General features: G+C 37.5%; 10 protein-coding genes, 1 long non-coding RNA gene and 1 other non-coding gene across 19 annotated transcripts in view; 6 read left to right on the top strand and 6 right to left on the bottom strand.

Moving 5' to 3' along the window:
* Positions 1-1,073: 1,073 nt before the first annotated feature.
* LOC139150266 (L-asparaginase-like) lies at positions 1,074-39,235 on the top strand. Of its 3 annotated transcripts, none has more exons than XM_070722523.1 (14): positions 1,074-1,126; positions 7,801-7,918; positions 9,725-9,962; positions 11,271-11,354; positions 17,331-17,457; positions 23,157-23,269; positions 25,518-25,598; positions 28,875-29,060; positions 29,438-29,674; positions 31,597-31,692; positions 32,386-32,549; positions 33,656-33,742; positions 34,134-34,233; positions 36,594-39,235. In XM_070722523.1, the coding sequence occupies exons 2-14, from the start codon at positions 7,845-7,847 to the stop codon at positions 36,735-36,737; spliced, it is 1,731 nt and encodes a 576-aa protein (XP_070578624.1). In that variant the 5' UTR covers positions 1,074-1,126; positions 7,801-7,844; the 3' UTR covers positions 36,738-39,235. The 3 variants fall into 3 exon arrangements, with proteins under 3 accessions (XP_070578624.1, XP_070578622.1, XP_070578623.1); XM_070722521.1 differs by lacking the exon at positions 1,074-1,126 and adding an exon at positions 5,768-6,227; XM_070722522.1 differs by lacking the exons at positions 1,074-1,126; positions 25,518-25,598 and adding an exon at positions 5,768-6,227.
* Positions 39,236-41,065: 1,830 nt separating this feature from the next.
* On the bottom strand, positions 41,066-49,879 carry LOC139150702 (L-asparaginase-like). Its single transcript, XM_070723121.1, has 6 exons — positions 49,707-49,879; positions 48,410-48,493; positions 43,972-44,098; positions 43,579-43,691; positions 42,903-43,088; positions 41,066-41,858 (listed from the first exon to the last, which is right to left on the bottom strand). The coding sequence occupies exons 1-6, from the start codon at positions 49,779-49,781 to the stop codon at positions 41,685-41,687; spliced, it is 759 nt and encodes a 252-aa protein (XP_070579222.1). The 5' UTR covers positions 49,782-49,879; the 3' UTR covers positions 41,066-41,684.
* Positions 49,880-61,585: 11,706 nt separating this feature from the next.
* On the bottom strand, positions 61,586-77,563 carry LOC139150262 (titin homolog). Of its 2 annotated transcripts, XM_070722516.1 has the most exons (9): positions 77,364-77,563; positions 74,328-74,441; positions 73,774-73,809; positions 69,949-70,724; positions 68,301-68,327; positions 67,361-67,440; positions 66,596-66,730; positions 66,039-66,238; positions 61,586-64,439 (listed from the first exon to the last, which is right to left on the bottom strand). In XM_070722516.1, exons 1-9 carry the CDS (start codon positions 77,401-77,403, stop codon positions 64,429-64,431), a joined length of 1,419 nt encoding a protein of 472 aa, XP_070578617.1. In that variant the 5' UTR covers positions 77,404-77,563; the 3' UTR covers positions 61,586-64,428. The 2 variants fall into 2 exon arrangements, with proteins under 2 accessions (XP_070578617.1, XP_070578616.1); XM_070722515.1 differs by lacking the exon at positions 68,301-68,327 and having other exon boundaries at positions 64,255-64,439; positions 77,364-77,555.
* A 7-nt stretch (positions 77,564-77,570) lies between these two features.
* On the top strand, positions 77,571-91,053 carry LOC139150264 (protein phosphatase 1 regulatory subunit 36-like). 3 transcript variants are annotated; one of them, XR_011556213.1, is made up of 17 exons: positions 77,571-77,756; positions 78,120-78,187; positions 79,615-79,713; positions 80,302-80,444; positions 80,553-80,616; positions 81,180-81,278; positions 82,186-82,326; positions 82,782-82,824; positions 83,443-83,525; positions 83,824-83,955; positions 85,053-85,082; positions 86,066-86,155; positions 86,493-86,576; positions 86,972-87,076; positions 87,936-87,980; positions 89,567-89,598; positions 90,531-91,053. XR_011556213.1 is itself a non-coding variant. In XM_070722518.1 (17 exons), exons 1-15 carry the CDS (start codon positions 77,727-77,729, stop codon positions 87,750-87,752), a joined length of 1,218 nt encoding a protein of 405 aa, XP_070578619.1. In that variant the 5' UTR covers positions 77,571-77,726; the 3' UTR covers positions 87,753-87,764; positions 89,567-89,598; positions 90,531-90,631. The 3 variants fall into 3 exon arrangements, 2 of the variants coding, with proteins under 2 accessions (XP_070578619.1, XP_070578618.1); XM_070722518.1 differs by lacking the exon at positions 87,936-87,980 and adding an exon at positions 87,746-87,764 and having other exon boundaries at positions 90,531-90,631; XM_070722517.1 differs by lacking the exon at positions 87,936-87,980.
* On the top strand, positions 78,241-78,313 carry Trnav-uac (transfer RNA valine (anticodon UAC)). Its single transcript has one exon. It is a non-coding gene; the product is annotated as a tRNA-Val (tRNA).
* A 2,533-nt stretch (positions 91,054-93,586) lies between the features above and the next one.
* LOC139150265 (coiled-coil domain-containing protein 32-like) lies at positions 93,587-102,994 on the top strand. The gene is made up of 2 exons (XM_070722519.1): positions 93,587-94,257; positions 98,467-102,994. The coding sequence occupies exons 1-2, from the start codon at positions 94,056-94,058 to the stop codon at positions 98,766-98,768; spliced, it is 504 nt and encodes a 167-aa protein (XP_070578620.1). The 5' UTR covers positions 93,587-94,055; the 3' UTR covers positions 98,769-102,994.
* Positions 102,995-118,495: 15,501 nt separating this feature from the next.
* On the bottom strand, positions 118,496-122,854 carry LOC139150261 (rho-related GTP-binding protein RhoU-like). Its single transcript, XM_070722514.1, has 3 exons — positions 122,253-122,854; positions 121,633-121,691; positions 118,496-120,297 (listed from the first exon to the last, which is right to left on the bottom strand). The coding sequence occupies exons 1-3, from the start codon at positions 122,467-122,469 to the stop codon at positions 119,836-119,838; spliced, it is 738 nt and encodes a 245-aa protein (XP_070578615.1). The 5' UTR covers positions 122,470-122,854; the 3' UTR covers positions 118,496-119,835.
* A 2,289-nt stretch (positions 122,855-125,143) lies between these two features.
* Positions 125,144-149,415, bottom strand: LOC139150259 (lysophosphatidylserine lipase ABHD12-like). The gene is made up of 12 exons (XM_070722512.1): positions 149,150-149,415; positions 143,698-143,840; positions 143,051-143,156; positions 142,390-142,509; positions 141,230-141,306; positions 139,081-139,210; positions 138,196-138,233; positions 136,253-136,332; positions 132,447-132,529; positions 130,550-130,628; positions 130,033-130,160; positions 125,144-129,815 (listed from the first exon to the last, which is right to left on the bottom strand). The coding sequence occupies exons 1-12, from the start codon at positions 149,248-149,250 to the stop codon at positions 129,767-129,769; spliced, it is 1,134 nt and encodes a 377-aa protein (XP_070578613.1). The 5' UTR covers positions 149,251-149,415; the 3' UTR covers positions 125,144-129,766.
* Positions 149,416-149,602: 187 nt separating this feature from the next.
* On the top strand, positions 149,603-156,323 carry LOC139150260 (DNA replication complex GINS protein PSF1-like). The gene is made up of 8 exons (XM_070722513.1): positions 149,603-149,760; positions 150,562-150,626; positions 151,603-151,698; positions 152,347-152,437; positions 152,637-152,717; positions 154,208-154,240; positions 154,635-154,709; positions 155,096-156,323. Exons 1-8 carry the CDS (start codon positions 149,677-149,679, stop codon positions 155,159-155,161), a joined length of 591 nt encoding a protein of 196 aa, XP_070578614.1. The 5' UTR covers positions 149,603-149,676; the 3' UTR covers positions 155,162-156,323.
* Positions 156,212-238,618, bottom strand: LOC139150258 (serine/threonine-protein kinase D3-like). Of its 3 annotated transcripts, none has more exons than XM_070722509.1 (18): positions 238,298-238,618; positions 178,991-179,129; positions 176,533-176,664; positions 176,028-176,167; positions 173,500-173,701; positions 172,792-172,869; positions 170,562-170,754; positions 169,299-169,422; positions 168,487-168,564; positions 167,687-168,014; positions 165,759-165,935; positions 164,163-164,269; positions 162,922-163,083; positions 161,907-162,005; positions 161,085-161,245; positions 160,455-160,561; positions 159,582-159,667; positions 156,212-158,584 (listed from the first exon to the last, which is right to left on the bottom strand). In XM_070722509.1, the coding sequence occupies exons 1-18, from the start codon at positions 238,448-238,450 to the stop codon at positions 158,399-158,401; spliced, it is 2,652 nt and encodes an 883-aa protein (XP_070578610.1). In that variant the 5' UTR covers positions 238,451-238,618; the 3' UTR covers positions 156,212-158,398. The 3 variants fall into 3 exon arrangements, with proteins under 3 accessions (XP_070578610.1, XP_070578611.1, XP_070578612.1); XM_070722510.1 differs by having other exon boundaries at positions 165,759-165,911; positions 238,298-238,613; XM_070722511.1 differs by lacking the exon at positions 176,533-176,664 and having other exon boundaries at positions 238,298-238,592.
* A 17,212-nt stretch (positions 238,619-255,830) lies between these two features.
* Positions 255,831-288,358, top strand: part of LOC139148837 (poly [ADP-ribose] polymerase 1-like) — a 76,378-nt gene continuing 43,850 nt past the window's right edge. The window contains exons 1-13 of the mRNA XM_070720267.1: positions 255,831-256,023; positions 257,294-257,381; positions 257,835-258,025; positions 258,604-258,818; positions 259,254-259,341; positions 263,198-263,314; positions 263,813-264,015; positions 268,744-268,824; positions 269,514-269,677; positions 270,260-270,405; positions 270,770-270,843; positions 271,116-271,194; positions 274,229-274,343. Coding sequence (XP_070576368.1) covers positions 255,901-256,023; positions 257,294-257,381; positions 257,835-258,025; positions 258,604-258,818; positions 259,254-259,341; positions 263,198-263,314; positions 263,813-264,015; positions 268,744-268,824; positions 269,514-269,677; positions 270,260-270,405; positions 270,770-270,843; positions 271,116-271,194; positions 274,229-274,343 — 1,684 coding nt within the window. The 5' untranslated portion in view covers positions 255,831-255,900. The remainder of the gene's footprint in view (positions 256,024-257,293; positions 257,382-257,834; positions 258,026-258,603; positions 258,819-259,253; positions 259,342-263,197; positions 263,315-263,812; positions 264,016-268,743; positions 268,825-269,513; positions 269,678-270,259; positions 270,406-270,769; positions 270,844-271,115; positions 271,195-274,228; positions 274,344-288,358) is intronic.
* Positions 281,144-282,194, bottom strand: LOC139150255 (uncharacterized). The gene is made up of 2 exons (XR_011556212.1): positions 281,730-282,194; positions 281,144-281,333 (listed from the first exon to the last, which is right to left on the bottom strand). It is a non-coding gene; the product is annotated as an uncharacterized lncRNA (long non-coding RNA).

The following is a 288,358-nucleotide window of genomic DNA, read 5'->3' as shown; positions in this document are numbered from 1 at the left end:
ATACTACAAATAACTTTGCAAATGTACTATTTTTTTTTATTTTTCAATGTGTCTAATGTTATCCATCCACTGGATTACAAATTCGTAGTAAGTCCTTTTTTTTCACATTATGAATTTTAAAATTAAGCGTTTTGAGTTTATCAGGAACCATCCTAAACACTGTGCAACTGGTGGTAAACTTAAGTTGTTGACAAAAAATTGTTGAGTCACCACTCTTTAACATGTTTTTTCATGGTAAAACATATGATAAGGTATCTCAAAAGTGAAAAACAGGGAAGATAAAATTTTATTTGAGCATTGAATCACATTTCTTTGACTGAACTAGGGGCAGAAAACCATATTGAACTGTTGCAGTCATTGTGACAGTTGGAATGACAAGAGGCAGTGACGACTTCAGTTGACGATGAAAAAATGCCGAGTCAGCATATTTTCACCATTGTTTCACATTCGCTCATACATTTGACGAGGCATCTCTAAATATTAAGCACTTAATAAGTTTCATTTGCGCATATCTTTATCAATTAACACGATTGGAACTAATATGGGATAATTGGATCTTCATATTTTTCAAATTTCTAAAAAGTGTTAGGTGCCCTATAGCTGAATGTAGCAATATTACAATTTACTCATGAAACAAGTGTATAACTTTCAAAGAAAAGCATATAAGCTTACGTTTGCAGATTAAACAGACTCTACTTCGCCATCCCATTATCCCAAATTAGTTCTAATCGTGTTAACTTCACTGTTCGAGCAAACTTTTCTGAAAATGACAAAGAAGTAGGTTTTCTACCAATCATCAGTGTAATCCTGAGGGAAGAGTAAAACTCTATGGTCGTTCTGTGCATATGCAGCCTAAAATGAGATCTATCCAAATGGTTGGCAACGAATAAACACAGCCGTGATGCGGTAAAGATCTATTGCCAACTGGATGATGTTGGTTATCGGTGTAGCGCTTTCAACGGTTAATTGTACAAAACAGAACTACCTTTCGTTTACAATTGTTGCGATCCCGGCGTTGGTGGCGCTCTAACAAACCTATCGTGCATCTTGTTCAACTGGTCTGGTTCCCTCTCCTTTGCTGACGCTATGCTACAGCATCTCAATGGTTGAAAGTTACAGTAAAAAGGTGAGCTACAATTTTAATTATTATTACCTAACTACAAAGTTTCTCTTTATTCACCTTGAATTGATTTATTGTAATATATTTTATGTTATCTTTTTTTATCATTATTCTTGATGTTTATTTGAAGGCATACAACTCATAGTACAGCAATAGCTGCAATAATTGTAGCCCTTGGTTGGTGGGGATTGGGCTTCTGTCGTGCGGCTCGCGCCTTGCCCCTGGTTGGGGCAAGGCGAGAGCCGCACGACAGAAGCCCAATCCCCACCAACCAAGGGCTACAATTATTGCAGCTAAGTACAGCAAGTGCCTGTGGTATGTCGACAGCCACTTTACCTGAAAGAACAGCTGATGCATTTTATACAACAGTTGAACATGTAATTAAAACTGTTTTTTTAGTTTCATTATTTTTAGGAAAAGCAGTTTGTCTTATTTTATTCAATAAAGTGTATAAAATGACTTATTATTTTCATGTTGCAAATATATGTGTCTACCTGTTCGGTATAGTTTAGGGTGTACATACATAATTATTGTTGGCATACAAGTTCAGTCAGGAAAAAAAATCCAATATATATATATATGTATATATATATATATATATATATATATATATATATATATATATATATATATATATATATATATATATATATATATATATGTATATAGTTTCATAATGAAAAGATTAATATAAACAAAAGAACAGAAACTACATGTGTTCACAGAATACATTTGTATGGACATTCGCACACAAAATACAGTTACTGGCAATAAGCTTATGCCTGAAAGTTCCGAGTGCTCAGTGTTTACGGGGGTGTGCAGTGTCCTACCGGTAGATCATGGCCTTGTCATGTCATGTGTCACAAACCTTGCTCATGTGAGCGCCATGCAGATTGATCGACAACGCGCGCGCGGAGCTCAGTACTAGTGTGTCATGTCAATGTCAAACCTTCCGAAGTTCACGGAACATGCGCTGTTGCACTCACGACCATTTTGCTGACATGATACCGCCCACAGGCTCTAGAGTCAATGCAGGCGAACCGCTAGCCGCCACTGATACAATAAAAATCAAAAGGTGTGTAACAGCCGCAGCCATGCACGGAGCCCGAGTAAATTTCAACAGACGGTTTCGCCCTCTTTTATCTCAAATACAACTTGCTTATTGGGGTCGATCGATGCTCCAGTTCATCAACTTCATGAAAAATCACACCAATATCCAAAATCTCTCTGTTAAGTCCATGAAAAAGCTGTGTTTTCGGAGCAGTGTCAGCTAGGAAACGCTGTTATCATACATGACCCACATTGACTGGGGTCAATGGTCATGACCCACAAGGGGAAGCTTGTGATTGGATGACGGTTTTACGAACGTAATTTCAAAATATCGGTTAACTTTCACTTGTCCGCCCACAAGCTTCGCTATGGCAGCGTATTCATACTGGTAAGTAAGATTTACAGTTTTCCTCATTAATGTTTTCACTTCTTATCTTACTTTGAATGAAATTTCCTTTAACATTCCTGACTTGTTGCCATACCTAACAGGGGGTTTGCACCTAGTGCAAGTGGGAGTGGAAGCATATATTGTACAGGCTACTGCTATAGTATTTTGTTTTCGTTTTGATCATGTGTAGTACAATGTGAAACAAGCGAAATTCGTGCAAGCTCTAAGAAAACGTTATTTCTCTACGCGAGGACTACTTTAGTTCGTCGTACCCTCGAATTAAACTTGCCGATTCTCTTATTAGATAAAATTATTTACATGGTTTACAGAAATCTTTGTGACGGCGTCAGATATAATGTGGAATACTACATTTCGTTTGTATCAGGAACTCATAGCAAGAACTCTTGTACTGTTGCAAATACGAAGTATTCTTAGGTCAAACAAAAAATATTGTGCTGTTCCGATAACCCGACCTACTCTATTTTTTATCTGCCGACCCTAATTTTTTTTGGAGCTACGTAAACAAGGAACTAAAAAGAAAACAAAGAAAAATCCGTAAAATCACACGTTCGATACTTGGCATTTGATTTTTGCTTGAAAGAGGGTGTCTTATGTTTTTCCTTTATATACCTATATGGTACATTGTGATCTGGAAATGTTATGGCCAGTGTTTGAGCGCCCTGAACCCCTGAACAATGCATATTTAAAAATAAAAATATTTTGTAAAAAGAAAAAAAAATCCTGCCGACGTACCTACCTTATTTTTGAAAACCATGTTATCTGAACAGAACAGCACAATTTATTTTCTTTTTTTTTGGCCTCAAAGATAATTGCCAATTTACAGTGATACTCTACGAGGTTGCTTGTCAAAATTCGCGGAAATCATTAGAAAATCTATAAAAAAAAATACTATTAGTAATTATGACCACGTGTAAAAGTGTCATTCGACGTTACAAACTACTGCTCCACACGCACGCAACGTCTGGTTATCACATGACAACAGCGTGCGGAATTCACGCTAACCCGATGGTCGGAGACAGACCAGCAGTTTCCATGCCGGACGTACCAGTAACTCTTGAAATATGTCCTGCTGTTCCTAAAGACGGGCCAGTAGCTTTTCCTATTGTACAGAAGTTTACCAGAATGTTTTGCTAAGCTAAATACCTGACAAAATTATTCAAAGATACGGTACTGCATCAAAGCGAAAGACGTTACATGTGTTAGGGTGGAGATCTCGTCGTGATCATAAAAGAATAATTAGCGTATCGATCGAGTTGCATGTGTCGAGGTAAACTGGATTTCGATGACACTTCAACATTATATGATATCGGATATTTGCAGCTACTGGGCAACACAATATCGAAATTAGAATTGTTTGGTCAGATCATAGACCCTTGACTAAAACTAAGGTCAGATTTATAAGATGGTGAAACCTCCATATATATTGGATATTTACCCACCTTTTAGACAAGTCTAGTATCGTATAATTAAAGTCGGACTATCGAAGTCGGGCCTGGCTAGACCGCTGGGCCAAATCTGTAAGGTTTGATCTCCCAGATATACATCGATTATTTACCCCGATTTGACAAGTATAGTATCGAAGTTGATGCCGCAATGATGAAGTCGGGCTTGGCAAGATCTGTGAGGTGGCAATGCAAATCTCCAACATATATATCGGACGTTTGTCCCGAAATCGCCGATAAACATCGGTGATTTTAATAGACCACACGTGCCCGAGACACGAGATGAGTCATTCTGGTGACGATATTGGGGTCCCAATCGCCGATAAATATCGAGTAAACATCTTTGATTTCACAGTCATTCCAGAATTGCCTAGCTATAAAGAGTCCTAAAATCGCCGATATGTATCAGCCTGGGGTAAAATATAGGCAATTTCTCAAACCCGTCGTGCAGCGACAAGAGGCAAGTCATTCTTGTATTGTCTAGTATCGATTTTAGACCAGATATATAGATCGTTACGATGACGGATACATGTCGGACGTCAAACGTCGATAGTAAAAAGTAAATGTCCGATATTTAAACATTGTGCATGGTACCGTCTTCATTGACCTTGACGGCCATTTGCTCAAGTTGGTCACTGTAAAGATTACGCTTACATTTTAAATTTGTGATTTGTCTTTTAACGTGGGTTTGGACATTTCAGTATTATTTCTCTTTATCAGTTGACCTAATTTTTGTATTCCCTTCATTGACTTCAATGATGAGTCCTCAAAAGGGAGAAGTCAGAATCGTGAGTCAAGTGTTGTATTGACTCCATTTGTGTGTGATCCGGCGTTTGTGCTGCCAAAACTTACCCATCCCTGATCGGAGTTCTGGATGCTTAGCATTTCTGTGTTGGGACGTGTTTCAAGCCCACGCTTGTGCTCTTTTTCTCAATGTTAGAAATATTTGTTGTGAAAGGCTATTTTAGGAAATGAAAACGTTTATGTGTAGTGCTTAACCTTTTACTGATTTCATGTTCTTCAACACTGAGATCAGTTGCCCCAACTTTCGGTTTTGATAGTCATCTTCATTTGAAGAATTAAAAAAGAATAAAAGAATTAAAAGGCATAAAAAAACAGTTTGATGTTAGGATTTTGAAGTGGTGTCTTTATTTATTTTTCAATCCCATCATATTCTTGGCCCCTAGACTGAGCGCAGGTATATATCTCCACTATATTGGATTTGACCTGATGATCGGACCAGTTGATTTCCTTCAGGGCCAGTGATTTTTTAAAGTTACTGGCCCGCTGGGCCAGTAGAGATTTTGCATGAGTTTCGCACACTGCATGACAAAGACGTTACGGATACTGATCGAACGTAATTACGTGTAACTAAATCTCTCGAGTGTAGCACCCCCTGAAACGGATGACGTATCCCTTAAAAGTAACAACCAATCAGAACATTTCGTGATAGGTCAATGTGGGTCATGTATGATAACAGCGTTTCCTAGCTGACACTGCTCCGAAAAACACAGCTTTTCATGGACTTAACAGAGAGATTTTGGATATTGGTGTGATTTTTCATGAAGTTGATGAACTGGAGCATCGATCGACCCCAATAAGCAAGTTGTATTTGAGATAAAAGAGGGCGAAACCGTCTGTTGAAATTTACTCGGGCTCCGTGCATGGCTGCCGCTGTTACACACCTTTTGATTTTTATTGTATCAGTGGCGGCTAGCGGTTCGCCTGCATTGACTCTAGAGCCTGTGATACCGCCGCTGCAAATGATTTGACATTTCAGGACCAAAGGTGAACATTTACAAATTGTAAAACGTCAGTGAGCATGTTCAATTATGCGAAAACTTCTTTTACCTGCGTGTCACCGGCGCTGTTGATCGCGAGGTGTGGATATCGCTGTTCTGAGTAGATCCGTTTGTTTGATACCCGGCCTCGGTGAACAACGTTGACAGCGAAGTGTTCATGGTGCAACAGAGTGGTGGATGAAAGTACAATATGAATATACGGACAGCAGACACCGACTCCGCTTCCGGCGAAAAGAAGTTCGCAGAATTCCGACAAGAGTTTTCCGTCGAAACGCTTGCAATCGAAGAACGGGTAGGCGAGAGACTTCGAGCGTTAGAGTCGCAGGAATCGCTTGAGATCCAAGAATCTAGAGTTTTGGTACTTTACACAGGCGGTACGATTGGAATGCAGTGTAAAGATGGAGGTAAACACAGGGCTTGTTTTTGACTTTTACGAATTTTAACCGTCGTGAAATTCAAAACCCGCCCGTAAAAGGCTGAAATCCCGTCTGAAAACACCACAGCCATGAACCCATAGCTACCCACATCATGCACATACAAATGCCATGCTGCAGAAATTGAAAAGAAAGTCATTTATGCCATGCTGCAGCTAGAAAGTGAAAAGAAAATCATACGCCTCAGAAGTGAAAATGCTTCAGACTTTCTTTAGTCTGCTTTTTTAATGGGAACATATGTACACTATATTTTGCTTACAGAACTAAAAAGGTTCACCCTATTAATCATCCTAATATACTAACCATGTGTATAGCTCCCAGCTGAATTTTTTTATATCAGTTCATTAGTCAATCTAAATTCAAACTATGAAATTTCAATCTTTTTTGTATGAAAAGATGACAAACAGTTACAAGTGAGGGGAAGTAGGTTGTCTCACAGTTGTCCTGAGTTACTGACACAAATCCAAATTTACATGGCAGTTGTTAAAAATAGCCACGTGTGATGTGCATACGAAACAAAAGTTAAAGCCATATTTGGTACAGCTTGCAGTCAACTGACTAAGAGGATTGAATTTTGTCGTTACTCAAACCTGCTTACTCTTCCCAATTCAGACTTCTCTAACACGATAGTTTTACAGATTATTCCACTGTAGTCTCAGTCATTTATAAATCAGCCATGAGTAAGAGTTTACAATATGATATTTCAGTGTTTTTATCTTTAAAAAAGTGTTTCTGTTGCTATGACAACATAATTATGACACTGCAAGTGTAGCACTAACAGGACTCTCAAAGCTTCAAAAAATACCTGTAAGGCACTTTCTGTAAAACTGCCAAAACTGGAAGGGGTCAGCAGTTCACCTTTCACCTTATAACATAATGACAGATACAGCACTGTCGCAATTCAGTGGTATGCATGCAGTATGCCAAGTTTTGCACTGTGTCATTAGACACCCTCTTCACGTCACCATAAAATGCATCATAAAGTATGATTGATTGTGTGCATTTGTAGACATTTTATTGAAACTCATGTGCCAATGTAAAGAAACGTTGAAACTGCTGCATTCAGTCAGGAAAAACTCTTCACTGCACATTTATAGGGATTTGTAAATATGTCCTTCCTTTATTTACACCTTAAGTATGTGCCTCTGAGACAGACATTCAGGTGCTGAAACTTTTATTATACTTTTTTAGTCTACCACTTTTGGTGAGGGGGGGAGCTCATTTTTAAACTCATAGAGTAAATAAAGTTTTCACTGGCTAATTTTGTGAAAATCAATATTATTGTGCCCTGATTTAACACAGCGATGGTAGCCATTTTTGATTTCAGGTGTCACTGTAAATAGGGTAATTAATTCTATGGTACCAAATTTTTGCATGGTGTACTCTTGAGTTTTATTCATGACTTCGAAAGTGATCCGTTATGGCAGTGAGAACTACTTTAAGTAAACAGAAAGAAACATTAAACTCGCTGAAAATTTAGGCAAAGAGAGATTTCTATCAACTAATCCGTGACTTTTTATTTGTACATGTATCTCAATTGCAGTGTATGTACCAGTTTACAAATACCTCAGTAAAATTATCAGAAAGATGCCAACATTACATGACAAGGAGTATGAGATCAAGTTAGGAAATGATATCCTTAACAAACCGTTTGTCTTACCGTAAGTATAGTCATTTAACATAGAACATTGCCTATGAAATGGAATTTTTTTGGCTGGGAAATGCAGAAGAAACAAAACCATTTTGAGGTAATTTTTCAAACAAAAATGAAAAGAGAACTCTGTTGGTAAAAAACTTATCTTTGAAATCAATGATAATGTTTATGTTTCATGATGCAGTAGTTTAGTATCTGAAGCAAAATCTAAGACTAGTAAGTAGTATAGTAAGGTTCTGATAGATCGAATCATCAATGCGCAAACTGTTGTAATTATTACTCTACAGTTTGGAACAACACTACCGGTACCAGTTTGCAGCTTCGTACTGTGTACTACTACTCCAGGTTGTTACAGCTTGTTTACTGTCTTGTACATATAAATGTCACCATCAGTACCTAACTCAGATTATTGGCTCTGCAAATAATTCAGGTTTTGTCAACATTTTTGAAATGATTTTTGAAATAATATATGAACGTTCCACATGTTCCGGACAGACGCTGACAGAAATATGAAGTAGAAACAGTAAATGCTAAAATCTCATACAGAATCAAAATTTTAGAACTACCTGACAGTAATTGTTTTTAGTCCCCACGGACACCGTCCGGGGGGACTTATAGGTTTGGTCATGTCCGTCCGTCTGTGCGTCCGTCCGTGCGTCCGTCCGTGCGTCCGTCCGTCCGTTCATGCAGATATCTCAGAGATGCCTGGAGCGATTTCATTCAAACTTGGTACAAGGATTACTTCATATGTCATACAGATGCACGTCGATTTGTTTCGTGATGCAATCCAATATGGCGGCCATTTTATTACGATTTTTTCATGTACAGAGCAATAACTCAGGCATGTTTCAACTGATTTTATTCAAAGTTGGTACAAGGACATCGACCAATGTCATATATATGCACTTCAATTTTTTTGGTGATACGATCCAATATGGCCGCCGTGCGGCCATTTTGTTATGATTTTTTCATGTACAGAGCCATAACTCAGGCATATCTCAACCGATTTTATTCAAAGTTGGTACAAGGACATTGACCTATGTCATACATATGCACGTCAATTTGTTTTGTGATACGATCCAATATGGCGGCCAGGCGGCCATTTTATTATGATTTTTTCATGTACAGAGCCATTACTCAGGCATGTGTCAACAGATTTTATTCAAAGTTGGTACAAGGACATTGTCCTATGTCATACACATGCACATTGATTTGTTTTGTAATACAATCCAATATGGCCGCTGTGTGGCCATTTTATTACGTTTTTTCATGTCCAGAACCATAAGTCAGACATGTATCAAGCGATTTTATTCAAAGTTGGTAAAAGGAGATTGACCAATGTCATACATATGCACGTTAATTTGTTTTGTGATACGATTCAATATGGCTGCTTTGCGGCCATTTTATGATTTTATGATTTTTTCATGTACCAAGCCATAACTCAGGCATATCTCAACCGATTTTAATCAAAGTTGGTACAAGGACATTGACCTAAGTCATACATATGCACATTGATTTGTTTTGTGATACGATCCAATATGGCCACCATGTGGCCATTTTATTACGATTTTTTCATGTCCTGAACTACAACTCAGACATGTATCAAGCCAATTTATTCAAAAGTATTTTTATCACAGACCTAATGAAGAGGACTCTATCCTCTCTGAGGACCTGTAATCAAAGTACCTATTAACAAGTGGGGACTGTGTCATCAACGATGACTTGTTTGTCAAGAAATGTACACTGAGCATTTTTGACATTTTAAGTTTTGTAGCAGTGTTTTCAGTTTGACTTTTATTTCCTGCTTTTACAGACTGTCACCTCAGAATCGCCGAGTCATTTATTGTGTGCATGAGTATGAAGTGTTGATGGATTCAAGCAACATGCATGCCACGGATTGGATCAAGATAGCCGGAGATATCCAGAAAAATTACGAATCATTTGATGGTTTTGTTATACTCCATGGTACCGACACCATGGCATACACTGCATCAGCCTTATCTTTCATGCTGGAAAATCTTGGCAAGCCAGTTATTCTGACTGGCTCTCAGGTCTGTATATAATTATTAAATTTTGATAGATTGATAGAAACAAAAACCTGTAATTCTTTTCTATTGATTAATTTTCATGGTTGAATGTAATTAAACATTGCTTATGAAGCCAAACTGTACATACCGTAGTGGAGATATGTATGTTTATGGAAATGTTTTCGCTAGTTTCAAAAGTCCAAAAATAGTTTTATTTGCTTAAGTATGCTAGCTCAGCCCAATGTAATATTATATTACTGAACACCGCATCACAGACAGTCACCAGCTTCAAAGTGTATAGTATAAGCAACATTTTTTTCTGTGGGACACTGTTGACACATCAGCTACAGTTTACAAGAGTACATTTCAATAATTATCAAGTAAATATGAAAGAGGTTTCTTTCAAATGTGGAAAATCCATATGTCATTGATCATATAGCCACGTTTCAGATAGTTTTGTGAGAAGTGACACATCGAAGGAAATTCAAATACCATACAATAAGATTGAAAAGAAAGGAACACTTCGTGTGACATGTCACTTGATAAGATAGGCTATCAAGTCGTGTACACATATACAGGTCATGTGCGGCCATTTATCATTATCAAATATGAAATAGTGTGTCAATCACACATGATAAACACTTACTTGTTCAGAGAGATATTTTAGCTTTTAAACTTAAATCAATATTGCTGTTTTATTAGCAATCAGTTTGTCACATGATACATGGTCATTGACCAGACATTCAAAAACACTGCCCCAGTTCATTCCCCTTTGACATATGCCATACAGTCTGCATGTTATGATACAGGGTACACGGTATATGCATGAGGCATAAAACAGTTCCCTTGCTACCAGATTGTTGTTGAAAACTGGCAGCATTAATCCTGGCCAGTCAAATGAGCTGAATAAAACTAAAGTGTATGGATGATATCAATTATAGGACTGGTTTTGGTACATTTTTCATGTCCAGAGTTAAATTACTATCCGTAACCATTCTGGTTCTCTGTAGTCTGTCACACACTCAATTTAATAGATGTCTAAAGTTTATCAATCTCCTCTGTGTGTGCAGTATCATTTACAATTTTGCCAATTTTTGTTAATTCCAATTTGTCAAGCTAGAGTTGTATCACCAAAGCGTGTCTCCACTTTAACATGGAGATCGCAGCGACCATTATTTTGTCATTAACACTTGCATGTACAAATCACACCAACGTCAGTGATATACTTCTGTTCCATGCAGACCAAATCATTGGAAGTCAAAAAGAGCTGGCAGTGTTCCAGTATCTATTCCTGTAGTTCCAATGACTTGACCATTTTCCTTGATTCTTCAGGTCCCGTTGTTTGAACTCCGCAATGATGGTCGGGATAACTTACTTGGTGCCATTTACCTAGCTGGACATATAGTCATTCCAGAGGTAAGATTCCTTTTATTTTCAATTTTCTTCAACAAGGATAAAGAGGCTAAACCATTATTTTATAGGGGTGCAGTTGTCCGGATTTCTAGAGAGTCTCATGTAGACAAAACTTACTACCATACATGTCTATGAAGTTTTAAGTTTGAACTTCAAGCCAAAGTGTGGTCAAGTATTATTTGTGCAGTACAACTTGTATGTCTTTTCAAGGAGCTTAAAAGGAGCATGTTGTTCAAGATCCTAAGTGACAAAACTGTGTACATGGTCCTTTTCAGTATACCTGAAATCTTTATCCATTTGTTCTCTGTTGTAAGGACAACTTGAGGGGTTTTTTGAAGGCTGAGCTATCATTACACATGAAACTCACAATGAAGTAACAATTTATAGTTCAAAATGTCTACAGACAAGAAATTTGGATGTTTTATAACCCATACACCCCCATTTTCTTGTTTAGAGGTCCAATTTTAGTGCAGAAAACAACTGAATTCGGCTAAATTATGGACGTTGTAGGGTTACTGAAATGTTTTCAAATGCTTGACCAAGCTGTGAAAACAAAACTAAATATTATAAGTCCCCACGGACACGTCCGGGGGGACTTATAGGTTTGGTCATGTCCGTCCGTCCGTGCGTGCGTCGCGTGCGTGTGTGCGTCCGTCCGTCCGTTCACACAGATATCTCAGAGATGCAAGAAGCGATTTCATTCAAACTTGGACAAGGATTACTTCATATGTCATACAGATGCACGTCGATTTGTTTGGGATACGATCCAATATGGCCGCCAGGCGGCCATTCTATTACGATTTTTCATGTACAGAGCCATAACTCAGACATGTTTCAACCATTTTATTCAAAGTTGGTAAAGGACGTTGACCAATGTCATAGATATGTACGTCAATTTGTTTGTGATACGATCCAATATGGCCGCCAGGCGGCCATTTTATTACGATTTTTTCATGTACAGAGCCACAACTCAGACATGTTTCAACCGATTTTATTCAACATTGGTACAAGGACTTGACCAATTTCATAGATATGCAGTTCGATTTGTTTTGTGATACAATCCAATATGGCCGCTAGGCGGCCATTTTATTACAATTTTTTCATATACAGAGGCATAACTCAGGCATATCTGAACCGATTTTATTCAAAGTTGGTACAAGGACATTGACCAATGTCATAGATATGCCAGGGTTATCTCTAAGTTTATTTCAGGCGGCAGAAATAAAATAACAGGCGGCTGATGAAGAGCGAGGGAGCGGAGCGGCCCGAGCGGGGGGAGGGTTGGGAAGGGGGTGTCCCCCCTCCCAAAGGCTGGCGATTTTTTGTGTGACTATGTGTGATTGTGCTTATTTGGTGACACTTGAGCACCTGATTTTCTTTACAATTTATTACCAAAGATGTTGTTAAATTGTATGAAAAGTAAGGTTTTTAGCATCTTATTTCTCATTTGTTGTGTACCTTTATCACTTTAATCACTTTATTGCATAACAACACACTTCGGAAAGTGCAGTATAGCAAGAACAAAACTAAACATTGCATAAAACATTGTTGTCTATGTCTTTACCTGCAGCTGCTGGGGGAAACATAGTGTTTGTAATATATTTCATGAGAGACAGCGTATCATCTGAAGTTAAACTGTACAAAAACTTATCTCTTTCATTTAAACTATCAAATATAGGATAATACAACTTCATTGCAGAAAAGAGAACTTCTCTATCACTATTATATTTTTGACACTTCATTAAATAGTGAAATTCATCCTCCACGGAAGACTTACAAAACTTACAAAATCTGGATTCAGGCGGAATTCTTGGTTTTGACCTTCTGCCCAACTCGATTTGTAAACAGTGATCAGAAATACGAAGTTTTGTGACCAATTTTCTACAGCGTAAGTTCTTAATATCCAGTAAGTAATTCTCAGTAATCATGTCAGTTTATCAGTAATCATAACCGTCGATGGATGCTACAGCTAACACACAGCATCATACGCAGGGCTAGCGAGAGAGTTGCCGACATCGACGGTTATTTACGAGAAGTGAATAAAAGACTGGCATTTTTGGAAGCGATCGAGTAGGCAGGGATACGACTTGGGCCCAAGAACGCTGAATTTCGGCAGTAATTTGGCTTTTAACGTCAAGTCCCAAAATGGATTTGAAGTCACCGACCCTACGTACGGGTCTTTGCAGGGCTGTGGTGAGCGGGGCGATTGGCTGTAGCGGAACACACAGCATCGTACGCAGGGCTAGCTACCGTTTATTTTGTTGTTGCCAGCACCATAAAATTGTATTTTACTGGCGATAAAGTACAGGAAATAAAACAGAATGCCGAGCACGACAAGTTTATGAAAATTCGTTTTACGACAGCCTTAAAACAACGCCGTCGGAGTGAACGAAATTCGTTGATCCGGTACAATCAGCAAATACAAAAATTCGCTAGTTACATTTTAAGAACGCATGATTCACTTACGTTTACCTTTGTCTAATTTTTGTTTTTTCGTAAAGTACTGCTGAATATCGTTAGATTTCTTTTTGGCACTTCCGATTGCTCGCACTCGTCCGTCAGATGCGCGTTTGTTGTTTGAGAAAGTTCACCTTGACCTCATGATCTATGACCCGCTCAGAACATGCTAGAGGGCACGAAAACAAATCGGCCAATCACTGCAATGATTACGTCGTGGTGAGATCTTGTCGTATGTAAATTTCCATGTATTGGAAAGAGTGAGTAAGAACGCTTATTCTGATTGGGCGTAGTACGTAATGCATTTCTAGATTGTATGTGTTTACGGAAGTACGACGTACGAGTTTTATCGGGACATTTTGGCAAGTTTAACGTCGTTTTCTCTGTTATTTCAGACATATGGGCAAGGCTTCAGTAAAAATGCGACATATAGTACTTTACTAGTGTGACACCAGCCGGCAGGTCACATTGCTTTTTTGATGCAGGCCGGCTATTTTCGCCGGCTGCCGGCTTTTAGCGAGAACACTGTATGCACGTCGATTTGTTTGTGATACGATCCAATATGGCTGCTGTGTGGCCATTTTGTTACGATATTTTCATATACAGAGGCATAACTCAGGCATATCTCAACCGATTTTATTCAAAGTTGGTACAAGGACATTGACCTATGTCATACATATGTAGGTCGATTTTTTATGTGATACAATCCAATATGATCGCTAGGCAGCCATTTTATACGATGTTTTCATGTACAGAGCCATAACTCAGACATATTTCACCAGTATCATTCAAAGTTGACATTGACTTATTTCATACATATGCTCGTCAATTTGTTTCTCGCATGTAGCAGTAACATGTCAATTATTGAAGTTTCGTAAGTAGGCTGATATGTCAAGAAATATGTACTGCATCAAATTCATGAAACTTTATACAGATGTTAACCAATGTTAAGCTCACATTGCTTTAACATTAAAAAAGACATTTATCAGTGTCATTTTAATTAATTTGTAATTGCATAAGTAATGAACTTTCCTAATTAGGGTTATATAGCCACAAATTAATACAACGTCAAATGTGATGAAACTTGATACAGATGTTGATCTCATAGTGTTGTAAATACTGCATCAAACTTTATGAAATATGGTACCAGTGATAATCTGTTAAGTGTTAGAATTGTATGCAAAAATGTTTTGCAACATCCGGTTGATAATTCCTAGTTGACTCATTTTATGAACTTTAGGATGGTGGCCTACTGGTAATTGGTTTTATGTTTTCATCACCATGGAACTCACTCTTGGCCATTGAGCGCCATCTGTATCAAAGTATTTTTATCACAGACCTAATTAATGAAGAGGACTCTATCCTCTCTGAGGACATGTAATCAAAGTACCCATTATTAACAAGTGGGGACTGTTGTCATCAACGATGACTTGTTTAATGAATAGTTTTTCTTCAGGAGACTCTGATATTTTGTCCTCTAATAAAGATGCAAGAATTTTCAGAGATGTGTCAAATTGCCCGTTTACTGGTAATAGTAAACTACATAACATGGTAAACCAATGGAGGTGCATCAAGTTGATTGTCATTGCACAAAAAATGTCATGTTTAACAACAAACGAATTAAAATAGCAAAACCAGTGGCAGTAACAGTGGTATTTTCCAAATTAAAGTGTTAAGTGTGACCAACTGTGTTATCAAGAAAGATACAGACATATCAGATAGAGGTACAGGTACTTAATAGGTGTCAAGTAATATGTAAGGTCATGTACACAAACAAGTGCAGGTTATCTTATCAGTTATCTGTGTCCAGTTTACCTAGGAGACACAAGAGAACAACTCTACCTCAACAGTGACCATTAGGTGCCTTAGATAAATTCCTGTCACTCAATTTTAGTCTCCTTCAGCTGTGAAAAGGTGATTTCATATCTGAAAGTTGTTATCTAGGTCACAAAGTAAACTTATTTTACTTGATGACCTCATATAATTGGTGAAGATACAAATCAGGTCAGGGTACACAGTAGATTGTAGTACACCTGCAGTCAGTGATGAATATTTCAAATATTCCCCTGGCCAGTTCTGATAAAAAAAAGGAATCATTCATTGCAAAGGACATGATAGATTTATAAGTTATCTAATTTTCAGTAATTTAAATTCTAGTGTGGCACTTGTACACTGAAAGCTTTCATAATTGACTTGCTCTATCATTAGGATGCCTGTCTTTCAATGCAAACACTGTGGACTGCGGTACAAATCAAGCTACAGTATTCAGGACGTCTTTGAATTAAGGACAAGGACAGCAGTCTTGTGAGCTGTGTCCTTGAATAGATAGCAAGCATGTCAGTGCTTGTCACTCATACACATGTACAGTATTTGTCATAATAAAATTCAAATTTTACAGATAACTATAATTTTAGGACGATAAATTTAAAGTTTATAGAGTAGACTCTATCGAATGGCACCAGAGAAAATTGTTTTAATTTGTAAGAGAGGAGATGAATATAGCAGGGACGAGAGCTTTACAGGTATTGTAGTTTGATGTGAAAGAAACAATATACTCCGTTAGTAATAGACTTTATCAAAGACACTTTATCACACTCTCAATGAAACAAGACATGCCATAGTAGTCTAAAATCACTAGTACATATTTTGGCGTAACTTCCTAGATTTGTACTGATAACAGAAGAATTATGTTATTTCATGAAATTCTGCCGTTTCGGCATTTCTCTGTGCAAATGAGCAATGTGGGTCAGTGTGATGCATGTCATTAGTGCCATCAGTGGAGGAAACAGACTGATGTCCTGCAAATTTCGAGTAATCTTTAGAAAATGGGTCATCAAAACTTGTCAAATATGAAGGGGTGGCAAAGTGTTCTGGCGCAGTTTCTTGCTGGGTGGGTGGGCAGGCAATTTTTTGCCCAAATAAGGCAGGTCAGGAAAGGCCAGGCAGGGAAATATCATTCTTTTGCCCAGTAGGAATCATGGAAAAACCCCCAACCGGCAGACTTAGTGTAGGACTAAGTTATCTGTGGAGGTTTGCTAATAGGGCTTGCAAAATCATTCCTACAAGATAAGTTGATTTTTTCATTTATTTATTTGATGTAATCTTTTTCATACACAAACTCTTGTCAACATACAAAAGTTGTATCAAACCTTTTGGCTTTAAATGTGCTGTGACATGATTTTGCTATAATGTTCCTGTTCCAATGTTGGAAAGACCACCAATCCCAAACCTAACTCCAAGCTGATAGGTGGCAAGCAGACTAATATAAAATAAGTTCTAGTACCTGGGAAAGGGATGGCTTTTCTGTCATCTCAATCCTCACCAAATAAATATAGCTTGTAAAATTTAAGTTACTATTTAAAATAACCCAATGTAGACACTTGTAGCAGTGAATAAATATGTACAGTCACAGTAAAATAAGAATTAGGAAAAGGTACTAGAATATCAGTGGAAAGTGACACTTTTTCACCCATTCATGGTACATAACACACTGAAACATCACTTCTTCTTGTTTCTCTCCAGGTAACATTGTTCTTCAACAATAAATTATTCCGTGGCAATCGAGTCACTAAAGTAGCATCTCACAGTTTTGATGCCTTTGACTCACCAAATCTACCTCCATTGGTTACTATGAATGTCGATGTTGAAGGTAAGCGACTGGTCTTTGCTCTGCCATCTGTAAACAGAGAATAGAAATATAAACAACATACCCCTGATGATGCTGTATAGGATGCATATCAAAGACAAACTCTAAAAATTGCCTACGTATTTGGCTCATCTACATGTACAGCATGCGTTACTCACTTTTCAATTTTTGCAAAAATAGTTGCCTTATAATAAAACAAATTGTACATTGCCCCCAAGATTACAAGCAAATCTTCAGACTTTATTTATGATACTGTAAATTTTGATATTTGTTAATTTACCTTAGCTCTCTGTCTACTTGCAGGTATGTAAGCGGTCTGAAATCACCAAAGTGCGCCGGCAATCTGCGCCGGCGCATTTCAAACTGCGCCCCCATTTTGCGCCGGTATATTGCGCCGCCCAAACTGCGCCCTTACTCTGCGCCAAAACACTTCCGAGTGTCACAACATCGAGTAGTCGCACTTGCATAGCAGGACGCTTTAGCAGTGTAGACTGTAGATATTAATATCCGTGCCCTAAAAAATGCAGCTCGAAAAATGATATGACATGTTTTCACGGGGTCTCGGAGGTACGAGACCATGTTATGTCTGTTATGTTTGTATGGGACGGATTACACTCACTTGGCGGTATCGTGGCTTGGCCTCAGCAGCAGTCAAAATTTGTGAATTTTGCATCTCCATAAAGGCCAGGGACTTGATACCCGGGATCAAGTTAATCCCGTTCACCTTTGACATCCACGGACGGGATCGAGTGTTTATGTCTGTGTAAATGACGGTCACGATTAGTGTGCACAGGAGGTTGTACACAGGCAAATGTGTTGACATGCAAACAACAGATTATACGACACTGAATATAACGGCAAGACCAGTATACATGTACAGAGAAATAACGTTTCTTGAAGCCCACAATGCTTGTAGCAATAATAGGTGTACTTCAACAGAAATGACAAAGGTACAGTCAATCCACGACGCCGCTGCAACTGGCGTTATTACGTTCCGAATTCGGCTTACCCGGGGCTCTGGCTGCAACTGTACAATTATTGCAGCTAAACGCTAGCGTAGATGTCGTGCCATTGCCAAGATACTCTGCTGTTTCCGATCGTTTTGTCTACAGAACTACTAAAAATTCTCTCAATTCGACAAGAAAAAATAATTACGGTTTGAAATCGGTGCATTAATTTATATTTATAAAAAAAATAAAATGTGACATCACCGATCATAAGAAACGTGGTGTTGAAGAACATATATTTTTTGAACAGAAGACTACGGCGTCCATTTTCTGTAAGTATACATCATGTAATCTAACTTTAGCAAACTTGCGAGTCAAACATCCGAAGAGTAACGTCAATATTTTTGGTTTTGTTGTACTCATGTTATAAAATAAGTCAAATTTCGGGAAAGTATCTGTACATTTTCGATATCTGTGCAGCGCAAATGTGTAAACCGACCCTGCATTTATCCATCCTAAAGACCATGATCAGTTCCCGACTGCAGAACCCCCCCCCCTCTCTCTCTCTCTCTCTCTCTCTCTCTCTCCCACCAAAAGTTTTGCCATTTGATGTTTTATTTTGCCGACATTTATTTAACGGTTCACGATCACCGCTCAATGTTGATGTCGATTTTGATTTACGAAGTTTCTTCGTAACTAGAGACATGTCACGGCCTGGAGCTAGTTATCACTATAAAAACATTCTGTGTAAACGTTTTTGCTTCCGAATGGAGGTGACAGGTGACTTCGTGTGTAAAATATTGAATGGCAATATGAATTTCACCGTTAAGAAAGTCTATGACTTTCAAACTAGTCGCACAAACAACAATAAACATGGCGGAGCAACGATACCGACATATTTTTTTCCTCGACCTCTGATGAGAGCGACTCGCTGAAATTTTCCAACCTGGTATTGGTAAGTATTTGGCTTTTCCCCGTGTGCTGGGTTATGTACACGTAAACTAATTATACAAAAGTTGTATTCACTGTAAATCAATAAGCCTTTCGAACACGAAAGATATTCGGATATCTGAACCTCAACATCGGTTACGCAGCTCGAAAGTTATCCTCCGAAACAGGGCAGGAACATTGGTCAAAGCCGGATTTTGTATGGTATATAGATATGGAAACACGCAGCTCTTTGTTAGAAAGCATGCAATGCATGATGCTCCCTAGCTTGGTCCTTGGATTGTTGCTTTCCGTCTCGCCCCTACACACCATCAATTGCCTAACAATCACAGGATTTAGTCACATGTGTCTTCAAATTTTGATACATTAATCCTACCAATCATCAAGCACGGAACACATCAAAAAACAATGATCGCGGCTACGGGTTCAAGGACGTTCACGGGGAGAAACACCACGGATTTGTCTCAGAATTGTTATGACTAGCTTTATCTGTTCATGGAGAATATGGGCGATCAGCGTATGGTCGCACATCGAACCGACGCCAAGATAAAAATATGTCCGAAAAGTTTAGTTTTGTTTTATTCAACTGAGTCATCGCCTTTGTTATCGCCTAAACATCCTCGGGTTTTGTTTTCGGGCAGACTGCAACATGAATATCTTCCCAATGCATAGAGTACGGCCGTTCACGCAATCATAGACCCATGTGCTTGGCAAAGGGGCCATTTTTTGTACGTTGGTTAGAAACTAATGACAATATATAGGTGAAGATGTTACATCTGTCAAAGAGTATTGAAGATTAAATTACTTTCATCGATCGACAAAGAAGAGAAAGAATGAGTCAGTGAATATCGAATCATAGACGGGAGAATCGAGGGTTTATGATCAATTGGGAACAAAAATATTTCGATTAATTGACTAACACAACCAAAAAGGAAATTTTATTCAACTTGAAAAAAGTCACCACCTTTCGTTGGCATAGGATCCATGGCAATGGACCAACACATGATGTCGTTTAGGTCCTCAAAAATCTTCTAAAACGGCACGACGATAATAACATACAGCAAAAAACCGGATGGTGGGACAGTCTCATATACATTACGTTTACTTTTTTGTACGTGGCACACAAGTTTTGTAGATAACATTGTAGATAAAAAGAACCGACTCATTTGAGTGTCTGGATAGAACACACAAGGGAATTGCTAAATTACTAAGCTACTGCAGTGAACTGCAATAAAACTGCTTACACTAATTAGTTTCAGCTGTAGCCAGCTGGCAGATTGGCGTGTAGTGTGTTATAACTGGGCAGTTTCTGTTACATCCGTGGCCACTTTAGAGTTGACTGAGGTTACTTGATACAAACACAAAATTCTGCTTGTCCAAAGGCAAAACTAGCTCTGTCTGGGGTTGTAAATGAGAGTTTGAGATTGGCACCCTGTGTTCAAGATTCAGATACAGTGTAACATTACCATGCACTGGTCCATGTACAAATCTTGTTTATTTTAACTTCCCCAGACAAACTGTCTGCATGGGACATACAATGTTGTCTACTTTGTCAGCTGGCAACAGCTGAAACTAATTAGTGTGAGCAGTTTTATTGCAGTTCACTACAGTAGCTTAGTACTTTAGCAATTCTCTTGTGTGTTCTATCCAGACACTCAAATGAGTCGGTTCTTCTTATCTACAATGTTATCAACAAACCTTGTGCGCCACTTACAAAAAAGTAAACGTAATGTATATGAGACTGTCCAACCATCCTGTTTTTGCTGTAAATGACACGATATCAGTTGTCGTTTCAATTTTTTTCCTTTCTGTTAGAAACTCCACGATGATGTTTTGGAAATCAAACGGAAAATGCCATATTCTCGGTGCTCCGATTGATCCATCCATTGAGGTAAATTTCACTGCCATGATCCGCCCATGGATGTAAAAAAATAGATGATCCGCCTCAGTAAATATCTGAAGTTTCTACAGGAAACCTCTCGTCCGTTCACGGATCTTTTTTCGTCTTTCATTTTAGTTCAAGTTGTTTATAGGGTAAGGAAGCTAGAAATCCATCAAAACATCGCTCCAGGGTCTATGATCAAAAGTATGAGCGTGTTTTGTCATCAGCTGTCAGCAGGTCGTTTTCCAAACCGCGACAGGGACTCGGAAACCCGCCATAGTGTCACAGGACGCTAGACCTAGATTGTATGTAATTGTGTGCTATCGTTTGGTCCGTTTCAAGGTTAATTGACTCTGAATAACCTAATCACGGTCGTGACTCCCGTTTTTGACATAACTATATAAATACCCATCGGGATTGAGTGTTCATGGCGTCCCCTTTCACTTTGACCAGCACTTTGAATCAGTCTGTGAATCGTACGTCCCAGCCCGATCAATCTCTCGCTGATTTTTAAAACCTGGTAAATAAAGTTCTTCGTAGTCAGATATAATATTCTATTCTCCATTATGTAAATATGAATGTCTCATTCATATTTTTATTTAGACGAATATATCCACTTCTTGGTGTTTGGAAATAAGAGTGTTGCAATAATTTCCATCGGGGACTTCAATGATGAACTGAATTCACTCAGCGGTTCGCTCATGATACACAGCACTGTACTTCCATGGAGATCGTATCGCTATTTTAGCAATGACTGTGATCGTAAGTTTTCATTCGACCAAAGTGATGAAATAAATGCTGACAAGCACTAACTATGTACAGTCCGAGTTCACTTCACATTCTCACTATCGCTCGCACTTTCAAAGTGAGCACGTACACTTCAAGCCCTCACATTCGCTCTCCTAACTTTAGCTTCGCACTTGTCGATTTCCGGTACCCTTTATACCTTACGTCAGGAAGTCAGTCGTAAGGACGGTCGCATTTGCTGTTTGCACGTTAAATGAGAGTCTCAGACCCGGTCTCAAATTCACTCGCAAATGTACATCACAGAACGAAATGGGAGTCTCAAGTTCAGTCGCAAACGTGATCGCACTTTGACTCTTCTATGAACTGAGAGTCTCAGAATCAGTCGCATTCCTTATCATTTGGGGTCGTCATGAATTGGAAGTAGCAATTATTGGACGATTCAAAGGTCGCAGAATTAGAGCAAGAATTACGGTCCACGAGGTTCCGATCAAACAAGGGAATGAGTATGGAGTGTCCGGTTTACGACTGCACCGCCTATTCAGACACTGAGACAGCTAGGACACTCTCGCCATATACTGAGTATAGAGTTACCCTACGAAACGTATAATGGCAGAGATATATATTTGGCCATCGAAATAGTTTGAGAGTAAAATTTAGCGTCTTTTTTAACTTTGAAAGTATTTACCGACAAGGTTCGGGTAGAAACTACAAACAGATTCAAAGGTCGATTTACGATGCAAATGACACTCGACTGGCTCGGAGTTACCTTCCCTCTCGGGTGATGTTATTACATACTTCACATACGTGTCGGAAAAAATTACTCCCGCATTTTAGTGACACATTTCACCATAATTCCCACGAAAAACATGAATATTTCTTTGAAATCGCCTGACTAAACCAAAATAGACTATTTATACCGTACTTGACATTGAAACTTCGCAATGGCGCAGAGTAAGGGCGCAGTTTGGGCGGCGCAATATACCGGCGCAAAATGGGGCGCAGTTTGAAATGCGCCGGCGCAGTTTGCAGGCGCACTTTGGTGATTTCAGACCGCTTACATAGCTCGAATTCAAGGAAGATACCTCGTTCAGTGTTTTAATTTATGGAAAGATGAAAAATACATGCCATTTTAATACTGATTTATCATGGATTTAAATATTTACCTTTGCATGACACAGTTGTGTGGGACAGTATTTTCAGAAGCAATACCATGGAGAAGTTCAGAGTTCACACCAACATGAACACCAATATTGGTCTGCTTAGACTTTTTCCGGGTATCACAACCAGTACGGTAAGCGCTTAAATGCTTTCCTTTTTCCCCCAAAAACTGTCTAAACTTTGTCTTGGAGCAGGATTGACAGCATGGCTATATGTAAAGCACAGCGCTCTAGTTCTATAAGCAACCAGTTGTATGAATATATTAACTTTTATTGTGCCAGCTGTTGGAAAAAAGGACTCAGAACTGATTAAATCATGGATGTTCAGTAATTTGTTAACCTGGATTTTTATAAAAATAAAATGTGACCAGATTAGTTTACTGTTATTCAAAAATAACGCCTCTGAAACTTCAGACAGAATTGCTATAGTTCATACAACTGGTGTGAGTAAACTTTCATGGCATTTATTCAGTGAATAGGACTCCACTGGAGGTTTTGTGTGTTAGCATACTGGTACATGAGGACATGACAGTATCAGGTTCCTCAGGGTGCATTAACCCTTTGAGTGCTGTAAATTTTCACGCCGAAATGTTTGTGCAAAATTTTACCAATTTTTTATGAAGTTTTGTAATTTTCTTGGCAATTTTGGACCAAATGGACATTACTTTTCAATGGCTACAGTTTTTGGAAAAAATTTTGGAAAAATATGAAAAAAATTATCAGGGTTACATTTTATAAAGGCAACAAAAATCGACTTTGTCGCTTAGAGGGCTAACAACACACATGTATGTGTCACAGAGAGCAGAAATCATATGTTTTATTATTCCAACACACTTGAAGTGTTTACAAGACTGTAGATTTAACAACGGAAAGATCAAGTGTTTGTCTGCACAAACAATAAAGGAGCATAATTTGATGCATAAACATATGACATTGTGTGAACAGAGTGTCCTTCTAAATTACTGACTTAAGTATACACAACACCATGCAAAAATTTCAGTATAGTATTTAACTTACCGATTCAACTCTTTACCATGATAAGGCTATGTACATGTACATGCACTTTATTATCAGGGCCAAGAATCAGAGAAAATTAATCTTTCATGACACAGTGAAATTGACCCATTCAAGGTGTAGGATTCAAGGTAACCTACCCAAACAGGTCAAGGACTTAAAGTTGAGACCACTTTAGTACCTGTTTTTCTTTACTGATTCAACTCTTCACCGGGCATGTTAAGGCCATATGTGCATTTTATTGTCAAAGCTAGATATTAGCTAAATGAAATTTAATCAACGATCACAAAGTGACATTGTAAACTTTCACAGGGCTGCAACTAACCTTTTCTGCTTATTAGCACTTTTTGACAATACATTATTCAGACCTTCAACAACTGAAAGTGAAAAGATCACGTCAATCAAAGTATGTTTGAATTGAAATTAACAAAAGCAGATTCACAGTGTGTGTAAGCAATGAATCATATGACTGGTGTCTCACTTTCATGTTCTGTGGTTGTACCATGCTAGTAATAATGACATGTATATTCCAGCTTCACAGAAACTTGATGACAAAACTTTAAAACCATGAACAATGTTTTCAAATGTTGTGCGCCACTTTTACTACATGGAAAACTATCACTGCTGTATGCTACATGTAATAGCTATCTGACCATGGTTTATTTGCATTGCAACATCACTGCTAGCATACTGCATATGCAAAATGACTAGAAAAGTAGCAGTACATCTGGTATGCGCAGTTTTCTCTTAATAATTTCTGCTACTCTGCTTCCACCAACATGCAGAAAAGACAGACTCTATGTTCAGTAGCTATTTTCTAATGATTTATTGGTCACAAGTTTTAAAGTTTTATGGCACAAATTCAATTTCTCTGCTTGACAGTTTATATTACCCTTTCACAGTGGATATTTGATATTACCTGTTGACATCAAGTGGCCCTGCGCACTTGAACTGACATTTACACTGAGAGTCTAATCATGTTCAAATGCCAAGGGTTAAAGTATCTTTGAACCAAGTACTAGCAGAAAATTTAAAATTTTCTGTTTTGAGTCTGGCAGCTCTGTAAACTCATTTTGTGAACTCACATCTATGTAACAAAATGCAAGTTTCTCGTTCATCAAGCACATCCACTCGTCTTCTCACAGCCAGCACCATTTATCATGTATCATTGAAAACATACATTCATAGATGGAATCTCTAGCTTGGCATTGAACTCAAAGATCATATAACATTCAAATAACTTGGAATGGTGGTTATGTCATGGGGCAACATTTATTGTATTTTCTCATTATTTATTGTATTCCTAATTTATTCACTGCCACAAATTGATGGAAAAATGTGGATTTCTCGTGTGATGTCACATTGTAGGTGAAAGAGTTCATCTGTCAGCGTCAACACCAAGGGTCTCATACACTAATGTTAAATGACAGTGAGAAAGCTGTGGCTCAGGTAGAAACAGTCATTTTTTTTCTGCCCAAGCAACTAACCCAGGCTAACACACCTAATGTTTCCCTTGTCTCCCTTGACGTGGTGATGGTAGATGTACTTGCTGGCTGTGGTGTGGGCTGCTCTCTCTCTCTTGCTGTTTATTAACGCTAGGTGTTAACATATATTTTCAATGCTTGTTCTGCACTCATTTCATTCTTAGACGCTGTTTCCTATTAGTGCAAGTTTGCTACCAGTTTGCTACTGGTAGAATGCACCATGGGGACAGATTTTTGCTCTCAAGTTTTTAAATACTTTTATGATGTATCACTTGAGTGCATTCATTTCTAATTCCATAGAATAAATAAAATTTTCACACTCTTATTTTTATGATTGTGAAAATTTATTTTTTTCTCCATAGAATTATATATTGGCTTCATATTTGCTTAGCAGTCAGAAAAAGAAAAACCTGCACAATTATCAGGCAATCTTTTGTTATTGACTTGAACTCTGACATCTCGTGGCATTGAATGCTTCAATCCTGAATAAATGTATTCAATTATGCAAAGTGCAATAATAAGCATTGTTTGAGTATGCAAATCAGATCATAATCATACATAATCAGTGGTTCTACTCTGGAATAAAAAGGTGGTGTGTTCTATAGACTCAATGAATATGCCTAAATATTAGATGATGACAGTACAAACAAACCCTCGTGTATAAACATATACAAATACACGCATTTCTGTGCGCATTTGCGTACATGTACTTGACTTTTGTTTGAACCATGTCGATTTGAATTCCAGGTTTAACCCATTTACCAATTACATTAATTAGCTTAATGGTAAAGGGATGTGCGGAGGGTTGGGACTTAGAAAGCTGCTGAACCAAACACTTGGTCAATCAGAGAACAACAACTGTTGCTTTGTGTTACCTTTTCCATAAAGAACCAGTCTATGTGTTTGCAATTGCCGTTAGGATTGCCATGCAGGGAAATTTGGAGACAGGAGTAATTGTAATGAATTTATCTGTCTATAAAGTAGCTCCTTGTAGTTTTGAAAGTACCGTTGGTGTGTGATGCGCCACAGGACTTAATGCAATTTTCCATAAAAGTGGCCGAAGAAGATAGGCAGACTATGCAATGTGGTATTTCATATTAAGAATGTGAAAGTAATACTTTTTCTTTGCATTTTATCATGTGAGATATCCTAGGCTTTACAATATGTGACGATTCATGATTCTTTTGTGTGGCCAATCACATAACCATTGCTTTTTTTGAAGTGAAATTTAAAATTAAAGACAAACACTACAGTGACTTTGATTTTAAATGGGTGCTGCATGGTTACAGTGTTTGTACAAAATTGTAGACATGGAAATAGATAATGTGAGGAAATGGTGTTTGTTATCTCTCCAGGGGGAAAATGAAATGGTGTTTGCTTTTTGTACGAGAGGATGTATTGCAAGTTTAGAACTAAGGAATGTTGCATTTGATGGCAATTTATATTTTATTAGAACAGGCATAAAGCATAAAAGTGCAAAGTCACTGGTTTAGTCAATCAGTGCCACTTATAGTTAGTTTGAACCAAAGCTTATTTTTGCTGTGATTGTGAAGCCATCTATACGGTATACTGAGTGGTTTCAATCATAAATGATGTCATTATTTCTCATGCATATGCAAATGGACACCTACAATTAATTCACTGTTCATAAACTGCACATACAGACGGGGTGACACTGCAGTAGTTCTTGATCTCTGTGCAATTACTACAGAATTCAGGCAATCATGGCTACATAGCACAATGAGCAATAGTGGACTGAGAAACAAATAAAATGTGTGAGTTTTTTGCTCAGCATGACAAACCATTACTGTAACTGTACTAGGTAGCAGAAAGCCTACTATATAATGCTTTTGTTTAATTTGGAACCACTGCACAGTACTAGAGATTACCCATAATTCCCCATGATTCGTACCCTTGGAGGCTGTCAGTCTAATCACTTTTTCTGTCCTATATAATATATAATCAAAACTGTGAAGCGTTCCAAAGTACGTTTAGATATTCATGTTCAAAATCACCTTCAAATAACCACAAAAGTCATGGTCTGCAATAACAGTCCATAACTTTGTCTACCCATGGGAGATAAGCCAGACTTCACTGAGGAATCTTCAATGGCGCAAATCATAATGAATCATGGGGTATCTCCAGTACTGCACACTCTATCCCTACCGTATAGCATATACTGCACAACACTAATATATGGGGAAAATTCAGTGTTGCTATATCAGTAACTTTTATACTTTCACCACCATGGTTTGGCCACAACCCATCCATGGTGAGATTGAACCTGTTTATAGGGATCCGGCATTAACAGCTCCATAGACAAACCTTAGAAATAAATATCACTTGGGAGAAAGAGGATTAAAGCTTTCTTCAACAACTTTCATATTAATGTTGTGCAAAACGGTGTTACAATTTGTCCCGACTTTATTCCAGATTGGCACATTTTTGAAAAGCATTCATGTAAACTGCATTTATGCATTTGTCTGCGCACATGATCATACCCTAAAGAAGTGAAATAATTGATGCTAATTGACATCAAAAGATGTATATTTTTAAATGATAAGTGTGCTGCTTCTGGTACTGGAAATACTCAGTTGGTGTGTGAACCAATTTGATATGCCTCTGCAGTGTGCCCTCTAACTAACAGGATTACAGAAAACTTTTGAGTCAATTTGAAAAATTGCTAATTTTTCTTGAGTCACCATGTATTATTTCCTATTCAACTCAAAATTTTCTTGCGTCACAGAGATTTTTTGCGTCATGGCGCGTCATATTGGCTTAGAGGGCACACTGTGCCTCTGACTCATCAGTTATCTGTTTGACTCTCTTAAAACACAAACATATTAACCCTTTAAGTGTCCAAATCAGTTTTGTCACCCATATGAAATATAACATTTTTATCAGATTTTCCAATTGTGATCAAAAGCTGTAGCTAGTTAAAAATTGATGTCCATCTAGTATTAAATTATCAAAATATTACAGAAAGTTCACATCATTAAAATTGGTAAAGATTTTGCACTAAAATTTTGATGAGGAAAATTACAGTAGTCAAAGAAATTGTCAATATAGTACAGTACGGTACCAAGGGTTGATTTACAGAAAGTTCAACATATTCCTAAATTGACTGAATGAGTTCAGAAATCAATCAAGTTACTAGGCACACCTGCTGGTACTCTAGATCTGCTTCAGAGTCAACACAAATAATGCCTTGACTCACTTCACATCTTCATACTGTCACCAGGTGAAGTCCTTCCTACAGCCACCGATGGGCGGAGTAGTTTTACAGACCTATGGAGCTGGCAACGCCCCTGACAACAGACAGGATTTGCTGGATGTCTTCAAAGAAGCATCAGATAGAGGGGTTCTGATTGTCAACTGTACACAGTGTACAAAAGGGACAGTTGTCTGTTCATATGCCACAGGAAAGGTATGGTAATAAATTTTTGGATATTTTTGGAAAAAAAATACTGATATGCGCTTTTCCGAAAAGCATTGTACATCCATTAATATTGGCCAAGGATGTTGTGGTGTGTGTCAGTTTCTGCATTCATGATGTAATTGTTAGTTTATGGTCATCTTTGAAGGTTTCATCAACCAATCCCATTTGATGTTAGAACTTGTGTAGTAAATATTTCCATTGCTATAACTTTAAATCTTGGTGTAAGTTAATTTTCTCCTCAAATCCAGTACATTCCTCTGTTGATAATGGAACTTCATGAGATCATAGAATATAAATTGACGTAATAACCTGAATTTTTTTCTTGGCTAAGAGTAATAATGAATATTTTGAACTGCAACTTCCAGGCACTGTTGGATTCCGGAATAATTCCAGGATCTGACATGACGACAGAGGCAGCTTTGACAAAACTGAATTATGTACTCAGTAAAGATGAACTGACCCTGCAAGAGAAACGGGATATGATGGCAACGAATCTCAGAGGAGAAATGAAAGTAGCACAGGGTGATCAGAGCAAACTGGCTCTGAGTGACAGTGAATTCATCAGGGCTGTGGCCAATACTCTAAGGATAGCATCCAGTGAGGTACGTAATCTACTGTGGCCGTGTTATTAGCGGAATCAACATACCTACACAAAGTGGCTGCTCAATTTTTTCCAGCAAGACACACAGAATCGACTTAATGAAAGGTTCATTATCATTACAACTATATGATCATTTCACCGAAACTTTTTATCAGACCATCAACAATTTGTCTGGCCCAACATCTATGTCCCCAAAAGAGATCCCTAGAATGGTATTTATAGTTTTCCACCCAAGAGTAGACAAATTTAGTGGCAGCTTCTGTCATTAATATCTTTTTATCCAAAAGATCATTGAGCAGCTAACGCAATTACATATTAACTCTACTATTTGAGTTGATCAGTGTTGACAACTTGATTTGATGCATGTTGGGATTAGCACAACGATTGTCCGGGACCGTGGCACAACATAGCTGCATCTCACATGAAAGCTGTAAACGTCTCATTGCCAAGCCTAATCCTTCCATTCAGTTTTCACCACATGCACTCTAGTCGACTGATTCTTTTCTTTTGGTTTTCCAAATGTGGAAAATGTTCCTCACACACTGAGCACACTCCTGAAACAACTGCCCAGTGCACAAAATTTATGCAAAACAAGTGATATGTGTACAGTTTAAACTTTATATGAACTTTTTGACAAAACAGAGCCCCAGTGATAGGTTACAGTAACCAAACTACCTAATATTAATGAAATTGTTGATCTGGTGCCAGTGAGTGCCAGCCACCCAAATCGGCTGACCTTTGTATACAAGCTCTTTAGTTTGAATTTTTCAAAGGTTGTAAGATTGTGTCGATATGTTAAGCACTTGTCATATGTTGAAAAATGTGTTGGATGAGTAAGCCAAGATTTTTTGCTTCGTAATGAGAAGCGTCAGTAAACCCTAAAAGCTAGTATGAACACATCACACACTTTACAGACGCACATACATACACACATACATACACACACATAAACAAACCGTTCTTTCTTGAGAGGCATGAGGTCAGCAGAATGATTTAAACAAATGGAGGATAGAGTAAGGGCCTTAGTAAAGACTGAACAAATCTATGTTGGAGATTTGGTCACAGCCTGTAGATAAAAATACTGATAAAGAAGCTTGTGGTTGACTCGGGTAGCACATGCTAGTGTTGCATAAAAGTAATTTTGAAAATATGTTATTGTTGTACACATAATGTACTTTTCCTACTGATACTCAAAAATTTTCCACACTGTCATATTGACAGAAAGATTTCAGTAATTGCATATCTGATCAAACAATATACAATGATTCAGGTTACTGATATACACATTGATCTACAGTGATTCAGTGAATGAGTACAAACTGAGATCATTTATCTACAATGATTTAGATAATGAATACACACATAGATCACTGATCTACAATGATTTAGATAATGAATACACACTGAGATCACTGATCTACAATGATTTAGATAATGAATACACACATAGATCACTGATCTACAATGATTTAGTTAACACACACAGATCACTGATCTACAATGATTCAGTTAACACTCACAGGTCACCGATCGACAATGATTCAGTTAACACTCACAGGTCACTGATCTACAATGATTCAGTTAACACTCACAGGTCACTGATCTACAATGATTCAGTTAACACTCACAGGTCACTGATCTACAATGATTCCGTTAATGAATACACACAGAGATCACTGATCTACAATGATTCAGGTCACTAATATGCATTGTGATCACTGATCATTAATGATTCACTCACTGGTGTGCATTCAGATCACTGATCTACATTGATTCAGGTTACTGTATGTTTATCGTTTACACAAAATGATTCATTCACCGATACACATTTGACCATTGATCTGCAATGATTCATATCACCCATATTATGTATGTAGACCTGCAAAAACTGATGATTTTCTTTATCTCTCTATCTATTTTCAGGAGGTCCAAGCTATAAGTAATTGTCTGTTTCCGTCTTTGCTGTGTGCAGCAGCCAAAGTTGGAGACATCAAGCTTATGAGTGAACTAAAGAAACAGGTCAGCAATATCTAGCTCTTTGATTTCCACCGTTACTATATATTATTGAATGATTGCTGTGTTTGTTGATGAAGAGGCATTTTAAATGAAGTGTTTTCTGTTTCCTTTTCACTAGACTTGAAGGAAATAAGTCCTCAAGTGTTTCTTGCCACATTTCTCAACATTTCCAGACTTAAAGAATACTTTTATACTTTCTGTTCAGTGTCTACTGTCTTGTACAAAATACTGGAGTGAAAAACATACAACATGATTGTTCACACTGTATGGTGCATGTCTTGATCAACAAAAAATCTTGCAAAACATTCTAAACTTTGAAAGGCAGGGAAAGGTTTCCCATCAGCAGTGTATGATGGGAAATCTATAGCACTGTTCATGGTGACAGGTATGTTACTTAATATGCATGGGCCACATTGGATGCTGCTGTCTGAAATTCATACAAAATTTGTCTGTGTTGAATGGATGGCTATTGTTGCAGCTTGAAGTCTGAGCTGTAAGTTCATCTTTTAGTATATATTGTAAAACTAGAAGTCACCAACTAAATAGTATTTTAGTCCTTCCTGCATGCATACATGTAGTTTCCAAAACCGTAATCTGCAAAGAAGGACAAACATTTACTTTTGCATATTAATGAAAGATGATGTCAATGATGTCATTTGTGAACAGCCCTATATTGATGGTTGATATTCTTTTCAGGGTGGGGAACTTAGCATGTCAGATTTTGATGGAAGGACACCGCTTCACATCGCAGCTTGTGAAGGGCATTATGAAGCAGTACAGTACCTCCTTGAGAATGGTGCTTCCATTTATGCCAGAGATAGGTTTGGTCACTCCCCTCTGATGGATGCCATCAGATTCAAGTAAGTCCATACAGTGACATTTCCATGGAATCAGTAGTCTTTCCATACAGTGACATTTCCATGGAATCAGTAGTCTTTCCATACAGTGACATTTCCATGGAATCTGTAGTCTTTCCATACAGTGACATTCCATGGAATCAGTAATCTTTCCATACAGTGACATTTCCATGGAATCAGTAGTCTTTCCATACAGTGACATTTCCATGGAATCAGTAGTCTTTCCATACAGTGACATTTCCATGGAATCAGTAGTCTTTCCATATAGTGACATTCCATGGAATCAGTAGTCTTTAGTATTCCATCTTCAATGTCATGCTTGCAGGTTAAATTTCAAAGCTTTATTCAATTTTCTCACGACAGTTTACAGACCCTAACATTGTCAGTACCTGCACAATCTGTACATTGCAGTTTCCTATTTCATTGTCATATGTACATGTACATGTACAGTCATCAGGTTGTTACATATCATGTCTTGATTTCTACAGTTTTTGACTTCAAAGGCACCCAGCAAGGTTGTCTTAGTGCTTGCAAAATATTAAATATAATGTAGATTTTAATGAATGAAGATTAATGTATGGGGCGTCCAGCATCCAATGAAAAATCAAGTGGTCAAAGCAATTTGTAATGTGACCCCTTAATTTTTGGCAAAGTGACAAGTAGTAGAGCAAATCATTTACTGTACTTGTAAAAAATTACAGCTGGTTTGTCAGTTTGTTATGCAGCTTTTTGAAACACGCTGAATCACTGAATAACTTAGATCTCTGCACTGATTACCATAAAAACTAGATTACCATTAATATTTGACCACCCAGTGTTCTATGACTGCCACCTTATGCCAACTGTGTGTTTTAGTCTTATGGAATACCAGACATTTTATGCGGCTGGGATAATTTCAAACCTTCAAATTAAATATTGCGTTGCTCATATATACCACATATGCAGACAGTGAGCCACTTGACTCAGAAACGCAAGAGCTGCCATGGATTATTATAAGCTGATTGAAGAGCACCCTGACAGTCATTTCAGGATAAATATATGAAATATGAAATTTCACAAAAATGAGCATCTCTAATCTTATAGTCATCTCTCATTGTCATGTATTTCAGGAATTTTGATATTATAAGGTTACTGCGAAAGACAGGTGCCCACATTGAACACATGACCCAACATCAAGTTGGTATGCGTCTTTGCGAGTAAGTCAAAATTTTTTTTATTTGCATTCATGGTTGTTTCTAGTGGTGAAGCAGTACCTCAACTTCACAAGAGCAACCAAACCATTAAAAATATTCTATACAGAACTAATATTGAATTGAATTTAACCCTACCCTTTATGGATAGTACCGTACATATCCTATGGTGACCTGAAGTGTTATATCCAAATCATACAGCACTTCTCCAGTAAATGCCCTTTTGTCATACTCATTTAATTACATTATACCTGATATTTTTTCTTCTGACTTGCATTTCCATCACGTATACCTGATTTACTCAGTTGATATATTATGTTACCTTTAAGATATGGCTGCACATTGCGTAGAAGTCAAGCTCAGAAGAAAACCCTTTTCATTTTGTTCTAATTTACAGTGCTGCATCACTTGATGATGTCGACGCTTTGAAAGCCTGGCACATGGCTGGTGCAGATGTCAACTGTCCAGATTACAATGAGAGAACAGCGCTTCATCTTGTAAGTCAAACCATGCTTTCATGCACACTACATGTACTGTTACTAGGGTGTTGTTTTCCTGAGGTTTGGTAACACTGTTTCATACTTTGGTGCATTGATCGAGGAAAAATGGTCGTATTCCTTGTGTCACTTACTATGATGACTGTATTGTTATATGTAGATGGGAAAATGGTTCCTCCAATGGGAAACCATGGTATACCAATTTTATGTTTACTCTTAAATTATTAAAAGCCATGCATTCACAGTATGTGCACACAGTTTTTACAAGACAACTTTAGAATCTAATGATGATTATGAAAAAGTGTCCAATCCAGTGTGCGAAATTAACGTTGGTCCGACAGTCCGAGACCGACAGATTTCTCGTCGGGCCGAAAGTTTTTAACAAAATGTTGGTCCTTATGACCGACTGAAATTTGGAATAAATAATGAAAATTTCTCCGTCAAGACCTGTAACAGATGCAGATGATGACTGACTCTGAATCATGTGATTCAGACTTGAATGTCATGCACAATGTTTTCCACCGTGGGAGTGTGGGCAACAGGGGATTGATCACACTTCGTGTCCTGGTAGTGGAGAATTCAATCTCTATGGTACGCCAGACCGGGGGCGGGGGGAGTTGACAATGTCGCGACATTGTAATTTTTGTCTCGCGACTTTTTACATTTACGAAGAGTCTAATCCCTCATAGCACAGTGCAGCTGATTACATTCAGATCAGTGTCAATTACGTCCATGCATGCAGATTCTAGCAATGGAATGAATTGATTTTGGTGCAACAATGCGATACAATATTATAATAATACTTGTCCAATGAGTGTAACCCTGGTAATGTTAGCATTAACTGATCATGGTTTTCAGCAGAATCGAGTGTCTGTCAAACTTTTCAGAGTCATTTTAATAACTTTACGCTTTCAAAAGGCGATGAGACCCAACAATCGCTCAGGCAAAACTTTTCGATCAGAAAATATGCATTCATTTCCGCGAGTGGCGACGTGTGCCATTCATGTTGTCTGCAATTTCTATAATAGAGAAAAAGTTACGATACTTGTCCTTTTAATTAAAAGTATAACTTCATCTGTTTCTTCATGAATGCAACAGAGGCCATATTTAAGCATATTTATTTTTTGAAAAATTTTGAAAGTAATCCATACGTCATATCAAAATACATACCAGGTACTTTCTCCCTTATGTTTTACATAATAATAAAAAGAACAATGTTTGCATAAAAAATTATTCATACACTCCCCTTACTCATGACTGTTTTCAGGGTACTAAGCTATTTACTCACTCCTCTACCACTCGCGTTGGCTAATTTCAGAAGTGATTTTCAGCTCTCCAACCATTTTCAAATCAAAATATCACATGCCCAGGTGTAGTGTACAATTATACACAGCAATTTAGAGAACACCATCCCAATAGAAAGTCATGAGAGACAAACTTTCTCGCTTTCATCAGCCACATGTATGCACAGTGCATGAGCCTGTATTCGCCGGCCTCTGGGTGTTTGACATCATTTTATGGTCCGAGATTGGGGGATTTGACATGGCTAGAAAAAAATTTCAAATTCTCCTAGGCCTGTTAGTCCATAGTTCCCCCCCCCCCCCCCCCCTCCGTGGTGGAAAACATTGAAAATGACAGTGAGGGAGATGAGGGCTGTGATCTTTTCAGATTCCTGATCATGTAGCTGAATGATTCATTCACTTACACTATTCTGCAATCTATGTGAACAATAGTCCTTTTCAGAGAATACTTACTGACATTGGTGGAGAAGTTGACTTTAATTGTCTTTAACAACTTCATGTATTGAGGACCTGCAGTTTTCTGTAAGGACCTGAAGCTTGGGCTTGGTGCAGGCCCTTATGACCTGAAGCTATTTGCTCTTAATTTTGCACACTGTCCCAATCCTTTCTAGAGCTGATGATATTATGAGTTTTTATGCGCCATGATCAGTTTGTATTCTGTTTGATACCAGGATCACAAACTTTGTGGAGGGACTGTGTTGATACTAATTGCTGCCGACTAATATAAAGGCGCATTAAATATTGTCCCAGTCTGAAACTTGTAACAGTACATGCCATATCATGTTCATAAAATGGAACGTATTGCCAAGGGCATACTGTTGCCCTCACTCATATATTTGAATAGACAGTATGAAGTCAAAGGTTTAGGCTGACCTCTAATAAAGCCATTCTGCCAGAGTTCTGTATACGCCAACTTACTTCAATCAATTAACACACAAGAATCTGTAGAGTTTTCTATTGACTGGATTCATAAAAAAATAAACACCAGACTGTTCGGGACATTTGGTAGTGTTTTACATTTTCTAATCATCCCTGTGAAATTTCATTTAACCATTACAGGCAGTACTGTGTGAGAGCATTGAAGCCATCAAATTCCTGCGAGAGAATGGTGCAAAGACGGACATAGCAGATTCCCTTGGCTTCACGGCGCAGTCGCTGGCGCGTCAGTGCAAGAACCAAGAGATAAAATCATTGATTCTGTAAGGAGAAGGATCACAGCCAGCAAATGTTTTATCAAGTATAATCCATGCGTAAAGTGCTGACAGTATCAACTGTGTGATCACAGAATTGTAAACTTTTATCTGCAGCTGTCCAATGAAACGATTTGAGCTCCTAAAATGCAAATACCAGGATCATTTCAAGTCTTCAGAAATACTTTTGACTGTACAGGGTAAAAAGCCACTACAATGCAGCAGATCATTCAAGAGATTGAAATGTATCATGATTGAATGTTTTGTGTTTTACTGCACAGTTGTTTAAAATTATTTGATCAAAAGTCTTTGCTGTAACATAAGCTGGGCAAAGTTGGTCAAGTCAGTAGTTACATACTTTACTTCGGGGAGATCTTTCACAATAAATACATGTATGTAGAAATGTACCCCTTTAGGATACATTGACTCCGTAGTGCAAGCTAGTGTGAGCCCAGTGTTCTGCAGTCTTGCTGATTTCATTTTGTTTTGTGGAATTCTGAGTGAATTAGGGTGAGTGCTTCAGGGAAGGCTTACCAAGGCTGATTTTGACATCCTTGTGATTTTGTAGTCAAAGTCATTCTCACCAATCATAAGTTTGCTGAGTCTCTGGACCAGAGGATCATGACCATGTGTTTTCAAAGGTTTCATAGGCGTATTGTAATTAGAATCACAGGGTAAAATGTGATTGGTGCTGCCACCATATTATGGAGCACAAACTAATTCAGAATAAATATAGTGCTACAATGGGGTGTTCAGTGTAAACAGCTAGTATGGAAATATGGATAATTATTAATCATTGTCAACAATTTCTGCACCTGTTCTAAATTGAGTCCCTAAAATGCCACTCCATCATGTTTCACCTGCTCCAGGAACTACAGTGACTTTACATTATGAGATTTACTTAGTTTTACAGGGTAAACCAAGAAGACACTCTTCCTGAGAAAAATCTTCGTGTTCAAAATTTTAATATACCAATAGAAAGTTTAAAAAATCATGCATGGTGAAATGTTGATGATGAATGAACACTCACAATGATTGCTAATCATAGCAATACGTATAATTAGGGTCAGGAAACCAAATGGGTACAATTTTAGTGTTCACATGTACATCTTGATTCTTTGGATGCTCATAGAACAGATAATAGACATTGAAAACTGGGATAATTAAGTTAATCAAAGGTGTATAACGATAGCTATCAATCATTTCATGTTTTTCAAGCAGAAAAGTTAAATCACAGGAAAACACATTTACATCAGTTGATTGCAGAGAAATGAAGTGGTGTTCATTCATGTAGAGCGTACTGTTCACATATGCAAATCTAATGATAATTTATGACAGATGTCAATAATGCATACATATTCACATATTTTGTTTCGTTGGGTCTATAGAAAATATTTTTGAAAGCCTTACCGCAGACCCAATTGACTTGTCCCTTCATAATGTAGCTCCTTTGGTATGTCATTAAACTACATTGTATTAACAGTTTCACTGACAAATTGAACCTAAAGCTGCAAGACTTTCTACTGCGTTCCAATCAACACTATATAAGCAACTTGCTTGCTTATGAGCAATCAAACTGAACCGTACCTGTTGACTTTACAGCTGGATATTGATGATATTTGAAACTGTCACTTTCTGTATGCAAAAAGTGTTGGAGTGTCAATGCTTTACCAAAGCACCCAATGGTGTGAGTGCTACATTTATAATGGCAGGTTCTATGTTTATGGTATGTGTGTGTTAATATGAATGCATGTGCATAGCACTCTGGTACAGGAAATTTGTGTTGAGTTTTAATTTAAAAATGTGAAAAAGTGCATGAGTAAAATTTAATACAAAGATTGGTGTTGGTCTGACAGATTCTGAGTTTTTGGGATGATATTTTATAATATTTTGTAAATGATGACATATTTATTACTATCATATACTCTGCATGGTCTGTTGCTTTACTCTTTGTTTTTACTTATTGAGTAGGAACTAGGAACATGCTGTCAGCACGCAGAGCAGAATGCCAACATGGCTGCTAATGAAGTACAGTACCCATGTTTTATTTTTTATGTACATAAAGTTGTGTGTCCAAAGTAGTCCCAAGAGGGCAGTTTCAAACTTAGCTTTTATTTTAACTTACACTTCAAGGTTGTGTTTCTACTGTATGTATTCATTCTGCAACCAGAGAATGTAGATGCTAAAGTGTTTGCTAGCACAGATAGTTTAGGAAGCTTTGAATGGCTTCTGTTGAATCCCTCTTAGAGGTTTGAATTTTTTTATGTCGGTGCTCCACTTAGTGGTCTGATATTTTGATAATGCCAGTATTATGAGAAATGCTGTGTGTGTGTGTGTGTGTGATGGGAGTTAACTTCTGTGTGTTGGGTTAATATATGTAGCCAAGCTATGTAATATTTTTTTATGGTTTTTCCCAAAATGTTTCCAGCATTGTCCATGTCTGTGTAAATAACATTTGAGGAAAGGTTTGAAAATACATGTATAAAGCATTAAAGTTATGTTGCTTAAAAATATCTGTGTATTGGAATTCAATTTGTAGTTTTGTGTCAATTTAATAACACTTTACAGGGACAGTCAACTTTTGGTGATATTTTCACTATTTTTGTTCTGTATATCTATTGCATGTTTTTGTCCTACTTCCCAAATAATACTGAAACTTGGAAACTATTTAACTTTTCGGTACAAAGTCCATATCTGTTAAATGGGTTGTTGTTTACAATTGATTTCTAATCCAGACCAGATTTCACTTGTCAACAATAACAAAGCAGTTTACACATGTACAGGCTGAGTTGACGAGCTGAACACTGTGTATCTCAACATGCTTTGGGGAGTGGAACAAGAAACTGTGGTTGACATTGAAACAAATATAGTGAACAAATCAAAAGTTACTTTAATAGTGGGCCATTGAAAAATTTCAGGATTGTAGGTCATTAATCTTCTGGGTATCATGACAATCAATTTAATCAATTTTGGTGATTTACATAAATTTTGACAGTGTAGAGAATTCCAGGGGAGGGGCAGCTTCCCTCCCCATCAGGCTACAGCCCTGGAGAATATAGTGTAGGAGTGATTTTCACAAATACCAGCCTCCTTAATGCACTGACTGCCACCTTCCTGCTTTCTCTTTGCAGTATCAATGTAAACTCTTGCAGCGAAAGTTTTATATGCCTTCACTGTCACAGCCCATTGCTGAGTATTTAGACATTGATCACCAAGATGGCACCGGCAATTAAAGTTAGCATGCACCATGCGACCACAGCAGAGTTGTACATGCTGCCCGACCATGGGCTTGCCCACCCGTCAATTCTAAAGTAAGGAGCTCTGCTTGCTCCTCTCTCTCTCTTGGTGAGCCCCTCCTCTCCCTTTATTTGATCATTAATACCGTGTCTAAGTGACCCTAAAACAGAAGTGGACAGTTGAACATATCACTATCATGTAGTCATTTGGTGAGATTTAATCCCAAGTCCTGGATTATGATATTCTCTGTTGACTCAGTGATGAGTGTGGGTATATCATCAACGTGATCAAGCGAAAGTACTCCTTCCTTGGGCATGTATAGTCAGGTATGAAAGTGACAGATATCAACTGAGAGAAGACGTTCGGGAACCAAGTATTCATTGTGAAGCAGGTTGAATCTCACTATGCTGCAAGTTTCATAGGTTATCGATGGGTATAATGCTATCAATAGTACGTGCAGATGTACACACATTCTCAGGATGAACTCACAGTAATCAGGATATGTTTCCTGATGCAATGGTGGCAGATTTTATACATTAACCTAAGCACACAACCTCGATAACCCAATTCATAGATTAGTTTATAAGTATTCCATAAAACTCTCATGTATACTATAGCGGGAGAAATATGCGTTTCAAGTGGTTGAAAGAGACAACATTTTCCTGAAAGGTTATTGGTGTAACGTGTGTACTCATTTATTCAATGTTATAGTTACAGCCGTATAAATCGAGTTGAAAAGAATTTGGAACCCTCAAAATTGAATATTGCTTACCATCGTAAATAATTACGATTGTACATTGCCCATATAAAGGATTTCTACCAAACAAATTACAACTCTGTTCATCTCAGCTTTTTTATTGAATGTAACTACACGCTTCCATGTGAAAGGTAGATCACAGTAGTATAGTAGTAGTAGTTTATTTATTGCTGTGATTTGCAGCTCTCTTATTTTCAGATGCCCGGCCCAACGGACCTACAAGTCACTATTACCTCAAACATGTACAGATACAGAAAGAGTTAGGGACAATTAATTACACAATTAAAGCAATTAAGTTCAAATTAAGATTGTCTCTTCTTTTTGCTTATAAAACGCATTTTCAACGAATCTTGTAAGTTGTGCGACAGGTCAAGCAAAAAAAATCATAGATTAGTTGGTTTGTCAAGTAATTTAGGTTAGTTAAACTAAGAGGTGAAGCGCTATGTCAGCAGTCCTACGTTTATGAGAATTATTTGATGGGCCTAATGGTAATTTATAAGTGTTTGAATACCTTAGAAAGACTATCATACATGAAGGAACTTCACAGTTTCAAATTGTTGATTAGAGAAATGTGACAAAGTTTCAACACTAGGTCTATCGATAGGACACAAAAAAGTGGCCCACACTGTAAAAATAAGCAACAACTGTTATACAAATGTTCGCTACTAAAATCAAAATTGCACATTTAGCATCCATATATATGTAAATGAATGGCACAAAAATTGTGTGTGTTTTCGATATCCGTTCAATGAACATACTCCGTTTTAAAATGATGTTAAGACACTAAAATTGTACAGACTTGGTTTTCCTGAGTTTATCACTATTTATAATGATTGCCATTATATTTCTGCGTCCTCTTATATTACACTTAATGTTTTGCCAATTGTTCGTCTCCTTTGACGGGAAAACATAATTCAAGTTTCTTTCTCCAAAGAACTTCTGCTGCCTTTTATTGTTTTCATTCTTTCAATTCACGCCGTCGTCATCCGGTGTTTCTGTGATTTCTCCTCTAAGATTTCTTGCCATCAGTTGACGTTTTTCTTCCATGGTACGATTTAAACCGATCACGTGATTAAGTTTTGTCAGAGCTGCTTCCGTTGTCATGTCACAACCTGATATTACTCCGGCATCGAGCATTGCCTGCAAATTAGTAAAATAAAACTTTCAATTTAAAACTTTAAAGTCGAGTTGTTGAGTGAAATATCAAATCATACATCACAGTAAATTGTTTTGTAAATTATAAACTATTTGGTAAATTGTTATCTATTCATATTTGATGACAATAATGGATCAAACACTGCATTTAGTATTTCAGTTATATGGCAGATTAGTTAAGCCAACTACTCAAAGGTGTTAGTCATTTACTTGAAATAGGAAAAGTCCGACATGTATAACTGTCAGGGTAATATTCACAAAAATGTAATTTGAAATAGATATCGTTTCGAGATTGGACGTGTGATTACAACTAGGGTTATGATGGTACCGTGTCAAGACTATCGACAATCGACGAGTAAGTGGTCGAACTACGGACATTCGCCAGTTAAACATGCATATGAGTTCATGGGCTAACATTCAAACTATGTTGCTCAAGATATGACGGGCTCATTGTTGCACTAGCATCTGGGACGAATAGGATGAAGTCTTTTTAGCCAAAGATAATGGTGAACTATGAGCGAAGAAACTCGAAACTCAATCAAATCAACAACGTCAAGAAGGGACGAATTCACGCCTGCTACTTCGTTTCGTAAAAGTTGGAAGCACTGAGCTTGGAAGGTTGTTGTATCTGTTCAGCGAATATCTTCATTTTAGCCAGTTTGGTCAGAATATTTTTTATTGTTTTTACCACGTCCGATTTTACCCGCTACCGATCACCCCTGAATTGATGGATGCTATTGGATAGCGGTAATGTGAATCAATAATCACACCCTGATATACTCAAAATTGACAATATGAAAGTTTCTATTCGCCTGTAAAGCACAAAGAACATTGAAGGAATTGAATAAGGCAAACGAAGAAAAAACTACAGGAAAATTTATGAAAATACAACGTCACTCAGTTGTGCCAATGAAGTGCAGACCGTTTGTATGTAACATCATATACGATAACGGTGTCAATGATTGACATTTTTTATGTGAATTCACCATCGTTTTCTGTAAAGCATTATCGAATGAATTCCTACAGTACCTTTCCTGTATTATATTTTCTATCGACCTTCCCCTTTATACACTGTGTACAACTGACAATAAGAACTCCTCTGTCAGATGCTTCTTTGAAGACATCCAGCAAATCTTGTCTGTTGTCAGGGCCGTTGCCAGCACCATAGGTCTGTAACACCACTCCGTCCACTGGAGGCTGAAGGAATGACTTTACCTGCCGACAACAATGAAATAAAAGTAACACTTAGTGTCGTCCTTTTGATTTACATGTCTGGATAAATATTAAGAACTATGAGCCATTTCGCAGAATTTATAGCAAATTTCTGGCTCAGGAATATCTGAGAGTAAACTCTTTAAATTTATCGCTGAAACTTTCCATAGTGCTGCGTGTTCCGATAGTTGACATGATGTCGTCCGTAGGAACACATGGCGCTGAATACCATCCGTCTGCATGATATACAGAATGTGCACCGGTAGTGTGTAGATAAAGTATTTTCTGTTCGTTTTTAAATTTTATAAAATCAGATTTTGGACGTTACACAGAATGACTTCACGTGAATTCACGTCAATGGTCATTGAACGTTGTTCAGTATACTTTTTCTTTTACCACTCCGCAGTTTTTGTTTTGTTTTGTTTTTTGTCTTTGTTTTTGTCGTTGTCTTTTGTGTGTTTTTTACAAGAGTGAATGAAATCGAGATACTTACCGTACTGGTATTGATACCAGGGAAAAGTCGAAGTAAAGCAATGTTGTTATCCATATTATTGTGAACTTTGAACTTCTCTGTTGTATTACATCTGAAAATGCTGTCCCGTGCAACTGTCATGGAAAATACAAAAATTCAATTAATTAGTGTGTGTGTGTGTGTGAGAGAGAGAGAGAGAGAGAGAGAGAGAGAGAGAGAGAGAGAGAGAGAGAGAGAGGTTATAAACACATTCTTGAACTTTAACTACTGGCAAAAAAGGGATTATATACCAAATCTAAGAAAACTACCATGGTCAGCACAGTTGTTGTATGAGACCGAATGAACCTTTAATAATCCGTGCTGTTATGTTGTACGAATACAGTTACATGTAACAGCGCAAACAGCAGAACTCACCTTCAACATCGACATTCATAGTAACCAGGGGAGGAAAATTTGGCGAATCGAAGGCATCAAACCCATGTGACGCTACTTTAGTGACTCGATTGCCACGAAATAATTTGTTGTTGAAATACAGTGTTACCTAAAGAGGAATACGACAACAATGACATATCAGTGAGTAATTTTAACTTCGTGGTGCACATGTCGCGAGGACCCTGTTTTATCCTCTTGATGTTTTAACTTTCATATTTATGTATATATCTGTTAGTCTGGCAATTTTAAAATGAACACAGTCAAGGATGTAGGGAGAGTTCTTCTCCTACCTCAAAGCACATATCATTGACTTTTGCAGTGGCAAGATATCGCAAACCCCAAACCCTATGTAAGTTGGTCACTTAACAACCATAACTTTAATGATAGGATCTCAGACAACTTAGAGTTAGTTTCTAGACATACAGTGTCCCAAAAAGAAAGAAAATCACAACCATGCCTGGTTCTGGTAAAAAGTTTAATCCAATTGTCAATGAATATCTACATTCCAGTGAACAATCAGTGCATAAGGCAGAATACGAAAGTGTCCATTGCTAATGAATCCTACAATTTGTAGGAGACAGTTACTATCTTCCAGCATTTAACACTTTGTATGTAGCCTATACATTTCAAACAAATCAGAGACTAGCTGCTGCACAGTAGCTCGAGGTTTAGCCTGGGTGTTTTGGTCGGACGGCAAATTGCCGTCCAACCCAAACACCCAGGCAAAACCTCGAGCTACTCATACTGCAGCTAATCAGAGACGTGCATATCACACAGTCAGGGTTTCTTCACTTTCAGAGATGACCAACAATGAAATACGTTTCTCCTCTTTACAAAATAATATGTAAAGAAGGTAACAAAGTGAAGTAATTCATATTTCCTGGCTTAATATCACATGCGACAAGGGAATAGTATTCAAAACAATTAGATTTGTTCAGCTGTTGAATCATCTCGTTAAAGTTTGGAATTACTGGGTATGTTGGTGCCTTTTAATTCGACTTTAATTTATTCGCGTAAATTGTAAATGATACAGATCTTTAATCCAGACACTACTGAACACACAAACAAATTCTAATATGCGCCTCGAAACAAAAACTCTTCAGAAGACTGTAAACCATTCTTTTTCAAAACCAAGAATACAAATAAAGGGTCATCTCGTAAAGTTTGATATTGGCGAAACAAATCACCTAAAATTTACCGATACTTCAAATAGTCATTAAAATGGTATTCCCTGTTTTAATAACTCGTTAATAACTCTGTTGGGACAATAAAATTTTCGATTTCACAAAAAAAGGTGGCAGTGAAAACTTCAATCATTCAACAGGCTTTAAACCACAGAAGTAGCACACCGAGAAAGAATTGTCCACTTCGAAAAGGTGCATTCTGCCTTTACCACAGATATCAATTGCCGTGTAACAAAAACAAGGTCATAGGTCATGCACCTTGTCGACCTGAGATCGACTGCAATCTGTATCCTTATCAAAACATGCAACCAATACCGGCGATAAAACTTGTAAATCAAGGACCCACAGTGTTCAGTGCTCATACTCTACATTACACGGTTTTCATTTTATAAAACGCTGACGTTGCGAGATTGAATTAGAACAGTCACATCACCTGATTTACAATGCTTGTAATGCTTCCACATGTGTACACTGTTTTATCTGTAAGCGATAATCATGTGTCCTAAATCTAAGTGTTAACGATGTATTAATTATCAAATAATGTCAGAGTACTGTGTGCCAGATTTGCAATATTGAGTTTTAGTACAAGTATTTGATAAAGTTTAGGTGTGTACCACATACTTTGACATCACCCTATCAGTACCTTGTTACAGATTACACAATCCATTTCTAGCTAGGGGTATTATATCGACTTTTTGATACACTTTACTCTGTACACAACGCATTTAAAGCCAAGCTCCAAAATCCCTGTGTTATTATCAATATAGATCCCCGAGAATCCATGCATTATGTGATACTTGATTATACTTTATATGTTTTGCAGCATTTTTGTATTCGTCTGTAAAACATGTTTTTCTGATTCTGCTCTCAAAAGCATTTCGAAATACTAGTATCTGGTACTGATACCGATACTTTACAGATATGATGTGACTGATATCATATTATTTAATACCTGTTAAGTATATACCTTTATATCAATCTGTGTCACCTGAACTGCGTACGCCTACAGGGCACTCGGCCGAACTACAGACTGCGAATGATATTACATTAATTTGTTTGAAATGACAGCAATACGAATACAGTTATTTTCTTTATATCTCTACTTACTTACTCACTTACTTACTTACTTACTCACTTACTTACTTACATATCTTCTTACGTACTTACTTTCTTACTTGTTTGCTTGTGTGCTTGCTTGCTTACTTACTTACTTACTTACTTACTACTTATTCACACTCTTACTTACTTACTTGTTTACGAACTTACGAAGAAAGTATTTTTCGATAACTCATTCGGAAATGGACTAAGTCACATTCTTGTTTTTACATTTTGCCGTGAAAAATAATGACAAAATGATATTCAGGACTGTTGCAGGGAAAATATTTGATGAAACATTCAAACATAACTTGAAATTTTCACAGCTTGTTTGAATCGAAAATTCATGGTTGATTTTATCCAGCAGAAAAATATATCTGATTTTCAGTCAACTTTGAAGACATATTCTGAAAGTCTTTGCACAATAGCGTGGCAAGTAAAAAACAACATTATAGTGTTCATTTAGAATTTATGGACTAGTCAGTTTAATCGGCCTTGGGGTGAATTATTTTTTTGCCGACATCAGAAGGTGGCTGATCCCCCTATTCCAACTTTCGAAAACAGAGTGACCCCTCTGTGCGACAAACAAAAGATGGAATACGAATTCAATAATTCAGTATATACACACACACACACACACACACACACACACCACACACACAACCACACACACACACACACATGTATATATATATATATATATATATATATATATAATATTTTGGGGCATATTTTAAACATTCAGTAATTCTATGTTTTAAAGAGATTGATATCTTGCAGCAGTGTAAAATAGGAACTTAAAATGTCAATTCTAAAGTTTGAATGCAGTATTTTGAATGAGCTGTGAATGTATTGCATACTTTCGATGCATAACCAGATGTCCAAAACTGTTGTAAAAAATGAACTTGTCATGCTTTTCATATGAACTGCAGATTTCACAATGATTAGTACACTTTGCAAAACAGATTTCAATTTACAGATCTCAAGATATTTCTGACATGTACCTCTGATATATTAAAGAACCGCGCCCGAAGGGCGCGCCGAAAAATATTAAACATCCAGATATCTCGAATATATATGTCTGATATATGAAAGTCATGCGGCAGAAGGGCATGCTGGAAAATATGTCTGATATTTTAAAGTAATGCGCCCAAAGGGCGCGCCGAAAAATTGTGTCATACATAACATATCTCTGATATATTTTTGGCTGGCACAGTGCATTTTAGGCAAGCATGAGCCCATGCCGAAATGCAAAAACACGCTGAACCTCTATTGGGCATTTCAAAAACAGAGTGACCCCCCCCCCCCCTGTCACCAAAGTCAAAAACAGGGTGACCCCCTCCCCCATGAATCCACGCCCCCCCCCCAGTCCCTTACTAGACCGCCCTGTGCCCGGCCGTATTGGATCGAATAGCAAAATAAATTGAGTGCATATTATGTACTCATTTGAGAACGTCATTCATTTGCTAAGTTTATGAAACCCGTCCTGATATATTTGATAAAGTACTCTATACATGGACATTTTCATTGTAAAATGGTGACCAAGGTGGATTTCGAATGAATACCGCAGTATTGGCATATTTTCTTACATTCGCACAAAGGCCTGACGATCTGCTGTCGACGAGCACTTGCCCGAAATAGCACAACGTCCTTTGTATGCCAAATTTGAACACAGAGAGTTCAGGCATGTCCCAGGAATGACTGCAACAAAATGGCCGCCCAAAGGCACGATGGGCTGTATAAGTAAGTTTAGACAGATCTACTTGCACTAAAATACCCCGATTGCTTTGTCTTCTCGCCAAATCTTGGTGCGACTCAGGAAGCACACACTCACGCAATAAATACCAGTTCAAAATCCCGCCAAAATTACGCCCGCAGCGACAAAGTTGTTTTTGAGAGTTATTATTAAACATATCAATTTACACATCCTCATCACATACATTGTCCTCTGCGGTTAGAAATTCAGAGGGCACAATCCTTAAAATGATATAAGAGTTCAGTTATTTAGAAAATAACATTTCACTTATCTTCAAAAATCTCTTTGGCTGGAACTGTGATCATGGAATATCATACGTATTAGGGAAATCGCTGGTTCATCATCTAGAAATGACTCACGAGAAATTGGGACAAAGAGACCTTACCTCTGGAATGTCAAAATGTCCGGCCAGGTAGATGGCACCACGTAAGTTATCATAACCGTCAGTGCGAAGTTCAAACAGGGGTACCTGAAGTATTTAGGGAAATGTTATATCAATCGGGGAACGATGTATCAATGTTGAAGCTGACGGAATGGATGGAGTAAAAATCCCAGGAATTCTGTCATTAACAATTGTATATGAGTTGTGTTTGTGAGTACAGTTTTCAACGAGTCACAATAACGTGATGGCTGCTATGGTAGCCATGTTATTTACGATACTTAGAAGTCCCTCATAAATGCTTCATTGCAGGTATTGATAAGGATGGACGGACTTGAAAAGATTCCCTATAAAGACACAAAACGCGATGAACTTTATACAACCATCAAAACTGGTGCAAATAAACAGTCACAGAGAGTAAAGCATGTCACAAAAGAAGTTTTTGTTTAATGAAAGATATGAGAACATTCCTATGATTTTTCAAAACTCAGGCTATTAAAACATTACATACACGAATTGTTTATTCAACTCGACCATAGTACAGCTCTAAGCCACAAGGTTTCACAACGTTGACCTACATATCCTCCAGGCATTCTTCGGGTAAAGTAGGTTGACCATAGTGAACCTATGCCCGCATGCCCTGATTTCCTTAACCTATATACGTAGCCTACACCATAGACCCTCGAGTTGTCGAGGGTCTATGCCTATACATATAATACATGGCCTGTCTAATGATCATACAAAATTACATTTTATTGCAAATGTTACTAATATATAGCATTTGTGAATTTGTTTGAAAACGTAGCTCTTACCCTCTGAATTGAAGTAATCTGAAATTCACTGTTTCTGCTCAATACCATATTTTGACTGTTCATTAGAGGGTTAAAATTATGAAAATCAGCAAGCATTCTTAAACCCGATCCAATAAAATATAAAATGTAAGGCCTTTATTTTATCGTGTTATTTTATTTCATACTCCGTACGTGTCTCCAGCTCATCTGTTAATTATGGAAGTTTCTCACTATCACTTTAGCCGATATAAACAGCATCGTGAAAATAAAATGGCAAGCGGAGACCATGTTAGTACAGGAAAATTGGACTTGTTTGCCCTGTGTTGGCCAGATTCAAGTATTGATAGTGTCATCAGGTTTGGCATATTGATAAGTAGCATACTTGGCGAAAGTGCTTTGGGGATTTTCACAGGAAAATATCGCTTGCATGTAGGGTTTAACAATGACGATCAAAGAATCATTAGTCTCCGTTCCTCTTTTTCAAGAAGTACAGCCGATAACCATATACAGACCTGAGAGCCAGTCAGAATAACTGGCTTGCCAAGATTTTCCAGCATGAAAGATAAGGCTGATGCAGTGTATGCCATGGTGTCGGTACCATGGAGTACCACAAAACCATCAAATGATTCGTAATTATTCTGGATATCTTCAGCAATCTTGATCCAATCTATTGGACTTACATTGCTAGAATCTATCGGCTTTACATATTCCTCGATAAAGTAAATAATCCGACGACTCTGGAATGATAGTCTGTTAAACGAAGAATTACTCATGTCAGACAGCTTTAATTCGTTTGACTGACGAAATACTGCATAATGTTGAGAATGGTTATTTGAACAGTGTACTTTTGCTGGATCTTTCAAGGGCGTTTGACTTCATTGATCATGACATTTTATTATCAGTATATGGATTATCAGATGGTGTAATGAACTGGTTTAGATCTTATCTGTCAAATCGTTATCAAATTGTCGAATATATGGGTAGTTTATCAAACAAACGTCAAGTAACTGCAGGAGTCCCACAAGGTTCTATTTCGGGACCTTTATTATTTATGCTTTTTATTAATGATCTTTCGTTATCTGTTGACTTCTCTTCCTTGCATATGTACGCTGATGATCAAACACTACTTACAAGGGATATTCGTCCCAAATGCAACCGAAAAAAATATTGATAAAGTTTTCATTCTTCAGAAACGAGCATTACGTATACTTTTTGAACTCCCCTTTGACTTTCCATCACCATCTCAAATTGATGATGGCGAATCGTATGCGTATAAAACATAAGTAAAACAAAGTCTCTTTTTAATTACAACCCCTTACAGGTTGAATCTTATAAATGGGACTGATAACCAGTTGTCGTTATATATTTCTGACATTTTGATTCCCCAAGTTCAATCTGGGAAAATTTTAGGTGTGACACTAGATGAAACTTTGTCATGGGATGTTCACATCGATACTTTGTGTAAGAAATTAAGTATGCGTATAGGTCTATTACGTAGATTACGATCATATATTCCCTATGAGTATCGTATGCTGCTATATTTTGGATTGTTCCAGAGCGCTCATGACTATTGCTGTATTGTTTGGGGTAATGCAACCGAAAAAAAATATTGATAAAGTTTTCATTCTTCAGAAACGAGCATTACGTATACTTTTGAAGTCCCCTTTGACTTTCCATCACAGGATTTATTTTCATCTCTGAATGTTATGTTAGTTAGACAGCGTATTTTTTACTTTACTGCAATTTAATGTTTAAATGTATGAATGGTGTCTGTCCACAATATTATCAAGCTTATTTACTCTCAACTGCAATGTTCATGACCATAAATCGCGGTCTGCATATCGCCAGGACTGTCATGTACCAAGGTGTATTTAAAAATCTGGTCAACGTAGGTTTCATTTCCGAGGATCTAAAGTATGGAATGCTTTACCTACAGATATTAGACAGAGTACTACTCTTATACTTCAAACGAAACTTCAAAGACTACATAAGAAGGAATGTTTCCCTGTAGTTCCGTCTCTTGTACGCATATCTGTGATATGTAGTTTTTTTTTTCCGAAAGAGCCCCGATGAAAATTACTGTAAAGTAATTCGGCCGCTCAATAAAATGTGTTAATAAATATATAAATAAATAAAAGAACCGAAGGCACTCCTATTGAATAGCTAGATTTGCCGTTGATATATTTTTCAAAATATAACTCAGTACCAAATATCATTTAACAAGTGATGTTTTTCTGATATTTCTGATCCATCAACTTTGTTATACATGTGTTTAACTTTTCAGGTGAAAAGTTGCTTTTGATTTATGCCGTTTTTTTCTAAAAAGACTACTTACGGCAGGACAAAGGGTTCCCTACCATGTGATATTTGCATCGTTATTGCATAGTTCCCATCATGCAACGTTGGCATCCTTCTGAACATTTCACCAATACCGGAACCTGGTTTGTAGACTGGAATTTAGAACAAGACAAAAATGTGATGGGATAAGTCAATATTAATCTCTGGAGATATCTAGACCTAAATTTCAACAAGATAACGTTCAAGTTATATGAAAATAAATGAGGAAAATGTTTACAAATGAGTATTCTTATTACTGTATATTTAGTCTATTATGTAACGGTCGGTTTCGAACCAATAACTACGAAACGGGCGGATTGGTGCAAGACTACAGTTATAGCTGTAAATCAAAACAAGCATCTTGATTTTTTCAAAGTTGAACAGAATTTCCAAAGTTCACACAAATATTAGCACTCGATAAAGATGCACTTTTGGCATGGTCTTCTCTCTGTACTTAACCTCGTTACCGTAATGATCTAGATTTTTAAAAGTTTGGGCCGGGACCAGAAATTTAGTATAAGTCGGCAAATCACACCTTTATCCGGGCACCGCGCATCGTTATAAAATTTACACAAAACGAAGTTTGTATATCCAATAGACACTCCGTCTGAATTTTATAAGAAAATTTGCGAAGGGGTCCCTTAGCCACTTCAACTGAAAAACACGATTTTTTGGCTCGTTCACTGAGACAAGTTTTGTACTCCCGACCTTTGGCAGGTAGTCAACGCAGATGCGCACACGGTCGCCGTGAGACGGAAAGGAAGGAATGGAAACTGAAAAATACGAAGCCTCTTTGTGCCCTTAGTTAACAACTACTTTGGTAATTATTGGTAGATAGCAATAGAAATTGATTAAATAACACCTACAGTTCAGAAAATACTAAAATTTCACTGCTTTCCAAACTGCCTATTTTGGGGATCTGAACACTTCTTTATCAGTGGATGATACCATTTGAAGAACTATAAGAACGAAACCAGATTATGAAAGGAAAACATTCAAATACACTAGCTGCTAGAGCCCTCGTAAACAACACCCCTATGTAGTGCTTTATTCTTCATGGCCCGATTTGTTGTCTCCTGTCAGTTTTCGTACAAGTACAATTTATTAACCCTTTTACTATGCGTTTCTTATTACTGTGCACTTATATCCAATATTGATTGGGTCGCACAAAGTGTCAAGGAGGTCTCTGCAAACATACGACTGAAGGAGCTATAGAAACCACGGACTTAACCAAAGTATCGGCACGTATGGGTACAACGCAGATCTGATTGTGGTCTGTGACTACAAGTCGGTCTTCCGTTACGTATATAATTTTGGACTGTACTGCAGTCCATGATTTATGTCAGTGTTTGTCTAAGCTCAAACATTGCGATGACTCAACATTGAAATGAGCAAAATACTGCCAGGTACAACCATAATACATTAAAAAAACTGTGCAAGAAAATCTTTACAATTCGAACAACTGAACAGGGAGACAAATTTATGAAAACTTAAGCACATACAATATACACACCATAGAGAAATGTAATGTTTGAAGTAAGTTAATGAGTTAATAGAGAAAGTAGGTGTAAAAACTAGATCATTTGTTCGTAAAAAAGAGTAATTCTGATAATGTTCATATTATCTTTGGTTCCGAAAACAGGAACATTTTATCGTCTTCACCTCAAAGGTACACAGCTGTAACTTTCGATGTGTTTTCTGGTGTTTTTCTTGTGCCACTCAAAACATAAAGTCGAGAAGCTTGGTCATAGTGTCCATCTTGTCAATACGACCTTTGTCTTAGCTCTGTGTACTTTCATATGTGGTTTTTGACGGCTGTGTATTCTAGTCCGGACTATAATTTACATGTAACATTGAATATTGTACTCAGTGAACTTTGATGACAAGATGAATATTATGCATTTCATCAAATGCATTTATTTTTCTATAACACGTGTCTTAAAAAAAAAACTATGAAGAAAAAAGTATTAGCCGTGCAATTAACGCAAAATATTTTTACAAAATGTGTTATTATTCTTCATGATTCGATTCTAGTCAACTACATTGTACGCACATAATGATGTGTTTCGGTATAATTTTTGAAAAATGACAGTGAAGTGCTTTACGAAAGCAAGATATTGTTAGATTTCAGCTGCTGTTGGCTGTTCATTTCTCTCTGACAACAGTTAAAGGGACATTAGCTGTAACTTTTGACTAATTTTTCACTACTCTGTTTCAATGTATCAACTACAGAATTTTACTATAATCCGATCATCATGACCAATGCCTGGTGTCCTGCTTGCCAACGCAGCCTGTATACGTGAAATGACCATTGTTATTGTTGATAAATGTATTCTAGTCCGGACCTGAATACAAAATTTAAACAATAACAATGCAGATGATACTCATATAGGGTATAATTATGAGCTAAATATTAAAAATTTTTCCATGGTTCAGGGATTCAAACTAGGAACTGCAAATGATACACAGAACAAACAAAATTCAAAAAATGACCAAAGTTGCAGCTAATGGATCTTTAAGTGTAAAACCAGTTTCGTTATCCGACTTCGTTTCGTAAACGACTGCATTTCATTAAGGTAGGTGACTACGCAAAAGTAAAAACATTGTCATGTTTTTTGTGTTTGCATATAAGAGAAATAATTTTCACGTCTTATTTTTTAGACATTTATCGAGAAGTATACTATACCCAACGAAAAATATTTATGCAGTTGACACTGCCTTATGGCAAATTTCAGCTCGGAAGCATATACGGAGCTTGTTGAAACCGAATCAGTGCTATTGCTTACAGTGTAGAATTCTAAAATATTGCTTAACAGATGATTTTAGGTTGAGAGAAAATAAAATCGTAAGAAGGCACACAATGCTATGTCTACCAAAAACAATATCAAAAACTGCTGAATCAGCTTGTTTCACTCTTTTGTACAGAAAGGAATGACCTTGTCATTTTATCTTGAAATCTTAGACCACCTTTTTCATATATTTCTCGAAATGACGTCCTATGCATACGCAAAGTCATTCTGTGAAAGTTTCAAGCATATGACGTCGTTACAATTGAGATTTCTGTGCATTTCTATAACCAAGTGGTTGATACTGCAGCTGCCCTATCAATGGGTCCTCTGCCGTAAATTATTACGTTAGCACCACGCATACGCACACTTAGATATTCAAATTAATACATCAACTCGTGTTTCTTTCAGTTTCTCGGAGTAGTCATTATATTTACCCCCGTCTTCGCACTGCATGCCAATCGTACCGCCAGTATAAAGTACCAAAACACTGCATTCTTGGATTCCAGGCGATTCTACAAACTTTATCCCTGTGCCGTGTTTCCTGTGTCCACACTGAGTTTCGTTCATGATACCGTCCACTTTGCAAATATGGACTTCATACCCCCATACCGCTATATATAGTTGTAGGTGTTACGTTGAAAAAGAAGTACGGATTTTTTAAACTACGATTGCGCAAGATGCAAGATCGAAGACCAAAGTTTGTTTTCCTTTCGAAAGAGGCAACAAGCCAAAAAATACTATGTAATATATTACTCCTATAAATTACCACAACTCACACAATGTGGCTTGACGTTATTTATGTATTTATGGTTGATGAGCCTAATGGTCCTTGAAGGTTTGTCTCTGGCCTGATTAGAGACCGAGAAGTGAAGCTCCGTTACTTCAACATTGTTAGCTCTTTTCTCAGCTAGGGCGTGCCCAAACATTACTGACTCGCTTTTACAATTTTTGCTTTCTCGCTGTGGCTATAAGGAGAGAGCGTGCACCTTAAGCCGAAGTGAAAAAATCCATCCGTTTTTTTACAAGAATAAAAATATGATTCTATTGAGGCGTTGGTTTAAAAATCCAACACAGAATTATTCTTAGACCCCCTCCCCCGGTATATAAAATGGTCCTGGACCTTGGAGAAATAATTCTATTATTCCGAATGATATAATTTGTGTTGATAAATGTAGTAGGGTAACATAACAAAGTCAAACAATGCGGTTGAGTACTTCTAAGCTATATGGATGGCGCTTTGCCAGCTTGTATGTGTTCTTTCGGTACTAGTTTTAATATTCCAAATAATCACTCGAGTTTGGACTAATGTAAACAGTTTTCAGTGGACATGACGATACAAATCGTGCAAGAATGTTCGTGCACGGATGTCGGCCCAATGACCCTTTGCAAGACTGAGTCCATCCGTTCAGCACTCCAAAGTAACCACCCTAACTAGGTGATTAGTGTTTTGTAGTTATTTAAGTTTATAATCAATTATTGTAAAAAAATTAGATCGCCTACTTAGCAGTGCGTAACTTGCATTGTTATCACATTTATCTGGTTTAGCTCCCGCTACGAAGATTAGAAAAATACCATTTGTCAAAGACCGACAATCGCGCACCTCTTTCTGGCTTGTTATGTCTGAGCTTGTGCTAATTATGATGTAATGAGAGTTGAAAAAGGTGTGGTTGTTTTAAATTATCATGGAAAGCGGTAATCGCGTACTCATTTTTGTCACTTTTTTGCAGAAAGCTTCACTCAATTGTGTACAAGTTATCAAGTTCAGTTTTCTGCATGGAAGCAGATGTCTGTCGGGTTTTCGTTCTCTTTAAAAACTACAGCTCCAGTATTCAAGATGAAGGTCAAGCGTCGACGTCAAAAGTTCTGATATCCTAGGGGGATTGACGAAAATCTTCCGAGGACCCCCCACTATGAATAAAATGATCAAGCCCTTTATAGGCTGTAAGAAATCATTCAATTACTCTGACATACCTTGAGTTGATAAATGTAGGGTAGGATAACAAAACCAAACGTGCAAGACTGTTGTTACATCTGAGTTGGATGGCGCTTTGCCAAGTTGGATCCATCCGTTCAGTCCTGGGTTTTGATTTTTCAAATAACCACCCACGTTTAGTGTTTTCGATAGACGACGCAAAACGGAGCGTGTAAGAATATACCTGCACCATCATCGGTTAGATGAAGTTTTGCCAAGCTGGAACCTTCAATTCAACAATAATTAATTTTCAAAATGACCACCCAGATCAGGTGTTATTTGTGTTTTCATTCGGCTTCGCGATTGCTAATACATCGCACTTTGAACTGTAGTTTACCTTCAAAAATTGCTTACTGTGCAAAAATCAAGCACTGCAAGCGATCGCGAGGTCATGAACTCATGTGTACCACATGACACAGATTGCGTGTTTTTGGTGACAGCACACTTCAGAAAAGACGGAATGTTGCCAGTCATTCGGCTTGAGCGATGAAAATGAAATGAAGGATAATTATATTTGCACACAACAGATTTCCATAGTTTCCGAGAAAACTGTGGAGTTTCAGTTTCAGGTTGTTTTATACAAAAGATTGTTACCTCAAAAATTGCCCACGTTAAATCTTCCCCAGCTTTTGCTGAAAGGGGCACAAGATTACCTCGTGTCGATCATCAAAACACTGCTAAGGTGATAATCCTACCCTGAGTCCTCTAATGATAAAGGATCTGCTCCTGCTCATCAGCTGACCGTTAATATCTATGGTCTTTGATTTTTATCGTTTCTAGGTGTGTTAGAATTAGAGGAATGTCAAGGGTATCAAACTTCGGTTACACCATTGTACATGCATAGGTTGATATTGTCAATAATGTTGGTGTACCATGCAGGGTAGGGCTCTGTCAGCCAAGTGACCTACATTGTGCTGGTACCTCAATGTGGTTGTTATTTTTACGTGTTGTGTACAACTTCTGCTTGGAAACGAAGGTAAAAAGTGAACCTTTTGACATATGGCAGCCAAGTTTTAGGATTACATTACATCTTGACAAGTTTGTAATACTTCCTTCCCATTTACATGAAAATCAAAGTTTTAAAGTTAAACTGTTGTTGTGTGTACAGAACAAAAAACAACATTATTTCAGGGGGATAATTGTGGCTAGGTTTCCAAGCTTGATAAAAACTGATGATCACATCTCATCTGCTATTTCTTCCGACGCTGCCATTGAAATATGTTACTACTTCGAAATAAGACATACAAATCGATGCGCATTTCAATTATTTGCATCTATGTTTAAACACAGTTTATTGCGCTCACAGTATTCTTTTCTTTTCAGTAAGCGTATACAGTGTTGCCCGTGATCTAAGCCGTGCATGTTTGACTGCTGAGGGCGCGCGCTGTTTCCTGAGCCAACGGAACAGGTGTAACGTGTCCGAGGATTTTATCACAAAGTTTTCAAGCCTTGTAAGACTTGAAGGAGAAGAATGCATCCTGAATGCATTCATATGATGATCTTTGTAATCAAACAGCTAATTATTTGTTTTTTCACACAAGACGCATTGTAATTTTAACGCATTCACAGTTATGTAGATTTGTTTTATTTGTGACTATGTTGAAATAAATTTATCTTTTTCAAAAAAAAAAAAAGGTGTAACGTGTATATTATTGAATATGCTAATTTTACTGATAAACCTCTTATTGTCATAAGTCTTGACCAAACAAAAGCTTTTGACAGGCTTAACAGAGATTTCCTTTTTCAAATCCTTGACAAATTCAACTTTGGCACAGACTTTATCAAGTGGATAAAAATTCTTTATAAAAATAGTACATGCAAAATTGAGTGTAATGGCTTTCTTTCTTGCAGTATTCAACTTCAGAAGGGTGTGAGACAAGGGTGCCCCTTATCACCTTTACTGTATATCATGGCAGCAGAAGTGCTAGCCGAAAATATTCGTAAAGATCACAGCATATCAGGATTCATACTACCAGACAAACAAGAGGAAAAAATTAAGAGTTTTGCAGATGATACGACTCTTTACTTGAGAAATTTGAAAAGTATTACTTAGTCGTTGAAAATGTTCAACAAATATGAAAAAGCAACAGGTGCAAAGCTGAACAAAAAGAAATCCAAAGGTTTATGGGCTGGGATTTTAAAAACCGCACTGATTCAGTGGAAGGGATCGATTTTTCAAACAAGGTTTTACAGATCTTGGGAGTTGGGTTTGGAAACAGTAACACATCTAGAGAAAACTGGAAAACAGTGATGGAAAAATTTACGAATTGCCTTAAGATCTGGAATGCTAGAAATCTGTCGTTTAAAGGCAGGGCAATAGTAGCTAATATGCTGGCTGCATCAAAATTATGGTATCTGGCATCATTTGATCACGTACGTAAGGAAATTATTAATGAAGCAAATAGTAAATTATGGAATTTTATTTGGAGAGGCAAACGAGAAGTTATAAAAAGGGGTATTTTCATTCAAAGATATGATGACTGTGGCAAAAAAGTTGTCGACATTGAAGAAAAAATTAATGCACTCCAATTAAAGTTGCTTATGAAACTATTTGAGAAAAATCCAGATAAAGGGACCCCTAAATGGGCCACTTATCACAATATTTCATAGCGAATTATGACAATAAACTTAATAGTGATTACCACTACCTCCATCTCAATTTCAAAGTGAACAACAAACGAACCCCAATGGTGTATGGGGATATGATAAATACCTGGAAGTCACTTAGACTTACAAGAGTGAATTTGCCAACATCAAAACAGAATCTTCTTAGAGAAGTTCTGTGGTATAACGACAATATTAAGAATGAAGGAAGTGTCTTCTTTTATGAAAAATGGTCAAAGAGTGGAATTTTAAGGCTTAGGGACATCTGGAATGATGACAGAACCGACTGGCTTCAACAATGGGAAATAATTGCAAAAATTAGAGGAGGTACAAATAGACATGTGCAAGAGGAAATCAAGACAGAGTATGAAACACTCCTCAATGCTATTCCAGATTCCTGGAAACAAATCATCTCTTCAAACATCCAAAATGAAGAAAACTACGATATTTTAGACTTAGGGAATTATGGTCTGACAAAAAGTGATGTCAAAACCAAGTCACTTTATTGGAAATTAGTTGATAAGAAATGGCATGCAGTCAGAAGTCAGATTGGTCTGAAATGGGCTGATAATCTAAATCTCACTGACAGTTACAAAGCTACTCTATTCAGTCGTCTTAATTCAACAGGAATTGTCAGCAATTCAGTAAATGGTTTAAATTGGAAGATTTTCCATCGAGGCCTACTCACAGGAAGCTTGGCCAAAACTTTCAATTTAAGTGATGGGAAATGCCATATTTGTGGCCAAGAAGAAACACTGGAACACATCTTATTTGAGTGTCAGAAATGTATTTCTTTCTTTGTCAGAAAACACAACTTTGATAAAGATTAGCAATTGCAGGAATCGAAAATGATAATAATGCAACATCTGACATTATTTACTGTATTACTTCCTTTGTAAAATATACAGTTTGGAATATTCGAAATTCGGTTACTCTTGATGAGATTAAAATTTCCCTTCAATCCTATGTCATGCAATTGAAATGTCATCTCTCCTCTTGGATGAATACATTGTATTTCACTTATAAGATGATGAACAAAACTGAGGATTTTATCACAAAGTTTTCAAGCCTTGTAAGACTTGAAGGAGAAGAATGCATCCTGAATGCATTCATATGATGATCGCTAATTATTTGTTTGGTTTTATTTTTCAAACAAGACGCATTGTAATTTTAATGCATTCACAGTTATGTAGATTTGTTTTATTTGTGACTATGTTGAAATAAATTTATCTTTTTCAAATAAAAAAAAAGGTGTAACGTGAAAAAGGATATTAATTAAAGAGTACTTGTATTGTCTCTGCTGGTACCGCCATTGTATTTAGGTATATGGTCATGAAATTATTATCATTATCTTGGTTACTATAGACTTATCATATTCCCGACTTCCTTTTTAAGATCTGTGGCGAAACCAAACTGATCAATGAATGAAACCCTTCCCGATAAGCTTACTATCAACCAGTAAGCTTACCGAAATGTAAACTAACAAGTTATTTACTGAATCCTTTTAATTAAAATTCTCAGGAACAGGATTGTACAATACAAATTTACCTCCATACATGTATATCAACACCGTGTCAGTACCATTCCTTATTGTACGGTAGCCGCGTGCTAATCTATCCCCCACATGGTGAGATACAGATAGCTCTGTACATATAGTACTCGTACCAGTGGGTAGCTCAATCGTACCTGTGGGTAGCTCAAAGAAATGAAAAGTTTCCCTTCACCGAAAAATACACTTTCCGGGAAGTATCTTGGGAAACCCTCGACTACATGAATAATATAAAGAGATCGTGAACATGGTAGCTTTATATCTTAAAATCAAATTTGGCTGAAACATGGGGCGTTGCCGCAAATTCTGCCAGTGTGCATCCTCCGCTCGCACGGGTCCGTTGCGGAAGCATCCAGCTGCTCGGACACGAGACCTTGGCAAGCGAAGATGGCCAGTGTGCTGCAGAATTTCTACGGTTGCCAGAGCAGGTGAGAATGGAATTCGGCCATATGGAATTTCAAGTCGGTAAATCATAGGTCATTTGTTCCTGAATGGTTTAAAGTTTCTTTACTGAAAGATTATGCAAGAGGGCGCTTACTTAAATCCCTTTCCATGATTGCACAGGTGGTTATTGCCATCTGCATGCCTGTCACAAAAAACTTAAAATATCACGACAGCTTAGTTTGTAAATTTTTCGGTGAACTTTCTGTGAAGTAAATGGAACAATGTCATGTTTATTATCAATAAAGAGAATATTAAAAGGAGAAAGTCACCAACATTTGGTGTTATTTTTTTCAGGTTTATTTTGTGCTTTGTGAGGAAAATTTCTATACTGCACACTGAAACCTGTTCTCATGTTTCTGGGAAAGTTCAAATCACAGTGTTGTCATCAGATGTTTGCTCTGCCAAACTTTTGTCTCGAGGAAGGGGTTTCAGGTCAAACGCAATGAGATCATTTACTTTGCACATTTTAACTAATCTTTGTCTGCTATGTTCACAGCAAAAGTGCTGGAGGACTAAACAAGGGGGCTTGCAGAATGAACAATAATTAGAAATGTAGGAACAGTCCCTCAAACGAAAACATTGAGATTTTTTTATATTCTTTTCTGAGTTTCCACATCTGCAACAAAGAAAGGAGCTATGAGACAAGTGAAGTAAGCTTGTGATTTAAAACACTGTATCAGCATTTTGTGACAAAGATTGGACACCTTATAGAGGAAATGGGATGTTTATTGCATTTAAAGAACAATGAAAATGTAACTTACAACAACAGTGGGAGAATTATTTAAGAATAAAGTTCACGTACATTTCCAAATCAGGGAATTATAAGAAAAGACTGAAAAGATGCGAAAAAACCATACGAGAATGGCCACCAAGCAAGCGCATGTTGAATGGTATTGCAGCACAAGTTGATGTACATACATACATCAAAGTACATTGTATGAAGTTTCAATGGAAACTGTTAGCACATGTTCCATTATAGTTTAAACATGGGGAAAAATGCAACAAAATGATTGCACCGTGGCCATATTAGATTACACAGGGACAAACGTTCTGCATAATGTTCCTTGACATGACATTGGTTGAGACACATCCCAGCTATGGAATTGGACATGAAAAAGTCAAAACAAAATAGCTTTCGGGCAACCATATTGGATCTAATCATGACATAAAATACTAGTAACATGCATATGTATGCCGTAGTACATAGTCCCCATATCAATTTCAAAAGAGATCTGTTCTTGCCTGTCTGTGTAATGGCAATGCACATGGAAAAGTCATGACAGTTGTTGGCCTGGCAGCCACATTGGATCATACTGCAAAACAAACTAACATGCACATGTATATCATAGGGTATTATCCTTGTGGGAGGTATGACATAATTTGGACTAGAAATGTCGGAGAATTGGCACCAAACAGACAAATTGAATCTTTAGGTTTCCTGGACTGTGTCAGAGGGGAGTCAAAGTACCCAAAAAGGATGAATATTGTAAAATTGGAAACAATGAAAACAGTGTATATTGGCAGTATTAGGTGCTTTTTTCATTCAAGGTCTTCATATTATCAAACTGGGACAAATCTGTGAAATCTGTGGTCATGCATGTCTGCCCTAAAACACAAACAGAAAATGACCACAATTCCACGTAATCTACAATGATACATATTGATATAGTAGAGTAAAAATGTGATATACCGGTATTACCTCTACCAATTCTGAAGGACAGTTGATATTGTTGAAAATACATCAAAACAGCAAGTAAATAAAATCTAACAGAATGAACATAATTTAACATGAATGAATAGAAATACTTCTACATTGCTAACAACAAAGTTTGTCATCTAATTTAAAAGAAATACTTTATTCTTAATGCTGACCGATACTGATTTAATGAAGTTATTCAACATCATTATTTCATATTTTATAAATGGTTCAACTAACATGCTTCACTTAGTTATGAATATTTATTAACCAGATCATAGACCCTGGTTATAGGGTCTATGATCTGATGTCTATGACCAGATGTAGTTGAATAGGAATGCAAATGAGCAGATGTTGACTACCCTTAAATCAGTACGGCAGAAAATACTGGCCTGATATAAAACTCAAAAGAGACACTTGTAGGTGTGATAGGAGCAGGTGTTAGCTGACACCAACCCCCTGACTACCAGTGCCAATGTCATCCCATATGACAAAGATACTGTGAACACACAATGCAATCTTGCCGGAATTTTCCAGTACTCAATGTATATACAATAATACCACACTAGATATTGCCGGCACTCAAGGTAGTCAATGGGATGGAGCACGCTGGCTGTTTGGAAGGTTGGGTTTTATTTACGTAAGAAACAGCTGCTGCTCTACCAAAAGTTTTTTGAAAATATTCTTAAAATTACTAGCACCTTACATAACTGAAAATATGCTATGAAACTAAAACTACAATAACTATGATGTGTTCAGGGAAATCAAAGGCAGTTATTCAAACTGCATTGTCTTTCTCACAAACACATTTAAAAGTCTGAAATACGATAATAGTAGTCAAGAATTCATGATAAACAGAAGCTAACAGACATTCTAGAATGTACATTTACGTATTATTTCCTGATACTTTTCTTCATTCAGCCTAGGAAAGCAAGAGTGGCATAATGAGTCACCTTGTGTGACAGACAATTGTTGAGATGGTTCTGACATCATCAGTATTTTCTGAGCTGAATGAAGAAAAGTATTAAATCGTGCAAAAGCTACAACACTTTCTGAAAAAAACCTAGAGTCTGCAAAAAACTCAATTTCGCATTTAAACTTCTGAACTATTTGTAAAGATATTGATACCCAATGGGCAAGATGGCAATCACTTCAAGATGTAGGCCGGGAGAGATCGAGGAAGAGCTCAGTCTGTAAAGGACCACCAGCCATACATGATTTCAAATAATAGCATTAATCCAGAAATTCACCTCAAGTTGTCATGATTTGCATACTTTTTTAAACTCAACAGGAGGTCACATCTGGTAACAGTACACTGTACAGATGTGGCCAGGGTAAAGGCCCACTGGACCAAACAGATGGTTATTATTTTCCTTCAAAGTTTCAAACTCTGCACTGAACAGGTCCTTCAATTGTGCACACAAATGCTACATCACCGGCACTGAAATAGGCCAATGTCCAGAACATGTGAACACATGCTTTCACTGGATCCAGCATGATGGTTGATGAAGACAATTATTCTCTTCAGTACTGACAGTCATCCACATTGATTACTTTGAACATGACGCTTCCTTTGAAAACATTTCAACACGCTCACCGTGAAAGCATTCTTTGAAATTGTTACTATGAGGTTCATGGAGTTAATTGCAATGTCATGAAAGCATAAGACAAGTGGCAGAGCCAGGGTGACATCAGCTTGGGATGGGAACAGCTGCAAGGGTGGTATGTGCACGTGATGAAGGTGAGAACTGCGGTGACCTCGCCCTTGACCTGATGTTAATCTCTGCTGGTTCACTACGTGCTGACTAGATGCATGCATAGTTTGGCTGATCTAGTGAGACGCTCATGGATTGTCTGAAAAATTGAAAAAGATGAATCCTACATTCAGTGGCATACAGAGCAACTATGCAACAAGTCGTTTTACATTATTTGTATGCATGGGTGACAATTTTGTTTTTAGATGAACACTGCACATAATGTGTGAAAAGGTTCCCCTGATAATTCTAATGTCGAAAAGCATGGCTGAATGATAAATGGTAAATGAGAGAATACGAGACAAATTTTAACTTTTAGATTACTGTCTTTCAGTTATTTGGCAAGTAAGTGTTTCAGCCAATTTACACCAACACATCCTCTGACATGTGAACCTCAATTTACAACTCAATTGCGACAGCCCAGTTGCAATATATTCTGATCAATATTCGACTTTGTGCCATTCTTCAAATACTGCCCTCTCTGGCAGAAATGATCACACTTCTCATAAATAAATGACTTGGATATTGTTAAATCAAGCTGACATAACATTTTCCTGCCCACAAAATTTGATCACAGATGCCGACAATAGCTAACTTTACTAGTGTTTGACATAAATGACTTGTCGATTAAAATTAATCGGTACTCGGAGGATGCAATTGATTTTAAAGGGTTGACTTCAGAAAAACTTTGTTATAGATAGAATCAAAATATAAATTTCTGACAAAATTAGGAAGGTGATAAAAAAGACACTGGATAGAGGAAAGAACAAAGTCCATTGATATGTAAAAGATGAAGGAGACCATAGGAGTTTAGCATGCAGGCAATGTGGATAGGCAAACCATGTGAGGCATGGACTGGGTGAAAAATGAGAACCGCATGAAACTTAAAAATCTGAGCAGGTTTAAAGATGTAAGACATTGACGATAATCTCCGCAAGAGAGTCATACAGCACTAATTAACTAAGAAAAACTCACCAAATAATAATCTCTACATAATAAATCATATTTATGGACATAAATTAGAAAGGTAATGTAATTGAGAAAAGAAGACTTTACAACTTCAGTTATTATCTATCGCCTACAAAAACATTTCATGATTATAAGGAACAGTGTCATAAGCTTTTGATCTACTATTGCTAACAAAATGATTTTTAGGCATGAGTACTGTTCAACAATAAGGTAGCCAAAAACAAACCACACAATTGACATTTCTTCCTGTTACACATGTCTATCCCTATGCTTAATATAATCTAAACCTTCTTAAAATAATATTCAAGACAATGTCATTCAGGGTCCAAAACTCAAAGACACTTAAATTCAAGAACTTTCAAGGACTGTTCAGCAATTTTCAAGGACATTTTGAGGTCGAAATACTATTTTCTAAGTATCATTTGTACAATATATAAGTACTATTTTCTAAGTATAATTTGTACGACGTACAATTTCACATATCATCTTTACGATATCATAACTGATCAGGTTGTGATTTTCAAGAATTATTGGTGGCTTATCAATTGTCCAGGGCTTTCCAGGACCCAATTCCATTTTCGAGGAGCTTTTCAAGGACTTTCAAGGAGGAAGTTTTAAAGTTCAAGGAGTTTCGAGGACTGTCTGAGCCTGTGACATTACATAACACTGCAGCGATGACTGGGATGAGGTAACACAGAAAAGTCATCTGTACTTGATGTATGCAACCTACCACTTGATGACTGAGACTCTGATAGCAAAGGGGAAAGCACACTATTATCTGGAGAAGATATGGCTGTTTCAAATCCATCATCGTGTGAGCTACATGTACTGGTAGACATGTCTGGTGTCATACTCTCAATGGATTCATCTTGTTTCTCAAGTCTATGGATGAACTGCTCCAAGTCCTCAAGGGTCGGTATCACAGTCCGACTGCAAGTGACCAAAACATTCAATTTCAAGTAGACCCACTTTGGCAAAGTGACATGATCCATGGTAAGAAAATGGAGACAACTAGATTTCCATCCTAATTGGTCCGAGTAAGGAAAATAGTCAAGCTGAAGTTTTGCACAAAGAATTAAATACAAGCAACAGTGAATGGTTGATTTCATGTCTGAGAATTCCATGGACTTGCAATTTTTCCTTTCCTGAAAATTGTAACTTTCTATTTGAGTTTTCTCAAAGAATGCACCCTGACAGCAAACTGTTGGTGTAGTGCAAATATTTTACAATAACTGCAAATGACATTGAACTTTCACTTTGAGAACCCAGAAGGAAAACTTTGCCTACCTTGTCTTGTAGAGGATCAGTGATTTGGTGCCACTCACTATCTTGGAAGGTATTATTCTCACAGTTAAATGAAACAGTGCAGTCAACTTCAGAACTTCGTCCTTCTCTTTTGGTGATTTTGTGAAGATGCAAAAGCTGAAATTTGATAAGAAACCACTAAGGACATATTGTACACTGGTGACTAGAGAAAAGTCTGTGATGTGTTCTGGTATATTTGAATCAAATACTGAGTTGTTTGACCTGTCAGCATATCCCCTCTGTGAGGTTGCATATCGCTTGTACTGGAAACATTGAAGAACACCCATTACAATTGTAATTCGATGATATTGGTACATATAATTACATGTCAGCAACATTAGCTGCTACCAACAGAATTTAAGACAAATTTTGTATATTTCCACCTGTGTTTATTGCTGGAATTCAAGGTCTTAGCCCCTGACATGTGATTTCTACAGTTTTCATTGAAGCACTCATCACAACAGCAGGACCATTTCTGTTGTTGTAGTACTAAAATAATGTTTAAGTCTTGAAGGGTAGTTTGGATAAACACTGAATTTTTGCATTTTAGTGACTGAACTGGTGCTGTGATCTCAATTCCCCCTATATATCTTGTAACCAAGGTGTCACAAATTAATTTCTGACTTCATATTTTCTAAGTTCCACATCAAATTTCTCACAAATGTATTTCCCTACCATGATGTATTACAATACAATCACTGTACAATGTCAGTAAACGTGACAAATTCCAATCTTTTGAATACTTACTGACGTAAGCCATTCTGAAGGCCCTTTTTGATCTTCTTGTAATTACTACAAATGTACTTGACATCGAGACACGAGACATACTGCAACAAATAAAGAACACTTGTTAAAAAATTTGTGAAAAGTCACTGAAATAGGAACTGACTTAGAGTTATTTGCTATATGAGAACTCATTCAGACTGTTGCACTTCAGTTACCTTCAGAAATGTTTGGTGTGTTTCTTGAGTAATCAAATTTTTCTGTACATATTTACTGTGCAGGAAAGAGTATCTACAAGCCTACAGATGGTGTCTGTGCATTGAAGTATCTTGTATTGACCCTGCGTGCTTTCGATTGTCTTTTTCTTCAATTGTTGAACATCACTAGGAGACTGGAGGACCTTTTCAAAAACTTGATTGGCCAAAATCAGACAATTTGCATCACAGAAAGGATGTCTAGGAGGACACTGACCAGCGTACTTTATCCCCTATTCAGTCAAGTTCATATTTCATCATCAGGTCAAGTTGTTTACAACCAGAGAGGCATAACATGTCCTATGTGTTGCACTGTAACAAAGACTTCAACATTTGAAGGGCCTGAAAACACAGATGCTGTAAACATGATTTTAGCTGACTAAAGCTGCGATAACACACCATGCCAAGTGGGTGAAAATACATGTACATTTGGCTCAATATCGCTTTTTACTGACTTGGAAAATGGGAAAGTGAAAGACCTGGCAGGATAAGGGTTAGAGTATAAACTTCCTTTCTGAAACATTTTACACACTTAGAGATAGCAGCATCATTTTTTAACTTGAGAACAAACAAAATTGATAACTTTTATAGAGGCTAAAATGTTGTTATGGTCCAAAACATGAAAATGAAATTCATCAGCTGAACCTAGAAAAAGTTCTGAGCAACTCCTTACCATATGTTGAAAAACATCAGTTGACTTGACTACTTACCAGTGGTTTTGTGTCACAATTTTCACCCTTTTTGAAAAATCAAATAAGCCAATTTCAAAAAATTACAACTTAAAACTGAGAAAGATGAAAATAAAATAAAAATCATAAATATACCGTGTAAGCAGTCCTACATCAATAGTACATGTAAGCTGCCAACACCAGAATGTTTGCTTCACCAAATGAATTTTTGCAATACCTACAGAGACAAGCTGGTGAATACATCAGTCTGATAAAGAATATGCATGATCTGTAATCTGGACTTATTACCGTATATATTATCTTTGACATTTGCCAAACCAAACATTGCGGTTATGGTAGTATTTAAGTCAAAACTACAACTTTGTAATTTCATGTAGGTCCTGAGGAAGTGTGTAGCCCTCACCCAGTTTACACGACATGTGCGACCACTTTTATGGTACAACTGTCCATGTCAGTTGTTGCAGTGATTACAATCATGCAATCAAAACATTTTCCTGACCGATGACTTCTGCTTGTGCTATTTTTTGCTTCATCTATAATGATGTGTGTCACTCTGTGACAATTTAAAGGTTTATGGAAAGTACAATCCTGAAGCATTCAAAAGTTGGAATATTAGCAGACAGTGTACATCGCCACTGTAAGACAGGAGATAGTGATGCAAAATGTACACAATACAAGTCATCATTGATGACACAGTCCCCACTTGTTAATGGGTACTTTGATTACAGGTCCTCAGAGAGGATAGAGTCCTCTTCATTAGGTCTGTGAATAAAATACTTTTGAATAAATTCGCTTGATACATGTTTGAGTTGTAGTTCAGGACATGAAAAAATCGTAATAAAATGGCCACATGGTGGCCATATTGGATCGTATCACAAAACAAATCAATGTGCATATGTATGACATAGGTCAATGTCCTTGTACCAACTTTGATTTAAATCGGTTTAGATATGCCTGAGTTATGCCTTTGTACATGAAAAAAATCATAACAAAATGGCCGCAAAGCAGCCATATTGGATTGTATTACAAAATAATTGACATGCATATGTATGACACTGGTCAATCTCCTTGTACCAACTTTGAATAAATTCGCTTGATACATGTCTGAGTTATGGTTCTGGACATGAAAAAACGTAATAAAATGGCCACACGGCAGCCATATTGGATCGTATCACAAAACAAATCAATGTGCATGTGTATGACATAGGTCAATGTCCTTGTACCAACTTTGAATAAAATCGGTTGAGATATGCCTGAGTTATGGCTCTGTACATGAAAAAATCGTAATAAAATGGCCGCCTGGCGGCCATATTGGATCGTATCACAAAACAAATTGACGTGCATATGTATGACATAGGTCAATGTCCTTGTACCAACTTTGAATAAATTCGGTTGAGATATGCCTGAGTTATGGCTCTGTACATGAAAAAATCGTTACAAAATGGCCGCACGGCAGCCATATTGGATCGTATATCGGATCGTATCACAAAACAAATCGACGTGCATATGTATGACATATGAAGTAATCCTTGTACCAAGTTTGAATGAAATCGCTCCAGGCATCTCTGAGATATCTGCGTGAACGAACGGACGGACGGACGGACGGATATGACCAAACCTATAAGTCCCCCCCGGACGGTGTCCGTGGGGACTAAAAATATCACTTCACCTTGGCAATTTTCTGGGGTCGTTCACTTGATTCAAAATCTAGTTTTCTCTTCACTACCACTGAGCTGCTCTCAGATGATTCTCCATCACTATCAGAACATGTCACGTCATCTTTGTGTTCTTTGGAAATGTCAGTGCTTTCACTGACCATTGACTCGTCAGGTACCAAAATCACGTCTTCTGAATCTTTTGAGTCATCGTTTTCTGCATCTATTTGTATCTTGTCTTCCACAGCTGCACCATTCTTGTCAGCTGCAGCTGTATCATTCACGCCTGCTGTGGCTGCACCACTCTCATCTTCCACAACTGCAAGACTGTCATCTTCTGCAACTGTGCATATCTCATCTCCCACTCTTTCACAACTTTCATCTTCCATGTCAGTACAAGCCTGCTCAGTGTCACCACCAGCAGCTAGGGTCACCTCAATATCATCCAGTCTTTTGGCAGCTTTCTGGTGAGAGACTTTCCCATGCTGGGGGAACATCTTTAACTTAATCTTCAGTTTCTGTACCTTTGGTTTTGACCTTTTTACATCATCTGCCCTATCAGGTTCGTTCTCTGTTGATTCACTAACCACTTCACTTTCACTCTTGTTTTCATCAAGCCTCACAACTTCTGTGTCCATCTTTTCAGAGCTTACACTATCAGACATGACATCAGCTGCTTTACACTCCAGGTCTGCAACAGTTCCATTGCCTCCATTGCCCCGTTTCTTCCCACTGTCCCCTTTCTTTCCCCTTCTGGATTTTTTCCTGGGAAGGCTGTCCAGCCTATTTTCTAAGATAAAGAATCAGTCGTAATTGTTACTAATTTTGGTAATTGTCTTCACTGTTGCTGTTTCAAAAATCTAATTTTAATACCAAATGTCAATATTGCCTTTGCTGTTTCACTGTGCTGTCAAAAGGAGTAACAGGATTGTAGTCCATTTCAATCAAATCACATATCAATTTAAAGTATGGTGAAGCAAACATACAACTTACACATTAAACCACAGACAGAGGTACTCTACTGTCTGTGATAATAGAAAACTTACATTGTATGCTGTTACCATCAAACTGATTACCACAGAAGAGAATTCAAAAAATATGTCGTACAATGTGAATGAGTGTGATCCTGTTAGTAATCAGCGAAGATCATTTCATAAAGTCTTTGAAAATTTAAAGAACGAAAAGAAAAGGGACTCCATTTGGCAAAATTCATTGACAAGAAACGTTTTTCTCGCTTTGCTTGATCATCTCTAAAACCAGGAACAGAGTAGTAATTCTGTCTTGTCTAGCTCTCTCTCTTGGTTGCTGTCCAACAAAATCATGTCATCTTCCATTGTGATATAGGCATATTTGTATTTTGATAAATCATGTAACTATTATCCAAGATTGAATTAAATGATCTGGTCATTTAAGGCCTGATCCTATCATCTTAACCCTTTTACTCCCAGTTCCCTGTATACAGGTCCAACTTTACCATAGAAAACAATGGATTTGGGACAAACCATGGTGGTGAAAGGGTTAAATTATCATATCAAAGAGCTGTGTAATTTGTTGACTTTTCATTTGATGATAAAGAACAATTATGTGCTAATCATCGCTGCAATCGTGTACCTATCCTAATCATTCCTGAATATAACATTACAAGACACTTTAATCAAAGCATTTAAAAATGGTACCGGATTTTTCTGAGAGTACGCCCACTCGAAAAACTGCCCATGGGTGGTTATTTAGGGGGTGGGCCGTTATTAAGAATTTTAAATTTCATCTCAACCTTTGTCTACGGCATTTCAACTTGACTCCCCTTGAAAAAAATTACCTACGCAAAGGTCAAAAAGTTTTATAAAGCGTACAAAATAAAATAAGTTACACGTCTAAGATAATTACTTCGGCGATATATGGCCGTATCCCCTATTTATGCTACTAAAATGCAGGTGGAATGATCCAGAAGAACGCAAAGTCAACGTTAGAGTTTGCCACACAATGCCGACAATGATTGACAGATGAAGCAGGAGCCAGGAATTTTCCATTCTGCACGATGGGGATCATGAAATAAATAAAATGACTATCATAAAAAATAACTCTGTTTCATTATTTTTTTATTTAATGTACATCATTACTTTTCAGGTTTTTTTCGCTTTGATACAAAAATCTGATGATTTATATCGCGTAAATTTGTTGCATTCACAAACGTAACAGTAGTAGTAATCCCTAGTAGAAATGGTATGATCCACAATTGTTTACGATTATTGACCTCTTTGCGTGCAACGAATGTGAAATACTGTATCTATTTTCACACGTTCGACTACTTTGATTAACTTGTTACACTTACAAACTGGGTCAACCTCAGAACACGTGCACACGTCAAAATCTGATCGATGATTTTCTTCGCTTAAATTTGAATGCGTTCGACAAACCATGGAGGGCGGTGACCTCTCAACTTCTAAACACAAACTAAGAGATTCATCGTGTGATATCGATGACCATCGTTCGTCTTATGGACATTCCCAGTCTCACAAACTGAAACCAAACTTTTACTTGGGGGGGGGGGGGGGGAAGTTCAGTACTAGAATCTATGATTATTCGTGGCGCGCGGATGCTGGCCGCGGCAGTAATCTCTTAGTTTGTGTTCAGAAGTTGAGAGGTCACCGCCTACGTCACTGTAGTGACATACTGCAGGGATCCTCGACCAACAGTTTTACGCTAGCAAAATGGCGGTTTCCGTGTAGTCATGTCGGGCAAACTTAGAAAAAAGGCGATATTTCAGTGAATTTTGAGCGGATTTCTGGTCTGGTGAGTCCCTAATAACCAAGCTGTCGATGAGTGTTGGCAATTTGTAATTTGGATGGAAAATTTTTCGAAATATCGTCGAGCAAACTTGCGCAAAGGGTGCTTGCGGCGGAACATGGACGCTAGTCTATTGAATATCCCATAGCTGTGGTGGCGGGGTTAAAATCGTAAAAGTCAAAACCAGCCCGTAAAAGGCATGAATCCCGTCTGAAAACACCACAGCTATGGACCCACAGCTACATAGAAGTCGATCTGTTGAACACTAAACTCCAGAGTGTGCTGAGTGGGGGGCAAGACGTCGACCAGTGCAGCTATGACCTTGACAGCAGCGTAAGCAGTACAGACAGCGAAGAGGAGTTCGAATCGCGACGGCGATGAGGGTTTTTTTGTCGGACTCTGACGAGAGCGATTTCGAAGGATTTTAGTGGCGATATGCTAGTCATTGTGAGGAACACTTGTAGATTTTAGTCCTAGCTGTCATATTGTCTTCCGAAAACTTAGCACAATGGGACCTTGTGTTGTCACGGTTGTGTGTTGATTATCCATGTGTTATTTTTACCCGACTCGTAATTTATTTTTCCGTGTGTGATTTTATTTTCCAAAGAGATGTGTATAATTATTATTGCAATTTGTGTTGATATACAAATAAAAGAAATCTTGATCGTATCTTGGGTTCAGTTTAGTTTTATGCGTGCGTGAATGAGTGCATGAGTGTCAGTTTATGTTATTGTATGATGCATCAGAAAATTGCAACATTGTGTCCTTTTTGTTGAAGATGGATCTGTTGAATTTGTAGCGCACAATGACGAAAAAGAAAACAAAACTCGAGAGAAAAAAATGAGTGGATGTTTTGCAGCGTTCTACCGTCATTTATTTTTGGTTTTGTGATCAACAGTGATAAAATAACTCCTTATTTTTAGTTAATTGGCCGTAAATTTTTACCGAATTACGGCCCTGGGCCGTTATTTAGCTACATGTGTGAAGCAGACAATGTAGCCATTTTTGTTTAACGGCCCTGGGCGTACTCTCAGAAAAATCCGGTATATACTTACGTAAATCATGATTGCTGACCTCCAAAGTCTTTATCACTGTGACAGAAAAGAGAAGGTAGTCATTGGAGTTGTCGAGATCTATGTTGCAAATTTTGTAACTGCACAAACAACAAAACAAGTTATGAATATGAAAATATTATAATCATACAGCAATACCGTGTTGTTTGATGAACCTGAGGCAGTTTTATATATCATGAATATGCATGCATCATTGCCGCATTCCAATATGGCTAACACCTGAACTTTCATTTTCCAGATGTACAGCAGCATAAACTTGTCATTTGACCAAACGTTAGATGCAAACCCAGAACTGAATGTAATTTCAGTTTAGATGACTAATGGTAGATCCCCACCAAGCCACATTAGCTTTGCTTTTGTTGTATTTCCAGTCTCCAACTACATGTATATAATCCCGATCCATGTTCCATAGTTGTTTTCCATCATTGAACATTTTTTTCATTGAATTCAAAGAATTTAATCCTTGAATCACACACAAACTTGATGGGTACTTCTACTTTCTGAGTGACAATTTATTGTATCACTTATATACCTACCTTTAAGTGTCTTCTGAAAGAGTTTGAAAGACTGCAACATGACATCCTTTAAATCTGCTCTCTGCAACCTTTGGCAGTTACTTATAATGCCTGACAGTTCCTCTGAAATGGAATCTGATCATGAAACTATGCATTAGAAACCTATGCATTTCACATTTTTTCTTTTTACATTTTCAATACATTTCAGCGGTGCATTGTCTTATTGTAAATTCAGTGTCTGCAAATCTACTCATTTGGTTGGATACTGAAAAAATAAAATTCTGGAAAAGACACGCTCACTGCGTGGAATCCTTGAAGTGGAAACAATGAATAAGGAAACTGCATTTCTTCATTCTGACCATCCCCTCCTAAAATCTAATGTACCTTCCCTCTGGTTTTCACACACACAAGATTTCATTTACTGTATTTAAAACATTTAACTTCTAATTACCCTGTGAGTAGCTGTGAATGTTGTTGTAAATCACCTTATAACCCAAAGCTGGGTAAAGTTCGTAACAGTGCTGTATATCATGGGTGAGTGAACATTTAAATACAACTTATTGTGTGTCTGCATTTTTAGTGAAACAGTTCTTACAGGATACTGAAATCCTGAGTTTCTTCACCGAGATATAAACTGACAAGATATGAACTGAAAATGCTACCATATTATATTTCAGTATATGTTGCAGTTGTCTGTAAATTGACACTTTTATCTGTCATTATTTTCACAAGTTTGCGATTTCATTAATTTGCAATTTGTGGCTAGTTGACATGAAACTGCAAAATGTCTTTCAATATGCCTTCTCTTTATTATCATTAAGGAGGTTCTTTCCTACCTCTTTGTTATGATCAACATCACTATCAAACTTCACAAAACTTGGTACTGCCATTTTAACAGATAAAGGCAAAAATGACAAAGTTCATCAAACATGCAAATTGTTAATTATTTTACATGGAACTGTCATACATGTATGTCTTTCAGTTCTTCTGTATTACTAAGTAAGCAATGTCTGTACAGTTTCATCTATTTTGATGCAATCACCTTCCTCCCTGTATCATCACGCAAACATCACTGAATATGGAAATTGGCAATCAGCTGAAATGAAACTGCTAAAATATCGCCTATTAGGAAAGTTTCTATATATTTGAAAATGGCTTAGTAGGTGACATTAGAACACTATGTGACTTTCTTTCAAAACTGTCATATCATTGTATCGTCAATGTAGATTGCAACTTTCAGCAGCTTTGGTCGAAAGCTTTTTTAAATATGGAAATCAGTAATAAGCTGACATGAAATACATATCTTTCAGTACTGCTATATTATTGCATCATCAATATCCATAAGCAAATTACAAATTACTTGATGTGACCAATTATTTGACACAATATGTCTTTCATCTCATACCCATGTTGTTATGGGCAATATCTGTATCATATTTCACAACCGGGGTAATGCTTTATAAAAATACATCATTACTATCCAAATTAGCAATCAACTGACAATGAACTGCCATATATCTGTATAATGTGGCAAGTTTCATTGAGTTTGGTAGAATCCTTCCAGCTATACATCCCTTATGGTTCTACTCTGGAATAAAAAGGATGCGATGCGTTCTACAGACTCAGTACGCTCAAGAGATCACGTGATGGCGGTGCAAACCTACATTTGTACAAACATGTATGGAAATACACATACTATGCACGTTTGCGCACATGGGTTTGTTTGTAACGTGGTCCATTCGAATTCTGGTTTAGTCTATTGTAAAACTTTCTTAAACGTGCAAATGAGCAATATCATGGATGAGAAACTGCAAAAATCATGAAAACTGTCATGCATTTGTATGATCAATATCTGTACCAAGATACAAATTGAGAATATATGCAAATTTATTACTAATTATGCAAGCCACATTCACAAAAAAATAATCAGTCCTATCCATTACCAAATAAAATCTATGTGCTGGATACTATTCTTGTTTGTGCAACCATTCATGACATTGATTGATGATTTATGTTCAGAATTGAAAAATTTCATAAAATGTGCAAATTAACAGTTAATTTCCATGTCACACTTACACGGCCTGCAGTAAAAGTGTAATCAATATTTGTAGCATGTCTCATGAGATTTTCAGCAGCTGTTGTTGATTTATATTAATTTTTCTGTAACATCAATTATGCAAATTGGTATGAACTATGCAAGCCACGCCCATTACAAACTAATCAGTTCTTCCAACTACAAAACAAAAATACATGTCAGATTTTATTCCAAGGCAATCTGATATTGGTTCTTCAGAAATTGTGTCTCACACACAGACAGACACACGTACGATGATAATTGCACATGTGAACATGTGAGCTAAACAGCCCTTCTCATTCTCAGGTCAGGGTTACACATGAAGTATCATTATTACTATTACTATTTTGTCAATAACAAGAATTAGAAGCTACTCATTTTATTCCAGCAAGCGCAATAGACTAGTGTGGCATTGTCAATGGACACTCATCCACAGGCGCTCTTTAGCTGGGTAGGCAGAGTCTGCTAAATTGATCGATTTTCGGCTCAATCTATCGATCCCGTGGTCGATATGCCCGCCACTGCAGCCTAAATACTCACTTAGGTTGCAATGGCGGGCATATCGACCACGGGATCGATAGATCGAACCGAAAATCGATCTATTTAGCAGACTACCCAGCTACAGAGCGCCTGTGTCATCATCTTCCTGGTTCACTGCAATGTTATGACAGACTCCGCCCCCATCACTCTTCATCATCATCAAACTTCTGTCATTTATGTACAGCCTGCTCAGCTAATAAGTGGGCCAACAGGGTACATAAATTGGAAAGACTTGGTGGTTAAGTTGGCGCCGTGCGAAAGATGTACAAGTGTGCCGTTGCTTCTATATCTATTAGTGACACAGCTTCACCATCGCAGTTCAGCCATGTTACATAATCTAACATTGAATCAGTGCAGCTGCAGTGCAGTGCACTGTGCAGTGTGAGTCTCTCGATCGGTCTCGACTCACAAAAGTTTGTAAAATAAATTTAAAATAATAATACCTGTAAGACTCTGATGTTCAGTTTCCTGTTGACTTCCCATTTCTCTCAATCTACGAATCCTACTTGCAATTGAACTCAGGCATAACTTCGTTGGTGAGCGTATATTGCCTTTTGATTCTGACAGATTCTTTCCCGCCAATATCCGAAAGCTCGCTGTTAATCGAGCCGAACATACCGAAGTTTTCCGAGTTGTATCCAAGTGACGTCATTTCAAAACAAAGATGGCGGATATCGTGTAGTGCCAGTGGAATCCAGTGCAGATCCAGCGACGACCTTGTTTGACTTCGTGATACGCTTAAATCGTGGAAACCTTTTTCACCAGTGAATTGCATTTAAGGAGAAAAAGGAGGAACACTGAGGACAATGTCAGCTGCTGCTGAAATCTTTGAGCCGGTAAGTAAACCCTAATGTTCAGAGGCGTCGATCCCCATATCGCTGCACACTCACACAGTGCAGTGCAGCGGAGTCTCTTGAGTTTGAGTGTCAGTTCCGAATTCAACGCAGCAAGTTCAACTGTAATCGCATCGAAAAGTAGTCCATCTCCAACAACAGATTGTTTAAAATAGTATCTTAGAGTGTTCCCGACTATTATCCATTCAGCCCAAGGGAAATAATGTGTCCAATCGTGTAGCTTTCGGTGTTCGACTCGAGCGCAACCTGCGTGTGCGGTTGGTGAATGTGCAGGACTGAGACATTATTTTCATTTTTGATACGCATTTGATTACTAAAAGCCACTTCCCATACTTACCATAATAGCTACCGCAACCGACATCAGGACGATGGATATGGAAAGAAGAAACAAATACATTGGAGTTTGCTTCGAGGTAGGTGTTAATACTGCCTTTATAAATCGGTTTTCCGACTGGACAAGTAGCGTGGTTTCGTGGTGTAGCGGTTATCACGTCTGCTTTACACGCAGAAGGTCCTGAGTTCGATCCTCAGCGGAACCAGTGGCTGTATTTTTTTTTGTAACGTAATCCATTATCTGAGAACATTTGAAATGAAATAAAACTGTATCATGATAGTGTACTGTCATATATTTCTCTTTACTGTGGTTTTAGTGATTTCGCAATTATACCATAGTGTTGAATAATAGTATGCAAGGTTCTATTAAGATAAGCAGTAATAAAAGAATTTGAATTGGGTTTAGCTAAAGTACTAAGGGACCGTCTCAGATTGTCGCAGAAGTTCAAAAAGCGAAATTTATTCGTTTAGGGGGGGGGGTTTGACCTCCATTCAATTAGTGAACTTCACTTTTGCACTTTTATTTTGTGATCACAAGTTTTAAATTAAAGAAAAACTGCACACTCGTGCCAACAAATTTGTAACTGTTTCCATCTCGTTTGTGCCCCAAACACAATTTACCGATAGGAACATTATATTCTAAACATTTCATTCATCAAATTATATACATAAACAAAAAGTATAATCTTTTTAAAAATGTGCTATTTATAAGCGTCTGCTCTCACTAGATGTCTTTATTCTCACTTGTTATGCACCTGGTCATAGTCGTTTCAATATGATTGAACATGCCTGGGCCCCCTTGTCAAAGTTTCTCGCTTATTTACCGCCCCTACCAAGTACAAATTGCGTGTTCACAAAGACAAAGAACAGCACAAGAGATGCAAAAAGGGAAAGTAAAATAAAATGAAACTTTTATGCGGTAAAATGCCCTGTTAGTACTCAAATCTGATCGATTACTTTAATTGTAATGTGGCAAGGGGAATACGTCTTTAGTAGCTATAGCAAAATGCAACATTGTACTCTCAGGCACACATGAACATTTCGCACTTTTGAAGTTTCGTTTAGGGGGAGGGGGGAGGGGGTTTTGATCTAAACGAAGAAATTTCGTTTCTTGAACTTCTGCGACAATCTGAGACGGTCCCTAAGTAGCTGGAGATTTTGCCTAAGGTTTTGGCTCAGATGGCAAAACCATGGTTATACTGAGGTAATGTTGAACAGTTTAGGTTCCTTGGAATGAACTTTACACTTCACTGAAGTAGGATTATGTGTCTACTCATTTTACTTTACTTTATTAACCATAAAGTTCATGTTGTGTAATCTGTATTATACATGCAGACTTTCTGATACAGTCTGAATAAAATCATCAACAAACATTTTATTTACTTGATACGTCTCTGTACCTTTGCATTATTTGCATGAGAAAGATTTTTAACGTGAAGATAGTAATATAGTAAAGCATTCTTTAAACTATCATTCTTTTACAAATTTTTGCTCTTGCACTTTGCAGCAAAAATCTGATGACAACTTTTGCATCTGGTGTGGACAGCAAGGATAAAAGGAAGAGAAACAAAAACATCACCTTTGGAGATGGCAGAAAAGGTGACAGGTATGTCTTGGAACTGAAATTCTATTTCATATCATAATATACTTCTGCAGACAATATTTTTACCAGTTGTGTGTATGTTTCTTAGTCCGATAGCAAATAATTAAGGTTACCTTTCCGGGTGAGTTTTTTACTAGTAAACTCAAATAACTTCATATAAAAATCACATTGATGTGTAAGTATTACTTGATGAAAAATATACCAAATTTCAATATAACTAGCAATGAGAAATTTCACATGAGCTATTAGTTTCAACCATTCAATCATTAGTTACTTCATTCCTGACTATCGTGTATATGACCATGGACACAAGATACAACAGAGCAAAAGAATAACACCATTCAAGACATTTACTTGCTTTCTCCGTGAATGTTAACTTTAATATTCATCTTTTCTTAGACTCTGATGTATTTTACAGGGATTTCTGGTAAATATGAGAATGTTGAAATATGTATAGATTCAAATCAGGTATAATAAAATAGATGGTACCTAGAGGTTATTGAACGGTAATGATATTATGATGTCTTGTCACATGCCTTTATTCAATGGCAGTTGTTTCCTATTTGCTTTTTCATTATCTGTATACTGTAGATCCACTCCGGTCACTAAATACGGTATGCGAAATCAGGCAGGTGGCCGAATGCAGCAAACACGAGGTTATGGCGGTAGATCACCTCGACCAACCATTAAAGCTGATGCAGACCATACCACAGTTACGCTAGATGATGTCAAAGGTATGTTCCTCCGTTCAACCAGTGCGTTGTTTTCGTGAAAGTTCATGGTATGACAATTCACAGACATGGCATCTATTAATGAGTTTTTCTTTCCTGCATCTCTTCTAGCCGTTTCCCTAGCAACACTGTCAGAAGTTCATAATCCTGCGGAGCAGTTTGAAGATCTTATCAGGTGGGGGTTATTACCATGCAATCCCTGACCAGTCCACCATTGCTCTTTGCTTCCTCATGATTGTAACTTGATGTTTGAACTTCAAATGTATATAATATGGAATGAGTACGACCATGAATTAACATTATCCAAAGTGCCAAATTTGTGTGCAAAACCTTTGTATTGAACATTTCAGCTCACAATCCCCACACTTTTAAATTCTTATTTGTGCAAAATGTATATTGAAAACCCATGATTAATTGTTTTCCTTCCCTAAAATCATCAATATGATAAGAGAAAACAATCCTCATTTTCTAACTTAAACCTGGAAAACAGGATTTTAAAATGGGATTAAAACACTTGAATTGAAGCAATAAAAACACAGACGTTTTACATACAACCTTTTATCAGTGACTGATGAAAGGTTGAACCAGAAATGTGTTTCTGATCTCTTTTTGATCTCCATTTTGCTGTTTTATTAAATGATCATGTAGAAATTGTTGAACTTTGAGTTGGTTCACAGCTGTACGTCTAATTTTCATATTCTACTATAATGATAAAGTTGTTTTTTCTTTTCATTTCAGTCATGCGCAGTTTGATGATTTCCTCACAGCATTATTAAATTACTTTGATGGTTTCTTTGACAAACTTGCCCAGGAGAGAAAACCCAAAACACTGACAAGGTATTACTTTCAGCTCAATTGCACTTTTAAAGTTCACTTTCTGACCAGGCAGTCTGTCTATCCTTGCATGTCAAAATTATCATTTTTGTTTGACAATGCAATTTCATGTAGTTCTCCCAATTGTTTTGAAATTATATTACTCGTGTAACAACATATACTTTATACAGGGAATTTCATTATGATAAAATAAATAAATTTAAAATGAAATATGAACGCTCATCAATTGAGTAAATGAAACCACATTAAAGGGACATAAGCTGTAACTTGTGGCAAGTTTTTCAGTATTCTACTTCTGTATATCAACTACCGTGTCTGACCCTACTCTGTTTGTCATGCTGAAATTTTGAGTATTCTTTTTATCAACACAGCTTGTATGTGTGTAGTGATCATTGTTTATTGTTTACAAATAAATTCTAGTCCAGACTTGAATACCATTTTCAACAATAACAATGGAGATTATACTCATATAGGTTGTGTTGATGTGATAAATACTTGGCATTAAATTACAGTTTAGGGATTCAATGCAGAAAGTGTAGGGAAACCACAAAACAAAAGTTCTGAAAAAATAGCCAAAAGATACAGCTTATGGAGCTTTAATGCAGCCATTGGAGGTGTTTATCACAAAGATAATCATATACCATGAGCAATAATCAACATCTGCTTTGCTCCTTTCTAAAGTCCAGGTATGAAAGATGCATGTACATTTCCTTCCATTATTCTCCAACATTAATCTTCACTGCTCTGCATGTACTTTTTATACAGACAAAATGTGCTATCATGCTAATTGTTCAGTGTTTACAGATGCATTTTTCATAATTATTTTTTTTGTCTCAATGGCACAGCAATAAAGAACAAATACAGCTCTTGTGAATTTCTAACAAATTTAATCATATATATTTTATCACAGTGAACCTAGCAGGGCAGAAAAGCAGTATCTGCATGAACTCTCGCTCAAGTTAGAAGCAGCTCAGAAAAGACTGGCTCAAAGTTACTGTGTCTTAGTGTTAGGCCTTGGTATGGATGATTTTCACCATATGGGCTGTGGACAGTAAGTCAAGGTTTATTCATTTCAAACTGCATGCATATTCTTCGTTTGAATTCTTACTGGTCCCAAGTTAAACAAATCAACTAAGTTGTTGAATAAAGGAAGTTACACTTTGTTTAAAGTCTATATTTACTGATGTTGTTCTTTCTTCTAAAAATATCAGAAACCCAACTCTGGAAAAGAAAAAGTAACAAGTAAAGAGACAAATGGGAAGCACTGTTACATGCCGAAAGGAAATACAAATAAAACAAAAGAAGCCTTTAAGATTTTATAGAAAGCTTTGAAGAGTAAAGTTAACTCAAAGTATCAATATGGGAATTTTTTTTCCAAGTCGTAGATGTATATTTCAGAGATCGTTATAATTTATTTACAAAAGTATGTCAATTTACCAATTGAAAGAAAGTAGTTAGTGTGATGGCACCCAATTTTAACCAACACTTTCTCTGTGTTACTTGCAGGCAGAGGGTATCATCTACTTACAAAGACAGGGAGATGTATGAGGTTGGTGTTTCTTTTACGTTATAGTCTGTTATCTGATTGTCCTGATCCATCCACTTCTCTATGGCATGCATACTAAATATATTCATGCTGTATTGGAAAAATTGAAATGGCAACTCTTACATTCAACATTTTATGAAGTTTGTTAAGTTTTCAGAGCAGTATTCCCTTACACATACAGTTTTCATTTGGTGTTAAATGTTATCAAATCTGGCTCTTTCCATCTTTTCATATGCACATTATGTATTGTATATACCAGAATGTCAATCATACTCACATCCTTTAATACCGATATTCACTTGCTATGCATAGGAATTTGCATTTGCCAATCACACTCATATGGAAGCTGGTGCAATTTACTGTCATGTTCTCATAGTCATTTTAAATCTTTCATTTTCAAATTTAAAAAATAAGTATACAAAATGTTACTTCTTTGTGAATTTACACAGAAATTGTTACTATTGCTATGTATTCAATTTTCCATGTGAAACTGCTGATGATGGCAATTTTAAAATAAGCATATAAATAAATAGAGAAGTTGAGGCAAATTGGCAATCAGTTTTTCACAAGCTGAATTTTAGTCTATTATTGTTCTTACTTTATTCACCTGTTCTTGTTTAGACGTTTTATAAGTACTGTGTTTACGTTATCTGGATTGTGTTCAGAAGGAAAGAATTTGAATTGGTGAACAAAGAAATCGGCAGGTGAGAATGTCTATGATAATAGTGACCAAGGATTAAAACGCAAAACTGTCAAAATGAGAGTAAGCATGTTTCTGTAGAGACATTCTATCAACTGTGCATTGCTATCAATGCTCTTTATCTTTTTCATGATTGGTGACAAAATTGAAGAAAATTTGTTCCTTCTAGGAAAAACGTATTTGTTGTCAACTTTATGTTTTGAAATTCCACGAGGAAGATCCGTGCATTTGTGATGTCAAATAGGAGGGACACTCATCAGGAGTGTAGAATTTGTGTTTAGCTTCTGATATTCTGTTCACAGGATGCTTCGCTCAGATGTCTTTAATCCAGCCTTGCGTGTTAAACATGCAACAGAGGCTGCCAAAAAGGAGGACCAATTAAACAATCCAGATAGGAAGAAACTTACCCCTGCTCAGTATAGAAGACAACATCCGTACGTATTCTCCTTTCAGCTAGCATCCTTTATGGAACACACTGAGAGGGGGCTCTCTTTACAATTGTAGCATTGGTACTTTGTATTGCCCTCTGAAAATGCAATGGCACCCTCTTAGCATTAATTTCAACAAATTCATGTCTCTGGTGAAAAATATTTAGGAATTTAGAGGTAATACTTGGACGTTTTATGCATTAAAATCAAAATGTTCTGTTCATAGTTCTTCAAAACCAAACATTCCAAAAAGTTTTTTTAGCAATGGACAGTTTTTTTTAAAAACTGATAAATTCATCACCTGAGGGCGCTCTCCATGATGCCTCCTTTTAAGATCATAGGACTTTGAATATCCAATTAATGATAGTTTTAGTGTTGTGTTAGGAGAGCCCTTACATATTGCCATGCAGCTTTCAGCGAAGCTGATAATTTTATAGCTATAATTAGTTAGAGAGTTGTAACTGCAGTCCCAAAACCACTCATTCTCACCAATCTTGAATTCTCATATCTGTTGTAACAGTTTATGGTGATATGACAGATTAATATACTTCCAAGTTCCGATTTTAGTAGTCACCAATGTCTCTCAAAGACTCTCTCTATTAAAAAGATAATTTGGTCAATCAAATTCATCCTGTCTCAGCCTATCCTGATAGTATCACAAGGAGATCAATATGAGCCAGAGTTACACTGAATGGAAGTGGTGGATTCGTTAAGAAAATTTGTTTTAGCTCCAAAGTACAACAGTTCTTGCAAAGCTATTAGAATCAGTGAGGGCCTGCTTCTATGTGTAAGATTACTTCTGTAAAGCAAATCTGTTTTATTTGTGCATACCATGATTTTGAAAGCAAATTGTATTTGTCAGGTGTTGTGTTGAAATTAACGTGTTTTAGTCTGGTTTAGGCAAGAAATTTCTCGAGAAAAACAAACTGAAGCAGTCGTTTTCGAGAAGAACAAATAATTTTAAAAAAATCACAGAACTTCTCAACATTTAAGACTGCTTTTACACATCTTTGTAACTGAATATATATTAATGTACATTGTACTTTGCTACTGAAGAAGCATCGCCATCATTGACAGAATTTTTAACTTGTTTTTCTCTGCAGGAAAAGACCGGCAATTAAAAGTATTATAAAGTAAGTTAGTTTGATCTAGTATGTATAAGCAGATCCAGTGTTCTATTTTATCTTTAGGGTTGTTGCTAGTAGAGGCAAACTTTGTAATTATGATTGATGTGACACCAGAGCATGCACTGTTTTCTTTCCTAAAGTTAAGCTATAAGTTATGAGTTTTCCTGGTACTACCTTTTTTCCTAGCAGACATTATCACATCCCAAGCCAGGTCAATAAAAAGCGGTATTGAGCCAAAACCATAAGTATTTTCACTCTCTTGGCTTAGTCTATTTTAGCAGCTTCAGTCAGTAAAATTCATGTTTACAGTATCTATGTTTCAGGGCCTTCAAATGTTCATTCAATATTTTGTTAAAATTCACCATATGGCAAATGTCGTTTTTCACAAGTTGTAACCAACTTGACCTAGTGGTGAAATATGAACTTGGCAGAATATGGGTGAATGGTTCAGAAACCTCAGTAACATTTCAGTTGTCCCCTGACTGGATAAATGTCCCTATTTTGAGGGGAACCTCAGTCAAATGACTTAGAACCAAGTATCATTTACAGTTCACTGCCCTTAATGATAGCACTTTGGTGTAATTGAAGCTGCTACTGTCATGGATTTTTGTCATTACGTAAAAATTATACCTGACAGTGTGATGCAGACCAGATTGCAATATGTCCTTGGTAGGATAGTGTTAATTCATATGCTATCGTTCTGTATTTTGAGTTTATTGTTATGCTGCATTCGTATTTGCAATAGCCATATTTGCTGAAACCATACATGTTTTTTCTCAAGAGAATTGAATGTGAATTTGTCATTAACTTAAGGGTGATTTACAATATTTTCATTTTGTACATATTTTTACATAGATTGAAATAAGTTTAGATCCTTTATCGTTAATATAATACCTGTTCCACAATTTTTGAAATCTGTACAGTGGAAAGGCACAAAACTCTGCCATTGATGATTTCATTTAATATCCCATGTTTATTCCTCCTTTCAGTCAAAGATCACCAGTGTTGGTGTCTGTCCTACCATCTCCAAAACAAGAGGCAGATTGGCTGTTCAGGAAGCCAAGGCCTTCATCTGCTGGGTGAGTATGTGAAAACAATCATTTACTTCAAAGACATGGATAAACTTTCCTTTGAGTTGGTTTGAGATTTCCAGTGCCATCACCAAGTCCCTAGATGTCTTTAGAGTTTCCAGTTTTGCTTGTCTACAATACTCTTTTGCAAATCAGTTCAAAAAGCTTCTGAGATACTGAAAAGATGTTGAAAACCCAATCTAGAAAAACCAATGATCTTAGATCATAATGTGTATGTAAATTCTGAAAGAGATGTTGATAAACCCAATAAAGAAAACCCAGCATTTTAGATCATAAATATGATTATCACTTTGTATTATGAACTTCTTTGTTGACAATTTGCCAGTGGATTGTTAGAGGTACCAGATGATGAGGATGAGGATGATGACCAGATGGCTGCATCAGCAGTGATGAAGAAACTTAACACAAGGTAAGAACACAAAAATCAGATCAGTTAGAACAAGAACCGTGTGACACTCTCTTAACATGTAATCATTATTAATGATGTACTTTAAATGAAATTGCTTCACTGTAAAAAATGTAAAATAATTAATAAATTTATATCACACTCTTTATTATTTTTGTATTTTTTATAAGCAACCAAAGCTTTAAGTCACTTTTTTGCATACTCCATTCAGACAAAGAAGAAAGCTCATTTCAGTGAATAGGTTAGTGTAGGATATCAAAAACAAAACAAAAATAATATATTTATGTCTGCTTTTCAGAGAGGTACCAGACTTGTTCTGAAAATTAATATAACTGATTTTGAAGAGTACTAAGTATTCAATGACCTGTTTTCACAGTTGTATAAATGTTCATTTCCAGGATTGGCATTATTGGAGAACCACTAAGTCAATACAATCCAGCAACCCTGGCTCCAGTTGGATCTGAACAAGATGATGAAAATGAAGAAAACGAATCCAGGCGAGGGTGAGTCATCCATGACATCAAAATTTTGAAAATTTTATTCTAAATAAAGAATTACGAATGTCCAGAAGGTTTTATAGCAGAAATGTCGTTCGCAGTTATGTGAAATTACATGTAAAGTGTAGTCTCTATTGCTGAATAAAATAATTTATTTATGAATTTATTGCTGTGTAGGGCTAGGTGATTTAGAGCCAACAGAAATTTACTGAGCCAGGCAAAGCTGTAGCATCTTATTGTGTGCATGCCATGAATACACACGTTCTTTGATTTGAAGTACAAACATGGAATAACCATTATTGTGTCCATTACTGATGAGTCAGAAAATCTGACTGAGACATGGTGAAATCAAATATCGGCCAGGTGTGTGGTATCGCATCTGGAACTAATCCTTGCCAACAGGAAACACAAAATATATTGTTGTTGCAGAAATTCATCGAGGCAGAATAATAAATCTACTGTTGTCAATTTCATGCAATATAGATATAATTTATGTTTATTCATTTGGCAGTTGGACAGCAGCCTGTGTAGTCAAATAAAAATAATTTATCAAATGCCAACACCCGTGCTGGAGCCTGTCTTATTCAGTAATGGACAACTCATTATCAACACTATTTCCTAATTAAAGTTATCACAAACATTTTAGTATTTTTTCTTTTTTAATAATCAATGCAGACCCTAGGAATGACAGGAGGTGACGTGATGGACATGCTCTTTAACAAATGCATGATTAATAAATGTTGTATGATTAGTTCACATTGCATTGTATCATTTTATGTTGAATTACTTGTTATCTCATTGACATTTAGCATGGCCCCAGTGTAATCAATATTCTTTCATTCGACTTCATGCGTATGATTTACAGGAGCACTTTCTAAAGGAGTTTCTTGCCGGTATCAGCAGCTGGAAGGTGCATGACTGCATGGCTATTCTAATTTCTCAGTGTGTTTCTTGCCCTTGCTTCTCCCTCTCAATTGTGTTTTGCTTGTTTTGTTGATGTCTTCCATACCTTTCAAATGTCATCATGTATCTGGAGTGTGGTGTGTGTGCTTTGTTTTGCTGTAATGTTTGGTTTCATTCGTGTTGTAACTGCGTAGGAGTCTGTATTGTTAGAAATGCAAGAATGATATTGAGGTTGCCAATTTGTACCCTACTTTAGTCAGAATCTGATTCTTGTTAGCACATATGTCAGAAATTGTAATTCCTATATTAATCCCTCCCACTCTGTGTGGTTTTAGTGTGAGCTGTTTATTATCTGCAGCTCATCTCAACCAGCTAATGCCTTGCCAACAAAACTGCAATGTCATTAATTTTCACAATTTAGAGGAAGAGGAGCACTAGACATTTCGTGTAGATGCACTCACAATCACTCCACTATCGAATGATCACGATGCAATCTGTCAAATTGGACTCTATCTAATTGTCACCATTTGAAGGGTAGTCTGAAAGTTCACTCCGCATTTTACAAAAATTAGTTTTCTCATCGAGAGTTAGAACATCAGCACTTGTACTTTCACAATGCCATATTGAGTCATTATCTCATTTGTCAAAATAAAACAAGAAGCATTTACATCTAATGAGCTACTTTCCTGTCATAATATATTATGATGAATGATCAGTTACTCAGTTTTCTACTGCCTTTAAATCCAATTAGCATAGATTGGTATCATTTCAAGGTCACACTTCTTCAAGATCAAATGTACTTTCACAAATCCTAACATATCTTCATGGGTTTCAGTTTGTTTGTATTGTTGTGCCAGTTTGTATGATAATGTGGCAATATAAGTGTGTCATGGTTTGATTGTCAACTGTAGATCATGCAGGACTCATATCAAGGCATCCATGAAGCACTTACACAGACCAAAAACTCATGCCCATTTTAATCAATAATCATATAACTTTTGTAAAAAATCTTGTAGAAGCGCATTTTCATATTCAACATTTTTATCACAATACATTGATATAAGAAAAAAGGAGACTATCACATCAAAATCTATGTTGTACAGTATTTTAGAAATTTTTTCTGATTTATGAAAAATACATTAGTTTTACATGTAAAATGGCAACAAGCTGTAAGTTCCAATATCTGATTTTGTGATCACATTTTCAACAAGAACATTTACATTAAATTCTGCTGTGTATTTATGTACAGCACAGTCTGTATGCGTTGTAACAATCTATGTCACAGAACAAACAGTGATCTGAATAGTAATATTTCATACCACTACATAGTCCCTCCAAAGAAGAGAGAGCTACCATAGAAGAATTGCCCTTGGCATCAATAAACTGTAACAAAAATAAACATGATAAGGTTCAGGTTGGTGCAATGGATGGCTGGTATGGTCCTTGTTCATCATTATACCCACCTCTGTGTGAGTGCATTGCAATCTCAGTTGTTTCCTTACATGTAGTGAACAAGTGTTCTCACTGTTTTGATAGCTACAATCTCCGTCATGAAATAATTCAAATAAATTTCTATTGTCTTCTTTTCATCAGGTCAGTCTTCGGTACATCTGCCGGAACACCAGGTAAGGTCCTTCACCAATAACTTGGCCAAGGTCATTTCTCAAGTGTTTGTCATTGTGTCCTTGTCCCATATTACATAGTGTGTATGATATAGATATGGTTTGTTTTTGATACATTTTCTGAAAATTTCATAAACAGGATATAACTGTCAGGAATGAATGTATAGCTGACATCATCACCAAGAAAGTCAAGTATCTTGAAGGTGTAAAGATCATTCATCATGAATCCACACACTGTTTATGACAAGAAAGAGAATCAAAGAAACTTCTAAATCCACCTCTTGTATAAATTTTTTACTTTCTTTGCCATAGACTACCTTCAAATATTTTCTGTTCACTTTTGTAAAGATTATGATTTTAGTTAGGTACTGGCCATTGTGCACATTCATGCTCAACTATAAACAAATGTTATTGATGGACTATAAATCATATTGGCATTTACTAGTATACATTGTGAAAAATTACTTAGGTGTATTCAGTGCAGTGGCTTTGGGTCAGTATTCTGGTATCTATGCTAAAAACCAGACTCTCAACAATCGTTGTACCTGGGGATAATTGCTTTTTAGTCCAGCGCTGGCACAGAATTCAATGAGACAACAGCATCAGCAGACACAAGTTACATTAACTTTTCTGCGCAACCTCAGTTGATTTGATGTGTTCCATCAGCCAAGTGTGTTTGTATCATCAGTTTTGGGGCAAGACTAGCGGAAAACATGCACAAAATTGGAAATAAACTGGAGAAAAGTTCAGTTTTGGTACTGGTTGTACATGAATATCAAATTTCATTACTGGAGGCAAATCAGAGACAGTATGGAAACTCCTCAAGAGTAATCTTTTTTCTGTACACTTCTCATCTATGAACATTTTAAGGACAAACTGTGTAAGTCATGTAGCTTTAATACACGGTAACAATGCACCGTTTGTGTTTGTTGCAGGCCAGAGACCAAGCCGTCCCATCACAGAAATGTCACACGCAACAACAGAGGCTCCACCAGACGAGGATACCGATGAAGAAGCAGAGATGGAGTAATAGCCGTCAAGAAAAAACACACTTTGTTTGACTTTGTGTCTTTTTATCAAATCTACGGTGAATTCTGTAACCATTATTCACCAACAATGGCTAGGATTTCAGAACATTCCATTTTGATTTGGGTTGGCTGTGTGAAAAGTATCTTGAGTTTGTCATCATATTCACTCACCATTCCATACATGGACAAGTCTTCAATGTATAGCACTACAAAAAAGGCACACACAAAAACAGCCATGTACAACATCAAGAGGATAACTTTATTTTCCTTTTCGTTTACATTTTTAATAAAAGTGAGTTTTTTTTGCTTTTTAAGTTACAATACAATATACACCTGCAAGTTGAGACATTTAACTCTGTTGTATAGTTTTTGATATATTGTATATATACAACTGACTGTAAATAAAGAATTTTGATACAAATCAAATGTCTACCGTTATGAGAGTCTGAATGCTGAATATATCTCTCAAAAAGACCGAGTAGATGTCATAGTATCCCAGGACAGCAAACATATTTATTATGGCAGCTTTCTTCTACTTCAAAAGGTCAAAGTTTGAACATTTGAATGAAACAACAGGCCTGATGGAGATAAATTTATTTGACTATATCATCACTTTACATTTAAAATTTTCATGACCAATGGGATCACTTCCTGAGCCGAGGCTACTGTTGGCAAGGGGATGAGCCATGTAGAATTCATAATCGAAACCTTCATGAGACCATACCATGTTCATTACCATTGTGGGCCCATACAAGGGTGAAAAACTCATCTTTTTCTGCAACCACACTAGGTTTTGTAACAAAAAAAATTACTTGCTTAACTGTATTCAATGTTTCATTGCACAGACAACACAGACATGGAAAAAAATTCCCCCCCTGTCTGTGGATATACAAGCACGATGAAATCCTGAATTTTTACAGTACCCATGAAGTACATACAACAATGTGAAATGTTGGTGTTGAAAACAAAATGTAAAAAAAATATATACAGTTGTATATATCTATAAACATAGTTTAACAAACTGGCCTGTATTGAGTGACTGGAAACAGGACTTGCCTAACATGTCCTCCAATGCACAAGTATCACCAAATTTCAAAACAAACAAGATAAACCCTCTTTCTGCCTGAATGTAATATTTCCAAATTGTTTTGGGTCAAACTGAGACTAGAGTTGACCCCAAGCAGACCTTGATTGTCTCATGTAAAACAGGAAGAAGAAATGCATTTTGGGTGCAATCAATTTTAAGGTTTCTGGTGCAATATCATATGATAGAATACAAAGAACAGACTTTAAACAGACTCATTAAACCTTAGACATTCGTTGGGTAAACTATATATATAAATCAAAGCTGTAAAAGACTGATGTATTTATGATGTTCTGTACTTTTACACTCACTAAGTTTTATCAACATTCAGTGTCACATGGGTAAATTAAACGATTTTCTATATTCCGTACATGCACCTTTGTTTCTATCTTGGGAGTAGCGGAAGTCAGCAAATTCTTTGCTCTTTTGAAACTTAGCAAACTTGTAAATGATACGATAGCCTCTACAAACAGTTTCCATTCAGCCGTGGCAATATATCAGAAGGATACAGCCTAGGTGATTTGATAAAACATTTTTTGTGGCCATTATTGTTCCAATATAAATACTTTGGGTTACATTTCTGCATCCACCTGCAAAAATGACTGGGGGGTGGGGGGGTGGTGGAACGTCCTGAGATGATTGGCTATTTCATCATTTACAATGATGAATATCAAAATTGCACTTGTTGGAGAAATAGCCATGGCAAATACTGCATTTACACACCATGACCTCCTTAACTTTCTGTTTAACACAATTTGATAAATAAGCCTTGATCTTAGGTGGTATATAAGTTGGCGAAATAAATTCTACCTTGCAGTGGAGTATACAAATTATACAAAGCTGAAATAATGACATGAGTTCTCTTTGTCTCCCATTCCAGTTCTCCCAAAGGTCCTTTCTGTTGTATCTTTTACTCAGTTCCTGCCTTACAGCATCAATGCCAAGACTTAAAACCTTCCGAGGAGGGGACATAAAGTCCTTGTTTCCCTCTGTTGTCAATTCTGTCAAGTCCTGCAGAAGCAACAGCTCTGTTGGAAGGTGAGTGATGAAATTGTGGCTGATGTCGAGCTTGGTTAGAGACCTCAGATAGCACACTACAGGGGGCAGTGCTGTCAGCATGTTCTGTGAAAGATTCAATGCTTTGAGATTTTTCATGTAAACTGTTGACCATGGCAGGTCCACTAGGTAGTTATTGCTGACATCTAAGCTGACCACACGACTGAACATTCCTATATTTACTGGAAGGTTTTGGACAGTTTCCCCTCTGATTCTGATGTACTGGACTTCCTCGCTGTTCAAATTTTGCGACTCCTCATTCAGTTTCGCTTCTAAGTCCTCGTCTTCCTCAACTGAAAAGTCAAGAGATTGGGCGCCTTTCAATGGCGGCTGGAAAGTGTCATCTTTGCACTTGATGCGTTCACTTCTTTTGAAAAGTCTGTCACTGTAAAACTCCAATCTCAGCATTAGGTTCCCCATGCTATGCTGACCGGAAGATATGCGTTCTATTTAGGTTCTCACTTTACACTACAGGGAAAGTATAAACCGTTGGTTCAACCCAAATCGACTTGTCGAGCACAGCATGACTTGAGACAAAATGGCTCATCCACCAACCTACATCGAGCTCGAACTGGAAGCCAGACATGCACGTAGTGATTCACTGGATTGTATTGTTCTTCTGTCGCAAGGTCGTGATGTCTGTCCAGTCTTATGTGTGTAAATGTAGCAGACTAGCGCCACATCCACAATATAACAATGGCAAATACCCACGTTGGCCAAAGTTGCTTGTCAATTACCTGTGTAATTTCTATTTCAGGTCAGGTATTCGATGACTCATAAAAGGCTCACAGTTACTTGCTAAAGGTGCACTGCGTAATGCTACGTCACATAGCAACGACAATACTCGTCTCATGTGTGAACTTTCCATTCGTCGGCATATCTACGATTGTCGCTTTGGTTTAAGGTAGTGACTATGTTTTGAAATCTGTTATTATACCTGATCAAATCGAGATCTCGCCTGTTGCACTACCTGCGTGCTGCAGTACAGCTCATCCAGAGTCACTCCACGTCCACTACCAGCGTTGGCGTTCACATGGTCCGCAGCTAGCACGGCGGTCCGTGCGTAGATCTCAGAAGGCACTTCCGTGTTTATGCTGGCACCCCGCCCAATCGCACCTCGTTCGCATTTATCAGATCTCTTGTCCAACAAAGTTGCCAAAAGGAAAAAGACAGCTTGTCGCTGTGCATATTTAAATGGTCTTTACGGATTTTGTTATAAAATTCACTTAAAAGTAGCCTTTTGTACTGCTTTTGAAGTTTAAATGTAGAAAACAAACTCTCATTTCGCGACCATGTCATCAACAAAAATGATGGCCGACGATAGTGGGCCAGACAGCACTGGACCGTGGACTGTTCCGTCGTTGCCTTCTGCAGTGTCTTCTGACGAAGGCTTTGAAGATACGTTCAATCCATTCGATAAAGTTAACAGTGGCGAACCAAATAAGGGAAATGACTTGAACGAATTGGAATCGCAGAAGTATCTATCGTCGCTGGGTAAGTTCTACTATAGTTCCATTTTATGTCGCGGCGCTGCGTGTAGTTGGACTCGGCATAGAGCATAGATGGGAGGTATCGTCAGTCATGAGGGACCGTGTTCAGAGTATAGGTGTGAAGAAGCATGGAAGGTTCATGTGAAGATGGTATGAAGTTTCAAGATATTGTGGATGGGGATGTCTACAGAGACAGCAAATGGTTTTTTTCTGGGAGAGTGCACTTTTCCCCGATAATACTGAAAACTGCTCCTACTTTCATTTATTTAATCAGGACCGTCGCATACATTTGTTTTCATGTAAACGTCTCTTTCTTTGTTTTGTTTAAACGGTTTTATCTGTGACCACGTACCACACACTGATCCCTGTTCTCAAATTTTAAACGGAGTGCATTTACGAGGGTCACTGGGTGTATCACAAAATACACCTGAGGCTACACAGAAGCAGAAGTCAGGTACAAATACTTGGGTATACTATAATGTTAATTAAACTTGCCTTTTTATAATAGTAACTCCGAGTGAAGCTTATTAGCCACTGCAATTATTGTACATTTTCTCTTGTTATAAGGAATTATCTCTTTCTCCCATACATATATATAGTTCATCACCTGTATTAAAAATGGCCAAATGGGGTCAGAGGCTTAAAAGCCGGGGCTTAAAGTTAAACATTTTATTTTCTTTGTGGATGATACCAAAAGCATAGGCTACCTATTTCTTGGGCATTCATACCATTTGTGTTATTAGAATTATGTAATCAATCACAACATAGTCTGGAAAATAAAGAGCATGCATGAATTATTATCTTTTGAAGAATTCTTGGCAGCTGCACTATTGATAAATAGTGTTCAATAGGATGATTAGATATTCTTCACTGGAAGGAACTGGCCATGAGAACTTTATATTTCACAATTCAATCATGGAGAGCACATTGAAGTGCTTAATCTTTCAGTCTTAGCTTAGACCATAGACCCTAAAAGAAGTCTATGCTTAGACTAGTATACTAGTCTCAGGTATAAGTAATTTGTAGTTTAGGCTGCTTACAGTTGGTAGACAAAAACATCAATAATCAAAATGTGAAAAATGAAAGTGTTAATGGCTCACATTCTCGAGGCCAAGGGAAATCAACTGTTTGTGATAAAGGCATAACCAAAATATGAAAGTGTCAGTGGTTAAGATTTTTCAGGCCAAGGGAAATCAAATGTTTTTTGATAAAGGCATAAAATAACCAAAATATGAAAGTGTCAGTGGTTAAGATTTTTGAGGCCAAGGGAAATCAAATGTTTTTTGATAATATAAAAGGCATAAAATAACCAAAATATGAAAGTGTCAGTGGTTAAGATTTTTGAGGCCAAGAGAAATCAAATGTTTTTTGATAATATAAAAGGCATAAAATAACCAAAATATGAAAGTGTCAGTGGTTAAGATTTTTGAGGCCAAGGGAAATCAAATGTTTTTTGATAATATAAAAGGCATAAAATAACCAAAATATGAAAGTGTCAGTGGTTAAGATTTTGCAGGCCAAGGGAAATCAAATGTTTGCAGTGTCAGGAGATGGAACTACTCCCCATTATTGGCAGTGTCAACACAGTCTGCTGCCTAGCTACCTTATATTATGAAGAATGTGTGAGTCCTTAATATTAGGTGACAGTCAGTTTTCCCATCACTTCCACTGGAAAAGTACCATTTCCTGGCTACTTGTGAGTGGTTGTCAACATGTACATCCATGATTTGTGATTGTGAACAAGAATATGTGTAGTGCATCTGTACTCACATTGCATTAGACACATCCAATCAGTCTTGCAAATGAGCACTTGTTCTCTCAGTGACTGAGCTTTCTTTCTCAGCATTCACTAGGACACGGAACTTGGCTGTAATTGCAAGGCAATCATACCCTAGCGTGAGTTTTTATGTACTTATGGATAATATAAATTCTAATCATTAAAATGTTTTACATTTGACCGCTGACTACATGAGGCTAAATTGACTAAAGTGTAACTTTGTATTCTGCAAACGTCTGCCTTCCAGTTTATTATCAGTCACTAAAGCCATTTTCCATAGCCTTGGAATGTCACTTTCCTTAGAAGCTATAATGTTCCCCTGGTAGTACTACGTTCAAAGAAGCAGGCTCACAGATGATCAAGAGTAGATATATAGAAAAATTTGCTGTGTTTTAGTCCCAAGAGGGCAGCATTTTTAAGAGGTAAAAAAGATGAGCAATGATAAGTGCTTGGATTCTTCAAGTGGAACGTGGCAAGATTGTTATGCTGAAATGAAATTGAAGCCAGCTCTGATGGGAGAAGTGTTGGGATATGAGTTAACCTTTATGCTTATTCTGCCACCAACATTGCTCAAATGCATGTATGAATGGCAAGCAGCATACAAGAGGGAATCGTTTTTCATCAACACTGTTTGTTCCCTGTTTGCTCCATGGCACAGCAGCAGATGCAGAATAATTTACTCTTAGTGTACTTATTCATGCCATGAACATATCAGACTGTTCATGCAGAAAATTTGTTTAAATTAGGAACATGTCTATAGCAATTAAACACATATTGAGTCAAACAGCAAAAAATCTCTGCTTATTGCTAAGTTTGACGTATTATAGTAACGCGCTTTCAAAGAAAGTCACAGAAGTTGTTTGATAAAGACTTGATGTAAATCATTACTGTATTTCCCCTATTTCCTTTTTCTCAATAATAGAAATGAAAACATCAAAGACATATTTATTCTTCGTTAGTTTGCCAGAACATGTGAATGTGCTTTTTTATTTTCTCTGACCTTACCTGTGTTACATCAGAAAATAAAATTTTGTTTGAGGTATTTTTTAAAGCTGAGATCATGTTTGAATCATAAATAATATATTATTGCCAAATTTATCTCCTTAATTTACAACATATTCCACTGTCCTGGAAAAAAAATTGATTATGCTGAAATGCTGCATATTTAGATTTTTTTGTGTCATTTTTATGGCTTTGTGGGATGAAATAAATTGTGTTTTATGATGTACTTTGATATTCGATAAGTAGTCAAGGCTGCCTTTTGCAATTCTGATCATAAACCCGTATCCCCAAGATTACTACTTAATGTCAGAGAGAGTTGATGATTGATCACATACGTGTTTCTGTCCTATTTCACCCATTCACTGTAAATGTAATCTCCTAAAACAGAACAATGCATCCTGCTTTGAGGGTGTTCTTTGGATAGGTGAGGACATGACGTGAATATTAAATGATATAGCCACTGAAAAAAACAGGTAGCTTTAAGAACATACCTAATGGACGAAATCTCTTTCAGCCATGCTCGGTATGATGTGATGTCGATACAATAATGTTCTAGAAAGAAAATTTTTTTCAGAATATATATATATATATATATATATATATATATATATTATATCACATTTCCCAGTGTAGGTTTGAGAATAATCCTACTAGATCAGAAGAATAATCATTATCATATTCATATGGTTAGATAAAAGAAATTGAGAAAAACATAAAGTCACTTCTTCTGCCTTTCATCAAAGTATTTTAGGTGTGATGGTGGAGCCTCAATTTATCCAGGTCATATCACCATCAAACTGTCTTCAACTTAACAGTAATTTACCAGCCTTTTCTGCTCATTACCAATACAATCTAAAGCATTCTTTATTGTATTGTATTGATAATACGCCATGTTGATGCTCAATAGGAAAAGAAATAACTCACCAAATCATTTACAAGGATGTAGCTTGATTTTGGTTGAAATAACTTTTATACTGGTAATGCGTCTCACAGCAAAGATTTTGCACATCTCACGTGACATTTTATTAAAGCTTGAGCAGGCTAACTGCAAGTTCATATAGGTAGGTTATATTAGTGGAAGTAATGAGAAAATGAATTACACATCCTTTTATAACTTTTCAAGAAAAAGTGGAAGAAGATACTGTAGATGGAGCAATCCTATGATGTATTTCTTTGTGCATATTTTCTCACTTCTGATAACGGTATCAGTATTGTCCAGTACAAAAATGAATTCATTTGCAAAAGTTTGTGTTAATGCCATTAATGCAAAACATATGATATGTGTAGTTTGCCAATTTTAAACATCGATTTGCAGAGAAAAATACATTGATCTTTTCAGCTGAATGTGTTGTAATTGGTAGTGGTAGAGTCATTTCTAAGGGATGACTGCCCTTCTGACAGTGAAAATTTAAAACATTTTCACTCTGTTCACAGAGGCCAAGCTAGACAGATTGAAAGGGAAGACACGGAGTCCAACATCTAAAGACATTGTGAAAACCTTACACGGCGCCAAAGAAGATCATCTGAATAGAATAATTAAAGAAAGCACCAGTCTTGACACAGCAACTATCTCATCAACTGATGAGGATGAAGTGAAAACTGGCACTCTGAGGAGACGGGTGTTTCCAGAGCAACCACTCACAGTGGAGGAGGTGCAGTGTCTGGTTGAAAGAGACTATCTGAACAATGTCACTCAAACAATGCACAGAGAAAAGAGCCCAGAACAAGATCCTTGAACAGCCAGGGAGGAGATGTACGCCTGAACAGATGGTGCTATCAGAAGGCTGCCTCTAGCTCCAGCATGTGAACAGCCTCTTGCCAGACTATTATTAGACAAGAAGACAGCCTGTCACTTACATAGCGCTGTATGGTGAGGCAAAATCAAAGGGGGGGAAATTTTAAGGCAAAAATTTATATGCAATAACAAAGATAGATTTATTAGTGTGTGTATCTTTCAGCTTTTGACAGCTCAAGGACAAGATAACTCACCGAATCATTTATGTAAATTGATTTTAGTTGAAATAACTTTTTTAATTGGTAATCCATCTCACAACAAAGACATTTGACATTTTATTAAAGGTTGAGCCCATTTTGTTTAGCTGTTGGTCATTTAAATTTAGCAAGGAACATCTGGAAGAAAGTAATAGACTAACTGCGGATGGTAAAGTCTATTAATAGCAGATCCCTAGAGCTACTGAAAATTTACAATGTATTTTATATTTTCTAACATGCTGAAAAAGGTATAATTTACTGGACCTTTTAACTGTTTATTTCAGTGCTACTTTTCACAGCCTTATATTCACATGTTTTGGTTGCAACTCAGAATTAATGACAGCCCCTCGCTATTGCATATCTTTCAATCAGCAAGATCTTTTCTTTAAGATCCAAAAAATGATGATCACATTCCATTCCAAGTAAATCTGTGTGTTGACCATTTGAAGTGAAACCAACAAATAAGATTTTTATTTTAGGTGATATCTACACACACCAGTCACACGTGGTCCGTGTGTTTGATGTAACACTGGTATAACTACTATTGACTTTGTATCATAACACAGGTCAATCACTTTCTGTAAGTGACTCTTGATCCCATGCATCATCAAACTTTGAAAAGTTAAGATATTTGGTAGGACTGAATTATTTACTTAGTAAGGACTGAATTGTTTGAGAGGGATGAGGGCAATCAATGACACCACAAACCTGAATATTGAAAAAGTACACAAGATTTACAATCACTATTTGGCACAAAAATTTCTTTCCATACTTGCAAGATTGGATTTGCTGATACATTACTCCCTGCAAGTGGCACATTTGAGCAAAAAATGTCTGCATTAAGCACTACATAAATCCAGGAGTGGGGTTTTGACTTAAAGATCTATTGCTTGAGGGAGTTTCTTGAGGTGTAGGTACAAACAGCGGGGTTTCTTGAGGTGTAAGTACAAACAGCGCCCTCATACTATTGATCTTCCGGTCCAGATAGAGATTTCATCATTTGTGTTATCATTGTTTGGAGTGTGTAGCCCATCAGTATGGAAAGTGTATATGACATTATTCCAATTTTTGTAAACAACCAATAATTTATCCTGCTTAACATAAAGTTTAAAAAGTGATATTGGCACCTTCAGCCCAAAATCATTAGCTATCCTTTACTAGGGGAATATTTGTGTATTTTCTGAAAAGTGCAGATGCAGTCCAGTCTTGACTATACATTTGGTGTAGTTTTAAAGCCATGCTTAGCCTGACCATAGTTTTTCAGGTAATATGAAGGGAACACCTTTCTGTTCAGATAGTAATATATGCAAATTTTGATCACAACTTGAGCAGATTTTCAAAGTATAGAATTCGTAACTTTTGCACTATTTTCAACATGCCACCCCTGCCCTCTGTATATTGATGTTGTCACAAACATTTGAAATCGAGTGTCTGTTGTGACAAAGTTCAAATGTTTTATTGTAATGTGATCTGTGAGAAAGTTAGGGAAACAAATTGAATACAAGTCAGTACTTATCATTACTTAGAAATAATTGTACTTTTTCTGATAAATCTCAACTTTGACTTTGCAGTAATTTATTTTGAAGGTACAATTTTCATGGCAAAGCATATCAAGGATGATATTTATAATGTAAATACGTGATGAGCATAGATATTCTAGCAACAATGTTTGCCATTTGACCAATCAAAGTCAATGGCAAAGTCTCACAAAGCCTTGAAGTTAAAATTCTGAAGTGGCTATCGAAAAACTTAAATGAGGAAAGAGGAAGGCGCCCTCCTTTGGTGAGTGTGTTCGAAATTGATGTTAGTGAAGCTTTGAACATAGGGGGCGCTTTGCTTGAATGATTTCGTGTATGTGTAGTAGCTTAGTTATTATCTGTAGGAAAGGGCAAAAATTAGATTAGTTTCTGGTCGTTGCCAGCATCACTTTGAGACCTTCGCATCATATCCTTTTTGTCCTTTGACGTGATCAACATAATCCTTGCCATTCTATTCTGAAATGAACAGCTTACACACAATCTGAATGATTCAATGAAAGCATATCATATCAGTAAAATTTGTAAACTGCCCCCTGTAATACCCATGAAGAAAAGAAAAGTGCTTTTGCAGTCAGCAGAAAAAACAACTGTTATGTCAACCTCATACTTAGGTGGTCAAGAAAACCCCCAGCTCCCCCCCCAACATAAGGAAACTGAATCACTTTTGCTAGCTGTCAAGGACCAGAAACAAATCTTTTTTCTTTTGCCTGAGCATGGCAGTTTGCGTATTGCAGATAGCAAAGAATATAAATAGAGTTGGTTCATGTAGAATTGAAAGTATCATCCATCCAAACATCATACTGTATAACATTGTAAGTTATCATGAGCTTGGTGAACGTTATCTCTGTGAATATTGAATAATTTGTTTGTTTCATCGTTCATTGTATCATCAACTTTATCAACAGCTATGATGTTTTTAAGTTAAGAGAATAATCATAAATTATAAGATCAGCAAATGAATACATATTGTCTCGCCTACTGAATTATTATAAGTGTTGTCAGGGATGAATACATGTCTCATGTCACACCCTCATAGGTTTTATTGTGAGTGATACAGCAGTCAAAAAGTCAACGGAGTAGGACTATAGTCCTCTGGGTATGTGTATCATGCCTGCTTTTATGACAAGATATCTCTGTTCAGTGTATCTTGTACCACCAATTAGATGTGTTCATTATTTTGTTGTCTCATTAGGATGAATAGTGTTGAAATTGTTTATATTTATTCAACTTCTTATTTATTTTTTCAACAATGTTGAACAATGCATTTGATGTACATGATTACTATATGCAAACTAAAGCGCTGTATACTCACTAAAACACTGCTGACCTACCTCTGTTGTAGGTTATCACCTGATAAATCAGTGGTATGATTCCTCGATATATATATAGGTAACTAAGTCATCGCGTGATTGATAAAGTTACCATGACTGATAAAGTTACCAATGGCCCTATGCCGTAAAGTAAATGCCCTAATTGTTGACAGCCTTTCAGCATACTACATCAGGGAGAACTATATATTTTCAAGGGAATCAATAATTTTGCAATCAACATTTTATCATTTTAAGAGTGAGCATGTATTGTTTACTCTGCTCTGCATCAATTTTGATTTCTGCTAATCTTTGTGCTGTAGAACAGATTGTTAATTCATTCAATGACCCTGAAAAAACTTTCAACCTAACGTTTTATCTATTTCATATTTTTTGTGACATAAGAATGTAAACTGTTTACTAGGCGCGATGATGAATAGGACAAATGCTGGTCACATTGTACAGGGGAAAAAACATACTTTGAGTGTTGTTATCAGATGTGCACCCACACAGTGTTGTAAGGACAATTACTCTTACGCATATTTGTGTTTCACAATGTTGTTTACACTATCTGTTATGAACATTTCCATCAGCCTGTGGCCTGTTCAGGTAAACATACATGTGGAAAAGAGATATTCTGATAATGTTAAAATGTCACATTTTACAAAATGATACATCATTACTGCCACAGTAAACAGTGCTTTGATCATTGAACTTTCTTTGGATTGTAATTATGACCTGGTTTTGTAAGCTGTATGTCTGTGTTTCTGTATTTTCTATTTTACAATTAAAACACTGTAAAAAATATTTTACAAAGGAAGAAAAACTTGAAAACATTTAACTTATGGAAAGAAAATATTGAACAGCAACAGAATAATGTCACAGTGTAATCTGATGCTATAGAGGTCAGAGGTCGTGTATTGGGCTCAAGACTTCTGCCTTCTCACTCACCGACTGTCAGCCATGTAGTACATTCTAGCGTGATGTTTTAAACACCAGTGACATGATCATTTTAGTGAAAGAAAGGTCACACAGGAACATTTCAGAAATTTTTTTGCAGCACATCTGTTGGTAAATGCAGCAGAGCTAGGTTTTCTGGGAAATAAATACCAGCATACCGCCACAGCTCATCGCGCGCGTGTCATTTTTATACTCTCATCCCATCAGAGTAATAACCATTATGGATTGCCTGAAATTCTTGACATGTTTTCAGTGAAGGTGACGCCAATGTGTTGATACCAGTATTTACGTGCAAGTTCTATTTCTGAAGAGGTCCACCACTCAGCCGCCTCTGCACAGTCTACCTGACTCTGCCTGTAGTGTTACCCATCATACCTTGCATTGTCCTTTCTCAATAGTAGCAATATCACTTTTCTGATTTGCTGTCAGGGTGGTATTATGTGTGCATAATTAGCCCAAAGTGGTGATTGTGCTCCTAGATGCAGGATAGAGGTTCATGTTACATGGCTCCTTGGCCAGTTAAAACGCTTCCGAACATATTGTTTACACAAGTCAACAACATAGCTAGCATTGCCCACCTACCATCATCAATACATTACAATTAAACGTCTATGAGGTGAGACACCAGTTTTAAAAAGATTTTTTGTATGATTAATGATATTCTTTCTCTGCTTTTCATGTAAGTAATGAATCACTCCAATAGAAGTGATACTTTTACGATATTAACTACTACATCATTTACCATACATGATAGTAACCAATGATATACAAATACTGTAAGTTGATTAGTCACATTAATGCCACCGATCAATGAGATTATAACTTGCAAACCTCAAGGGGCACGGTGCAGTAAAAGTGTCACAACTTTGGCTGAATTGCCTGAAAGGAAAATTGGAACTCTGCTACAATTGTCTACAGATGGTGGATGTAATCAATTATAGGCAAGTCTTATAATGTACATTCCAGGCAAGGTTTCCTGGCATCCCAGGAGACTCGATTGGCATAAATATTTACATACATGACCATTCCCTTGCCTGTAATCAATCCTTCAAATCTATCTGTGGGTCTTTTCACTTTCTGGCATTCCGTAGGCTTTGTGGTGTTAAGGATTGTTAAAGATGTGGTTTGTAGTAACTTCCTTTTACATTCTCCACCAGTAGTTGTGGTAATTTTCTTCTTTAAACCGGACGTTAAATTGCAAATACCTCTTTCCTGATTGGATACTAATATCATTACTGCCCTGATTGCTACCTTTCGTTAGAGACGGTGAATGGATTCACTGGATTAGCACTTTAAAATTTCCAAACATGCATGCTTGCCATATTTACATTTCATGTTCAATGTCACAATCATTATCTGGCTGGAAAGCTAGAGATTTGCCATGACTCGTAGACAAGTGTATAGCTGACTTTAAATCTGTGTAAGCTGGACTGAAGGTATGAGATATCCTCTCTTCAATAGATTACACTCTAATTTTTAGATCTGCCTTGTACCTGTGTACTTTGAGGAAAACATCCTTTGAATTCTTCACCTGTTTATGAAGCAGAGTGTGACACCAGGTGAGGGGGTAACTACGTCTGGACTGGAGACCAAGTGTCTATGCATTTCTCTCTTTACTGAGTCAGCAGGTGGTAGAGATTCTCTGACGGAGAGTGTTGCAATTCTTCACATGACTAGAAACCAAGTGAGTGGATCTGATCCGGGGTTTACTCTGCCGGCTCCGCTTAAGTGATGTAAACAGTAACATGAGTTTATACAAGAAACAAATCTCCAACAAACTTCTTATGTTACACAACCACCAGGTAAAATTGTCCAGTCTTGCATTTATAACACACAACTACATTATCATAATAGAAGACCATACGCAAAGTCGACAGCCGCACTTTTTGTTTTTGTTTCGGCAGATGTGTGTACTGGCATAATTCGGCCAATGAAATTCATTGCCTTCCAGGTATTCATGATCGCCCATGTATTTTTCTTGACCTTTTTCTTGGCGGTGTTTTCATGTCTGACTTGAGTGACTTCTGTGTCAACAGTGCCTGACTGTAAAGTCAATTCATCAATTGACTTTTCAGTGTTTCCGAGAGGAGTGTTTTTATGTTGCTTCTTGAATGAGCAATTCGTCTTTTAGATCCCTGACTCTACCTCAAGCAATGCATCAACAAATTGGCTTATATCAGTGTAATGTAACCCTTTATTGTATGTGTCTCGCAGCATAATGAAAATTTTAAACCTATCATAAACAGGGGATTGAAAATCTCCATCAAAATGCTTGTGTACAGAAAACGCCTACGGAGAAAAGTTAATATCATCCTGGTTTAAGAAGCTTGTCCCAAAACCAGCCAACCTCTGGTCGATTTGAAGTATGTACCGTACATGACGCAGTCATTTCCAAAATCAATAAACAATTTGAAGTTCATAAACACTTATAAACAAAGGAGGACTATAATAATTAAAAGTGGTACAAATCACTCATCGACAACCAGAGACAATTACACACTTTTGTATCCGTTGGCAACAAAGTCGCAGAGAAATATTTCAGCTTTTGTTGTAAGTGTTTGGCAAGTAGTGTCTCCACCCTTGAAAACTATTTTCTCACTTTGTTCCAAAGTTTGACAGAGCCTTGGCGAAACATTTGTCTAAATAAATCAGAGAGACTTTGAAATGTTTGTGAGCTGGACTTCAGTTAGAGACAGTTTGTGAAGGGATTTGTCTGGTAGGCCTACCAGACGTTTTATATCTGGTAGTTCATCCTGGTTGTAACATTTCACCATTCAACTTGACTGCATGGACTTGATGATGATCATTGTCCTGCCTGCAGGCCATGCTGTTTGGAAATTAATTTGCCAGGATAAAATATTCAGCCATGTTTTGTTACCAAATACATGTTGCACAAATTAAATTGCACACAATCACCAAGGGATTTGGGCATCCCCCTTCAGTTTTAGCCTTCTGGCTGCTGAGACAGGCATTTTGCCAATTACTTCAATTTCAGACCACGCCTAAAAGTGACCATCACTTTAATTCCTATGTCCTCAACACATATTAGATTTCTTCACAAAATTGGAATTAAATTAAGGAGAATCTGATTATCCTTGAGAGACGGGACAGGATCTCCAACATCACATTATACTTATTGCAGTTGCCTTATAGATTTAAAAAAAGAATTTTTTATTATAGACACTGGCCTTGCTGATAATAATGCCGTGCATTTCCATTGGCCCCAACACAAACAGCACTTCAATACAAGACCCAGCCCTTAGGCGTTTGAGAAGGGAATAGTTTATGGGATAAGTTGGACAAATATAAAACGAGAGAACAATTGTTCTTAAATAAATAAATGTCACATATTAACCTGAAGAAGAAAAATGCAAAAACTGAAGTTAGATATATGAATAAATGAGAAGTATGATTCCATTCTGTTTAACCTGAATCTAATTTATATATCTTACTTGTTAGGTTAATTAGTTAAATTAATAACGTTGAATTCTCAGTGCAAAAAAGGTCTGAATCTTTCATCACTTTGGACTTCTCAAAAGGAAAATTAACAAACTTTAAAATGTAAGTATTTCGAATAATCTTAATTGGAGAGCTTTGGCTCTGGTTTGAAATTGACCAGCTATGACTGTCTCAAAGAAATTGATTGATTGTAAATAAAACAAGTCCTGAAAGAACTATTGAATAATATCCATTGCTCTGCAAAAACTTCATCAATACCGAATGTAAGGTTGTCTGTTGAATGTAACCTATCAGTATTTCATTTTGCTCACTCAACTGTTTCGTTTTATTTTTACATCACCTGTCTAGCTTTTTTGTTGCTTGCCCTTTTGTACCTGAAGGGCAATTCAAACCATCACAGTGGTGCTATTTAGATCTATAGCAATGCCAGATAATGGCGCTGTTTACTCAGGACCAATTATATAAGTGTGAAAATGGGAACAAGCAGACTTGCAATGGAAACTGTTCAATGCTGGCTTTACTAGTTACAATGCCTCCTAAACAAATACCAACAAAACTCAAACAGACAATCACTGTATTTTTATTTCTTTGCTCATTACTAGTTACACCATCATATTATGGCTAGCTGAGTCTCTTCACTTCATGTCTGTAACATATGTTGACACACAATTTTCATTTTTGCACAACTGTTTACATATTGTCTGCATTTCTGATAGATTTTAATGTTGCTACGTTGATGTGTTGCTCCTGTTTGACTTAAGGATCATGTAATGTTAGAGATTTCCTTGTTTGAATATAAAAGTTACAATTCGTAAAGTAAAGTACTAGAATAAGAAGTTGACAGGAACCATTATTAGCAACATTAGTTTAAATCCATTGGTTTGCTAGTGGACATGCAAGAAAACATTCTTGTACAGATACTCATTTCCTTGAAACTTTCACAGAAACCTACAAAATATATTCAAAAAGTTATATTACTGTCCCAGATTTAAAGATAATGTGGCAAGTTTATTCCTTTTGGTAAAAAAAAATCTGTGAAAAATGCTGACTAAGCAGTTTTTTGTAGCATTTTAAATAAATATATTGTTATGTAGCTTCATGCATGGTCAGCAATTTTCTTCTTAAAATGTAATGGAAAGTTTTAAAACTCTGTGCTACAGGAAATAACAATGTTCCATTCTTAATCAGCTCCATACATGTTTGAAAGCTGAAATTTGTCATAATTAAAGTGGTATGAACAGCATAAAATCACAGAGTATGGCAAACTTCCATCTCAAAAAGTCAGCTGGGAACACTACTTTTTTTCAGTGCATTTCTTGATAATCTGTACCCGGCAACATTAGCAATCTACCATGAAAATGGCAAAATTTTTACTTTTTTGAGTCATCGCCTACCATAAAAGTGCATGCGGGCTGAAATCCATATGTGCAAGCTGGTATTTGACACCTGAACAATTGCAATCCATCTTGAAAAAACAAGATGAAAGCTTTGAAGTAAACATATGGGCATATTGTATTCACGCCAATCTAGTACATGAATGCTTTTTCCAAAAAACTTGTAAAAATCATCTTGCCACAGCAATAACACCTAAATTAGGCCCAACCAGGTGTCATTCCCCATGATGATAATTTACTCATGCAGTAAATTTGGTGCTGGTTACTGGTACACGTTGCATATATCAAATAGGGAACTCTGGACTAAATATATGTTGAATGCTTGATAATGAATATATTATACAGGTACAGGAATTCTCATCTAGTCCATGGTACAGCAAGGACTGACAAATATAGGTTACTTTTCTCATGTTACACTGGACTGAGTTAGTTGTCATGCCATCAATGAGCTCAGTGTATTGAATGACATCAGCCTGATAACAGTGGGTTTATCAAATCATATCTTATCACCATATTTGATATCACCTGGAGTATAAAGGTGGCCTGACTGGAATCAGGCGAGAACTGGCCATGTCTATCAGATAACTGCTTTCGGAAATTCCCACTCCCGGAGTCCATAAAATTGATTAGTTTCAGGTCAAAAGGTGATGGCCAGGTCTACCTTGATAAGAGTGTTATCTTTTAATGACAGAAAATTATTTTGTGTCGTCTTACCTCACAGGTAAAATTCTATATTTAGATAATAAGCTAAGCATAAAAGCGACGCGAGGTTGTTCACCTCTTCAGGACTCAGTGATCATGTCTGAATGCCTGTATGGGGTATATTGTCTCTGCAATTGTTCTGTGTGACTGATTTCTAAAAATGGAACATTGAAACCATCTGTTCTTAATATCAGGTGAATGCATTTCTTTCAGAATGAAATTTATGAATTAAGAGGGCATTTTTCCTTGCTTTTTCTCTCCTTGCAGTTTACACAGATATTCATCAGTGATATTTTATTTATTTTCAGATCCCTGGGATTTGTCCATTGCAGAGTTGGAGTCCAGTGACACATAAATATCTGAATTCACCTTTATTTTTTTTACAGTTGAATTTTATAATTAGATTTCGAGGACATATGAATCATGATATGCATGCATAATGAGCAGAGAGAGGCTTGTCACGTTTCAGGTCTCTGATGTCGCAACAGCATCATAGCCATCATTAAAGCAATATTACAAGTGTCTCACGCAGCGTGCAGCAAGAAGACATGTCTCCATGTCACCAAGGCAACTATTGCTATGACAACCAGGTATACTGTACACTGAAGTAAAACAGACCCAGAAAAACAAACCTAGCTGTGGTCATTGTTTAAAAATTTCTCAAAAAGGCATATAAATCAGGCTGAATAAACTGGATGTTTGCTAATTGGAACTAAAAGGGTGGAACGGAAGTATTAAGACATTAGGTGAAAATCACACAAAATCAATTCTCTAAGGACACTAGATTTATTGGTACAGAGCAGACAGATCAGTTACTTTTTATAAGTACAAGGTCAAAGGTCAGAGAGATTGACACAGGCATTAGCGGTATGAACAATAACGAATCCATTGATGACTCATCCCCACCCAGCCTCGGAGCGTTACATTAGTACTATTACCATCCATTTAAAAGAGGAAAAATATCTAAGTTTATTTTCACATTAAATATGAGTTATTGCTTCTTTTTAAGTTAAAAAAAATCAAACTAATTAATGTGGAATAAATTTGGAGATTGCTATTAGACCACCCAATGTTTTGTGATTTCATGGTGGGGCTGTCAGTCCTACTAGAATTTTCCACAAAGTGCTAATTACAATATTGGCAAATAAAAAGCTGTAGTCTACCGTGTATGATTTATCTTGTCTGCTTGGGTGGATCATTATGAGTTGCCCATATTGCTGAGTATTCCAATATGTCTCAATTTGAATACGGTTGAACCTCCAGGCAAAATTCATGCAAATGATCAAAATAAATCATGATTTCATTGAAATTCATTGTTTCCGTGGAATTTTCATTTTACAATTACATCTTTTCCAAATTGGTTTGCGGTACACATATTTTCAATATTCCTGACTTTGATTTCAATATGTAGCGTTTAAAAATAAAATCCCTCTTTAACAAACGTTTTTAATTTCGAGTTTCACATTAAAATAATTCAATTTAAACTTTTATTTAGCCTGAAGCACTAAAACCATATAATCCAGCGTTTCATCCCAAGCAATCAGGTAACTTAATGGAGCATTTTAGCAAAATTGTCTAGCTCAGATCAAATGTCATGAGGAAAGATAAATGGCAGCAATACTTTGAGAAGAAGGAAATAAAGATGGATGCCTTGTGGGCATTGGCTGTGAAAACCAGTTTCTTCAGACATTTCTTCAGACATTCAGTTGCATTGTTGCTTTATTCTGATGTATCACAATGATCAGTTACCCATTTGAACAAACTTTCTAACTTTTTGAACAATTAACTGGGTTCCAAATCAAACAAAGGGGTCCAACACCGCTATATTTTCTTTTCGTCCACTAAATATAGCACCTGTTCTGAAGGACAAATACAGTGAATTGTGGTGACTTTCTTCTCAGATTTCCACTTGAATTCCCCGGCTACAAATGAAGGTTGCATAACGGCGATGAAATTCACTAAAAACTCAATAATCCCGTATTCTGCCTGACATGAGTTGCTTTAATCCGCCAGTCAGACTTCAGACTGTCAATTTCAATGACGCTTTTGTCTTTTCTTTCCTGCGGCGTTCACGGCTTTGTACCAGTTGTAGACTCTGTGTCTCCTGATTGGCTGTTTAACGGATAATCCTTATCCGTTAACAGGGTTATCAGTGTGTTCTGCGGTGATGGCTTATTTCTTCACTGTCACTTTTTGAAATCAAACCTCACCTCCAATAAGCTTGCTTTCGCTCTATGGAATTCAATAAATGCGGTGCTGTTTAATTTAATTTGATTTTTGACAGAAAAGACTGTGACTGACAGCTGTTGTTGTACAGTCTACACGCACAAAGATAATATGGCATGACACACCACGACATGCAACAGTGCTCTTTTGCTGAGGAACACATTTTTTTCATCTGACATCTGTTGGTATAGCAGTGATGCATAAAATTTCCCAGAAATTTTTCAATTTTTAATTTACCTCTGAGAATTCATTTATCTTCTATGTAAGCACTGTGTGGGATAGAGTAACCGTGATGTAAGTGCTGGAACACTAGTAGAAATATCTTCAATCATTAAAACAGAGAGTCTATGGAAATAGTTGCCATACTTTAGAACTTTAAGATTTATAAATTTTTGTTACTCACTCTGATGTGTAAAAAGTGACTTGATGTACATAATCTCTGTAGGATAATGTTCAATTTATAATGATTTATGATGTTACATCTATCAGTCACTTTGAGACGCCATTGTCCTCACAAAGTTCTCAAGTCGATTATGCAATTCACAGTGAGACAAACCACTGCAACAACAGAACAAAACATCTTCTCAACAATTGCTAGGTTTTGTCAACAAAGTAAAACAAACATACAGGACCATACCCAAGTGACTTCAAAGACAAAAGACTGGACACAGGAAGAACAAAAACATTGTCAATTTATATTACTAGCCTTTGTGACAATGTAGAAGATACTGCTTGTATAACAGTCAGACATCTTTGTTTTAGTTCAGTGCTGAACTCAAGCACATTTCACTCTGGTACAAAGTTTCATGGAGAAATGTGTCATTGGTATGGTAACGATATTTTTGAACTAGTCACAAGTTAAAATGAAACATTCACATCAAATTTTTGTATCAACATTCTACCTCCAATATTGGGCTACATTTTTCTCAATTTGATATTGAAAGAGTCTAGTAGCTAGTTCAAGTGTGTATGTGTATGTGAATGTTTTTTGCACAGTTATAGCTAGCTGGACACTGGTATATTGAACTGACTCACTCCTGGGTCTGTGTTGTACATGCAGGATAGCTATTATATACAAAGAAATGAAACATGGAAATTAAATTGTGGATCCTGGGCTCTGATTAATAAATATAAACTGTGTGGGTTTCATTCAAACTCAATCAGACAGCACAAAGGTAAGAGATGAGTGTGACCTCCAAACTGTCTCACTGAGCCCAGAGCTATTATTTTATAATGAGCTAGTTACAGGCAATTTGTACATGTAAAATTGCAACGTTGTGAAGAATACAAATAAACAATTGAATTATTGCAACCATAGCAACAAATCCTGTTTCACGGTAAAGTATCCATGAAATTTATTAGATTGTATTGCCATTTGATTGGCTTTAATTTAATCAGAGATGATGTCAATAGCGGGCAATTAAGTCATTGTCTTGGTGTTTCTGGGATGTGTGCAAGCAACACCTATATCACATCCATGCAGGCATATGGAGTGCACTGTGATCAGGTTCCAAAGTACACAAATCCAATCTTTATCTGGAAAATTATTCAGCTTGGGATTTCCCCCTCTGCATTGAGATTGTGGGGCTGCATCACCTTTGTACAAACTTTAACCACAGACAAGTTTTTTCTCATCCACTGCCGTGCTTTGACATGCATGCAGTTCCACCGCTTTTAAAATATTCATGTCCAACTGTAATAGGCATGTATATATATCCAAATGAGTGATTGTGAGCAGGTGCTTATCATTTGAATAATTCCGCCATTTAGAACAATGTCTGAATCAAAGTCTGTGATCTATTGTTACAATGGCTCTGACCCACTTTGCTGTGATCCCAGGAGTACTATCATTAATTGCCTATTCAGATTTCACAAGTTTCAACAGTCTCTCTCAATCCATTTCATTCAAAAAAAGTAAATCCTACAGTTGTCATTAAATAATCAGTACCTGGATTTGGTGTTATCTCAGCGACATCATACACTATATATGTCAAAATCTCCATGGAAACAGCAATATATGAGTCATACTATATCATTTGCACACTGCATGAGAGAGATCTGCAAATAAGCTAAAGTTAACATCTGAGAACTCTCAGGAACTTTCCACTCTGAAAAGAGACGAAAATACCTAGTAAGAATATTTATGGTAAGAAATTTATACCCTGTACTCTTGGTTATAACTCACATAATTGAGAAAGGTTTTATTCAACGTCATGCCACCTTTTTTTCAAATAATCTTCACAGTCCTTTGGTAATGATTTATTTTAAGGTCAAAATGGATCATTGCAAAAATTGCATAGTCGATTGTGGGAGGGGTACCCCTAGAGGAACTCCCCTCAAGTAAGCATATCGAGGTGATATTCAGATGAAACAGACTGTGCGAGGTAACTCAATAAAAAACAGGTGACACATTGCACACACTGGCTCCATGTATTGTTACAAAATCCATGTACTGGGGTAGACATCGAGTCTAAGGGCGTTAGACGATAGCCAGCCCTGCCGCCGACATGATGTTGCATGCCGTCGGTTGGCGTGATATCCTTTCCTTACAAAAGAAATATACAATGGCCCCCATGTCAATTTTCTTGTACTGGTATTCAGTAAACTCAAGTTGGCATTTAACTTGTGCAGGATGGATGGTTCCAGCTGCAACGCTTTGAAATATCTTTACAATGAAACACTGTTCAGGAACTACCACAATATTTCTACAGGCGTCTCGATCATGCGTCGGGTACCTCCGTCTATGTAAACGTTTCCCACTTTCCTAAAGGAAGTTGAAAGTATTGAAGTGATTTGACAGACTGAAAGTATTTTTTTCTGTCAAACGTATTTTAACAGAGAGCAAAGCTTCAAAAAAGCAGGTTTTCAAATAATATATGACTGAATTATTTCCAGTTCAATTGAAAACGGCAGCGTGTCTGAGCCTATCTCATTTATTCTATTGAAATGGCTATCGCCTTGGCAACCATGACATAAGTCTATAATGGTAGCAACAGACAGCACGGATTACCAGGGATTCATAGAGTAACGGAAGCAAAAGCACACTGACATTTTGTGAATATTTGATGAAGTACTTCAATGAGGAGGATGTCTTTTGACATTTCTGTGAGTGTTCACCCAGCAGGCCACTTCAATTGTATCTGAGAGCTCGATATTCAAAGAATCAGAAAATATTACCAAATATTCGAGCCATTTGAAACATTTTCACCACAGAGGGTCGGACTGATACACTGGGAAAACCAGCGTGAACTCTACATCAGTTGTTTCTGAATTTAAAAAAAAGCCTGAAAGGGTAGCATGCGTTTATCAAAAAAGCATTAGTTTATCAGGATATTTTCAAACTGAGAATTATTTCTGTTGTCTTTTTCAGATATGTGATGTGTGAACAATGTTCGTATTTTAACAAATTCAGATCTCAATCACACACAAACAGTTCTGAGATAACATGTATGAGAGCAAGATTGTACTATCTGCATAGACTTTAGCTGCCATGGACTAATGTACAAGTCTTACGTATTCAGCTCACGTTATTATAGCTGTTATAATGGTCCCTAATGAAACATGCCATTGCTTGAAGTTGAAACATTTTAGAGAGAGGATTAGAAAATAATGGAGCTATATAAATGCACATTCACAAGGTCTAAATTGTCAATATTTCACTGTACAGTGTAGTCACTGCATGTCTCAAGTGAATAGTTTTTAGTTCAATTCTCTCTCTTCAGAGCACAGTTCTCCTCACAAAATGAGTGTTTCTATTTTTGCTCTCCTTGACACATGAACTGGTTTCAGACTTAAATATTTTTTAGTATCCCAAACATTAGCTGAACGAAGTACATTAAATCATCTGGGCTTCATCCATTTCATGTTTGCAGTGACTCAAGTCACGTTTACAGAAACAATTTGCTTCCGGAAGTTTACTGTTTTTAGCATTAGAATTCAGGACACAGAGCCCTGTACATTATTTCAAATATTTGCAGGATGGAATATGTTATAATCATTTACATTTTCATTTTCTGACTATATATGGAATCATACCATCTGGCCTTCTTACTGAACAAAAGATTTTTTTATGAAAGGTAATCAGTTTACAATATACTCAATTTTAAATATCCATTCTTTGATTTTTTTTGTCCATCTATGCAAATATTACAAAAGATCTAACATGTCTGCCACAGAATTATGCATCTGAAATATGATTCTACCATTTCATCATATTGGTATTGTTTTGGGGTATAATAGAGGCAAATGTAATTTTTCCGAAATAGTCTTTCGGTCAATGACATAAAAAATGTGGGTCCCTGGGTACCACTAGGTTGCTGGTAGAACGACATTTCAACCTCTCTGCTGATCAATTACTGTTGATACAAAAAACATCATTCATTTACAAAATTTATATGACTTTCCTTGAACTCTGGGAGTGGCCTTGAAATGAAACAAGCCTTTCATAAAGGGTCTCCCTTTACAGATGGTGATTTACATCACCTGAACAATGTACAGTAAAAAGTGACTATTTTGTCTCCCCATTTGATGAAAATAAAGAAAACTGACTACAAAATGTCTGTTTATTTTGATTAACAAGGGTGGAGTTCTGATGAGAGCAGTGAAACATAGCAATTCACATCGTCATAATATATTTGTGATTTCTAGCAATGGTACGTGACTAAACTTTGAATGAGGGGTCAAATACGGCCTCTGTTGTTTCCTTTTGAGCAATCAATTCTGCTTTCTGTGGTATCATAAAGAAACTTGCATCAAACCTAAACGGACAGACTTCTGTTTTTTCTTTCAGCTTTTATTGCTTCTGATTGTTGTAATATTTAAAGTTTGATGAATTTTTACCAGTGTAAATTACTTTCTGATACATACCACATAGCCTCTAAAGTTAAAAGTTCTCTACCAAAACTAACAACTGTCAATTTATTGACTTGTTGTTGACAGACTTTTACTTTTCCAGTCACGTTTTTCAGGTTCACACGGAGCGTGAACTCTGCTGACGGATGAAGAAAAGCAGTGTTTCTAACCAGAAGCAATGTTTTGAGTTTCATTCCCAGTCACACACTGGGTTCCTTTCAAAGTGCGGCCATGATTTGCGTCACTGCTACTGGAAAACAACATGGGTGAATGAACCCTCAAAATGACATTAACCCTGTTGCTAGATATGATATTCTCCTTTCTAGGTTTACTTTTCTCCTCAGCTCGGCAACTCAGCTTGGTTTGATTCCCGTAACGCCAAGACGGTTGAGCGCTGCCTATTGGTGTTTTGTGATTAGTGGTCATGTAAATAACAATGAATCCAAAACCACAAGTAACAATAGCGTGAATGAAATGGGGGTATTCAAATGGCTCAATCTTTAAACTGCGACTCTATCGGCCCGGCTCAGGCAGACCCTTAACAAACAGAGACAAACTTGCTGGGACGTGACGTCAAATTGACAATAGAACCAATACAACTGAAAGAGAATGCCAAGATTTTAGCTTTAGATCTCCCTATGTCCAGTGATGACCCTACAACTAAAGACTTAAAATACCAACTTATTGTCCAAATTCACCAAGATACAGACATACATAATTGCCTTTGGAATCACTGTAACGAACACATAGATACACACACAAATGCACAGACAAAAAGAACACAAAAGCTGAAAAAAACAATGTCAAGATATTGAAACTTGCACAGATTTTCGTCAGAGGTGTATGGTCCACTATGGTGTTCTGTCAGATGTTATCAATGCAAAACACTGCAGTGTACAGGATGGGAATAATTGTTTTAAATACCCATTGTTTTATGATTAAAGCAAAATAAAAGCTACTACCCCCCACCCCCACCCAAATTATGCCACCTAACAGTATTATGCCTTCCCTTCAATTACTCGTCGAACACTCTTCAGAAGATGTTTGTCGCTATTAAGAGTTATTCCAAATATCACCTTTTATCAACACACAGAAGAAAGTCATAAAACTGGACACTGATTATGTAAAATGGCAACATCCTGAAAACATCCCCATAAATTGGCCAGCTTGGTCATTGAAGGTGAGATCATTTGAAGGACAATTAGAAAACTATTAAGCTGTCAAAAGTTAAGCCACCTGTAAATTACCCAAGTGCTTAACCACTACAGAGCTCTCCCCGGTAAACCAAGGTCCTTTCTGAGACCAAAGAAAACAAACGCTGACCCTTGCCCTACTTTCATTTACACCTTCAAGAGCTGAACACTTGTTGCCAGGGGAGTAAAACAAATCACACAGAATTTTCAATGGTATTTCTAATGATCAGCATTGAGAAAAAAAGGTCAATTTCAAGCAACTTGCAGTGGTCCGTAGAAAAAAACCAATGTCATCAATGTGTGTTCAGTATGACGATGGTATGACCACGAGACTCGGTGGTTACTAGGAAATTGGTTAGGAGCGCACTACTCAGAGGTGAAAAGCTCAGAATGTTGATCAAATACCATCTATCATCAAGGTTATACTCATTCGCTCTAAAATTGTATACCACCCGTATCACATATTTATGTACAGTGCCTCCCCTATGACAACTTGCCACCTGAATTTATCAAACATCGCCAACCCCTTAGGCAAGAAAAACATTAATCTTTCACACACGGTTCATATTTTTCAATTCACAGTAAAATTTCCACCTGTTTAAACTTATCAAATTTAATAAATGGTCCTTCATGGCTACTCCTCACAAAGGTGTCCATAAATAAACATGTACACAGTGATGTCATGGGAAAATCACCCATGGTTCTGGTGATGAAAATAGGCTGTACTATGTTACCAATATCAAAGGAGGCTGATGTAACACGATAACATGAAAATCAGATTTGAAATATGGGACACTCTGGCTAAGCTATAAAAACCCACAGGAGACACCTATAAAAACCACAAGAGGACATTTTCCCTGTACATCTTGTGTCTATTTGGGTCGCTGTCCCGCAGGCACTGGAGAAAACGTCAGGCGACAAATGATGTAGGGGCCAAAGGTCAGAAGTATATATCTGACCTATGGGCCAGCATTGAGGGTTATTTCACTTGGCAAGTCACAAGGAAAGGAAATGAAACATGCTGGCTGCATCACATGATAGCATGCTATCATAACTTTCAAGTCACCTCGCCCATTTCAGTATAATCCTTCAATTCAGTGCCGTACTCTTTGAGCTCACCAACACTGACGCAACAACAGGCTAGTACAATTAAAGTATTGTGTAGCGCTTGCCAGTACTTGCAAGTTACTCCTGGCAACTATGCACAACCACTTCTATTTCTTGACAGCCCACGTACTCTCAGGCTTCACTGTTTGTCTGTTCAAGAAAGACTACACTGTCACTGAGAAGTCACATCCTAGATGTGCAAAGGTATGATCCCACTTTGCAGTTATGTATCTGTTCAAACAGAAAGTCATTTTCTACCAATATTTCGAATGACAATATGCATAAAAACTGATGATTCACACTTACAGATGTCACTCAGCATTGATTTTGGGAAATCCTTCCAAATCTTGCAAAAAATGTATGTGGGCAAGATTGACACATTTCAAGGCAGATTAAAGTCTTAAAAAGTTCTCAAAGCTGCACTAGTATGACCTTCAATTTTTTTTTTCTGGAAACATCCGATAGTGTTAGCAAGCAGTTGTACAATAAACTGTAATATTTAACTTTAATATCACCACAGGTGAACAAAATTCTCTGGAACAATTGTAACATAACTGTGACTGCAAATACTGAAATTAGAAAGGAGTATGCTCACGAAGAAAGATTGTGTAATCAGCTTAGCAATGGAGCGTTCATGGCAAAACTTCACTATGAGAATGTTAATGCCCAGTACAAGGAAATCATTTATATGCTAAACATATACACAAATAAGCAGTCATTTCAGATTGTATGACTTGAGAAAAAAAACTCTTTTTAATCGCTTCTCTGAATGTTCAATACAATGACAAGAATGAATAGATTTCACACTATTATCAGCAGACTAGCCCCCTCAATGATGTAATCTAACAGAGAATCAAGCCCATTGCATTTCTGAGTTTTTTTTTAATCCTGCAAAATCGTTATTGTCTAACAGACTGCCTGGCTTTCATGGGCCTCCGCATGATCTTCATGTCTCATGCAATTGTAGGACAGGCGAGTGTCTTTGATCTGCAAACTCCTTAATCTTGTAACTACAATGCCATAACTGTTTCGGACAAAAGAAAACCAGGCAGGCATACCATCATCACCTAATTGATCTAACTATGCGACGCTCTCACAAGATCTATCCAAATCAATGTCGCTCTTTAATTATTCAGACTCTGAACAAAATGGGCCTGTCAAGTTTATCAATAAACAACAATATGACAACATCGAACAATACACAAAACAGAATCTCCCCCATTGAAAATAAATAAAAGGTATTAATATTTTAAACGGGAATGTCAAACATTCTGCAGTGGAATAAAACAAGAAAGCCAGTTTTTTTAAATATAACTGTTAGTTTTCAAAAAATGGCAGCAGAAGTGTAAACTTCACGAAGGAAATGAATTGATGACATGCAGCCTTTTCTTTGAACCAATCAAATTTCATTTGTAAGAACGCTGGTATCAACTTGGTGGCCAGCCAAATATTGAAATTGAAAATGTGAACACCTTTGGATTCTTTACCCTATGTTTGATCAAATAGTGTAATTCATGTGTACCAAATCTTTGCTAACAACTAGTCTCTGATGACATACACAAGGTAAACAATTGTTTTGAAAGATATGTAATGTATTATGACTATCATACAATGAATCAACAGAAATTTATACATCCAAAAATCTGGCCATGAGTATGTAAATGACATCTGTCTATCTGTTTTGGGTCTCCTATTGTGACCTCACAAGATATTGCCTCCATTGTAAACGTACACAAACAACTGGTAACACAATGGGCCAATAAAAATGAACTGAAAAGACGAAACTGCCTGCAAGCAGCTAGTACCTGTTCTATTCACCAATAACCCACAATGATCATATTGATTACAACAGCCGAGTCAAATGGTGTGGTACATTTTATCACCACAGTTGAGATTTTTAAAAGTCCTTGTGTATTGCAATGGCGCTGGATGATAGGGTCTTGTGAAGTCATTGACACCATATTCTGGTTTGTGTAACTTCAGCATTACCAACTGACACATTTTTTTCTCAAGCTTCTGTTGGAATCGTTTCTTCACTTGATATATGGCACGCGAACACACACACACACAATAGCTACACAAAACAGCATAGCTTCTTCCAGCCCTTCTTTACGTGCTCAGTGTCACTAACTCTGTATTTTTTCATTTTCTTTGATTTCTTCTTTTCCAGTTTCTGTGCCTGGTGCTTCAATGCCGTCACAATAACTGTGTCAAACACTTCTTTCAAGTTCTTTTGAGTTAGTGCTGAGCACTCCACGTATCCTATTGCACGTATTCTTTCGGCCCGAGTTTTGGCATCCTCTTCCGAGACAGGTCTTTCGTGGAATGCAGCCAAGTCTATAAGTACTTTGACATCATTTCGTAGATCACTCTGGGTGCCTACCAGAAGGATGGGAGTCTTTTTATTATGTTTTCTGATCTCTGGAACCCACTTTTCCACCACATTGTGAAATGATGTTGGTGAGACAACACTGAAACACAGTAGGAAAACATCTGTCTGTGGATAGCAGAGCGGTCGCAGTGAATCGAAGTCATCCTGTGTGTTGGAGAGATAAAATTTGATTTTATTGCAAAAGGTCTCACTGGGAAAACAGGAAATCTTGATTTAACACATTAGTGGTGGGGAGGCTGGCAGCAAAAGTGATCGACCATATGAGACACTGATTACATGTCCATGTCCTCCGCAAAAAATGCAGCCAACACAGTTGAAGGACAGTCAGTGCTGTGACTATCACAAACTAGATAGGTCCAGTATGGTATGACTTGATCTCTAAACTACATCAGCATGGTTTCCATTGCCTCCTTTGACGTCAGAACTTGACACCAATACCCCTCAGTTACACCAGCAAAATTCACAAGTACAGGGTCAACAGCATGGTGCCACACAGTCACTGCATGATGGATTGACATGCAGTTGAACGTGGTACATGCCACTGACCACGTCAATGCAGCAGAGATATACTAACCATGCCTCATTCAAATACATCATGTGTACGTGTTCAAACAAATCATACCTGCAGCTATCTTTAACCACCCACCCAATTTATCAGGTCCAGTTGTCAAGTTCAACCTGGCACCTATCAGACTTTTTTATACTTTGCATAGTTTGATTCCTTGGTTAATGATATTTGCTGAGCTATTTATACAATCCCGCTGAACAAGAGACTTGTTTGATATGGAACTTGGAAGTATATGCGCAGTGCAGGGTCAATTTCGGAGTGTTTACCTTACGGTCCTCTATGTTTGCTTTAGTTGAACTATCCCAATTCCCTAGGTGTGAATCAAGTGGGACGCTGTCAGAGGGTTATTAAATTTTTTCTACTGGACTTTAAACTTACCGGTACCATATACCTGTGACTCACTGAGTGCATGGGACGGTTTTTTGGTTGCCAGGCCCAGTAATAAACCCACTTTACTGAGTGTTGCCTCGTTGACATGGTCGGGCATCCAAGCTACTACAAAACCCTTGCCCTCTAACCTACAAACCGCAAAGCTGCACCAACACAAACCATACAGGAAGTTTCACGGCTGTCGGGTTTTTAGGAACTTGTTCCACACAGGAAGCCATGCACGTAAAATGGATGAGCAGCGTGGACTCGTCAGGGCTTAAAGAAAGCAGGCCCACCAAGGTGCCATGCAAGAAAACCATGTTCAGAGCACTCGGCATTTTGTAATCATTTTATTGCGAAATGCGTCAATCGACCACACATGCTTGGGATGGTTTGAACAGGGTTTACTGTTGTTGTATTTCTTACGCAAAATTACAATCGGTGCCCATGATATCGTTACATCATATCCTATACACAGGTAAAAACAAATGCGGTGTCCTTTTTGCAATTTTAATTGTAAGTATCCCGCAAAAGGTTCTTACCTGGCCTGCCGTATCACACAGCTGCAGCTGGACCGGTTTGTTATCAACTGTTACAACAACTGCAAAAGATAGACAGAAGCGAATGATAAACATCAGTCTAAGCATTGTTTAGAGGTGTCTACAACATGACACAGCCACTGAAATATTAAAGAAGTGCCAAATTACCCTAAAAACAGCCGAAGGAAATAAGAAGCGCTGATTGTTGGGTGGGCTTACATAATGTTTACAGCTGAAATGTACAAACACTCTAGATGAAAGGAAGGTATAGAATTGCTGAGAGAAAACCGATACAAATGCATTATTTTCACAGTGTTTCGAACTACAAAGAGTTTCTACAATTTCCCTTCCTTTATGTGCGTTGTCCTACATCACCGGTAAAATCGCCCGTCATCAGTCGGGTCCTTTTCAATAGACCGAACACCATCTTCGTTGCGAATATGCAAAACGTATACCACTCACACAACCTGAGTCGTGTTTCACGATAAGCCTCGATGGGCCGATCAGCAGATAAGTAGACGACGAGATCGGGAATGGCTTCGGTGTCGATTCATGTCGATAAAAATTATGAATTTCGTAACTTAACTTTTCCTTTTTCGTAAAGACATACAGTATGTAATTACCTGAGTAATTATCGTATGCCGTGGGTACGTATTCCGTAGGGTAGCCGTTTGTCGTGTAGCTGACGATGAGACTGGTTTTGCCAACTGCACCGTCACCAACGAGTACACATTTGACCTTCTGTTCCAGTTGGTCTCCGAGCTGATCTGCGGCCCGAGTTTGGAATATCAGACTGTTCATGGTCCCTGAAGGACCAGTCGATTGCACATACGGCGGCATAATATAACTGCTCGCTGTACTTGTCGAATCCAGACTTGGCGAAAAATTACGAGGGATAGGAGATACGTCGGCGATTATGACAACCAGCTGCAATTATTACTCACAAGCACAGGTCACCAACGGACGATACCACGTTCCCACCAAACTTGTAACGAATTTTCCAGCGCCAAGGTCTACCTGTCGCTCCAAAATGACGAATGTATACAAAGGATGGGAAATGAACTTACAGCACACGCATCCACTGGAGTTGAGCAATATTTTTTTCACAGAATTTCGTCGATCAAAATTAGTGCAGTATCGCACAGCCTTTTGAACGGCATCTCGTCTGTACAGTACGTTGAACGACGATGCGGGACTTTTGCACTGAAAAGCAAGCAGTCCGTGTGAGAAATCTGCAGAAAGGAATGTACCATTATAAGAGAGGGGTGGACAAATAATTTTATTAGGGACTACTTTTTTCATAATGCCCACAGTGAATCATATTCTTCCTAATGATGATAATTATTAATTGGAAAATTTTACGCAGGACTGCTAAGTTTGACAGATCAAATCCTGCGAAGTATGATTTCGACACATGACGATATCATAGATACACACCTGTATCTGTATGGTATGATCCAATTTACCGATTGGTCATTATTCTTGGTGGTGTCCGAATAGCTGAATAGGGCTGTAGGGTGTCAGTTGACTCACTCGTGGGCGGTAACCACAAACTTTACAATAGCAGTCCAGGGTGCTAATGAGATAGATGGGGTTGCGCTCAAAATTGAGGTCATTATGTTGGTCACAATCGCCCGGAACTGTGGACGGTTGAAAGAGAGCATGGTTTGATCAACGATTTGTTTTGTACCGGTATTATCGTTACAATACAAGATTTCAAATTAACCGAAAAGCCAGCATGATTAAAAGTGTAGTGAAAGGTAATATGCGTAAAAAAGTTTATTAATAAATTACATACCAAGTACCCACCATACTAAGGAAATAAAAATTCATTGCATCTATAGTGATATTCAACTAGGATGGGCTTTCTTCACAATGTAAGTATGGTGAGGTCTCTAATCGATGCATGATACAATATCTCATTTACATAATAGCCGCATATATCCAATCGATCAGATTCTGTTTATGTGACGGCGCCACTAATTACAAAAAAATAAAAAAAATGTTTCTTTAGATGGGGTGATTCGCAAGGAAGTAGTTTTTGCAAAGGTGTCATTATTTTGACCGGACGGTGCATTTGCAAGCAAGCACGTTTGCTTACAAAGAAATATTTCATATTTCTTACAAGTGTACGTAAAATACTGTCGCGCCCGATATGACGTTCCGCGCCGCCTGGCCTTCAGTTACATCACATGCAGGTAAATCTTGTGCTGTTAGGCCTTGCCGTAGGTGGCGCTCAATTAAGGCCTTGGTTCGTATGCTGCTCAAATACCCAAAATGTTGGAGGACATATACAGCAGAAGATACGTTCTAGATGTTGAATCTCACGACAAGAGTGTCGATCTATCGATCTTTACAAAACTTGCTGTAATGAGTAACATTTACAAGTACCAAAACTGGCCGTGTCAGAAAAATTATCGAAACTGCTAGTGCTCTTTTTAACCTTACATGTAGTAAACCCATGACCATAAAAAATTATGAGTAACTTGAGCGTTATCTTATTCACAAGTCAGCTCATCGCATTACAATTTATGGGCATTTTAGTATTGCGCGATCTACCGTACAAATTCAGTTGATCTGACCAAGAAAAAGTAAATTGAATTTTGAAATCACGAAAGTAGTTAAGTGAGCTAGTTATTCTCTGAGAATAGTCAAACATTGGACGAAACTTGATTGCAGTACCATAGATCAGCATATATGTATGTATCAGATTCCTAAACCAATGAAGTAGCTAGCCATTATAGGTAGGGGGGTCGTCCTGTCTATGGCTGTGTGTATAGGACTATACAATGGGTCTGTTGCTATGCACAACTTATCCCAACATCCCTTGTGCACTTCCAAAATCTTTAAAATGGTGGCTACATTCCCTTTTTTTTTGATATTTGAAGTTTGAATTCAAGGGCTCAACTAATTTGGGTCAAACAAATTTGAAAATTACTTTTAGTTGCATGAATAAGCAGGAAAAAAAATAAAAAAGTATAGGGTGGTTGAATTATTACTACTGAATGAATAAATAAACTTTTTACGGTAGTTTCAGAGCAAAAAATCTTGTAGGTCAGGCTTCATGGAGTTGCACAATGACAAGTACAGTGTACAACAGAATGGAAAAATGGTTTAAAACATACAAATCTGGTTCATCAAAAATATGGAATGAAATGTCCCACACACTTGTCCACATATACAGTTCAAGATGGTATCTGATAAAAGAAACTAATAATGGGCAGGTGTGAAAGCTGCAGTAGCTGTAACTTTTCACATTTTCTACCACTTTCATGACAGCCTAAATGTGTCTAATGTCCAATGTTATTGTTGACAACTGAAATTTGAAGCCGGACCACAATATATTTTGTCAACAGTAACCTTGGCTATTATGCATTGTCTGCAATTCTAATACTTTGGAATTCAACATACTTAAGAGAGAACAATGACAAATAGGGTTTCTTCATCAATCAAAGAATAGTGTCAACAATGACAGCTATTGTCCGCTGAAAGAAGAGGAGTGGTGAGAGTCAAGTGGAAAAAGAAAACAGTCATTTATTGATTTATATTGTCCTGTTTACCTTTATTTAGTACATTGGATCATAGATCAGAGAAACAGTGATTTGTCTCACAATATGTTACAGAATCATTCATCCAAAAAAGGAAACAATAACACAGCAAATTTCTCAATGAACAAATCAATTTAGGAGATTTATCAATTATTCCACTGTACTGTTACTTGCTATGGCTTGCAACATTTATATCTGTTTGACAATATCTCTCATGCAATGGTGTTATTAAGATGTTGAAAATCAAATGGTTGAAAAAAGGCAATGTTAAGATTCCCAAATTACAGTACAGCCTGTAAAACACATCCTTTTTAAACAAGAACATGAATTCTAGATACTGACTTCTATATTCCATTTCAGGGTAATTACAAGTGGATTGTAAGACATATTTCATGGAGATTTTTGAGTCATAAGGCAATGGCAAAATAATGCCCAATATGACACCTTTAATTATTCAACTGGTTAGTCTTCATAAGACAATAATTGTAGAATAACACTGAAGCTTAGTATGGACCCAGTATTATCCAATCTTGTGAGTATAGCTGAAATGTGTTAAAAATTACAAGTGGTACAATATTTGCTGAAGTTTGAAATTTAGGCAAGTTTGATTTTCCTAAGGAAAATTCCCCTTCAATCTCCCAAAAGCTCTATAGGATATCTGAAAGTCATGTCCCTATGGAGGATATTTAATCAACACATACATTTATACTATCAATGAGCGATGAAAAAGATGAAACGCGACTTTAGATTAAGTCAACAAACACATTCTATAAACAATATGTAAACTAAAACTGATATACAAAATTGCAACACATGCTCCAAATTGCAGCCTTAGAGACTAACCTTTGTACAAATTCGAAACTTATCATTAAGCTCTTCCTATGTATATACTAATTTCTCTATTCATGTATCTTTCCATTTAGAAACCTGATTGATTGGTAAATCACAAAGATATAAAAGAAAATAAAACATCAGTCAAATTTCTGCACTTGCTGACTTTCATGTCTGTATTTTAATCCCAATTAGTTTAAAAACTGAACAGATCAAAATGAAATTTTCTTCTCACCACTCAACAGTCTTTTGCATTGCAATTTGCTTGTAGTTAATGTCCTCTCTCTCTCTCTCTCTCTCTCTCTCACACACACACACACACACACACGCACCTGCTCATGCACACTCAAAAATCCCTAACAATTTTATACATAAACACATCAAAAATTTCATTTTTTTCAAATTACGTTCATCCAAATTTCGGCCAAATTGCTAGAAATAATTACAGGGAGAAGCCGATACTAAAGGACTACTAAGATGAGTTGAACTTGCATTTTAACTTAAACAAATTGATCATTTTAAATCAAACTCAAATAACCACTGCAATCAAATACTTGATTCTAAGCTACTTGAAAATTTTACATACATAAACCATCCAACATATACAGTATGGATGTATACTTGGTCTGTTGAACGACCCTCATACCACTGTGGTATTTTGAAAGACAAATGGTCAGGGGGAAAAACGTGAGCAACATGCTGCCAAGGCTAACATGACATTGCCATCTCCTTATGTTTGGATGTAGATCTGTTTCAAATCACCGCTTTCTATTCATAAAAACTGCTTAAGAAACTTTGGTACCAAGACATCCAAAGAGACAACTTCCACAAAGTATTTATCTACTTGTATTTCCTACAAGTACTTGAATCATGAAGATCTCTGCCTCAGCAGATGCTTTTTGACATAAAAGTGTGTTTTCTTTAATTTCCCAAATACAACATACCGTGAACAAAAAATCAGCAAAACGTTTTGCTTCTCTAAGAACACATATCAGGAACTAGAAAAGTAAAATTTACACTGATCACGTGTTAAAGTAAATATTAAACTCCACAAACATAACCTAATAGATAGAAAAGGCGAGTATGGTATATTGCTAGGCTCAGTACTTACGGTAGAAAAATAGATTTCTGCATTGGTATCAACCAGGAAAAGTATCACTTACATCAGACCATATCCATTAATATGAAAGTGTAAAACTTATGAAACTAAATCCATGGGTGTGCAAAAGCCATAAATATATCAAATGTCAGAGTTTGGGAACACCATACAAGTCACATGATTGGTTTGGTTATCTGTTGCTTATTATGTGCTGATGAATACAAAATCCAAGTATAAAGAATGATTATCACTAATGTGCGTTTATTTTTTTTTTGGAGGGGAAGCAAGAAACGGTTAAAGGAAAACAATTCGTAAGACAATTCCAAAAGATAACCTCTCTGTAGCAAAAGAAATTTGAAATCATCTTCCTAAATATGCAGTAATACCTCACAACAAAATACTATACAAAATAAAATATATCAGTCGGCAATCAGGACCTGGAATTCCTAGTTTCACTAATTTCTCATCCAAAGAGTGGACTCATAATTATTGCAAGTCTTGGCTATTGAAAGCACTAAATGTATGCAGAACAACATGCAAAGGCCGACAAAAGATACATCTGTATTCATGTCACTATGACACAAAACATACTGTGGTAGTATGGTGTACTGTCATCAGCGTTCATCAAGAAAAATAACATCACATCTATTAATATGCTAAAAGAACAGTAATATACATGAGTCAGTCTTGCTGATTTTTCTCTTTAACCTTTCACCCCATTTCTCCATACAAAGTTTGGCTCATTGCTTTCAAAACAATAGGACATGCCACTCTATGTGTGTGTGGTGTTTGTGTGGGGGGGGGGGGGGGTGAAAGGATGATAAAGAGAAACATAGCCAGTACACTGGCATGAAATATTTCAAAGAAGTAAAAGGTGACAAATCTTAGCTAAGTTGACAATTCATGTACGTATAATAAATATTTCTTGCAAGAGCAAAAAAAAGAAAACACTATCAATATAAATGAACAAGAATTACTGTAGTTTTATGGCTGCCAAAGCATACTAGATACATGTATCTATAATTGCACCAGTCATTACCAAGCAGTGTGAAGCCGGTGCAACACACTTGGGTCGTTTGAACTATCATCTACAAAGAATACATGGATATGTTTGAATCTGAATACAAAGCCCTAATAGCAAATCAAGTCAAACAAAGTTAGCAAATATGGAGGAAACCGTCAATATGGCTACCTTACCAGGGAAGGTTAAACAACACTATAAATAGCTGAGCTGAATAAATAGTTTGTCTACAAAACCTGTTTTAATATAAAATAGGAAGTGCATAGTTGGATGAAGTACAGAAGAAAGGCATCTGTGACTGTTTTTTGAAATTGGAGGTTCATCATACTAAAACAATTAACTATTACACACAGCAGGTGTGAAAGCAAGGACTCTTCTGCAAAGAAATGTAAATCACAATCAGTTTAATTCCATGATATTCCTTTGAGATTCTAAATGATGGAAGAGAAAGCCACCTTATACGGTACAATGATTTGGGTTTGGTTCTTTAGTTTCTCCCTGGCACATTAGTCATGTCTATTATCAAAAACTACTAAACTAACTGGCTTGAATGAGTCACATATCATTGTCAGACCTAACAATGCCATGATATAATTTACTGAAAATTGGTATTGTAAAGAAACAAAAGCATTGAACAAAGAGGGGCCATCGATCATAAAAGCTGACCCACTAAAAATGTAATTCCTTAGTTTTGGTGTCAATGCCCCCTGCCCTTCAAAATGAAACCCCTTAATGCGCAGTTTGTTTCTGGAAAACTGTGTTCTGTATTATGAATGGGAATTCCAACCTGTCTCCAACACACATGCAGCTAGATATTATCAGTACTAATTATAAGAATGGTTTGCCCACAAATAGGTGTGATTTTCTTCATGGCAAAACACTGGCAACACATGGAAACCACAGGAAGATAGTTCAGAGAGAGTCAATCTATCATGATTTTCCTACAAATATCTCAAAAAGTGTGGAACAGATGACTTTAGCAATTTCATGTGTTGCAATTAAAATATTGTATTTGTTATGGTTTTGAAATTTTTCTTATGGCAGAATCCTGATTGCGATTTGATGCACGCAAAATGAATCGGGTCTTACACCATACCCCCTTAAATTAAGAAATTACATTTCTAGTGTGTCAGCTTTTCTGATCAACAATCCCTAACATATGATTCCTCCTAACATTGATGTATGAATGATCAATATTTTATTCAGATAGAAGAAAACCTCAAAAACAAAGCAAAAACTACATAGAAAGTAGACGGTTTCTTCATAACAATGCATTTTGATACATATGGAATATCACAGGGACATTATTGCCAGCATCAATGTAAATTAATATTGACAACTTGCTATTGATTCACCTATACATTCCTCCCTGGAATGATCTATGGCCATGAATGGTCTTTGGGAAGTGTAGTCTTCAAGGCTGCAGGCTTGCTGAGAAATTTGATGCCTTCAAGTGCGTTGCAAAGCTTGATGAGAAGACTGGATGAAGTGGTCTAAAAGCTCATTATTGTTGAGATCAGTGGCTGAGGAGTTGGTCAAGTACCTCCAACAGCCGCAGATTTTGACTTGAAGTAATGAAAATGGTATCTAGCCATTCCCTGAGATGATACATAGCTTGTCAGGAGGTCAAAGGTTATATCATTTCTTTGGCTTGACATCATGTTCCCTTGAAGTTTCCACAAACTTTCTGCAGGTATAAAAAAATATCATCATTTTAACAGAAATGTGCAACACAACAACTAATGTATGTCTTTATGAATGTTTAAATGTTTTATTTTCATGACATTCGAATTTTTCTTGAATGCCCTTGCATCCAATAAATTTCACAGGAACGTTGATGAAGACAGCATGAAAAAGTAGAAACTGCTTATTGCAATTCGTCCATAAAAGTTCTAAAATCTTACTCTATTAAATTGGGCCACTCCGGAGCTCTGCATATGAACTTGTGTCCAAAACCTCTCTCATGTTGAAAGGCAAAAAACATCAATTCTCCGGCTCCTTCAGGACGATTGTTTTTAGCATGTGTTGCAAGCTGTGATAAAACATTTAAAAAAAGAATTTTCAATGAACATGACATAAAGTAAAGCTACTGACAATTTCTTTAAAAAATTACCTGGTCTACACATTCTTGTCAAATAATGATAAAATCTCCACTCGGCTGTCATTTTATCCTACATCTTTTATGCTTTGACTTTAATGGAAGACCAGAGTAAATATCTACATACAGTAGGTTCCAGAGTGGCTAAGAAAATTTAAAGCACACTTAAGGTACAGATAAAAATTCAAGAGTTTGTGTAATCAAAAAACAAATTCTAATACGACTAAATCATACTGAAATTCCCTGAAAATCCCAGTGATGGAGGATTTTTTGTTTCCCAGTGGAATTTAATTTTTTTCAAGTATTGATGAAAATATACTTGCCTTTTCACCTAAGCTAAATGGAATGATAACATCATCTTTTGCATGACCGATTAAAATCTTCGATGAGACATGGTCAATACTGCAAAAGAGGAAACACAAATGCAGATAGTTAAATTGAAAAACTGCAAATAGTTGGAGGGTAGAAGAAAAACTGCAAATAGTTGGAGGGTAGAAGAATAGTAACACATAAAGCGTATTCCTTCTGTAAGCTTTCATTTAGCAAAGTTCTTCTATCTGATCAATGAAAAATTCTTTCAACTGAATCACAAAACATGGATGGGGACAGTACTGAAGCAATTTTCATTATGTACTTTGCAGTGATAGTGCACTGATAGTGAATTGGTGGTAGCAGTAGTTTTTTAAATTCTGAAAAGCTTCTGTGGTGGCAGATAATAACTTGAATGGTATAAAACATTGCCTTATCAACAGGCGCATTAAAACATTTCCAATGTACATATTTCATCACTGTGATAACAGAAAGTCAATGGAAGGCACGAAGAGTGGAGGATCCTAAAATAAGCCTGAACAATGCTTTAAATTGGAAACTGTAATTACAGGATGTATTGACTCCAAAATTGATGATATGCCTTGTACCAAAACAATGAAATTTACAAGTTGCAACTTCATACTTCATCATGGCCACAGAAAGTGTTGAGATTGTCAAAAAAGTGCCAGAGAATGGACCTTGGATCAGCGGAAACAGTTACACATACGGCAAAAGATACAGCATGTAACTCAACACGTAGGAAACGATTACGCTTTGATTCTATGAAAGCACATTTAGCAATGATAACAGTTGGGGTACATCTCATATGAAGTGGGGCACCGATTCAATTTGTGATCTAGGGAACAGACAAGATCTTCTGAAGGTACACGTACAGAATTAATTTCAGGACAGGAAAAAATACTAAAGCATTTACAAAAAACCTTTGTATCTTAGAGGTAAGGTACATGCTGAGTATACAGTATAAACGTAATGTACACAGTAAAATGCTATAATCATGGATTTAAAATCAAGCTCTGGAAAGGTCTAGCTCTGAATACTTTGGTTTCAGGTCATGATATACATGGCTTATCTACGTAACATATCCTGCATTTAATTTCCCATGTGATGCACAAGACGATTATCAGTTTGCTGTCAGATTTCGCCACACTTTGCAGATTTCCCTAGGATCTAGGATCTAATTTTCCTTCCATGTAATATGACCTCCATGTCTTCCTTTTCTTGAGGAGGAAAACAGGAAACAATAAAGCAACGAACCAAAAATAAACCGCGATCATTTCCTTTATAAGTAATTTTTTTCATGGTGTTTTCAAGTTTCATAATATGATATCAACAGTTTCCTTTCATTCCATGAATTTAAACAGAAAAGATTAGTGTAACTTCCAATATGAACTTTGAATTCCTGCGTGTGATGTGATGAGTTCTACATTCAATATTCTAATTCACTGCATGTGAAGCTCCATCACACTGCATGGAAAGACTGTGCACTACTAAGGTACATTGTAAACAATAATCAAATTTACACAGAGTTGACTTTCGTCCTTCTACACCTTATGTTCACAAACGTCTATTTACAAAACAAAGCCCCGTGATAACTCCACACAGTGTTGGGCACTTTCAGCTGATAATGTCTAAAGAAATTTATACAAAGACTGCACTCCTTTGAGGTGACACACACGCACGCACACACAGGTACACATGAAACCGAAACTGAACACAATAAAACAGGATGTTGATTCAGGTAAAGCACAAACACAATCATGGTCGTGAGTCACTTTTCACATCGTCATCAAAACAGAAAAAAAGAACAGTGTTGATATTGGCGCCTAGCTCTTAATAGGCTTAAACACATACCACAAGATTTATCTCAGGTGCCGATTAAAGACCACTTACTTTTCTGTTGAATTGAAGTGCACTGATGTCTCTTCGAAGGCATCTAAAAACAGCTTGTCAAAATATGGCCAGAACTTCCAAAACTGCAACAGGATAAAAAACCCACATCTATAAGCGTGACCATTGAAGAGCTACGCTGATTCTGAAATTACCACTTTAATCAACTCCAGAAACAAAACAGAGTTGTCAATTGCTGAAGCCAGGACAGGTGTTCGATAAGGAGTAATCCTATTTTCTAGTCTTTGCACGCTGGATTATATGGTACAGTGACCCTGCCTTGATCTTTTTTGCTGTGTTTTAAAGCCCGGCTCGAAATGGACCGGGATCAGGATTAGTGCCAAGTTTGGGTGGGCGTTTTGGGGCATGGCTCTGCATAATGAGTCTGTTGGCAACGGTTGCGATCGTTCGCATTATCTGCGTAATCTGTTTGCTCTCAAATCACACTCAGGCTTGGGTACGTACAGCCTTCGTTTCCCGGTTCGTTTCAGTTATGCCATGGCAATACTCGAAAGAAAAAAGAAAGAAAGAAAAACTAGGAAGGAAAAGGAACACGTCAGGAAAATGGTAGGAAATAGGTAAACGGCGACGTCATGACCGATCGCAAAAAATAAAGGAAATTCACGGAAGGGTCGAGACTTCCTTGAATCTCGTGTATCACGATATCTGTAATAGCGATCGCGGTCAGTTGCTCAGTTGCTTGGCGGCGGGGTGATATCGAAAAATTATCACGAGTTATGTTTATTTTCGGAGCAATATTGCAAGTTTTGCTCGAAACGTTTGTTAACCTTCGACTGGAATCAATGACAGACTGTGTTCCTTTCTGTCTTTCTTTCTACCTCCATGGTTATTAAAAGAATTACATGTAAAGTCCAGCTTTTGCCGAAATATTATAACGATGTAGCGTGGAATCGATGAGCTGTCCTCAGACACGCGTGTCCTAAAGCGTTTACAAGATTAGGTGATGGCGCTTACTTGCTCATCTTGAACTAAAAGATTGAATGTTTCAACTGTTCAAATATCTTACAATTTTGTTAAATTCTCATCACAGAAGTCCAAATGTAACTGGGATAATCGGTATGTCAAAACCTTACTAGTACCAGCCCTCCGAACACGACATGTCATTTCCACGTGTAAAAACACGTGTACATACGGCCGTTTTCGGGGCCAGCATATAAATCCAAAACAAGTGTTCAGTATACCGTCACGTTCGGCCGTAGATTTGGAAGGGGGAAGTTGTTAAAAACGTGGATCTCTTCGACTGTCAATAACTAAATTGATCATGGAGGCTACCGCCATGTTTTGATGGTTACTTTCGATGCCATTCTCAGTGCAAACTACGGACTCTGCTTACGTGCTTTTCGCTAGAAAACATCGTACTACGGGTAGCTTACTGACTAGTCGTCTTGCTAAGTCACGTCTGAAAATGGTCACTTTCGTGATGTCATTGCACCATAAACGCTAGCAAAAAAGTTTATGGCAACACAAAGTTTTCATCCTTCGCCCGCTGATATAACTCTAAGTTTACATATAGTTTGTTTACATTGTAATTGTTCTCGTATGCACAGCAAATGTTTGACCAGTTTACACTTCTGCGCGTCACCGAATGATTGACAATTGTTTGAATCACTGAACAACTGTCTCCTGAGGGCCATTCCCTTTGTTCAGAAAGCAATTTTCCCCCTAATCGTCGTAGTTTTAAAAATACTTTGTGAAACTTTGCAGATACCTGTATGGCCTAGGTATTTATGAAACAGTCTATGTTCATGGTATGCCAATAATATATGTTTGAGAATCGTTTAGGCCGATTTTCACGGAGCGGTCTACCTAGCTATTGCCAGTTGTCACTCAAGCGCCATTATGAATTTTCAATAAGTTAGGGGCCTTTTATATCCCGCACACCGGTTTAATGATTTGAATGGATTTCAACATGTTGGCTATTGTGCACAATCATATGCAAATATACACTCCAATTAACAAGTGGCTAATCTCTGTCTTTTCATTAGACTCACTGATTAAAGTCCGAGACGTGTTAATTCTAAAGAAACATGAAGATAAAGAGGGCGTAACTTGTACAATCTTGAAGCGCATTTTCATGACATGCTTCTTCAATTTTGTAAATCTATAAGCTACATTGATATGTAACTGACTCAAGACTAGTATTGGGTTGACACACAAAAAATTCAACAAATTCCTTAATTGACTCAAAGAGTAATAATGTTACAACTTTATGGCCGCATTCCCATAGAAGCCAACATGTTTTCAAGTTTATTAACATGTTTCACCTCATTTGCTTGCACACACACCTTTTGTGAAGTTAATGACAGAGGATGAATCTAAATTTTATCATTTCCTTTCTTTTTATTTTAATTCAAAGCCTGTGCCTTCTTACCAGTTCATCAAAGCAATAAAAAAGGACATCAAAAGTGCAGCTAGTGCGTCATCAAGGTTTTGTGTTGTAAAGTTGTTGTTTTTTTGGACCAGAGCTCTCTATAGTAATGACCTAAGCACAGTACAAGGCTTTGGATATGACATTGGTTGTCATTGCTGAATACAAGTAACTGAACTGACGTCAGATGCAAAGACATCAAACATGCCTAGCGATGTCAGTAGTGGCCACGGAAACTGTCCACTCTCACATAGGACACGGAAATTGTGATACCCCTCAGAAGCTGTATTTGTGCTGGGTGTGTGAAAAAGGTCAGCTACTGGCAAACATTGCCTTGGACTATAGATGGTGGCAGTCATAGTATTAATAGAAAATTGATCAATACAGTTGGGTTTGTCTTTTTTGTGGAAGCTCATTAATGGCAAGGATGAAGTGATAATTTTGACCTTGATTTCCAGGTATTGTTAGCCAGACGTGATAACTACAAATGTAAAATTTAATCCACAACAAGAATGCCATAAATTAACATCAAATGTTATATCACAGATGCAATTGAAGGCTATATTGAGAAAAAACAAATCATTCTCTCGGTCAACAATTCTTACACTTTGAAAAACTCAGGATTAACAAAAAGCTTGATAAATAATTTAAAGGTGACCTGATGACATTTAATGTCCTCTGGGAGTCAATTATATCGAGCACAACTCTAATAAAAACTCTATTTTTACCTGCTGTATTCTATATTTGGGTATTTTTTCAACACTAGTATGTTATTTAAGTGAGACAAAAGAACAACTTTTCCACTTTTGGAAACAGACAGTCAATGACATGACATTTTTGGAGATAGACGGTCAATATCATGACATTTTGTAGACTTAGCAATTAGCATGCTTAAGTTAGCATTGGATTGTTTATGATAACCCACGCGTGGAAAATATATTTATACTTTCGCATTATCACATGAAGATTAAACAACAAAGTGTATTCAGAACAAAACTTGATTTCAAAGTGGTGATGGGATGAACAGAGAAAGTTTGATGGAATCTTCCATTTATTGTAGGGGGTAGCACTGAAAGTGGTGACAGTTCATAAGCTGCTGTGTCAAAGACCTTAGTTACACAACAGTTGCTCTTCCAAATATTGAATCATTTAACGATGGTGGGTTGTTAATCCAGTCTAAATACCTACTCTACATTACCACAGATGAAAGATATATATACTACCTATATTAGCACACCAATGCTAACACTACACTCTTTGGCACACACTGAAGTCATCTAATAGTGAGTTTGGGGAAAAGTTTGAGAGTGAATTCTTCAGATTCTATCAGAGGACGTGATTGCTCTCACGTCAAAACCTGTCTTTGCTTTCTTCAACAGGGCAGGGACAAACAGATTGTGACAGAAACCAAAAATCTCACCTTTGCTAATGGATGACTGCTAGCTGCCTCCTTGACGTCACTAAGTGGGGATTCTAATATTAAAGCATTTGGACATTCATCTGAAAGCACAAAGATGAAAATGACATGATATTGAAGGATTGTAAAATACCTCATAACTGAATATCATAAACAAAGAGGATTACTAAATGGGTGTGTTAAATTTCACTGATGTTTTTATAGTTAAAAATAACAACAACATCAATCCTTCAGTCGTCTGTTGACATGGTAACAGAAACAATGAGAATACGGAGACATGAAAAATTGCTGAGATGATTGTTAAAAGTTTTTGGAATAAGAAATCTTATCTTTTAATCGGGAAGACTGCATCAGTTTAGGGGAGACACACGGACAAAGAGAAAAGACAGACAGACAAATGGCAAGAAACGGTAGTGGTAAATTGCCAAACACATTGGGAAACAAGTCTGATTGATTATCAAGTTTCAGTGTTCATGGAGACAGACAAATAGGAATGCATGAGGAAGAGAAACACTGACACAGTGTGAAAATATTTTTCTAAGTCCCAGATACTTTCATTACTTCAAATAATCACTCATCCGAAAGACACTATTATCACTGCTACATGTTTTGATCCCATCCATGCTGACGGTCGCAACAAAGAACAGAAACTAACATGAATTGGGGTGATTTTGTTGACTTCAAAATGTACCCCTATCAAAGCACTAAATTCCCTTCCAGTATTTCTAAAAGATAATGAGGACAGCCCCACCCACTGATGAGGTGCCTCTTAGTCATTCTGACACAATGTACATCTGTAGCTATGTTAGTCATTTCACTATAGAATATAGACCTGTAGCAACAATCACAGGTACACTTTTAGTAAGGTTAGCAAACAAATGCGGGCCTGGATGACCTTTCATCGAGTGACCCAGACAGCAACAACTGTTACATTTTACCGGATATAGAATGAAGTCTCTGCAGGCACACATAATATTAATTCACAAGACTGGATAGTGTATTTATGTTTATTTGATGAAAACTTCAGATTGACTCTTAAAATTTGTCATTATATTTTACACTATGGTATGCAATAAAATTATTGACTGACATCTGAATTACTACAATTTATAAGTATTTTGGTTTACTTACACGTGAATGCAGTTCTGTAGCATGCAATGCATGTTATCAATATATTGTCTAAACTAACAATTCCTTTCAACATAATCCAGTATTTGAATTATTTATATCTAAAGTAAAAGTGTTCTTGATTTTATATACCAAAGCAAAATATATCCTTCATACACAGTGAAAAAAGTAGTTAACTATAAAAAGAAAAGTTAAAAGTTGAAAAATACTAAGTTTAAAGTAAGAAGCTTCCCGGTCTCAATGAAAATGAGGTCATAGGCTATGTCTTACAAATATCTCATTGTGACCACTACAAATTTATGGCTCCATTTTGGCATTATGGGACAATAGTTGCCAAACCCTTGTCAAGTTGTGCACACACATCATAGGATGTTCATTGGTACTTCCTGAAAATATTACTGGAAGTGGCTGGTGAAATATACAACCTGGAAAATGTGGGTGGTTGTTACATAACCCATAGGTTTCACAATGAAAATCTTTACAATGTAGTTTAAATATCTATAATGTCTTCTTCCTTATCCTCCTGTCTCTCTCATATCCTTACTTTTCCCTTGCTCTTTTTCTCAATTTATCTTAACAAAGAGTTCATACAAACGGCACTCATTGTTACAAACCATGCATAGTCGATGACATCACCTGAACCCGACTTCATTTCCCTCTAGTCTATGAAGTATCTCAATAATTTTAATATGCTCACACGCTATGAATCTCACACTTAATGAAAGCAATTTCCATAACTAGATTAAGGTTGCCACAGTGGAAGACTGACAACCACAATGAGAAAAAAGGAATGAAAATAAACAAATAAGATGATGTACCTTTTTCACAAAGCTTCCTTGCGAGAGCTGTGGCAACTCTGATAGAGGTGAGAGAAGAAAAGTTAGCATCGTTTGAGACTTTGCATACTGTACACTAGTAATGACTCTTTTATTCTGTACTAAACCATCAAACAATGACAGACCTTGTTTGCATGTACTGACTAGCTTGCTTGGCTAGACACATTTTTTTCTTACAAAGAAGTTGAAATAACTACCACTAATTAATGTTGAGGAAGCAGCAATTAGTGGCTGATAACAATTAACATCTCCTGCACATTTCCCTATTAGCAAACTCTTCCCTGCTACATTGTTGCAACACATTTCCTGTGAGTGATCCTCTGAGGTATAGCTGGGCTGTAAGAACAGCAGGTGTTTCTTATTTCGACACAGAGGGCGCTATGTACAGAACAGTCCATCAAATATTCCGATATTGAAGGAGAAGAATGCATTCTAAATGCATTCATATGATGATCTTTGTAATTGAAAAGCTAATTATCTGGGGGTTTTTTTTCAGACAAGGTGCATTGTAATTCTAATGCATTCACAGTTATGTAGATTTATTTTATTTGTGACTATGTTGAAATAAATTTATCTTTTCAAAAAAAATATATACCGATATCATGGCATTATTGAAACAGACATGTATGTGTGGCCTCCTGTTTTCTTTCAATGCGCAAGCAATGCCAACTGTAAGTTTTGGTTCAAGTAGGAAAAGCAAAGTTACAAATTTTACACAAACACAAAAGTGGCTGGGGATGTTTTTCTTCTTCAAGTATATGCACTGACTTTCTTAAGATATGCACAATCTTACAAATTATAATTTGAACTCTTTGACAAAAGGAAAACTATTGAGACAGTAATTTAGTAGATGCTTGTCAAACTTACGCAGTGCCAAGAGAATGACCATACAAGACAAATTTTGAGGAACCAATTTTTGGTCTCAGCCACTTGGCCATGACCAATGCATCTTGCAGAACACCGGCACCATCTGCCATACCTGTTGAATCACCATATTCTGTGTGGAAAGAAAACAAAGACAAGCATAAATGAATGAAAAAACAGTAAAAACTAGGCTGTTCATTGGCAAACTTTGAGTCAAAGGTAGATTGCAGGACAAACGGTACAGAATTGATATGAATAGACTGCAGTGAAAGCTGCAGGTACATCATTACCAGTACACTCTGCAGGTCTGAACATTCTTCTGTCAGCTGTTCTACATAGATTTCTCAGCGTTTAGTTTCATTTTATGCTTGAAAGACAAATTTATCATCAGTCTAGAGTTTGAATAAGTGTAAACTTTTTATTGTTCAGTGACTGTATGTATGACTTTAGGTATGTATGACTGTGTGTATTTGACACAGTCATACATACCTTGACTTTAGCATAACTGTGATACTCCCTAATCAATAGTGTTACTAAAACAACTACCCCTATTTCAAATAATGAGATGTCCCACTTTACTGAAGGGTAGATTACTTCTGTACTAAAATTAGATTAATGGAGGTAGGACCTGCACTTAACCTAAACATCGATTGACTGCTGGCTGGTATCTGACTCTTTCAATAATTTGCACATTTTACCACATGTGGTAAACCACAACCAGCAAGCAACCAGCAAAGTACACAATGAAACTGCTCATTGTGGTGACCTGATCTTAAAAAAGTCAATATTTTACAAGAGGTCAATGTCAAAGAACACTGGCCCCAGTTGCTTGGCTTTCCTCGGCAGCAGTTAGTGGCCAAACAATTAATGCAACAGCCTACAGCTAATGTGACAGTCTCCTGGTTTATTCCTTCAGTTTATTATGTTTTGATATTTGTATGCCCAGTGAACTTGGAGCACGTCTAAGAAATCTGGTAATTGGGAGTTATCAATAGGAAACATTCCATCATGAGAACCAAATACGAATTGACCATATACCACAAATTTTGTTTTGTCTGCTATCAACAGTGCAGGTCAATGACATACGTTAATTATGAGATCCAAGCATGGCTCCAAGAATATGTTATCATCTTGTTATTGTTTACAGAAAGAGTCATTTCACAAAAGTAAATTTGAAACAGGTTGGTCTTATCACTTTGAAATTCTGCAACACTCCTATATTCCTGATCCTTGAAATGAATATTCAGATTTTAAGTTTACATGTACGCTTAAATATCTTTTACATGTATTTCATGAGATTCACAATTATCTGATTATGCTGGTATAATTACTGACAGATGCCCTGGCACAAGAAACTAATGAAAGTATTTTAATGCCATATTTACGTTCATATGAACATATGGCTGCAAAAATGTAATGGAAGTTTAGACATCCAAGCAGTGTAACACATATACTAGTATGTTGAGTACACACAAAACAGAAGCAGTACAAAGAATTGGAGACCCTTTTTATTCGTCAACAAAGTCTACAGAAATGTTTGCTGTTTTATTGTAGTGTTTTTGTGCTGAAAGTAAGATAACCGTAAGGCTGGAAGTGCGATTTGAAAAACTGTATTTAAAATTTGAGTCTACCTTGTTGCTTTGTACACTGGTATAGTGCTTGGGGAAGGGGGCAACATGTCTTCACATGAAAACCTCTAGTGTCCATATGGTATGAAAAGAATGTTTGGTTACATTTTGCGAAAAAAATTTCACAACGATGTTGCTATTTGGGGCCTGAAGACATTAACAAACTTGGCAAAAGAAATCCAGAAAACTACCCTTGGCAGTAAACAAACAAAAAAACTTCTGCAAAATATTCAAGATTAATTCTTTTCACACCGATAGGTCATCTTTTTCTCTCATGATGACAACAGACTTGAGTGAGGAAAGGAACTGTATTTTAACAACATCAACAAGACCAAGAGGTATAAATTCCCTTAATGTTACAGTCAAGACAGCTTACCTCTGTAATCAAATGCTACAACGTGAAACTCCTTCCCTGCTAACAAATTATACAGCTCTATACGATGTGATATAGCTCTATGATAGAAAATGGAAACATCTTTAATGCAGTGACGTTTTGTTACAGGTGTGTGACAATGGATGCTTACCTCGGTAATCAAAGGCAATAACATGGTAGTTAAGTTCCGCTAAAGTGTTATAAAGTTCAATGCGATGATCACGTGCCCTGGAGTAAATAAGAGCAACACGTAGGTGGAAAAGTATGAGGACAGATGAGATAATGCATTTTCCATGTCAATGAAAAAAACAAAACCAACCTCCGCCAGTTCATCTCTACCCCCTCTTACATCTCACTTTCCTGCACAGCTGAAATGACAAAGTTGACTGGTTGCTGCTTTCCACATCATTTTCATTTAGTTTAAATTTGTTTTTGAGTCATGTATGACTGAAATGAGCTTCCACATTGACTGTCAAATTCCTGGCCTTACACTGCTTGGACAGTAAAACACATACCGTAGTTATGTGATATACTTCCTTGTACATGTACATACAGAAATTGCATCATTGAGCATTTAGCTGCTCCATTCTCCATGCCAACTGGGCTCATCAAATTTAAATCCAACAAATGACATAACTTTCCATGTGAGACATATAGTAAAATATGGAAAGCGAATGACAAATGCCACTGTTGGCCATAGCTTTTCAATTTTTTTAATACTTTGAATTGTTTGTATGATTCAATCTATCTCTAAGATCAGTTTAAACAAGAACAAGCATCACTACCAAATGAATGGTTGTCTGATGATGATGCCGAAAATTTTAAATTTCAGCATTATTAGCCAATCATCAACAGTATCAGCCAGTGTTTATTGAAGCAAATTTCAGTTTAAAGGCAATCTCAAAGTAACCTACACACTTTCAGAAATGAAGTATGTAAACAAGATTACTGGTATTAAAGGTATTTTTGAAACTGATTGACAAATTTATACTGAAGTCAACTGTAAATGGCAAGTTTTACTAATTTTAACTCCTCATCTCCTGAACAGGTTGCATGAGCCGGCAGAGGCATGAAATAAATATCATCAAATCACATCAAAGCCCAGAAATATACAAAAAGTTACAATGCCGTGAAATGCAACCTTCCCATGCAGTGGCCATGGCAACACAAAAAAAACAGGATTCAATTAAGAGAAAATACAAGAAACTACAAAATGCCACCATTTTGAAAAAAGTTAAATAATGAACAACATGCAATTTGCAATTCTGTTGATGACTTTCAACTTGGGTTGGTGTTGCTGCGTATGCCTACCTGTTTCCTGAGTTGCCATGGAAATAAAGGACAACTGGCTTGTTATCAGATAGAGCCCTTTCAAAATATTGTATTGTTTTCTCTTGTCCGTCTTCAGCCAAACTTTTTGGTAGGATTTGCCTGGAGGAAAGAGACATTGCCTCCTGTCAGAGATCAGCTTCAAAATCATGGTTATCACAATATCACCGACACAAGCAATACAATGAATTATAGTCTGGTTAAAAAAAGATGACCTCATAAATTCATTGCTTTGAAAATATTCATCCTGAACTTTGAACTGCCAGTTAGATCAGCTCTTGTGCATCATATGGTGTGGGTTGACCTCTAGACGGGGACTTAACACAAATGTGTGACAGAGAGTGCTAAATTTTGTTCACAGAGGAAAACAAAAGGGATGACATTTCTAGCTGAAGTTCAGGTCAAAAGCACGGAAATACCAGAGTACATCACCACATGCTGACAGGGATAAGGGATGCGGTGAAATATTTTCTTCAATAATTAAGGAAATTTTGGAAGCACTGACCTACACCATAAGACTGTAATTTGAATAAAACATGATACTTTATGGCTCTGGGACTCGGCATTGCTAAGGGACCTTGCATTGATGCACGTGTGTATGGTAGATTGTAGAAGGAATTATAACATTTCAACTATGCCTTACCATACTCCAAGGGTTACGTTATCTGTTGATTTTACACGTACATTTCTACCTCCACTGATGTTGTACCATTCCGGGTGATCAAATTCAACGTAATACGGCCATCTCACTGAAAATGAACAAATTTTATGAAGAGCTGGTTGAAAGGTAATGTGGAACAATCAACGAACATCAGAATTAGAGAAAAGGATGGTGTTTTACAGGTGGTGATGATTGTGTCGTGAGCTGTTGCAAAAACAGACTAACGACAGGGATATTGATTCAAATGAAAAATCACCAACATAGTTGAAAACAATGGGACAAAGAGAGTATTGATCCGTGTGCCTTTCAACTTTTCACATTTCCGATATCTTTGGGTCATTTTAAATCTTCTTCAGAACTTTCTTGAATCTATGGCACAAGGATCTACTATTGAAGATGAACTAGACCATGGTCACATACATAGTGGATCAAACCAAAAGCATCATATGTGCTAAAAAGTGAAAGAAATAACTGTTTGTGAATACAAAACAGATTAATATTCAGTTAAATGCATCCACAAATTGCTTAAATACAAGCAATCCTGAACTGAACAAAATGAGGTGGTTAAGCATAAATGTGTCAATGTATTGAAATTTGATTTTCACTTCAAAAAAGGAAATCTCACCTACCTTTACTTAGGAAGATAAGTTCTCTAGGAACAAAGGGAATTGTATTTAACACAATTGGAAATGCTATATATCCTGCTAGAACCAGGATGATTGCACATTTTACAATCAACCACAGCAACCTCAGTAGAAGTTGTGGACTTGACCTGCAAAAAAAACAACAACATTGGACAGTGAGTCTCTGAACAGTGCCTGACAAATCCCTTATCTTCACAGTAGGCTTGAAGTTATGCTTGTTACAGTACCAAGTATGAAGATCACTACGTTGACACATACTATCACTATCAGGTCAGTCAGTGGTAATCAGCATGTTCATGTATCAATACAGTTCAGGGTTCCCCACATGAGGATTTTAGTAGTGGGCTATCCCTCTGAAGTTTTTTAGCAATCTATTTATATGTTAATAACAATACAAAAGAATATATTTTCACAAGAAAGGAATATAAAAATTATGAATGATTTTGTACATTATTGGCTGCCCCTCTGATTTGCCAAGTTGTAGGGAACACTAATCTTTGCAACAAATAACAGTGGAAATCGTGTCAATGTATTGTTTGTTTTTATTGTCAAGTCCATGTACCGGTATCAGTCATTTTAATAGGTTATATGGGACTTGCCGTGCATGCTTCACTGGTTTTGACTGTATTCTGTAATATGCATGTCACGTCACAGACTGTAAATGCAGTGGTGCTATGGCACATCGATCGCTCTCGGGTCAAGGGTCATTGCTACAGAACTAACTGCTGCAAGCCAACCCACAGACTTTTTGGTTGTTAACTATGACACCAGTCTGTATTACTGATTTAGCTCACAAAATAATGAAATATATCAGTCTTTGAATAAATCAACCTGTACCCACTTTATGATTGACTACCATCTACAACACATTCTCTACTCCTGGTAAATGCCTCAACAATAAGAACATGTATTCAATGCATTATACGCAAAAGGGTGAACGTCACACAAATCATCAACAGCTTATGGAAAAACGGTTGAAAATACCGGTACATTCTGTCACAGTCAAGATAGTTAGCAGGACTAGGAGATGAGTTGTAGGTAGTCAGTGATAAAGTAGGTACAGGTTGATTTATTCAAAGATTAATCTATTTCATTATTTTGCGAGCTAAATCAGTGATTTAGTGGGAAACTATCAAAAAAGCCTAATGGTTGACTCACAGCAGTTCTGTGGTGATGACCAAAGCGAGATCAATACGCCACAGCACCGCTGCGTATTCACAGCTAGCATGTCACCAATTGATGAGAATTTTTCTGAATACAGTACAATGTACCTCTTTGTACTTTAAGGCATGAGGAACAAGACTAGAACTTTTTATCGTGATAGAAAAACAAAAGATATAAAATACAGAATAATTTAGGGAAGTGATATTTTGTCAAGTGGTGACAAGAGGGCAATAAACACTACCGTAATACATTGTACTTGCTGAGCTCTCAAAACAATAACTAATGTTTGCATTATACTTGTGACTGCACGGACACACATGCACATAGCTTTGTAAAGACACTGAACTCCGGGATATCCTTTGTAAAAGTGTAGGCTGCCAGAAGTAGACACATTCGTATATAGTGTGAGAGTTTCCAGTGTAAAATAGTGAAGGTGAAGGCTGCCAAATTCTTTCTTTATCTGCTTTTCAAAGAGATTGCAAACCCCGAAAGAGTTTTAAACAACTGTTTTAGTTCCTGATCTTTATTGAAACACAGACAACCAACATGGAACAAGTAGGTCTGTCCATTCAGTCCCTCCCCACATAGTGTACTAGGGAAAGTGCGCCCCCAACATCAACAAGTTACAACATGCCAATGTCTCACCTTATCCTTGACAACAGAAACAAACCCATTCACCTTGTACCTGGCCATAAATACAGTGTAAGGTTAATAGGTTCTACAAAGAAATGTTTGCTTTTCTCATTGTCTTTTAGTTGATGAAAGACTCAAAAAGGCATTTTGCAAACAATGAAAGGCCGCATTGGCATCTCAATCTCCTTGGCAACCACATAAATACTGGTTACCATGAATACAGCCACAAATATAAGGCTTAGACTTTATACCAAGCTTTATTTGCAATTCACATATCGAAATCACTTTTAGTATACTTTTATGAGTGATTTATTGCCACTCAAGCCTTGTAATGGGCAATAAAATTGTTGTTCTTATAAGTAGAGAGGGTTCTAACTTTGCTATGTATGAATTTTTCCATAAGAAATTGTGGAACAACAAACATAAATAAGTTTGCCTTGCCTTGATGATCTTTAGACACATATTTTAGTTTTGTTTATGATATAATTATAGCTCGAGACTAGCTTCAATTTATTGTCTCAGTTTATTTATCACTTGACCCCTACTGACCCTTTCAATTGGATAATAAAATAATATTTCAATCAAAACTCTGTACAAACACATACTTGCTCTATACAGTAACTTTTCCCAGACATCAGCTTCAAATTAAGACTTCAAATTTCACAGTACAATAATCATCGTGGTTTTAATCTGTTTGTTTAATTTATTAATAAAATACCTACTTGGCTAAACAATTAACTGAAATCATGTTAAATATTATCAAGATAATTTTTTGTTGATTTGGTCAATACAAACAAACTTCCTAATTGGCTGCAGCCTGTCCTATAAAATGGAATGACTAAGCAAATTATTGAGGTGGGGTTCTTGGACTGAAGTACAGCATTTCCAAGTTTTGATAATTGACAGCATTCATAATCATTGGCTTATGATGTTATGGAGAATTACATCCACTTTCAGGTGAACTGTGCAGAAACCAATCTTAAAGACGCATTGCCTTTTTTTTGTAACATTCTTATACATTGTATTTTGATATCAGTTAACATTTCAATCTGAAATTATATTGAAGATTATGCAAAGTGGAGGTGAAAAGGGATGGTTTCAAGTCATTACCCTCAGAATCCCATATCTATGCCATTTCAGAATTTGAACAGACAACAAATCTTGGCCATTATTGTGCCATGCCATATAATCTGTATGTAGAATGTGTTTCCTACTCCCTAGGTCAGATAAAAACTGCCCCATAGATAAACATTTGATTTTTGGAATATAAAATTCAGTGGGTCGTCAAAAATTAAAATTTCTTTAAAAATGTCACAGCTTTTCTATAGATTTCATAAGATCAATATTTAAGTGTCAAGATCATTGGTGTTACGATAACCATTAAAATAGATGTTGAAAAAGACAATGCCAGCTTGGTTGACTTTTCATAATGAATATCTATGCGAAACAGTTACAAAATGTTGAAATCTTGCCACAGGAAGCATTAAGTTCACTCAAATTTGCAATAAAAATTTGTATGTTTGTATGAGCACAGCTTGTTCACCGGACTATGAAAGAACAAAGAAACTGAATAAATCATCTTCTCGTTCATAAATATGTTCCATGCACATATTTTTAACCCAATTTAAATCGAGATTAAATATATAAAATAAATTTACTGACTGTGACTGTATGAACAACACTGCACCTGTACCTATTTAGTATTACAAAATTTTACTCTAATACTTGAAATGTAATGATAAATACAGCTAAGCTGTTTGTACTTATGACATTTATCTTCTGTTAATATATGATCTACATGTAAACGTCAGACTAAATTCCTCACTACCACAGTGTCATCACAATGCCATGCCTTATGGTATTTAGACCAACCAAGTCAATCATTTTAAAAATTCCCTAGCTTTTTTGTACAATTCATTATTGCCATAAATGAAAGAAAACCTTTCTAATAAACATTAACTATGCTGCTCATATGACAGACTGTGACCACGTGCTGTTTATAGAAATATGTCTGTAGCACTGACTAGACAGAGAATGTTTCCTTTGTTAGGAGGGTTAAATAAGGACAGAAGTACAACAACCACACTAGGCTAGTATTGCTCATCATCCAAAGCTTGCTGAAAAAGAGACTGTGTCCAAGGTTTGAACAGGATTCTAAGTCTCTGAATGCAAGGTGCCAAGTAAAGTGAGCTCAGTCTGTTCAATGCAAGTCCAGTGTTGCTTTGTCTTGAGAGAGGTGATTGTCAGTGATAATGAAAATTGGCAGGGCAGTATCAACTACATCATATGACATGTGAAACAGACAGCATATGATTATCATAAAATGGTCTTATCTTGTATCAACTGGGCTCATTTTTATTGTTCTACATTGATTACTTTCACTACTTTCATGTGTTGGAGGGCTGCGTCCTGTTCTACCAATGTACCACAGCACACATAGTGTTGGAAGGGACTGTGACCCAAGAAGGACAATAAAACTTCTAACTTCTCATTTGTTGGACGTGGAAGAAACTGCTCTTCCTCTTTCACCACTTCATTAAATCAATTAAATCAAATCCAGTGTTTAATATACAGTAATTCGAATACAAAAAATGAAAAAGACAAACAAAATACCATATTTATATGCCTTTACACCACAAATACAACCTGAATATTCTTTTTCACTAAATAACAAACTGCTTTGTGGCTCAGTGCTGTTCATGTCATGGTTTGTATGAAGCAGGATACGTTCTCACATGTTATCATGATGCAACACAAGTGAACTTACACCTAAACAAAGGAAATACCAGTACCATTACACTGCCGGCTGAATTGGGTCATTGGTTAAACTCTCCCCTTTTAGAAATTGCCTCCCATCTCTTTTTGAACCAAGCTACACATACAAACTCTTATCGGTCAATGATTTACATTGAGATATGTCCACTGTGTTTTGCTTCAATTCACCATGTGTTTGAATTCGAGCCACACCTCTGACTTGCTATTTACATAAATAGTAACAGACAACATGCTTTGACCTGGTATCTGATCATTCACTGTATTTTTGGAACAAAATCGATGGCATGGTCAGATAGGATCTATGGCCACAGCAAGAGAGTGGAATATGTATGATTTCGTTTATTTGGAATATTTTCGTTCTTTTCCTATATTTATTTTATGTTTACATATTATGTGTACATATTGTTACTTTTCCTGCTTATATGCGGGACGAACATAACGATTGTGACCAACATTGTAATTATCATAGCTGTTGCTCAGAAGCTTTGGAATGGACATTTTCTCTGACACTGACATTGACGAGGCTCTATGCAAGAATTTACTTGGATTGGTTGAATTGCTTTTGGGCAGATCAAATATCTATAAATCGCAGCGTCGTTCAGTAGACATAATATATGCCGTTTTAATCTGAATTACTAATCTCCGAATTGGAAATCTTTGCATGGGGAACCAAAAGTGTAACTTCCATAAAGTGTCGAAAGTGAATGCACCATTCGTCTCACTGATGTAACATTAACAATATTAGTTGGTCACAATGGTATAGACGTATGTCAGTGTTAACTCATACAAATAATTCAAATGCCGATTTTGATATAATTTCCATTCCAATAATATCATGTTCATACCATAAATGTTAATTACCAACCTTCGGCGACAGTGATTCGTTTTCTCTTCTGCTGATGCTGGTTGGGCTGTTGGTTTTTCCTCTGTAGTTTCTCCGGTCTTTTGACTGCCTCTATGTCTCATGGTTATTATTGTTGTTTTTTTCCGTAGATTTAACGGACAAAAGTGGTCATATATGATTCTTTTCGATCGAATAGTCAGGTCAGTCACTCGCGTTTGTAATTGTCTGGACTTGTATGGTATCCCTGCAGTACGGTATATCAACCGGCGAGCTAGTGGGTTAAAGGTCAACATACATATGTATTTGAAGAAGTAAATTCGAAAAGGTATATGTGACATTGAATATATGAAGTCGTTTATGCATTTATAAGATATGCTGCAAATAAATAGTAATTTATTTTTCTTGTGGATTACTTTTATTTTAAGCAATCGCCAACAGGGGAATTAATCGCACAAAATATACGAGGGAATCGTGCTCTTCAGAATTCACCACTATAAAGCTTTTAGAGGGAAATTTCAAAACAAGCGTACTCCTATCCCGCCACTGCCATGGCTAAGATGTTCGGCGAGAAAGCCTTGGAGCTCATACGAGAGCTGCATCGGTCGAACGAGGGAACATTGCCGCCATTTAACGTAAGAACAAATGCCTTAGCACTGGCTTACAGCTGTATTTTTTTGAGACGATGTCTTAAGTTTGAATCAGACCTTGAAGCCTTGTGTTTGGTACTTCGCACACCAAGAGTCACACATGCATGACGTGGTACGCAGTAGCCCGCCCTCTCCTGTAAGTGTTGGGCAACAAATGCGCGCTGGATGCGGTTGGGGTAGGGGTACCCCGGGGGCCCGGGTGTATCCAAATATCTGCTAATGTAAAGAAAAGATAATGAAGTGAATCAGACTAGTGAGATGGCCGAGAAATGTTTATCAATTATATACATATACAATAATATATATATATATATATATATATATATATATATATATATATATATATATATTGTTGTTCAAGCCCTAAAAATTTGCAGTGTAAAGATAAATCAGATGTAGTTGTGATTTTTCTCATTAGATTATACTATAAATTTCCATATTACACAACACATAGGGACCTGTCATATTTCATATTACAACGCGCATATATATATATATATATATATATATATATATATATATATATATATATATATATATATATATATATATTATATATATATATATATATATATATTAATTACATATTAGACAAGTATGTCATCACTTGGAAATATCTGGAGGGAAGATTTTAATTCTGTATTGCATGGGGTTGTGATTTAGTTGTAGGACTTCTGTACATGTGTTTTGATGTTATGGTTGTACACATTTTTACACATGTACAGTGCTGGTATGATTGTAGACATTTAATTTTCATCATCAGTATCGTCTTGTGTTTATTTTCAGGATGATTGTCTAAGACAGGTCCTTGAAGAAATGAGAGCATTATATGAACAGAATCAGACAGATGTGTAAGTTCCATTCGGCAGAACTCCGTGTCAGCTTTTCCTAGCCTCAGGGATGTTGCCTGCTGCTTTCCATGGAGTATTTGTGTTGCACCATGCAAATGCATCAGTGAAAGCCATTGTCTTCTTTGCAACAGCTCATTATGGGTACAAAGGCTGATAGTTTCCATCTCATTGTAGCAGATATGTTGGGTGAATGTCATCATGCAAAAATTAGAGTACAAAATAGACATAATCAATCAACTTGTTCTAAAAAGAGAAAAACTGGTTCTTGACTTGGTGTTTTTGGTGCCAATAATGTTACATAATGTCAGTGTCTCCTAAATGTGAGTGTTACAATTTTACACATTGCAAAACTGTTTAAATTTGCTATTTCATGCACAATTCTTGTACATAAAGATCCAGTACCAGTAATTGCAACTGCCAGTAGTTGTAATCGCTGTAGTTCCCAGGTGTAGCTAGCTTGCTAGCTTGTTGTTTAAATCTGCCAATATAGTTGTCAGACACAGTCATTCCATGCAATCTCTGGTTTTCTCCTTGAGCTTTCTCACCTTTATCTTTTCAAGATTCTTTGTACAGCCACTTCTTATAAGATGAGTTCATCCTTTCTCAAATCAAGAAGAAGAGGCCAGAAGAGGCAATCTTGTACATTTGTCACACATCAGTTTTAATCATTATGTCGCTCCAGGCCCTAACAATATCAAGGTCAATGAATCAAGTTTGTCAATGAAGTACAGTCAAGACGGACAAGAGACCAAACCTTCTTTATTGCTATTTCTTTTTCTTCTGCACCAAACCTTTTTTCAAAACAATCTTAAACATGTAAAAGTTTATTCTGTTTGTTGCACAGAGTAACATCATTTGGTGTACCTATTCTGACGGGTGCTTCACACTTTCAAATTACCAGGCCAAAAAATGATTTTGTACCTGATTGACATCTGCAAGTGTTTTACTTGTCCCATCTTTCCTTCCTTTACTGTAGAAGTTCCACTGTTGCTGGAGAGGAAGGCTTATTTTCAGGAGTACAATTGCGACATGCCAGTCTTGAGAGAGACAAAAGATGCATACTAGCCTACTTGTAAGTCACAGAAATTTGATGTTACATGCTGGACTGAGTTGGGGTATAATTATGCTACTGTTTTACATCCAGTTTTCATATAGCAAAGTAAGATGCGATATGTAATGTCAGAAAAGTGAAAAAGTTTTCAATCTCTTGCTATTTCTGCTCAGCCTTTTCATATCTTGTTTCACCATCCCAAGTAATTCATATCAGAAAATGAAATGCAGCAATTTAAACATGGCCTTAAGAACATCTTAGCTGAGAATGCATGAACTGTTTCACACAGAGTTTGGTATCAATATCAATTTTCAAGATTTTCTCTTTGGTGTGAACATTGTTTTTATTGAATTCTATTTGTATAACTTGTTGGATTCTTTTAGCATATACTTCCTATGTGGTCACACAGTGCACGGTGACTCCACAAAAAGTAAAAAACTATACCAAGAACAATGACACTGAATACAATTCACGAAATTAATGAAAGATTCCACCAAGAAATATAAATTTTGGCATGAGTTCTCTATTTGAAATGTCTTTATCCAGTCTGATCTGCAGAACTGTTATTTGCACAGTTAAGTTTTCACCTTGTGAAGATTTTTTAAAAACCAACCAAATATAAAATAACAAAGTGATGGATAGTATTCACTTTTGTTTCTGTTTTCCTAGGCACAACAGAATTCAAAGAATTCGCTGTATGAGATGGGAATTTGGCAGTGTACTTCCCCAAGATATCAAATCTAACATGTCAGAACAAGAGGTAATATTTTTTCAATCTTTATCTCATGCACAGCTGACAGTTTGTGTATACACAGATTACACATAAACCTGTTTGACAAAGACCTTTGAAGTGTACAAGATTCTGTATTAACCGATAAATTGAAAAGTGATCGTCACATGTAACAAATTACATGGGTGCCCATTATACCTACTGTATTTCTTTCAATCAATGTATGCAGGGACAATGGTTTGCAAAGTACAGCAAGTCCCTGGCAAAGTATATGAGAAGTCTGGGAGATGAAGGACTGGACCTGATGCAGGTTGGTATATATCATGCAATCATGCACTTTACAGGAGAGTCATATTTTACAATCTGACAGATCTTCAAGGGCAAGCAAATCTTTTCAGAATGTAAGTCCAACAGTGCTACAGTCAAGTTTTTGCAGTCCTGTGTACATTCCTTTATACCTCTACAGTGGCATTAGGAGCTATGTAAGGGTCCAGAAATTGACAAAGTGAATGTCAAAGTGCTCGAGGTGGTAATAAATTTCGCATTATGAAATCTTCCGTTATTTAATAAAAATGATATATTCCTTGTATGTTACGTTGAAATATTCCAAAAGAATGTTTCAGAACCTAATAAAACTGTCATGCAATAAATTATTAAATTCTTGGTAGGATTCTAACCTCTACATTATCTAACTTAGATAGAAATCAAACACTTCTTTTATCTCAAACAAACAAATGAAATGAATAAATTTAAACACTTCTTTGAGGAGTTCCTTTTTTTTCATGACAATTTTTATTCATTGATTATTTGCGGGCATATTATAGGCCAGGCCTCTTGCTCTCATTCATAGTGTTGTCCTGACATGCTAGCAAATTTCATATATACCGGTACCCTATGGACGTACCGTACATTCATGAAAACCACAACACATATTCCACTATAAAGTATAAGCAGTTTGTTTTTTGCAAAATTATCGTGATATACAAAAATGTGTTGGAGTAATCGTCCCTTTTGTGAATATTTGGTGTAAATCATATCAGTGTACGAAATATACGCCACCATATTATGTGTTGCCTTAGATTGGTGACGTTACAGGACATAGTCAAAAGGTCATCACACATGAAGTGCGTAGCTCCCATGGTTTGGGAACGACGGCGTGAGCTCCTCATTTCAAAAAAGGACGTTCATGGAAAAAAGAATACAGACATAAATATTTTAAAATACTGTCAAAAGTTCCTGAAAAAATCGCCATGTCATTTGCTGCCTCACAAACTGTGTACTCTACTGTACTCATTGGCATCAGTCCTGTCCTTGCAAACTTTGAATTTCCTGTACTCACTATATTTCGGCACCCAAACTCACTTTGACACTCACTTTATCGTTACAACACCCAGTTTATCATTTTCCACACCTAGTCTGATTCACACTTTTGCATTTTCAACACCCAGTTTGTTGTTTTCAATGCTCACTTTGTCTATAGACAGTAGAGGGGAAAATTTACACTTACTTTGTCATTTTCCATGCTCAGTTCGACCCTCACTTTGTCATTTTTGGGTCTTTACATACCTAGGGCATTAGAGTTCAGTGGTATGTCAGACGAGTGGAACAGCAAATCCATCTAAGCTCTTTCATTTTTGTCCTGAGACCTGAGACACACTTGAAAATTTCAGTCATTGAACAAAGCTGTATAATGTTGCAATTTTCACTGTTCAATGGTTATTATCACCTAGTTTGACGCATTTATATTTTTAATGTGATTCAGTCAATACAACACCTTAAATTTTATTTTTCTATTTTCAGGACATGCAGCCACCAAAATCCTTGTACATTGAGGTACCGTATCCTTTAGTTTTCCATCGTTTTTCCGTGATTGGTCACTGAACAGGATCAAAACACACCATTTCTCCATTGGGCCACAGTCCCTCTATCCATGGATAGAGGGACTGTGATTGGGCCCACCTGAATCTAAGTTATACACACAGTAGTTTTATGTCATTTCATCAAGAGCTTTTATGTTTCTTGTGATGCCAGTACACTGTACAGATTTGAAAGTCGGATTTCAAAGATCTGTTTGTTTCGTATGCATTTGGGATTGGTATGTGAGAGGAAAGTATTTATGGTTTCTGTTGTCATATGAATATTTTAGCCTGATGTTTATGATCAAATGACAAGTGTCAGACTGAAGAAAGTACATGTTAGTAGATTTGCTATTTTGATTTCTTTGTAGGTGAGGTGTCTGGTTGACCATGGGGAGTTTGAAACTGAAGACGGAACAATTATTTTGTTGAAGAAAAACAGCCAGGTAAGGCAAAGATTGTTCTTACAAGCATATAAGGAGTTGATTTGCTGATTAGCTTGGTACTAGTAAATTCTGATATTGACATGACTGACAATACTCTAACCTATTGCTGTATGTGAAAGACTGTGCATGCATCAACAGTCTATCTATGAAAATACTTCTAGCTGTTCAAATGTTGAACACAGAATAAAGATAACACTTCAACAGATACTGCCCAAATTTGTAAAGAAATCACCATGGTTATTGTTTAGGTGGTGCTTACATTGTATGCGTCAAAATCTGCTGTCTTGGATGGGCACAAGGCAACATTCAGACAGACGTTGCATCATCAGTTGTTCTGTGATGCTCTCACTCATGGACGGAACTTTCCTTGCTCTTTTCCTTCACAGCATTTTCTGAGGCGCTCACAGTGCGAACATCTTATCAGACAAGGAATACTGGAGCACATCCTGTAGCAAATGACACGTCGACTGTCCAACCATTGCACGACTCATTTTGCATACTGTATTATCTCAGCATCAAGACAAAGAACTGCAGAATACTGATGTCATCCAAGGGATGTTGGGTCAAGTTCTGCTTGCTTTGAGATGGTTGCCCAGTGAAATTAATATTACTGGCTGATCCGTAATGTCATGTGAGCTTACTACTGTACATATTAAGTTTGACATTGTTCATTGACAAGACTTTTTAACAGTCACAAATCACGAATTTAAAAATTTTGAAGATTATCAATGTCTGTGATATGGCTGTATGACACGGTGTCATGCCAATGATGATGATACATACAAATCCTATCGGCAATCAAAAGCAGGTTAAATAACAGAGCATTGTGTAATGCATCTCCTTTATACAGATGATTGGACTGTACAGCAAAGCAGATGCACACATGTACACGGTGTGTGATTTCAAAGCCACACATTCACTGTATTTCATGTATCTGGACACTGGAGAAATTAACTTATTCGTGAATGGGGATACACCTTTTTAAACCTCCCCTTCCCTAGCCAGTCACCTATTAGTGGCAATTTGTTACCTATTTGAACAAAATTTCAAACATACTAGAGTTTAAAACATTTAACTCTTATCCTGGCAACTTCATATTTCATCATCAGGTCAAGTGGGTTAAGACCAGTGAGGCGTAAAGTGTCCCTTATAATGCATTTTAACTACGGTTTGAACATTTGACAGTGAGTCCCCAAAAACATAACGGTAGATAATGTAAACATGGTTTGTACACACTGTATCCACTATCACATGCCAAGTAGGTGCAAATATATATGTAGGTTTTGGCTTGGTACTGCTGATTACTCACTCGGCAGATGGGGAAGTCAGAGGCCTGGCAGGATAAATGACCATGAAAGACCTTTATGCAGGAAGTTTATAATTGTTCTACATGCACCAACCAAACTTGTGAGAAAGCCTGGCAACCCTAGTAAATTGACCATCATTGAAAATCTGTCACAATACACACTTAGAACCACAATAACTACAGAGTCCACACCACGTTCTTTTTGTAATGTATTTTAATGAAATAAGTAACATGGGAACTGTACACTTAATAACACGTTCCCATCCAGTGATGGGGCAGAAATAAAATGAACAGGATCTCGAAACAAACAGGATTTAAAGTCTGCATCAGTTGCAAAGTTGGAGACTAGAAAAAAAACATCATTACACAGACAAATAAATAATGAACGGAACATATCCATTATTAAATTATGGTGGTGATACACGAAAAAAACAAATGGTAAACTGGACTCACAGTTAAAATTGTTGACAGCTAAAATGTCCTTGTGATATTTTGAAAAACATGGCTGCCCTGTCATTTACCCTAGTCTTCATACCCTTCTTAGAACTTTGTGTGTGGCAAATCAGCTCGGTCGGAGAATTCAAAAAAATGTAAATAAAATCTAAAGATCTCTAACTTTGTTCAGAGAAAACGGTAATCTACATAGAGTTGATAAATAAAAACTAATGTTCAAAAGTACTATACCTGGGTACTTGGCAAAATGCACAAGAAACTTCCCTCGTGAAATAGTCAGTGATGTATGGAAAGGTTTCAAAACCCCTTTCTACAAGTCTACATACAAAAAGTGGTTTTGTTAACAAAATGTTATAAAAGAAAACACGTTACTGGTGTTGCAGAATTTCTGTGGGCATCATGATTTATGAGTTTTTTTTTAATTCTGAGCTGTGTTGAGACTAGATACTAAATTCACTACTTGTGAGAACAACGGGAACGGGGGAAAAAAACGAACCATACAAAGAATGAATGTTGTTAAAACCCTTGACGGTCTACATACCTTGTACACAAAAGACACAAAAAGCATATATTCAAATATCTCTTCAGGAAAAAATACTGATGAAGGTGATAGCTGAGCGAAAAGGATGAATCTCTTGAGCTAAAAACGCACTTTTCAGTGCAATCTCTGTGACCCTAAGGCTACGTCTACACAAAAAAGGGAGTTTCCTTATTATTTTTTTGTCTCATATACAACACAATTTACTTTGCAACGGTAGTTTTACACGACTTCAACCTCACAAGACTTCATAATTGCATGCTCCAGTCTGACTTCTACACAGACACATTAAGTAATACTGATGTATTTTTGTTTTTTGGTTTTTCACAGTAGGGGGGGTGGATTCATGGTCTTGAAAACAAAGAAAAAAATCCACAAATTTAGACAAGTCTTGGTCCATCCGTCAGTTTTTTTCTCTCTCTCTCTCTGATTGCCTTTGTACTCCCATATAAGTGAATGACTATTTGAAAATAAATAGCACCCATCCTGACATAAGAATGACCATATCTTACATCAGAATCTAGTAATTCAATCAAATTTCAACCAGCAGTAAGAATTGAAACATAGCAAAGTTCAGACATATCATCTCCATTATAAATACTAACATTCAAATTTTGTACAATCTAAAACTTTCCATTCTAGTCTGTTCTCAGTTTCTACACAATATCATTTTTTAAAAAAACCTTGAGAGATGAAGATACACCTTTTGCTGTAATTTATTGTTGTTGTTGTTGTTTACTTACAAATAAAATGCAACAAATAGCCGCCATGATGACAGAGTTGTCAAAAAGGAAAGGTCTCTGCACTTGGTGCCTTCCTCATAAATAAAAAAAAATTCAGACTCAACCACTTAGTGTTTTGTTGAACATCCTAATTTAAATCTGAACAAGCAACAATGGAACAAACTTTCCGCAGCCAAATCTTCTACTGGCCAAATGTCAACCACCACGTGATTATAAAACAGTCTTACTGGTCGAAAAATTTGACTTCAATTTGGCATCAGCAAAAATGTACATCCCACATTCAATTCTTCGACTTTTCCTACGGCTTGTCAGCTGCAACGCCAGCTCCACCAATCCAAAATCAAGTTGAACAAAACAAAGCCACAATTTGAAACATTAAGATTTTAACAGTTTTTTGTTTTTGCATATGTATGGTTTTTCTGTGGACTAACATGATTCTCATACAATGCCTGAGATTTATAGGATTCTTTCAGTATGTACTGTGCCTGTCAACGCCCCTAAATCTGCCTCCCTCAGAAATACACCTCCCTCTCTCATTTCCTGTACTGCCAATCAACACATTTCTGACATTCACTTCACAACTTTTCCTAGGCACTCAACTATTGCCGTTACTCCCTACAACTTTTTTTTCAAAATTTATTTTGTTTTTTTACAAAGTGGCAAGTTTCTCTTTAGCTTTGTTTTGCGTCCCGTGTTTATCCATAGCACTGTTTCTCTTCCCGTCGACGTTTTCCTGTCTGTACGCTTCCCACCTGGCGTCGTCACTCTCGTGAGTCAGGTAGCGCTCACCAACCTGTCGTTCAAGTTCTCGTAAATCAAGCCATAGCTGGTAGTCCTGTTTCAAGAGGATGATAATGCAGGGTTACACAAAACAGTAGTTCTCTTGTATTCAAATTCTGGAATCTGTGAGGAACAAATCTGCCATCTTCATACATTTTCTGTTTCGTACTGGGTTTGAGATATTATATTGTAAAATACTTTACCCATGTTTAACCAGAGACTGTCAGATGTCTGCTTGAGTGCTAACATGGTGTTAGATGCATCACATAAATGCTTCCGTTACCAAATTTGTTTCTGTGTACAAGAAATTACCTATGATTTGCCAATGTGAAGGACTGCGATAGCCACTTACCAACATACAACGCATTGATTGTCAATCGAAGGAATAACAGGCAACTTCTAGCGTACGACAAAAATGAACAGAATGAAGTGGCTGGATGGTGACTAATTTGTTACACTATCAAAGATTTCAAGCTAAGATACTCAAACAGTGAAGATTACAGCAATTGCAAATTGCCTGGTATTAACTTTTCAATTGCAGAAGTTGGCACAATCCATTTTGGCGACAAAGTGTAACCTTTACAGATGAGAGTTAGAGGTGTTTTTCTTAAATAGGTTTTGGAAGTCATTACTGGAATCAGATAAAAGGGAAACAGTCGTCAGAACTGTTTACAAGTTTCTTGTTTACAAAAAATGTATTTCGTTCATCTAGATGCACCTCATCATCATAGCTGCAACATTTAAATTATACTATGTAGATTATGACAGACATGTTTTAACTTTCATCAATCACCAATGTACCTTGGATACAGTGTTTGCATAGGTCATATGGGTCCCATACGACCTTTGAGCACAGTTCTGATGACTGTATCCTTTTAAATAGAAAGCCAATTCAACACAGTCAAACAAGGTATGTTTCTATTCGTCTATTAAAGAAGGTGCCTGAGATTTCAATATTGTTGACAACTGATCCACAGTCAACATGCTGAATCAAGCATAATACCATATTTTGTTTCTGTTGCTGGGTTTTCAATGGCTGCGGGTTCACTCACCTGTAACCAGACATGTGCCAGGGACTTGTCAGCTGTAAATCTCTTTCGCAGTTTCACTTGCAGTAGATTGTTGATGATGTCAATGGCTAGATATGATTAAGAAGAAGTATAAAACAAAATTAGCACAACCAATCAACATCTCAAAACTTTGAAAGACACATTAGACAATGCAGCTGAGAGATTTGCATAACTTCAATGTAAACACGGTGTGCTTATTTGCTTACATTCTTGCAGTCTTGATCCAACAAAAGTTCATTTCCTTGGAAAGTACAAAATGGGTTTCCTTTTCAAATTGAAAGTAGACAATACCATACTATCATGTTTCCTTTCAACAAACACACACTGTGGTACACTGCCAGGGCCTCTTCTTTAATGAACACTGCCATGCAGCATGGGGAGAATCTTTAAAGTCACTTGATCTATCTTTTATCAATGTCATATTCTTAAAGTGGGTGTGTTTCCATCTTCCCACAAAATTTCAGAACACAGTGATTCTCTCTTATCTTTCATCACTGCAGTTGTTGATTTAACCCTTTGAGCGCTGTATTTATTTCCCGCCAAAATTTTAGTGCAACATTTTACCAATTTTTATGAAATTTTCTGTAATTTTTTTGATAATTTTGGACAAAAAATCCATCACATTTCATTGGCTTGTTTTTTCTCATAATTTTGGCGAAAATCTGAGAAAAAATGACTGGGGTTTATTTTATAACGGGGACAAAAATAGACTTTGGTGTTCAAAGGGTTAATGACACTCCAGTCTCAGTAGAAATATTTTTCCTATATCAGACAAGCAGTAAAATCCCCCTGTTCTACTGGTGCAGTTGCATAAGTGTACTGGTTGATGAAGTAGAATGGGGTCCAATTACTTACCATCGGCTGAGATCTCTTTCCATGGATTTGGTGGATACATAAAGGCTGCGTTCTGAATTTGATCGGCGATGTCTTCGTCTTCATTGAAAGGGAAAGTACCGCTTAGACTGTTGACAGAACAAAGACAAGGAAATGTGGTGTAATATTGAGGCTGACAGGGTCTAGCACAAAATTCTGAGCATAGTGCACATCATGTGTATTGTTTGAATAGTACCTTGATTAAAACAAATTGTACTTGAAACAAATGAACAAAATTTACTCTGTAGTTCAAATGGCATGTTCAATTTGTATGTATTGGCAAATAACTTAAAGTGTTAGTTCATGCTCAAATTTTCCTCAAGGAAATCAAGAATTAATATGGTTAGAATGCAAAATTTGGTACTGGAAAAACAAAGTGCCCGGTATTAACCAAAACTTGAAATTTCAACTGGTCACCAACCCTATGTTAACTCTACACGGGAAAATAAAAATTTTTGTGATTTTCACAAAAATAAACCAGTGAGAAGTTCAGTTAGTCCAGATGTTGTAAAAGTTTGAGAGTCCAAATACAGCTGTTACTGTCCCCAATGGCACATTTTACCTTTAATAATATGTCAGTCTGGCAGTAACCCCAGCAGAGGTGCAGCTTACCTTACATATATTATAACACCAACAGACCACATGTCAAGTGATCTATTGTAGCCTTTACTACGCAACACCTCAGGCGCCAAGTAAGCTGGCGTCCCTACCACTGACCTACGGAATGACTTCTCACCGATGATTCTCGCAAAACCAAAGTCGCAAAGTTTCACCTGCACAATGGGGATGGAAAAAACAGCAAAATAGTGTTTGAGAGAGACTGATTGTGATATTGCACAGTTATTGTTGCTTTGATCAGGTAGTCACAGAATTGACTGAAGTGAACGAACACTGAATTCTACAATTTTTGCTGCACATGCACTTATGCATACACAATGTAATTATTAGTATTATCATAATAGAGGGATCCAAATGCACTGCCAAGACCTTGTGGAAGGCAAAGGTTTGGTAAAATCATAGCTGGGAAATGGCCACTAGTGTGCAATAATGGGGTTATGTTATAACTTGCAATACTGAATATGTAAACTATGGATATGATAGAACTCCCTTAAGATACCACACGAATTCTCATTATTTTAATACTCGCAATCAAACCTAGACAGTTGGTTGTTCCTTATTGTTACATTTGTCTGAGTGTTTAAATGAGTCCATTGTAACCATTTGTTACACTTTGATCTTTTCTGTACCAGGTACAGACTTTTGTTTGCCAAAGTTGGAGGAATAAATATATATTTTTCGAACTTGACAACTGTCCATAACCAGGTCCTCGCAGATGTATTTCTCCAACTACCTCCATATGATGCACTCATTGGTCATAGCAGAAATAGGAATGATAAACTGAGGAAGAGTTTTTCTGTGTCTCGTTGAGCTCACCTGTGGGAAGTCAGAATCTGAGGACAAGAGCACATTCTCAGGTTTCAAATCACAATGGACAATGCTTTTACTGTGAAGATACTTCAGAGCTATTAGAATCTGAAAATGAGAGACATCACAAACTAGGTCAGTGACATCACAGCAACACTGCTGAATAATGAGACTAGATTCATCACTTTTACAAATCAATATAAATCTAGGGGCTCCATTTGCTTAATAAAGATATGAAAAGTACCCCTAGGAATCCCGAATTTTTTTCATGATGAAGATCGGGCCCACTGTTCTCCACATATGTCGACATCACAGAGGAAATCATGTGGACTTTTAGAGGAGGTTATGGCAGTTCACTCAGATATCATTGACAGGACTACCACTGCAGATCAACAGACCCTAGTTTAGTAGATCGAAAGTGGCTGACAGCTGAAATTCTCTGTTTGGTAAGATTGATTTCATTGACTTGACACTGGTGTACAATGTATGAAAATGGATATTTAACTAGGAAGTAGACACACGGTGAACTACTATGTGAGACTTTGTTTATGAAATAAATTGAAAGCTGGCTGCTGGATGAGCAAGTTCAGATTAATAAACTGCTGTAATATAAAGATGGAATGAGTAAAAACTGAGATTTTGTTGAATGGTGGATTGGGTAAGAACATGGATGGCTGATGAAATGTAACATGCATCTAATTAACAAACCAACCAAGTTATTGAAGCCATATGCATCACTGATAATGATGAATAAAATGAATGACCATAGTGATGGGCTGAAACAATAAAATTTGGTTGAGAACTGTTCTGAAGTAGGTGTTGGCAAAAATGGATTGGAAGGAAAAGAAATTGCTAGACCAGCAAATTGAGGATAAAAAATGATTGATATAATACTGGTGATTTCTAGATTTGCTGTATCAACTTATACATGGCCAAATGAATAGACGGATAGATAGGTGACAATTATTTGTGTATGGATGAATGAACAACAACACATTCATGTGTACAACCACAAAGATCATACCTGATGTACAAGAAAGCGTGTCACTCTATCAGTAAGTCTTCCTTTCTGACTTGACAGGATCATCTCTAACATGTCTCCTCGTAATTTCTCCATGACAACAAATACTCTCTCAGGTGTTTCAAACATCCGCTCAAGGTTGACAACGCCTGGGTGACGTACATTCTGTGCAATGCAAGGACAAAACCACATGAAGATGATTGCAAATCACAAGCAGTCTACTGGTATGTGTTGCCACACTGTCTATCAGACTGCCTCAGATTCACAAATTCAGAGAACAAAATTTGTATGCTTAACCCTCCCCGTTATAGAAATTTGTAAAAGAGTATGGTGTGCATGTCCAAAAGCGAGCGAAAAGTGATAAGTTTGGCTGAAAATATTGATCACTATTTCCAGATGACCACAAAACGTCATTAAGCATTCACCATGATCGGTCAAATTTTGACTTGTACTTTCATTTACGGTAAATAACTGGGAAATTTTCGGTTGCAGAAAAAATTTGCTAAAGTTGCAAAGTACCTTTAATACAAAGCACATGTAATAGCAGATGGCATTACCATACATATTATAACAGCGTCCTCTATGGCCAAAGACAATACGATAAAACTTGTTACAGAGTTTTTATACAACACATACCCTAGTCTCATCAATGCATATCTTCCACAATGAGATGCTTCAAACATATACAAGGATTTTCACAGGAATTTTAACATAACACTTATAACTACCATCATCAACTACATTCTCTATTCAAACTTGTGTTCAGTCTCAGGAAAATACACTCATTTTATAACAAGTCTGATTTCGAAGAGTTAGAATGTATGTTATCACAATATGTTCGGCATGAAAAGTCCAACTGATCATAATCATCACTGTACTTCATCAGAGTGTCTTGTGGTGATGGTTGACATGGAAACATTGTCTTTGAGATTGGTGTTGAACTTGGAGAGTGGCGATGTGGCAAAAAGTTTGAAGCTTATGTTGGATTTTATGGTACAAACATTTTAAGGTGGGGGCATTTCAACAAGTCCACAGTATATAGCTCAAGATAGAAATGGATGGATGGAACCATTACAGTGTGCATGTACTTCAGAAAATTTAGTGGTCAAAATCTAGTACGTTTTGAATTAATTAACAATTATCTGTTACACAATACATATATTCAAGATACGCCTCAAAAAGTCTGCACACTTGAAACAAAACGACATATATGCGGATAAACTGTAAGGATAATTTCAACTTACATGCAGTATGGAAACTTCATTCTTGAGTTGTGTCTCTTGCTTGGTAGGAAAGCGTAATTTATCAATGACTTTGATGGCTACACACCTACCAGTCTTACGATGAACACCTATCATAAGACAGAGGACATCATTATATCAGAAGACTGTTGCACTGTTTTGCACAAGCATGGAAAAAGTCAGAGCTGTTTAGGTCAATGACCTACAAATTCTAATTCTTTCTATTTAAGGTTTTACTACCAACAGGTATACAAGGTTGCAGTACTTATTATAAAGGTGTTACAAGACAGCTCTCAATTATCAGTTATTGTTGTAATGTTTTCATCCAGTTAAAACTAAAGTGTCTGTGATTTTCTTCCTCTCTGTAGCAGTTTTGATTTCAAGATGGTCGTTGTGTTTCACTGGTCCTAGAAGGTAACGGTATACATTAATAGAATTTAACAGAGTAAAATAAAATTTGACAATATTTTGATATAAGCAATACAATCTTCACATGCGATGCTCACACAAAATAAATCATGGTAATTAAATACCAGCCAGCACCTTCCTTCAACAGCAACAGTTTCAAAACGTCTTTTGGGAATAGGTTTACACCATACAAGGTGAAAAATTTCACACTTCACCAGTTCAATGAACCTAGTATTCCTCATTAAGTCTACTTTCAACACATTTCAAATCTGACAGAACTTGTAGACTTGATAGCATGATAATAGCCATGATAAAACTTCACTCATGGGATAGAAACTTTTTCCAGGCAAGAAAGAGTTTATATTTCTGTTCCAAGTTTCAACTGTGATGACAAGACTATAATTGTATCTGCCTATGGTTTCAAAGTGGGGCAAGTAACTTTTCTACATAGAATTAAGACCCTGAGGCCAAAAAGGATAATAGGTGTGTGTCTGGGTCTTTCACAAAAATGATGCTTTGACATGGTGTTCTATTTTCAATTTGGGGGTTTTTGAGCTCCTAAGATCCAACAAATCAGGAATATTTACATATAATGGTTATTCTGATATCCATCATGGGGGACTCTGATACTGTAACTGTTCAGAACTCTACTTCGTGTGTATGTGATCTCACAGATAATAAATGTCATATCTTCTACTATGCGTAACACCATGTCATTTTTCACATTCAAGTTTTTCAAGTGAACATGAAAAGAAAAGCTGATGCGGCTTAGGCTAGATTGATGTGTGCACGAATGAGGAACAAAAGCTTTTCTGTTTTTTGGCCTTATAATCAGATTCTTCCTCTGTAGTAAACAACGGACTGAAAGGCTTGAAGAGATAATGACTGGTATCTGTATCATCCTTGAACCAATGTTTGCAAGGAAAATATTTTGCTTGTCAGGGCTTCCTTACCCTGGTATGTCCCTCCGTATGAACATGGCTTCTGTTTTTTTACAATAACAACTTTTGGTAATCACGAGTTACAATCTAATTTTGGTACATAGTCATATTGCAGTCACGAGTTACAATTTAATTTTTGAACACAGTAATATTGCCAGTGACTGTGATAATGGTGTGCTTACTACTATTGGTCAGGGAGACGGTAAGCCAAGGGGATGGCATCGATAACAAATATATAACCTTCACTCACCTCCATATACAATTCCAAACTGCCCTGACCCAAGGATCTCATCAGGGAAAATCTGATAGAGCTGACTGATATCTTCGTGCTTCTTCATTTCGCTCTTGGCAGCGGCCGCTTGCTCCTCCGCTTTGTCGGCCTCTGCGGCCCTCATCTCGGCACCTGTTGACAATCGGATGATCACTTCTGTTGTCCAATCAAGAAGTTAATGCCCAGCCATGCACCATGAGGAGAGAACAGAGATGAAAGCATGTAGCAAAGTGTGCGGCCAATGAGCTGAATGCAGACGAACAGACCGCGACTGCGAGCAGCCATTTTTTTTTTTAACAGCAGAGATGAGTCTGGTGTCATGACTCAGAGAACAGCGTTTGATGGCGCTAGCACAGTAAAACTATGCAGCAACAATCAATGTACATGGTCAGCCTTTCAAAGTGCTGCGCCTGCCAGATGAGGACATGGAAACAGATGCAGAAGTAAATGTACCACTTTGGCACACATAATTCATATATGAAACATCATTTTCAATAAGCAAAAGGCTAAAAGTCCTCAGAAGAGCCATCAAGCCTCACAGAAGGACATGAATGACGTAAGTTGTCTGATTGGACGACAACTGTAAACCCCATGATACTTGTTAATTAGTATTGGCCACTTGATCACACACCAGCATGGAAGAACACATTCGACGGAATTAAGTTAACAGTGGTATGAAAATTTTACCTCATCTCTAAATAGTTTAAAGGAAAAATCATGACTATGACAGTGGTTTTGATCTTTAAAGTTCTCCTCAACTGATAAACTTTTATGATAGGAAATGACATTGAAAAATATTTAGAGTTGGTAGTTCTTATGCTTTGTAGAAACTGATCAACTGCTGTTTGGGGTTTATTCACACATAGATATTATGCAGTGGCAATGCTAATAAATGACACTGCTCATTCCTACATCTGGTTCCTTGTGCCCCATTTTTGCTTGTCCAGATCATGAAAGCATACACATTGGCTTCTATAATACTTTGGAGTTGGACGGACGTAAAAGCAATACACGGTGTAATTTCATCTTTTAGTTGGATAATGGAATTCAGATGTGAGCATGTGTGGTTCTAACACCGACAAATTTACGGCCAATATTTGAAGTGGTGTTAATTCGTGAGAAGTATTTTGTGATATGTTTATCATTGTTTTCATGAAACATTACATCTCACAGAAATGAAAATCGTTTTGTATCAATTTCAGTTTTAGTTCTTCAACTGCAAGTTCACAGCTTACAAAACTGAAAAGTGTTACAAAGGTGTCCTTACATGAAAGCGGTCAAACAGCCAGGTGTGTACGGCCAAGGGGTCCGTGCATGGCATATGGACTCACCTACAGCTTGTCCAGTTAAAGTCATGAATAGAACCTTCGTCCATGCAACCACAGGGATGGCAACCATTATGATTTTCAAAAGCCAGTAAATTTTTCAGTAATTTGTTTCTCTGGTACCAAAATTTTGCACCCCTGATTTTTACTCTTGATTTCAAAGTGGAATGATTTAACATTTGTCAGAGAAAGTTTAAACAAAAGTTTAAGGCTTTCAATTTCGAGGTACGTATAACCTTACTCTGTGATAAAATTTGAGCTCTTCAATGTATAATAGATGCTGCAGCATAACTTGCTGAGCAGTTTTCAATTGTGTGACAAATGTTAAACACAAGAAAGAAGTAGATATTGAGATGATAGCTAAACAGATTGCTGGCATTTATGCTTACAATAGTTGCAACACATGAAATGCCTGATTTTAGAACAGCAAGACAATGCTGAATTTTTATGATGCAGAGGGCAGAAAAATCACATTTTTGCGTTGAAGAAGAGAGGATCAAATTTTTACACTGAACAAAAAAGGAAATTCGATTTGATTGTAGAAGAAGTTTTGAGGATAATGTATGTCAAGGTGTCACTCACTATGTCCAGTATGTGTACTTCCACCTCCTGGTGTAATCATACTACCGCCCCCACTTGCTTCACTTGGCTGTGGTGTCACGGGCATCAGCGCAGCACGGATGGCCTTCTCCCAGCCTCTGGCCAGGTGAACTCCAACCCCTCGGTCCGGTTCCTCCGAGTCCTCAGTTTCCGAGTCTTGGCTGGTCTGTTTGTGGACAGCCCGCTCGCCGACGTGATAAGTGACTTTGGCAGTGATGATTGAGAAGCAGTGAGGTGCCATAGAAAGTTCTGGTACATGCACATTGTCACCGGCTGGTTCAACAGTCAGTATTTCAGAAAGAGGAATTTCCTGGGCAACAAATATACAATAACAGAAAAAAACATGGTATTAAAGTGACAGAAGCCAGAACTTTAGATGAATTTTTCACTATTTTTGTTTAGTATGTCAATTGCAAGCTTTATCCTACTCCCAAATGTATGTTGAAACACTTAATACTCAGCTTGTTAACACAGGGTCTGTATGTGTAAAATACACTGTTATTGTTTACATTTGAAAACTAGTCACAACAACAACAAGGATTCACTTATCAATAATAACAATGCAATTGACACATGTGAGTAGACAAGCTTAATAATTCACTGTAAGACTTTCATCCCGTTTCCCTTTGGACTAGTCCATCCAACCTGTTAAACTCTATTGGAATGTACCAAACTTCAGAGAGGGTTGAAAATTAACAAATAGTCGTCTGGGTATGTACGGTACAGTTTGTGCAAGCTTTCGGCTTGGTGCTTTTTTCCTCCTTTTTTGTTTCTTGGCTTACCTTGTAATATTTAGTTCCCGTGTCACTTTGAAATAGCGTCACACACTTTGTATCCAGCCTCCAGTAATGTCTTTTCCTCTGAAAAGAAAGATGACAGCGCATGTCACACGGGGCAAAAGTAGACTTAAAGTGATACTTGCAAGTAGAAGTGCTCCAGGTCAAAAAATATACACGAAAAGAGCATATCTTCTGCTGAGAAAGTTTAAGATCAATCAACACATTCTATTTTGAAGACTTTTCCAAGACTTTCCCATCTCATGCACATAAACCCAACTGACAAATGTCAGGTATCACTATCCACAATACTACATGGGTGGTCAAATTCTCTGTAGAGGCAACATCACAAAATGTAGGAGCTCAACAGTCAATATCATTGACGACTGACATATCGCAAAGACACATGTTCATTACGATTGAAAGACTTTAAAGCCTCTCCTATTAGTTTTAAGGATGCAGTGTCTCTAAGAAGTCATTCCTCCCCTGATCAATTTCTGTTCTGATTAACTTCTAATGGAAGTCTACAACTCCCTATCTGTACAAATATTATGAGCTGGGGCTGTTCTTCCATTTCCTGTGCTGGAAATATCCTCGTTGCCAATTATATGTCAATGAAGCCATACCGGGAAACCTGGCCAATACAGAGCGCAGCCAATGTTCCTGAGGGGAGAAGTTTATGTACTTCTTTGTAAGGATGCAATGTTCAAATAACCAGTGCAAACAACTTCCAAAACACCATGATGTCTGGTTGGCAATATTTTCCAGGAATGGGAGCATCATATGCAGTGAGGGCAAGGATGCAAGTTTCCACTCACCATACTGTCTTTGTTAGTGTAATGAACAAGCCAGCCCTCCTTCATAACCTGAGACCCGCGTCTCTTGGTGTGTTTCACTGATTGTACTATTCTCATCAGTGGAATCTGGTTGCTGGTTGTTGGACTGCAAATCAAACATTACCCGATATTTCAATAAATACCACAGGTATGAAACATGTCTACTTTTGCCCAATGTAACGCTAAACAAAAAAAAAATGCAAGTTGCACATATTACGTACATGCAACATTTTCTGAAGGCTTGTTGTAAGCAACTGATATCACTGAATGATAGATACATAACTTCTTGTAAATCGAGACAATACATTGTGGGTTTTTTTGGTACTTTTGTCCAACATACTTTTCCCTGTACATACAAAATATGCTAGCCTAATTATTAAAGGTCAAATGCGCCTCAGGGACAGATATTTCGACAATTAACTTTTTACAATTCTTTTCTGATCTACCACTTGTAGGGGTTCATTTTAAAACTCTGGGAGTAAGAAAAATTTCAGAGTCCAAGTTTTTCAAACATTGAATATGTTATTTTTCCCACTGAGTTAACGCAAGGAGGAAGGCCATTTTGAATTGCAAATATCCGTAAATGCTAGGTTATTTGTTCCTCTAAGTACAAAACTTTGCTCAGTGACCTCTGATTTTCAGTCTTGATTTGGTAAGAGAATGATCAAAAGTGTCAGTAGGGAAAGTTTGAGAAAAAGTTCAAGTGTTTCACTTCTGAGGCACATACTACCTTAAGGTAGAACGCACTTCAGGGACAGAAATTCAGGCCTTCAAATTTTATCGATTTTCTTCTGACCTACCACTTGTGTGGGCTCATTTTGAAGCTCTCGGTATAAGAAAAGTTTTCATGGTCTTAGTTTTTCAAAAATCGAAAATTTTATTTTTTCCCATAGAGTTAACACAGTGATGGCAGCCATTTTGGATTTCAAATATCAAGAAATCGCAAGTTATTTGTCTCTCTAGTACCAAAGTTTGCACGGTGACCCCTGATTTTTATTCTTGCTTTGGTAAGAGAATGGTTGAAAGTTTCACTTAGGAAAGTTTGAGCAAAAGTTTAAGTCTTTCACTTTCGAGGTGCATATTACCTTTCAGGATGCTGACACTTTGGCCAAGTAAAGTATTTACATTTTCTAACACCACAAATTTTGGCCCACTTCAAAACTGAATAAGGTGACATATTCTTGTGCCTGAGTTTAACTTGCACTGAATTACAGTAGGATATAAATATTTCCAGGTTTTGCTTACCTTAATCTGTTACCCCGGGATAGATCATCTTCAGGTCCTGTTTCTTGTTCAAGGCTAGATCCCTCCCCTCCATTATCTAGGAGAGCCCGTCGACGATTCAGTTCATTCTCTTGATCATTGTCATTGTCATTTTCATCACTTTCATCAAGAACATCTGTGGAGTCATTCTCCGGCAGGTTCTCTGTGATTTGTCCTGTTTTAGGAAAGACAACTCCAATTCATCATCATTACTATAACTTGATAAGTTTACAATTGTACTTCCCGAACAGCTTATGGTGGAGATTTAAATATTTGTATGATTGAAAGGTCCAATACACAAGTAAACTTTATGGATTTGGGGATAATCAGGTCAGGACACCATTAAAGCTTGACCTCTTTTATAGAACTGTTCCCCATCCCAAGCATTAAACATGCCCTCTACGGCAGAAACATTCTCAACTACATCTCAAAGATTATGTATTAGTATTCATTCTTACACAATGTATTTATAAATACTACGGAAGTATATGCAGATCAAGAAACACAGAATATTCATGTACCCCAGGATCATGCTCAATATGTTATAAAAGAGCCAAGAGCTACATGATCTACCTTTGAATAATCACAACTAATCAAATATGCAGGCCTCAAATATGTGTGGTCCTACATGTGGACAAAATAATGTTCTTTTCTGTCTCAAGAAAAACTTCTTTTCCTGTCACAAACACAGTTTAATTTACTCTGACGTCTGGGTCATTGAGATTGATGCTTATGAGTTCATTCAAAACATGACTATGATGACAGTGTAGCTTTTATGTTTCTATGAAACAGTTTAGCTAAAATGATCTGATTCATTTGGGTAAAAAAGCATAATTCACTGGAAAACTGAAAAGAAGAGAATTACATAGTGCCAAAATCTGAATAAATCTGAACAAGGTCATTTGAAGTGACCAATGAAGCAAAAATTAAATCACAGCTGCAAGTGTCTTCTCAGAAGAATACAAACGCTGCTAACTGCGGTGATAATTAATACAGAGCTTACCACTCCTTGTCAAAATCCACATTACTGATAGCAGAGAGTGTTTAAGCTAGCGACTTGCTACATCATCACTGCTGCCAAAAAATAAAACACTTGCTCTACTTATTCTGCCTCTGCTGCATATGGGGAACTTATAGCCATAAAAATTACAATGTCACTTTGACAGCAAGTGGTGTTCATAAACTCTGTTGTATGAACTTTTTTACAGAATACTTGGTATTAGTGGCAAGGACTGGACAAATATTACATTAATACATTTAATTAAGCTCTTAGTGGTTTGAATATATTACTATCACTTAGTAAACTATTTCAAACACATCCCCTGAAGCGTTGCAAACAGCACCTGATTGCCACCCACTTGTGATTTTTAGCTATTTGAGAATTTCAAAAGAAGTGATGTTTACACAAACCATTTCATAAACAGTATATGGATGCAATATTTTTATGAGGTATATATAAATTTTATTAACCAATTTTAGTATGCGAAGGTGGACAATTTTAATACAGCTGATATTTAAATACTTTGACATATTTATGTAAATTGATCGACACATGTAAGTTTATTACCAGTGATATTGAATATGTAAGGACATAAAATGTGATAATTCAAATTTTTTATGGTGAATTCCAAGAAACATTCAGGCCATACCATTGTGATACTATAAACAAACCATTTTTTAAAACAATTTATTAAACAGACATGTTAGGGCAGGAGATTTAGCAATTTGATATGCAGGGTACAAGTACCGGTATATGCATTTAGGCCCATTAAAATGGAAAATTAAATTCATCTGATTTAATTTTTTTTTTATTAATCCTAAAATCAAATATTCATCTTAGGGTTTGAAATAAATGCACTAAAATTTATGTTCACAAACTCTGTGACTCTCCATCACCCTAAAAGGTTACTGTAACAATTTTTTATTTTGATTACAGAGATCTTTGTCAGATTTCCTCAAATTGGGTCTAAAAAATGAGGATAATGTTACAAAAAGTATGAGAAATGCTAGCTGCACACAAAGTAAGCCATATTAACATTGAAGCAACATAAAATTGTGAATGTTGAGAATATTTGTAATAACTCATCACTAATTTTTGAGAAACTGCAAACACAACTTTTTCGCGATTGGCCATTTTGAGAAAACACAGTACAGGTACATTCTGCAAGTTCCTACAGCTGGAACATGACTGAATAGCATGAAACAACATTACCTTCTTGCAGTGGTGCTTCTCCAAGACAATCCTTGGCCACTTTGTCCGCGCACTTCTTATGGCAGTTGAATTTGCAATCTGTGAGGAACAAGGCATCATTTTGATTATGTCTGGAATATTGGTACATGCAAATCATAGCAACTTTCATGGAATGATCGTTGAGGCAGTGGTCTGTACACTGTTGTGGGAGAGACGGCCAGAGTCAGCCACTACTTGTAAATCAAACATTTGTATACAGTACACACTGCAACAATACTGAAGAATGGTGGACTCACACTGAACCACAATTCATGATATACCAGTAATGCCTGTGTAAAGCTGCACTATTTTTTTTAACAATTTAAAGCAAACTTTCTAGCCTTTTCAAAAGATACAGTCATGCATTTTTCATAGCATGAACACACATCAGTCGCCAACCAAGAATCAAAAAAAGGACAATAATACAATGATGACCAAAGTGATCATTGTGAAAGGCCAAAAATATTTCAAAACATCCGTGTTTCAATAACAGGATGGGATTATTGATGTGCTTATCAAAAAAAAGAATTTCTAATTTTTCAACTACATATGATATCAAAGTTGTAGGACTCCGAGGAAACTAAATTCCAACAGTAACAAACAAGAGAAGTACTTGGTAAGTCTGATATCTTTGCTGGAAAGAGATCACCTGGTACAATGTCATTAACAATAATATATGCAAGATTTAACCTTTGCACTGCAATCCTTGTCTGAAGAGACCACGGAGGAGCTTCTTGCACAGCTGGCAGATTGTTGGCTTTGTATATGAGTGAATTGCAAATGTGTGTGGAACTTTGATGCGACTCGCCACCGCTTTCTCCACCCAGATTGGTCGACCGCTCCACGAAGTTGATCTCTTGTCCCGTGATAGGCTGTCAGATTTCAAGTGATTCTGGAAATGACAAAACATGGAAGGAGAAATGATAAAGTGATGAAAAAAATGGCCGCTGAATAAAATTTATGGGTTTTGGGATTATTCAGATTAAGCAGCATTTCAACAGAAACACCCCCCCCCCCCTTTAATTAACTGTAAACCTGCACTGTAAAGCCACCAGTATTGGATATAGAGTCAAGTTTTACATTTGTGGCCAATCTCAAGCCATCTATCAGTTAAAATTATACCTGTGTTTGCAGTAACTTGAAGTAATTCACAGGAGATACTCAGATCTACCAACAAGGTTAAATACATTTTAGCATATGACCATCTTCAAAGGTTTTGTGTTTGTCAACCTCAGACATGGAAGTCAAGACACTCATTCAAGCTGACAGATTTCACATTCAATGACCCTATAAACCCCTCTCGACACAGAGAATGCTGTTTGCAAATATGTTTTTCATAAGTTACGGTTCAAACCATGTACCATGTAGGGGTGGAATAGTTGAGGATTAAGTTATCAAAGACAAAGACCCTTGAGAGTCTTCACAAGTTACACATACTTCCTACCTAGTTTCTTTCAACTTTGTATGAGTTTGACATCAATGAACAACACAATGAAATCACTTGTCATGACAAAAATCTTAACAAAAAAGGGCATTGTATAAGTCTGTCCTAAGCTCACATTACGAAACGTTTTAATTATCTATAGATTCCCTCAGGAAATATGTCTTTTCAAATCACTATAACACCACCAAGATATTTTTATCTGAAGTGTATGTGTGTAAACAGGAGTCCAGTTTACACCGTTTGTCATCATCGTTCACACTACGATTGCGAAACCATCGCATTCAGCAGCAAGAATCCTCACGACAAATTTCATAAACCCTGATTTGAATTCTGCATCGTCTATAGTTGAAACTTTTGGCCTGAATATTATTATTTTCAGGGGTTTTTTTTTCACAACAATTCCTTTTATGATGATCCCTTCATCTTAGTTCATGGTGTGAAATGGTCACTGCTAGTGTGAATTCAACACTTTCTCAGAAGAATGCAGAAATTTTACTTCCAAAGGATAGTGATTAAAGAAATTAATGTACCATATATTAGTTACAGGTTACACAACAGTATTAGTCCTTTCAATTAACCAGGGCAGTTAGGACAAAAAGGAGGGATTTTTTTGTGTGAAAAAATATCCATACTTACCAATTTTTGAGGCATTTTTACCGTGGAAATCACTTTTGAAAAAGAGTTGAAAATATCATACAGAGAGAAACAGGGTGTCTGATTATTATTGAGGATTTTCATTACTCCACAAAAATACTTGTTATGAAAAATACCTGTCATAAAATCTCAGAGACTTCTCATCATCTACTCAAGCAATACTCTTGAGAACCAAAAGTATAAACACTCTGTTTATTACAACTTCTTGATACTATGTACTTTGAGTAGTATTGTGGAGTGTCTTGAAGCAGATAATTTACAGTGAGAGTGGACACCTCACTGTATATCACTAGTTTATGTCTCAATCATCAGAATAACTTTATTTCCTACATGTACAACAATATACCAAACACTTTTCGAAAATGTCCTACATTCGTTGATATTATCATCATCACTAACTTATTACCAGTTACAGGGTGGCAGAACAGAGTGATAGTACCCTTTGACCTAGATGTCCCTCTATTGAGGCTTAACTTTGCCACAGAAAACAATAAACTATAATGGTGAAACGGTTTAAAGACCACAGCTTGTAGGCTATCCCATCTTGTGTAATCAGACAATGTAACTCACCAAAAGACAAAAGAAAATGCACTCAGGAAATGTAAAAGTATCAAGCCATTGCAGGTTTTGTGACTGTATTTTCACACAATTATGACTTCAAGTAACCCAACTGACGCAATTAAGTCTTGAAGACTTGCAAACTTTCATCCTCAAAGGGTTACTCTCCATATGTCAGATGTTAATTGGCGTGTTACAAAATCAAATGTGAAAGCTGACAAGAATTTTAGTGCGATGAAATTTAATTTGATTGTGGGAGAAACACACATATCTGGACTGAGATGAGGACCACTGGAGACCTGAGTGTTACATCAACTGAAGTGAAACTTGTGAAACATCTTGGCATGATAGTTTTATGTGGACAGTCAGCCAAATTCTCAAAAGTTTTATGATAATGCTTTTACATTGTGTAAAATCAAGGACCCTTTCAAGTTCACCGTGAGGGCCCTGTGTAAATGTTTTGTTCTTCCTACTTCAGAGTGAAGACTCTTCTCCCAGGACAATCTCATCGGTAAGACTGACACACAATGTGTAATATCAGCAGACAGAAATGCCGGTTTACCTCTTCAAAAACATGGCTGCTATCAGTCGGCCAGGGTAAAGTACTAGAGGTAAATGCTGTTGATGATCTACGTCTCCTGGCAAAACTACAATTATTAGGAATCTTGTACGCACATCGTTTATGGAAGTTACCACCACAGCCTGTAGGATGAGAGACAAAAAATCAGTTTTTTTTTATTCCTTCAGAGATTTTCTCACATGCCATGACTCTTACAGCGTCTTTAGAGAATTTCATGCATGGTGAATTTCAAGTTTTCTTGGCTGCACGATTATATTGTGAAAGTAACAATATTTTAAACTTTCCAAAGATAGTTTTGAACTACAAAATTATCTTTTACAGCTTCCATCCTTGTCTAACAATGTCATAACATCAGTCTCTACGAAATAGCAATGATAATTAAGTTTTGTATGGCATTATAGCAAACAAATTTTCAAAGTTGTGAGGCACACTTTCATGATAATATATGGCATACAACTGTTTATAAACATTATATATATGATCTTACCATCACATTTCAGACCCTGCCTTACAAGGCCAAAAAGCATTTCTCCACAGAAATCACAAAATGTTGGTGACTTGTAGGAATGTACAAATAAAGTATGAGGTCTGATATGTGTGTCTTCTATGTTGACTGAAGCTGTTGGGTCAAGAAATACAATACACAGCATGGTGAGAAAGGCGACAGATCCAAGATACATGTCAAATACGGTAGCAAATATTACCTGACATTTTGACAAGTAAAAGGAATGGGAAAGTACATAGTCAACCGCATAGCAATCTCAATTCTCTCAAACTTCACTTTTTTTGTTCAAAAGTGGATAGAGGGAGGTAAAGTTTCCGTGTGCATGTTGGAAGGTCTGGATTGAAAGAGTAAAAGTATTTGTATAAGTTAACATTGGCATAAGGTTTACCAGACAAATACAGTGGAGGTAATACTAAAGCTTTAGTGGTATGATAAATGAAGAGAATGTCAAGGGAGACCTAATCTCATCATAGATGTCATGACAGTTCCCCACTCCCCATCCCCACCCCCAACTGTCGACATTTATCACCAACCAGTTGGGACTAGAGTTCAAGATAATTTAAGTTTCCAGTGGATGAATGTTCAGGGGGTAACTTTCCTAGAACCTATTCTATAGAGGTTCCCTTCCTGGCTTTGGCAATGATCTGACGGAGGTCATGAAAGCTATCCCCTGGACATATACCCTCAAGACAGTTTCAAACACTAGTTGGGGTTGTAGTAGTGTAGTGTACGGTGGTCAATGTTCAGGGGTGGTAACTTAATTTCCTAGGAACTACTCCAGAACTCTTCCTAGAACCCTACATGTACACTGTACCGGCACGTACCTTTGGTAATGATCTGATGCATGGAGGTCAGGACAGCTACCCCCTGGACACATATCCTCAAGACAATTTCAAACACCAGTTGGGGTTAGTAGTGTAGTGTCCAGTGGATAAATGTCCAGGGGTTAACTTTCTTAGAACCTACTCTAGAACCAGGGGAGCCCTACCGGTACATGTACCTTTGGTAATGATCTGATGCATGGAGGTCAGGAAAGCTACCCCCTGGACATATACCCTCAAGACAGCTCCAAACATCAGTCAAGGCTAGACTTCAGGGTAGTTTAGTGTCCAGTGGTTGAATGTCCAGGGGGTAACTTTCCTAGAAATCTACTCTAGAACCCTTCCAAGAACCCTACCTTTGGTAATGATCTGATGCATGGAGGTCAGGACGGCTACCCCCTGGGCAATTTTAACACCTTGATATTCACCATCAACCAGTTAGGACCAGCATTCAGGAAGTGTAAATCAGATGAATGTCCAGGTGGTAGCTTTCCAGAACCTAATCTGATTATTTCTTTGGTAATAATATGCCACCAAGACACTTACCACCCACAAGCTTGAACTACCATTGAGTTTGCATAGAGTTGGGGGTCAAGTGTGTAAATGAACAGGCGGTAGCTGTCCTACAACATTATTAGTTCAGCAATTATGGCCTGAAGTGAAAGGGCCCCTCAGAACTATCGTTCTTTTACATACCTTAGCTGCTCATGTGCAGCGTACTCACAAGGTTATATCTGATTGGTCAATTGTCACTATTCACAGCAACTTGAGGAGTTTTAATTGCATTATTCATTTATAACGGTAAGATTCAGCCAACCAATTGGATAACAGTTTTCGAGACGCTACACATTAGCCATACCTTAGCAGGGTTTTTTGTTACGGCTGGCCAGCCAGTAAATTTTACAGGTATTCTGCCTGTTTTTATATTACAGCAATCATTCTGAGAAGGGTCAACAGAAATGGTGCAGGCATTCCTAAACCATCTACCTATGCACTAAAACTTTAAGTAGCAAAATCAGTGCTGTGGCATTTCAAATAGCTAGATTTGGTACACTTCTCATCCAAATCTGGATTTCAAACCCCTGCCATTGTTCAGGTGTCGTTAACCTGGTCCTGTATGTCATCCAGAACTGCAGGAGTGAAGAAAAGTGAACTCAAACTTTTGATTACATTCTAAAAGGCTTTCCTAGAGGGTCTCTAGCATGTACCGTCTCCACTGACTCCCCAGGTTTCTTGTCATTAACGGAAAACTGCTTTCTGAGTTGACTAATCAACTGATCTGCACTTCATGCTTTCAGACTTTTTGATTGTGGAAACTGTCAAAATATATAGATTTCCCACCATTGCATGATCAAGATACTATAATGCACAATTCGGGGCAGATGAATATTCCACATTGATAAGGAATCATTAACATAAAATTTCAATACCAAAACAATGCTCATGAATATAATTTGCATAAATGAATACTAATCTGCCCCATATCTTGTACTAATAGCAAGATACTGTATTCTTATAGCAAGATACTGTATTCACTTGGATGCAGAAATTTGTGATCATTAGAAATGGTTGAGAATTTAAAAATCATAGATCACAGAGGTATGGTTTGTTTATCTCACCTGAGAGCACCACTTCAATGAGACAACCTTCAGTGACATCGCTTGGCATAGTTACTAACTGTAACACGTTACTTGCATTCACATTGTGTCGGAACAGTAAAATCTTCTCACTGATATTGTAAAATCCACTCTCAGGATACTGTGTACAAAGAAAAGAAAGCAATAATTTTATCAAGTAGGAAAAAAATCATGATGAACTATCCACACTCTTTCTAATGAAAACAATAGAACATGAACAATCTCATATATTTCCAGTAAACTTTTCAAAAAACTCAGAGAGCAAAAATTGCTCAAGGTATAAATTTTTCTATTTTCCACACAGCGACCATAATCTCCTTTGGAAGACCATAACGAACAGATTTCCACCAACAAAAGGTATTGCTAGTTTTACAGCGTTAATTCAAATTTGACAGCTCATAATATGTTATTTACTGAACACTGGGATGAAGTGGGTTTAGGAATGGCGAAACTTGCCTGTTGAAAGAAGCATGTGATGTACATGTACTTCGGAAAGGACAATCCAATGTTTGGTTCACAAAATTTTCACTGCATAAATGCAATAGCATTGGCAATAATATATGTGCAACGGTGCAAAGGAATGTAGTCATGTGTATATATTCTGGACTTCTGATGAACTTTTTTAACAGTGAGTTGTGTACCGATACACGTTTTGATATACAACATCAACAAAGATGGTCGTACAAGTTACATTTTAAACTAAAATGCACCAAAATTGCTTGTGTTTATTCACTTCTAGTAGGTCCAAATCATGTTGTATTTTTCTAACTGTTGACTTGCATTTAACCCTTTCCAGCACTTCACATGAATTTTTAATATATTGTTACAGTAGATGTCTAAAAAGAACAATTATTTAACCACAACTGAGTGCACAGCACATTCACGTTGATCATTTTCTTGTTGATTGAAATGTTCCGGGCTGGGTTCAAGTTAAGGTCAAATGAATGATGTCATTGTGACCCACTCTATCGAACAGGTTTTCACCGAAAACAAATATAATATATATATATATATATATATATATATATATATATATATATATATATATATATATATATATATATATATATATATATATATATATATATATATATATATATATATATATATATATATATATATATATATATATATATATATATAATATCAACAGATTCCAAAATCTAACATTATGATTACCATACTGCTTGCAATTTTCACTCTCTTACATATTTGAAAATAAAAAATTTAACTTTCCCCATTGAGTTAACACAGAGACGCCAGCCATTTTAAATTTCCAATATTGACAAAAGTTAGGTACTTTGTTCCTCTAATACTAAACTTTGCACTGTGAGCCCTGAGTTTTATCCTTGATTTGGTAAGAGAATGGTTGAAAGTTTCACTGAGGAAAATTTGAGCAAAAGTTGAAGTTTTTCTCTTTCAAGGTGCACACTACGTTATAAAAGCTGTGTACAAAATTTGTTTCCGAACTTGTGTACATATCTAACTGTATGATACCCTCTGAACTTTTAGAAATGCTATCCCTATAACATGTACATGTCAGTGAAATATTGTCAAGTCATATGCTCGTGGCTTTGTTCATCAATACTATGAGTAGTGGATGTGTTACTTGCATTGATTAACACTTTGAGCACCAAAGTCTATTATTGTCACCTCTATAAAATATACCAATACCACAGTCAATTTTTTTCTGATTTTTGCCAAAATTTTGGTAAAAAACTGTAGCCGATGAAATGTGATATCCATTTGGTCCAAAATTATGAAAAAACTTACAGAAAAGTTCACAAAAATCGGTAAAATATCGCATTAAAATTTTGGCGGGAAAAATTACAGCAGTCAAAGGGTTAACCACATTACTGTTGAACATACCACCATAAGCACAACAGTTTTTACAAAGATGTAAATAATCAGCTTCTCTGTGTTTTCAACATTGCTAAAACTGTATAAATAATAATTCGGTATGTATTTGATGGCTATCAGTATCACAGATACACACATGACAGAAATTGGACTGCTTCATAAACTTGGCAACATATTAATCAAGATAGCTATCAAAACATGCATTAACGTTAAACAGTTTTAAATTACAGGGTTTTTTATTCAAAAAGGGCTTTCAAAATTTGAAATGGCTGACCAAAAAACTTGGTTGGCAAAAAAAGCCCTGTTGACCAAATTAATTTCCTTTCCATCCTTCCTTGTTCATACTTTGTTTTCCCTTGCTCAAACATAAAAATTAGAAAGTCCTACATAATTTAGAGTTGTTTGGAAAATAACCATTGGGGTATCACATCATTAATGAACAACACCTAGACAGACAATAGCAGATAAGACTAATAAGCACTCATGGGAAGAAGAAAAACATGTTTTTAATGATGTCGCACAACATTAAGTGACCAATCTTCTGTGACCACAATTAAACAAGTTCTGTTGCAATTACTAATGGTGACAGCTTTACCAGGACATGAACTAGTTTACCATGCACTAATGATTTCCAATGTGCAGAATTCATATTACATATATATAGCCCTATTCATCCCTACCTCTACCCGTAGTGTATTATCTCAGAATGTCTTTCTTTGTTAACTACCGGTATATTGTTTAGTGTTGAAAGATTGTCTGTAAAGAACAGGTTACATACATGTAGGTTTCATTTCATCATAATCCGAATAAACAGTCGATTCATGAGACATTTCTCTGACTTCAAGGTTTCAAACAAGGTACTGTATCTGCACATCTTTGTAATTCCATATGCATGTTGCAACCGTTTATTTTCCACTGGATACTACCATACTAAAAGATATTGAGAAGTATGGCGTACTTATAATTTTGATCAAAACTGAGATGAACTGAGTTTTGGTATCCATCTAAGGATCGATGGTCAATTAAGGCAGCCAATTAATACGCACTACTGAAAACATTTATCAATATTGACTAAGATATATACTATCTGGAGCAGGTCATACAAAACTCAAGTTTACAAATTACACGCCATAAGCCAAGGCTGTTGTCCAGTCCAGATGCCTGGTTCAGAAAGTGATGACAGTAAACATCTATTGACTGGCCATGAAGGTATAACAGCATACGTCTGCACCCCAAGGGACTGCAGTGTGAGTCACCAAAAAAACAGACTGTTTCTAGAGGCCAAAGCTGAAGGAAACAATCTGTTTTTTTGGGGGTTACTCACAGGTCCGAGGGGTTACAGATGTGTCTGCTGTTGACGTCATGGTCAGTCGATATGTGTTTTATAACACATCTCATTCACAGTCATGCATAAGACCGTACCATACTCAAAACTGAAGTTGGGATGCGTCATCAGCAAGAACAAAGTTTTTCCTGACAGCATCGCAATACTTCAGCAAAACGTTCGATGCACCTTTGATTATCGTTTTCGTCCATTTGAAGTCCTTGTTGGAAACCAGAATATTCAGTTCTTCTTAAGAAAGTAGGATTAACTAAGAAATTTCTCAACTCTCGTTTCACTCGTGATCTTTGTTTACATTCCTGCTCGCACTTGCACAAATGTTGTTTTTGAAGTTAGCAGGCATTGGTTGTTAAAACTGATGCCTGGCAGGCAAGTTCTGACAAATGATGCCTGATGACGTCGTTTACGCGGATCAGCACAAAAAGAACGCATCCCATGTCACTATCGTTTGTAGAATCAGAACATAGACAGCAGATGAGGTGTGTTATAATAATAAATACATTTGTGTCACTCTGTGGAAAGGAGGAGACTGCAAGAAGAGTTTACTTCAATCTCAGCCTGTACGGGTATGTAGCATTCATCTTATAATAGCAACAGGTTTTCACAACATGCTTGAATAAGGTACCAACAAACTAGATGGATGAAATGAAAACTTCACAAGACTGTGCAATGTTAGCCTTTAGTGCATTAACCTCTCTGTGTAAGTGACTGTGGAGCCGTCTGGAAGTTTGCACCAGATGGAAGTACTCTGGCTGATATGTTACTTTTTGTCAATTACAGGGCAAGGACACAGGTATCTCAATGAACATGTATACTGTCAGTGGCTTTTGATACAACATTCTGTGCATGATTTTCTGTGCAACTGCCTGCCAGTCTTAGTACACGTACAGTTACTCTGCCACAATGATGCCTAGTGCAAATCATTTTGAGTGTATCAGAGTATCTATTCAAACATTACCAAAAGTGTCTGACAAAAATATTGTAAGATTATCTGATGTGTTGCATGTTCTCCGTAGCAAGAGTTTTTTTCATACCACGCGCACATGCAGATATAAAGAAGAAGTCGTCGTGTGTAACTCTTGGCTATTTCCTCTGTACTCTTGGTGTCATGAAGATAATTTTCAGTCAATATTGTGTGAAATAGTACTCAGGTACTGCATATCATCAACTAGCATGAAATCCTGACTCAGATGTACCGGTATAGCCTACAATAACACTGCTCTCACAATTTTTACATTTGACTTTTGTTTTTATTAAATGCTTATTGTTTCAAAGTTTCTGAATGTCATCTCAATGACAAGAAAACAAAACTGGGGATAAAGTTCTATACAAAAAAGTAGCTTATATCAATCAGCTTTTGTCCATATTCTGTGTCACTTGATGCAATTTTAACTTGACTGATTGGTATAAGAAGGGAGGTGGCACCGTAGCACCAATTTTTTTGTTGGAGGTTGACGAGTTTTGGTGAAGCATGCATACACTGAAGATAAAATAATCCAGACACACTACTTTCAACCTTTAGAACTTTGTGTTCAATGTTTCGCATGCCGTACTGAAACTAACAAAATAGACACAGGCCCAGAGGTTCAGTTATGAATGATTTATTTAGTAGTAGACAGTAGCCTTACAAAAACGGTGACCTTTGACATTAACGATTGGATTGGAACATAAAAATGTACAATGTGTGCACATCTACTAGCTTCATTGATAGTTTCAACGACCATATGATTTTCTTTGATGGTTACAGGTCAATTGAACTTTAAAGTGTAGGTTAGATACTGAAAGTCAGTGAAAAGCAACATTCAACAGAAAAATTATTTTGCAGTTTGAAGTCCTATGAAAGATGGAATTATCACACTAAACATTATCTTTTGCTTATTTTGGAAATTTTTACCTCGATTTTATTATCCTGGATGTGTTTAGAGTTCAACCTTGTTATTATGTGTATTATTTTATGTAATATTCTTAGCTCCCATGTTTGCATACTAGAGCTGATGTCATATCAACATCCATTTGTCTGTCTATTTACCTTTGGACACACTTTCTCAAAGCCAGATGATGAGATTCTTCTGAAATTTGAATTAAAAGTACAGAAAGAGTCAAGAATCAAGAATAAAGTGACAAGAGTTTGGTGTTAATTTGCATATTTACTGATTTGGACATAAGTGGCTATAGTGACGCTGGTTTTCCTAAATTTTATGAAATATGCTTGGAAAGTTAGTAGCGATGCCTTCATGTTATCTGATAATCATCATGAATATTTCACATATTTTTTTGAGGATCTTTCATCATTGCTGTCAAAGCATCTTCTTAAATAAACCACTTATCTGATAGCCTTCAAATTTGGTTTTAACGCACCTGAGAATGACTACAAAATTGTTAAAATGGTGGTGAAGTTTGGAAATTATATTATATAATAAGTATTCTGCACACCGTACTGACAGCTCTCTACTTGCAGAAGATTCAGTATCAATTTATCATATACAGCCAAATACACAGTCCGTTCTATTCGCTGCTTGCTCTAGAAATAAATTCCTGACAGAATTCTATCGATAGAAAAGTACAGCAAACTTTGTACTTACATTCATGACATAAAAAGTTTGGAATACATCTGGCATGCAAATTTATTAACTGCTCAAATGCGTCTCTTTTAAATAAAACCTAAAAACTTGGCTTTTTACAGATGGGCACAGACAGGCATAGTGTCTTTTTGTGATTTGTGATTTTCATACTGGCAAGTAGCACCGAGATAAGTGTAGAGGGCTTTTCAAAAATGAATAATAATATAACACAGTAAAATATTTACAAATTCTTCTTCACCAGATGTTATTACAGATATTCTGTCAGGACATGCAGCACTTTGCCCAAGAGAAACATCAGTTGTAAAATCTAAAAACACTGTCAATGACGCTGTACCTCTCTAATGTGTGGCCAGGTCAGGTAATTGGTTGTTGGCATGGAGGTGTTGGTAAATAGTTGATGATGTAGGGGCATGAGGTGGGACATGGACCCAAAGAACCCAAAAGATGATAAATACATCAATCAAAAAAATTCTAAGCTACAGTATAAACTGCCTAAAGATAGTTCAATGTGGAAAAAAGTTAAACAATTCAGAAATAAGAATTAACAGTCCAAAATAGTAATGACGCACTTCCCTACTGACCTGAGTGCATGTGAAATACACAACCTGGCATCTGTACATTAAATGTATACCAAGTGATCATTTCCAGTCACTTTTAACTTTTTTAATGGATTTTCCAAAGAGTCCTGTGGAAATGATGAAAAACGCTTATCTGGTCTTGTGTTTGTATAACCTCATGGCTGATAATTGTCATAGTATTGAAAAAAATTGAAAGTGAAGAAATTACAGTTTTTAATAGGCATATTTCCTTGAAATACATGACCGTGTAAAGAATATATGCTAAAAGTGTTTAAGAGTAAATTTCTTTTCAAAAAATAATTTAATTTGTGACCAAAGGATTTTTATTCTTTGAGTTTACAAATTCAAACATTGCAATTTGTTCAATCATCTTGTGCAGTGCAAAATTTATAAAATGACTGAAAAACAAAAAAAATTGGCAGAATTACAGTCTTTGTGATGTAAAATTATGGGGTGACATCACGATAACTGTTAATCTGTTTGAAGTACTATATATACTATAATTTAAAAAAGAAAAATTCATGCAGAAACGGTAAAATATATTGTCAGCAATGTAGTGTTAATTTTGACTTGACATCAAAATATGCCTTTGCTGGATACCAAATATATAGGGCGAAATATCAGCCATGTTCAGCAAAATCCACACAACAGCATTGATCCTTTTCTAATTTGATTTGATTTGCTTATGTTATCCTTGTATGACAGTCAGTACAATATGGAACTTGAACACAACACAGTGAATAAGTATGCTGTAAATGAAATGGTGTGGCTGCATCCACATGCAGCAATAGGAGTGCCTTTGTCTCTCACCCCTCATTTCCAACCTGTCCCATCCCTGAAAAAAAAAGTTTGGTCTTATATTTATAATGTTAATAATTTCTGTATTGTTAACCCTTAAAACGCCGTGCCCGTATATATCCGTACACGCCCAACTCACGCTCAGCGCCATGCACGGATATATCCGTACACGGCCTGAGGTTCGCTCAGGCAAAGTTTGGAACTTGATTTCCCGCGTTTAACAGGTCACCTGACAAATAAATCCATTCCTTACCCTTTGAACCCACTTCAGGTCCATATAAGGACTAAAATAATGACATCATCAGTTGTAGCTACGGCAATTTCCAGTAATTTGAGTGACCTTTCGAGGAAATCGGGTCAACTATTTTTACCGTGAATATCTAATCAGATCTGGTCGCTGACTTCGCCGAAGTGAGAGACATTCTGAACGCTTTTTCCTGCTGTACATCCTAAAGACGATCGTTTTGTGACAAGTTATTGGCCATTTCTTTATAGAAATGACATATTTTGGTATTTTTTGAGGATAATCTCTGAGAAAATGAAGACTTTTTTTGATCGGCCGAACGTGATTTTGAAGTTGAACAGCGGCTTGAATGGCGTCACCACGGAGCATCGCATTGACCAGCCTCTCTGAAAGCTCAAGTTTGAGTATGTCAGTTCGGTTTTCTAGGCCGAAAACACTAATGATGAAGAAATTTGAAAGGATTTTCACGAAATCTTAATTTAATCTGTGATTTTGGAGCGATCAGGTCTGTTTATGTCAAGTAAAAACTTTGGTATCGCGGCATCTTCACCGTGTATCGAGACGGCCAAGATGGCCGCCGATCACGGGTTTGTGTGTACAAAACGTACAATACGGCACGTTCAGAACTGTTGATCTCGTGTCATATTCCTACGTCTATAACATATTCTTTTGTCGAAATATACCCGATATGTAATTATTTATATCATATCTATTGGTTTCTGTTCATTTACTGGCGAATTATGTTGCGTGCTTGTCAAAATACGTGATCAAACTTTCGTATGTGTTCACATTGACTGTCAATCATGATTTACGGAGACGTCGCGATCAAACGTCAGGGCCAGTACGGTTATCGTAAGCGTTCAGAGGCGAATGTCTTTCTTATTGTACCTCAAACTTATTTTATTTAGTTCTTGAATCGAATTTATTTTCTCAGAAGTTCAGGTAGTGCGTTTTTTGTGGTGAAATTTTTCGTCGTTTGCCAATCACAGGGTAGCTAATAACGTAGCTGAATACAGGCTCTGATTTGAATTGCCTTGTAAGATGGCAGCTTGTTCATGATATCAATCAAATTAGTTGTTGTGTTTACTTGCAATGCCAAAATCTTTCAAACATATCCTCTCTAACTATAATGGCAACATTCATTCCAGAACAACAACAATTGAATTATATCTGATAGCAATCAGAATCCAAATAAAAAAATAAAAACAAAGATTTTTCCTGGTTACATGGTTTCACCTTTCGATGCAGAAAGAAATACACAAACAAACAAACAAACAAATAAATAAATAAACGACAAATGAATAAAAGATGTTGTTTACGAAATTCAATCATGTTGCTGATTAAAATTGTCTTGAGCTGTATTTCACTTGTGTTATATGCTTTTGTGTAGCTGTGTTGAAGGGTATGTGGTATTTGTATTATTGACAAATATCAACAATTGTTTGTTTGTTTATTATTTACATTTGATAAGTTCCGCTGCTGAAAATTTTCACCAAAATATGTGCCTTTCATGACATTTAAAATGTGTAAAAGTTTGCAGGTTTTTGGACGATAAGATCTATTTTTAGAGTCTTTTATTCATTTTCAATACATTTTGAACCAAAAATGTGCATTTTAAGCCCCTTTTCCCACCCCCCCCCCCCCCCCCCCCATTTGCTAAACCAAACATGGAAAGACTTCTCGAAGCTTCTCCATTTCCTGATCTTTGAAATTCATAGTGGTTTGGCTGGGCTTCCAATCACAGGAAACACACTGTACCTGTCTAAAAGAAGTGTAACATGTCAAGTTCATTGGTTCAAAAAGTTCTTGGCATGGGAGGCTATATTGCATGAAAGTCTATGGCGTCTTAAGGGTTAAAATGTGCGCATCTCAAAAACTTTTGATCATAAACATTTTCATTGTTTTTTATAGCTGACCAATCAGTTAACCTGTTTATTTTGAATATTTGCGCATATTTCCTCAGTATTTGACATTTTCTGAATACCTTCTTATTCAGTTTGTCATTTTCTAAAAGTTTAAATGCTCCATTGTGTGGTCAAGCTTTCCACAAGCATCAAATGTGGTACTTCATATAGGAGGGTCTGCCTCTAGAGGGCGGGCATCATGAACACTCCTGTGTTTGTTGGTTAATTCCTCCACGTAAACTTCTGATTGTACTGTAAACATTGAACATGGCCGACGTCCGATTTTCCTGTCTAAAACTTTCACTCATTTTCGTTCATATGACTCTGAAACTCCAGGAAACGATTGGGAAGAAAGGGTTATCTTGAAATATTGAGGTACTCGCCGATATTTGCAAAATTAAATGAGAAAAAAATGCAAGGAAAATGCCCGACAGGCTTACACAATGACAGTTTCAGACTCGGAGGCATATGATCATCTCTGCAGATTATGCAACAGGCCCAGATCACGTGAGGCCATGAGGGGATATCCACGCAACTCAGTACCAAACACTAGCGCTCACAGAGTGAGCAAACACAAAGAGAGTACCCCTAACGTAAGCTCAGTAGTCTGTAATAGATTGTAGTCAACTAAGAAACCTTGGAGAAAGGCTTAAAACTGTGGCTATGCCGCTAAGTCCCTTTTGATTTTTGTCACAGCTCAAAATCGTTCTCCCACACCTCAACCTGAGCCACGAACACCCCACCAGTGTATGATATGACCCATCACAATGGCATGACGTCAACGGATCTTGACAGACGGAAGTCTTGACAGACGGAAGTTCTTGACAGCAGCATATTGGTTTTCAACTCTAATACCTTCTCTGTCTATAAATAGACACGAGAAGGTAAAAACACTGTCATCAATCATGGCATGGCCTGGTGTGTAAAATTCATCAATATCCAGTATTATCTGAACAACTATACTTTGACATACTTCTTCAAGGAAAAGTAGGTTGAGCATCCCTGAAAGTATGACTGGGAGGTGGACATGTCACTCCATATGGTCATCCCCAACCAACAAAGCTGCAAATCACAAGGATACCATTCTCCCACTGAGAAATTATACTCTCTGGCTGAGTTTCTTTTGAATGATACATTAAAACGTATACTATGATATATTCTAGGACTGCCATCAGGAAATGAGTGTCTGTAAGACAAAGCGTCATACATAAAGCCCCATCACATACGGTCTACCTGGACACAATCCCTTGACCTTTGACTTAGCATTTGGTCAAATATTTTTGGATTGAAATTATATTTTCTGTTTATAGCCAAAATGTCTTCCTACATACGTTGTCCATTGCAGGTATATACACACTCACATCTAAGGTGTTTTTAAAATGCAATAACGTGCAACATAAGGCGTTAATCATTGTATTATTATGGCATATTTGGTATATTGAGGAAAATACAAAACTGTCCATATCTCTCCTTCTGATTAGAAAGTCAATAACGAAGACTTCATTCCTGCCCTGAAAGATGAATATTCCTGACATCTTAGGGCAAAGTCTTGCCATTTCTAAAATCTGCATTACGTCGTCAAAACTACCATGGCCATTCGGTCTGACCCTGAAATGTAGGTCATTGCCGGTATACTGTTGATACACACAGAACCACTTCACTGCACAACTGAAAATTGAAGCAATTTACCATTGTTGGTTTTCGCATCTGAGAATCTTTTTTTTTTTCAGTGTACTAAGAATTTGAGCTACCAGATGACAATTTCTATAGAATATAAAAAGACTGAAGGAGTTTGCTGGAAATGGTACGGCTAAATATTCCTAAAGGAATAAAGATGATGGCTAAAACACAATGCACATACACATACTGACAGTTACTGTCACTGAAGTAACAGAAAATATCTTGTTTAAGCATCGTTAGATCTGACGCCATGAGCTTACCCTTTTACAAGAATAGTTTGGCCCAATCCCATTATTTTCCATGGTGGAGTTGGACATCTCCACAGGTAAAGAGGGTGAAAAAGTAAGAATTAAAGCTTGCGTTATATTGACCATGAAAACAGATACATGTAATCACAAGATTATCAGATTTCATAACAGAGATAACATGAGAGATATGAATAATGATGTACAGCACATACAACATATGGACACAATGGTGAAACTTTGGGCTGGAAAAAACAGCCTGAAAACTGCGACAGCTGTGAGACTGCCTGTGATGTGTCTGTCGTAACATGTACTGTACCAAAATAGCCACTGAGAAGGTACATAGTAGTAACTGGAGACATTGTATCAGAAACTCTGCAACACGCCTGGTACAATCAGAAAAGTGATAATGACAATGGTTTTGTTGTTTATTTATTTGTTTGTTTGTTTGTTTGTGTGTTTGCCTATCTTACAAACCACGAAAACAGGAAGTGGAATATTACATTTGTTCTTTGAGAATATTGTGAATAGTCTTGCCAGCAGTCACTCATCCAGACTGTAAAACGTTGAAATCATAGTCAGGATGTCAAAATACGGTCCCAAGATATCAAATAGCATAACGTAAGCTCTCAAGTTTCATTACACTAATAATCAAAAGCGATGGCAAATACACTTCTGTGATTGCCATTAAAGGTTAACATCAGGATTTATCTGCAGTAATTCACAAGTAATTGCGTCTATCCAATTGTATCTTGCTCATAATCATTCAACTAAATAGCAAAAGATCATTTGTAAAGCAGATTAGCATTTACACAGGCCGTAATTTATTAAGTCTACCTGCTTGAGTGAAGTGCTTTGCTCCTAGAAATTAGGGTCTGTGTCAACTAGCGCAGTCAAATTGTCATGAATCAGCACTCCTGATGCAGCCACTGAATTAAGATACAGCAGCTGAATGCTTGTGGATAAGCCATTAAAATTCGCAATAAGTCTGGTTTGTAATTCGCAGCTGATGTGGGGGTCACATTTGTGTATGATTGATATTTCAAACACGGTGCCTGCCAACGCACTTAGATCCAGTTGCCCTAAATTATATACCTGTTGAATTCTCCACCACTACAATTATGAATTACAGTTACTCTATTGTAGCGACAGAGAGTAAACACTACCTACTGCAGCACGTGCATTGAGCGTGGCGTACAGACAACATTTACCAAAGCAAACACTGCAGGTGAATGAACTACACTGGTTTTGTTTTTTTTTTCTAAGAAAATACACTTCCTTCTGAACTGGATTGGCTGAAACGCGTAGGTCAATGACCCATTCATACATCAGTTTTGTGACAAAGACCACAATTTCAAATTTCCATTTTCAAAATATTCTACACTGTACTGCTGCTGCTCAAATCCGTTGCAGTATTGGACATTCCATGGGAGACAGGGCACAATTTATGGCTGACCCACACCTGTGTACTATCCAATAGGCACCCAATCACACGCTGGATTACAACTGCATGTACATACATGTACTGTTAGTTTGCATATGTTCCCTTATGATATAAGAGGGAACCCACACACCCAGTTGTGTGTCATGATTTGCACAGACTTCTCGGTAAATTACTAACTCAACCTCACACTTGAAGCTCAACTAATTCTCAGAAATCCTATCAACACAAGCGCTGATTTAGAAAGCCACCGGAACTTTGCAATACCTGCTCCTTTGTACATAAAGTCTTAAAGCTAAGCAGCAGCCATGACGGAGAGTATGGTAAAAAGGTCTCATTGTGCAGTTTCATATTGCCAAAGCCTGGCGCAAACTGTATGAGCCATTATGACTGCCAGCAGACACTACCTTGAACACTACCCCTGCACAATGACACTCAACTGGTACCATGAACTGGACCTTGCTATCATCACAGAATTGTACATACAATAGCTTGTTCAATATGGTCAGAGACACTTTCAAATTGGGCCATCAAGTACAATATACACAGAGGTCAAATGATGTTACACATTCTTGTTTCTTAAAAGAGGCTACTTTCCAAGCTGTAGTATTAAAATGATCTCATGGAGACAATTAGCAATGAAAAGGTTATATGTTTAATAAGTTAATTCAATCTTCTATCATGTAATTTTCACAGTTAGGGAGACATATATACTCAACAACTTTATTAAATCAGGGGGTAGTTGAAAAGACGGCTAATCGTATGTGTTATGTACCGTACTGAGAGTCAATTCTAATTTTATGATCCTAGGAAGTGCATGAAGGAGTCTTGAACTAATTCTTAATTGACAGAGCTAATATATTTTTCAAATACTTGGTAACCATGTGAGCTCAGCATTACACATGTACAGTACACACATATCTGGCCATTTAAATTTCACTCAAAAATCATACCATCAGAAGCTGATTATCGAACATTCGGCAAATCACGACTGTGAACCGTTTCTGAAAATTTTCATTTTACACACAATCATAAGGTCTTTTAAGCAAAAAGAGCAGGTAAGCATCTATGGGTCAAAACTTAGACTCCGAGCTATTCCCCCCAAAAAAACATCAAACAAATACCATACATACTATTTCTGTGACACAACAGGTGGTTGCATCTGTTGGCAGTTCACGCAGACAACTTTTTATGTCAATAGTAATTACCATTGTTGCATAAAATGCAAAAGCTTGAAATACTAGACTTGTAATTTGATATATTAAATGCAAGGGATTTGCTTTGGCATGGTAGTTTGCACAGTATAATATAGCTGCATGTCAACAGATACTTGCATGTTACACGCCAGGCCTCTACACGCTGATGAGTTCCCTGTACATGTCGTTCATATCTTCATACTGCTCAGTCTCAACCTCTGCAACGTATCAAAGTACAATAGTGTGGTTGAACAAGGGTGCCCCCCTCCCCTGTCAACTACAAATCATCATGTATCTACTTTTTTGTCCAAAAAATACAAAAGAATTGACTTATGGGGCAACTTGGCTGAGTATACAAGACTGTCTAAATGAAATCGGCAAACTGACAAAATTGAATATGCATTAGTAAATGTAGACATCAGATATCAACCATTCTGAAATACTTGAAATAATTCAAATTTTGTCTTTTCTTGACTCTTACACTAATATTTCTGTCAGTTGATCGATGTACAATTTTACCCAAAATCTGGAAAGAATCAGGACACACCATGACAGAGTGAAAGAAATTATAAAGCTCATCCCCTTTATCACTTCCCCTTCTGATGAATTATTAAAAAACCCTTTTTAACCAAAACCCAATATTTTTCCTCTTCTCCCTTCAGTACGCTGGAATAAAGAACCTCAGCTTCACAAAATCATCACAGTACAGTATACAAAATCATTGCTGATAAATTAATTGCCCTCAACACTAAAGATTCCGTTATCAACAGAAAAGCATTGGACATTGCAATGAACACCGGGCATTTCGCTACACAATTTTTGGGAGTACCACAAGAAACTACATTTTACAGACAAAGAACAAACTCTGTTAAATGCATTATAGCCTGAGTTAATGAAGCCTTGACAGATGGTACCAGGACATCGTTGTGATGTCATAGACAATAACTGTTTGCACCATTAACTGATTAGCGTTTCAGAGAAAAGAAATTACGTCTTTCTAAGAAAAGTTATTAGCACAAGCATCAAACCTTATCATAATATTAATAAATGATGTTCTGATAATGGGCTTTGAAAATAAATCCACAGTTCTCTGTATTTTTGAAGGGTAACGCATGAAACAAAGTTGTGCCTATAATCAATTTGACTTGGTTTTTCCCCTATAAAAAAAAGAATCTTGCGGTGATGGCAACCATAAAATTTTGATTTATAGCACTGCGCTACCCCAAACAGAAATAAGAATATGGCGTATAACCAAATACCTTTTGGTATATTTGCATAGGTGACAGACATACAGTTTGCTGACACCATTGTCCTAATTTTACTGTTTAAAAGTGTACCAATACAAGTTGCAGTCCTTTACATGTACCATATGTATACGGCTCAGAATACATAAATGGATATTAAACTGAACCAAACAACAAAATAATTTTTGTACAATTCTTATCAATGATTTATTAAGATAAGAAACTAGTAAACATAATAAACGAAAAGCTAGAGAGTGACTCATTATTTTTTACATCTGAAATATCTTTGTTTGATGACACAACATATATAGGCCACAGAACAATTATTGGAACAAAACTCTCTCTCCCCTCTCTCTCCCTCCCTTCCTCCCTCCCTTACGGTACGTACATACCTGGTACATTGAAATGGTATCAAGGTGAATCAGCTTTTCATATGATAGAATGAGAATGACAAACTCAGGATGAGTTTGTTAGAACTTGTTACAACATCATGGAGTGTATCATGGTTACCGGTCTGCTTCAAGGTTCACAGCTCTGTTTTTAGGTATTGACTACTTCATTTGAACACACACTCACAGGTAAACTTTAAAGGCCTGTTAACAGATGCCACTGATTTAAAGTACAACTTTGATATAAACTCTTCTCACCCACATGTGGCATTTTATTATTGGAAATGTAAACTTCCTTGTGAAATCATCAGTGGACGTCTTGCATTTCAACTATTTTGAGGTGCTGAACTAAGTATCAAAACAATTTTTCCTCATGTCAAACTTGGCAGCCCACATGCAAACTCTACGATACCTACCTACACCCATGCTATTGCTATTGCTATACATTTTGAATATTCAACTACCGAACATGTACCAGTTCAAAATTTTTATGTTTCTATTTTCTATATTATGTACCACCTACAATGTGTATCACACTACCCTATATATAGCCAAGGACACTGCTATATGCAATGATGACACAGAACCTCAGGACATATTTCATCGATATCGTAGATGTCCCTAAAAATGTTAGTGGATATTAAATAGGTTTTTGGTTCTGTCCTCACAAGTCATATACAGTATGCATTGAAGTTTAGGAATACTAGACTCAGACAGTTCCCCTTTTTACAAGATTATATTGTCCATGATCTTTTCTGTTTGAGAGTTTAAAAAAATCTATCGTTGAAGTAATTAACATGATGGTTTTGTTAACACGGCTAATGATTCAAAATAATGTTGTGTACAACGTAAATACAAAGGTGTGTCATCATAAATAATTAGTAGGAAGGTTTCACATTGTTATACAATTTGTTTTCATCCCACATCAATAAGTCCCTACTTTTTTTCCACAAAGAAAGTGGGATCCATCTTTAGGCATACAAATCTTCAATTTTTTGATGTGGTATAAATCCTAAAAAACTCATGTTGAACCTGTTGAAAAAATTACGTTCTCATGGTCTTGTTTTTGTGCAAACTACAAATTTTGACATGGAGTCAACAAAACAGCAGCCATTTTGACTTTCAGAAGCTGGTAAACTGGAAGCAATGTTTTCTCCATGATGAACATTTTTTGTGTACTGACCACTGATTTTCATTCTTGATTATGAGACAGAAAAGTCTTCAAATATTTTGAGCTAAGTACCATCAGCAAAGGTGGATAACTTTAATTTTCAAGGGTATTATTTTTTCATGAAAAATGTGTTCAAAACAGCTATGTATCAACTTTAACAATATCAATAGAACCAATTGTGTTTCTTGCATTTTGTCACATTTAGCTGCATTTCAATTTAACCCTTCTGCTGCATATGTAGCGTGAATTGGCATCTATTACACACTAGTTACTAGATATGCATGCTTGAATATCACTTCTCACAATTGTAGGTTTGTTTTTAAAGCGCAGTGGTCGTCGCGCTGCGCATCCTCCTGAGGGGGTCCCCCTTTGTTGTAAACAAATCCAAGAACGCCGCACATGTTACGGGTTGATTGTAATGTTTGCGATATTGCCGCTTGTTAAAATGGCGGCTGATCTGTCACAAGCATACCAACTAACCAAATGTAACACGCAATAAAAGGTCAATTAATCTAAGTCAAATATCTGCTGAATATTGAACAATAATTGCACGCTGGATTGAGATAACATTTGCTCATGATTTTCTTGAATCAGTTGAATGGGGCTCGGCTACTGTTATCGCTCGAGCCATAGAGCTAGACGTACGCATGTATACGCAAACAGACTATCAACGACCGGGCTCTAGTTTTCGACATCGCTAGCAAGGACGAGAGCTTTCATCATGATTTCAAGAGGCCCGACAGGAGTACAAAGACAACAACCCAAACTACAGAAATTTACAGAGCAAAGCTCGCTGCACAAGAAGCATCTCTGCATCTGTTCCGTTCCGTGGTCTGTATGAACGTCCGTGTCAAACCGGGTATATGGCGCGCTACACTCGGCTGTTGAGAATCCAACTCAACTACAAAGTTTACCCCGTTTTGGGTGCAAACGAGAATTCCGAGTACAGGTATCAAGTCAAGCGAAGGACCTTTCATAGGTCTTCTTGTTATGTGGGGGATATCTCACTTGAAAGAGGATTCAGACCTACCCAGCAATCAGGAGGTACAACAACGAAGTTTGCCCAGCACCGGTAGGCCTGCTCAAGCTAGCGGTTGGATCACTGCCATGACCGTGCACAGGACCAGGGCACAGGATCTCTCGATACGTCTATGCACGGTGTAGCCGTGCAATTTTCCTGCCAAATGCCGCGAAAACCCGCTCGTTTTGTCTATTGTTTCCTGCAATATTTTACTATTTCTTACCACGTAATACTAGGAGAAGTAAGACATGGTGATCAACAGTTGGTTGTGGCCAAGTCGTCGCGGGCCGGTACGTTGTGGGACGGATTCTCTATATCCGTGTACGTCAACGCGGTGACCGTCTCCCAACAACATCTCCCGTGTCCTGCTCTGGCTTGCCGATCATGGTCTTGAGTGTAATTTTTGTGTTAGGCATTGTGCTTGTTGCTGGTCTACATATATAGGCAATGTTGATCATTTTAGTTATGTATTTTCACTGTACTGTACATAGCATTGTGTACAACCAGCGTGATCGCGCGCGATCAAACCTTTTTGTTCACTGTGTCTGCGTGCAGTAAACTCAGCGACATAATGTGCTGAGTGTAGTGTCCCAATGTTCGTAGCTCTACACGAGTTTATAGATAGAAATACACCACTGAAGTTCGTTTCCGATCTTAATATTTTACTATTGCATGATGTTGAGTCTTACAAAGGCCTTAACAAAGTGGGGGACTGCTCCCATCTCACTCCTATTGAAGTTGAGAAGACTTATGTTTACAAAAATTTATGTTTATCAACAAAAAAATCACGCACGCGCAGCGCGACGACCACTGCGCTTTAAATACAGCGTCAAGTATACAACGTGTTGCCAACAAAAATTTCGAGCAATTTTGTCCATTGTTTGGCAGTGTACTTGCTGCTGTTAGTCTTTGTGAACATGAATGTCAACATTTCCCAGATATGGTGACAAAATGCTGCTTTAAAAATCAATGTATACAGAATTCTGAACTTCTTGTGAACTGTCTCAACAAAATATTCATCAATGATGCAACAGTGATGTCATAAGGAATCAGACTGATCTGGTGGAGTGGGAAAAGGAAAACAGCCAAGGATGAAGGTCACTTCAGAGGGTTGTTAAACAGTTTGTCCATAATGAATGAATGATGCACCATATGCAAGTACCATTTTATCACTCTACGTCACATCTAAAATAGCAAATTTATTTTTGTTCATTCCTAACACCATGAAAATGGTTGCCATGTGAAAACAAACTGAAAGAAAGCTCTTCGTCCAATGCACCTACTATTAAACTTCAGGTACTGAGTGACATGTATGCTTTTAAATCAGCATCAAATTATTGACATACCAGGCTACACACACATGTAGGGTTCCTGTTTTCAAATTTGGAGTGCAATGACATGTTGACAGACAAAGTCTCCATTCAGGTCCTAACTTTGGCTTCTATTCACCTATCAAAAGGTACCAACATGGAATTATTATGCAAGTATACACTCAGCCTTTTTTTTCAAAACTTCCTCTCACAGATAGTACTGGTATACGCGATTCAAAAATCCTGTAAACTTAACAGTACAGTGCCGTTCAAAAGAGATACCAGGCAGCTATTTTCCTAGTTTTTCTTTAACATCAAATATAACTAAATTATGACGTTATGAGTCAAAGCTTATACGTATACAAAACACCAGAAGCAACAACAATAGTGCCAATCAGATACACTGTGTCTGTCTGTATTCATCATTGTACTTTTGTGATCAAAAGCTAATGAAACAGTCATGACACAAAATATGCACATCAAATCAGGAAGATTTCTTAAACGTTAGAGTGTCATACAGAGATATATTGTCAAGTCAATTGGACAAATAGTACAGTTTCACATATTGTATTTCATATTGACATCAGGTGAATATCTGAAAAACTTCCATTTTGGTTTTTGGACATTCACCAGAGTACAAAACACCATTATAACTGTATCAGTGACCAGACACATTGCCAGTGATACACTTTTGGACAGCAATATCTATCTGTAATTCACGACACCAATACAATACAACAAAATACACGTGCCACTTGAAATGCACATCTTCAATTCAATTCATTACAGTCATTCACTTTGAAAACATTTATGTGGCATATGGCAGTTTACATGGAGCACTTAAAACTTATGGCGGCTATTTTGAGACAGAATACCACCAGGAATGGTGTGTGAACATCTCGATGTGTGCCATAACATGGCACGAATGAGTGTCTATGCAAGTACCTGCAAACATTACCGACAAGATAATCTGGTTGTGTGCCGGAATACAAGATAACGTCCACCACACACTACCCTTGAGATATATCACAGTACATATTTGATTGATAGAAATAGGCCTCAGAATAAAGCCTTGAGGCTTCCATCCCAGTACTTTCAAAAGTAAAATGGCCATTTACTTGGCCACTTTGTTATCTATGACTATAACCTATGTTTTACATGTTCAAAATATCCGTGTGTAAGTTTTTAAACTTGTACATGTCATGCACCCAAGACCTTGATTTCCAGGAGCGTCCCTAGTTTCAGACTACAATACATTACAGGCTCTGTACAAGCATTTGGTAAATGTGACTGGTCTGCTTTGTGGGCAAGACCGTAACAATATGGGGATCTTTCCAGGCTGCATTTATGAGTCAATATTATTATCATGTATAAATCAAAATTTGATAAAATAATGCCCAATTGGTACGTTTCTTTATTAATATTATTAAGTCTGAAAGACTCTGGAAAGAAGCAGAATACGACAATGAGGAAGACTGGATCTGCCATTGTACATGTACTGTACATCTGTATCCCTTTTCCTGCCGAGTTCATATTTCACCATCAGGTCAAGCTGGTTAAAATTAGTACAAAACATGTCCCTAAAAATGGTGCATTTTCACAAAAACTTGAAGATTTGAAGGTCGCTGAAGAGAGGGATCGTTAAACATGATTTTTTACAGACTAAAGCTGCTGTAACATACCAAGCAAAGTGGGTAAAAATACATATGGTTTTGGCTCAAAACCACTTTTACTGACTTGGCAGGGAAGTGATACTACTGTCTGGCAGGTAGAGGTGTATACGGTACATATCATACAACCTGGCTTTAATATGTAACTGAAATAGTTCATTCTTTGCAGGCACAAGTATGTCTACACTTTGCTAAACTGTAGTTTCACAGATACGTAAAATCAACGAAACGAAATCCTAGACAACATGCTAAACAATGACAGATTGTATCATATCCACAACAAAATCACTGAATTCAGATACCAGTGAAACTCTTTCAAACAAAATGGTATTATTAAATCCCCATTACAACAATGAATTTACAGTATGTGCCCAATGAATGTGTGTCGATTGCCATAACACATTGGCAGAACACGATAATTGAGCTGTAACAGGTGGTGTGTCAGGTATTTACTGATGACCTTGTTTAAAAATAAAATTTTGCATTAGGCTGAAGGCCATGGCTCTAATTTACATTTTGTGCAAGAAATTTTAGGTCTCTTGTCAGTATTAATGCTGGCACACAGCATGTATAAAGTAAACTTCATGTAGATTTTATGGTTGAAGTATGTCTTTTTTGAGGACAGTATATGGTTTTATATATACTGTGTGAACTATACCATATCACAAGGTTGTTGGTACAGAATGAAAAGCTCATTTGCATACAACATGTATAAATAGCAAGTTTAGCTTTTTAACAGGCACCTTGCGAAAATAGAAAGTCTGTCTGTAATAATGTGTGGCAGTTCATTTTTTTCTCATGAATGCTGTTTAATTGAGTTTTGATATCGATACAGAGAACAATCATGTACACCCAGTTGGTGAGGTTTTGCTTCTTCTGAACTGCAGTTCATGAGTAACTATGAACTTGTCCAGATAGGGGCAAGCCACGATGACACAAACTCTCCTAAAAGCTTGAGATATCCAGGAATTCATGTTTCCTGTTCACACTGATTTTACATGTTTTATCAGCGTTTGCAAATATGCGTTGTACTTCCTCCCCGAGGTTACCGAGAATCAGGTCGCTGAGGTCACTGGTGTGGTGCCGCAACCATTTGCAGATTTTCTCTAGACTGCATGCCTAGATAAGACATCAGGTTGCATTGGCCGATATGTACACGTCTCTTCATTATCAGTACTAGGGTCCCAGTGGATAAACTTCACCATTTTGTGCCCAGCATTCTTTTCTATATATGGATATCAGTTTTCTTGTTTTTGGGAGAATAAAACGTTAAATTGCTGCGACATGACTATGTTGCATTTTTTCCAAGATTTATCTCTTTCAGTAGAAATCTCTAGGGTACAGGAAGATAGGTAGACTGGGTTTGGCAGTACTAAATTTGGATGTTCACAGTTTACAAACACATCATTGAAATTTGGCAGCAGTGTTGCATATCTGAAGACGAGAATGTGGCTGATGAAACTGAAAGCTATTATGTATATGCATCTTCTCATACCATTATCACCAGACTGCAAATAGCGCTTTAACCCTTATCCTACTAAGTTCATACTGGTATGTCACCATCAGGCAAAGATGGTAAAACCAGAGTGCCATACAACACGTCCAATATGTTACAAATACTTATTAACATTTGAAGGCCCCTAAAATCATAGAAGATGTTAACATGAGGTTTACTGACTATATAAAAACTGCTATAACATACCAATAGTCCAAACCCAAAATTCGAATCGACCGCGGTACAAACAAAGCCATGTGCACAAACGCGCATAGACGTACGTGTATTTCCATACGCGTTCGTACACATGTGGGTTTGTTGTACCGGCATCACGTGATTATTTGGGCGTACTGAGAACGCATCGCGTCCTATTTATTCCGGAGTAGAACCATTGCCAAGTAAGCAATATGGTACTACATGTAAGTTTGTCTAAATACTGCATTTTACCGACTTTGCAGATGAGCAAGTGATACTGCCCAGCAGGATAAGAGTTAAACAGAACAAATTAGCAGGTTTCTTTGGTCACCAAATTTATCATTTTAACCAGCGTATTTGTAACAATAATTAAGGACATCCCATAAGGGAAGTTGGGTTATTAAAAATAATTGACTGTCGAGATATTTGGTTGAGACTGTTGGTGGCTGTGTTTTAGCTTTTGGTTCCTCCTTTCGAATCAATTCAAAATATATACATGTACCTGAACATGTAAATAACACTAATAGGGAAATTATATTAACCCTTTGGGTGCTGTAATTTTTCCCATCAAAATTTTTGTGTATCAGTTTTCCAATTTTTATGAATTTTTTCTGTAATTTTTTTGTTAATTTTTGGATCAAATGGACATAACATTTCATTGGCTACAGTTTTTGACCAAAATTTAGGGAAAATCTGAACAAAATTGTCTAAAATTGAAAAAAAATTGTCTATATTATATTTATAAATGCGACAAAAATCGACTTTGGCACTCAAAGGGTTACAGTAATGGGTCAATACGAGGAGTGACATGTGGTAGCATATTATGTGGTTGATATTACAGGTTAGTTTGAATGTAAGTTTGCAGTTATCATGGCACAGATCATGGCTATAGCTTATCACACCCAAGGGATAGTAACGGTACTGCAACACTGTGCAGGACAGATATGAACTTTGCTTGAAGTTAGTTCAGGTTAGCAGGTACTAACTGAACAAATTACAATACCTGTACCACTCAAAGGTTCACATTTATGATGTTCCAACTTAAAAAACAACGCTGTGACAAAATGAGAGTTGTACCATAAGACTTTTGGGGGGAGGCGGAGTCTGCTACAAGTCATGAAATAACATGATTTTATTTTAGCCGGCAAAACATGCATACTGCAGCTTGGTTTGGTTTTTATAATTCTACAAATTTTACTTTCCACATTGCAGGTTTTTGAAACAGCAGCAGATCTGAGAATGGTTTACATATTTTCTCCATTTTCAATCTCCACTCCTCCATGGATCTTAACATCCATCCCTAACCATGGACACTGCTTTCCCAGCATTCCAGAATAAATTGCTCAATTCCACAGGGGAAAGACCGCAGCAACAACATACATGTATGTTAACCCTTTTCCTGCCAAGTCCATATTTCACCACCAGGTCAAGACGGTGAAAATTAATGAAACACAAGGTATTCCATACGGTGTATTTTAACATAATACTGTACATTTGAAACCTTAGAAAAGACAAGTCATCGTTGATGACACAGTCCCCACTTGGTACTTTGATTACAGGTCCTCAGAGAGGATAGAGTCCTCTTCATTAGGTCTGTGATAAAAATACTTTTGAATGAATTCACTTGATACATGTCTGAGTTGTAGTTCAGGACATGAAAAAATACCGCAATTATACGGTGTCGCTCACATTTTATCAGAACTGGTACATACCAGTATGGGTACCAAAGATCAACCAGAAAAACAAGAATGACAAAAGCAAGTAAGGTCTGCAACTTAGGTACTGGAGGTCATCTTTAGGAACATGCATATCAATTTCTATAGCAATGGGACAAGCAGATCCTACATACATAAGCAAATGTCAAGAAAAAATTAGCCAGAGAAGCTTGACAAAAAGAAAAGGTGGGAGAGTGGGGAAAAAGAGTAGGAAAAAATATAAAAGGGATCTTTTAAAAAGGAATGCTACCTCATCAATCTTCTATCCCCTACCCCCTCCTGAATATCAAATGTTCCACCCCTTGGTTGACCATGTTTACATAAGACCAGCTGGCAATATATTTACAACTTTGGGGATGTTTTAATTAATGCTATGAGTGCTATTATTCAAATGTAAACAGCACTTAAATCAGTTACAGATAGTGAAATTCCTTCCACTGTGGGGGGGATTATGACATCTGGAATTATCCTGGATCCAAATTTCTCATCAGTTCTTGTGTGTCTTACATGCGAAAGTTGCAAAAATTGGTTCGCAATGAAAAATTTACCTCAGCTCTGTTTTCAGGATCAAATTTTACTACAAATTGATATTAAACAAGACAAAATTATGTTCACAGCCTTCGAAACTGTCTCACAACAAATCCTTGGTTGGTGTAGGTCATTTAAGGTCACAAAAGAAAATTACCTAAAATATAAAAATTTGGGTTTTTCCCAACACCTTGAGCAGAAAATTTATATAATAACATCCCTCGGGACTTTTGTGCCAAATTACAAAGCTATCAGACTAGTAATTTTGAGAACAAGTTTTCTTGACCAAATATGACAAAATTGTCTTAAAAATACAAATTTGTATATTTCAGGACAATTTCCATATATCTTACTATTGTCATCCCTGGACATCTGTACACCAAATGTAAAAGCCGTCTGTCTAGGGGCTTTAAAATGAAAATACTTTTTACGATTTTTTGACCAAAAATAACAAAATTTGCCCCAAAACAGTAATATTTCCAATTTGTCGTAATTTCAACAATTAGAAGGGTAACACCCTTGCAAACATCCAATCCAAATTTGAGAGCAATTGGGCTAGCGGTTTCAGAGAAGAAGAAATTTTACTTAAAATGAGAAAAATAACCAAAAGATTCAGCAAAAATATAAAATTCACGATATCTTCACGATATTCATCAAACTGATTTGGATCAACCTTAGTAACCTGTATACCAAATATCAAAGCTATCAGATTAGTTATTCTTGAATAAAAAAAATTTTGACCAAAAATTCGGAAAATTGCCCCAAAATTACAAATATACAAATTTCAATTCAATTTGTATACACTTGACTGATGTCATCCTGAGGAACATGTATACCAACTTTCAGAGCAATCAGATGAGTGGTTTCAGAGTTAAAAATTTTTTGACTAAAAACTGAAAAAAATACCTGAAAAATAGAAAAAGGCAAATTTCATCCTAAATTTTACACATCTGCTTTAAAATACCTAAAGGAACCTGCACAACAAGTTTCAACCCTATCTGACCAACGGTTACAGAGTTTTAGCAACTTGCAGGGTTTTCCTTTTTTCCCCTCATTTGCATATTTTTGACACTGACAAGTTAATTTGAACAAATTCACATCTCCACCCCTAGGTGCACCTGTACACCAAATACTAAGACAGTAGGTTCTGCCGTTTAGCTGTTTTTGATGTGGACAGACATACATACATACATACATACATACATACATACATACATATATACATACATAAATACATACATACAGACATGCAAGTAGCATGCAAATGAACTGATTCAGCTTATACGATTACCTCACATTGGTATACCAAATGTGAGCTAAAAATCGTAATAAAATGGCCACTTGGTGGCCATATTGGATCGTATCACAAAACAAATACATGTGCATATATATGACATAGGTTAATGTCCTTGTAGCAAATTTGATTAAAATTGGTTGAGATATGCCTGAGTTATGGCTTGTACATCAAAAAATCATAACAAAATGGCCGCACAGCAGCCATATTGGATTGTATCACAAAACAAATTAATGTGCATATGTATGACATTGGTCAATCTCCTTGTACCAACTTTGAATAAATTCGCTTGATACATGTCTGAGTTATGGTTCTGGACATGAAAAAATCGTAATAAAATGGCTACACGGCGGCCATATTGGATCGTATCACAAAACAAATCAATGTGCATGTGCATGACATTGGTCAATCTCCTTGTACCAAGTTTGAATAAAATCGGTTGAGTTATGCCTGAGTTATGGCTCTGTACATGAAAAAATCGTAATAAAATGGCTACACGGCAGCCATATTGGATCGTATCACAAAACAAATCAATGTGCATGTGCATGACATAGGTCAATGTCCTTGTACCAAGTTTGAATAAAATCGGTTGAGTTATGCCTGAGTTATGGCTCTGTACATGAAAAAATCGTAACAAAATGGCCGCACAGCGGCCATATTGGATCGTATTACAAAACAAATTGATGTGCATAGCTATGACATTGGTCAATGTCCTTGTACCAACTTTGAATAAAATCTGTTGAAACATGCCTGAGTTATGGCTCTGTATATGAAAAAATCGTAACAAAATGGCCGCACGGCGGCCATATTGGATCGTATCACAAAAAAAATTGACGTGCATATCTATGACATTGGTCAATGTCCTTGTACCAACTTTGAATAAAATCAGTTGAAACATGCCTGAGTTATGGCTCTGTACATGAAAAAATCGTAATAAAATGGCCGCCTGGCAGCCATATTGGATCGTATTACAAAACAAATCGACGTGCATCTGTATGACATATGAAGTAATCCTTGTACCAAGTTTGAATGAAAGTGCTCCAGGCATCTCTGAGATGTCTGCGTGAACGGACGGACGGACACACGCACGGACGGACGGACGGACGGACGCACGCACACACGCACGGACATGACCAAACCTATAAGTCCCCCCGGACGGTGTCCGTGGGGACTAATAAATACTGTAAACTTAATTTTTTGGGGCAAAAGATGCTATAACAGACCAAGCCAAGTGGGTGAAAATATGTCATGTTTTGGCTCAATACCGCTTTTTACTGACTTGGCTGATGGGGAAGTGATACAGTTATTACTGTCTGGCAGGAAAAGGGATATACATGTACGACAACGTCAACAAAGTCTACTGGCATCTGCTTTTTTTGACCCTTCGCTGCCCAAGCGACCAACACTTCATAATTTTTGCAGGAATCTTTCATGCACAATGTGCTACCTACAGGTTCTTGGTCTGCTACCTCAAGGATGTTGAAATATGCAGTATTCAACCTCCTGAAACAGCCCACCTGTACTTATGTGACAGATGACGTTATTATTGTTGACCGAATTTCAACCTAAACAGACACTGAAATGCGGACAGTGCTGGTAATATTACAACACCATATGCTTGGCTTATCAATATGTTTGATGGAGTGGCCCGAGATACCGTACATCATACGGAACAAAAATATCATTAAGAAATACCACATGTAGCTCTCATCCCATGATGAAGTAATAGTAAGAACCAGACATTGTCAGAAGTTATACATATATTAACCTCGCAAGCACCATCATCAAAAGGGTCCTCTCAACAAACAAGTGGATTTGACCAAAGGCAAATGGTGCCAGTGTTTGGATAAGATGTTGATGATTTAGAAGATAAATGAAAAAAAGCTGATCATTTAAGAATAAAAATATTTTACTTTGAAATCATAGAATTGAAAATAGATGAGTGAAACTGGTTTCACAGCTCAGTGGGAACAACTGTCAGGAAAGATCATAATTACATGTATGATTATCTTGGGCATCTGCCAATTCAGGGATCTGAATGACCAGTCAATCATCACATCCGATTTGATCATTATCATCACTGTTTTCATTTGTAACATAAACATAACAGCCTGTTCTGACTTGCTGGTCTGCAGAATATCCTGGCTGCAGAACATGATCACTCAATCCACCATTATTGATCACTGCAATGACAGATTTCAATCTATGAAGTTTGGGTTTACAGATGTTGTGAATTATCATCCAGACGTTTGACAGAACTTGGAAATAAAGGTTTGCTGCATGTTGCTCACAAGTGGAGACAAAGTTCAAGTTAGTCACATGACAGCAACACAGATGGGGGTCACAAAATGGTGGCTGCCATGTCAGGTGACACCATAATTTTTAATGCAGTGTAAACTCAAACGTATGAGGCATGTCATCTGGGTTTGCAAAGAATTTAAGTGTCACCATTACCACATAAAAATGACACATACTTATTGTCTAAATGTTGACCTAAACAATGACATTTGAGGCCTAGCTAATGGCTGAGATTTGTAAACTCTTGCTGTGTTCATCTGGTACCGGTATGTCCATGACCTTATACTTGGACATGCTCCTCATGGTGCTTGTTACTGGGTGTAAATCACCTGGCAAAAGGCATAGATCCACGCTTATTAAGTGTTATGTCCTGGAATATTGCCCCTGCCTTATGGCAGCTTTTGTGGGCTGTTCATACCAAACGGTCCCCTGGCATCAACAGACACATTAAATTGCAGAGTGATATAGAGGTATACAGTATAAAAAGATTTTCTGACATGAAAAGCAACCCTCCTTTCCAAGTCCTGTGCATAAATGTAAAGAATATGCTATGATCATATCCATCATAAAATTGATTTGATTTTATTTTGAACGGCTCGAGGTTTATAACAGAGGTGCGATGAGAATCAATCAATGGACATAATCAACTAGTTTTCTTTTACAGTCTTACATGTAAAATAGCTTCACTGAATTATTCAATAATTATAACAAGTGTTGTAGGATTATGGATAATATAGAGCAAACACAGTCCCTCCTCTCACAAACTGTGATGCAGGTATGGTGTAATAAGGGAATATGACATCTATCTACGGTAGTCGCGTTTCATATATATCACACTAGGCAGGCCACCCAGTATAATGCAATTTGTCAGCTTTGGTCCACTTAGGTTGCTATAAGCCGATACATGAGCCAGTAATCTCACTGAAGCACGGGAAAACCTGGCATTTGTGTCATAAATGATTAAGGTATTGTGATAAGTTATAACAGCACGCAAATCCTGGTCACCAAAAGTAGGTGTTTTGCTTTTCAATGTTAGAGAGCTCTGATTTTCATATTCGCTGTGTAAAGGCAATTTTGTGAGATAAATGACAGGCAAACTTCTCAGCCTATTTGCTGTCTTGTAGTTAAAAAGACCTAACCCTATTCTTGGATTCAGGATAGAATTTCGCAGCCAAGATGGCCACTAGTGGTTCGTATTTTCAGTAGTAAATAATGTAACCACATCTGACTTCATGTTTTAGCTAATATTCCACATCAAAACTTCCAATTGTTGCACTCTGGTACAGTAAAGAGACAATAACTGTCATTTTTTGTGGTATTTTTGCTATTTTTATTCCAGAAAATGAGTACATTTTCTTCTTCTCCTCCATAAATTGTGCTGAAATACAAAGTAAATCAGCTTTCTACCGGTATGTTATGTCAATGTTTGCAGTATGCACTGTCATCATTCAAAACTGAATTCAAGTCTGGATTAATATTCACATGTCAATGGTAGTGACATTTAACACAATCAATACACATACAAAGGCTGTGTTAACAAGTGGAATACCACTACCAGAAAGAAATTGTATTTCACAAACAGTACCGAACAATAGCACATCAAAAGTCAAATGGAGTTTAAACACAGTGTCAAAATGTTAAATCTATACTCCTGAAATCTAATTTCTATGACAATCAACCCTCAATACATGAACTGTTCTTGATGACAAAAGTTGAATTCCGATTAACACATAGTTATCACAAAACTGACATGAACAAGTTTTGTCAGTGACCATAATGAATAGCAAATTTTAAATCTCTGTAGAGAAGGCCTTGTAATAACCTAGAGTATTTTCGACAGCGTACTGCAGTCTACCTATTGAAATGAGACTCTGTACTCCAGGGATTATCAGAAGCATAGAATCATCATATAATGTCTGTCTCAACACTGATATGCATACAGTATGTGTCTAATATAAAACCCAACATTGGTGCATTGGAGTATGTGCAAAATTCAGACACATATTAAGACAATAGATTGCCCTGGATGACTGGAGGTGTTTTGTACTGGTATGTACTGTATGTACATATCCCTAATAAAGGTTTACTCAATAGTAAGTGAAAATGGAAATCTTGTGAGCTTCTAGTACATATGAGTTATATGAGTTATAGATTGCGTATCCAATCTTTGCGTATGCATACCATACATGTGAATTTGTACATAACTGTACTCAGGTATTGATATATACATATTGTATGTTCAATATCTGGTCATACAATTACATGTATGGCAAGACAACAGACTCACAGCAACTCTGAATGGAATGAACTTGCATATTTGGGATGTGACACACAAAAAAGGGTACCTTGCTTTTGATCTGTAACTTTGTCGTTGTCTCAGTCGCTGAATCAAACATACAAATTTATCTGCAGAGCTGTCAATAATTATGTAGTTGTAGCCATGGAAGACTGGATGGAGGCAGATAGCTGCACAGAAACTACATTCAACTCTGGCACACTTACCTACATTGCTCCATTTATTAGTTGCCATTTTTTTTTCAGTCTATAATCATTATTTACATGGAATTAGCAATAAGCTTTGTTGTTCTAGCTGTTACACAGTAAAATTTATTGACTCGGCAAATTTTGTTGGAGGGAGATTTATGACAAGTTTACAATGAAAGCTATTGTTGCTGAGACACTCAATCAGTATCTGTATATTCAACGATTCATCAGGATAATATTAGCTCATCATGACAATTTAAATTATAAAACAGAATTCTGTCAGGGGGCAGAGTTTACTCAGATTCAGAACGTGAGAAAATGATTGATCCACAAGTTGACTGCCACAAATAAAACATTGGATTGCTGTAAAGACAAGATTGTTCAATACCATAATAAGTCCATAACAGAAAAGAGTACGACAGATACACAGCTATAATGCACTGCATACTGCCACAAGTTAGTATTGCACCGCCACAACATAAATCTATCAAGCCATGACTCTGATACACTTTCAACATATTGGCGATATAATACATGAACATCGATCATACATATATTTGAAATGAGGTGACTACCCCACAACATTACACCACTTCTACTTTCAAAAGGGTGAGTCAAGCACGCCAGACACAACAACTAGCAGCACAAACAAATTTTACAGGAAATGATCTATCAATGCCTCTTATCGCACGATGCTGTGATACTTTATGCCAAAACAACGATACAGACATCTATCCATAACACGCACCACGGATATTGCTTTGCACCATGATAAACTATGATATTCACTTGGAAGTTGGTCAGACAAAAACCAGATCACAATGATTATATAAAACCAAAGTATGTCCAAAACCATACAGTACTTTACACAAAGTATCCCCAAAAGCAAATTTATTTTGAATAATTGTCAAACCAAAGCAACATTCTGCATTGCCTACAAACACAAATTCCTATTTGAAGATCATAACAGATGGATCTCGGAGTGTAATAATTTACCGGCACTGAAACCAATGGTTCACACTTAAGCCAAATTGATTTGTTGCTCACTGTATCAGTATTAATAACAGAAACACAGGTCAGTTGCTGGGTAGAAACTTCTTTGCCGCTTCCCTCCACAAACTGTTTTTTAATTTGTGTAGAGAGAGACTAACATTTAAAACCTGTCACATCTACACAACTAGATCAGTCCATTGACGAAATTGCTCACCACGTTAGAACGGCAGAAGTAGAGAGATATGGTGCCAATTCTTGAACAGTCGTCGTAACTGCATTTACACAGATCTATGCAATCATGAGTTCCAATGGAATGACATTAGAACCTTATACCGGTAGTGTGTACTATCCGTTTCCTGACATGCTTTACTGTCATCTGAATGTCAATTCCATCCTCATGCTCTTGTCTTCTACAGCATTTGACTGTCAAGATGAAACTTGCTGATCCTGTTTCATTTACAAACCTGTTCATACATATACTGGACATAGCTGTGACTGTGAGGGTAAAAAAACAGCAGTACTACCCCACGAGGATATCTACAACGATACCAAGGGTTTCTCAGTTCAAATTATTTAACCTTCCCTTAAAGCACCACAAATTATCCACAAAATATCCAGTATGGGGTTTATAGTGGCCTTAAAATTGGTTACATTTGGATAAAGCCATTGGTAATAATACAATTCCATTGCACATGATACCCACAACAGACTCATCACATTGACTGTCCTATGATGACAACATCCTTTTCATCAGATTATTTGTCAAGATGTCTTCAATGATCATAAAATGATATCCAGTACTGATACCATGATGGTGATAAAAATGTAGAGAGTGCCTAATGACTTCCACATACAACCAAAAGAACTGAACACAAAGTAAGGCACATTTTGGTTGAAATTGGTAAATATGTAAATATACTAGTATGTCAAGCTCAATATTTATAATGCTAGCTAGTGGACAAAGGAATCTCAGCATTAGGCAACTGACAAAATTTTCATATTTTTATATATTCCTTTCAATATTCATCAGCCTAAATTCAGTTCTGCAGCCTTGACCTCCGATACAGATTGCAGTGTTTGACCTTGACCTTGAAGCATATGAAAGTCACTGCCTATACCTGCAACAGAACAGGGTCTTGCAACAGTGTACTACTCATCAGAACCGTACACCCACATGTTCACGCACCATGCAGTGCGTTTTCAAGGGCTGGCCTACGGTGTGTGCTCAACCACTACCAATACACTGTCACGACACTCAATTGCTACAGTAGCCCATTCATATTTTCAATACACTCTCTAAAATGGCACACTTTCAAGAGACATGCACCAAAGAAACCAAGTGAATGCATTGTTATTCAACTTGCCATCCTTTAGAATGGGAGACATCACTGATATGAATCATAATTTCTCTGAAAAACGAGAATTAAATCAGTTTCTGTCATGAAAGGACAGACTTTTTCTTCATCAGACTACCGGGTACATCATGGACAAAACGTGTCTGAGTGGGCATGGTTGACATTGGAAATGATCTCTTGGTGCAATGATTGGTGGAGATCTGCACATAAGTCTTGGAAGCATGACCACTAACTGAGATACATGGATGAAACTTCTTGCACAACAGAAGGGAGCCTTTGCACAACGCGAGTAAAACTTCCAATGTAAACCTTCGCTAAAATGTCTGAACACTTCACCATTATCTACACTGAAACTTTACAAAGTTCTCTGTGCATGAAGCAGTTGGAAGCATTTTAGATGTATATGTTTGAAATTTGGCTCTGAGTCAAAACTTTGCGCAGAGAGAACCAAGATTCTGTGAATTCAGTTGGCGTATTGTATATGCTTTACGAATACTCCTTTGGTTGCAGTGTTGAAAGATTATGTACAAAGTCCCTTGAGCAATGCTAGTATTGAGCCAGTCCATACATAAAGGACCCAACACCTCCCTTTGAAAGAAAACTGAAAAGGAAATGCTCTGAGAATCAACAACTATAAAAATTCAGCAATTCACTGTGGCTGGCTATCGCAAGCATGCAGTCTGCAGCTACCAAAACAAGCAAGAAAGCAACTTAGCCGCTTGTGTAAACAAGTAAACATAATACATGTAAACACACGCATAATTGAGGAAGAACACATTTTTCTTTGAATTATGATATACAGGATTATAGGGGTCATATCTTCCAACACAACTCTTCTGTTGTTTACTTTTCTCTAAAGTAGCAGTTTATCAAGCAATAAGACCCACTTTGCCATGAAATGACACAAACAGAAGCCAATATGGTGCTGTCTGTGAACACAACAATTAAAGTGGCACTCCCACTTGGTAACATTTTTAAAACACATTTTATTAATGCCAACAGTCGATCTTTGACGTGGCGACTGCGCACGCATCGCGAGATATCGATAAAAACATGTCCTCAAAAAAGCAAAAGTTTGAATTCCGGTGGTCCACCTAAATTCAGCTTCCAAACATCGAACATTCGGCACTGGGGCCATTGTCAACTAAGCTAGGGAGTACGAGTCTTCGCTGACGCTGTTGTACGCCATAGTGTCACTCACGTCCGTGATCAGTCATGCCCCATGGGAGAAAGCCGAGTCTTACTGACTCGGCAAAAAAACGAAAAAGAAAGTTTGCTGATTCCACCAGAATTCTCATAGGTTACTAGTACCAGTATAACAACTGAGAAAGCTGTCGGGAGCGCCTCAGCATTCTGATCCATTGATAATCGATGCATCGTTGGTCTGTGACTCAATTCTGGTTGCACACAGATTAACCCTTTCTACAGGAAAACTGTCTAAGAGTACATTTGACTTGAAAAATACCATCATTTCATCACGGAAACACCCTGGATAATCACGGTCAGCACAGCTAAGTATAACACTTCTTTGCCTTGCTAAGAGCGCAGCTGCACGGATAGCCGACTCGAGTCGAAGATGCAATACAATAACAGTGGCAATGGACATTGACAGGATTTCAACATTTAGAAAGGCAAAAACTAACTTGACGCGATAGGAGATGATATTAGTGATATCAATCTGAACTGTACATTTTCTTGCATATTCAAATTGGAAAAATTTTACACAACGGAATTTAGTTTTGGGCTACAGGCTGTCTCAGCACTGGCAGACAACAAAATGTAGTCATCAGCGGCGGCTAATATTTTACACGTAACAAACTGATATCTTTGTGGTATTGGTTAAAATATAATACAACTGATTGAGAATAATCAAAACAACAAAAACTAAGGAGAAGTTTTAAAAAAAACTTACTTGAGGTAAAGGCATAATGCTATATATAAAGTCTTCGCAGTGGGAGGTCAATTAACTGCATTGTTCGAACTTATCATGGACTCCTTAGAATATCGTCAATCAGCACAACGACAAACCTTCAGGGCATTTCGGGTCATAATCAGAAACGATCGTAAAACTTCAGGGTGTGAAAAATACGCTCTGGAAATGACATGTTTTTATTGATATCTCGCGATCCATGCGGTCGCCATGTCAAATATCGACCGTTGGCATTAAAAATACCGCAATTATACAGTGTCACTCAAATTTGATCAGAATTGGTACATACCAAAGATCAACAATAAGTGTTGTTTCTATCTGTTCAGTGCAGGAAAATTCTACGTTGATGTTATGACAATGATTTCTGCACAGTACAACCAGAAAAACAACAAGAAATATTTAAACCAGAAAAACAAGAATGACAAAAGTAAATAAGGTCTGAAACTTTAGGTACTGGAGGTCAACTTTAGCAACATGCATAGCAGAAACAGCTAGTCCCTCTTAGTTTGAGCATAGACAGTCTTCCCCCTTCTACTGTCTATGGTTTGAGCAGGTCTGTTAATATGTCACAGTTCATAAACAATAACAAGAAATGACTAATTAGCTGTTTCAGTTACTGCTACCACTCCAACACATAATAAGTACCCTGCATACAAATAGGTGAAAGGTCAAAAAGCTCTTACTAAGATGTGTGGGCTGTTTCAGTTACTGCCACCACTCCTGCACATTTGCAGGATTTCCCCCTTTTCTTTCCTCATTTGCATATTTTTGACACTGACATGTTCATTTGAACAACGTCACATCTAAACCCTTGCATCTACCTGTACACCAAATACTGAGATGGTAGCTTTGGTGGTATGGGAGCCTTTGCGTGTGACGGACATACATCCGCACATACATACCCACATACAGACGCCATCAACTCACCATATAAGCCCTTTTTGGTATTTTATATAAATATCAAACATGAGCTAAAAAATGTGTTTTAAAACTGTTACAAAGTGGGAGTGCCACTTTAATATAGCAGAACTTACGAAATCCTCTGCATGTTATTTAGAAATACACATATTTCTATGATTATTAAAGCATTTGGTTTCATTTAAAATTGCCTGTTAAAATTCCATTTCCCTTTGATCAATTACCATAACTTGGTTCACTCGGTAGGGTGGGGAAGTTTAGGATACAATCGCCTGACTAGCCAAGTCAGATAAGGAAGCACATAAGTACGCTATATGTATCATACATCACCATTATAACAGAAGGACGGAATATTTACTACATTTTAAAATCAAAACCCATTTCTGCATTTATAGAATAAATCCACCATTGAATATAAGAGCAACTTCTGCAAAATCAAACGGCTACTTCTGTATTGAAACCTCAATCTGCTTTCATGTACAGAAATCCCCATTCTCAGAACTCCCCTTCCGGGTAATGATATTCATCAAAACCAGTACTATTCTTTGTTGACTTCTTAACCCCATTATCAAACCTGCACTATTCAATGTTCTTGCTGCCATACTGTTTGGACAGTGAAAACTTAGACCAGCATTTCCGACATTGAAAACAGAGTTCAGTTACCACGAGTTTCCCCTATTAATATCAAAATTAAATATCAATATTTACATCCAGTCTGCTGATTCTGTAAGACAATATCACTGAATGCTGGTAGTACAGTGGAATCATTTCTGTTAAAAGTTGTGCTGCATGAGAACTTTAAATTTCACCACGACCACTTTTTTGAAGATTCATGAATTTGAATTTCTCAACATCTGAAAACACATGTACTTCCAACAAATCTCTTATCAAAACCGGAGTGGGATGACTCTACAGAATCACAACTATTTATGATCATGTGACATACAACTGGTAGTACAGCCTGAGTGGGTAAACATGTTGACTTATATAGTCACCTACAACCATCGCGTAGGTAGTTAACTTTAAAGGCACTCCTAAATATAAACATATGAATTTGCAATAAAATAAGTCTGAAATAAAATTGAATTTTTTATCATTATCTTAAAAATACAACTTAAATTAACATGTACAATATGCAGGCTGGTTACATTTGTCCAGAAGTTATTATACTTAATAACTATATCACTATATTTATGTGTATCAAGCTCCAACGTTGTGATATCATCGCCATCTTTCAAATTTCCACAGGACTTACAACAGCCACACAAGTTAAAATTCATTTGACAAAGAAAAACTCCATATCACATTTGGAGTTGTCTATGCCCTTGATCTATGACATAAAAAGTTTGCACAGAGAGATTGTTGATAAACAGGGTGTACCACGAATATGATAGTAAAACTAATAGAAATACAATGTCAACTACACATCATTGCTGGTTTACTTTATAACTCGTGACAGTAGAGGACGGAAGATTTTTCTCTCCACTGTCTACGTTAGAACAAACTTAGAAAGCCACTTATCGTAATATTTTTGTGTCACCATTAACAATGATTTCACTATGAGTAACTGCTCTCCTATCTTAGAAACTAAAACTCATGGAACTCTGATGGCCAAATGTTTGAGTGTATTGTGGAATGAACTCAGATATGCAACCTTACTGAATCCTGTCACAAAACAAATTTGTTGTACACATGATGGACTCAACATTGACTTTTCTGTTGGTAGTTGTTCTCTGAAACGGAAAACTTCCCTAATATCTGGATTTAATTGTCATTTAGAGTGACACAGAAAAATCTGTGCATTTTAACACATCTGATTCCTCTATTCAATAAAATTATTTCAGTTCCTTTATTTAAAGGCGTGGCCGTTCCAGAATTCAACAGAAAAGGCATATTTTTTAAGTGACATGATGAAAATATTACTCACGTAGCAATGTCCTAGATAGATTACTGTGACAAGTCTCAGTTCTAGGGTCTACCCCAGCTCACAAGTTCACCTTTCGGAAAACACCCAGTCTTTGTAGTTACTTGTTCCCCTTTTTCATCATTTTTTTGTGAAATGCAACCATATAAACAAGTTTTTAAAATTCATATATATTCAGCAGTCAATTTTCAAACTAGAGTTGCTATTTTAACAAGCGACCTAGCAGCCGATATAGCTCCGCTGTGTTTATGTAGAGAATAACTATTTTTGACACATGTTGATGAAGAAGGTGGAAATCTTTGATAGCTCAATGCAGTGGCTAGAAAAAAGTGGCTAAAATAGCTGCAAAAATACACAATTGAAGATTTCATCATACTTTGAATATATCACATCGGATCATCCCTAAGAACATGTCAACCAAAGCTATCAGATGAGTAGTTTTTTGAGAATAAAATTTTCTGACCAAAAATGGCAACAATTGCCCCCAAAAATAAAAATTGTAGATTTCATCATCATTTTAACAGATCAAATTTAGTTACTCTATAGAAACCTGTATACCAAATTTCAAAGCTGTTAGACCAGTACTTTTTGAGAAACATGTTTTTTGACCAAAAATGGAAAATTCAATAAATATCATTTAGTTCACCTATAGAGACCTGTATACCAAATTTCAAAGCTATCAGATGAGTAGTTTTGGAAATACACACTTTTTGACCAAAAATGGCAAAAATTGCCCCAAAAATACAAAATTACAGATTTCATCAGAAATTCAATATATTACTTAGCTCATCTGTAGAAACTTGTAAACCAAATTTCAAAGCTATCAGACCAGTACATTTTGAGAAACACATTTTTTGACCAAAAATGGCAAAAATTGCCCCAAAAATACAAAATTGCAGATTTCATCATAATTTCCATAAATACCATTACAGTGATCTGTAGGAACCTGTATACCACATTTCAAAGCTATCAGATGAGTAATTTTGGAAATACACATTTTTAGACCAAAAATGGCAAAAATTGCCCCAAAAATACAAAATTACAGATTTCATCAGAAATTCAATATTATATTATTTAGTTCATCTATAGAAACCTGTATACCAAATTTCAAAACTATCAGGCCAGTACTTTTTGAGAATTACATTTTTGGACCAAAAATGGCAAAAATTGCCTTAAAAATGCAAATTTGCATATTTCTGCATAATTTGAACAAATCTGAAATAGATCATCCCTAGGGACATATGTACCACATATCAAAGCTATCTGACCGGTAGTTTTGAAGAAGAAGATTTTTAAAGATTTTTTTACCAAAAATGACAAAAATTGCCTTAAAAATACAAATATGCAAATTTCACCACGATTTGAACAAATCTGACTGAAGTCACCCTAAGTATTAAAACTGCATATAAAATTTCAAGGCAATTGGACCAGTGCTTTCAGGGAAAAAATTTTTTTTACCAAAAACAGCAAAAAATGCCCCAAAAATACAAATATGCAAATTTCACCACGATTTGAAGAAACTTAAGTGGAGTCACCCCAAGTGAAGTGCATATAAAATTTCAAAGCAATTGGACATGAGCTTTCAGAGAAGAAGGCAATTGTTGATGGACGACGATGGACGACGACGACAGACAACGGTCGACGACGACGGAAAATCAACCTATTTGATAACTCCGCGTCGCTGACAGCGGAGCTAAATATTGGGTTTGCCATTCATGGACACGACACATGCAGGAACCAAAACTGAATATAAGTCATATTTTTACCTACCAATCATATACACCCAAGCTAATTACTTGTTTCAATGGACATGGTAACCTGGTTTGAATTAAGACATGATGAAAATGCCCTTGTTGGATAGCACTATAAATACAGAATTCCAAGGTACCATAGTTGTGTTAACTGATGCCGGCATATTCAGGAGGCAGAGGGGAAACTGGCAGAAAGTTGATACAGAGAGTACCACTGATTTAAACAATACCTTGACTATATATTGAATGTGTCACCTTTACAAATTTCAAATTTGAAAAATATAACATGTATACAAAACAAGCGACCTAGCGGCCAATATAGCTCCGCTGTGTTATGTAGAGAATAACTATTTTTGACACATGTTGATGAAGAAGGTGGAAATCTTTGATAGCTCAATGCAGTGGCCAGAGAAAAGTGGCTAAAATAGCTGCAAAAATACACAATTGAAGATTTCATCATACTTTGAATATATCACATCGGATCATCCCTAAGAACATGTCAACCAAAGCTATCTGATGAGTAGTTTTTTGAGAATAAAATTTTCTGACCAAAAATGGCAACAATTGCCCCCAAAAAGAAAAATTGCAGATTTCATCATCATTTCAATAAATATCATTTAGTTAATCTATAGAAACCTGTATACCAAATTTCAAAGCTATCAGATGAGTAGTTTTGGAAATACACATTTTTTGACCAAAAATGGCAAAAATTGCCCCAAATTACAAAATTGCAGATTTCATCATAATTTCAATAATATCATTAAAGTGATCTGTAGGAACTTGTATACCAAATTGCAAAGCTATCAGATGAGTAGTTTGGAAATACACATTTTTGACCAAAACGGAAAAAATTGCCCCAAAAGTGCAAAATTGCAGATTTCATCATAATTCAATAAATATCATTTAAGTTCATCTGTAGGAACCTGTATACCAAATTTCAAAGCTATCAATGAGTAGTTTTGGAAATACACATTTTTAACCAAAAAATGGCAAAAAATTGCCCCAAAAATACAAAATTACAGATTTCACAATAATTTCAATATATATTACTTAGCTCATCTGTAGAAACCTGTATACCAAATTTCAAAACTATCAGACCAGCACCTTTTGAGAAATACATTTTTTGACCAAAAATGGCAAAAATTGCCTTAAAAATGCAAATTTGCATATTTCTGCACAATTTGAACAAATCTGAAATAGATCATCCCTAGGGACATATGTACCAAATATCAAAGCTATCTGACTGGTAGTTTTGAAGAAGAAGATTTTTAAAGATTTTTTTACCAAAAATGACAAAAATTGCCTTAAAAAAATACAAATATGCAAATTTCACCAAGATTTGTACAAATCTAAATGAGGTCACCCTCAGTAAACTACAAGCGGTTTCAAGAGAAGAAGAGTTTTTTTACCAAAACAGCAAAAAATGCCCCAAAAATACAAATATGCAAATTTCACCACGATTTGAACAAACTTAAGTGAGGTCACCCCAAGTGAACTGCATATAAAATTTCAAAGCAATTGGACTTGCGGTTTCAGAGGAGAAGGCAATTGTTGACGGACGACGACGACGGACGACGACGACGGACGACGACGGAAAATCAACCTATTTGATAAGCTCCGCGTCGCTGACAGCGGAGCTAAAAATGTATGATTGTCACCTTTGAACGAGAAAACATTGCTACAAAATCAGACTATCAGCCAAACTGCATCATATTGCTAAACAAACACCAAAATGTGTGTATCATAATGTGATACTCTTTTCAGCCTTGTTTTTAATAAGTCAAAATACTGACTGAGAACATTGGCTTGCTGGCAGTCATGATACAGTGTTGCAGCCAGGACGCACCCTTGCGACCTGTTGTCCCGCAGTCTCGCGTACTGAGGGGCACCCCTACATGTAGGGTGCACTCATGAGTCATCTGTGTTGGGAGGTATGTCAGAGTGCCTTCAACAGCATACTTCGAGTTCCAAAACCGAGTCGGCCTTTCAAGTCCGAGTACTCGGACTTGCATACTCCGAGTAAAGCTGCTTACTCGGACTTGTATACTCCGAGTACATGGCCTACTCGGAGTTGAATACGTTGAGTAACACTTGCTTACAAGAAAAACAATGCTGGAAAAAACACAGGAATACACTGCAGTGCATTTCCAGTCGCTCAGAGAAAAGAGTTGTTAACGCAATCTGTCTGACCTCTGATCCGATCTGTGTATCTTGTACAACACGCTCAAGTCATTGTCGAGTGTAGCTACCTTCACGCAAATTATGAGTTTGTCTTTTCTTTTCGTTTCATTGCCAGAGGAGATCCTGATTTGATACACGACTTGAATTGGGCACAACAAGGTTACATGATCACCGCGATGCAGCGCGGCAAGTTATTAGAACACGGACGCCATAATTGAATGACCTGTCGACCTGTGACGTCATGGTCTTGGTTTGCTAGCATGACAAGATCATGATAGACTTGCCCAAGCATTTTAGGCATATTTATGTCTTGATAAAATAATTAAACTAATAATTTCTCACAATAAAATGAGCACAGTGCGCTCGTCTATGGTATGAACCAAGTGTGAGTGACCACTTGGTCGTAAATAATGACCTGACTTGACCTGTGATGTCGTGCATTGATTTCATTAATGGAACGATTGTGCGATATTAAACTGAGTAACTGGCTGGACTTGCCTGAAGTTTATTGGTTTTACTGTAAATGTTACGTCAAAAAACATTCAGGGGAGGCCATGGAGTGTTCCGACAATATTCCTGACGACGACCGAAGTCATCTTTCAAAAAACTTCGCTGCCGGCCGTGGCAGCAGCTTTCTTCTGAGGGTTAAATCACAGTCCCTCCACAAGGAGGGACTGTGGTTAAATATACATTGCGCAACAGATTACAAGACATTGTGGAAATGAAATTTTTTTTTTCAAAAGAGCAGATTTTCGACATATCGATCCGCGCTAGCCGTAAACTCTGTGAGTAATACCTTTTTTTCAAGAGATCGTTTCTTGTCCAGCTTGGCAAAATATGCATTTAATAGGAACACGTATTACTCAGTGTATTCAAGTCAAAGTAGGCCATGTACTCGGAGTATGCAAGTCCGAGTACTCAGACTTGCAAGTCCGATTCGGTTTGGAACTCGGAGTATATGTTTTGAGATACTCCTACATACCTGGTGTTGGGTGTAGTCTGTAAGTAATATCTGTTACTGACAATGACCTTCATTTTGCATGATTATTTTGAGGCTTATACATTTATGTACTTTCAGAGCTGTGATTAGAAGTAATTAAATGCTGCACTTGATATTATAACTTGCTTTGTAGTCTGTCTCAGCTCTGCTTGGGGGCAGGTATGTTACATGTATACTGCTACAATTGCCTGAAATTCAAGCAGAGCGACATGGTCATGCCAGCCTACATTTTGTTTTGTGAAACTTATTTGTTACCAAATAATACAAAATTTGATTGATAACGGATGCATGTTCTCCCCAAAATGTGCAAAATGCCCCTAAAAATAAATGGTAGTGGGACACAGTGGCCCTTTGGTTAAAATTCCTGGCTGCAACACTGATGATACTCAGTTGTATAACGATGTTGGCCGAGTAGAAATATTACCACAGCCACATCAGACGGTAGCATAAAAGCATTCAATATGCTCATATAGGCTCTTCAAAATTTGGTCAGCTTGTCCAAGTGTCCAAATGCGAAAGGACATCACTGAACACATTTGCCCTGATACTGTGAAAACTGAAAAGTTTAGGAAAGATGGTTATCAGGTATTTATAATGCATGATATAATAAATAAGGTGGCATTTACATATACCCCCGGTATATCACCTTGCACTATTTATAACAAAGTCACATCAAAAAGAAATTAAACGAGCTATATTTGAATTATAGTTATTTACATCATGACAAATGGCTACTGAGAGACAACATGCAGTGGTCACATGATATAAATAAACTGGCAGACATATATACAAGTCGTATTACTTAATCATTCAGTATCAAATTGGAAATTATATCATACCAGTATATTGATGGCACAAATGAGATCTGATTGGTCAAAATAACTGTGCTTTATTCGCAATACAGCACAGTTGGAACTGGCACGAGCAGTTAGCTGGAGAAAAACTCCCTTTCTGATGTTTCATGCCAGAATCTCAATTCAATAAACCACCTTAGCAACGGGTATACCATGAGATTTTGACCACTTCACTCTACATAAGCACTTGCTATCACTTGTGCACATACCGGTATGTCACGAAGTGGTCAAATTCTTGTGATATACTGTTGCTGGGTGTGGTAGATCGCTCAAATACTGGTCAACAGGTGACTAAAATACTGCTACAGACAGACATAAGTGTACGCACAGACTCCATCCTGAACTTTGTCCTCATGGAAGTGCTTTGAAATTAAATGCTGCAAAAAAATTTACGCTGAATAAAATTTTATCGCACCATGTATGATTTCCAGCTTGAAAGACGATATCACCTGTTGCTGTCTTACACATCAGCAAGAGTGTCACTTGACCTGTATCAGACACTGAGATGAAATGCCGTGTCCGATGCTGCTGAAGTGGCATGACATTATGAAACAGGTGACATCGGGTAACAACAGAAGTCCCTACAGCTTTTGACATGATATAATATTATTGCACACAGGGATATGGTACTGTTTTGTCATTGTTCACACTTGCTGAAGCAGTTTATGAAATATTCCTTACGGTACCATATCCAGGGCTGATATACCCAATGAAGTGTTACAATTTGGTGGTCCTGAGGACGAACACTCGGAATAGACAGAGTGGTCCTGTAAAGCATACGGCTTGCCTCAGTTTTTGTCATTGTTAACATTCAGGTGCACTGAATTCCAATGGTTGGTCAGACGGTCAGAATGTCAAATACACACACTTAAGACTTAAAATCCAAGCCAAACAAAATGAAATCGGTGGTCCAGGACCTCAAAACCACTGGCTTTGCTCTGCATCCCTGGATATCACATCAACCGTGAACTGTCACATGATACTTAATAGTGAAGGTCATGTGAATGAGTTTTACACCATATATGATAATGTCAATGACTTGAAGTCTTACATGACAAATATATGTACCGACTAAAGGCAGTGTCAGTCTATATCATCATGAATAGAACACACACATACATCATAATATTTTATATTCATAATCATTTAGACAAATGATGGATACCAAATGATTCAATACACTCCTTTCACAACATATTCCCAAAGCATACGACCTCAATGCTCCGTACAGGTGTAATTCTTGACATCCTAATAGTGCCACTACAAATACATTGGTTACATAAGATGAGCTGAGGTCCATAGACATCCAAGTTTTATTAACCTTTTCCTGCCGAGCGCCCCTGTCCGTTATCCTGCCAAGTCGGTCAAAACCGGCCCCCTTTTCCGTGTCTACAGAAGATAGGCTCTCCTGCACGCTTTCCTGCCAGGCATTTGGCGGGAAAATACCGCATTTTCGGGGTACGATTACCGACATATACGTGTTAGACTTCAAAAATTTTTGCATGCCCGTATAGAGGGGCAACCGCTGATGAGGTTGTGTCCAGAAAATGACGAGGTCACGGGCGTTGTTTGCCCCGGGGGACGTGCACTTTTATGCCCTTTTCTAGCTTACTTTCGCGGAAGTAAAGCTCGTTCGCCGGCACGCACGGCCACACCGGGGAAACGTCACCTCTCTCGTGGGTTAGTAGAAGACCCAGGGGTTAGTGCTATGGGTGCGGGAGCACCCTCAAACCTGTCCTGTTTCCCTGGGTTGTGTCACTTGGCCACGTACTTTGAACGACTTGGAAGAGTCGCACATTGCAGTCTGCTTTGACGTAGTGTCAACGACATAGTTCCGCCATTGAAGGAAGGCGTGTACGTAGTTTGGCCAGTTCAGTGAACACTTAGCTCGTTAGTGTTACCGTTTCCTAACACGTTAGTTGTGCAGTTGTTACTAAGGTGCAGTTTTGTACCACCTTAGCTCTGGACAGTGCAACTGCTCTATGCACTAACCCCAACGACAGATGGTTGGTACAACGTCTACGTCGCACGAGCACAGCCTCCGTTGGGCTGTGCCCCTCCCACGTGATACAACGCACGTTCATCCATTACTATAGCGTCCTTACGGATCTGCCAAAAACGAAAGTGGGGGTAAAAACAAAACAAACGAAAATATGCGATCCATAGATAGTATTTTATTCGGGAATAATTTACATTATGCCGAACAATAAATCTCGGAGTCTGTCTCGACGTCCGAGTGCATGGTCCGTGTTTCAAAAATTACAATCGGGGTGGCAGATCCGTGTTTCAAAAATTATAATAGGGGGAATTGTACAAAATAATCCGTCTAAACAAAACAAAACAAAACGAAAATATGCGATCCATAGAAGTATTTTATTCGGGAATAATTTACATTATGCCGAATAATAAATCTCAGAGTCTGTCTCGACGTCCGAGTGCATGGTCCGTGTTACAAAGATTACAATCGGGGGATTGTACAAAATAATCCGTGTTTCAATTTACAATCAGCGGGATCGTAAAGCACAAACAAACGGCACAACCGTGCTCAAAATGTGATCATGGTCCGTGTTCAGAATACAGTCAAGCCACTGTTAGGCGAAGCTGTCCCCTGTCCGTTATTTACGTCGGGTTCTCTTGCTGATGGGTGTCGTCGGGGCTGTGTGAGTAGAGGTCTGCACGCCAATGCTCCTCTTACCTCGTAGCATCATGCGATGATGAAAAGCCGCAAAAACACTCGCCCTCGTGAAGATGAACCCCGCACAGACTACATCCTTTGGACGTCTCAGACAGTCGTCCGCTCGCAGTGGTCTTACCCTCTCTGCTACATACTTTACAGCATTTCTGCCGCCCCTCCAAACGGCTGACAACGTGCATCGGCTGATTTTGTGGATTGATGTACGAGGCAAGAGAAACAGTGGCCTCGACCTCTCTCACACTGGGCTGCGATCGCCCACAATAACCGCCAATGAGTTGTTTCCCGACACGCAGATGAAACATCTTATGGGTCAGCTTACTATCAGGGTGTACATGCTTGAAGCATATATATGCATTTACCAGGGCAACATCAATCAGGTAACATGCCAGATATGTCCACCATCTGTGGTTCTTGCGCCCAGTGTGAAAGTACTTGCGCTTCTGGTTGGCTCGGTCGACGCCTCCCATGTACCGGCGATAATTATACAGCGACAGAGGCACTTGTCGCCGCTCGTCTCCCTCCCCCACTGGCACGCACTCCAAGGGTGGATAGACCGTATTCAAGATCAGCACCTGAGCGTTACTATCCTGATAAGCAGTGATGTTAAGACGAGAGTCCGTTCTGGTCGTGGCTTTCATATCCCCAACAGACAGAGGAAGGCGCTTCCTCTTACCCGGCGGAATTAATTGAGGGGGCATGGTGCGACGATTACGGCGGTTGAAAACTCCCGACCATGTAGATCCCGGTCTCCATCAGCTCTCTAGCAGTAACGACCGTGCTAAACAGGCTATCACAGAATAGGCTGTGATTATATCCACAGAATGGCTGGACCAGCTCCATCGTAATTCTTTTCACCACACCTCGCTCCTGCCGTCTCCCATCAGTCCGATCCCGATATTTCACACCTAGGTACGGTGCAAAGTTAGCTATGTATGCAGTGGTGGAGTCGCACAGCTGCCATATCTTGAAACCGTCTCGATCAGGCTTATGCGGTAATCTCTGCTTAAATTTAGAACGGCCCTTAAATCGCACCATGCCCCGTCGATGGAGATCTCTCTACCCATCTTATAATTATTTACGCACCGGTCAACTATGGGCTCCATCCATGGATTGATTTTATACAGGGGATCCTCCTGACACCGACGTCGGCGGCGTGCCTCATCAGGATCACGACGTGGATCGTTCTCTGGGTCTGCCAGATGAAAGTATCGCATAAGCTGCTGAAAGCGACTGCGGGTAATCACAGTAGAAATACCCTGGTTTCTCAGAAAGGGATCGCTAGACCAATAATCCTCCACTGATGATTTACGGTCGATACCCATACAGACTAAGACGCCAATGAACGCCTGCACCTCTCGGTAGTCAGCGTTACGCCAGTATTTATCTATTTTCCTAGCGATATGTCGCTGGTGGAATTTGGCGTATTTATTAGTCTCGTCCTTGGCCAATCTGATCAGTGTAGCTGGAATAAACTTAAAAAAGTAATCGAGCTCACGGGCGTGGCTGGGCAAGGTGAAAGTCGGTCCTCTCTCATGGTCAAAATCGGTCTCCTCAAATATATTAGCATCGGTAGTCTCCGACATACGCCAGACAGGAGGTGTGTCGTCCTCCGCCAACACAGCAGCACGTCATCATCGTCGTCAGAGCTTGCCTCACCTACGTACTGCCTGTCATAAAAGTCATCGTCCTCTGCCGCATCCTCGTCAACCTCCGAGTCGGACTCAGCGGTGATATCACCGTCGTCTGGGCGTCTGGGCCTGAACTCGCCCGTAGCGGCATCAAGGATCATATCTGGCTCAAAATCAGGTGGGCTATCCTGATAACGAACCCTCCGCACTATCTTTTTCGGCGGGGACATCGCAGCACACGAAACTATGGCAGGAGCGGGCTCGGCAGCCTCTGCTGATGACGAGGACTCAAGCTCTTTCGCACTGGGCACAGGAACCTCTCCTGACGCAGGATGAGGGCTCATAGTAGCAACAGGTGGTGTCTCTCCCGGAGCAGCCGGGGGAGAACCAATGGCATCAGCCGTCTCATTACTCACTGTCTCACTAGCAGCAGCAGACGTAGTCTGTGCAGGTGAAGTATCTCCCACAAGAGCAGATGTAGTCTCTGCAGGTGAAGTAGTCTCTCCCGGAGCAGCCGGGTGAGAACCACTGGCAACCGGTGACCCGTCATCATCCTCATCGGCAGAACGATCGTCTTACGTTTACGCTTACCACTGGGTTTTTCAGCCGGAGATGGCTTCGCCTTACGGGAGCGTTTCTTGCCCGACTTCTTAGAACGTTTACTAGGGACATCACAACGATCGCTACCACTACCGCCCGGAGACTCTGCATCTTTGAGCTTCAGTCGTCTGCTCGCCTTCAGAAAACTTTTGCGGTCCGTCAAGCTCATGTCTGGAACAGTGTCGACAGACTAGCAGGTCCCTCCCTTTTAAAGCCACAGGGAAACAAAGCCCTGGACATGATTGGACGCAGGGGTGTTAATATATGCATCCACCTGTTATTATAATGGACCTACGGCAATCAGTCCACCAACCGGCGCTGACATTCCTACCCGTCATGTAAATTGCCTGTCCGCACCATTTGATATGCTAATAATACTCATTTGCGATGCAAATCAATCGAGCACTTAGCATAACATAGTCAATGTCATTAGCATCTCAACTTGACATTCCGTCCAGCTGGGTACGTGGCATGCCGCACCTGCCACCCAAGGACGTTGGCCCAAGCCCATGTTTAGTACGGGTGGGAAACCCGTATCTTTAACCTCATGTCCCTTCTAAGTACGCCTGCGCAGGGCGTATTGTCATCCAAGTCGGTGACAAGCCAACCCGACAGATTGCCCATTAAGCAGTAATGGACTGGCCGTCTCGTTCTTGTACGGCAACGAACAGTGCTTCAGCGGCTTGTTTAGGTCATAACCGTCGCCTGCCGAGCGGCTTACCCAACTAAGGCGGTCAAAGATGAAGGATGCCAAAATTGTCAACGGCTGTCTCGGCCTCGTCCGTTGGGCAAACATGGCTCCTTCAAATAACGTGGCCAGCAGTCTACGTCATCAGCGGTGATGACGACCCGTCATTGACGCCCGAGTGCGTAAAACTCGGAATATACCGACAGGTACCTCTACCTGAGTCGGTCATACTACGGTATAAACCAAACACAGGTCTGCCAACTCCCGTTAGACTCGGCCGTTAGCCGAACTTCACAGGGACAACATAGGCGTAACAAGTCGGTGAACAACGGTTCACGCACCTAACCGCAGCCGCCAAGTCGGTGAACAATGGTATCAAATTTTGAGGCCATGTTCCTGAATGGCAAGGCTGAGGCGGTGTGTTTCGTTGCACGGCTTGAACGTCTAGAGCCAAGTGCAGCCGACAACGTCCGACATCTGAGTGGGTAGTCTTTTCGAGAAGGTAACAAGTCGGTTAAAAGCGGTGGTTACCCTTCACAAATGTCGCTCAAGTCCGTTCGGATCAGTTCCATGTCAGGGACTAATCAAGCCGAGTCCGTCAAATCCGTCCGCACTTCCCGTCAATCAGGACCAAGTCCGTGATTTTCGTCTCGCACCATTGGCAAAAAATTGCACCGCCAGCTGAGGCGGTCTTAGGCGGTTGCCTTCGAGAAAGCCGAGTCCGTCAAATCCGTCCGCACTTCCCGTCAATCAGGACCAAGTCCGTGATTTTCGTCTCGCACCATTGGCAAAAAATTGCACCGCCAGCTGAGGCGGTCTTAGGCGGTTGCCTTACAGATTAGCGTTGCCGAGACGGTCAATTTCGGCCGCAATCTATGTAGTGCCTCAGAGCCAAGTTACCCAAACTCCGCTAGAATACGTCAACGTGCTAACCTGCCAAGTACGCTACTCGTCCCTCAAAAAAAAAACCAGTCCCCCACCGGGGTGGGGGACTGGCTGGGTAGCTTCCGCACCTTTCCCTGTCCTTGGACTCTCTGTGAACCCATTTCGAGAGCAAACGCCGTTCCTCGCCCAAAACCTGTCCTCGAACGACCCCTAGCGCGAGCAAGGGTTTGCTACACGTAGTTCCGTCGACTAGGCAGGAAAGGGGGTACCAAAAAGTAGCCCGATTTCCACCGCCTTGGCAGGATAACGGCCGTGGCTGCTCAGATTCTAGCTACACCGAATTTCAAGCGGATTTTCACCGACTTGGCAGGAAAAGGGTTAAATGTGCGACTCCAGAATTGTGACAAGACTACTGCACACATCTACTCCTCTCATAATTTTCAAGTTTCTTACTACAACTCAAACACACCTGCTGCTGCTCCCTCTCTCTCTCTCTCTCTCTCTCTCTCACTCACTCACTCATGTGGATTCCCCAACAATGCTTGACACTTCTGTATAAACAATACTAAACAAGTCATCGTTGATGACACAGTCCCCACTTGTTAATGGGTACTTTGATTACAGGTCCTCAGAGAGGATAGAGTCCTCTTCATTAGGTCTGTGATAAAAACACCTTTTGAATAAATTCGCTTGATACATGTCTGAGTTGTAGTTCAAGACATGAAAAATTGTAATAAAATTGCCACACGGTGGCCATATTGGATCGTATCCCAAACAAATCAATGTGCATATGTATGACATAGGTGAATGTCCTTGTACCAACTTGGATTAAAATCGGTTGAGATATGCCTGAGTTATGGCTTTGTACATGAAAAAAATCATAACAAAATGGCCGCACAGCAGCCATATTGCATTGTATCACAAAACAAATTAAGGTGCATATATATGACATTGGTCAATGTCCTTGTACCAACTTTGAATAAATTCGCTTGATACATGTCTGAGTTATGGTTCTGGACATGAAAAAAATCATAACAAAATGGCCGCACAGCAGCCATATTGCATTGTATCACAAAACAAATTAAGGTGCATATATGACATTGGTCAATGTCCTTGTACCAATTTGAATAAATTCGCTTGATACATGTCTGAGTTATGGTTCTGGACATGAAAAAACGTAATAAAATGGCCACACAGCGGCCATTTTGGATCGTATCACAAAACAAATCAATGTGCTATGACATTGGTCAATGTCCTTGTACCAACTTTGAACAAGTCATCGTTGATGACACAGTCCCCGCTTGTCCATTTTGTTATAATCTTTGGTGTCTAGGTAGCTGTGGTCTAGGTCGCTGTGGAATGACATTGATGCAACGGGTGCATCAGGCCTGTGACTTGCATAATAAAGTAATCTGAGGAACGTTCAATAAATGACTCATCTCTGCCGGTAATGACCACTGAAGGAACTTTTGATTACATCACACATAAGGATGCCCTCACTGCCTCCAGTGTCGTGATGGCACATACTATACACATGGTTTGGTGGAATTTTCGAAATGCTATGGGATCGGGTATGTTGTTGTAATCAGCCATCAGCCATTTCGAATCATATAATGAAACAAATTAATGTGCACAAGAATGCAGCCATAGTATTTTATCTTCGTATCATGTTTGAACAAAATCAGTCCATCGAGGGACAGTGACCTATGTTTATGTTTCAAAGACATAAAAAAATCACACCAAAATTGAAATCAAATGGCTGTCTATTGACCATATGGATCATAGCACAAAATTAGTAGACATGCATATGTATGCCATAGTACTTTATCGTTTTACCAAGTCTCAACAACATTGGTTAAGGAATATTTGCATATGATTAAACCTCAAAGACATGAAAAAATCCAAAAATGACCATCTGGCAGCGATATTGGAAAAAAATGACAATCTGGCAGACATATTGGAACATGTCACGAAGTAAATTGACATGTACGGTATGCCATAGTGCTTGATCTTTTGCCAAGTTTGGACAAAATGGGTGTAATGACCTTTGAATTACGCTTCAAAGACATGCAAAATTCCAACAAAATGGCAGTTCTGCAGCCATATTGGATCCTATCGCAAGGTTAATTGATACATGCATATGCATGCCATAGTACGTGCTTTGCCTTTGTGCCAAGTTTGAACAAAATCGGTTCAAGGATGTTTGAGTTACGGTTCAAAGACATGAAAAAAATCGCAAAAAAAAATGGCCGCCTGTCAGCCATATTGGATCATTTCACGAAATAAATTGGTGTCCATATGGAGGGCATACTGTTTTGCTTTTGTGACAAATTTGAACAAAATCGGTTCAAGGGTGTCTGAGTTATGGTCTAAAGACATGAAAAATCACAACAAAATGGCTGCCTCACGCCCATATTGGATTGTATCACAATATAATTTGACATGCATCTGTAGGTCATAGTGCTATGCCTTTGTGCCAAGTTTGAACAGAATCGGTTTGAGGATGTTTGAGTTATGGTTCAAAGACACAAAAAATCGCAAACAAAATGGCCGCCTCGCGGCCATATTGGATCGTATCGCAAACTAATTTGACATGCACATGTAGGCCATAGTGTTATGCCTTTGTGCTAAGTTTGAACAGAATCTGTCAAGGATGTCTGAGTTATGGTCCAAAGACATGAAAAATCGCAACAAAATGGCCGCCTCGCGCCCATATTGGATCATATCGCACAATTATTTGACAAGGATATGAAAGCCATAGTGTTATGCCTTTGTGCGAAGTTTGAACAGAATCTGCTCAAGGATGTCTGAGTTATGGTCCAAAGACATGAAAAATCGCAACAAAATGGCCACCTCGCAGCCAAATTCGATCGTATCACAAAATAAATCGACGTGCATCTGTAGGTTATAGTGCTATGCCTTTGTGCCAAGTTTGAACGAAATTGGTTCAGCAGTGTCTGAGAAACTGTTGATGACGGACGGACGGACGGACGGACGGACGGACGCACAGACGGGACCCAATCTATAAGTCCCCGCCGGACTTCGTCCGCGGGGACTAATAAAATCTGTTGAAACATGCCTGAGTAATGATTCTGTACATGAAAAAATCATAATAAAATGGCTGCCTGGCGGCCATATTGGATTGTATCACAAAACAAATTGACGTGCATATGTATGACATAGGTCAATGTCCTTGTACCAAGTTTGAATAAAATCGGTTGTGATATGCCTGAGTTATGGCTCTGTACATGAAAAAATCGTAACAAAATGGCCGCACGGCGGCCATATTGGATCATATCACAAAAAAAATTCACATGCATATCTATGACATTGGTCAATGTCCTTGTACCAACTTTGAATAAAATCAGTTGAAACATGCCTGAGTTATGGCTCTGTACATGAAAAAATCGTAATAAAATGGCCGCCTGGCAGCCATATTGGATCGTATCACAAAACAAATCGACGTGCATCTGTATGACATATGAAGTAATCCTTGTACCAAGTTTGAATGAAATCGCTCCAGGCATCTCTGAGATATCTGCGTGAACGGACGGACGCACGCATGCACGCACGCACGCACGCACTGACGCACGGACGCACGCACGGACATGACCAAACCTATAAGTCCCCCGGACGGTGTCCGTGGGGACTAATAACACTAGTTACACGTGTTACATTTCCAATCTTTCAAGGGCTTCTCTTTCCACTCCGACTCAATGGTAACATACAAAGAGAAAGGTTTTCAAACAGCAACTTTAGCCTGAAGCCATCCATACAAGTAAAGTGGCATGTACTTTGAACTGTATCATTGGCCCGACAAAGCTAAGAACTCCATAACACACTACTTGAACTCCTAAACAGGCATGAAACAGTTTGGTTCAGGGTCTTGCAAGGTACCAGTAGACCAGTTTTCAGCCACATGTCTCAGCTTCGTAAAATAATAGATGTTTTCTTAGACTTGGTTCAAGTCGGTGAATTTAAAAAAAATAAAATCATTTATAATAGTTTCTCTTCTGTCTCTCCTATTTCGTACAAACCTATCCGGAATTTGGCAGCTCACGCCAGGTTTTCCCAGCGATTGAATGCGTCACGTTTGAGTCTGCGCAGTAGTGAGTTAGTTTCTGCCGGATTCACCGACTTGGACTTCTTGCAAAGTACAGGCGGTGAGACGGACTGTGTACACAGTGACGTAGAGCAAATACAAAATGATTGACAGCCCCCGCCGTTATTCTGGCCAATGAGAAGAACGCATGCTAATAAACCTCTGCATGCATTAAAAAGTTTGTTGTCATCTCCGTGCAAAGCTAGACATCGAGTACGTTTTATATCTGGGCGAATAATGGCATCAAGTTCGTACATCAACCGCGTTTTACAACTGATCGGTCGACCATCGCTGATCATGCGAAATTACCAAAGAAAGCTTGTCGAGAGTTACATTGAGGGAAAAGATGTGTTCGTCTGCGCACCAACCGGCAGCGGAAAATCACTGACATACGAAGTCGCCCCACATTGTTTTGATTTCCATCGCTTTGGGGCACGTAAGAGAACAGGCTACAACTGTAAGGACGGTGTCTTTTTCCATCCTTGAATAACCGGCGACGATTTTCGCATTTTGCAACATGGGCCCCACAAACAAGACAGATATTTTCACGCGTTTTCGGTGATACAACAGAGGTCGTGCTGACTTTTGTGGGAGTGATCGCACTCGACATTTTGTCAACAACGCCATGTGAGTTTTATGCACGTCTCGTTTTGGTCAATTGGTAACTCCTCCCAATGTGTAAAATTTAGTGATGTCATCTTATGAATAATATATGAGTAAAGAAAACGTCATCTCATGAATAATTTATAGCAACGCAGATCGTGCAAGAAAGCCAAGTCTGTGATTCCGGGTGAAACTCCGCTGTATAGCGTTCACTCCACTTATCGCGTTCACCCTACTCATCGCGTCCACTCACGCGCGCGTTTCACATGAAAGCAGAATACAAATCATTGCGTTCACTCCACTCGAACATTCACAAATCACAGACTTGAACCAAGTCTAATGTTTTCTGACAATTTATCACATACTTTCACTTGTGTAAACACAAATGAAGCATCTCAATACAGATCATACATAACACACATGAACAGTGTGTGTCATTTTGATTTTTGGAATTATAATATCAGCAGGCCTGGTTACATTCCACTATCTGAAGGCAGGCACTCTCTACAAATCTTTATCAATGACAATTCACAACATTAACTGTTCCTTCTAACTGTTCCTTCAAGAACAGTTTTGACTGCAGTGTTCTCCATGTTGAGACTAAGTTTGTGCAATTATACAAGGCTACTACAACAAGGCTGCTATAAATGTTTCCAGGAAAATTCATATCGATATGCCCTAACAATATCATAAACGATTCCGATGACCCTCTGTAAAGGGCCAACCACATCACACGAGCAAAAACAACATCTAATCACAATGTGGTTACAACAGGTTCACCATACAGGCATACATGTGGGCTGATGTGGACGAAAACACTGAATACTTCCCCACCATCTCTGCAAGAGAGCAGAGCCGGGCTTTTCACAGTCATTTCATATCAATGTACTTGCACTTTACCATGGCCTCTGCAGAGTGCAAGTATACAGTATCTGGTGACCTTGCTAACATATTGAGTAATGAAGCATAGAGCATGATATAAATAATATTGTAAGAACACCTTACGCAAAAGAAAGATTTGTGTACGGTTGGTTTTAAAATCAATTTTTCTATATTCACTTAACATAATGCAACACTCCTAGCTAAAGGTGAGACTAGAAGACAAAAGGACAATATCAACTAGAATAAATGACTTTACAGCGACAAAATCAAAATGGCACAACAAACAAAATATCCAAGGCAAAAGCAATAAAAAATGTGTCAAATACCAAGCATCCAGGTCTAACTAGATAAAACAGTGGTCATATTTGTACCCTATCAGACACTGCAGGAAGGTATGTTTAAAATTCAAGTGAAAATTCTTCAGTCCAGTTCAAGTGACAATCCCAGCCCCTATACGCCTGCTAAGAAACCAACCGGACCATGTTTGTTATCAACTCTCGCATACCACCTAACTTTGTAAGTGACATGGCATGTCTCTCATATCTAAACATGTTTTGTGATATGTTTCTGCACAGTTTGGCCGCTGAAGTCTGGCTGAGCTAAAGTTTGTGGAACAACACTTCAAACAAAAATATGTGATATGGTTGACTTCTAAATCCACCAGACTCGTTTCTGAGTGAGTTAGGACGTGTGATTTATGGTCGAATACTGAAAACATTTTCGAGAACGACGTGTTTCCACACTTGAGGCAGGGCAGCTGCAGTCCAGCAAAACTCAACAAGACTGGAATGTTGTTCTCCAAATACTCTTCTTGATTTGAACATAGCACCTTGATAAGATTGATGACTGCTGGCATACATCATTGGCACATTAAACACTCCTAGTGACAATGTTCTCCACAGATTGGGAAAACAATGGGGCTACCATTTACATAAGTTCTTATTTGCATATTTCAGTGTTATGTAAATGAATTATTTTGGTGGAGGTGGCCAACCCTTAAAATTCCCTCATGTTGAACATTTTATCGAGTTTAATTTCAAATTTGAAGGAAAGGACTCCCCAGATAACAGCAAATACATAAAGTTGCTATTTTCCTATTTCACATATCTTCTTGTCACATCTACATATATATATACTTACAAATTATGCAAAAAGAGAATTAGAAATAAAATTTGCCAGCGGTGTGGTTTGTCAAGTTATGAAATATTGTCATATGAAATGTTCACCTACAAATTGCCCTGTTGTTGATACTTTTGTCAGGTCAGTTTCACAAATATAAAACTCTGCCTGCAATATTGTTAAACACTGGTCTGATAATTATCATCAAAAGCTATCCAATTCTTCAACAACCTATTTAAAATTTTTCACACATTTCCTCTACTTAAGATGGGCTGAATTTTGGTTGGTCACCCTAAACTTCATAACACGTTGTCAATTTCAGTTGAGAAACCTCACTTTGTAAATATGATTGACTGATTGACTGGTGATATTCGTAGTCAAGGCGAAACATTATAGGCTAGATAAATAAAAATTCTACCACACAACGAGATCTCACAGATACTAGGTCAGTCTTGGTCACCCATCGGCATACTATTAACCCTTATCTTGCCAAGTTCAAATTTCACCATCAGGTCAAGGTGGTAAAAACTAGTGAAGCACTTCATTTCCCATACAGTGCATTTGAACAAAATATTGAATATTTGAAGGTCCCTGAAAACGTGGATATACTATAAACCATAATTTTTATGAACTAAAGTTGCTACAATAGACCAAGCCAAGGGGGTGACAATATATGCAGTTTTGGCTTAATACCACTTTTTACTGATTTGGCTGATGGGGAAGTGATACTGTCTGGCAGGAAAATGATATCATTTTCTTCTCCCTACATTTCAAAAATTACCAGACTGAATTAAGTTGACTGAATGAACAAGTACTGGCAGATAACCTATCTTCTACATTTTCTATTTGATTTGTTAATAGCCAGCTATATATCCTATCTATGGATTTGAATTTCGATATCATCCATTTCATGCCCATCTATAGTCTGCATATTGATCTTTATTTTTTGAAATATTACTATTACATTTAATCTTGGGCATTGTTTTGAACTTGAATCTGTTGTATTTTTTGAGACATGGGCACAAGTGATCCTTTCAATAAAAACTCAATTACATAAAAGAATTAAACCTGTGTAGGCAGTTCTCAAGACTGAAGATCAATTGTTTTCAATAATCAATAGACAAGATTTTTTAATCATTGAGATATGTATGAGACTTAAACAGCTCTGAAAATGAGGGTCACTCACCTGCTTACCCATGTAAAATTACATCACCCTATACCTTCAATTCAAAGGACTGTTTCTCATGAACTTATAGACTTAGGTCACGCATATGTATGTTGTATGAAATCTGCCAATCTACACAGTGCAAAGGAGAGGTCATATTCATTCACCCAGCTGCCTCTGACCATGATGACTATATCTCTAAATGAATATTGTGATATTATTATCTCTTAGGAGATTATTACCGGTACAAAGAAATGTCAATGCCACTGTTGTTTACTTCCTTGATAGCAGGGAGAAAAATCAATATATGTTCAACATTATTACCTAATCATCATCCCAGTTATTAATAATAACAGGACAACACTTTTCAATTCATAATTGCCATTATTTAATCAGAAGTGCCGGAGGAACGAGCCAGAAGTCCGGGTTTGCTGGAGAACGGGAATCAAATATCTTCACAGCAGTTGTACCCAGCCTATCCATTCATTGTGGGTCACCACACATCTATTTCAACGACAGACTACGCCATACACCATCAGCGACACTCGAACGAGAAACGATATTCATGACACCCTTGTAAACCGCTATCATTATTATTAAACGCCAAGCGTTCAACGATTCTTTTCGACGACGTTAGCTTGTTGGAGTACAACCACTGGGGCTTGTGCAGCCCTAATAACGCATCCTTTGTTCTGTCGATACGTCGTTGGGCATCCTCTTTGCAAGCTTTTTACGCTGAACGTTTGTGTCTGTGTGATTCCGCGATGCTATCAAATATATGTTATCAGATGCGCTGGAGAGTGCATCACGGTGCCATAATACGCACGTATGTATTTGTTTACATTCTTTGTATGAACAGTCGCCATCTCTCATATTCACAAAACACAACGCGGAAGGCAAGGGGCCCCCTCTTTTCTCCGAAGCTCAGTTCAGCATCCGTATCAGACGCTGAACAGCATCTGACCATATATTGTGTCCTCAGAAAGAAACGGGGTAAACAACTCCGCCGCGGGCGGAAGTAGAAATCAAATAACCTTCCCGCGGGAAACATATTTCGATGATTCTCGACATTGACAGCCTGAGTTCACCGATGGTGCTAACCGAAATGAAAGGACCTAGGAAGACCTGGGGTTTTCCGATAGACTGCCAGTCAGCGTGCGTGGCGTGTAAGTAAACCGTTGAGAGGTCTACTGTGGTTCTCCCCTATGCTACTGAATGCCGCATCCGCGTTGTATTTAACCGAGAGATCGCCACTGAAGGAAAATCTGGAAATATAACGAAGAACATACACGGACCCAACGGACACTGATCACGTAAAAATATATACATCACCTTTTTTGTGACGACTGAAGCCGCAATGTCTTTCAAAAGTGGCATGCTCAGCGGTCCCGATTCAACATGGACCTGTTCACGGGAAAAGCCGATCTGGACGAGGAACGATATTCCACCTCGTCCTCCGAGTTTTCCCCAGCTTTCCTCGCTCATTGTGCATCGACGTACATGTATAGATAACAGAGATTGGTACTTGTATCGATGGATGATAAATATCAGGGAGACAGGCTAATAAATGACCCCATGTCATAACATCATACAAAATGTTTTCATCGACGATGTGGACGACTCACTCTATCATGGCGAACTAGGTCACATGACCTCAAAATGACACATCCTCCTCATTAGCATATTCACTTCTGCTTTTTCGCGTGAAATGGTATATACAAGAGTTACAGGAGGTAATACACCTACGCACAATCCCCACACAATTGACTTTCGAGAAACAAAACTAACCCCCAGTTTCCTTGTTAATTATTTCCATACTTCAGTGGAGTCCAAAGAAACCGGTCAAAACTTCATACGCAGAAAGTCACAGCGGTGTGACTCCTCGACATAACAAATGACAAAGACGGACGTAGCTTCTGTGTACGTCTACAGCTTTAGATACCGTGCATGGTGAATGTGTCCTCTTTTTCATAACGTTAAGATTTTTATAATATCACCAATAAGTATACAAAATTGATAAATTAGACACTCAAGCTTATATTTTCAAACATAGACACTCAAGCTTATATTTTCAAACATAAGCTTAGTGGTCAATCAAATCACGGAAACAGTTCACATCCTGACAATTATCAAAAATTCCGAGAAATGCGCAAACGTGTTCCAATAGTATGTTACTAATAAGAAGTGTCGCAAGTCCTCTGATATATTAAACATCACTAATATTCATAAAATTTGTTAGGCCTAATGGTATTCGAAGAGGAATATTTTTATATCACTGTAGGAACAGGCCCTCGAACTTGCAGACCACGGTGACGAATAATGCTTACTTCTTGGTTTACATAATTTTGTGCAATGGGTAAGAATTATATGTTCATGCAGCGGACGCGTTTTCTGAGTCTGACATTGGATCAAAAGTTTCATTCTATGTAAATGTCCACGGTAGCTTCTACTTCATGGCACCCGTTTGATCTGGATTGAGACGGGCTATAGAATTGAGAGAGAGAGAGAGAGAGAGAGAGAGAGAGAGAGAGAGAGAGAGAGAGACAGACAGACAGACAGACAGACAGACAGACAGACAGACAGAGACAGACAGATAGAGACGGACAGACAGACAGAGACAGTGCCGTCGGTCACGTATCGTAAGCATAAGCTTACTGTTCGTAAACCTTCAAATAAACCTTGTCCCGGTTATCCCACGATGCATTATATTGCTGCGACCGTTTAATCAATATACGCACTAGAAGCAAACCGCAGGGGTTTTTTTGCATGTATATCGTTGGCCCAACCACGTTGTCAAAAAATACGGTTCACGATGGTAAAAAACGTTTGATGATTTGTGTTTCAGTTAGTGACGAATGTTTCGGCCGGGGTAGCATCAGCGGGCTAGCCACAAATGCCGTAAGTTACTCACTCTGGTGCGAAATGCATTATGGAACAGGTAAGAGGACTATTGCATCTCGGGAAAAAAACGCGGCAGCGCTGAATACCTTGAAAGTGATCCCTACACTTTAGTTAGACCTGTAACGTACAGTGGTACAAATAACCAAACATTGAAAAAAATGTTTCGGAACATCGTCAATTTTCAAATGTGTCACAAACTATTTGTCCAATCATTAACATGCTCATCGCTTTTAGGCAAATACTTTTTGAAGGTAAGACGCGAGGTCATTTACCTGGGTTTCCAGACTTAACATTTCCAAAATGTTCAAGTTGGCTTCAAATCACCGGGAGTTCATGATTTCAAATGATCGTAGTTGTCTTACCTGTCGTGTTATTGAGGGAAAATGAAGGCATACTGATAACAGGGTTAAGAATACTGCCTACAGACGGCTGAAACGATACAGGACATGTACAAAAGTGAAAAAGTGGGTTGTCTTCAATTCGAGACAACCCCATACCGAACCAATATCCTAGTGGGTTTTTAATTTTTTGTTGTTGTTCAGTGTTGTTTACCTTCATTCATTCATTCATTCATTCATTCATTCATTCATTCATTCATTCATTCATTCATTCATTCATTCATTCATTCATTCATTCAATGTTATTTCGCGAGTTTCTGTCACACACTAATCATGTTTAGAATCTGTGTTTATGTCGATTCCTTAAAATCTGAAACAATCAGCGACGGCAAGTTCCTCCAGGGATTAATTTTAATATTTGTCATGCTTTTGTTCTAAAATTGAAAACAGCTCGCATTGTCGTCGTCTGAGTAGCAAGAAGGGGACGTGTGATTATACTTCTGACGGGGGAAAAATCGATGTAGATGTGTTTTTCTCAGACATTTGAATGTAAAGTGCACGAGCCACAAAGAACATACTCGTTATTGTCCAAACTTCCGTCCAAATTTGAGCGATATGCTATTCTGGACGCCTTGTACTCGGGGGATCAAAACTATTGAAAGACACGAGTCTCTAATTGTGCATAAGGAGGTGTGCTATTTTAATTTGTTATTTCTTTTCGTCAATAGTTATTATTTGGCCTTTATTATCATCCGACTGTTTACAAAGGTGTCATTGATTTCGGTCTGGGGGTCCGAGTTATGTCTGCTGGGGTCACTACAAAGACCACGCGGGAGTTATCAAAACTGATAAATGTGAAGGGACCGTACCACAAACCATCTTATGCCCATGCTATCATGTCACTAACTCATAAATAGAAGCACAGTGAAAGAAAACAGCGTTCAAAAACACCTCTGGAGTGGCGGGAAACGATTCTCCTCTTTTCCAAAGAAATTCCCCCGGCACTCTCAAAATATTTTGAAGTACCCCACGTCTTTCTGTTTTGAAGCCCTTCATTGTATGCCATGCCCCCCCCCCTGCAAAATGGCCATCTTGTGGGGACTGTGTACTATGAAATACTCAAAAAAATACCCCAAAGCAGAGTCATTGGCCACAGCTGAGTCAAATGTCAACCTCTTACTTTTATTTTTAAATTGCTATGATTTGGATTTGAATTTAAGTTTGTCAAAGTTATTGTCAAAACTACTATTAAAAACGATCTTTACATATATTGTTTGCAAGGTCGTCTGTCTACATTCTGATAATTTCATCGCTAAGTGATTTGGTGCCATGGGTCAATGGTTCAGTTCAAACGACAAAAACAAACATACATTTTCATATTATCTGTGTATACGTACGCTTGTTCTGCTCCCTCTGAAGATTGTAAACAGTTGGGGACAAAATTTTGAGAGAAAAACTGACAGTCCATTAAATCTTTCCATTCTTTAAGATATTGAAAAATGTGAGGAGTCCTGGAAACAAAGAAGGAAATACGTGTTCACATTTTGTCTTTTGAAAATCCTTACTTTAATTTTTCCTAAAAGATAAAATGGAACTTGTTGGCCATTTCGAATTTCAAAGTTGGCATAATTTGACTCTCTAAACTTTAAATTTTTGCATGGCGACTCCAAATTTTGTCATAAACATTAGAAAAGAAGAGTCAGAAGTAGTCCCGGGTAAAATGAGGGGAAGGAAAAATTAAAACTTTATTACTTTGATGTACGTTGAAATTTAAACCACTTGCTTTTCGAACACAGGAAGAGGAAGATGGCAGTCATGGTGATGTCGATAAAAGTGATAGTGACACTTCCCATCTTAATTATAAACTACCAAAAGAAACGGGTGGCATATCTCTATTGTCCTGAAATGTCTAAATATTAAATTCAGACAGAAACATTTAATGAAAAGGTGACACAGACAATAAGAGTATCAAATGTGTGTTCGCGGTGTGCTTGTGTTGTGTGTTGTTTTGTTGCATGCAGTTTGCGGCGGTGGTGGTTGTTGTTGAAGATTACCGAAAAAGTTATAGCAGCAGTGTTCGCGGTGACTTTTGTCTCCTCGCGTACGGCATACGCATTAGTCTGCTAAAATTGCGTAATGGCTGGATTTGAGTGCGTAATTTCACTTCCGCACTCAATTGATGTAAAAACTGACAGCAAAATACAATGTGCCGTTGAATAAACCTACACTAGATATTCGGTTTGTACGATGTAACATTATTTTAATGAAAACAGTTTAGCGAACAACTTGAACAATGTTAAAACGTAACAGCGAAGGGTATACATGCAACCGTCCACAACACATCGGGCAACCCAAAAGTTAGAGTTATGGCAGCTTATCCAGACGGTTTCTGGACGTTTCGGCACCAAGTCGTTTCGGCCAAGGAACGTTTCGGCCTTCCAGTTTCAGGCCCCAAGTCTGAGTCGTTTCGCACCGCAACCCAAGACGTTTCGACACCGCTGAAGGCTACCTGTGGGAACTAGTGCTGGAGCGTAATGTTACAAATCAAAGTACTAAAAAGTATAGTGTCAACTAACATTCACGTACATGCTTAATCTTTGTGAGAACACGGGAAGAGACCGTAAGAAAAAACTTCATATCATTTTCAAATCTGTGACACAAGTTCCAGTTCTTTATGTGCATTTTGTGTGAATTTGCCGTGCTGTTTCCTCACCGCTTTCAAACTTTTTCCGTGTCGGCGACTATTGATAACTCTAACTTTTGGGTTGCCCGATGTGTTGTGACGGTTGCATGTATACCCTTCGCTGTTACGTTTCAACATTGTTCAAGTTGTTCGCTAAACTGTTTTCATTAAAATAATGTTACATCGTACAAACCGAATATCTAGTGTAGGTTTATTCAACGGCACATTGTATTTTGCTGTCAGTTTTTACATCAATTGAGTGCGGAAGTGAAATTACGCACTCAAATCCAGCCATTACCAGAGTTCGCGTTTACGCAAAAATCGTGCGTATATACGCATTGAAATTGACTCTCTACGCAATTTTTCATCGTTATGCGTTTTCTATACGCAAAGGATAACACCGAAAGCACTCCCCACGACTGAGCTTAGGCGACAACCAGACGAAATTTGTTGCTACACAGGCTGTCAATCACTCATTTTGTGTGGAAAGTTTCGAATTCTCTGGGCGTTGTCTGAAAAATCATAGACCCTCGTTTTTCTCGAGGGTCTATGGAAAAATCGACATCGTAGTCCACACGTTATCACGTTAGGCACGTTATCATGTCAGCTGTGCCTATGAATTACGTTGCTAATTTTCAGGCGAGCGATAGTTTCTGAAAGTGAGTGATTGACAGAAATGTTGCGACAAATTATATAAATGCCAACCGTGCACGATCATCGCGTCTCGCTGTTCCCAAATTTTGATCAAGCACACATGGCGTCGAAGCAGACAAATCTGTTTTAATTTCTTTCAACTTTGCTCTACGAGTCCGTGAAAAAAATGATTCACTGGTAGAGCTCGTCGGAATCCCGATAATTTTGAACACTGCAGAAGTGTCTGGATGGTAACTGGTCTTTCAGGCACCAAGTCGTTTCGGCCCAAGTCGTTTCGGCCTCTCAATTTCCGGTCCAAAGTCACTTCGGCACCGCAACCCAAGACGTTTCGGCATCTGTGTTTCGATTTTTTTTCAAACTTTGAAAAAAAATCGAAACACAGATGCCGAAACGTCTTGGGTTGCGGTGCCGAAGTGACTTTGGACCGGAAATTGAGAGGCCGAAACGACTTGGGCCGAAACGACTTGGTGCCTGAAAGACCAGTTACCATCCAGACACTTCTGCAGTGTTCAAAATTTATCGGGATTCCGACGAGCTCTACCAGTGAATCATTTTTTTCACGGACTCGTAGAGCAAAGTTGAAAGAAATTAAAACAGATTTGTCTGCTTCGACGCCATGTGTGCTTAAACAAAATTTGGGAACAGCGAGACGCGATGATCGTGCACGGTTGGCATTTATATAATTTGTCGCAACATTTCTGTCAATCACTCACTTTCAGAAACTATCGCTCGCCTGAAAATTAGCAACGTAATTCATAGGCACAGCTGACATGATAACGTGCCTAACGTGATAACGTGTGGACTACGATGTCGATTTTTCAGACAACGCCCAGAGAATTCGAAACTTCCCACACAAAATGAGTGATTGACAGCCTGTGTAGCAACAAATTTCGTCTGGTTGTCGCCTAAGCTCAGTCGTGGGAGTGCTTTCGGTGTTATCCTTTGCGTATAGAAAACGCATAACGATGAAAAAATTGCGTAGAGAGTCAATTTCAATGCGTATATACGCACGATTTTGCGTAAACGCGAACTCGAACGCGAACGCGAGCAATAAATGAAAACCAAAAAAAAATTAAAACATGGTTGATTTTTTGGTTTTGTTGGTCCTTTGCTTTGTTTCTTGTATTGTAAGGAGTTTTATTTGTAACAGCAATGGAGGGTTACAGTGCTCGTCAGAAAAGTGTACCAGTAAAGTTCTCATTGATGGTAGTCTTTCAATTCATTTACAACAATGTGTCCTCTTGTCTTGTTTTCAGTGCAATTTCGTATTCTAGGGGGTACTGTTTAACTTGCAATAAATGCATAGCAAATTGTGGTTTCCTATTATTCATTTTCATTGCATAAAATGTTATGCTATATAAAGTACGGGATTAATTACTGGAGCAAAGGCTAGGTCCCACGACAAGAAAAAAAAGAATTGTTGGTAGCCATGATAAAACTGGTGCCTCAGGGTGTTCGAGAGAGAATTTACATGAGTAAATTGTACGGTCTTGTGTTTCGTCACTGCTATTACGGAAGGACTAAGATCAGATTGATGTGTGATCCAAGCCCTCCTGTAGAGATCTTAGTTTGTCTACAAGATATGGTGAATGAGTTGAAATTGAAAGTCATATGTTCTCGTACCTATTGTTCGATGTTTCCCATAACATAACTTTTACCGAACAAGTTTGGCTGATATCGCTTGGCTGAGACCCAAGGTGTAAAAGGTGGGACTAACAACCCAGAGTAATCTTACGGTCGGCATGCATCCTTACCGTACGTCTTTTTATCGATTTTTAGCCACGTTTCGCGGTGTTTTTGAAAATTGTGCTATAATTCCAAGTCCGGACAGCGCAATATGGATTAGACGAAAGTTGAGCTCCATCATCATATTTATATATCTGAAATGATATGTTACTTCATAAGAAATAATGTACAATTTATACAATATGAGCTGATTTTGTTGATTATTAAATAACAGGCGACAAAGTGGGCATTGCGCAATGGTAGCCCGTTGTACGCAAACAATGGCCTAGCCTATATACAAGCAATTACCCCTAACGTATATAGCTTCCTGATTACTTGCGTGATAGTTGAACACCTGACAGGGTGATCGCACGGTTTGATGGGAATGTGAAAAACAGTAAACAGATTGACAGTTTGATCAACGCCAATATCAGCAAATATAATGGTTAGAATCAACTTTGTGATGTCTTCAGCAACATACTGCCGCTTTAAATGGAATGATGCACGCAATATGATAACAAGACACAGTGTAAGTTGAGAGTAAGTCTACCGTACCGAACAAACGTATTATATCATCAGCATAACCAAAATACATGAGTTGACAGTGCAACGCTATTCACTAAGCGTTTGACAATGTAAGAAAAGTATAGGTGCATTTCCTTGTGCGTTGTTTTAGTTCTCAAAAAATTAACCACTATGGAACGCTGAAGTAACATAATGGTACCGCCCAGGCAAGAGTATATGTACATTCTATAAGGTTAAAGAACTCCTAAACTCGTTTTGCCTTAACGTTCGACGGATTACGTGTAGTAAAGGGGAAAATGTAGGGTGAGTATGTACTTTCTTTAGAATATCTAAGAGAACCGTGCGTTATCGGTGTGGACAGCACTCGAAAGAATAAATAATATATATTATAGCCCAAACATGGGTCTATGTGCCCGAGGGTAGGTGACCATTTGCCCGACGTAAGGAGGGCAAATGGTCTCCTGCCCCGAGGGTACATAAGTCCCTTGTTTGGGCTATAATGTTTTTATTACACGCCTTTCTTACTCAGTTTGCACCAAAATATTTACGTTTATTGGCAAATTATAGTCAAATGCATTGTTCAAACTGTCAAATGCTTTATTTTCATTTTAGACGAAAAACGGTTAAAAATAGAACGATTTCACCATCAAATGGCGCATTGATATATTTAAATTACTGTTATGCGGTTTATCAATATTTTTATGCGAAATTTTCCAAAAACCGGATTTTCTGTGCAAAACATGAAATTTCAAGACTTTTACATCCAAAAGTTTTCAAGTTGAAAATAGTTCCGGTTCACTTTCAGTCCAGTGATGACTATGCGGCCCGCGACGTCATCGACGAGTTACCATTGAATCCTATGGAGCGCGCGATGTTCGATATACGAGGCATGTAATAAAAGAATCTTTTTTGAATGCCGAATTAACAATGCACGATACACCTGAGGCAAAAGTTCAATCGGTCTGGTGGGATGTACGGTGAACTGGGTGGCAGACCCTCTATATATTACACGGATAGGTGTAACTGGCAGTATGTAATTTTGAGAGCATGTTCGTTACGAGATTAAGCGAAACAAGGTGCACGATTTTTAGTTTTGAATGTATGGAAAACCAAGACTTGCAAGATGTGAATTAGATATACAGATATTCAGTGTCAGTGCATCTCGTCAAGAGTGTGCACTTCAAAAAAGAGAGAATGCTGGCAAGGAGTACGACATAATTTCAAATAAGAAATATAAAATTTGATGAACACAAGGGGGCATAATTTTTGTTATGGTTAAAGTACCTAGAAAAGTACTTGACGTATAACAAAATTCTTGCGAGATCAGAAGATAATCCGATAGTGAGATTAAGTACATCACACATGTATTACGATGCGGGGAGTTTGATTCGTTCCAGTCTTGTTGAAAATGTCAATTAAAAAGGTACATAGTTCGAACAGGTGTAACACCTTAAATTATTGTAATATAAAAAAACAAGAAAGAAGTTCCTGTGATGAACAAGAAGTGGCCCCTGATAAAGAGATTACGCCGTCAATGCAGGCGAGATTTGTAATGGATTCTAATCAAAAGGAAACTTATGACGAAGAATTGCCGAGGAATAAAGTATTTCATGCAAAGGAGTTTGGAACTGGAACTAACTTATCAATTGACAGTTTAAAAATAACATCTAAATACATTATTCGATCTCGTGCATTTGTGAAACAGTAACGGACGACACGGCTACACCAGTGAGATCATTCAAAATATTTGTTACTCAAGGCAGGTTTGGATTATTTATCCGTAGTATTCTGCAAGAATACTGCAAGTCGTCGTGTGACAAGACTCTCATGTGAAGTATGTGTATATCATTTCCAAGAAATATGCGCAGAAAACATACATTATTTACACCCAATACCGCAGCTTGTGCATACTAGAACGCTGTCGAGCTGCGGTTGAAATGTTGGGGTTTTTTTTCAAGAGAATTCTATGATTGCTTCTATCGTGCAGTTTTATTAAATGGTTGAGTCAGACTGTTTTGAAAGTGTTTTATTATCTTATTCAATTAATTAATCCCGTCTGATGTTGTGGCACAAGCATAATCATCCCCGATCTATACCTATTGTGAAAAATATTATGGAAAGTCTGAATAAGATGAAAAGAGACTGTTATCTATATAATGGATTGATAAGGCGGGAATAGTTTCGGAGTCGCGGAGTGCCGTCACCAATTGCAAGTATAGAAGTATCTCAATCGATGTTCAGAGAAGGTATTCTTGGATTGTCGTACCGTATACTACCGGGCCTGGTACACGACCAATCCTGTAACATATGTAGACAGCTTGCGAGTGTGTGCATTGCCTGTGTTGGCATCCCTGTACCCTCCCCACCCCTTAAGTAAAAGTGGGTCAAAGCACAGAGGAACATAGATAGTCTATGTTTCTCTGTGGTCAAAGGGAGCTTGGTGCACGAGCGAAGCATGATGAAAGAAGTTACTCCAGATCCGTCACTGATTTCAAGCTTCTTCATCGTCCGACTTTTTGAGTGTATATTATTCATTTTGACACGTACAGTTTAATCGTCAATTTTAAACGATCTTACAGAAAACAGTATATGCTTTGATTCTGACAAGAAATTTTCTTACCATTAATTAATCTTATTGCAAAAACTCTCATGGCATATAATCAAAATAAAGAAATGCACATGACATCACAAGTGTGTTCAATCTACTCCTTATGTTGCGAGTAAAGGTAATATAATGTTCACTGAATTTAGTCCAGCACTATACACACAGAATCACAGTTCACTCAATCCTCTGTTTGTTACTATATATTGGCTCGTGTACTGTATATAAAACAATTCATAGTTTAAATTTTAATTCATCATGCCAACAACTTTCACTTTACGTCCCTACATTCACCCGATCTCATAATTTGATCTGTAAAATTATGTCACTTTGACCCACGCTATTTTTTCATGATTAAAAATTTATAGATGCATCACCTGTGCTTTACCCTGGATTGTTGTATGACACAGTGACTTACAGATAATAGTTCGGACTATTCCCCTGAGAGTCACGGTGCACAGGAGCTGCGTTGACGAGCCCGAGGAATTCTTACGGATGTACGCTAACCTAATCTAATTACGTCTCTGATGGTAGTATAACATGCCAAATATCTGAAATATATGAGAATAGTTCGTATTATTTCATATCAGTGATGTACATTTGCGTGTACACTGTAAACCACTCAGCTAGATCGGCGAAATGGGAAATGTCTAGACTGTGCTATAGGCTTGCAGTATTAGGGACCGTGTCGCGGTGTTCCACTGGATATACCTGTGCTATGTTCGAGACATTTTCAACAGATTTAGCTATATGCTTTTGTTATTTTTGTCCAGTAAATCAAGTAAATTTCCGAAAATTGTGTTGAAAAACCAATGACTAGGTTTGCTAGCCCAACGCATTGTGTACAGTATTCGCTGTCCTTGTTCGGCAATGAACGGTAGTAGCCCGGACCAAAGCTTTTTCTGGTGAATGATAACATTTTGACGAGTCGAACAATGTGGGCATTTTGACCTAAATTTACGAGAAGTACAAAAAAATTGAATTTTACAGACAGAGATTTGGATGATGTTGCAGAGGCATTCATAAAAAAATGAATGACAACGATCCTCGCAAAAAGTGTCTTCATCTGTTAGTTTTAAATTTGCTCGAAGAAACGCACCTTTAATCTTTAATTTGGGCCCGATGAGTAAATTATTTAACTATAGACAACAATTTTTATATTAACAGTGAAAAGAAAGCGCGTATGAGAGCGCCCTCGACCGTTAAGAACGTCCAAAAGCGCCACCACGTTTTTGTCAGGCAGATGTAGTGAACACGTACAAAACCTGGTCATGAGGGCGATACCCGAAAAGATCTGTGGCTCACTGTAATGCGTAACTACAGAAAAGCGGATGAGATTTTCATTGGTTAGGGATGAGAAATATAATGCTCGGATATAGGGCACAAAGCGTACGAAGACAGAAGTTGTTAATCAATGTATTGTCTCACAGAAATAGAGTTTTGACTTGATCATAAAACCAGCTCACCTGCAACAGGCAATATTACAGGTGTAGTCCATTATTACGTTTGACAACACACAACTGTTCATAGTCTCTGTTCGATATATACTCACTCTGATCCTATGACAGTTACATATATGAACATCAAGCATGCCCGCTTCTAGTGACCACTTACCGAGAGAAAACGAAATGAGAAAAATAGTTCAAGTTTATGCAGTTTATGACAGTCAAAACTGTGGATGGAGCCTAAAAGTACTCAACGTCCTCACATTGTCTTCGAGTTTTATTTTTGAGGGATGCAATGATATGTTTATTATACGACGTTTGTACAACGAAATGATACATATGAAAGGGAAAGTGCCGGGACCGGAACATTGAATAAAGTTTGAAACGCTGTCGTTACCTCAAAGCCCGGAAGAATGGCTATCATTATCAAAATGACAAACAGAACAAGGTTGGTTGACATTGAAAAGGTGAAATTGTTTTTGAATTTCTAAAAGCTCTTTTCGTTTTCAATCACCGACTATTGTCAATAGGAACATGTACTCGCATGTTTCATATGACAACTAAAATGATAACCTTAGGTGGTACAGTTTGGTATCGGTATACCTCGGCACTTCAAAGGACAACGCTCAAGGTCTACAATTTCTCTTCAAATATAGATAAAGGGATATATATCAAAAGCCAACAATTTACGGACCGAATACTGACGTTAAAACACCACACTTTTCAGGGGATTAAGTGTCAAAAGAAGTGCTAGTGACAAAATCAGGGGTCAAAAGTCGACCTTTCATCAGGAGTTCCTCGGTCGAAAGTCTAAATTAACCATAGTGATGATCCTTCCATCTACTATATTTATGCTACTCTGTATTCGCCATTTGATGTCAGGAAAAGAATATCTGAATTTTACTTTTCATTGACAGAGAGGGCGCTGTGCAAATCTTCTTTGCCATTTCGATCTCTCTCCCAACTTCCTAAGTGTGCACTCAATCGTACCATAGGATGAAAAATTATCTGATGCATATTTGTTCTGCGACTGAGAAATGTTCAACTTATATGAAAATTGTAACAATAAACAATAGCATACACTACATCAAATGAGCAAAAGGGTTTGTTTTTTGGTCATCGAACTCATCAGTCAAGACATGAGAGTTCTGGTTTTCCAATCTGAACGTGTTCAACTTACTCAAAATGGTATTCTCACACTGTCTGCTAACACTACAACCTAAACCTACTGATACATCGTATCAACATAAACAAATTAAACAACCTCTGCTTTGTGGGGCTGACTTCCCTTCACACCACGACGATGATGAAACGGATGAGAAAGTGTTCTGCAGTCATTTAAAAAATGTCTTGCGGCATGGTCATATGCTAAATTGCTTATCTATCTATCTATCTATCTATCTATCTATCTATCTATCTATCTATCTATCTCTCTATCTCTCTCTATCTATCTATCTATCTATCTATCTATCTATCTATCTATCTATCTATCTATCTATCTATCTATCTATCTATCTATCTATCCATCCATCCATCCATCCATCCATCCATCCAGCCAGCAGCCAGCCAGCCAGCCAGCCAGCCAGCCAGCCATCCATCCATCCATCCATCCATCCATCCATCCATCCATCCATCCATCTATCTATCTATCTATCTATCTATCTATCTATCTAATAACTGTATTCACGTATTATGAATCAACAAGTTGCTAGCCTGTGGTAAGCTGACAGGTCCATAAAAGTAACAAATAAATCTAGATAAATATAATACTTTACATAGAAAGATAAAGGAAAAAATACAAAGCTCAGAGAAGAGGATTCCCGTAGCAGGACAAATCCACAAGAGGAGTCAACAGAAACACACTCACAAGGCAATTTATTTCTGAAGAGAAGCCATTAGGTAAGGCAAAGCTGAAATTGTTAAAATTGTCTGAAAGATCAATACCACGTCCATTACAAAATGAATCAGGGAATTAAAAAAAATGAACATCCTAAACATTTGTTCATGCAGATATGGGTCTAAAATATTTTGCGACACAGTGTTACGGCAAGAATGTTAAAGTGGTCTGTGTAAGTATGCATCTGGTAAAGCGTAATATCGATCTTCGGATTTTAAGACGAATTTGTTCCTAAACACTTTCGCCTGCCTGCCCCATGGTGTATGTAGACGGAAAATACAACAAATATTTCTCTTGAGTAGACTTCTGATGAACGTGAGATGTGAGGCTGCACCATAGATGACGGGGCTCCATAGAGCTGGGTAGCGTTCCTTGGCAACATATTCTGCTTTTCGATGTCTCAAGGCAGTTGAGACGGTCGTAGAAAAGTTGACAGAGCTGTCGACGAGTTATCTGCAAAGAACTGCCGATTTTACTCTTCAATCATTCATAGAAGCTCTATCCGGGTGCCGACGGCTGGGTAGGCTGTGCCTGGCCCGGGGGGATTTGAATTCAGAGTTAGCTTCCGGCGGCCTTTGTCTAAAGGATGAAAGGAACCGATTCTATTTATGCTTCTGATGAACCAAAGCAGAGATATTTAATAACTTGTCACAACTCTCTCAAGTTCCATAAGGGACTGGTCTATTTTCTTCGGCCTGGGGGGGGGGGGCGGTGAATTAATTTTTGCCGATGTCAAACAGTGGCTGACCCCCCTATTCCAACTTTCGAAAACAGGGTGACCCCCTATTCCAACTTTCGAAAACAGAGTGACCCTCTCTGCGCGCAACAAAGGTAAAACAAAAGGTGGAATACAGTATATATATATATATATATATATATATATATATATATATATATATATATATATATATATATATATATATATATAATATATATTTATATGTTTATAATTTTGGGGTATATTTTAACTATTTAGTCATTCTTTGTTTTAATGAAATTGTTGTCATGTCAGTTGTAAGATTGGAACTTACAAGTGTCAATTCTAAAGTTTGAATACAGTATTTTGAATGAGCTGTGAATGTATTCCACACTTTTTATGTATAACCAGATGTCCAGAACTGTTGTAAGAAAAATGTGATCGTGAAATATTAGTGCATGTTGCTTTCTAATACTTAATTCTCATAGAGAAAACAGAAAAGTATCAGGAATTTGCCATGCTTTTGATATGAACTGCAGATTTCATAATGATTAGTACACTTTGCAAAACAGACTCTCAATTCACAGATATCAAGATATTTCTGACATATATCTCTGATATAGTAAAGTACTGCGCCCAAAGTCGCATTGAAAAATATTAAACATCCAGATATCTGTAATATATATCTGATATATGAAAGTCATGTGGCTGAAGGGCATGCTGAAACATATGTTTGATATTTTAAAATAACACACCCGAAGGGCGCGCCTAAAAATTGTAAACATTCAGATATCTCTGATATATATATATATATATATATATATATATATATATATATATATATATATATATATATATATATATATATATATATATATCCGATATATTAAAGTTTCTCGCTTGGAGGGGGCTCTGAAAAATGTGTCTTTTTATTATTAAAGTTACGCGCCCCGAGGGCGCGCTGAAAAATGCAACTGATTGATGAAATTTGTGGCTTGCACGATGCATTTTAGGCAAGTATGAGCCCGTGTGGAAATTCAAAAACACACTGACCCCCTCCCCTATCGGGCATTTCAAAAACATAGTGACCCCTATTACCAATTTCAAAAACAGGGTGACCCCCCCCCCCATGAATCCACCGCCCCCAGGCCGAAGAAACTGACCAGTCCCTAAACAAGTATAATCAATTGATTGGGAGACCCGATAGACAAACAATCATGATTTCTAACAAGGGAGACATACAGTATTTTGAGTACTTTGATTCTATGAACATTGTTACGGATGTGTTTTATAAAAACTTTGAGCACTTTGTGAATCAAAATGTGGCTATTCCATACTACAGTAAACTTTGCCTATACCAAATTTTAACATCGTTGGCACAATATGATAGATCGATTGCAAAATGCTTGTTGTGTTATGCTGCTAAGTTAGTAGGCCTACTGAAAGATAAAGTTAACTAAATGTTAACGAACTAATACAAGATCATTAGGGGGAAGGAAAAAATCCAAAAACCAGACCCCAAAGGAAAAATAAAACGAAATTGCATCATCGCATGGCGTTTGCCAAATGTCAATGCACAGAAGCGATACTCTGTTCTATTTATCTAAAATTCGAAGGCCTCTCTTCAATTTCACTTCGGATCCCGTACCATTGCATTTTTGAATGAAACCTACCACCTGCTATCATGGAGTCTAAGTGATCTTGGCACGGGAAAAGGAAAAATGAAAGACATCTCATAATTGGCTCGATGTAGGGATGGGCGGGCGTCAATGCGTTAAGGACATACATTCTTTTCGCATTCCATGATTTGACGTTTTTTCACAGGTGTTTGCTCCACTGAGCAAAGCCCCCCATTCCGATAATTCTACACTATTCTCCACTATTCAGTCACGTTAATATTTTTGGTCTGAAGACAACTTTTTCCGTTTTTTAGCAATCAGATGAGATATTCGATCACATGTACATCTTTCCAGTAATTGTCTCATGCGAAGCTTTGCTTATGACAGTCGCTCGCTGAAAGAAGGTAGTTGACAGGTATACTACTATACATGTGCATCACATCAAAATCCCCAGTTAATTGGCCGTTTACACGTGATTGGAAGTGCCACCCGGAACACAGGCGCTTGGATTTGCCAATGTGCCATGCATTACAATGAACACTTCACGTGCCTGTGCCCCGGCGTGCGTCTTACATCTTTAGCTGTGTAAATTTGCTGAGTCAACGTTTCTCTCGATCCCATCCCTGAAAGATATTAGGCATGTTCACTGAAACTATAGCGTATGAACGTGGGTACGGGTTATTGTTCTTGTTTATTTATTTATTTATTTATCTATTTATTTACTTATTTGTTGCCACCCTTTTAAAGCAGGGGTTCACTAAAAACTATAGGATAGGAGCAGCAAATTACACAGGACACTGAAAATACAAATAAAAAGTTACAGAAGAGCTATCTGAAAAAATCTATCAAAAAAACCCCGAGCCATTGTTTACCAAGCAAACTATATTGTTAGTGACTAAAGCTCACAAGGAAATGTTACTATCTACTATATCTGTTAAGAAACGTCTGAAAAAGTTGTCAATTTCTTTTTAAAGATCTTTCTTGTAATTCTTTGTAGAATCAGCCAAGAAAAAACATATCAACTCCTTTCTTTCTCTGAAATCCTTGAGTAAGTTCACTTCGCTTTTATTCAACAACATTTCTTCAGTATCAGTATTTGTCTTTCTGTTGTGAAGTGATCACATTTGAAAAGAAAATGTTCCAATGCATCATCTTCTTTTCCACAGCAAGGACATGTACAATCATCTTCATTGTTTTCCAACCTTCTCTTTTCATATATCAGACCAAGAGTGTATGATCTTGCTTCAAACTTGAATTGAGCACCCTTGAAATCATTGATAAGCTTAGTAGATTTTAGATAATCTTCACATGTTATCTTGATTTTACATTTTTGATGGTGAGCTAGGGTAGATTTTTTGGTCATATTTTCTCTTTATTCATTTTCATCACAGTCAAGGAAAATTTGATTAATATTTTTATCAGTGAGCTGTTCAAAATCCTTATGTTTAAATTTGTCATTACGTCATTGGCAAAATTTATACAGTCTAGTTGTCTATGACGAGAGTAGCTCACGCAGAACAGCCGGATGTTCATCATGCATTAAGGCACGGCTGATTTTGCTTCTGGCGTCACTCTTGATTTGACCATAAATAATATGTTTTAGAGGGTAATTCAACGTCGAAAAAAGACAAGTATAAGTATAAGATCCCTTCATGACAAGTAATGATGGGTTATTAGCTTTACGAGGGGAACTTGTTTCTTATTTTTCTCGGAGACGCCTTTAGAAATCCGAAACTGAATCTACAGTCAAAACAGTGACCCTGTATTGACCTACTCGATCGTACTCGCGCTCAGTCAGCAAATTTACATGTGCGTCTGTCATTGACTGACCAGTTGGGGCTGTATTGTCATGGCGGACGAACACCATGATTACCCGTTCAAGTCGGAATACGCGAAGAGCAGCCGTGCTTCTTGCAAATTTTGTAAAAATGCCATAAACAAGGAAAGTCTACGGCTTGCCAAAATGGTGCAGGTATGTCTGTGTTGCACTAGTACTAGTCTTATTCTCAGTGGGGCTGAGACTTCAATCATGGAGGTAGTACTACCTCCATGCTTCAATAGACTGTATGTAGCCCTACGTCGTGAAATGTCACGTGTATATATCACCTTAGGGTCTAAGTGCTAGCTGCCATAGAGACTAGGCCTTTTATTGGTTTTACCACAATCTACCTGTGACCGTAGACGGTATATAGGACACACCAACTGTGTTGGTGCCATACTTGTCTCCATACTCAAACTGTGGGATGCAGTCTGACATCAATATGTCATTTACAATGTGGAAACAAACAAACAAACAAACAGCAGAAACAAACGCGTACTGTATTCAGAGAGAGAGAGAGAGAGAGAGAGAGAGAGAGAGAGAGTGCGCGGGCAGGGGTGTCAGTGTCAGTACACACACACACACACACACACACACACACGGGCCCTGGACTTGAGGGCGGTTTCTTCAGCAAGAAGTGCAGACAGTGTACGCTATCAACCCACAGGTGCCTAAATCAACTAACTATACTACAAGTTCACTCCTTTGGTTGTATTGTTTTCCATACCCTCAAACACACACTATCTTAGTATCAGTCTTAGTTGAAGTAAGGAATGTAACACTAACAGCCACTATCTCCAAGTTCAAATTCTCAAAGGGCCTGATTGCCATGCTTTTTTCGCAAAAGTGCCCTTGTGTGTGCAATAGCCAAGCAATCTTTTAACCTTTCACCCCCAGTTCCCTGTATACAGGTCCAACTTTACCATAGAAAACAATGGATTTGGGACAAACCATGGTGGTGAAAGGGTTAAACACCCACCAAAATTCAAAACCCGACCTTGCTGCGAATCCGTAGCCTTTGCCACTCGGGTAGCTTGGTCACTCCCAAAAGAACATGTCAAGGAGTGGCAGGGCTCGTTTTCGCAGCAAAACCTAACCATGAAACTTTATAAAATACACAGTCCCTTTGATAGGGAGTAAAAATATTAAATTGTCAGCTGTGTAAATTATAAAGTTAACTTTTATAATATCTCACTGCCTTGCGCATATTATTGCACAAGTTACACTGACAGACAAGTGTCTGAAGGTTGAACTTCTGATAGATGGCCGGGACCACACTTGGATCATGAAACCTGATGTCCCTCAATAGTTGTTGGTTTTTGTACATGCCATGATGAGTTTGTCTTTTCCATAAACCTGTGGACAGTGTGCCGCATTGCAACAGATATAATTATGCAGTCTGTATGTTGTACTTATACCATAGTCACCACATTTTGATGGAAAGATACCCAACTGGTTCCACTACAGCTGTTTTTGGAAGAGGAATAAAGTTTCTTCTTACGGAGAGATTGGTAAGTTCAGTGAAAAGGAGTTCAAGTTCAGATCTTCATTGTGAAAGTTAGATGTGTTAATTGTTACATATCCACTATCAACTCCAGTTGATACCTTAGTTGAGTAGAGCTGAGTGAGAAAATTAACTCCATGGTTGAATCACGGTCCTCCATGGACTGTGGTTGAATATACTGCATTGTTTTTAGTAAATTATGTAAGCTGAAGTTGTCAAGGCTTTGTTCATAGGATGCTCCAATGCTTGGTTGTCGCATGCATTAATATCACAATTTATCAATTTGTCATTTGTTTCTTAAATCTGATTGATAATGAATTTTGCATGTATATGTGATATGTGATTACTGCCCCTCAAAGGGATACTGTAAATATGATGATAGAGACACCCCCAAAGGGATATATGTGATGGATTCAATATGAATCAGTGGGTTATAATGCTTCATTTAATATTGCCACAGGTGGGATAGACTCCTTAAGATGGGAGGACCAACAGAAGATCAAGGATAAGATAGCTGGAGTTGACAGCGGTGAGACATCCAGCAAAGCCTCCAAGTCTGAGCCAGAGACTGTCATGTTGGAGGAATTTACCTGTGGATATGCCAAGTCAAACCGCAGTAAATGCAGAGGATGCAATGAAAAAATAGAAAAAGTATGAATTGGATTGTTTCTGTCTGAGCCCTGACTGTCCTTTGTTCTGCATTAGAGCCAAACTTTCACCATCTTGATAGGCATCCAGAGAAATTGGATTTTGAATGAAATTCTGAATTTTCGGGAAGATGGTGCTCTTTGAGATCTGTACCATGGTGAAATGCTGTCTTGAAATTGCTCACGACAGTTTCCTTTAAAAATTTCTCTACGCAGCTTCCACTGGTGTTATGATCTAATCTGGTGTTTGAATTCCTTGGTGACATACAAGATCGTAGGGGAGGGGTGATTTTGAGCAGTGTGACATGCAAGTTAAATCAATCATGATGTGCCTCTGACTCTGAAAGTTCTCTTGATGACAAGCAAAGTTTTCATATCACACATACCTGAGTACAGCTTTCAGAAAGAAATTTCTAGAGATTCTCACAAGACTGAGAGAGTTCATGAGGTGGAGGGCATTGTAAAAAGAAAAGAGGATGGAGGGTTTTATGAGAGGAACTAAACTCTGATGAGCAAAGTGTTCCATGTACAACCATTCATTCATGGTTGATGAATCATACAATGTTTATTTTTTGAATGCAGGATTGTTTGCGCATTGCAAGGATTGAAATGGAAACACAGCGAGGGATGACCCTACCTGTGGAAAAATGGCATCACCTGGATTGCTTCTGTGTCAAGATGGAAGACCTGGGCTGGACCAGTTCTTGTTCTGCAGGGGATATTCCGGGATATCAGACTGTCACTCCAGAAGATCAGAAGATACTCAATAAAAAGCTGAAGAGTGATAAAAAGGCAAGGTATGGTAGTCTAGACTTTATGGTTTTTGTGTCCAGGTCACGATAGAAGATGTCTGTTTTCCAGCATTGTCAGTATAGCATACATTTAAATGCTTCACCTCTTAAACTGCTATGACAGCTGCATTGTACTATTGACCAAGCTAGACCACTCAGGTTTTGTGAGATGGTTCCAGCCAATTAATATTACATGCATTTTGTAATGGCAAGATGGCGAATGTTACTAGAGTACTCCTTTGTTTGGTATTTACATGTAACACCTGGAGATTAAAATTTGGGAGTAGTTGCTGATACAAACCAAATATACCAATGTCAAGATTTTTGGAATAGCAGTAGTATCTGCTATTGTATGTATGTTTTCCTTCACTGTACAAAGCTAAACCTAGCCTTAGATTAATACTCCAGAATCCAAGTGAATAATCTGATTGTATCTTTCAGCAAACGCAAAGGTGATGATGCAGACAAAGCTGTCAAGGCTAAAAAATCCAAATCCAAAGAAGATAATAAGGAAGAAGAAGCACTCAAGGTAATTATAAGGTTTTTGAAGATCTCTGTATTTGATAAAATGTGTCTTGAATAAGATGATAATGTTGCGTTGAGGTGTCATGAACTTTAAGGAGTCAGTAACTCTAACTTTTGATAATTTTTTACAATTTTTGCTTTGTTTGTCAATTGCTAGTTCTTGTTCTACTTATGAAAGCATGTTTAACCCTTTTCCTGCCAAGTCGGTGAAAATCCGCTTGAAATTCGGTGTAGCCAGAATCTAAGCACTGGTGACCGTTATTCTCCCAACCCGGTGGAAATCGGGCCCTTTTGGGTACCCCCTTTCCTGCCAAGTCGACGGCACTACGTTTTGCTATCCCCTGTGCGTTTAGGGGTCATCCGAGGACAGGTTTTCTGACAAGGAACGCCTTTTCCCCCTCGAAATGGGTTCGCAGGGAGTCGATAGACAGGGAAAGGTGCAGAAACCTGTCCGCCAGTCCCCCACACCCGAGGGGGGCTGGTTTTTTTTTTACCGCTTTTTAGCGGACTTGGCAGGAGAGCATGGTGACGTTTTCTGGCGGAGTTGGACGTACTTGGCTGCCTGGCACTATAGAGATTGCTGCCGAACTTGACCAACTGGCAATGCTAATCTAGAAGGCTACCTTTGCAAACGACTTGGCAGATATGCCGATGGTGCGAGACGAAAGTCACTTATTCAGTTGTGCGTGACTGATAATGAGAACGTATTTTTGACGGGACGGCTCGACTTGTTCCTCCGATGGAACGGATATGAACGACTCGGAAATACCATTACAAACTGGTGTCCGACGTACTAAGCTGGGCTTCAGCTCTGCAAGTTCAAGCCAGGCAACGTCCTTCACCGCCTTGGCCGTGCCATTCAATGGACGTAGCTTTGGATTTTTTATTTATTCCATCGTCCGAAGTATTGGCTCTGGTTTGCAGGCAAACGTATCCTCTTGCCGACGCATTAGTAACTACGTACGCTGTTTGCGTACAGAGAATTCAAAAGGTGACATAAGGTCAATATGCTACGGGGATACCGCCTGCAGTTAGCAGGGACTGCTTTTGTTATGCAAACCAGCTAGCAGTACAATATGGCTGCCAGCCATGTGGACACGTCGATGGCTAGAACAATGGAAGCATATTGCGTTGCACCCGTGCATCGCAAAAGTGAACTGAAGACTTGGGTGTAGTGACTGGTTATCACTGGTTAGCTGCAGCCCAAGCCATGTCGGTACAAACCCGTACCTGACTGAGGACCACTCGATTAAGTCAGTAATGAACGGTAACACTCGTAAGCCAACTCCCACAGGGCTCGACATAAGCGCTAGCCCACTAGCCCGAGGCTAGTAAATTTTTAAGAGGACTAGTAAAAATGTCGTCGGAGGTAGTCCTGCGGACTAGTGCAATTTTTCAATAGCAGTCCAGGAAAGTTTATCGCTACAAAACTCATGGGACGCCGGGCCACTCATTCGATAAGAATGAACCAAGCCTCAATCATTTTAAAAATAAACTAACTTTTACCCAAACAAATTGGACAGTGAAACAGTGAAGCAAACTTTATTGATCACCAACTCTAAAATGAAACAGTTTACCTGCTACGTAGAATCAAATTGTACGGTACATGCCAGTAACATGGCCCCGGGAAATATGGCTCAACGCTGAGCATCGAACAGAATTGTCTGCACGTCGTGCATTTTGGTTTGCTTGAAGCTCATCACTTCGCCTAAAAACATGAGCAACCCCACAATTTTGCTCAAACACTGCATCCTTGCCTTTCAAAGAAGATTTGTCTCAAGATTTCTTCAGGGGCATTCCCAAACACACCTCCGATCGTTCGTAGCCAGCTTGACCCTGCTTTGGAATGTCTCCACATGCTGACCTCCATATATAGTCAAGACCCCCTAGCTTGATTGAAGCTGATCTTAAAAGAGCCATCTAGCTTGCCAAAACAGTGCTATGGCAAGTTGCTACTGCTTGTACAGGTGAGGGAATTCCTCTCAGATACTAACTTGGTGCAAGCAACTTATTGTTTTGCCATTTTAGTGGAAAAGTGTAAATTATTGGGGCAATAACAGTGAAGTGAACCTTATAACAGTAGTGAAAAAAACAACGTATGAAATGGTGTATCAGACTGTTGTATCCAATCACTTCTGGGAGTCATTGGTTATTGCTAATCACATTTTGTTACCAGTAACTGGCAAAAACTCATGAAAGACACAAGCACATGAAATGGTAAAATGCAACATTTTTACAATTAAAAACTAAATTTTTCACAAACCATTATTACAAATGAGAGGTCCTCCCACAAGCTGGTCAATTTTAAAATGTGATATATGTCAAAAATATGAAGGCACTCCACAGGAACATTTGTGAATGGCTGTACGAATTTCAGTTCTGGTGAAACAAATCTGTCCTCACCATGAACAAACATGTTCTTTGCCAATTAGTGGTGCACTACCTGAGCTATGAAGAATTTTCAAACAAATTAATCCCTACGTCTTATTTTATTCTTAATGGCAATAGGCTATTTTCATGACCTTTCCTCCTACACAGGATATTTTATTCAGGTCATTTTAGTGCTTTATATATGATTCAAAGTTAAACATTTGCAGTAAGCAAATGTGCTAGTCTTGCATGAAAAAATAATCGCAATCATACCAATCCATAATCCAATAACACTAGGTCAGAATTTGTAAGACAATAGTTGTAAACATAGACACAAAACAGCACAGAACAGACAGTAAATAGACGGTACACAAACAAAGTCACATTCGTGAAAGAAAGATACATGGACCTCTGGTTATTGGGTTTAAAAACCTTTGTGAAAAAAAAATATGAGAATGGTCATATACACCTCTTTCCAACATGAGAGCAACATTTGGCTTTGCTTGAGCAGGACTAGTAGATTTCATTTAGGACTACTAAAAATGAACTGCTACTAGTCCTTCGGGCTAGTGGATGATTTGACCTTGCGTCGAGCCCTGCTCCCAACTGAGCTGGCTAAACTACGTTGAGCTGTGCTTCAATGGCTCAGCCATGTCGTTAATACAACGGCAAAAACGTAGTTTTTGTGCTACACTGCCAAGTCATTAAGGTACGTATTCAATTGACCCTACCCTGGGAAACAGGACAGGTTTGACGGTGCTCTGCACCCCTAGCACGAACCTCAGGGTCTCTGACTAACAGACGAGTGAGGTGATGTTTGTGCTAGCGGACGTGCGTAATACTGAAGGAGTTTATTTCCGAAAAAATAAACATGAAACGGCAATAAAATGACGCACTCCCAGGGGCAAACAAAGCCGGTGACCTCAATTTTTTTCTGCAGCAACCCTTGAGCTCCTTCCCCTGTCTACGGGCATGTAGAAATTATCGAAGTCTACACGTATAAGTACGGCTAAAACTACCCTGAAAATGGGCGATTTCTGCCAAAATGCCTGGCAGGATAACATGCAGGAGAGCCAATCTTTTGCAGGCACATATTATGAGGCGGTTTTCTACTGACTTGGGAGGATAACGAACAAGGGCGCTCGGCAGGAAAAGGGTTAATAAACAATCAAAACTAGGCTTTGTCAACACAGCATTCATATAAAATATACTGTTGTTGTGTGCATTGAATTTTAGGACTAAAATTCACTTGTCAACAATAACAATGCAGTTAACACATGTACAGACGGAGCTGACAAGCTGAATATTTTGTATCTCAACAACCTTTTGAGAGCAGAGTAAGAAACTGCAATTGAGATTAAAAACAAAAGTCGCGAAGAAATCAGAAAAAGTTACAGCCACTGTTCCTTTAACAGTGTGTCTTCACAGTGCGTCTTCACATTAATCAAAGAAATGCCAGGACTAATACAGCACCACTGTCTTTATTGCAGGCTCAGAGTAAGTTCATTTGGGGAATACGAGACCAACTCTACAAGCATGTCCCAAATAATGAATTGAAAGAGTTACTGGAAAGCAATGGCCAGGCCATCCCTAGCGGTGAAAGCAAGGTATGTGATTTCATTATCTCATGTGATCAAACATGCCGGCAAAATTATACAAGATACCACTACAGGTGTATTAGAGTTGCAGTTTCGTCAGTTTTGTTTCTTGACTGAATTACAGTTGATACTCAACTATGTAGTTGATCAAGTGCCTCATATTCTCTGATGGCACAAAATCATAAACCTAGAAACAATTTATTTCAGTAAATGGGTATCTGCTGCATGCAAAACAGCTTTCAGTGTAATGTTAACTATCCCATCATGTGTACATGCACTTTGATATGCTGATTAAAATTGTACATAAATTTGCACTCACATATAAACAAGCCAATATCTTATTTTCATGTTTATTATATTTTTGATGACTTGCGGTGATCAAGGAGAATTTAAAGAAAACCAATGTAGTTCACCGAATGTGAATGGTACACTTTAAAAAGAAAGCAAGACAGATGGATCAAAAATTATCCAAGATTTGTGTGTTTTCCTCCTATGTGACGATTACAGCTATTGGACCGTGTTGCTGACTGCATGGCATTTGGTGCTTTACTACCCTGTCCTGAGTGTAAGGAAGGACAACTGGTATTTGGAAGCAGTAGTTATCACTGCACAGGCAACATCACAAGCTGGACCAAATGTATGTACACGACAAAGGAACCAAAGCGGAAAAAGTGGGTCATCGGTGAAGACTTCCATGATATTGAGTACCTGTAAGTGTTTATATGTTATCTGCTGTACACTTTGAGTTTTGTCTACAGTGTTATGGATGAACAGTGTGCAGGAAATCTTGAATTATCCTGAAACCCTTTTTTTTGCAGTTTTTATTATTTCTATGCCTAGTTTTCTAAGTGTCATGATTAGTATCTATGAACACCTGTCAGTCTATTCATTTGAATGACGTCATTGTCAATGTATGCTAATGTCTTGGTCTTGAATGTTGGTCTTGAATAAATCAGTTCAGTTGAATAGCATCTCTGAGTCAGTGTGGTCGATTCTTACATGGTGTCAGGAGTGGGATTGCCAAAATGGAACAGCTTACACCACCAGGTAGTTTGAGTTTCCAAGGAAATGTTTCGGAGAATTGGAGAAGGTTTAAACAACATTTTGAAATATATCTTGTAGCGAGTGGTATTAGTGCGAAAGAGGTACAGGCCATGACGTTTCTCCACGTGGCAGGCCCCGAAGCAGTTGAAGTATATAACACATTCCAATGGGACTCTGAAGGTGACAATGTAAAGCTTGACAAGGTAATAGGCGAGTTTGAGAAATATTGTAATCCACGCAAGAATATAACCTACGAGAGGCACGTTTTCAATATGAGAAATCAAGGTCCATCAGAACCTATTGACATGTATGTAACAGACCTGAAACTGAAAGCAAAATCGTGCGAATTTGGACAACTTACTGACTCTCTAATTCGGGACCGAATAGTTTGTGGAATCCAAATGATCAAGTCCGAGCTCGTTTGTTAAGAGATACCAATTTAACTTTAGAAAAAACTGTTGACATTTGTCGTGCTGCAGAAGCTAGTGAAACGCAGATTAAGAATTTGACTGAGACTCACGATGACAGGGTGGTAAATGCGCTATCAAGTAAAGATCCAACCCAAAGTACACACAATACGTTTGATAATATTAATAAGCCTAGCCGAGGTAAAATTCCAGCAAGAAATAATCCACCTGTTGTACAATGTAGAAACTGCGGTTGGAGACACGAGCGAATGCAATGCCCTGCCTATGGCCAAATTTGTCATAAATGTGGGAAGAAAAAACCATTTTGCGAGAGTATGTCGTTCTCCGTGGTCTAAACAAAAGATACACGTAATTAATGAAACTGATAAAGAAAGCGATGATGACGAAGAGCAACTTATCATAGATTCTTTGAACTCTAACAGTTCTAACGAGAATAAAGAATGGAAGATAAATGTCATAGCAAATGACCGAAATATTGCATTCAAACTTGACACCGGAGCACAATGTAATGTAATCCGGAAAAAGTTATATGATAAAATCTCGGCAGAACCATTAAAACGTTCAAAAGCTAGACTTGTAACTTATTCAGGTGACAAAATAAAAGTACTTGGGAAAAGTAAAATGACAATATGTTATAAGAATCGCTATCATGTGGCCGAATTTCATGTAGTTAATGCTAATGTTGCGCCAGTTTTAGGACTACAAACGTGTTTGGAAATGAATCTTATTAAGAGATTGTATGAAGTGACAACAGATAAAGATGGTAAAACTTCGATTGACCCAGTAGATATTCTTGATGAATATCCGGATGTATTTGAAGGATTGGGATGCGTGACAGGAGAATATCACATTAAAATTGACCCGTCAGTGTCTCCGGTCGTGCATCCGCCTCGGAAAATTCCATTTGCCCTTCGAGACAAAGTGAAAAATGAGTTAAAGAGAATGGAAGAAATGGGAGTTATTACAAAGGTAACAGAACCGACAGACTGGGTGAATTCAATGGTTGTTGTTCAGAAAGGTGAAAAGGTCAGAATATGTATCGATCCAAGGGATTTAAATAAAGCTGTTAAAAGAGAAAATTATCCAATGAAACTGTCGAGGAAGTGGCGGGAAAACTAGCAGGTGCTAAATTATTCAGCGTTTTGGATGCAGGTAATGCCTTCTGGCAAGTAAAAGTCGACGACGAAAGTTCAAATTGCTAACATTTAACACGCCATTTGGTCGGTATCGATTTTTGAGACTTCCCTTTGGAATTTCATCTGCTCCAGAAGTTTTTCAGCGAATTGTTTCACAAACGTACGAAGGCCTTGATGGTGTAGATTCTATAATGGATGACGTCATGATATGGAGTTCAGATGATAAAAAGCAACACGCATCGAAAATACGTAGTGTGATGGAAAGAACGCGTGAAAGAAATTTAAAGCTAAATAGAAAAAAATGCAAAATCGCTTTACCACAGGTGAAGTATGTAGGCCACACATTTGGACCTGATGGACTTAGACCAGATGAAGAGAAAGTAAAAGCTATCAATGATATAGAGATTCCCAAAAATACTCAACAATTACAAAGATTTATGGGTATGGTGAACTATTTGTCCAAATTTATTCCAAACCTATCTACCATTAATCAGCCACTGAGAGAATTGATTCAAAATGATGTTGCTTGGCATTGGGAAGAAAAACATGACCGCTGTTTTAACGAATTATAATCGGTCATTACTATGACCTTAATAAACCGGTAACCGTGTCTGTTGATGCATCATCGGTGGGTTTAGGAGCTTGTTTAATGCAAGAAAATCAGCCAGTTGCTTATGCTTCTCGTACTCTGAATAAATCTGAACGGAATTACGCACAGATAGAAAAAGAAATGTTGGCTATTGTCTTTGGATGTACAAAATTTCATCAGTACATATACGGTAGAAATAACGTTTGCATAGAAACGGACCATAAACCACTAGAAAGCTTGTACAAAAAGCCTATAGCGGCTGCACCACCACGTATTCAACGAATGATGCTAAAAATTCAAAGATATGACTTAAATGTTGAATATAAACCAGGTAAACAGCTGCATATTGCAGACACTCTGAGTCGATCACCAATTAAGATTGCATTTGAGGAGAGCACAGATGAATTCGAAGTTCACACTTTATCAAACATGCCAATCACTGACAAGAAAATATTGATCTTCAAAGAAGGAACAAAAAATGATCCAATATTACAGAAATTAATATCTACAGTAATGAACGGCTGGCCACATAAAAGAGATGATGTTGATCCTGATATCAGAGAATATTGGCAATTCAGAGATGAAATAAGTGTTGAGGATGATTTGTTGTTAAAACGGGAACAAATTATTGTACCAGCATCATTGCGACGGGAAATGGTAGAAAAGATTCATAGTAGCCATTTAGGAGTGGAAAAGTGTAAGAAACGAGCTAGAGATGTGTTGTTTTGGCCCGGAATGGGTGCACAAATAACAGATGAAATCGCCAAGTGTGCAACATGTAATCGGTTCAGACGCCGACAACAGAAGGAACCGCTTATCAACCACGATATACCAGATCGACCATGGCAAAAAGTGGGCTCTGACATTTTTGAATGTAACAAAGAAAAGTACTTACTGCTTGTAGATTATTTCTCAAAATACGTTGAAGTGTCAGAAATCACGGATACAACTAGTAAAGGTATCATAAAACAACATAAGGAACAATTCGCAAGGCATGGTATCCCCGAAGTAGTGATATCGGATAATGGCCCACAGTACGCCAGTGTAGAATTTAAAACATTTGCTCAGCAGTATAATTTTGAACACATCACATCATCCCCGATATATCCACAAAGCAATGGTATGGTGGAAAGAGCAATACAGACTGTAAAAAAATTGCTACTGAAAGCGAAATATGATAATAAAGATCCGTATCTTGCTCTACTTGCACTTAGAAACACTCCTTTAGAAGGATTAGGATCACCAGTTCAGTAGTTAATGAGTAGACGGACAAGGACATTGATTCCCACCAAGGCATCACTCCTTGAACCAAAAGTAGAAAATAAGATTGTGAATGTGAAACGTAAAATAAGAGAAACCCAAGAAATTCAGAAATTTTACTATGACCGCGGATCGAAACCACTGATAAATTTAAAATCAGGTGATCAAGTGCGCGTGCGCACACCAGAAAAGATTTGGAAACCTGGAACCGTGATACATACTACTACAAAACCTCGGTCATATATTGTACAAGCCGAAAGCAGGCAATATAGGAGAAACCGTAGTGACCTGCTATTTACTCCAAAGGAAACTCTAGCTGTACCAAAATGTGAGTTACCAGATGATACTACTCCAACTTTGTTGCCAGTTCAACCACATACGAGTCCCGTCAAGCTGCCGCAAAGAGAAATACTATCTGGTTCAGAAAACAGCACATCGACCATGGGGCCAATCATCAGTCGCGTCAGTGGACGGATCATCCGAAAGCCTGTTCGGTTTGGATTTGATGAATATTCTTCATAAGACAGGGAAAGGGATGAGTTAGAACGAGGCAGAATAATCCTCAACTCTCCCTGAAGCTGGGTAGTCCACCCCACGCTTAACATATTTCAGATGTCATGATTAGTATCTATGAACACCTGTCAGTCTATTCATTTGAATGACGTCATTGTCAATGTATGCTAATGTCTTGGTCTTGAATGTTGGTCTTGAATAAATCAGTTCAGTTGAATAGCATCTCTGAGTCAGTGTGGTCGATTCTTACATAAGGAGAAAATTCATATTGAAAGCAATTTACAGAGTAACAAGAATTTAGACAGTTATAATCTACTGTACTGTGGTGCCCTTGCTCAGGACACTAATCAGTAGAGTGGTTGGACATTAATGAGACTTTACAGAAGTAAAATCGCTTTGGATTTACCAACAGAATTTATCGTTTTCTCTTCAATTCACATCATGTCAATGAACTTTGTACACTTACAGGAAGAAGTTTAAATTCAAGGCTTTCAACAAGGGTGTCAGAATATTTGAAGACAAACCACCAATACCAGAAGCAGCTGCAGGGTATTGTATTGCACATTCCTTATGACTTTATTTCAGTCTTACTGTGCAGAATCCACTGCAGTATGGCATCTAACCAGTGGCTACTGTGGAAATCATATTGCAAACTTACAATCTCCTCCTTTGACTTGACATTTTTTGTTTCCATGACTATTAATTCAGTTGTCAGTGATGACTTCTCACATGATACTAGCCTGTGGAGATGAGTCAACACAAACTAACAAACTCCATCCATCCATTGACGTACTTTCTATTTATGTTTTGTCATGTTGTAAGATCAATTATTAAAGACAATGATGTTAATGAAAACATATCGTACTTTCACGTCATCCTTTGTGCACAATAATCAATAAGAAATTGCATAAAAGTAACTTCTGGAGTAAAGTTGCATATTGACAGGTTGTTTCTGATAATGTGTCGTTTTTATTGTTGTAAATGTTATGAATGATAGCCAAGTAACTCTAACTTCACCATATTGTATCTCATATAACTCAAACTTTGAGACTTTCTGATTGTGTTGAAGGTCTGTATCAGTGTTGATATTTTTAACTGTCAGCTGTCACCATACCCTGTCTAGATATTATTGATCAATAAACTCACATGGTGACTGTGTGTATATTCTGTGAACAATATAGATTTAATCACAAGTCATGGAGAGGCCTTTGTACATGGAGTTCTTTTTCACATACCAGGAGCAGTTCAGCTGGTTCCAGTAAGCCGTTGCACAATTGTAGGATTGTTCTCGTTGGTACCTTGAGTAAAGAAAACAAAGAAATCACAAAGATTGTGAAGACGCTCGGTGGGGAAGTTGTGTCCAAAGTGAATAAAAAAGTGGCGTGTGTCATCAGTACACAAGGTAGGAGAGCTGTACAGTGACTGTCCAAGCTGGAACAAATAATCTTTGACTCACCATAGAGGGCGCTATGTAAAATACCTGTCACTCTGCTGTTTGTGCCAAAATGTACGTCCAAAAAAGTAGTAGTTCGTGCTTCAATGGTCTGTTTTAATTAATAAAAAAGTGAAGACTTGTAGCAGTAGCTAATGTCAGTGCAAACAAAATTCAACCGGTGTTTCATCTGTAGCGGGTTCTTCAGAACATATGAATTATGCCATTTACCATCCGTTGTAAAAAAAATTTAATGGTAAACATTTGTTATATACTTTTCTTTTGAAAAAGAAACCATAACAATTATATAATGTATAACATTCAGAAATATCGTTTTGTCTGTGTTTTCCCTTTGAAGTGAAACATTTTCACGGAAAAAGTCTGATGAATGAATTGTTTTACATATCTACAGCCAAGAAGATACATGTATCAGTGTTAATGGTCATTTTGCTAACAAAGCTAAAGCCAATTCCAGGAAAAACAAAAGGAATTTGTATGTTGCCGCTGTTGGTCTTTGTCACCTGAAAAAGCAAGTCATTTGATTGTTTACAGAGGAAGTTGATAAGATGAGCAAGAAGATTGCAGAAGCCAAGAAAGCTGATATCCATGTGGTCTCAGAAGATTTCTTAGAAAGTGTGAAGAAGGGAGGAGCTGCACTGATGATACAACAACACAGCATTGCATCATGGGGTGCTGATGTGAGTCCATGGTTGTTGTTGCATCTTTACATTTATAATGTCAAATCAGAAATTGATGTCTTTCTGTGCGATGGTAGGCATAGTTCAATTATTGAAATGGCTGGAGTGTTAGCATGTAAAATGTTTTTGCACTACAAGTCTATCTCAGTGTATCATGTGGCTTTATATGTACTATTCTGAGATCAAGGAGATGGTTCAATTTCCTCAGGTGTAGTATTTAATACCACAGTTTGCATGAATTAATTTTTCTTTTAGCTATTTTATTGTCCACTTAGCTAAAGCACTAGATCGATAGATACATAAATGGATAATGTTTCAACATTTTGTAGTTTCCTGTTGTTCATAATGTCTGTTTTTGTTGCAGCCCACACAGAGAATCACTGTTGTTGAGACCGTTGTTGATGGACCTATGAAGAGTGGTGTCAGTGCCAAAAGAAGGTGAGTGTTAGAGCGCCCCCTACAGGCCAGCTTTGCAAGATGTACTTATATTTATATCTTGAAGATAATAGTGGAGCTTGGCTGGTATCTGTGGAATGAACAGTCAGTGTTGATTTTAATACTCAAATAACTGAGGACTTTACGTAAAAGTGCAGAGTATGTGATGATCTCTGGGAGTGACCTCTACACCATTGCATGGCATTCCCTTGCCACAATATGTCATGGTAGTGAGTGCTTGAACCATCTCCCAATATTAATTTTGCTTTCTTTAGGCTGTGTGGTCTTCAAGCCCAAAACACACAGTCAGATACGAGGCAAACATACAGTGCATATGCACACAATGGCAGTCGTGTATATCTGTACATCTGATGATAATCAAGTGATGTACGGCAGTGGGGCTGTCACACAGCAAAACAAGTCCTATGATAACTGTACAGATTCAGAGTATCGTCTGCACAGACAGATGCGGGACTTACAAACGACATAGAGCAGGACTGTTGATGCATCATACTGCCCTCTACCTTCACATTGTGTGTTGCGCATGTTTTACGGAAAAGTCTTGTTTCAAAGTGAAGGTACAAGACTGATAATGAAGTGATCAGACTTGACCACTTTACCAGTACTTCATTCATTTGTATCATTTTCTGTCCTAAAGAAAGGAATGAAGAAGATGTTCAAATATTGAAATCTTTCAAAGTGTGCGTGTTTGCTATTGTTATAAATGGGTATGTACATGTGTGAAAATTTTTAAAAAGGAATAAAGCATGCAACTCGAAACTTAACTGATTTCACTAAACCACACATTAGGGTCTACATATGTGTGAATGATTGACTGTTCTTTATGCACTTGTTCGATTTAATTTACATTCCACCATTTGTAAAGATTACTTTTCTGTTCAAAAACCATTATCACATGAGAGTGTGGTAGTTTCATTAATTAACAATGTTTGGTTGTTCAGGTTCATTATCATGTTTATAGCTCAATAACTCCAATCACAGTTGCCAGGGATTAGTTTTTACAACATAACGCTGTTTTTACCTTCTCGTGTCTATTTATAGACAGAGAAGGTATTAGAGTTGAAAAACCAGTATGCTGGTGTCAACTACTTCCGTCTGTCAATACTTCCGTCTGTCAAGATCCGTTGACGTCATGCCATTGTGATGGGTCATATCATAAACTGGTGGGGTGTTCATGGTTCAGGTTGAGGTGCAGGAGAACGATTTGAGCTGTGACAAAAATCAAAAGGGACTTAGCGGCATAGCCACAGTGTTAAGCCTTTCTCCAAGGTTCTTAGTTGACTACGATCTATTACAGACTACTGAGCTGACGTTAGGGGTACTCACTTTGTGTTTGCTCACTCTGTGAGCGCTAGTGTTTGGTACTGAGTTGCGTGGATATCCCTCATGGCCTCACGTGATATGGCCTGTTGCATAATCTGCAGATGATCATATGCCTCTGAGTCTAAAGACGGTCATTGTGTAAGCTTGTCGGCATTTTCCTTGCATTTTTCTCATTAAATTTTGCAAAATATCGGCAAGTACCTCAATATTTCAAGATAACTCTTTCTTCCCAATCGTTTCCTGGAGTTTCAGAGTCATATGAACGAAAATGAGTGAAAGTTTTAGACAGGAAAATCAGACGTCGGCCATGTTCAATGTTTACAGTACAATCAGAAGTTTATGTGGAGGAAATAACTAACAACACTGTTCATGATGCCCGCCCTCTAGAGGCAGAGCTTGTGAAAAGCTTGACCACACAATGGAGCATTTGAACTTTTAGAAAATGACAAATTGAATAAGAAGGTATTCTGAAAATGTCAAATACTGAGGAAAAATGCGCAAATATTCAAAATAAACAGGTTAACTGACTGGTCAGCTATAAAAAACAATGAAAATGTTTATGATCAAAAGTTTTTGAGATGCGCACATTTTAACAAATACAGAAATTATTAATATTATAAATATAAGACCAACTATTTTTTCAGGGATGGGACAGGTTGGAAATGAGGGGTGAGAGACAAAGCACTCCTATTGCTGCATGTTGATGCAGCCACACCATTTCATTTACAGCATACTTATTCACTGTGTTGTGTTCAAGTTCCATATTGTACTGACTGTCATACAAGGATAACATAAGCAAAGCAAATCAAATTAGAAAAGGATCAATGCTGTTGTGTGGATTTTACTGAACATGGCTGATTTTAATATTTCGCCCTATATATTTGGTATCCAGCAAAGGCATATTTTGATGTAAAGTCAAAATTAACACTACATTGCGGACAATATATGTTACCGTTTCTGCATGAACTTTTCTTTTTTAAATTAAAGTAGTACTTTGAACAGATTAACAATTATCGTGATGTCAACCCATAATTTTACATCACAAAGACTGTAATTCTGCCAATTTTTTTATTTTTCAGTCATTTTATAAATTTTGCACTGAACAAGATGATTGAACAAATTGCAATGTTTGAATTTGTAAACTCAAAGAATAAAAATCCTTTGGTCACAGATTAAATTATTTTTTGAAAAGAAATTTACTCTTAAACACTTTTAGCATATATTCTTTACACGGTCATGTATTTCAAGGAAAATATGCCTATTAAAACAGTAATTTCTTCACTTTCAATTTTTTTCAATACTATGACAATTATCAGCCATGAGGTTTTACAAACACAAGACCAGATATAGCGTTTTCATCATTTCCACAGGACTCTTTGGAAAATCCATTAAAAACAGTTAAAAGTAACTTAAAATGATCACTTGGTATACATTTAATTTACAGATGCCAGGTTGTGTATTTCACATGCACTCAGGTCAGTAGGGAAGTGCGTCATTACTATTTTGGACTGTTAATTCTTATTTCTGAATTATTTAACTTTTTTTTCCACATTGAACTATCTTTAGGCAGTTTATACTGTAGCTTAGAATTTTTTTGATTGATGTATTTAATCATCTTTGGGTTCTTTGGGTCCATATCCCACCTCATGCCCCTACATCATCAACTATTTACCAACAACTCCATGCCAACAACCAATTACCTGACCTGGCCACACATTAGAGAAGGTACAGCGTCATTGACGGTATTTTTCTTTCGTCTTCTGTTTTAATTTCTGACATGTGAAATGATTGTCAATTACATGTCATTTTGCATAAGTTATTTTGGATGAGAATGTAGCAAATGTGCTGGAAAGTTATGACAAACATTGGTTACATGTAAAGAGATTAGCCAGAAGGCGGGAGTGGATTTCTTACACCCATATACACTCAAACATCTGTAATGCTTTGATCTGCTCATGTTCAGTCACAAAAAAGTTTTAAGATGTGCTCTCAAAACTTTTTGCAGTAGTTATTATGAAAAAGGGACAAATTCTAATTCAAAAAGGGACAAATTCTAATTCTGCTGTTTTGTTTCCTTGTAGAGAAAATGTACACCAAGAGTGTCCCTGACAAAATGAAGATGACAGTGAAGGGTGGTGCCGCTGTGGATCCTGACTCAGGTAAAGAATCACATTTCATTGCAATTAGGAGAGATTGATGCTTATTTCTCTGATTTCCATTTGAAGGTCATGACCATTGGCCTGTCCTCATACAATAGAGTAAACCATAGACCCTTAATAAGATACAGGTGCAGTATACATGACAGTGAAGAATGATATGTATGTATTGATTTGATTGGCTTGAACATTGGTTTCTGCCATTCAGTGCCCGTACGCTGGGCAATTGATGTGGAGTGTGAGCTGCTTCAGTACACAGCTGGCCTACTCTCATTGGTACATGTGTGAGTCTTGATAAGTGTGATGAGTTTTGCCAGTAACTTCCAATGTCTTTTATCCGGCATTTGTACTCAGATCACTCCATTAGTTTCCGCAGACTTCACTATTCTTTGACAAATTCAAACAGGTCTCAATACTCAGTGAATTCATTGTCAGTTGTCAGGTGGCAATATTTTGCTGCTTGAAAAATGGAGCTATAGCTTTGAGAAAAGAAGATGTAATCTCCCCTCGGTGAGTGATTTCCAAAAATAATGTCCAAAGTTGTACATCAAAACGTTTCCAAAGCTGGTTATTCCATAGCACAATATTCTTTCTCCAAGTTCTGGGTAGACCGCAATTTCAAACATGGGAACATTTGACTGTCAAATTAAGTAGAATGATACTTATTTATTGCATCATCGGATTGGCCTATGTAACTCTGTGTCTGTAACGGATGTTGTGGTTTGTCAATTCTCTTTGTGTAATATGACTCAGTAAATCCTTTTACAAAATGGTCTCAATGAACGCACTGTAAAATGATCTATCATGGAGTAGATTGTTCAGGAGGTACCTTATCACGAAGGATCTAAATGGAAAGACCAGAAATGTGATTATTTTTTCAATCTATTACAAGTAATGAGTTTGTGCCATGATGTCAGATAAGCGTAATACTTACTGATGGTCGTTGGCATTTTGTGAACCTTGTGGTATGGTCGACCTTGATTCGGATTCAAAATGTCAGTATCATCAGGTGAATAAGATGTATAGACTATCTTGTGAAATAAGAATTTAGATGAATAATGACTGCATCACTTGCATTTTTATCATACAGAAATACACCACAGTGAAATTCCAGCAAATCTCAAATTTGATACACTTTTGCCCTACAGTTTTTAGTTGAACACTCTTGATTCACATAATTTTAACAGAGGGAAGCAACTGTTGAAACAATATCCAGCCGCATAAACAAAATAGATTTGAAGACAGCTTTTTAATTCACATATTCATTAAATATGTCCTTTATGTTCATGTAATGGAGCAGAGCCTGTATTGTGTTTTTACGGTCCACTTCCCACAGGGAATACAATTTCAATGGAAGCTCAACTTTACAGTACAAATGGACCTTTAATAGCATTTGTTGTGTCTGAATGATGGTTTTTAGAAATGTATTTCAGTAATTTCCTGTGTCATCTAATTACATACTAGATGAGATATTAGATGAGATATTTATCACCTCTACTAGGTTATTGGCAAATCACCAAATGAAGACTCAATCTGTTAACAAGATTTACTGCATAACTTTTCACAATTTACATAAAAAAAGTCAGCCAATAAGGTAAATTTTGCAATTGTAGACGTGATCAAGGCTGCATATGTGTATTCCAATGGTTGCTTTCAGTGTTACTGCTGTTTCATTTCCGTCAGTGGAGAGAATCATCTGTTAAGCTTCTTTCTCCCAGGTGGGAAATAGTTGTAAGCTACCATGAACTTACCAAGCAGTATCTACATACAGTTAAAACTGAACATTAATTGCCAAGGCACCAGTTACTCTTATATGCCAGGTCCTTTTTAGGAGTAACTCAATACTGTAAAATGCTATCAAACACAGTAAACAGTGCAGGAGGCAACTACTTTGCTTTACTGTGTCGATGTCAAGCATACCAACTGGGCAATCCATGACATGTTGCAACCAAGTCAGACTTGGTAATTTATGGTAGACTGTCATTGGGAGAAAGAAGATTAATTTTTGCAACTTCAGTTTTACACTACTGCCATATATACAGATGATATACGTGTTCTTTTCTACAAGGCTATTCCCCATAGCTATTTCATCATTAGGTGTGACCACAGACATCTTTCCAGGACATTGGAAATACTACTTTGTTGTTATGCCCTCACTGTCTCAACTTTTAAATGGCCTTGCCAATGGTGTTGAATAGTTATCAGAATGTCAAAGTACTGAGACTAGAATCACTGGATCCCACAAAACCTTTCAGTGCCATGCTGTTATTGAGAGCATTGTGTTACTGAATATCAGAAATGAGTGACTCAACCTAGGAGCTGTGAAAGAGATTTCATCAGTAACCATGAGTATTTGCATATTCATGACTTGTAACTGAGACGAACTCCCATGTCCATGTGCCCTTCTTGGAACTACCTTAAGAAATGAGTTCAGGTTCACTGAGGTGATAGACTTGTATAGTTTGCTGTCTCTATCGACCGCTTCATCCCAAATCAATTTGAAAACTTGAATTTCCATTTGCTGGCATGTTCTCTCAGGTAGAAGTACACCTGTAATTTTCAATTCTTGTCACTCGTTTACTGTATCATTGGAAACGATGAATCCAGCACAGAGTTTAGTTGACTGTTACAGAATGGGCCATCGATTTAGAGGAGTCATTTCAGTGTCAATGCCAGGATTTAAGGTCATGTAGAGGTCACGAAATGGCCAATTGAGAAAACACAAGTGGGACTCCAGTATCAAATATTGAATTTTCATCGCATGTGATTTTACACTTTTACAGTAATATTTTCTCAACTGTCATGTCCATGTGTGATCAGGATTATTGAAAAAACAATCTGTTATTCCAAACCTTGTGGTGATTTCAGTCTATACATGCATGTAACCAAGGCAACTAATGCAGCAAAGTATTAAGTGCAAAATAGGGTATTGATGTCATGGTTGTCTATCTGCCCTGTTTTTTCCCCGTACATTGACACCATTACCAGGTCTGGCTACAGCCTCTGCTTCCGTCTTCATCCGCGGTGATTTATGACAACATTGCAAATAGTTTCAATCAAGATCGCCTAATGGGCTTGAACTTCACAATGGCATGCAACATTAAACCAACTCTTTGGCAGTTTCTCGTTTCATTTACAAAGTTTCACACTGCGATTCATGCCCTGGTACTGAAGATTTATTGCATCTAAACATTATTTTCATCTGTTGAATGTCTGCAATTGATGTTGTGTGGTGACCTTTATTTCAATGAGTGCTGCAAAGAAAACTGTGTAAGGATATTCATTTTCCAGCGGACATATTTCAGTGTCAACCTTTGAAGTAGGTCATTTGTGTGAACTTGGTCGGTAACATCCTTCCCTTTCTGCATTGCCTGCATGGTAACCAGGGAATACAGTTAATCTACTCTTCCTCTCAAGGGGTTAACAGTACTACACCTACAGGTTGAGCTTGTTAATAGAGAGCCCTGTACTCAATGAACTTACAGCTCAAACTCTGACATACAAGTTCTTTGTCCGTAGTGATGTGAGTGACCGTAGTCTGCAGTTAAACTACCCATGTTTGCTTTTGAAATCTCAGAGTTCAACATTTTACTATTCAGTCCTTTTGAAGTTCAACTTCTGTGGCATAAATTGGTGTCTATACATGTACAACATTGAAGTTGCCAAGAGGGAATTCATCAGTAATTAATCTGAATTTTCAAGACCATTGAGAGATTACTTTTTGCATAAATTTTATAATTCTTGAATAGTTGAAGCTCCAGTTATTAAGCATCTTTGTAAAAAAGTGATGTGGTAATGACTCTGGCTTTTCCTAAAGAGGTTGAATGCATCTTGCCATGAATATGCCTTCAGTAGTTTATCGTGTAAAGACTGTGTCTTTGTTGATCCTGAAATGGTTGTCGCTGCAACTTGTTTTATTCCCTACATTGACATGTATACTAGCACCTAGAAAATGAATATTTTAAACTTTCATCAATGTATGAAAAAGAAATTGATAGAAATTGTAATTCTCTTTCATAATCAAGAGTATATGTTGAGTCAGCTTTCAAATCTTTTGAAGTTAGGAGCAAATTAATCCATATATAATGGTACCAAATTTTGATGTTCAAAATTTCATACATACATACATACATATATCATATATACACACAGGCAGGCAGACATATAGTATATACATATGTACACCCAAAATTATAGGTTTTATTTGATTAAGGTCTAACTATCTGAGAATAACACTGATACAATGCAGGATATGAGTTGCTCTAACTGTACAAGCAGCAAGCGTTCTTGATCATGTGATTTTTCCAAGTTCAGAAAGCGAATGAGATCTAGCTGAATTCACTGCGAGGAAATCAAAGTAAATTGCACGCAGTGTGGTTGCGTACAAGCTGACATCACAAATTCATGGACGATGTCATTTTGGAAATTACTTGCTCAAATAAACCAAATTGCTGTGGCAAATCAATGAGGAGAAATAATCCATCTTGTGCTTTCATTCTTACTGACAACCCGTACTGAGTCCTGATCTCTTTTCATTGAATAGCGTGAATTATGACTTTCCATGTGAAAGCAATTTAAGGAGGATACTGAGCTTGAACATTACATTGTACTCCTTGATTGTTCAGAGCATGAAGGTTGAATTTTTATTGGGGTTCAGTCATTGAATTATTGAGAAATGCAGGACAGAAAATTGCCGGCAGTCATTGCAGTATGTGTCTCTATTGTATGTTGCTGCATTCTGAACAATTTTTGTTTCCTCAGCTAGATTGAATGTAAGGTTTAACCTTGAGTATCATATACTGGGCAAACTTTGTGCAGTCAAAACTATTTCAATATCCTGAGTATGATCATATGCAGATCTGTTTAATGGTATATTGCAATTAGGAAGATGGTAACTTTAAGAATTCACTTGTCATTTTTGGTAAAAAATCATCGTCTTCGAAAGTTGAAGCTCTGATTTCTGGTTTGTAGAGCTCTAGGAATGACCTGAGCACCCAGATTTGTTCATATTGTGTGTCACACCTTTGAGAATAGTTTCAGTCGCATTATATTGTTGAAAAATAATTTTTCAAAACTGGTTGTCATACTCCTGTAACATTTTTCTGTGGGTCCCTGGAATTGAATTGACTTCGTTTATCAGTTTTGCCTATCTTCAAATGAAATTTACAAGTTGCTGTCCAAGGTTGTAATGTGTTTTACTTCTTTTGAAAATATTTTTTATTGTGTGTGCTGCTAGTTTACATCATGATGTTTAATCAGAGAATGAATCTGATTGCATTACGTCTATGTGACAGATGAGAGCTACTTTGGCTCTTACTTCACTATAAATTACACATCGTTAATATATTAAATATTATTATATTATTAAATATTATTATATATTTATGCAATAATTTACACTCCACCTCCCCACCCCCATGGCCCATAATGGACAAAAGGAAAACTTTGCCCAACATAAGATGTATGAGGCAACGCCGAGTACAGTATGGACTGACCCCCATGGCCCATAATGGACAAAAGGAAAACTTTGCACAACATAATGTATGAGGCAAAGCCGAATACAGTAATGACTGAAAGTTTGCTTGAGTCCATTATGGGCCCGGAGGGGGTACATTATTGCTATTATTTTTATAGTTTTGGCAATACCAGGGAATTTGAAATGAAAAAACCTCTGGGGACACGATTCTGGATAATCAGATACATTATCAGTAATAATCTGCCTCTGGGGGATGAGGGTCACAAAATTCTTTGGTAATGACAAAGCTGTAATAGAATAGAAAATGTAATGGATTAAATAAGCCAACATTTGTGTGTAAAAAATTCCCATTATTACTCTCTGTTGTCACATGAAGTCTTCATCACTGGTTGTCTTTTCAGCTAATATTCGTAAAGGTGGTAGCTTAGTTTTCTTATTCTGTTAGGCAATAGCAGCTGCCTTGGAACTTTCCTGTCAGGCTGTGATTACCAGATAATTTATCTTCCAAACTTTAGAAAGCACTCTAATTGTAACATTTTCCTCAAGATATTTATTAGATCCTACTCCATATTTGCAGCTGTTCTCATAAATATTTGAATCAGCGACCAAAATAGAACATTTTCCAAATGTTGTCATGCTTCATTGGCAATTTACCAATAAAATCATGTAACAAACATCTAAGCCATGTGAAAATCACACTCTGTGATTTTCTGTGATTTGCACAACTTGAGTTCCTGCGCAAGAGCTTGTGTCTTCTGATAATTCCAACCGTATCAATTTCTTTTATTGCCCTTCTATGTACCATGGAAGGTCAGAGGTCAAGTTTGCATTGGTCCAGGTACCATCCCTTACCGAAATTTTAGGCCTCCCACAACTGTTACTGCAAATTTGCCGCAAGCTTTGCAGTAAATTTGCAGCAAACTATTGCCGCAAATATGCGGGTGGTTCATTTTTCAGATGCAAATTAGGTTTCTTGTGAACTTGCTGCAAATATGCAGCAAACTCCCTGCCGCAACGTTGCTGCAAACTCTTTGCAGCAAATTTGCGGCACAATCCTTGCAGCAAACTTGCGGCAAATTAATTTGAATGTTACTGAAAATTTGCCGCAAACTCCATACAGCAAATTATTTTATTTGCGCTGACCATTGTTTCTCGTGAAACTGGTATGTCAGAGTTTAGTTGGATAAAACACATCTTGTGCTGTCCACAGTCCGCCAATATATAAATATTATTTATCCAACTAAACTCTGAAATACCAGTTTCACGAGAAACAATGGTCAGCGCAAATAAAGTTATTATAAACAAAAAGATGACAGAGAAAAAAAGGTTAAATTCAATTGTGGTACAATTTATTTTATATGCCATGTTCATTTCATGCCACATAAGTGTCATGATCATGTCAAGATTTTCTTTTGACTTGAGAAGTTTCATGTAACATTTACATTACTGTCAAAGGCTGCGATTTGGCTTTCTGTTCTCTGAATTTCTTGTCCCCTTTAGTGTACCAGCAATGGATTCTGAAAAATATAAATCGTTCAGGGAAGAGTGTAAGTCTTTACCGTTTGACCAAACATTGTAAATTTCATGAAAGAAATCGATAATTATTAATTGAAAATGAGACAAATCAAGTTGAAAAATTGAAGCAGAAAATGCATAAATATTCATGATCAAATTAAATTAATAATGATTAAAATGTCCGACAGCGGACAACTCGCCGTATGTTGTTTACATACACGACGGCGACAATCTGCAAAAATCTCAGCACTTACTGTAAGTAACTGTTGTGAAACGAAAGTGAATTCAGTATGAATCAGTACTCAACGAAAATTTATCTTTAGGTAAAGATTGCAATACAACGATTACAGAACATAATTATAGCGATCGATGTACAGACGAACGGTACATTGACTTACATTTCTGAACGGCTCGCAGACGCTGGACGATTCCCGGTCCGGTTGCAGGTCTCACCGTGCTGTGTGTAAATACCGTACTCAGAAAATATAGTCGGCATCTTTACTGCCGCTCGCGTTCACAAATTTAGAACTCCGCCTGTCCCTGGTACTGTATACACGTTTTTGCAACTATGTGATATCATTTGGCTGGCGATTCCATAGAAAGATCACGAAATTGTCCACTAGAAAACTCCCTGCTCACAAGTACGCAGCCGACACTGGCCGATGGTACTAAAATCTAACTTCGCGCCGATCAAGCCTCATGACGATAACGGAAGTGCGATCTATAAATCATTACGCGATTGATAATGTAGTCCCGTTTTTAAATGCTGGAATTGACTCTACATCTGCACCAATCCGTTATATTTCATACTTAATATAGCATTTAATTTATTAGTTTAATGAAAATGGTTATTTTTATCATAGAAAGACTAAAAGAGAGTAAAAATTCTTTCAGCACGAAGAATCAATATCAATGCGCGAACTGACCTTGATGAACCGTGACCGGAGAGTGTAAACATGTCGGCTGCTCGCAGACTGATACACAGGACGTGTTGGACGTTGGTGAAGCGGCGCTTTGAATTTTCGTACAGCGACTCGGGATGGAGTGTAATCCTAAACCTCAAATTTGTGCTCGGCAATACAACTCTAACGCTGAAAACATGGACAAAAGCCTTTTACCTCGACCCATGTTATCAGAAGGCGAGATTTTGTCAGCGGCATCGATGGGACACAGAGTGGAAGCTGCAGTGCATTGTACGTACCGTTATACTATATTGATGGGATATAGCTTGGAGAACAGCCACTACTCTGCTTGGAGGTAGTAGCGGAAACATTACTGTACAGATTTGCAGTAACAAAAGTCTACGACGTGTCCTTACAGACCATCATCAAACGCACATTTCGTTCGAAACTGTTTGCATTTTGGTATCATTCGCAGAAAATACAGGGTGTAACTTGCAAGACAGACAAGTCCCTGTTTCAAAAATTTGTTTCCCTAAAATTCAGTTTTCGATCCAACCATAATTTACCCAACCAGATTGTCAAAGGGCACTTTTATTACATCATGTCACTACAGTATATACTATAGATGCACTCTATATCCATGCAATGCTTTCACCAGCATAACTGAAGCTGTTCATTATCTAGCATTACCAGTTATTATAATTTAAAAAGTGGATTGTCTGTTATGAAATAAAGGAACATAAAATATAAATGAAAGATCAATTTTATGTTGCTTACACATGACTGGTCACGAAGTGCAACAGTACTCAGTGTGTAGTGTGTACTCCCTGGTAATGAAATAATAGGAAATATGTCAATCATGTGTTGCTGCATATTTGCAGCAATAATCTGGTTTGCCGCAAATTTGCAGCAACTTAGTCGTTTACCGCAAATTTGCTGCAAACTGACTTAAGGGTTTGCAGGAGGGTCACATCTACCTGCAAACTTCTGCAACTCCTTCCTGCAAGCTATATGCTTGCTGCATATTTGCAGCAAACTTACGGCAAATTGCAGTAGAAATAATTTCGGTAAGGGATGTTATGTCAGTTTCAAGGTGATGTGCTGCTTATTAGTTTCCAGGGATGCATTGTCTCTGTCTGTCTGTGTGTCTGTACCTGCATCTGTCTGCACATCAATCCGTCTGTTTGGAGCAGTTTCTCTGACATGTGAACAAATTCTTGGTACAGGGATAATGCACTGTGAAGTACGTACATTGAATATATACCTGTCAATTGTTAGCTACGCTGTCAGCGACGCGGAGCTTATCAAATAGGTTGATTTTCCGTCGTCGTCGTCGTCCGTCAACAATTGCCTTCTCCTCTGAAACTGCAAGTCCGATTGCTTTGAAATTTTATATGCAGTTCACTTGGGGTGACCTCACTTAAGTTTGTTCAAACCATGGTGAAATTTGCATATTTGTATTTTTTGGGCATTTTTTGCTGTTTTTGGTAAAAAAATCTTCTCTGAAACCGCTTGTCCGATTGCTTTGAAATTTGATATGCAGTTTACTTAGGGTGACTTCAGTTAGATTTGTTCAAATCGTGGTGAAATTTGCATATTTGTATTTTTAAGGCAATTTTTGTCATTTTTGGTAAAAAAAATCTTTAAAAATCTTCTTCTTCAAAACTACCAGTCAGATAGCTTTGATATTTGTACATATGTCCCTAGGGATAATCTATCTCAGATTTGTTCAAATTGTGCAGAAATATGCAAATTTGCATTTTTAAGGGCAATTTTTGCCATTTTCGGTCAAAAAATGTATTCCTCAAAAAGTACTGGTCTGATAGCTTTGAAATTTGGTATACAGGTTTGGATAGATGAAGTAAATGATATTTTGTGAATTATGATGAAATCTGCAATTTTGTATTTTTGGGCAATTTTTGCCATTTTTGGTCAAAAAATGTGTATTTCCAAAACTACTCATCTGATAGCTTTGCAATTTGGTATACAGGTTCCTACAGATCACCTTAATGATATCTATTGACATTATATTGAAATCTGCAATTTGGTAATTTTGGGGCAATTTTTGCCATTTTTGGTCAAAAAACGTGTATTTCCAAAACTACTCATCTGATAGCTTTGCAATTTGGTATACAGATTCCTACAGATCACCTTAATGATATTTGTTGAAATTATGATGAAATCTGGAATTTTGTATTTTTGGGGCAATTTTTGCTATTTTTGATCAAAAAATGTGTATTTCCAAAACTACTCATCTGATAGCTTTGCAATTTGGTATACAGGTTCCTACAGATCACCTTAATGATATTTATTGAATTTCTGATGAAATCTGTAATTTTGTATTTTTGGGGCAATTTTTGCCATTTTTGGTCAAAAAATGTGTATTTCCAAAACTACTCATCTGATAGCTTTGAAATTTGGTATACAGGTACCAATAGATGAACTAAATGATATTTATTGAAATAATGAGGAAATATGCAATTTTGTATTTTTGCAATTGGGACAATTTTTCCATTTTTGGTCGAAAAATGTGTTTTTCGAAAAGTACTGGTCTGATAGCTTTGAAATTCGATATGCAGGTTCCTACAGGTAAACTAAATTTGATCTTTTGAAATTATGATGAAATCTGCAATTTTATTTTGGGGGCAATTGTTGCCATTTTCGGTCAGAAAATTTTATTCTCAAAAAACTCGTCAGATAGCTTTGGTTGACATGTTCGTAGGGATGATCCGATATGATGTATTCAAATTATGATGAAATCTTCAATTGTGTATTTTTGCGGCTATTTTAGCCACTTTTTCTGGCCACTGCATTGAGCTATCAAAGATTTCCACCTTCGTCATCAACATGTGTCAAAAAATAGTTATTCTCTACATAAACACAGCGGAGCTATATCGCCGTTAGGTCGCTTGTTTCAGATACGATCCAATATGCCACTAGGTGGCCTTTTGTTGTAGTATTTCATCTCCAGGGCCTGGACAAATCTCATTCAAAGTCGGTGTAGGAACATTGTACTATAACGTAAATGTACATGTACATGTACATGTGAATTTGTTAGTCCCCACGGACACTGTCCGGGGGACTTATAGGTTTGGTCATGTCCGTGCGTGCGTGTGTGCGTCCGTGCGTCCGTCCGTTCACGCAGATATCTCAAGATGCCCAGGTCAATTTCTTTCAAACTTTGCACAAGGATAGTACCCTACCCCATACAGATGCACGTCGATTTGTTTCACAATGCGATCAAATTTGGCCGTGTTAGAGGACTTTTTAGTTTTCACCTCCATAGACTCCTATGTATAAGGCAGTTCCATAGACTCCCATGTTTAAGGCAGTTCACCTCCATAGACTCCCATGTATAAGGCAGTCCATAGACTCCCATGTATAAGGCAGTCCATAGACTCCCATGTATAAGGCAGTCCATAGACTCCCATGTATAAGGCAGTCCATAGACTCCCATGTATAAGGCAGTCCATAGACTCCCATGTATAAGGCCGAGAAAAATAAAAATTTAGTTTCTCATCGAATTCATATTGCAAAAAGGATGCAGTGACACAGTTTTCAGTCCCAACGGATGAAGTCCAGGGGGCTTATAGATTGGGTCATGTCCGTCCATGAGTCCATCCGTGAGTCCATCCTTTCACGCAGATATCTCAGATATTTTGACAAAATGTCACGTGACCTTGGTGACCTTTGACCTCAAATATACATATTTGTCCATAACTCGGTAACCACAAGTGCTACACCCTTCATATATGGTATGATGGGACAGCTTATGACGCCACATATTGTACATCATTAATTATGCACATATCTAATTTTGAGCGAGCCAATAGAGCTAGAGGTCTGATTTTTGGTATATAGGGATAACTTAGCAATACAATTTTTTTGACAAAATGTCATGTGACCTCGGTGACCTTTGACCTCAAATATACATATTTGTCCATAACTCAGTAACCACAAGTGCTACACCCTTCATATATGGTATGATGGGACAGCTTATGACGCCACATATTGTACATCATTAATTATGTGCATATCTAATTTTGAGCGAGCCAATAGAGCTAGAGGTCTGATTTTTGGTATATAGGGATAACTTAGCAATACAATTTTTTTGACAAAATGTCATGTGACCTCGGTGACCTTTGACCTCAAATATACATATTTGTCCATAACTCAGTAACCACAAGTGCTACACCCTTCATATATGGTATGATGGGACACCTTATGACGCCACATATTGTACCTCATTAGTTATGTGCATATCTAATTTTGAGCGAGTCAATAGAGCTAGAGGTCTGATTTTTTGTATATAGGGATAACTTAGCAATACAATTATTGTGACAAAATGTCACATGACCTCGATGACCTTTGACCTCAAATATACATATTTGTCCATAACTCAGGAACCACAAGTGATGCACCCTTCATATATGGTATGATGGGAGACCTTATGATGCTTCATACTGTACCTCATTAATTATGCATATATCTAATTCTGAGCAAACCCATAGAAGTGGATGTCTGTCATACATATGCACATAGATTTGTTCTGTGATACGATCCAATAAGGCCGCCATGTGGCCATTTTATTACGATTCTTTCATGTCCTGAACTACAGCTCAGACATGTATCAAGCGAATTTATTCAAAAGTATTTTTATCACAGACCTAATGAAGAGGACTCTATCCTCTCTGAGGACCTGTAATCAAAGTACCCATTAACAAGTGGGGACTGTGTCATCAACGATGACTTGTTTCATGACAATCCAATATGGCTGAAGGGCAACCATTTTGTTTGACTTTTTCATATACAGAACCATCATTCGTGTCTAAACCAGTGTCATCTTAACTTGGTATGGGACATTGTACAGTATTCTAAGTGCACTTCAATTTTTGTCATGATATAATCCAATATAGCTGCCGGGCAGTTATTTTGTTGTAGTTTTCTTTCATGTTTGGAACCATTGCTTTAACATGCATGAACTGATGCAATTATAACTATATACAAGGGCAATATACCATCATGATGTGTATGAGTGTCCACTGATGTCATGATATGATTGCACAGCCTGGGTGGCCATTCTGTCATGAATTTCTCTCGTCTGAGCAGATTGATTTCAAACCAAAAGTTAAAAGTACAATGTACTTTGATGCTCATACTTGTCAATTTGTGTTGTGAAATGATCAATGTAATCTGACATAAATCAGTGTCTTGCTGCAACCTTACACAAGCTATACTGTGCTATGTAGTTATCAAGTTCCTGCACATCAGTATCAGCATTTGACCATTGTGTTGATTTTTTTTCATTGTTCCAAACAATGTATGGTGTCAGAGTTTATGCAGTGAGCAATTTTAAAATGATTCTTTGATCCGGAATTGTAATCAATCGCGCATTGTTTTTGAATCATTAATCCTAAACAAGAACTGTTGTGATCCAAACAGGGATTAACAGCTCTTGCGTGTACAGACAGGAGTGTATCCAGCAGGAATGTATCATCCATGACTTGAATAATTCATTTGTACTTTTTGATAATAATTTTTCTAAATAGTAACCAACTATACAACCAACAACAGTGAAAAAACACCTAGTCTTATCCACACATAGTGATACCAAAAAAAGGCAGCAAACTTTGACAGTTAAATTTGGTAGTTTGCACTGTATAGCTTATTCCAAATATGTACAAAATCTGTCAGAAAACCCTGACTTGCTGTAGCTGTTAATGCTATCAAGTTGCAGACTTTTCGTCATCCATCGAGAAGGGAATGCGAAATTTCCATAGCAACAGTATCATTACTCAACCACCCCAAAACACAAAATCAGTAAATTGTAGTTTTGTGAACAGATTGGCTATCACGCCTCCAGTACACAAATTACATACTCAGTGGTACAAAGCAGTGTCCATCCACACAGATGGAAAAATATGTGATGTTGCCATGACAACAATGAAGGATATGTTCTTCAAAATCAAAGTTGCTATTCATAGTGATCTTCTTACATAGATTCTGTTAAAATCTGACTGCGGGGAAACTTTCACTAAAATGGTTATTATCTTTGCAGCCCACTCAACACGTGCAAGCAAACACAAACACTCTTCCAAGTTCACTAAAGGGTATGAATGCAAATC

This window comes from Ptychodera flava, chromosome 14 (assembly GCF_041260155.1).
Source record: "Ptychodera flava strain L36383 chromosome 14, AS_Pfla_20210202, whole genome shotgun sequence".
Classification (NCBI taxonomy): domain Eukaryota; kingdom Metazoa; phylum Hemichordata; class Enteropneusta; family Ptychoderidae; genus Ptychodera; species Ptychodera flava.
The sequence above is the reverse complement of the archived record's forward strand: the minus strand, read 5'-3'. Positions and strand labels throughout refer to the sequence as shown.

Coding starts and splice junctions, on each gene's coding strand:
- LOC139150266 (XM_070722521.1), top strand. CDS start 6,014: ATGAATATACGGACAGCAGACACCGACTCCGCTTCCGGCGAAAAGAAG. Junction 7,919..9,724: donor AACAAACCGTTTGTCTTACC/GTAAGTATAGTC, acceptor CTGCTTTTACAG/ACTGTCACCTCAGAATCGCC. Junction 29,675..31,596: donor TAAGGATAGCATCCAGTGAG/GTACGTAATCTA, acceptor ATCTATTTTCAG/GAGGTCCAAGCTATAAGTAA.
- LOC139150702 (XM_070723121.1), bottom strand. CDS start 49,781: ATGGCATACACTGCATCAGCCTTATCTTTCATGCTGGAAAATCTTGGC. Junction 43,692..43,971: donor TATGAATGTCGATGTTGAAG/GTGAGTTCTGCT, acceptor TTTCCATGACAG/TTGCACGGGACAGCATTTTC. Junction 41,859..42,902: donor GAAAATATAATACAGGAAAG/GTACTGTAGGAA, acceptor ACTAATTTGCAG/GCAATGCTCGATGCCGGAGT.
- LOC139150262 (XM_070722516.1), bottom strand. CDS start 77,403: ATGGGAAGTCAACAGGAAACTGAACATCAGAGTCTTACAG. Junction 74,442..77,363: donor TGAACATCAGAGTCTTACAG/GTATTATTATTT, acceptor TTTCATGATCAG/ATTCCATTTCAGAGGAACTG. Junction 66,731..67,360: donor CTTCAGAATGGCTTACGTCA/GTAAGTATTCAA, acceptor ATCAAATTTCAG/CTTTTGCATCTTCACAAAAT.
- LOC139150264 (XM_070722517.1), top strand. CDS start 77,727: ATGTCAGCTGCTGCTGAAATCTTTGAGCCG. Junction 83,526..83,823: donor GTGAACAAAGAAATCGGCAG/GTGAGAATGTCT, acceptor TTCTGTTCACAG/GATGCTTCGCTCAGATGTCT. Junction 89,599..90,530: donor TACATCTGCCGGAACACCAG/GTAAGGTCCTTC, acceptor TGTTTGTTGCAG/GCCAGAGACCAAGCCGTCCC.
- LOC139150265 (XM_070722519.1), top strand. CDS start 94,056: ATGTCATCAACAAAAATGATGGCCGACGATAGTGGGCCAGACAGCACT. Junction 94,258..98,466: donor GAAGTATCTATCGTCGCTGG/GTAAGTTCTACT, acceptor CTCTGTTCACAG/AGGCCAAGCTAGACAGATTG.
- LOC139150261 (XM_070722514.1), bottom strand. CDS start 122,469: ATGCCGCCGTATGTGCAATCGACTGGTCCTTCAGGGACCATGAACAGT. Junction 121,692..122,252: donor GGCATACGATAATTACTCAG/GTAATTACATAC, acceptor TATCTTTTGCAG/TTGTTGTAACAGTTGATAAC. Junction 120,298..121,632: donor TGTGTGATACGGCAGGCCAG/GTAAGAACCTTT, acceptor TCCAACACACAG/GATGACTTCGATTCACTGCG.
- LOC139150259 (XM_070722512.1), bottom strand. CDS start 149,250: ATGAGACATAGAGGCAGTCAAAAGACCGGAGAAACTACAGAGGAAAAA. Junction 141,307..142,389: donor CATGGCAACTCAGGAAACAG/GTAGGCATACGC, acceptor TATTTACTCCAG/GGCACGTGATCATCGCATTG. Junction 129,816..130,032: donor GAGTGGCCCAATTTAATAGA/GTAAGATTTTAG, acceptor TTATACCTGCAG/AAAGTTTGTGGAAACTTCAA.
- LOC139150260 (XM_070722513.1), top strand. CDS start 149,677: ATGGCTAAGATGTTCGGCGAGAAAGCCTTGGAGCTCATACGAGAGCTG. Junction 154,241..154,634: donor CAAAATCCTTGTACATTGAG/GTACCGTATCCT, acceptor ATTTCTTTGTAG/GTGAGGTGTCTGGTTGACCA. Junction 154,710..155,095: donor TGTTGAAGAAAAACAGCCAG/GTAAGGCAAAGA, acceptor TTTCCTTCACAG/CATTTTCTGAGGCGCTCACA.
- LOC139150258 (XM_070722509.1), bottom strand. CDS start 238,450: ATGAGCGAGGAAAGCTGGGGAAAACTCGGAGGACGAGGTGGAATATCG. Junction 168,015..168,486: donor CGGGAACTAAATATTACAAG/GTAAGCCAAGAA, acceptor TTTGTTGCCCAG/GAAATTCCTCTTTCTGAAAT. Junction 162,006..162,921: donor CACGCTTTCTTGTACATCAG/GTATGATCTTTG, acceptor TCTCATTTTCAG/ATTCTAATAGCTCTGAAGTA.